We start from the raw sequence: 288,358 nt of genomic DNA on the forward strand, positions 1-288,358 counted from the left end.
AGACAATATATTGTCCATTGTTAGTCACTGCTATGAAGGTAATAACTGGAATGTTAACAGACATTTGTGAAAAGCACGGATCTGTAATACAGAATGCATTTATCAAAATTACCGTTGATCGTGCTTTGGTTTTCAACCTGCCTCACCCATAATTATAAACCAGACACAGCACCGCCACCTACTGGTAACCCCGTGAAATTGTAGTTTTAGAGCAACTACTCATGGTTGAAGTACTGTAACTAATGGACTAGTGAATAACTAGTAAAACAACACCCCTAAGGTAATATCTTGCAAGATAGTCATTGAGAACTGCTGTACTTGTATTCGTTCAGAGGTACTTCTATTAGAGGAATAAAGGTACTTTTATTAGAGGACTAGAGGTATAGAGGTACTTTTATTAGAGGAATAGAGGTACTTTTATTAGAGGACTAGAGGTATAGAGGTACTTTTATTAGAGGAATAGAGGTACTTTTATTAGAGGAATAGAGGAACTTTTATTAGAGAAATAAAGGTATAGAGGTACTTTTATTAGAGGAATAAAGGTATAGAGGTACTTTTAATTAGAGGAATAGAGGTATAGAGGTACTTATATTACAGAAATAGAGGTATAAAGGTACTTTTATTAGAGGTATCGTATCAGAGGCATCTCTCACAAATACACACCAAACGGCTGAATATCCTGGCCTTTTAAATTGCAATCAGCGAGCGTCTGTCCGTCTGACGCACCTCAATCTCCTTGAAATGGACACTGGCTTTACTCCTGATGGATGGTTCACATGACTCTATAGAAGGGAGGAAAAAGTAAGTGATGAGAAATAAAAGAGACTACAGTGTAGACTCTGTAAAACTGGTGGTGGTGAAAAAAACTATGTGAATGACTTACTTGCGGTTCCACTTTGTACTGAGGCATTGCTATCGGAGCTGTCATCTCCGTGGTGAGAAGATGGGGGCAGTCTCACAGCCAGTTCTCCCAAGGTGGGCTTCACGTTGAAGCGCTCTGCCAGAGACAAATGCAGTTTTTTTTAAATCCCAATTCAATTACATTATTTGTATTTGAATAACAGTAGCATTGAATCACAATCACATGATAGTCCTGTCGAATCCCAACCCTAATGTTACCAGCCTCATGGTCTATCCAAGAACCCTACTCTATCCCGATTGTTGGTGCACTCACTGGGGTTCTGGACTCTCTCGGCCGCCCTCTGCTCCAGGTGCATGTGGATGATGGCCTGCACCTTCCTCTGATTGGTGGAGATGTTGGGCTCGGCTATGACCTCGGTCAGCCGCAGGTTGTTCTTGATGGCCTTGGAGGCTGTGGCCCGAGCTAGCATGGGCAGCTGCTCCTGGTAGTCCCTGTCTGTGAAGTCAATCTCCCTGCCCTGGATCCCTTTGATCCTGGACAGTTATACAGTATATACGTTTTATCAGCTACAGTGCCCTCCATAATTATTGGGACAGTGAAGCATTTCTTCTTCTTTCGGGTTTTATACTATGAAAGTTTGCTTTTGAAATAAAACAATGACAATGAGGTTAAAGTGCAGACCGGCAGCTTTAAGTTGAAGGTATTTTCATCCATATAGGGTGAACAGTTTAGAAATTGCAGCGCTTTTTGGACATAGTCCCCCCATTTCACTTATATGTGTATTAAAGGAGTAAAAAGTTAAGTATTTGGTCCCATATTCATAACACACAAGGAACTTTATTCATTACATCAAGCTTCTGACTCCACCGACTTCTTAGGTGCATTTGCTGTTTGTTTTGGTTGTGTTTCAGATTAGTTTGTGCCCAATAGAAATTATTGGTAAATAATGTAGTGTCATTTTTTACTTTTATTGTAAATAAGAATAGATTATGTTCCTTAACACATCTACATTAATGGAGATGCTACCATGATTATGGATAATCCTGAATGAATCATGAATAATGATGAGTGAGAAAGTTACAGATGCACACATTTTTTGGGGGGTATGATATTTGTGCTTCTATGGAAAAATATGAGGAACTGGATCTGGAAAGCAGTAAAACAAAGCCTGGTTAAACCAGACTGACCACAATGCTCACCAGTGAAACTATTGTAAGTGCAGCAGACAGTCTAGATTCACAAAGCTAAGGAAGAGAATCACTTGTTGATCAGTTAGCGTCTATGCATTGTATTTATTTTAGCCAGGATAGTCAGCTCCGTAACAATTGGAAAACAGACAACCCATTGTCTCACTCTCTTGATAAAGCCTATTGTAATCCTAATGTATTGATGAAAAGGAGAGGATTTGAATTGGTTGAGCATGCTAAGGCTCCCGAGTGGCGCAGCGGTCTAAGGCACAGCATCTTAGTGCTAGAGGCGTCACTACAGACCCTGGTTCGATTCCAGGCTGTATCATAACAGGCCATGATTTGGAGTCCCATAGGGTGGTGCACAATTGGCCCAGCTTCATCCGGGTTAGGGTTTGGCCATCATTATAAATAACAATGTTTTTAACTGACTTGCCTAGTTAAATAAAGGTTAAATAAATGTCCCACCTCCTGTTAGTTAAGATGGTGTAAATCTCTTGCACTAGAAGCTCCGCTGCTCCTGGCTTGCAGTGGATGGTCCCGTCCAGAACTTCCTTTTGCAGATGGATGTTCTGTTTCACTAGAAACTGATAAGAGAGTAGAAATGGATTCTCCATTATTCAACATGACAAACAAAAGAAAAGACAGGATGTCAGTAGTATAGAAAGACAGCCTTCTCACAGCAAAAACATTGACTTTGCAAGTGGACATAGGATTATACCCACCAGTTTATTTGTACTCATACACCTACTATTTTGTTACTGTCCGTTAGTCTGGGTTCAAGTCTGTTTAGCTAAGGAGTGTAATGTGATAACAGAACAGAAGAGATGACAGAGGCTACCTGGCCATACCCTCCAACTCTTACCCTCTCTATTTGTGCCCAGTTGCCCTGTTTGGTTGGAAGTGATGTACCATTGTTGTAGGAGTGCATGGGGAAGTCTTCATGATAATACCAGGAGAACATCTCTGCCACAAGGTAGCCATTGGAGAAATCCCTGGTGAAGGGAAATGTTACTCCATAACATAGGGGAGAGTGGGATAAGTTGAGCCTTTTTTTTATATTCATTACACTGCATTCAGAAAGAATTCAGACTACTTCCTTTTCCCCCCACATTATTTACGCTACAGCCTTATTCTAAAATTGATTAAATTAATGTTTTTCCTTATCAATCTACACACAATACCCCATAATATCAAAGCAAAAACAGGTTTTTAGATTTATATTTTTAATTATTTTACAGAAATACCTTATTTACATAAGTAGTCAGACCCTTTGCTATGAGATACGAAATTGAGCTCCAGTTTATCCTGTTTCCATTTATCGTCCTTGAGATGTTTCTACAATTTGATTGGAGTCCGCCTGTGATAAATTCATTTGATATGACATGATTTGGAAAGGCACACCTGTCTACATAAGGTCCCACAGTTGACAATGCATGTCAGAGCAAAAACTCAGCCATGAGGTCCAAGAAATTGTCCATAGATCTGGGGAAGGGTACAAAAACATTTCTGCAGCATTGAAGGTCACCAAGAACACAGTGGCCTCCATCAATCTTAAATGGAAGAAGTTTGGAACCACTAAGACTCTTCTTTGAGCTGGCTGACCGGCCAAACTGAGCAATCGGGGGAGAAGGGCCTTGGTCAGGGAGGTGACCAAGAACCCGATGGTCACTGACAGAGCTCCAGAGTTCCTCTGTGGAGATGGGAGAACCTTATGAAGGACAACCATCTCTGCAGCACTCCACCAATCAGGTCTTTATGGTAGAGTGGCCAGACGGAAGCCACTCTTCAGTAAAAGGCACATGACAGCCCGCTTGGAGTTTGCCTAAAGGCACCTAAAGACTCTCAGACCATGAGAAACAAGATTCTCTGGTCTGATGAAACCAAGAATGAACTATTTTGCCTCAATACCAAGCATCACATCTAGAGGAAACGTGGCACCATCCCTACGGTGAAGCATGGTGGTGGCAGCATCATAATGTGGGGCTGTTTTTCAGCGGCAGGAACTGGGAGACAAGTCAGGATCGAGGAATGATGAACGGGACAAAGTACAGAGAGAGCCTTGATGAAAACCTACCCCAGAGCGCTCAGGACCTCAGACTGGGGTGAAGGTTCACCTTCCAACAGGACAACAACCCAAAGCACACAGCCAAGACAACGCAGGACTGGCTTCGGGACAAGTCTCTTAATGTCTTTGAGTGGCCCAGACAGAGCCCGGACTTGAACCCAAATGAACATCTCTGGAGAGACCTGAAAATATCTGTGCAGTGACACTCTCCACCCAACCTGACAGAGCTTGAGAGGATCTGCGGAGAAGAATGGGAGAAACTCCCCAAATACAGGTGTGCCAAGCTGGTAGCGTCATACCCAAGAAGACTCAAGGCTGTAATCGCTGCCAAAGGTGCTTCAACCAAGTACTGAGTAAAGGGTCTGAATACTTATGTAAATGGCGCTAAAAAAAGATATACATACTGTAACTGTAGATTGATGAGATTATTTTTGTTTAATCCATTGTAGAATCAGGCTAACATAACATGTGGAAAAAGTCAAGGGGTCTAAATACTTTCTGAATGCACTGTATATTCATTATGGAAATAATCAGAATTTCTGTAAACATTACAGTTTTGAAAGTTATTGCTTATCCAAAAAAAAGCGGTGTCTTGGCACAACTTATCCTGGGTATGGGGTATGTTGAGCCCCTGTACAGGGTAAATTAAGCTGCCTACACATTTCTGTACTGAATGGAATATTACCACTATAGTTACCTTTTTGAAACCACGTCTATTTTTATTTCCCAAACACAGTAACAATCGCTTTTTTGTCTTTTGATAATTTAAAGCATCTTTTAACACATGTTTTTTTTCTGGGAAGAAAACACTTCAATTTGTTCAACTTCACATTTGGATAAATTTACAACATAGCCATTGGCTCAATTTACCCCAATGCAAACATGTTGACTATAGCCAACACAACTACAATATGCACTTTCAAGCTAGGTGTAGAACGTCATATTAAAGCTTATAGAGACCCCAATAGAACAATCTTAAAATGATCTACTTTGGTTTAGATACAAGCATCATTAAACCTCTAATCTAATTTAAAATATATACATTTGTTTACCTAACTTGCTTACCACTTTTTCCATGTGGTTTATTCCTTCACAGACTACATGAAAAGTGACACTTCCTCAATATTTGGTCAAATTATATATCTTGTGTGTTGTTTCCTTGAAACAAAGGTGGCTCAATTTATCCGACTGTCCCCCTAAGGTTACTTGGTTAGATAGACCAACTCTCAAGTTATATTTCACATAATAGACACGCTTTGCAATTTGCTAATGTACACTCACCTGCGCATATTCTTTGGAGAAAATGACAAATCCAGGCTTTGGAGCCACTTCAGAACTTCTCGTGGCAGTCCTGTCTTTTTGGGAGGCTGTGCGTAAGCCATTGTCAGCTGTAATGTTAATTCAGCTAGCGTCTATGAACCAGCCACACACGCTTACAAAATGATAAGATACGTTACTATTGGTCTAACTTTTCTGGTTCAGTATTTCGTTAAATTGTTGCTATATAATACTGTGTCTTATAGAACATTTGTGGCACACGAACTAGCTAAGCTAACGAGCTTACTAGCTCATATGGCACATTTGACATGTTTATCAACAGTTCCATAGCAACGGCATTACTACTTGTTCTTTCTCCTGGAAAGGTGAACGTATCGCGGGAAGGTACATTGTTGCCACCCACTGGAAATAGAAAATGTTGCGCACACTGAAGAGAGCTGCTTGCCTTTGAAAGACTTGCAAATACGTGGAATCCAAAACGTTTTAATAAAATAATAGCAAGCAGCTCAGACAATAAGATCACACATAAAACACATAAAGCAAGCAAGTTTATATCTATATTTTTGAGGATATGAATGTAGGAGTAGTGTTCTCAATGATAATAGTAAAGATTTAGGTGAATTTCAAGTTTTGCAGATGCACAGGTCTAATCTAAAATATATAACGTGATAAACCATGTTAATATAACAATCCAAATTAAATGTATTTTCCATAATATGAAAGCACTTTAAATTGTGTTATTGTATGAGCATATGAGCCAGCAACAGATTAATTTATAAACCTGCTGCAAAATATTGATGAGGAACACATTTTCTAAGTGCCTTTAAACAGTCCAGCTCTGGATTTAAATGAAACTCTCCCTTGAAAATGTTCATAGCAAACCATGATTGCTGGTCATTGCTCCAACCCCAAATTTTAGCAGTTTCTTGTGAACCATCCTAAAACCTGGTATAGGCTAAATCAAGTATGTATTTCATTGCTTCAAGTGCAAGTAGTGCTCCTTCTATCCTTGCAGGCTGCCTTTGAGATTGTGACGTTCTAAGCTCATCATATGTACTGGAGGTAGTTCCTGAGGGGGTTGGGAAGGGGAAGATGGTTGATGAGGTGAAACCTGTCACGGCCCACACGGTCACGGATACGCTGTCGACACAGCTGACTCAATGGTTGGGGCGTGGCTGCAGAAATGTGGAAGGGAGAAGGGAAAACATATCATGCTATTCAACCAAATCCACTACAGCCCAGCTAGTTTGCTATTGCTTGAACACATGATATTCTATTCCAGACAATGATGGTTTAGTTTTAAACATATAATGGACAGCTAGTTTGACTTGGGTGATTAACCAATAACACTACGATACTTTGGCTATAGGAATTCACTGATTTCTAAGGATGACTGTGAATAGGCCTATAGAACTTACCCTCATAGACCAGTAGAAACCCCTCTGTCAGGCTGCTGGGGGGAGCAGCCTCCACAGGTCTCTGGAACTCAATGTTCCTGGCATGGATATCTGCCCCAAAGTCCAACAACAGCTTAACAATGGCAGTGCAGTCCTTCTCAGCGGCAGCGTGTAAGGGAGACTCCATATATCTACCTTTCTGTACATTTGCTCCTGTGTGGAGGCGTAAACCAAGGTATGGATATAACACACATTTAATAGTCCTATGTCATTCAGTTACAGGAAAGAAGTACTTTATCGATGTCATAACATGATGGATTTGGACTTTTATCCAGGTGGGTTAAACATATTAGTGGTGTAGAAATGGGAAGATGCTCTGAGCTACTACAGCATTAGTGGTGGATGTGGCCATAGTGAGAGTGCTATACAGGTACAATACATTTCACCACTTGGGGAGACAGTAATAATCTTACCACTAGTTCTCCTCCTCTCATCATACCTGGCTATGGTGATTTGTCAGAGCAGATGTGCACGTGCCTCACCTTCCCTCAGCAGCCTCTGGACACACTCTATCTCCTGAGAGACACAGGCGGTGTAGAGGGGCGTTCCCAGGTGAGGAATGTCAAAGTCCACGTCGGCTCCCCATCTGATTAGAGTCTCCACACACCCACTGCTGCCTACCGACCGTAGGCACATACATGGAAGTCATTACTGTCAGCTTTCCAATTATTACGGTTGGTGTTTTAGCTAATTATTTCTGTACCCGGAATATGAGGATTCCTCTAAGCACCATGGGACATACACAACATAATTAAAGTCAGAGTATCTCAAAAACTGTACTCTGATTTGTGATATTTTGATTCAGATTTTTAAGTTTTATGTATTTGCCTCAATCCCAAGTTAGCATACAGCCCAAATGGTCAGTGAAGTACACTTGAAGGTTCATACCAATGATGTAAATAAACCATGGATTGCTGATGCTAAGTATTAGCCAATGAGAGGCTTTAAAGCCACCGGCCGCCATATTGGTACACCTCATAGGAATAAATGGAATTCAACAGTATTTCAATTAAATGTTTCAAGGACAAGATAACATGTATTTAAGTATTTTTTTGTAGTGGGGACAGTAACATTAGTACTCACAAAAATGTTTTAAATGTTTATATGTATATATATATATACAAATTTAAAAAATATACAATATATGTTTAGCTCACATAATATAATTTAAAAGTATGCATTAAGTGTCTTTAATAGAATAAACTAATTTAGACATGAATAAATGCATTTCTATAGCTTGCAAAATCTTTTTTACAATAGAGGAGTATTACCAAGGTGACGGTGCGGTGGCTTCAATACAGCAGCCCTTGTCATTCATCCAGGTTCATTGGGTTCATACTAGATTCATTAAGATAAGGATGTTGGAGTGATAAGGGTACTGAGCATACCTTTACTGCTGGCTTGGTGAATGGGCGAGGGCTGAAATACCAGAGCCTGGGGTTTTGCCCCGTTCTCCAGGAGGACCTCTACACATGATACACTGCCCACTGAGCACGCGTTGAAAAGAGGAGTCACCCCATCAATGGTGGTGACGTTCACCTGCACAGAGTCTCATGTTAACTCTGACCGCTCAGCTGAATAACGCAGCACCATTTTGGGGCAGAGAAAAAAATAACAAATAACAGAGAACAAGATGTATTTTGCAAAAGCTTTATTAATGACATTTATTAAGCTATTTATTAAATGTATTATTTAGTACAAATGATTACTGTTTCATGTTTAAAAAATAGAAGGTTATCTTGATTATTAACAGATCTTCTCCATTGACTCACATTGGCTCCTGCAGCGATCAGAGCTCTGGCACATGCTACATGGTCTCCAAGGCAGACCTCGTGCAGAGGACTCACATGGTCTATAGTGACTACATTTACATTGTGGCCCTGTGGGAGCAGCAGAACACAACCGTAGTACATTGCAGAAAGTAAGCAGTGGGTGCACACTGAATTGGATTACCTTTGGCTCACCTGTAAAATGAGATTCCTCAGAGCTAAGAGACGACCTTGGCATGCAGCATCATGTAAGGGTGAGCGGTCTGCCCAGGACCCTGCAGCAAACACAAATGCTTGTCACATACCACAGCTCACCGTCTCACAGTTTTGAAGAATGATTCCATTTCACAGGGCACACACACCTGGGTCAATATCCAGAATAGCACCAGATGCATTCCAGACTGCATCATCATTGTTACCTTTCTCCATATCACTGATCTATGACACTTCTATTCTATTTCACTTCATATAAGGTAGAGTACTAAGGATCCATGTTGTCCAATTGAGGGTGAGCCAATATGTCTCCATTGGCAATAACCGTCAAATCTATTTTCTCTTGAACTAGCCTAACCTACTTGGTGTATTAATGGAAGACCAAGCCACTGTAAATCAGAAACAAAACATGTTCTTGGAAAACTAGTGTAAACTACATCTAGCTACATCACTGACCTTTAATAACGCACAACAAGATTTGATTTTGTGTTGCTGTTTGCTGCATTGGTGCTCCCTTTCAGCTTAAGTGCTGTTTTGGTCTGCAGGTCTGCCTACAGACCACAGTCAGTCAGGAATGAAAACTAGGGCAAGGGGGGTGGGCCGTTCTATTAATAGTTTAGGGTAGAAATGAGCCTGACTGGTATGTACCGTATACACAGTTATTATGTTTCAGCAACTTTGCATGTTCAGGTCAACAAAGTGAGTATATGCATTATTCACAGTAGCCAAATTATAAATAATCATTATTGTGATAATATTTTTTGTTGTTGTGACAATATACTAATACAGTAGAGAGATATGGGTACTCACTGTGTCCTTGACCAAAATCAGAGCCAGTACGGGGAGAACAGAGCCAGTACGGTGAGGTAAATGTTTACGGTGAGGTAAACATTGGAATAATGGAGCAACGTGAAAGGATTCGCTGTCATATTGCCCCCTCTTTTTAACAGGCTCTGCTATAGGGGAGGGGATCATATGCCACTCTCAAGTGGTCCTCACTGAACTTCTGTGTCTGTGTTAAAATAGTTTAATTCTCATTGTGGTGTAGTGGAGTGTCATTTAAATGATGGAAGTTTCAGCAGTCAATATCATCATGTAATCAGTGTCCACTACTGGTTCCAAGGCATGTTAGGTGCTAAATTCAACTAGTAAATCTGAGCATTGTCCAGAATCAAGTTACAAGGAAGGAAATGAGATACTTAGTCAGTTACACCATTGAATGCATTCAACCGCAACAAGTCTTCCGAATTTAACCCAACCCCTGTGAGTGCATTTTTAATCCAGGAACAAGGAAAATGCCAACAATAAAGTGAAGCTTCCAACTGAATATGAAAAAGACAAAGTGCCCATTTCAGCATCTCTGACCTATTAAAGCATTATTGATACAAAGGAGTGAGAGTTGGTTAAAGGCATGGCAGGGTAATATCATAAATGTTGTAGATTAAATGCAGCAGAGAACAGTATAGTTCCACTATTCGTTGGGAAGGTCGGAGATTTTGCCAGTATTTCATTCCATTCTCTTTAGTTATTTTCAGCCTGGCTGAATTAGCCATGTAGTCCAACAACAATCAACAAATTGCCATTAAACATGACCGTATAATGTTTTGATTTACCTTGTTTTCTGCAATGTTTGTTTGGACATAACTCTTTATCAAAATAGCTTTCCTAGTATTAGCCCGGCTGCCATCGTTTGTCATCAATCGACATAAGGAAAAATAGCGCCATCTGGCGGTAGTAGAGCAATCCTAGTATTTGAATTCACACGTATTCCCAGGGGCTCAAGGGTGGGCAAACATTTCTTGGATGTGGAAGGTTCGAACAAAAGACAGTACAACAAACTCTGTGTTCAAACGTTCAAGCTTTAACCAAGCCAATTTCAACTTTATATGGAAAAATAAACATCATTATTTAAGAAAAGTAGATGTAAAGTATACTGAGGAAGGTGGACTGAATGCATTGGACTGTTATCCAATTAATTGATACACCATCCACAGTGTAATTACTATCTTCACCATAGTCAAAGGGATATTAAATATCTGCTCTTTTTTTTAACCCATCTACCAATAGGTTCCCTTCTTTGCGAGGCATTGGAAAAACTCCCTGGTCTTTGTGATTGAATCTGTGTTTGAAATTCACTGCTCGACTGAGGGACCTTACAGATAATTGTATGTGTGGGGAAAAGAGATAAGCTAGTCATTCCCAAATCATGTTAAACACTACCATTGAACACATAGTGAGTCCATGCAACTTATTATGTGACTTGATAAGCACATTTTCACTCCTACTTATTGACTCAAGACATTTCAGCTTTTCATTTTGAAATCATTTGTAAACATGTCCACTTTGACATGGGGTATTGTGTGTAGGCCGGTGACCCCAAAAATATATCAATTTAATCCAAATGTGAAAAAAGAAAAGGGGTGGGAATTATTTCTGAAGGCACTGCATCTGGTCTATCAACATTTAATGGATGATAATGGCAATGCTCTATTGTATAACAATTTCATTCAAAGTGTTATCTTGTTTGCACCAATAGGCAATACTCTACAGTAGCTAAGGCAAATCCACAAGCAATGCTTTTTTTATCAAATGAATGTTGACATATTCTACTGCAGTACCACAGATGTTTCCATTGGTTATATATGGATGTCAATTCTTATATATGTATATATCTGATATATATATATATATATATATATATATATATAACTCAGCAAAAAAAAGAAACGTCCCTTTTTCACGGTTCTTTCAAAGATAATTAGTAAAAATACAACAGATTACAGATCTTCATTGTAAACATAGTTTCCCATGCTTGTTCAATAAACCATAAACAATTAATGAACATGCAGCTGTGGAACGGTCATTAAGACACTAACAGCTTACAGATGGTAGGCAATTAAGGTCACTATTATGAAAACGTAGGACACTAAAGAGGCCTTTCTACTGACTCTGGCAAACACCAAAAGAAAGATGCCCAGGGTCCCTGCTCATCTGCTTGAACGTGCCTTAGGCATGCTGCAAGGATGCATGAGGACTGCAGATGTGGCCAGGGCAATAAATTGTAATGTCCGTACTGTGAGACGCCTAAGACAGCCCTACAGGGAGACAGGACGAACAGATGATCGTCCTCGCAGTGGCAGACCACTTCTACCAACACGTGCACAGGATTGGTACATCCGAACATCACACCTGCGGGACAGGTACAGGATGGCAACAACAACTGCCCGAGTTACACCAGGAACGCACAATCCCTCTATCAGTGCTCAGACTGTCCTCAATAGGCTGAGAGAGGCTGAACTGGTGGCTTGTAGGCCTAATGTAATGCAGGTCCTCACCAGACATCACCGGCAACAACGTCGCCTATGGGCACAAACCCACCGTCGCTGGACCAGACAGGACTGGCAAAAAGTGCTCTTCACCGACAAGTCGCAGTTTTGTCTCACCAGGGGTGATGGTCGGATTTGCGTTTATTGTTGAAGGAATGAGCGTTACACTGAGGCCTGTACTCTTGTGCGGGATCCATTTGGGGGTGGAGGGTCCATCATGGTCTGGGACAGTGTGTCACAGCATCATCAGACTGAGCTTGTTGTCATTGCAGGCAATCTCAACGCTGTGCGTTACAGGGAAGACATTCTCCTCCCTCATGTGGTACCCTTCCTGCAGGCTCATCCTGACGTGACCATCCAGCATGACAATGCCACCACCAGCCATAATACTCATTCTGTGCGTGATTTCCTGCAAGACAGGAATGTCAGTTTTCTGCCATGGCCAGCGAAGAGCTTGGATCTCAATCTCATTGAGCACATCTGGGACCTGTTGGATCGGAGGCTGAGGGCTAGGACCATTCCCCCCGGAAACGTCCGGGAACTTGCAGGTGCCTTGGTGGAAGAGTGGGGTAATATCTCACAAGAACTGGCAAATCTGGTGCAGTCCATGAGGAGGAGATGCACGGCAGTACGTAATGCAGCTGCTGGCCACACCAGATACTGACTGTTGCTTTTGATTTTTACCCCCCACCCCCCCTTTGTTCAGGGGCACATTATTCGATTTCTGTTAGTCACATGTCTGTGGAACTTGTTCCGTTTATGTCTCAGTTGTTTAGTCTTGTTATGTTCATACAAATATTTACACATGTTAAGTTTGCTGAAATTAAATGCACTTGACAGTGAGAGGACGTTTCTTTTTTTCCTGCGTTTATATTTATAGTACCAGTCAAAAGTTTGGACACACCTACTCATTCAAGGGTTTTGATTTTCTTTATTTTTACTATTTTCTACATTGTAGAATAATAGTGAAGACATCAACACTATGGAATCATGTAGAAACCAAAAAAGTGTTAAACAAATCAAAATATATTTTATATTCTTCAAAGTAGTTGGCTGCTTGTCCTTCACCCTGCGGTCCAACTCATCCAAAACCATCTCAATTGGGTTGAGTTATTGTGGAGGTCATCTTATGCAACACTCCATCACTCTCCTTATTGGTCAAATAGCCCTTACACATCCTGGAAATGTGTTGGGTCATTGTCCTGTTGAAAAACAAATGATAGTCCCATTAAGCACAAGCCAGATGGGATGGCATATCAATGCAGAATGCTGTGGTAGCCATGCTGGTTAAGTGTGCCTTGAATTCTAAATAAATCACTGACAGTGTCACCAGCAAAGCACCCCCACACCCTCACACCTCCTACTCCATGCTACACGGTGGGAACCATACATGCAGAGATCATCCATTCACCTACTCTGCGTCTCGCAAAGACACGGTGGTTGGAACCAAAAATCTCAAATTTCGATTCATCAGACCAAATGACAGATTTCCACCTGTCTAATGTCCATTGCACGTGTGCCTTGGCCCAAGCAAGTGTCTTCTTCTTATTGGTGTCCTTTAGTAGTGGTTTATTTGCAGCAATTCGACCATGAAGGTCTGATTCCCGCAGTCTCCTCTGAACAGTTGATGTTGAGATGTGTCTGTTACTTGAACTCTGTGATGCATTTATCTGGGCTGCAATTTGTGAGGCTGGTAACTTTAATGAACTTATCCTCTGCAGCAGAGGTAACTCTGTGTCTTCCTTTCTTGTGGCAGTCCTCATGAGAGCCAGTTTCATCATAGCACTTGATGGTTTTTGCAACTGCACTTGAAGAAACTTTAAAAGTTCTTGAAATATTCCGTATTGACTGACCTTCATGTCTTAAAGTAATGATTGACTGTCGTTTCTCTTTGCTTATTTGAGCTGTTCTTGCCATAATACGAACTCTGTCTTTTACCAAATAGGGCTATATTCTGTATACCACCCATTCCTTGTCCCAACACAACTGATTGGCTCAAATGCATTAAGAGGGAAAGAAATTCCACCCATCTCTACAGATCGGTGTCCCACCCTCACAACGGTTGAGCTAATGTGCGCTAATGTGATTAGCATGATGTTGTAAATAACAAGAAAATTTCCCAGGACAAAGACATATCTCATATTGGCAGAAAGGTTACATTCTTTTTAATCTAACTGCACTGTCCAATTTACAGTAGCTATTACAGTGAAATAATATCATGCTATTGTTTGAGGAGAGTGCACAGTTATGAACTTGAAAAGTTATTAATAAACCAATTAGGCACATTTGGGCAGTCTTGATACAGAATTTTGAACAGAAATTCAATCTTTCTTTGAATCTGTCTACAACACTGCTACCATCTAGTGGCCAAAGTATACATTTCGCTTGGGCTGGAATAAAACATTAGGGCCTTTCTCTTACATTTCGAAGATGATGGTACAAAAACAAGTTATTGTATTATCTCTTACCATATCGAATGTGTTTTATAATCCCACATTCATTTCACATTTTCCATAAACTTCAAACTGTTTCCTTTCAAATGGTATCAAGAATATACATACTCTTGCGTCAGGTCCTGAGCTATAGGCAGTTAGATGTGGGTATGTCATTTTAGATGAAAATTGGTAAAAAAAGATGCGGATCCTTATTAACTTTAACTTTTAACAAGGCACACCTGTTAATTGAAATGCATTCCAGGTGACTACCTCATGAAGCTGGTTGAGAGATATATTCATGCTTTTTCTAGTTGCTTGTTCTGTTTATTGATTCAAGTGTTGTTTTGTATGTAAAATGTTCCTATTTGATTGTGAACATTTCTGAATAAAACAATTATAATTTCAAGCTAAGAATTAAGTATTTTGGTCGTCAAGTTATTGAAAGACATACCTGTTTTTCCTTTTAGGGCATACTTGTATTCAAAGTAAAGTTTTCGCTGGCAAAGACATTACTCTCTACTACAAGCTACAGTGCATCTTGCTACATCAATGACTGGATGGATCCCATGCATCTCATAGGACATCCAGGAATGTACAATGTGCACATTTAAACAAAGATTTTTATAACTAACCCAAGATTGATCGGAGCATGTCATTTCCAATGGTCTACAAAATACAGTCTACTCTGTTTGTTCATTATCTATTTTAGGAAACACAAAACTGTATGGAGATCAAATTTGCTGATAGTTGTCCTTAATCATCTCGCTCTGTCTTCTCCCTCATCCGGTTATGGGGCTTCCTCTCATCACCATATTTGGTAGTGAGTGGAAACACCAACTGGATGCTTCGTACTTATACATCCGGTGACATATCTGGTTCATTGTGCCATCTGTGATTTAAATCTTCTTCTATGGCATTCTGGCGAAAATTGAGTAACTTTAATGCGCGTTTTAATCATGTGACCATGTTAAAATTCAATATCAAAAAGCTGGACATTGTAGCATTTATTGCAATGGCATAAACTGCACCGCAGAAATTGAAATCATTATGAGTGCAGCAGAATGCTTTTTGGGAGTCTGAGTTTACAGTTAGACATTGAAAGAAATCCTGTCAAAGAATGTTCTTCCCTCACAGGCCCCTGAGCCTATGTAAGAATGTGACTGAAGGAGTGGGGTGGGTTTTAATATGTCTATTTTTGTATTTTGTATGCTGGTTTTTATACAAATATTTTTTCTGTCGTTTACAGTAGGTGGCGGCATGCACCTCTAACCCTTGTTTTATGATCGCCTTCATACCATAGATGAAGAAGATGAAATCATATGGCGGGAATCCGGATGTTTTGGTTTTGTAAAAATTCAGTACGCACAGCTTCTTGTTGTATGTTTTTTTTAATCAAATAGTTTGCAACAATAACTTTAGATCCCAAGGTAAAATGGTTGAGGGTCCAGGATGCACATTGAATGGAGAAAAGATCCGCTCGAAGGTCCAAAGAGGACAGAAGGTGAAAGAATTCAGGGGAAGCTTGACGACAAACACACAAGTAAGTTACTATTGTTAGCTAGCTAACAGTAGCTAGTTACAGTAACGTTACCAGTTATATCTCTGCTGTTGTAGCTAGCTAACTTTAGGTGATTTGTAACGAACGTTATTCTTTGCAGAGGAATGCCACCAATACGATATCCTTCCAGATATTCATGGGCTGTCAATACACAGGAGTTGAGACCCTTGGAAAGGAACTCTTCATGTACTTTGGCCAAAGAGCTCTGAGGTAGCTAGCTTCTATTATGGGGGTGATGTAATTTTATTGTTAGAAATCAACTAATTTAATTTGGGTATTAAATGTCTAACATACCACCCATGTAAAATGCATTTCTGAACTGTTTACATTTGTCATTATCTCTCTTCTAATGGCAGAGTCCACTTTGGTATGGATGGCTCTATGCGAATCAACCCCACTGACATCAAAAGCAGAAAGGGATCACCCCCTGTGCTGGAGATCCACCTGACCAATGACACAGTCTCCTTCTTTGACTCTACTGTGGAAATCAGGTATGGGGGATAATTCACACTGGGCTGGAACAAAAGCCTGCACTTGCAGCAGGCATCAAGGTACTACCCTTCCACTCCTGGCATCAACCTATAGTTCCAATTCAGCCTTTGATTGTAATCATTCTAACATGAAATGGTGTTCTCTACACACACACACACACACACACACACACACACACACACACACACACACACACACACACACACACACACACACACACACACACATGATTGCAGATGGGAGGGGAGGGGGGGCAAGTCACTATTATTTAAGTTACAAGCAGGTCTCAAGTCAAAAGATCAGTCTCAAATTGAGTCCCAAGTAGATCGGGTCAAATCCAAGTTGTGCATTCTAACAGCAAGTTGAGTCACAAGTTTTCATGTCAAGAAAAAAAAATCTATGCATCTGTCTATGTATTGAGGCTACCAGAAAGAGTGTTGATTTATTTACAGGTCTAGGTGATGTGATGATGAGAGCACCATATCATGCAAAATATACAAGTAGATTGACCAAATATACATGGACAATAGCCCAAAAGAAATAGCCTCTATATCAGGCTTAACCTCTCCTATCTGAATGTACACAGGTAGAGGGCAAGGTTAATATTCTTGATCAACACATTTTTGGGGGGCTGAATATTTATTATGGCAATCTTGTCCTGACAATTTAACGTTTGCACTGTACCCGATCCTATAACTGTACAGCAAATCAGCAATCTGTTCACTAGCTCGCCGATCTGTGTCGATTGACAGTTTGCTGGTCCAATCAAAGTGCAGTGTGTATGGTTTACTAGCCAATTTGTTGCAGTTTTTTTTTTGAAGGGCAACGGTGTTGCAACTCTGGCTGCATGTAGACTCTGTGCCTCAACCTGGCCAGATTCATTTCAAATTATCAACCTAAAGTCGAGTCCCGAGCCTTGAGGGTCCAAGTCAAGTTTCAAGTTATTTTATATCAAGTCAAGTCTCGAGTCAGACTTGAGTCCACAACTCTGTTGCAGACTGACGGAGGACTGTGAACAGAGAATGAGAGCTATGGAGAGTCTGGATGTTTGCTCCTGTAAATTCAGCTTCTCCCACGCGGAGGAGACTGTGAGGAGGCAGAGCTGCAGGATGCTGTGTGATGTACTCCTAGACCAGGCCGTCCTACCAGGAGTGGGAAACATCATTAAGAACGAAGCCCTGTTTGACTCCGGTCTTCACCCTTCTGTTAAAGTGGGTAAAGCTGATACACCATCATTTTTGATACCTATACATAATGAGCAAGGTCCAGTCATGTTTTGGATTGCCTCTAGGCTATTTAGCATGCATTACAAACTACATGGAATCCATTCAGTAAGTGACGTTGGATGAGTTTATTCAGCACTGTGGTGACTGAGTAGTGTATTGCATTGCTATAATTTCCTAAATGGTTAAGATTAGCTAAAATGCTAATTAGAATGGAACCAAGTCAATGGTGTGGACACAATTTTCCAAATCTTTCAGGTCAATCAACTCACGGATACCCAGCTCCACCATCTTGTGAAAATGACACGAGATTTCACCCTCCTATTTTACAAGGTAGACAACAATTAGCAATGTAATGAAAGCAATATCCTATGTGCTAAATGACCTCTTAATTGAATAAAGATGCTTTACAGTAGTGTAAAGACCGTGTATTCATCAGCCATGTCCCATTTGTTTCACTTCTGTTTCCTTCAGTGCCGTAAGACAGGCTCCGCTCTCAACAAACACTACAAGGTCTACAAACGGCCTCAGTGTGGTCAGTGCAATGGGGCCGTCACCGTCTGTCGCCTCGGGGCCAACGGAAGGATGACGTACTTCTGCGACCGCTGCCAGACTGGGGACCCAAGTGAGGTTAACGTGAGGTAAAGTCACAGGATCTGAATTAAACTAGAAATGAGTTGGGATGAAAGCCTTAGACCCCGACACCTCCGACTTTTCCCCACATGTGCTGGCATACAATTTAACATTGGTTCTGATCATTGGCCACCCGCGGTGGGCTCAAATGTTGCTTGAATCATGCTGCATGATAGCAGGTCAGTTGGAGAGAAATCCAATATTCACAGGGTTAAACAGGTAAAAATGTTATTTTTTAATTTTTTTAAATGAAGCTTCCATATTTTTGTTTTGTTTTAAGCCATTATGCATCTTGTAGGTGAATTTTGCATATATAGTATAATCTGAATGTAAAAAGTACTGGTGGACAAGAATTCAATGTATTTGCGAATCACATTTAACTTGTCTTCCTTTTCTTTAGCAAACTCCCAACCAGGAACACATTAGTTGGCTGGGCTTACCAAGGCAGCATGGGGAGCAACGATCATGTGGCCAAGAGGGAGGAAGAGGAGTGGGCCTGTCAACTCTGCACTCTGATCAACCAGCCTATGAACAAGGCCTGTGATGCCTGCCTGACCCCTAGGCCTGAGCGTGAGTAGTCAACTACTCTTATATGGACGAATGTGGTTGTGTCAAACCAATTCTAATCACATTGAGGTCTGGTTTTATGTGTGTGTGCAGGTTTCCTTGACCCAGAATGAGCCTCCTCCTGGACTAATAAAGCATTCTCAATGTTGAATCTCAATTTAGTTACCCTACCCTTCAGGCCAAAAATCCAGCTCTAAACTAACAGAATAGAATGTGAATCTAATTGATGTTGTTGAATAAAATAAACAGTTTTCCCACTGTCCTCGTCCCCTCCACAGTCCCCAAAGACAATGCCAGCCCCGAGAGTTCACCCTTCACCAGAGATCTGATCAAGTACCCCTGCAATGCCTTCTCCAAACCACAAGAGGGCCTGAAAGTCAACCGCAGGGCCGCATTCGGGAACACCACCCTGATGTTCACCGACCTCAGCCCAAAGGCGAGCCGCGTCAACTCTCCCCTTCCTCTATCCTCCACCAACAGTCAGTTAAATTCCACAGCAAGAGGTTTAAGTAAACACAATGTCTGCCAGGGAAAAATAAGTAGTCCAAATTATGCCTCTGGTGGCTGGCAGGACAAAAGCGGGGAGCTCTCCAAAGGGGAATCAACAATGGTCTCCTTCAGTCAGCCGCACAAGAAAATGAGAATTGATCACAGTCCCTTTTCTGTCAGTAACAAACCTCAAAACGGAACCCACCATAATTTGAGGTGAGTGAATGGTGGTGCTTTTGTATTTATAAGTAAAATATTATAACAAGGTAGTTTGACTTTTGTGTGGGTAACTGGGATGGAAAAGCCTCCTGCTCTCTGTACTTTACAGAATAGTTGATTAGTGACCATAATGTACGTGTTGCTCCGCTCAGTGAGCCCAGAATGTAGGTCAGTGTGCTGAATAAAATGTTCACAGAAACTGTTGTATACCAACTAATGCATGTGGAATGGTTTAAATTCAAAGATGTTATCAAGTGTAGCGATAATTAAACATACTCAATTTAAATTAACAGCTGATCCTTTGACAGTGAATGTTATACCATTTATCTAACAAGAATACTTTTCTCCACCTGTCAGTCCCCCTCAAAACAATGCACCAACTGGGAGTACACAGACCCAGTCCCCTCCCAGCAACCCTTGCTGTGTATCCCATGGACGGCCCAGTGTGCTCCGATTGGTCACCAAGCAGGGGGACAACAAAGGACGACAGTTCTACACCTGCTCGCTCCCCAGGGAGACACAGTGCAAATTCTTTGAGGTAAGAATTATGGTGGAATTGGTCTACATGTCCATTAGCAAAAGTAGATATGTGTTTGTTCAAACATAAACATCCTGATTTACAGACATGGAAGACTATTAGACTGACCAGGAAAAACTGGTGCCTCAGAATGACTGTATTCTCTCTTATGTCCTTAGTGGGCTGATACACACTTTCCATTCTGTAACCATGCAAAACGCTGCCTGATGAGGACTGTACTCAAACTAGGACCAAACAACGGCCGCAACTTTTACGTATGCAGTTTTCCAAAGGGCAAGCAGTGTGATTTCTTCCAGTGGGCAGAAAATGGTCCTGGAATCTCCATCCTTCCTGGTTGCTGATGAGAGGAAAGGGGCAAGATACAAAGAAAATAACTGTTTTGAACATCACTGCTTTTTGTACTGCTATTGATCCATTTTAGTGTAAAATGTTTTAATTAATCAATGTATCACTTAAGTTCTTAAGCTTCACCCTTGTTATAATATTAAAATCCATCACTGTCATTAAATAAATAATTGATCGCTTTCAATATAAACCATGGCTATCATTTGAAATGTTATGAACTGCACAGCTTTTTGTATTATGAGTTTATTCATAAAATGTGAACTATTTCTGTAAACATTCAAACAGTTTAGATTCAAATCCATGGCTCATAAGACAACAAGTATTGATTGTCATAATTGATAGTGGCACAAGGGTACACATTACCTCAAATTAACATTGAATGGTTTTAAAAACAGTCAACTGATTGTAAAAGTGGAGATTTGGTCTTTGAGTTGTACACCACAAAAGGAAATTTGGAGAAGCCAGGAACTTTGTTGCATGCAGCACCTTAGAAGACAGAACAATGGGTCAGCATTACATTTATCATAGTATTTATTATGACCATTGTAACCATAACTGGGTTAATCTAGAGAACTCACCATAGTGGCCTGTTGTGTTGGCACAGATGACAGCCCCAAAGAACCCTGGGTAATGTATCTTGATCCTGGAGATGGATGTCTTACAAGCTGTGGATGGATCTGTTCCTGTCTTCATTAGCTCAACAGCCAGGTAACTGCATTTGTAAACAAATTAAACACATTTCATTAGTATCTGGTTTTGGCATCTAGCCCGTTTAGCGATGGTAAGCCGTTTGCTAATCCTTAAAATATTAAATGTCAGCTGTGACTAAAGTACACCCAAATGTAGACAAAGCAGAAATGTGAGTCTTATCTGGGGTGTAATTCAGTGATATAAAACGTTCTGAGCGTTGCAGATAGAAATATAATGAATAGAGCTGACATGACACGAACTGACACTTCTATGACGATCATATTTTGTCTACGCCATATGTTTCTATCTGAACATTCTTCAACGTTACATCCTTCCGAACATCTCTGTGCAAGAAGCCTGGATGGATACCTAGGTAGGAAGCGCATCATGACATCTCCATCTCCCGTTGCTGCCGCACCACCTGCGGTGCTGTCGGCATAGGACCCTGCTCCAGCGATGGGAGAGTCCCCTACACGCCTACAGGACAAATCAAGGAGATGTATAGGTATACTCATCGTCAATATTCATTATATACAGTACCAGTTCACTTTGGACACACCTACTCATTCAAGGGTTTTCTACATTGTGGACTGCCAAGAGTGCAAAGCTGTCACCAAGACAAAGGGTGGCTACTTTTTTTATTTTTTTATTTCACCTTTATTTAACCAGGTAGGCAAGTTGAGAACAAGTTCTCATTTACAATTGCGACCTGGCCAAGATAAAGCAAAGCAGTTCGACAGATACAACGACACAGAGTTACACATGGAGTAAAACAAACATACAGTCAATTATACAGTATAAACAAGTCTATATACAATGTGAGCAAATTAGGTGAGAAGGGAGGTAAAGGCAAAAAGGCCATGGTGGCAAAGTAAATACAATATAGCAAGTAAAACACTGGAATGGTAGTTTTGCAATGGAAGAATGTGCAAAGTAGAAATAAAAATAATGGGGTGCAAAGGAGCAAAATAAATAAATAAATTAAATACAGTTGGGAAAGAGGTAGTTGTTTGGGCTAAATTATAGGTGGGCTATGTACAGGTGCAGTAATATGTAAGATGCTCTGACAGTTGGTGCTTAAAGCTAGTGAGGGAGATAAGTGTTTCCAGTTTCAGAGATTTTTGTAGTTCGTTCCAGTCATTGGCAGCAGAGAACTGGAAGGAGAGGCGGCGAAAGAAAGAATTGGTTTTGGGGGTGACTAGAGAGATATACCTGCTGGAGCGTGTGCTACAGGTGGGAGATGCTATGGTGACCAGCGAGCTGAGATAAGGGGGGACTTTACCTAGCAGGGTCTTGTAGATGACATGGAGCCAGTGGGTTTGGCGACGAGTATGAAGCGAGGGCCAGCCAACGAGAGCGTACAGGTCGCAATGGTGGGTAGTATATGGGGCTTTGGTGACAAAACGGATTGCACTGTGATAGACTGCATCCAATTTGTTGAGTAGGGTATTGGAGGCTATTTTGTAAATGACATCGCCAAAGTCGAGGATTGGTAGGATGGTCAGTTTTACAAGGGTATGTTTGGCTGCATGAGTGAAGGATGCTTTGTTGCGAAATAGGAAGCCAATTCTAGATTTAACTTTGGATTGGAGATGTTTGATATGGGTCTGGAAGGAGAGTTTACAGTCTAACCAGACACCTAAGTATTTGTAGTTGTCCACGTATTCTAAGTCAGAGCCGTCCAGAGTAGTGATGTTGGACAGGCGGGTAGGTGCAGGTAGCGATCGGTTGAAGAGCATGCATTTAGTTTTACTTGTATTTAAGAGCAATTGGAGGCCACGGAAGGAGAGTTGTATGGCATTGAAGCTTGCCTGGAGGGTTGTTAACACAGTGTCCAAATAAGGGCCGGAAGTATACAGAATGGTGTCGTCTGCGTAGAGGTGGATCAGGGACTCACCAGCAGCAAGAGCGACCTCATTGATGTAAACAGAGAAGAGAGTCGGTCTAAGAATTGAACCCTGTGGCACCCCCATAGAGACTGCCAGAGGTCCGGACAGCAGACCCTCCGATTTGACACACTGAACTCTATCAGAGAAGTAGTTGGTGAACCAGGCGAGGCAATCATTTGAGAAACCAAGGCTGTCGAGTCTGCCGATGAGGATGTGGTGGTTGACAGAGTCGAAAGCCTTGGCCAGGTCAATGAATACGGCTGCACAGTAATGTTTCGTACTTTGAAGAATCTCAAATATAAAATACTTAGATTTGACACTTTTTGGTTACTACATGATTCCATATGTGTTATTTCATAGTTTTGATGTCTTCACTATTATTCTACAATGTAGAAAATAGTAAAAATAAAGAAAAATCCTTGAATGAGTTGTGTCCAAACTTTTCTTTTTTTCTCTTAAAAAAAATAAAAAATCCACCGAGCTGAGAGGCTGCTTTTTTGTTGTTGTGTGTGTGTCCAAACTTTTGACTAGTACTGTACCAGTGCCTTTGGAAAGTATTCAGACCACTTTTTCCACATTTGTTATGTTACAGCCTTATTCTAAAATTGATTAAAAATATATGATCCTCAGCAATTTACACACAATACCCCATAATGACAAAGCGAAAACAGGTTAGACATTTTTGCAAATGTATTAAAAATACATATCAAATACCTTATTTACATAAGTATTCAGACCCTTTGCAATGAGTCTTGAAGTTGAGCTCCGGTGCATCCTGTTTCCATTGATCATCCTTGAGATGTTTCTACAACTTGATTGGAGTCCACCTGTGGTAAATTCAAACGATTGGACATGATATGGAAAGGCACACACCTGTCGATCGATATAAGGTCCAACAGTTGACAGTGCATGTCAGAGCAAAAACCAAACCATGTGGTCGAAGGAATTGTCCATAGCGTTCCGAGACAGGATTGTGTCGAGGCACAGGTCTCGGAAAGGGTGCGAAAACATTTCTGCAGCATTGAAGGTCCCTAAGAACACAGTGGCCTCCATGATTCTTACATGGAAGAAGTTTGGAAGAACCAAGACTCTTCCTAGAGCTGGCCACCTGGTCAAACTGAGCAATCGGGGGAGAATGCCCTTGGTCAGGGAGGTGACCGAGAATGGGGTGGTCACTCTGACAGAGCTCTAGAGTTCTTCTGTGGAGATGGGAGAACCTTCCAGAAGGACAACCATCTCTGCAGCACTCCACCAATCAGGCCTTTATGGTAGTGGCCAGACGGAGGCCACTTTTCAGTAAAAGGCTCATGACAAGCTGCTTGAAGTTTGCCTAAAGGCACCTAAAGACTCTCAGACCATGAGAAACAAGATTCTCTGGTCTGATGAAACCAAGAATGAACTATTTGGTCTAAATTCCAAGTGTCACGTCTGGAGGAAACCTGGCACCATCCCTACGGTGAAGCATGGTGGTGGCAGCAGCAACATTCTGTGGGTATGTTTTTCAGTCTGGGAGACGAGTTAGGATTGACACAAAGATGTACGGAGCAAAGTACAGAGCGATCCTTGATGAAAACCTGCTCCAGAGCGCTCAGGACCTCAGACTGGGTTGAAGGTTCACCTTCCAACAGGACAACGACCCTAAGCACACAGCCAAGACAACGCAGGAGTGGCTTCGGGACAAGTATCTGAATGTCCTTGAGTGGCCCGGACATGAACCCGATTTGAACATCTCTGGAGAGACCTGAAAATAGCTGTACATCAACACTCCATCCAACCTGACAGAGCTTGAGAGTATCTGCAGAGAAGAATGGGAGAAACTCCCCAAATACAGGTGTGAAAAGCTTGTAGAATCATACCCAAGAAGACTCGAGACTGTAATCGCTGCCAAAAGTGCTTCAACAAAGTATAGCTTAAAGGGTCTGAATACTTATGTAAATGTTATATTTAAGTTGTTTAATTTTTAATAAATTAGCAAACATTTCTAAAAACCTGTTTTTGCTTTGTAACTATGGGGTATTGTGAGTAGATGAAGGAAAAAAACAATTTAATCAATTTTACAATAAGGCTGTAAACGTTACAAAAGTCAAGGGGTCTGAATACTTTCTGAAGGCACTTTAATTTTAAACAAGACATGCATACCCCGGGACCTTGTGGTTCGCTCCGTTGGTTGATGTTCCTGCTGCAACTTGGCCATCTTTACCAATCACAATCATCCCTAATGTCAGGAAAAGGTACACAATATTAAATGTACAATTCTGATCTGAAGATCAAAGTTGACTATCGACCTCTACAAAACAATTCATTAATTTAATGAACTATACCAATAGTGTCATGTGCATGTATATCAATCTGTCGTTTTCTCTTTTGCCTCAGTGTGGCTCCAGGTTTGTATGGTCCACAGTATTGTGAAGGATCTGGGGAAACGTTCTGTTGATATTAAAGGGGAAAGATTAGTCAACATCAATTTGGGTTAAGACTGTTCTAATCACAGCAGCCATAGACAAATAACACATTAGGTTGTTTGTGATTATATCCACAGTTCTGTAAAGGAATTGTTTTTACTAAATTTTGTTTTGTCATTTAGCAGATGCTCTTATCCAGAGCGACTTGCAGTAAAGCAAAGAGAAGGCTTCCAATTTAATGAAGATATTTTCTACTTCAACCAGCACACTACCTAAGCACCTTAATCTTTTGGCTATGGTTACCCAGCTCAATAGTAATTTAAGCAGCCGGGAGCCCAATATGCATAAGCATTGTATTGTCTACAGGGCTTTGGTTGTGCCAATGGTAACAGCATGTTGGGATAAACAATAGTCTCTTTCATACGTCCCCTAATGCATTATTCATAACATGGATGTCCATTTAATTCATTACTTTTTCAAACATGGTGATATCCTTACATTTTTTCAGTACAGTATAAATCAATATGATTATGGAAGCCTGCATGCATCTTCCATACAAGATAATGACAGACCAAAGCTATATTAGAAAACACACACCTTGTGATAATTGGGTTGGCAGTTGTCCTTCAACCACTGTGTGAAAATGCTGATAGATTTGTTGGTTGTAAGGTCTTCTGCAGTGAAGCCCATGTTCTCAGCAAAGACTGATGCTGTGTTGAACATGGTAGTGGGGTTAAAAATAACAATATAGGGTCAAAAGCAGCAAACAGCAATACAATGTACTACTAACTGTATATGATGGAATGGTTAGCTGTAGGAGGCTACTGTATGTTAAAAGATATGTGATGAGTTACATGCAAAAGGAGTCATGTTTTTGCTGTGTCTGTCTCCTTAGCCAATAAAAGCCTATTTTGAATCCTGCAATACCTGACTCGCCCACCAGTAGTGTGTGGTCGGTGTGTTCCATCACGGCTCTGGCCACCCCAATTGCATTCTTGATTCTGCGTAGGTCTCCTACAGCGCCCACCTCCATTGTATTACTGCATCCACACAAAACCAGGAAACCTTTAATGAAGAATATTAATAATATTTCCAAAAAATGCCATGTCCCACTATAACTTAATTAAACATTGTATTGACTGAAATGGGATCAATTGGTTTTAGACACCCCTAAGCCCTACTCTACTGACTAGTTAGTGGGTATGACTTGCCCGTTCATGATCATGGCATCCAGGGTGGTCTCTCCTCTCTCATCTGGGCTCCCTCCAAACCCCACACTGCCATCACACTGGTCAGCCTCGCAGCGGGCACAGCCCTTCTCCACGGCATCCAGCACAGAGCCCCCAGCCTGCAGAGCACTCCACGCTTTAAGCGAGAGAGTCACAGACAGACAGACAGATGAGTGTTTGACTTAGTAAGAATATTTCAGTCTTGCTACATTCTAGGAATAAGTCTAGACATTAAAATATGCTTTATAAAAAATAAATGGATGTGCCTCCTGATTCACCAATTCAACATGAATGGGTCCCAAGAGCAGCATTTGTACATAAAATAATATGTTGGTTCCCACGCAACACACAAAATATGTAACAGAGGTAGAACCTAGAAGCACACAATATTTAACTTTTTCACAGTATTTAGACATGATTTTGGTCACATTATCAGAGTGCCAGACGGTACAGTCCCAATCCTGCCAGATAACATGACCATCTCAAGGGATTGCCCATAAAAAAGGAATAGGCCTAGGCTGCCAAAGAACCATTTGGTCAATGATCCCCCCCCAGTTGCCAAGGATTAGTATGCCAACTGGTGATATTTTGACAGCTTGGATTGTCCACATCAACTCAGAAAATAAAATCGAAATATTTTAGAGGGCCACATTCATCTCTTGGGCTGGCAGGACAGATCTAGCTAGCTAACTTCATGAATGTCTTTCTTACAATGTATCATTTGATAAAGTTGTATCAAAATTGATAACTTATTTGCAACAATAAGAACAAAATGATAGAATGAAGTTACCTGTCGCTGTAGCATGCTCGAATTGCCATGTGTTTATAACAAGAGGCAATGTTGCGTGGCCAAATGGCAACAAAAACATCAATATAAAACACAGATGCATTTTGACAAAAGTTTTGCAAAATAAATAACGTTAGCTTTCAGTTTCAACTGCAATTTTTTTTCCAGAACATGTTAATTTCAAGTGATTTTTTTTTAACGGTCCACAGTATTTCGAAAATATACGAGGCGTTTTGAAATTAGTTGGTTAAAAATAAACCTAGCTTTCATGAAGAATTTCATTAAGAATGAACGTTCATTTTTCGACTTCCTTGTTTTGGTACATGACTAGTGGGCAGGCTTTTCATTAAAGGGCCAGTGTATCTTTTCAGTGCAATGCATATGTTGAAATACAGCTTCATGCTCTGCATTGCTTTTCTGCAATTGCATGGGACTTGATAAAGTGAACAATAAAAAAATACCACGTTTGCTGCGCTCATTATGCCAACACTTATCTAAATTCAGATCACACATGTTAACTCATTCACAACTGTAGCCTAGCAATAAATCTGTGAAATAGAAATGGACTGACTCCATCCATTTAAAATAGGTTCACGATTAATGTTAGTTGCGGGAGATATTGGATTCAACGTTTTGCTAGAACTGAAAACAGTGGATTTAATTTGATCATCTCATCTCAAACAAAAGAAGACAAAAGCACAGGCTACACAGGGAAAGTAACAAAACAATCAAGTCTAACCTTGAGAAGTGAACCTTAGTAGTGTGTCATCCTTTACATTATTCATTTGGAAAATGCAATTTTCACTGATATTTTATTCATTGGTTAGTCCTTAAACATGGCATGACATACCATGATTGTTACAAGGTGTCTGTTGGGGAACAATGAAGAGAGAAATATAGAGTATAACTTTTTCTGTGTTATTGATCAAAATGAAAGAGCAGAGGCTAAAAGGATTGCCCTTATAGGATATAACTTCGTCAATCACACATGCCCTTTGTGATGCAATTTTCATGATGTCCTCCACAGCTTTTCAATAAATAATGTCACTATAGTTGTGTAGAATAAGCATATCACAGCTCAATCCTATGAATAAATGTTGCATGTCAGCATAAAAGACAGTGAGAAAGGACACCACGTGCACATACTGTATGAGTCTATAGTCTCATAAGAAGACATTAAATATTATGCATGCTTATAGCATGTGAAATCATTTGGGCTGTCGGTCAATTCAAATGGGTGATTTATTTATTTTCCCTATTCGTTGATTACTAATACCAATGAATCCGATACAAGGAGTTAGTGATCCTGACCTTTGTTGTGTGCTGTAGCCCGAGTAAGCAATAATTAGCCCTCTTGTCAGTCAACTGTTGACTTCTTATGTGACATACATTTTAATTGTGGGGTTTGAAGGGAGCTAATGATCTAATCGTTATTGAATGGTCATGTTAAAGGCATTGGTTAAACATTTATGATTCAACTGATTCATCTTTTTTGATCAGTTGTTGACTGAACCATTAGTTGATTGGCCTGAACAATCCATTAATAGTTAATTAATAATTAATTAATTTGTAAGTCGCTCTGGATAAGAGCTCTGGATAAGAGCGTCTGCTAAATGACTTAAATGTAAATGTAAATAGCATGTATGCACACTATAGCAGTTTATGGTTGAGACACTGAACTTGTCAAATGGAATTGCAAGGCCTAATAATGATGTGTTTTATTGCTCTGCCTTTACAGTGTTGGCTAATACAAAAAAAAGTTGCGCAAATCACCAACTCATGAATTTGATATGGACCCTAGAAGCCACAAGTTATCGAGGTGGTGGTAGTGGTGTACCACTGTTTTTCATGTAACTTTTTTTTTTACAACTTCACATGTAAATACCTTTGCAGCATGCACTTTGTAAAGGACCATGGGATCACAATTGAGGTGAGATAACAGGTGATAATAGCGCAAAAGAAAAATCATGATAGGGTTCAGCTCATGTAATGAAAAACTTGAGAGCGAGATCATTAACTCCACTTTTTTTCTTGAAAGGAACTTTGCAAATAGTTAATGTTTCTATTTAAAACATGTTAAATACTCCCAATTTGTCTCATGACCATAGGAACTAAGAAGAGTTCCATGATTAGCCACTCTTCAGATGATTAAATATAGCTCGGAATAAACTTTTTTTTTAAAGAAAAAACTCTAAGCAACACCAAAGTCAGTTGGTTCCATTTGGAGCAAAATCATTGAATGTGAAACAGATGGTAGAGAGATTTGTCAAGAGACCTGGCTTTGCAACACATGCGCAGTGAAGAGATTCATGGGTAGCGATTTTAAAGGTCCGATAAAAGACCAGCAGTGTTTCAAAGCAAGCAAATGGAGTAAGACGCCAGCTAGGTAAACAGCGATAGCAGCTGCCCGACCAGAAGAAGAAAAAAACGTTCTTTTAAACGGCTGGCATTGGAATAAGCGTGGAGCACAACAGATCTGCCTTCAATGGAATTAAAATGCAAATAAACAAAGCATTGATTATTGAAGTATTCCCACAAGAAATGATATTGCTATTTGGTGAAGGTGACGTGACGATAATAAGGATGGTAGGCACTTTTCCACATTTTTATCTGTCAAACAATGCCAATAAAGTCCTAATTGCGGGGGTAATTACAAGAATGATTTATTCAGAGTTCAGTGGCCAACTTGGCAGTCTCTTTGTTGTATTTCTTTGCCGATTTGGATGAAGTACAGATAATCATTTCTTGTATTTCTGCAACTTACGAATGAAAAGTATTTTCTTCACACGTTTCAATGAAAACTAACATTTTATCTTTATTTCAGATATAGAATTGGAGAAAAAGGTTAGATGATTTTAAATCAATCCACTTAGATCTGTATAAACATTAAGTATATCTGTTTGTATCTTTGTCAACAATGTGTATTTGACACATTACCTAGCTTGAACGTTAATATTTACAATAAGTCAAATGTCCATTGCTGTATTACCAAAAGTTGGCCAATTTCTAACTATCATTAAAAAAGTGAAGCACTTGTGAAGAGCAAAGCAATAGCTTATTTATTCAGTTTTATATCAATCTAGTTCAGTAATGCAATAGACTCAGTGAAAAAAATGCACTAAAAACCTGATAGGTAAACTTAAATATGTATATTTTAAAAATGTATTCTAAAATGGCTCAACTGGAGCACCAAGATAATGCTAGCTACACTCATACTTTGTCCGACACTTTTTTTTAAAAAGAAATCCATGAGAAACATTTTCTATTATGAGTTGAATATCAAATTGTATTTTATTTGTAATATCAAAGAGTCATTATAAAATTTGATTTGGCACTGTTTTTGAAACAAACATTCACTCAAATATAAGCAAACAAAATGCACCCAAAGACAAAACATTTAGCTTGAAATGTTCCTTTAGGAAACTACAATAACATCAGTGGATTAGGTGCATTTCTGCTCAGTCAAGCACCCTTTTCAAGAAGCTTAGGAACCTTATGTATGGATATTTCCTTGTGCTTTTCATTGCGATTTGAATGTGTTAAATCCTTCCAATAGCCTTGCATTCGAGGCTACTCAAGCAGATCTCAATGTTTGCTTTTGGTTGAAGCATTTAAGAACTGAGACGGACTCAAAGGTTTGTTTCTGGACACAGGCTAGGACAGGCAACGCTTTGTCACATTTCTAACAAAATGTTTAACAGGGGAGGGACGGGTCCATCAATATTTATTATGCAAGGCAAATCAACATTTCTCTTAGACTTATGTTTATTTTTTAAATCAGCCAAAATCTTTAAAAATATGTAAACGATATATACCTTTAAAAGTAATTTCACATCATGCAATAAGGAATGGAATGTAAAGAAGCAGATTACTCAAAAGGGGCATGAGCAAAACTGTTCAAAGCACTTAATTATCATTCTATTGTGGGCTTATGTATGTACCCCAAACTTATAACGCTCACAATATCCATAGAGATTCAACATTTGCAATGACCTCTATTTCAGCTCTGTCAGCAGTTGTGTACAATCTAGTAATACATTCAGAGACTGGCTTAGAGGCAAGATATATATAACTTAAGGCTGTTAATGCTGTGTGTAATGTATTTTGTTGTGTACTCTCCAGTTACATTGACTGACTCTTGGAATGGCCTAGTGTGTTGTTTCTCAGAGGTTGCTGCTGTCACAACTGGTGAATGTGAACTGCTTAACATTGCAATTGATACAAGGCAGATGCCATGGTGGACTAGAATGGCTACTTGGAATCTGCCAGTGGAAGGACCAACATTTTGTGAAGTGAAAGGTAAATTCAGGCTGTGCTGTCTTTTTCTTCTTCCGACTAGAACGTTAAGGTACTCAGAGCCAATATCAATCATGCATCAGTAGCTGATTGATCAATAATTATTACAGATTCAGAATGTATGCTATGAGAACAAGATGTGAAGTATGTTATTTTGGCTCAGACTAGAGTGTACAGTACATCCAACACAATGTAATGACCTATAGATCCAGTGGATGGGGCTGAAGTGGAACCTCTCTATCATATTACCCTACATGATGAACAATCATTGTAAAATCCTTTGAATCAACAGCATTGATTGATCCACAGGAATTGCTGTTCTTGTTACTCACGTGCAATCAAAAAGATCAAGTAATTTATATTTTGTTTATTTTTGGAAATAGTGCTTGTGAATGAACATGAATGGAAAACATAATTCAAAACTTTTGATGATATTTTGTACTTTAAACCAGGTTACTTCTTCTAAAGCTTTTCTCCCAAAATCTTCAGTGTACCAGATCAACATTTGGAAAAAGGTGCATCCCAAGACAAATTCAAAGCCGTTTGAATGCTATTTCAAGAAGAGGAAGAAGAGGAATGCCATTGGTAAGTATCACAAAACCTCAGGTATTCCTCTTGAGATTTAAATTCCTCTTCACACACAAGAGAGCAGGAAGAGCCTCTATCCTAGCTTTGGCAACCGTATGAAGTATCTTCATTTGCCTGTTCTTTTCTCTACTGCCTGTGCAGCTGTGATAAGACACTAGTTGTATCAGCGGAGAGGTCGCGGCGACTACCCGGGGTGTGGTGTTATGCTTTCGATGGAGTCACTGATGAACTGTTTACTCTAAATGGTAATGATGTGCTAGGGGGAGCACCAATCTTTACAGAAAGCTGTTAGGTGACTAGTGTCAACACAAAAGCCTCTGCCATGCCTGTGTCATGATCCCACTTTAATGAAACAATGAGATAGTAACCCCATGAGAGCAAATAGGTTTGTTTGTGATACTATTGGCATTAAGTGTTTTGAGTGTTACATTTCCTGTAGCTAGCACTAAGGTAGCAAGCAAGCATTGTGGATCTAAACACGTTTCAGCTAACTGTCCCTATCCTATCTTCAACAGTCCACTGATGTGAACGTGGTGGAAGGCCACTATTTTACATGTTGGAATTGCAGCCATACATTGTAACCATGCAAATGCACATAGCTGAGTGAGGTATGTGGGCTATGATCAGCTCAATCTAACAGCGATAGTCATTTTATATTCAGAAGATATTTCCTAGGAAAAATAAAGCAGTATCAATTGAAGTCTCCTTTTCTCTCCACTGCATTCTTATTTCTTTACCTGCTTTGAATTCCGTTGCAGCTCTTTAGACTTTGACAACACCAGACAAAATCCAATTGATCTTTATCTTTCATTTGTACACAAGGAAGAGGTGTTCAAAAACATAAAAGGTGCAGTACCAAAATACGCAAAGGTACAACCAGGTGATATTACCGATGTAAATATCGACTCACACTATACCATTTAAACACCTATCCTAGATGTTATATACACAGACTCGGTCTATAAAGTATAAACACCTTTCCTAGAGGTTATTTCCACATGATATAAAATGGCTTAGCAATGCCAGTCTGTATTAAATGTGTTTGTGTTGTAAGGTGCACTTCAGGGAATCAATTCAGTCAATCAAATACCAAATTAATTAGATCTTGTTTTCTGATTACTGACCACATTACATTTTTCTTTGAGGTAAACATGCAGAATGATATTTGCAGTTAATTAAAATAAATTGTACGAACTAGATTAATTGCGTTTGAATTAAATGGTCAATCTGTACACCAAATTTCTCATTTCAATTGTTTAGTGGGCAATAGCTCCCAATCAGTATTGGACACCTCCTTTCACTCCTGGGTGGAGATGGAAACTTAACAACCGACAGCATACATTAATTTGTGTTCTAAAGATTTAAGAGCACCAAAACAAATTCAATTAAAGGGACATTTATTCCGGGGCAATAGAAAAGGTCCCAGAACCGCTGAGAGTATTGTAGAAAAAAAGTCTTATTGACTTGGATTCAAATGAAGCTGTTGTGAGGAAATGGATTTGTTTGTCGAAAAGCGCTGCATGTGTCACTCCAAACAATGAGAGTAAAATAACCACTTTAATTCCTGTGTTCTGTCGTCATCAAAGTGATCAGCGTTTTGACTGGCACCTGTTGAGGAATCGATGTAATTGAATACATTTTTGTTCCCCACCGTCTGGTTCTCTGTTAAAAACACTGTGAGGACTGATTTAGAAAGCAGCAGCTATGCTCATGTTTTCCTGGTGTTTCCCTGGTGTAAATGTAGATGTATTACAGTATTGAACGAAACACAATTGTTGTATACATCATTTCCTGTACATCGGAATACTGTGATATCCTGGGACAGCTGATATTGATCTCAATAAAGGTATTTAAACACAGATGCTATATCTTTCGCAGTAAAACGGATGTTTTCTAGTACCTAAAACTATGTATCAACTAAGTACAATACTTTCCAGCATTATCTCCCAAAATGATCCAAAAACCAAGATCTTCAAGATTACAGGTTTGTTTTACATTTACCCCTGATCACACAGAGTACACAATATAGAGTATTACAGTAGGCCCTATGTATTAACAAAATGGAGTAAACATTAGATTTACTAGAGTTTCAACAGGATGTTGTCACACACATCCCAGGGATGCCATGACATTTGGTTCAAATAGTGGAGTTAATTTCCCCCCGAGAGACTTCTTCTAACATCTTTAATTAGGCTAAGAGAGCACTGCACAGTGTAATCAATCCTATCACCCCTGGGGGACTATAGTCTTCAATATGAGGATATGCTTTGGAAAGATGTGTGGCCTTGAAAATACCTTTTGTAAATTGCCCATTTAATTCCAAATACTTAGAACCTACAGAAGCAGTAATGACTCAAAGCAACCTGGGTACCTATTTTATTATTACGATCTCATTTACTCCTCATTCAGATTCATCTTACAAGAGTCTTTAAAACATAAAAATACAATTGATAAAACAATCACATTTTCACAAGTAAAATTACATTCCAAACAGCAGACTTATTGACATGTAAAGTAAATAGAAAGTCAGTAGGAAAGAATCGAATTGATAATTACTCTGGCAGTCTGAAAAGGGTAGGACATAAACCCTAATCTACAAATTGAACACAATTTGGTTCCATTTGTCTATAACACCACTAACTGCTTAAAGTCAATTAAAGACTTTATAAAACCACCTCTGTGACTGACTACTTTTGGTAGTCAAAATCCTAATGTAAAAACAAAATGTTACAAAATGATATATATATTTTTTTTGGTTTGATGGATGCACACAACAGTCCTCATTAGTGGAGCTCTTTGAGAAAGGGTGATGAAGCCTTTGTTTAATGCCATGAGACCATTGGGATAGGTTTTAATTTATCTAGCACAGAGATTCTTCGCTCTGCCAAGAGCAGCAGGGGGTCTTTTGAAAGCAGGGCAGCATTTCAGCACGGCAAAGCTTTGGAAGTATCTCCCTAAAGTGGGTCTGGAATCAAAAGCCAGGGCTAATAGGCTACTCCTCGCACGTTACAACCTTAGACAGGCAATGTGAACCAGACTGGTTCCAGAACATTCATTTATTCATTGGCTGCTTCTTGTTAGGTACATGTCCAGACATGATAGCAACACATGGAAGTATGGACAGAGAAATATGTTTGCTTTGTCCAACCATAATTACATTTACATTTGAGTACTTTAGCTGACGCTTTTATCCAGAGCGACTTACAAGAACAGTTAGGGTCAAGTGCCTTGCTCAAGAGTACACTGACAGATCTTTCACCTAGTTGGCTCGAACCAGCAACCTTTAGGTTACTGGGCCAACGCTCTTAACCGCTAGGCTACCTGCCACCGTGCAAGGATCACTCTTACACAGTCCTCTTGATTATCATAATTTCCATTGCTTTCGTCTTGGTGGAAACAGTCGCCAATTAACAACTGGGTGCTGTGAGATATTCCTTGCAACTGCTCGTTGAGCAACAAAGATGTTCTCTTCCTGTTCATATGCTCAAGGTGGCAAAGGTCCAAACAATATTAAACCAACACTCACGCAAAACATAAATAGCAGATCTACAGCGACACAGCATCATAATGATGCCCAAGTCTAAGGATGTGTTTTTAAAAGCTTATCTCTGTAAAGAATGAGATGGTATTGAAGTAGTTTTATGTAAAGTGTGTACCGACGAAACCGGGGGAAATGGCACCAATGTCGACATTTCCGCTAATGGCGAATGTATCTTAGAAGCACGTCTCCAGAGATGCAAGACTCATTTACAAGTTGTGCATATAAACAAATGGTTAACTGATAGATCAGTGACTGTGTCTTGGTAATTGTTAGTGTGAGGGATAAGTTAAATTATAATGAACATCGTCAGTACCTTATGTTAGATATGACAAGTGAACTCTTATTTACTGTAACAAGACAAGCAGCTGCGGTAAGTCAGGGCATCATTACCACTCTCCGGGGCATTGTGCTCTTACTTCAGCTGAAATGTGCAGTCCATACAATAAAAACTTTATTATAATATTTTTTAAACATGTGATAATGGCAATTGCATGGATATAATGTCAAGCGAATGCTACACCTGCTCAAATTTAAACTTGAACAGTTTTCTATCCTCAGATTGTGCAGCATTGTTATGTTTGCAAATATTAAAATAGCCACGGTATCGGTCATTGCTGCAGACAGACGCTGGTGGGCTTATGGGAAATTGATACAGGGATGGCCTTGGGTAAATTCTGGCAAATGCCAGACAGACTGGTCCATTTTCAGTTGAAAAGCTGGAGCGATAGCAGTGGCCCGTAAGGACCTATTTTAAGTTTCTGTAGTGCCGGTCCATCCTTAGCCCAGTGGACCAATCTAAATAGTTTTTTTGTTGTTGTTGCAAAATTATAATTCTTTGGCTTCGAGGAGAAAAACAGGACTGTGTGGGCCCCCAAAAAAAAAATGGGCCAGTGTGTTAGAAATGCTCACGCTGATTCTGGTCCCAGGCCGTCCCTGAATTGATGCATCCATACACGGACCATGACATCAGATGTTGATTCGAGGCAAAAAAGTGCTGAAATGTAAGCCTTGTTGTGTCCTTGTCAACAACTTGGGTAACAAGTGAATGGAAATTGTTTTTAACGGAATCAGGTAATCATTACTAAATGAATTTGCTCTGGGACCAAGGATATAAGTGGGATAAATATATATCTCTGAAATGAAAACAAATGTCACTTATGTAATGAAAGGACGAATGCGTATTGATTTTTGAGGTTATGCTCTTTTGATGCCTTTCATCGGTGGCCTGTTAAAATGATGAGTTTTCAATTTGGCATCTGTTTATGGTGAGCTGTCAACAATTATTGTACATGCAACTATCAATAGTGTTTTTGTTGTTGTCCTAGACATATGTAAATTACTTTATTGAGTGATTGAATAATTCTGAGAATGATTAACATTTACCATCCCTCGTAGGCTACTTTCTACTCAAATCACCACTACTACTACTACTACCATCATAATCATCATCAAAACTATTGCTATCACCTTCGCCATCACCAGTATCGTCAGACATTAACACAATAATGATTCATTTCCCCACGCTTAAAGACAATGTTCATTATTCCAATAACAGATGGACCCTGTTAACTGCACATGGCTGATGAGTGTTGAAGTGTCAGCTTCAGCTTGGGAAACAGCTGGGAGGACACGGCCTTGTGTTTTGGAGCTGGTCTGCACTCTTCAATTATTCAGCCCTCACAGCTGTCTCATAGCAGGCTGACTCAAGCTCTCTGGCCCCTTATAGCTCTCATAGCCTTCATTTCATACTAGTTTGAGTTGTACTTGCCAGGACGCATTGTAAATGGACTCCTCACAGCGCTGTAATTAATTAATTAATATCAATGCCTCAAGCACTTGACCCCAGAAGCCGAAACATTAATATAGCCTAACGTTCTTCTTCTTCGAAAAAAGATAATAACCTCACTCCGTCTCCCTCCCAATGAAGTAATTTACTACCCACTGGGCACACTACGTCCTTTCAACGTGGATAATTGGGTAGTATTTGGTTGAGACGTTGATCAATCAGATTACAAGCTATATTCACCGACTCAAAAAGACATCCAAAAGTCAGTTGAATTGCCAATGTGTTATCACTATGCTTTCAACCATCTAAAAGCACAACCAAATTCCAATGGAAAAATAATGATTTTTGGTTAAGTTGTCGCCCAAAATGTCTATCACTGCGCTTTCAACCATTTAAACGCACAGCAAAGTTCAAATGGGAATACAATGTCAGATATTTTGTTTATTTACACAACAAATTGTGATATCACTGTTCATCTAATAGCACAACCACATGACCTGTGTTGCAGTTGAGATTACATTAAAAGTACATGGTGCAAGTGATCAATAGCGTTCAAGATTCTGCACAGATCATTACAGCAATTGTGAAGATTTTCACAGACCTGCGACAACCTATGCACGCTATCTTGAACATGCAGCATTTATATGATTTCATAAGAAGACATTTATAGTTACAGTGGATATATTACTCATTTTAAGGTTGAGTGTTACATTAGTTTGTAAGATAGCCATAATGAGGTCTAAGAACACGGGACTGGGGTTAACATATAGAATTGTTATAAGATGGTCATACCAAGGATCAGTTAGCTATTAATAATGTTGGATGAAACATTGAATTTGGACTTACTGCTATTAGCCCATACAAATGCTTTGAATAACAGTTTAATACATGGCAAACATAGTCAAATAATAAAAGTTTCTGTCCTACAGTGTCTTCGAAAAGTGTTTAGACCTCTGGCTTTTTCCACATTTTGTTACATTACAGCCTTATTCTACAATGGATTAAATAAAAATATAAAATCCTCAGCAATCTACACACTATACCCCATAATGACAAAGCGGAAACAGGTTTGTTGAAATTTTAGCAAATGTATTCAAAACAGAAATACCTTATTTACATAATTATTCAGACCCTTTGATATGAGACTCGTTATTGAGCTCCGGTGCATCCTGTTTCATCCTTGAAATATTCCTACAACTTGATTGGAGTCCACCTTTGGTAAATTCCAATGATTGGACATGATTTGGAAAGGTCCACAATTGTCTATAAAAGGTCCCACAGTTGACAGTGCATGTCACAGCAAAAACCAAGCCATGAGGTCGAAGGTTTTTTTTTGTTCATATACATATTCTTATTAATTCCTTTACACTTGTGTGTATAAAGTAGTTTTTGTGAAATTGTTAGGTTAGATTACTCGCTGCATTGTCGGAACTAGAAGCACAAGCATTTCGCTACACTCGCATTAACATCTGCTAACCATGTGTATGTGACAAATAAAATGTGATTTGATTTAGTGCTCCGAGACAGGATTGTGTCGAGGCACAGATCTGGGGAAGGGTACTAAAAAATGTCTGCAGCATTGGAGGTCGCAAAGAATACAGTGCCCTCCATCATTCTTAAATGGAAAAAGTTTGGAACCACCAAGACTCTTCATAGAGCTGGCCACCCGGCCAAACTGAGAAATCATGGTTAGCAGATGTTATTGCGACTGTAGCGAAATGCTTGTGCTTCTAGTTCCAATAGTGGAGCAATATCTAACAAGTAATATCTAATATTTCCATAAGTATCTAATACACCCAAATATAAGTAAAGGAATGGAATGAGAATATAGAAATATATTGATGAGCAATTTCAGAGCACATAGTCTAAGATACAATCGATAGTATAGAATACATACAGTATATACATATGAGATGAGTAATGCAGGATATGTAAACATGATTAAAGTGGCATTATTCATGTGACTAGTGTTCCATTTATTAAAGTGGCCAATGATTTCAAGTCCGTATGTAGGCAGCAGCCTCTCTGTGAAAACCTGCTCCAGAGCACTCAGGACCTCAGACTGGGGCTAAGGTTGACCTTCCAACAGGACAACACCCCTAAGCACACAGCCAAGACAACGCAGGAGTGGCTTCGGGACAAGTCTTTGAATGTCCTTGAATGGCCCAGCCAGAGCCCGGACTTGAACCCGATCAAATATCTCTGGAGAGACCTGAAAATAGCTGTGCAGCAATGCATTCCATCAAACCTGACAGAGCTTGACAGGATCTGCAGAGAAGAATGGGAGAAACTCCCCAAATAGAGGTGTGTGTGTGTGTGTGTGTGTGTGTGTGTGTGTGTGTGTGTGTGTGTGTGTGTGTGTGTGTGTGTGTGTGTGTGTGTGTGCGTGTGTGTGTGTGTGTGTGTGTGTGTGCGTGTGTGTGTGTGTGCGTGTGTGTGTGTGTGTGTGTTGTGTGTGTGTACCATTCAGAGGGTGAATGGGCAAGCCAAAATATTTAAGTGCCTTTGAACAGGGTATGGTAATAGGTTCCAGGCGCACCAGTTTGAGTGTGTCAAGAACTGCAACGCTGCTGTGGTTTTCACACTCAACAGTTTCCTGTGTGTATCAAGAATGTTCCATCACCCAAACGACATCCAGCCAACTTGGCACAAGTGTGGGAAGCTTTGGAGTCAACAAGGGCCAGCTTCCCTGTGGAACGCTTTTGACACCTTGTAAAGTCCATGCCCCAATGAATTGAGGCTATTCTGAAGGCAAAAGGCGGTGCAACTCAACATTAGGAAGGTGTTTCTAATGTTTGTACACGCAGTGTATATTTCTCTGTTTATGAGTGGAAATACTCAGGAATAGATAGACGCAGCCCATAGGCAGATGCGGTGGATCGAGACACAGCCCATACACAAAAAAACATATCTCTCGCTTAAACAGACAGATTTGATGTATTTTTGTATTATTATGTTAATTCGATTGACACGTGGGTGCAGATGGCAACTCTAGGGGTTTTTAGGCTATTTACTGTATTACTAAAGTAATATTGAATTGTGTTGGTTGACAACAGAACCAAATACACTATATATACAAAGGTATGTGGACACCTCTTCAAATTGGTTGATTCGACTATTTCAGCCACACCCGTTGCTGACAGGTGTATAAAATTGAGCACACAGCCATGCAATCTCCATAGAGTAACATTGCCAGTATAATGGTCTTACTGAATAGCTCAGTGACTTTCAACGTAGCACCGTCATTGGATGCGTGGCACCGTCATTTTGTCAAATGTCTGCCCTGCTAGATCTGCCTCGGTCAACTGTATGTCCTGTTATTGTCAAGTAGAAACATCTAGGTGCAACAATGGGTCAGTCGTGAAGTGGTAGGTCACACAAGCTCACAGAAACACTGAGTGCTGAAGCACGTAGCGTGTAAAAATCGTCTGTCCTCGATTGCAACACTCTCCTGGCTTCCGCCATCGGACTCTGGATCAGTGGAAATGCGATCTTTGGAGTGATGAATCACACTACAGTATCTGTCAGTCCGACCGACGAATATGGATATGTCGGATGCCAGGAGAACGTTACCTGCTTGAATGCTTTGTGACACTTTTAAAGTTTGGTGGAGGACGAATAATGGTCTGGGGCTGTTTTTAATGGTTCGGACTAGGCCCCTTAGTTCCAGTGAGGAGAAATCTTAACTCTACAGCATACAATGATATTCTAGAAGATTCTGTGCTTCCAACTTTGTGGAAACTGTTCTCCCATTCTTCTCTGCAGATCCTGTCAACTCTTTCCTGTTTCAGCATGACAATGCCCTTGTGCACAAAGCGAGGTCCATACAGAAATGGTTTGTTGAGATCGGTGTGGAAGAACTTGACTGGCCTGCACAGAGCCCTGACCTCAACCCTATGAAATACCTTTGGGATGAATTGGAACATCGACTGCATGTCAGGGCTATTCGCCCAACATCAGTGCCCGACCTCACTAATGCTCTTGTGGCTGAATGGAAGCAATTTCCCGCAGCAATGTTCCAACATCTAGTGGAATGCCTTCCCAGAAGAATGGAGGCTGTTATAGCAGCAAACGGTTGACCAACTCCAAGTTAATGTCCATGAATTTGGAATGAGATGTTCGACGAGCAGGTGTCCACATATTTTTGTTCATGTAGTGTATCAAGGAGACATATCTACTGCTTAGATAGTTCCGTCTGAGCCACAGGCTTCATCCCATTCTTTAACTTGTATTTTTGCTTGAGATGCAATCATGAATCCAACATATAATTTGTTATCTCATCACAAGTTAATCGGCTATTTATTATATTTCAAAAGTGATGTTGAATTGTGTTTGGTTGTCAGTGCAACCAAACATCAACATTTGAAGGAGATTTATATTCTGTTTGGATTGTTCCATCTGTGCTACAGACTTAGTCTGGCTTTATTTCCAGTTTGCCTACAAATAAAACATTTAGATGTTGGATTCACGTCTCCATCTCAACCAAAAATCGAACTTATAGAATAGGACTAAATCAAATCGAATTTTATTTAAAGTGCATGTTGATATTTGGTTGCGTTGACATCCAAACACAATTCAATATCACTTTTGAAATAAAATAAATAGACTATTAACTTGTGGAGATGTTAACAAATGAAATGTTGGATCAAAATCAAACTTGAAACCCTCAGCATATTTAGTTGAATTCTGGGTTTAGTCTATTTTTTTTAGTTGAATTCTGGGTTGAATTGAAACAATATCTGTTGATGACTTCCCAAATGCTGTATAGGCCTAAATAATATAATTATGATATATGAATGATAAGGTATGGTCACATTTGATTTGCCCTTTTAAATCTACCCTTTGGAATCACTTGGATAGCATCAGTGAATCTATATAGTTTTTAAGTGGAGTTCTCTCAACAATATTTCACATTGGTAATAGTCATAGACAAATATCATAGCCATGCAGGGCTTTGTTAAACTCTGGATGGGAGACCAAATGGTAGCTGGAGATCAATTCTCCAGTATGAGGTGCCACCCAGCCTGTTGTTTTTTTTTCTATTCTCATAGTGTATAAAATGTTGAAAATCTGACGTTGTTTAAAGGTACAAATTCAATATATTTGTTGAAATGTGGTCACCATGATGGCATAATCCTGTGGTTGAAATTTGACCCTCAAAACAACAGTTGATGACTATTTTCAAATCCAATGTATTTTACACGTAAAAATACATTGAACAATTCAATTAGATTAAGAACAACGTTGATTAAACCAGTCTGTGCCCAGTGGGTTGCAGTGCACGAATTGAAGATATTAGTCTATTTTTATCAGACCGTCTCTTTTTTCAAGATATCTTTAATTATTGACTCGTCCCCTGAAGGAAAGTGGTTAAAGACCCGCTCTTTCTCCTCTCAGAGCCTGCCTTGAAGAAAGAAATGGATCTTTGGGTGAGCGAGGTGTCCTGGTGAGATGAGTCTAATTATCTCTAAGAAAGCAAGTTGGAAAATGTTTTTTAATTAGGTCTGACGCTGAATCGGTGCGCTGAGAATTTGTGCATTGTGATGGATGGTGTGCGCATCTCCTTAGTTTCTGCAGATACATTAATAATATGAGGGGGGGTGGAGGGACTCTGGGAGGCGGTGCCGGAGGAAGTGGGCGAATGAAGCCCAATCCCATGATTATCATGGGGCAGGTGAGGGAGGGGGAGAGAGAGAGAGAGAACCCCCGAGCGACTGAGCAGTCCTGTTCCAGCACAGTGGATTGGTTAGCCCGTCTCCACACTTCCCTCTCATCTCAGCAGGGGTCCCAGAGTCGCCAAGCCCTTAATGCCTCTCCTCTTCCCCAAACTCTCCAGCTGCTTCGCGGATAGCATGCAAAATACATAATCAGTAGATAATCACAGTCAACTGCTGTGTTTTGAGTAGGCGGAAGTGGTGCTTCGGGGTGGGTGGAAAGTGTTGCGTTCAAACACAAAATTGAATCATGCAAAATTAGATATGTGTATATGTTATATAGGGCCCTGTGTTTTAGACAATCATGTCACGTGACCTGGATTTAAAATAGTTATTTAAAGCTTGTTCAACAAACGGTCTCCTTTTCTTTTTATGGCAAATGGTCCAGCACCACCCTTAGACAATTGCTTTTAATTTTTGGTGTAATTCTCATTTACGGTAAAGGCTTAAAATAAAGGTTAAAATCTAGATCCTGTGACATGATAATCTAAAACACAGGGCCCTAGTTTATGTAGCCTACGTGTGATGTATGTCAAAACAACTATGTATGCAAATTAATCCCAGAACAGAGCATGCGATAATACGATTACATCTACGCTAACTCGATTACAAGCTTGAAAGGCTACTGGAGGTGTGCTTTGGCATTTGAATGCCATCGTAACGCAAACCTTTTTTGGGACAAATTCACACTGTATGAAAAGCCTGGATAGTATTTTCTACAGAAATAAACACGTGTTGAGTCACACAGTTCCTGAGTAATACGCGTACCCAGAAGACTGTGCAAGTGGATGGTCTGAATACAATGAGCTGCTGTATTTATTGCCTTCGTATAATTATTGGAGGAGTCCCATCCAAACGGACTATTCATAGGACCTTGGCTTCAGGACCGTGGCTGTATTCAACAAAAAGTTATTATATTCAATTTTGCATTCAATTTGAAGTTTTCCACCTGATCACAGCCTTCCACTGTCTAATTTCCTCAAAGGGTACACACTGGCCTGCACACTGCTCTGAATCCTCACTGAACTCTTGGAAGATGAATGGCAGGGATTGAGTGAGTCCTCGTCCCTTTGATGTGGACTAATGGAGAGACCCTGTTCCACCGCTCTCCTCTGTATTCTCATTGGCTACCGAGACGACTGTGGCAGTGCATTTAGACACCCCATCTGATGGCCATCTGAGAAGCTGGTGTTACAGTTAAGGTTAGTCCAACAAGTTGTGTTTGTTTCATTTTTGTTATTTCTCAATATCCACACTTAAACATACATAAATGCATTTACACACACACACACACACACACACACACACACACACACACACACACACACACACACACACACACACACACACACACACACACACACACACACACACACACACACACACACACACACACACACACACACACACACACACACACACACACACACACACACACACACACACACACACACACAGAGGTACTTCAAACGAGACCAATGCTCATCATCAACAACTGGTAGTCAAAGGGGAATTGAACTGAGGAATAAATCAATGAGAAAGAGGAGACCATGGTTCCTACTACTCTAAAGGGACATGATGATTTGGTAAGCATATCATATGCTGTGCTATGTATAAGGCCATCCAAAAACAGTCAGCCATTTCATGGTCTATTTCTCCGTTGCAGAGTGGATGAAATGGATGACATTCTGCTTTGTCACACTGCCACGGCTCATAGCTTCAGAAGGCCTCTTGACAAATTAACCCACGGCAGGAAAGTCACTCAGCCCTGTCACTCCTATGAATTTATCATGAGTAACGTCATTCACTCCACGGACAGACTGCTTTACCGTTCCCCTCAACACTCCTCACATCCTCAGAGCTGAGGAAAGAAAAGACTGGGTCAAACTTCAAGTCGACATTACTACATTGGAATGAGAAGAAAAAAGGTAACACTTTCTTTAAGCACATTTATAATGCCTTGAAGACAAACACAGCCTTACTGAAATTGCTTTTAGGGTCCAGTCCACTCAATTAAATATACATAATTTCACTTAATGCTGCAGGAAGAAACATCACAATAGTCATGATTTTGTGGAAGTAGGATGAAAGGGATCAAAAATTGAAATAGTAGTAAAACAAATTCTAATATGGACTATTATCATTATCATTAGTAGTACCCCAGATTGAATACCATTAGATTTGGTTATGCCTCATTTAAAATGTTTAGGCCCTAGTAAATAAAAAAACATGTCATTGGCTTCCGCAGCATAAATGTAAAGGAGGATCATAACGTGGTCCCTTCTTTTAGGCCTAGCTGATGGAGTAGAAGAAGTGATTGTGGGTTCTCAATTTTGGATGTCTCGAAGAACTAGTTCTCAAAATGGTCTTCTATCTTGGGAGCAATGCATGGACCTCTGCTGTGTTCTCGCAGCTTGTCCTCAACATATTGATGAAAAGGGAGTGCATGAGATATTGATTATAATTTAGCATCCAAACATGTCATCCAGTGGATGTACTCGGTCCATTGTGATAGCATGTTATGTTCTATGACTATTACTGTGTATGATCTTAATCCTTCTAGCAGGGCATTTAAACATCTAACGTTACATTTGTGCCACTTAATGGTGAATGTAATCAACATTTTAACCACGGAATCAAGTATTTGTACTTTATGAATAGTTTTAAGTTCCCCATAAATCTGTTGTAGAAGCCTCAAATCACGGGACGAGGCACACAATAAAAAACATACAGACATATTACTGTATCACACAGCAAAGTGTCAAAGCAAAAAAGATCTATGCATTAGAAAACATATCTCGTTATCTTCCTAAACCCTGCATTATGCCCTAATATGCTGATTTAATGGTAATAAAAATACTAGATAGATCTTTTTCAAAAAGGAAAACATGACTCACTCCTCCAATCAGTTATCGCTAGGAACAATGTTTCATTGCCATCGGAGACCAATTTCAAGTCAATTATATAAACTCCCTGCTGCTCCTGCCCTCTGTAGAGCACTACCAAGTAGCCATGTTGAGGCTCCTCTCATCTTGAAAATCTATGGAGGTCATTATTTTCTTAATTGCAAACTTAACTTACTAAGGGCTCTATTTTGTTAAATCTAAGCGCAGGTGGTAGCGTTATAGGTTCAGGGGAGTGTCAGATATTTTTGCTTTATTCGCTGTTACAATTATCTGCGAATTTGCTAGTATTGGCACGAAAGGGCTGGGTTTTCATGAATAAATAAGTTGTGGGGTGTGTCGAGGCTTGGCCCCTTACTGGCCAATCAGAATGTCCTCCATAGCAAAATATGTGGTTGATTCAAGTTGTGTATTGCCTTGGAATCAACTCTAATTCCAATGTTTGCCCTTTACAGTTTGTTAAATGGCTTACAGAAAATAAATCAAATGTAAACCTATCTTTGCTAAATACGTTAACTGAAACCCATTTACAGTCCACATTGTCCTAAGTAATTGAAAGGCTTCAATAGTAATCACACTTATATAGGGGCCATGCCTACTGTAAATTGTATTATGGCTGAGCATGGAGATGCCAAACATTGTCAATAAGCAAGATGAAATTCATTAATGATAAGGCCTAAAAAGAGAATGAATAATTCAAATCAAATTCTAATCAAAATGAAACAACAACTTGTTTTAAATAGGCTATGTCACACTTACAGGCATCATCATTTCTCCCTGTGGGCATATAATATTAAAACAATGCAGACTATGGAGGGTTTTACGCGCATCCAAAACTGCATGGCTAAAATAATGTAGGCCTGCCTACAATGCATAGACAAAAAGGGAATGTCAGGTCACTGTTTTACTCCTGTCAAACTATATTTTAATAAAGCTTTGGTGATTAAGATGTATTTCCAAGTGGTCTCAGGAGCCCTTTATTGACAGTCTTGACTACTTCGCTATTGCATTGGGCAGCACAAAAAAAAGAAGCCTTCATTGAGAGGAGGGGAGGCTATGCTTGGCTTTGAACCAAATAAAATGAATTGGGAAAAAACATTTGTTTTTTAATGTTTTTAAATACAAAGTATACAGGTGTGCATCACGGCTGGATAGGCTGTGTTTCCACTGTCAGAATTAATTCCATCACCAACTACGTTACCGCTAAAATCAGCTTTTGGTTGGTCTTAAATATTCCTGAAATTAGTACTTTGTTTTTAAGGACACGCCTACAAAATATTTCCAACCCCTCTGAACCTGGCGTTAGGGCTGGAAAATGCCAGTGCACCAGTTTTTATATGACGAAATTGCAAACTAACGTGCGTTTGACACTAGCACCGCCTTAACGCCAGACCGAAATAGAGCCCTAAGTTTTACTTATGCTTCCACTGGCTGGCCATATTGACAGTTGTCAAAACAAGTGTTGATTATCCTAGTTATTACTGTATAAGATGGTTTCCCATTCTACGATGCCAGTCTGTCATTCTCCATGGCTCAACAGATGGACATGCTGTAGACTACAGCTGTTACAGTGATTGACAACTTGACTTTTGATCTCGAGGCTGGTCAATACCACATGTCAATCAACAGTTGGTATGAACACACCATTCATTGCTAGTGGAGTTTTTTTTTTAAATGGATTTATTTTTATTTAACTCGGTAAGTCAGTTAAGAACAAATTCTTATTTTCTATGATGGCCTAGGAACAGTGGGGAAACTGCCTTGTTCATAGGCAGAATGACATATTTTTACCGTTTCAGCTCGGGGATTCAATCTTGCAACCTTTCAGTTACTAGTCTAACACTCTAACCACTAGGCTACCCCGTCGCCCCAGTTTAGGTTTTTGTGCAAGGAAGAATTGCTAATAAAAGTTTCATATTACTTACAAAACATCTGAGATGTTTACTTGTGTGCATTTATTTAATTGTGTCTGGGTGAATTCTTACTGGATGATAAAGCCGCAGAGACTCACATTGTTATCTGTTGACATACGGATATTCAATGCTATAGCACTGAAGTCCCTTGATGGTTTCAATTGTTGTTGTTTTTCTTTTTCTATTTGTAGATCTAGTGGTCACCCCATAGTGGACATGATGGCCTGATGAGGACTGGCAAAGGAGTTGATGGGACCGTCATACGTTCTGCACCTTGGGGTGTGTGCGTGCGTGCGTCCTTGCATGTGAATGTGATGCATCATCCACTGCAGTTTGATTGAGTTACAGCATTGATTCTATGTGGTTTCATCTGACACTATAATGACCATTACTTGATTGAATCTAAATGATCATGCAGTCATGTTGTAGCAAGACATGGCCTCAACATCCCAGAGGAAGTTCTGTCTGGGAGAGCCAAGGAATGAAAAAGACAAAGAATGAGAGAGAAAATATTGCAGCGATCTGATGGGTGCTAAACTGATTTAAATCTTATATACAGTAAATTGTGTTTGTAAATGGCAGAAACCCCACGTCCATAGTTAGAGTTTGTAAATGGTGAGGCAAAATGGCTGTTCACTATTGAAATTTGACTACCGTATGTTAAGAATACTGTATAAGCCTGGCCAAACATTATTCCAATAGCTTATCTTCCCTAATGCAGTGTTGGTATAATAATTAAATAGAATGAACATGTATTTCTCAAACTTTGACATGTTATACTTTGGGGGTCAAAACCAAGCTTTTAATTGTGAGTTCCCTTTCATATTGGTAAAAACAAGTCCGGTAAATGACCCCTGTGGGAATAGTTGTACTCAAAATGTGCAATTGTCATGGATGTTTTTGTGTTCTGCCTGTAGCGTGTTTTACCAAAGGTTAGGACTGTTATGGAAGTTCCTAATAACCATCCACAAATGTCCCCAAAACCTTCATATGGGTGCTAATATTCAAGCAGTAACACCAATAAAGTATAAATTGTGTCCGTATGTGGTGTCATGAAGCAAAGGGGCTGCTTTCCAACAAGTAAGAAGTAGACACAACACACTGGAAATGGTATGATGGTGTTGATATTACAAGCGTGTTTAAATTTTTGGTCATGCATGAAGTGTGATATTGAAAACAACAAGATAATTTGGCTTGAAATATTGTGACTTTAGACAGTTTATTTATAATATTCAATGATGTGTTTATAACAACATTTGATAAGAATCCATTCTCTTCCATTTTAATGATTTGAGTCAGGATGATGAAACCTTCATGTTAGCTTTACATGGAGCAGACTAAAACACAAAATAAGCAAAATATCTAAGTTTGCTTTCGGCAGAAATATTTGATTCTCTTCCAGCTTCAGCATGGTAACTGCGCTCTACTGTAATGGCCTCCTGTTTGTCTGTCTGTCAGCAGAGAGAGAGGAAGTTGTATGAGTGGATTTAGATTGCATTTCCCCTCCCTTATTGTTATTTTTGGGGAGAATAACAGATTGCTCCTCCACTCAAAGGCAGAAGCAGAAATCACTCTGTGTGTAATGAATCCTTTAGTGTGCCCTCTGCTCGGCTCAAAATGGAATAAATGTGTCATTAGGGACGCGGGTATCATTACCTTGATGAATTACAGAAGGTATAACGATTATGGAAATAGTCATCGACTGATCATCCGTCTCAATTTATTTGTGCTCAGTGCCACTGTGGCCCCGGACTAAAATGGTATCATGTCATGAGTGTACAGCATGTTGACGATGCTGGCCGTGCCCTTACAGCAGTGGGGCTCTTTAGCTCTGGTGTACGTCATCCATCCACTGCTCAACAATGGAGTGGACTGGGTAAATGCTAATTGGTCAATTGACTGGTCTGCATGGCAATTGGCCAAGGGAAGTGCCTCGATCATGCCCTTGGGACACGTACCATGAGTACAATTCCTTCAATATGATTTTATAAGACAATTTTCAGGCCATTTCCATATGTGACCCTTTTATGTGTATGCAAATCTGCACAAAATATATTTAGCCTTCACAATGTTTGTCTGCCTATAAGGGTGCTTGTTCGCCCTGTGTGTGCATATATTTGTGTTTTTATCTCAATACACAGACAACAAAATGATCAAGACATTTAGGCCGCCATTGTATCGAATCGCCATGTTGCGAATACATTGTAATATGATTCATTTGCACCACACTATGGCATCTATAATTTGCACCACACTATGGTCAATTTGGTAAGCCTGCGAGACAATAAATCACAGTTATGTCAAGCGTGCTCATTAGACTTAAATTTATGAAAATTGCATGGGATATGAAGATTTGCAAAGGTCCAGACTCAGTGAATGTTGTGTGATAGAGTCTCTCTGGAGAGTTTCTAATCGCTGCTGCAGGAATATGGGATAATGGAGAACATATCTCTTCATTAAATGGGGGAAGGAGGAGTACAGTACAGAAAATCGCAGTACAGTTCATTCAGGCAATGATATACGGGTCTCTGTTTTGTTGCCCCTGCAACTTCACTGTAATCGGCGGAATAATGTTTTTTTTTTTGTGTAAATGCTGCATTCCAACTACTTTGCATTATCTTGAGAAAAAAGTACAACCGCTACATTAGGTTGTGGTGTGGACTCTTATCTTTTTTCAATTTACTGTTATGCACTCTCCAAGCATTTGTCATAAATCAATGGTTTTTCTTTTTTTTTAACATGTAAACATTCAAAATGATTTTCAATCATCTTTCTAGCTGAGTTAAAGTCAAAACTCGCTAGTCACCCATGTTTCAAACACAGCGATTGTATTGTGAGCTACATAAAGCTGTGCCATTTCTTTCAAGTGACATCTTTCAATTGACACTTCTTTCTAAGTCTTATTTTGTGCAACAATGAGCCATTGAAAGTGACACTTACTGTACTTAAATGATACTACCATGATTGATGAGGATGTCGCAGTCTAAAACATTTGTCCTCTTCAGTAACTTTGATTGTACATAATTTATGGGAGAATGGTCAGTGATTGGTCCATACAAATGCGACAGTCAAGCTTACAAGCCAGTCGATCATTTGGGGTGGCAGGTAGCCTAGTGGTTAGAGTGTTGGGCCAGTAACCGAAAGGTTGGTGGATCGAATCCCTGAGCTGACAAGGTAAAGATCTGTCCTTCTGCCCCTGAACAAGGCAGTTAACTCTTTTAACAAAGCACACCTGTTAATTGAAATGCATTCTAGGTGACTACACTCTATGCCAAGAGTGTGCAAAGCTGTCATCAAGGCAAAGGGTAGCTACTTTGAAGAATTTGTTTAACCATTTTCTGGTTACTACATGATTCCATGTGTTATTTCATAGTGTTGATGTCTTCACTATTATCCTACAATGTAGAAAATAGTAAAGAATAAAAGAGAAACCCTGAAATGAGTAGGTGTCCAAACTTTTGACTGGCACTATATACACATACAATATGACCAAAATTATATGGACACTTCCTTGTTAAACATTAATATGGAGTCGGTCTCCCTTTTGCTGCAGTAACAGCCTCCACTCTTTTGGTAAGGCCTTCCACTAGATGTTGGAACATTGCCGTGGGGACTTGCTTCCATTCAGCCACAAGAGCATTAGTGAGGTCGGGCACTGATGTTGGGTAATGGCCTTCCCCAAACTGTTGCTATAAAGTTGGAAGAACAGAATTGTCTAGAATGTCATTGTATGCTGTAGCTTTAAGATTTACCTTCACTGGAACTATGGGGCCTAGCCCGAACCATTATTCCTTCTCCACCAAACTTTACAGTTAGCACTATGGTGTATATTTATACTCTGGAATCCACCACTGCTCATCCTAATATTTCTATATTTCTTAATTCCATTCTTTTACTTTTAAGATTTGTGTGTATTGTTGTGTGTTGTTAGATATTACTGCACTGCCGGAGCTAGGTACACAAGCATTTCGCTAAACCCGCAATAACATCTGCTAAATGTGTATGCGACCAATAAAATGTGATTTCATTTGACGCCCTGGAACAAAGCTACTGCCTCAAGCATTGTACACAACCAACAAACATCTACAGGTTGCATGCGCACATAGAGTACCGTTTGAGATGCAAAATACCATCTAAGATTAACGCTTATGCGCTTTGAGGTTCGCAGAACAGGCGCCGTCAGCACTCATAATCACTGCTGGATGCTTCTGAGCTAGCTAGCCAGCCATTGTAGCCAATTTATCAAGGTGACAGCTAAAGCACAAGCAACTGAGATTTCTTGGTTGTAGTGCTAGCTAGCTAACTCTCCCAAGTTTGACCACTACAATTGTGTATTGCATCATCCATTTCGTATGATATGTTACGTCCTTTTTTTCGGGTGCAATTCGTATGCTATGTTACGAATTCAATTCATACAATATGTTATGAACTTGTTGTGCTTAAGATCCCAGACTGCATCTTTAACGAGAGAGAGAAAGAAGAGAGAGACAAAAAGAGAGAAAGAGGGAGGGGTTGTCCAGACTGCTCCACACTCTCGCTTTGACCACTAGACACAGAAAGAAAACAGTTATGAGCTAACCATAACAGTATGCCAGTGGAAGGGAGGACAGTAGAAGGTGACCCTGTGGTTTGTGACTACTGTGATTTGTCATTGTAACCAATTCAATTGCAGTAATTCCATTGGTGATTTTTCTGTAATTATGTTACCAATTTGGTAACAACAATTGTATAAGTAAAAACACTATAACTAATTGATAAGTCTACCCTGTACTTGTTACTTCTGCGAACTTTCATTATCGGAGAGAAATTAGAATGTGGGTTTTTGTTATGGCATTAAAAGGCACAAGGCAATGTTTCTTAAACTTACAGATTTTAAGGAAATTACAAAATACAAAATGGCCATTGTGGTAAAGACGCACTAGACTGTTCATATGCCGTCATTGTAAATAAGAATTTGTTCTTAACTGACTTGTCTAGTTAAATAAAGATAAAATAAATAAAAAATTCAAGCAGCTGAAAGTAACTTATTTCTGAAGTCAGGTAGTCTTTGTGGTGGATGTTTTTCAAAGTAATTGGTAGTTTGGATTTCACCTAGACTTTTCAATTTAGAATATACCTATTGCATTTGTTTCATATTTAATTTCCTTTCCACCTCCCCAGTTAACAATGTAATTGCTTATTTTATATTTTATATTTTATTTAATATCAGTGATGTAACATTGTGGGGCTTTTACCTCAGGCAACATTCGAATCCCTTCCGTATAACTAAAGGTGAAAGCTTTGTTGCCCATTTTGAAGGGATTCATTTCCACATGAAAGGAGAGGTTCTGTCCAATCCTTTTATACAGCTCCATTTCGTTGTTGAGAACAATAGTGTATCAACAAAAGGCTACATCCTCCACACTATGTGGCTAACACACTGTACATACACTAGAGCTTAATAGCCATTGATACTCTTTAATGTTATGTACCTATTCATGTAACTGACAAAACAGGCCATTATTCTGAACATACTGATAGCCTCACGGTGTCTGATTCCACAGTGGAAGATTCCCACATAGGGGCTGGAAACGGAATGAGTCAAGTAGCATCACTGTCCTTATGGCTTGACCCATATGTTTCCTCTGGTGAGTCAGTGCATCTGTAACCCACAAGGAGGCCTTTATTCCTTAATGTATGTATGCTTTGCTACTAGGCTTCAGTGCGGAAGTTTCTAGGTCTTATTGTATATGCATATGAATGCTGGGGCAGCTGCAGAAGTAACAACAGCAGAGGAAAGTAAGATGGTATTATTTCCAAGTGTAATACACAGAGGGCAGAGTTAGCATTTTTGGGACTATTTCATTGGTTCAATGCTGGGCAAGCTACAATAATAAATAATGCATTATGATTCAAATATTCTAATTTTAGCTAATGATATGTCAAGTTTGTCTGTCAGTATCACAACACTTTGTAGTCTATGTGTACTGTATGTTGATAAGAATGTTATTATCTCCAATAGAGGGCATAGTAGACTGTATAGACATGTTAGTGCTTTTGTGTGTGGTAGAGAAACCCAGTCCGTTCAGTAGTTCTTATTTCACAAGGCTCTGAAAATGCATTAGAACATATAACAGTGAAATGAGAGAAGGTGAGACGTTTTATTTACTGTAGCTGTGATCGGAATGGAGCATGGAGGTGAAACTGGAACTTGCCTTTTGAGCAAAATAACTGTAAAAACAAATGAGATGTCAGAGCGCTATATGCAATGTGGATACCAGGTAAAAGCTGTGTCTGAGTGGAAAATAGTGGGTACTATCATATCACTGAAGTGGTTTGGATTACCACACCAGGGTCAGACAATAGCGAAAGTGTTAGTGATAAAAAGGGAGTTTTTGTCTCTTCAAGGACTGACTTTCAGAGTTGACAGTTTGCTCTTTTAGCTCTTCACCTCAATGACAAAACTTTGAGCTCCTTCATCTTTTTGTTCAACTGTTGTACTATCCAACACTTTCTTTTTAAAACTAAACTTGGAACATGTTGCAGAAGAGACATATTTGTGCGTTGGAGCCTGTGAGGTAGGGGACATTTGTTTTTTTTTACAAAAATGTATCTCCTATTTATTTTTTACTCTGGCATGCCCTTGAGCAAATATTCAAAGGCAGTTTTAGATAGATTTCTGGGCACTTGCCATTCATGCAGATAATGCCATTTGATGAAGGCAACGTTTTGATGTGTCGGGATGATAATGGCGAACCCGAGGTTGGCCTCGTTGTGTAGAGAGAAGCTGTTTTCTGTGATAACTTCATTGCTGCATGTGGTCGAACGTGGGGGAAATTCAGGAAGGGGGATTAAAAAAACTGCCCAGTCAGAGTAGTATTGTTAGTCCCCCTACTGTGCACTGGACCTGCCACAGCTATAGTTTACGTTTCTGAAGTGCCAAGGTATTGCCGGACCCCACTTGTCTTAGAACCTGGCAGAGCCCTTGCCTCAAGAGTTTTTAGGTGGGATTAGTCAATGCTTTTGTAATGAATGAAACTGCTTTCCCCCCCTGTTGATCCTTTAAATGCTAACATTTGAATACCATCAGATTGAGTTAAAACGTTGTTTATTAATCTTTCTGATTCAAGTAAATTCAAAGCAATAAGCCAAATGTTACATGAGTAAAGAGGAAGGCAATGGGATGTAATCTCAACATCTAGAAAGTTTATACACTTTTCACACACACGCGTGCGTGCGCACACACACACACACACACACACACACACACACACACACACACACACACACACACACACACACACACACACACACACACACACACACACACACACACACACACACACACACACACACACACACACACACACACACACACACACACACACACACACAGTTATTCTAAGTAGGCTGGCCTATATATTTAGAGCTGTGACTAGTGTGATGAGTAATAACTCCATCCATAAATAAAGCATTTGTACTGGACATGTATAGGCTACCTATCATTTTATTTTGAAGTGATGGTAGCCTACTGTTTTCACTTGTTACAAAAATAAATTGAGATGTAAATTAATACCTACCTTAGGCTTCTGCCATTACTCAAATGCTTTATGCAATTTGTCATGAGCGGTGGCATGTGACACACAAGGGACAGTTTGCAAGGATATCAGAAGCACCCATATAGAAGAGTGGAGCGCACTCAGCCCAGTGGAGGCTGATGGACTCGCTGCGCATTTCTCCTGCTAACAAGTGTATACAGGACAAAACACCAGCATTATGTAATTGGAGAGCGTCGTCTGCACTACTAAAAAGCCTCAATATTAATAAGAAGTCCGCATTTACATGACGACCAAAAAGAGGCAGTCTGAATTGCTGCAGACAATGGAATTGATAGCTTACCCCTGAGCGGACTAAGATAATTGTAAGAAATCTTGGCAGTACGTGTTCTTGACACGTACTGAAATCTTGATATTCAGCACCGCACACCTTCAAACTGCATGACATCGTTGTCTCGTGGTCTGTTATTAAGGAATTTGCAACAACGAAGACTACTTGGCACACATTTTATTTTCAAGGATATTGAGGGTGTGAGTGCGTGAAATTTCACTCACCATCATCACCGACGGACAAAGCGGGGCGCAAGTTTGGATGTCTCTTGTGGAAGTTGTTCTGCGGCTCCGGACAACGGGACTGTTCAGTTAGTTCCACCAGGTAAGGACGGGAAAAAAAACTATTACCTTTGGTGCTGACACATGCGTGTTTAATTTTCACTGAAATTATACTATTTTCAATATTCAAATCGATGATTTTATCCACAAACATGGACAAATAATACCCTAAATAACGTCAGATGTAGTGTTCTATGGGCTACAGGTTCATGGCAGTAAATTAGGCCTACTGTTTCTTCAGGACAGATTCGTTTTTTATATAAACTTGATCGCATAAGGCATGGATAAAATAAAATAAAAAGGAAAAGTCCATTCAAGTACTTGCTTTAGCAGTGTGGCATACAATTGTCCACCACTCAGTAAATCGGCATTGGCTTATTATTAGCCTATCCATCATCATTCCTATAGGTCGAAGTAAAACGACTGTTCTATGTCCCCTGGATAGTTTGTTCATTCTTGAGTTTATCTGTTCATGGGTCTTACTGTCTGTCTAGATCAGGGCTGGGCAACTTTGATGGGGTGGGGGCCACAAAAAAAAATCTGAACTCATAATTAGTGGCCGCTGTGGCTCGCGGGTCTGCATACCCACATCCATAACCACACATGCAGTCAACTGATTTGTGCAATCAATCTATTTGTGCAGTTAAACTACTTACTTCTTAACCAAATACAAAATACCAGTAGCCAGGGCCAGTCCTAGCCTGTTGGGGGCCCTAAGTGAGATTTGAATGACCCCCCATCTCGTGACCATGCAAAGAGAAACATTTGACACATTTTGCCATGGAGGAAATTGTGAAATTTTAGGACCATTTTCATGCAATTCTATTCATTTTGCCATGGGGCAGAGATTTTGTTTGCAGATTTTCAGCTAATTTCCTGCAATTCAACATATTTGGCTATGACTTATGCCATGTTAATATGATATTTGAGTGCGATAGCTACCTAGCTACTAACTTAGAAAGTTAAATGCACAACTGCAGCATTTAGCACCTTTTAAAAAGTTAACTTAATAGTTATAAGATATCTAGCCGGCAAACGTTTAGTTGAGAATTCTATACTGTAACTGGAACACCTGGCGCGTGCTGCACAACAGTGATCTTTGTGTGCTTGTAAACAAACACCACCTGACTGGGGACTACCGGTAAGCTTCATAATGAACATTTTTGTGACAGGTGAAATGAAGAATGCGATCTTCTTTATCTCCTAACATGTTGCACTAATTATAGTTTCAACGGTATTGACAGTATTGAAAAACCATCCCATTGTTTTTTCCAAATACCTCTGTATACGGTATATACGGTATACCGCCCCAGCCTAATTTCTAAATTGCACCTTGTGTATTCTACTACTCTATGTCTCAACAATAAGTTCAACATAAATGCAACATGCAACAATTTCAAATACTTTTTTGAGTTACATTTCATATAAGGAAATCAGTCAATTAGGCCTTAATCTGTGGATTTCACATGACTGGGAAATCACATACCTTAAAAAAAAAGTAGGGGCTTGGATCAGAAAACCAGTCAATATCTGGTGTGACCGCCTGATGCAGCGCGACACATCTTCTTTGCATAGAGTTGATCAGGATGTTGATTGTGGCCTGTGGAATGTTGTCCCACTCCTTCAATAGCTGTGCAAAGATCCTGGATATTTGCGAGAACTGGAGCACCCTGTTGTACACGTTGATCCAGAGCATCCCAAACATGCTCAATGGCTGACATGTCTGGTGAGAATGCAGGCCATGGAAGAACTGGGACATTTTCAGCTTCTAGGAATTGTGTACAGATCCTTGCGATGGGGAGCCATACATTATCATGTTGAAACATGAGGTGATGGCGGCAGATGAATGGCACGACAATGGGCCTCAGGATCTTGTCACGGTATTTCTGTGCATTCAAATTGCCATTGATAAAATGCAATTGTGTTCGTTGTCCATAACTTAAGCCTGCCCATACCATAACCCCACCGCCACCATTGGGCACTCTGTTCACAATGTTGACATCAGCAAACCACTCGTCCACACGACGCCATACAAGCTATCTGCCATCTGCCCGGTAAAGTTGAAACTGGGATTCAGCAATGAAGAGAACACTTCTCCAGCATGCCAGTGGCCATCAAAGGCGAGCATTTGCCCACTGAAGTTGGCTACGCCGCCAAACTGCAGTCAGGTGAAGACCCTGGTGAGCAAGACGAGCAAGCAGATGCGCTTCCTTGAGACGGTATCTGACAATTTGTGCAGAAATTCTTTGGTTGTGCAAACCAACAGTTTCATCAGTTGTCTGAGAGGCTGGCCTCAGACAATCCCGCAGGTGAAGAAGCCGGATGTGGAGGTCCTGGACTGGCGTGGTTACACATGATATGCGGCTGTGAGGCTGGTTGGATGTACCGTCAAACTGTCCCTTGTGTGCCACATGAGCGGTGGCACGTGCCACATATAGAAGAGTGGAGCGCACTCAGCCCCGTGGAGGCTGATGGACTCGCTGCGCATTTATCCTGCTAACAAGTGTATACAGGACAAAACGCCAGCATTACGTAATTGGAGCACGTTGTTGTACACGTTGATCCAGAGCATCCCAAACGTGGCTTATGGTAGAGAAATTAACATTAAATTCCCTGGCAACAGCTCTGGTGAACATTCCTGCAGTCAGCATGCCAATTTCATGCTCACTCAACTTGAAACATCTGTGGCATTGCGTTGTGTGACAAAACTGCACATTTTAGAGTGTCCTTTTATCTTCCCTAGCACAAGGTGCATCTGTGTAATGATCATGCTGTTTAATCAGCTTCTTGATGTGCCACAACTGTCAGGTTGATGGATCATCATGGCAAAGGGGAAAGTCTCACATTTGTGCACAAAATGTGAGCGAAATAAGATTTTTGTTCATATGCAAAATTTCAGGGATTTTTTTATTTCAGCTCATGAAACATGGGACCAACACTTTACATGTTGTGTAAAAAATCCCAGAAATTTAGCATATGAACAAAAATCTTATTTCGCTCAAATTTTGTGCACAAATGTGTTTATATATATATATATATATATATATATATATATATATATATATATATATACTGAATGTACCAAAAATTAAGGACACCTACTCTTTCTATTACATAGAATGACTAGTTGAATACAGATGAAAGCTATGATCCCTTATTGATGTCACATGTTAAATCAACTTCAAACAGTGTAGATGAAGGGGAGGAGACAGGTTACAGAAGGATTTTTAGACAATTGAGACATGGATTTTGTATGTGTGCAATTCAGAGAGTAAATGGACAAGACTGAAGATTTAAGTAGCTTTGAACAGTGTATGGTAGGTGCCAGGTGCACCTGTTTGTGTCAAGAACTGCAATGCTGCTAGGAGTTTCACACTCAACAGTTTACCGTGTGTTTCAAGAATGGTCCACCACCCAATGGACATCCACACAACTGTGGGAAGCATTGGAGTCATCATGGGCCAGCATCCATGTGGAATGCTTTCAACATCTTGTATAGTCCATGCCCTGGTGAATTGAGGCTGTTCTGATGGCAAAAGGGTGGGGTGCAACTCAATATTAGGAAGGTGTTCTTAATGTTTCGTACACTCAGTGTGAATGTTTTTGGAAATGTACCCATGGGCTGGCAGTTGCCCATCCGTCGGCCTAGATACATAAATACATGATAGTGAATGACGGCTGGGCCTATTATCCTGCATAGGATCAATTCTGCATAGGGAAATATTTGTATTGGGATAGTGTGATGTTTGGTACTTGTGTGTATGTTGTTATTTGTGACCTGGCAATACCCCTGATTACATGTATATATAATATTGCATAATGTATAGGCTAATTCATAAGGCATTATCAATGCCTCATATTGCATTATGAAGAGGTTATGCACAGGAATTGTTACCAACATCCCATATGCCTGTTATGGACATATTAACTAATAACAGCCATCAGAAATAATGCCACAGGAGATGTTGCTTGGGGTTGGGACTGCAGTTCATTAAGTCCCCAGTTCATTACACCTTATTACAGCCATTACTTAGCCTACCTATAATTCACCTGATTCCCCCAGTCATGACGGAGAATAATTGATTTCATTTGAGTGTTTTTCTCACTTTGAAGCTGATATAGTGCAGGAGGTCACTGACACCCGGTCCACCTAAATGAAATCAGACAACTTCTAATATATTGCTTTACCACATTCACAATCAAACTTTCAGATAAGCTTTATTGTGATAAAGGAGTATATAGGAGTTTCTGGCTTTATACTGAGCCATTTAACACAAATGGTACATCAACTGAACAATGTTTTGCCTATTTTTTGACACTTGTCCACACAAAACACATGAAATATATTGTGGGTTGCAAAATATGATGGTCTGGAAGTAGTTTCATTTAATTTATTCCATAGGCCTACAATGTAAATACCATTTGTATTTCAGTCACACATGTCAGTTGCCTCATTTAGGAACGTGTTAACATTTTTTTTAATACATTTTTTTTAAGACAGTCCAGAGGGGTGGTGCTGGGTGGGACATCTCCCTCCCTCCTGTTATCTTGCTCATTACATTTATATTGTCTCTTCCTGTGGAGGCTCAATTGTTGATCATATGAAATGTTAGAAACATTAGATATGTCAAATAGCATGGCTGAGGCATATGTTTCAACACATCAGAGTAAACATGTGAAGGTTAATGCAGCTTGTCAAACTGTGCACAGATCCCTGGTCCCAGCAGACAGTTTTTATGGCATAATTTGCTTTGTATAATTGCTGGCCTCTATCTTCTACTGTTAACACACAGACTGCTACTGTTAGCACACAGCCTGCTACTGTTAACACACAGCCTGCTACTGTTAACACACAGCCTGCTACTGTTAACACACAGCCTGCTACTGTTAACACACAGCCTGCTACTGTTAACACACAGCCTGCTACTGTTAACACACAGCCTGCTACTGTTAACACACAGCCTGCTACTGTTAACACACAGCCTGCTATACTGCTTTTTGGCTGATCTGTTATCTTACCTGTTTTTTCTGAATTCTCACTGAATCCTCTTGCCGCTGTTTGAGTTTTTGCCTGAGAGACAGATTGATATTCTAGCTCTTACATGGTCCAATCGATATTGTTTATAAATCAATATGGATGGAGTATATTTTATTGATTTTATATGACTGTAGACGAAAGCAAGGAATTGTGTCCTTACGTTTATTCAAACTAGTGTAGGTTACATTTTGAAATAAATGAATGAATGAGACTCACGTAATGTTTTGTTGCAGCAGTGCCATGGGTGAAAGTTATACGGTACTACATTATTGCATTTTAAAGTAGGTGAACAAGCTTTTGGATCTCAATCAGAATGACAATGACAGTTTCTCTTTGAAATTGTCTTTAATAAAAAGACTGATATATGTGGCACATGATATGGTCTTTATAGATACATGTGAAAAAGTCCCAATGGATACATTTATCTCCCTGGAATTAATTTGGATAAGCACAATACAAGTTATACATAAAATGTATGCATGCATGACTGTAAGTCACTTTGGATAAAAGCATCTCGCTTAATGCCATATATTAGTTTATTATTATATTACATAGTTTGACAGTGTGGCAGCAGACACTTGATGGCTGTACTCTGAAAGTCAACCAAATACTTTTTGGAGGATTGCATGCTCTTGAAATGTACTCATGGTAGGGATATTTGATGACAGCCTGTGATGTATTGCCACCATCATTCTTAACACATGTTAAGGGCAGTTGGCTACATGTTTAGGGCAGTTGGCTACGAAAACTGTCCTGCAATTAGTTTTAACACCTACTACTGTAAGACTGTAGCTATTTTAAACCATAGCCACTATTGAAACACATAGCATCTGGACTTAGTATCCAAGTCACTTATTTGGCTCACTGAAATATGGACACTTCAGATGCTTTGGCTGTATGTTTTCCTTTGGAATTGTGTAACATCTATGTGAGCCATACACACCTTTGTACATTGGTTTCCAGCAACTCCTGCTCAGTATAGTTATGGGCTGTACTTGTTTTTCACTAGCCAAACCCAGCAGGCAAAATGTGGCATTGGGCATCATAATGATGTTTTTCTGGTCGTGAACTGTTTCTTTTCAGATGGCTTGTGTGATGACTAACCTTTTCTGAGACCTGAAGACTTGCCTAGGCTTTATCTCAGCTGGAAAACACAGTATTAAGGCACACAGATGACACAGGTTCAAACTCAGACTGTATATGTTTTAGACAGCTATTGTTTTATCATGAAAGAAAATAAACTGTTCTCCAATACGCGGTTCCTTAAGTGCTTGAAAAACTAAGCTGCATGCATTGCAGCTTTGGTTTGTTTCTGCCTTTTATTTCTGGGCCGAAAGCCACCTGCGATTAGCCACATGGTGGCATCCTGCTGACCAGGCGCCAGGGGCCATACCCGACTCACTGGAGCCTGTCTCTGGAACCAACAGATTTACATTCATATTCCTCACTGGCAAGCATATGTCAGCTTTTAGCAAGAGGACCGTAGTAATAAGATTGATCAGGAGCGGGGCTGGCATCGTAACAAAGCACCTCAGGTATCTTTCGATCAACACTTAGTAGGGAGACTGGTCTGCGGTAACATTGATCTACCCAAATTCTCATCTTGTTGCCTGTGTAACTTGAACCCTTCTTTGTCACAGATATCCTCCTATCCATAAATGACGGCCTTCGATCACACTGTATCATGCAGTACGCACCGAAAATACAGTTTGAACACAGTGAGAACTTGGAAAGATGCTTTAGTTCTCGTGATATCCATGTGTCGTTTAATGCTACAGGATTTCAATAAAACATGTGTGAAGAAAACAACCCACTCTAGACGTGGAACTAGAGTACAAAGCTTGAACATCTCAGAACGATCTCTTTGATCACCCTAAATGTTGCTTTTGAACCCTCTCTTTCTAAGGTCTGGACAGTGTTTGCCATACAATGCAATATTGGCCTTTGCAAGCTTCCTCTGAAAAGGAGCTGCCAAGTGCTTCAGGTCAGGCTCTTTTGTGTCCCTCAGACAGCCCAGTGGGATGTTGGATGTCAGCTCTGCTCGTCGATGGAGCCACTTGACGACCTCAATAATTCAGTTGAGGTGACCTGGGTAATGCCAAAAGCCCCTGGTCTGGCAGGCTGATGAAGAGCCATGATAGACCAGGGCCAGCTGCTAGTTCCTGAGGGACCCTACTCAGCAACACTTCTCCCCCATTCTCAATGGGGGTGAAGACAGAAAATATAAAAAAATCAAGACATTGAGTAGTTTGGGGGGGAAAATGTTGTAATGATATACAGGTCATTGACATCCAGAACGCCATCACTTGTATTCAAGAATTTGGTATTTTTCACCCTAGGAAATTAAGAAACAGCCAGCGCAACGTCAGTGGAATTTCAGATGGATGGTTCTTTAATAAGGGCTGCGGTCTTTCTGTATTATGATAGTGTGTTATCATGACCTATATATTCTTCCCCATAATGCTGACACCTGTAGAATAAAATCCCCCAGTTAATTTGTTCTGTTGTTTGATTAATGCACATCTTTAAGTGGTAATATACTCATTATATTATTCTCTGTTAAGTGCATAAACTGCATACGATCATGTTGTCCCTAATTTTGTCGTGCATGTAACAATTCACAGATGGCTCCAATTCTTTGACTATGTAGTAGTAGGCTTCATTCTTTGCACAAACAGAATCCTATCACAATTAGCTTTCCCTGATGGTTTAGACTGTCTTACTGAGGTTGTTAACGTGGAGTCAGACTCTTTCAGTAATCACAATTTCTTCCTGTAACCAATTCATGAGTTGAATGTATTGCCAGCTCACATTGTATGACTAAAATATATCTCAGGAGAAATGGAAGGGTTTATCATTGCTTGTAAAGAGAAAATATCCTTTTTATCTACATTCAGACTCAGCACTTTTGAGTAACATCCAGCATTTTAATGTTTAACCAATAACATGGTTTGAATGCACACAGCATTCGGTTTCAATTTTGCTTTAATCCATACATATTATGTCTATTTTGAAGCTTCAACATTTATGCCACCTCATATACCATTGACAGCAAACAAGTACTTTAGGATCAATCCAAGTAGAATTTACTACCGAGACATAAATACGGATATGTGCAATTTAGCATTTAGGAATGTTTGAGAAATGTTTTGCCAATCAGTAATTGAAGTGTGACACTCTATTTTCATTTCCTCACCAGTTTCATTTGAGGCTTCAGTCCCATTTTCTTTCAGTTATTAGAAAATTTGTTTGACAAATGTTATGTTCATCATGCCATATTTTGAAATATCATGCCATACTTTTCATTCAACCACTCATTGTCAGTTTACGTCAGTGCCTGCGATTGCCTTACAACCTCATTACAACTCCACCACTGCCCAAATGTAATTTATTTCTCTAAGGGCATACTGATCATTGTGCTATTTGACTGTACATTTTTACAATTCCGTTGATGATATATTTTCAGATGCAGTCAACTCATGCAGGTAGTCAGGCCTAATTACTTTAAATGTGGTGAATATTCACAACCTTGGCCAAGCAGCCATTCCATTAAGTTAATTTAGATTCATAATATTCAGTACCTCCTGTATACAATAAAACAACTTATATCTCTGTACTGATGTGTATTATTTAGAAAAGGAATGGAACATTGAATTAAGGCAGTAGCTAATGGAACATTGAATTAAGGCAGTGGCTAATGGAACATTGAATTAAGGCAGTGGCTAATGGAACATTGAATTAAGGCAGTGGCTAATGGAACATTGAATTAAGGCAGTGGCTAATGGAACATTGAAGTAAGACAGTGGCTAATGGAACATTGAAGTAAGGCAGTGGCTAATGGAACATTGAAGTAAGGCAGTGGCTAATGGAACATTGAAGTAAGGCAGTGGCTATTGGAACATTGAAGTAAGGCAGTGGCTAATGGAACATTGAAGTAAGGCAGTGGCTAATGGAACATTGAAGTAAGGCAGTGGCTATTGGAACATTGAATTAAGGCAGTGGCTATTGGAACATTGAAGTAAGGCAGTGGCTATTGGAACATTGAAGTAAGGCAGTGGCTATTGGAACATTGAAGTAAGGCAGTGGCTAATGGAACATTGAAGTAAGGCAGTGGATATTGGAACATTGAAGTAAGGCAGTGGTTAATGGAACATTGAATTAAGGCAGTGGCTATTGGAACATTGAAGTAAGGCAGTGGCTAATGGAACATTGAAGTAAGGCAGTGGCTAATGGAACATTGAATTAAGGCAGTGGCTAATGGAACATTGAAGTAAGGCAGTGGCTATTGGAACATTGAAGTAAGGCAGTGGTTAATGGAACATTGAAGTAAGGCAGTGGTTATTGGAACATTGAAGTAAGGCAGTGGCTAATGGAACATTGAAGTAAGGCAGTGGCTATTGGAACATTGAAGTAAGGCAGTGGTTAATGGAACATTGAATTAAGGCAGTGGCTATTGGAACATTGAAGTAAGGCAGTGGCTAATGGAACATTGAAGTAAGGCAGTGGCTAATGGAACATTGAATTAAGGCAGTGGCTAATGGAACATTGAATTAAGGCAGTGGCTAATGGAACATTGAATTAAGGCAGTGGCTAATGGAACATTGAATTAAGGCAGTGGCTAATGGAACATTGAATTAAGGCAGTGGCTAATGGAACATTGAATTAAGGCAGTGGCTAATGGACCATTGAATTAAGGCAGTGGCTAATGGAACATTGAATTAAGGCAGTGGCTAATGGAACATTGAAGTAAGACAGTGGCTAATGGAACATTGAAGTAAGGCAGTGGCTAATGGAACATTGAAGTAAGGCAGTGGCTAATGGAACATTGAAGTAAGGCAGTGGCTAATGGAACATTGAATTAAGGCAGTGGCTAATGGAACATTGAAGTAAGGCAGTGGCTAATGGAACATTGAAGTAAGGCAGTGGCTAATGGAACATTGAAGTAAGGCAGTGGCTAATGGAACATTGAAGTAAGGCAGTGGCTATTGGAACATTGAATTAAGGCAGTGGCTATTGGAACATTGAAGTAAGGCAGTGGCTAATGGAACATTGAAGTAAGGCAGTGGCTATTGGAACATTGAAGTAAGGCAGTGGCTAATGGAACATTGAAGTAAGGCAGTGGCTAATGGAACATTGAATTAAGGCAGTGGCTATTGGAACATTGAAGTAAGGCAGTGGCTAATGGAACATTGAAGTAAGGCAGTGGCTATTGGAACATTGAAGTAAGGCAGTGGTTAATGGAACATTGAATTAAGGCAGTGGCTATTGGAACATTGAAGTAAGGCAGTGGCTAATGGAACATTGAAGTAAGGCAGTGGCTAATGGAACATTGAATTAAGGCAGTGGCTAATGGAACATTGAAGTAAGGCAGTGGCTAATGGAACATTGAATTAAGGCAGTGGCTAATGGAACATTGAAGTAAGGCAGTGGCTAATGGAACATTGAAGTAAGGCAGTGGCTAATGGAACATTGAATTAAGGCAGTGGCTAATGGAACATTGAAGTAAGGCAGTGGCTAATTGAACATTGAATTAAGGCAGTGGCTAATGGAACATTGAAGTAAGGCAGTGGCTATTGGAACATTGATGTAAGGCAGTGGCTAATGGAACATTGAATTAAGGCAGTGGCTAATGGAACATTGAATTAAGGCAGTGGCTAATGGAACATTGAAGTAAGACAGTGGCTAATGGAACATTGAAGTAAGGCAGTGGCTAATGGAACATTGAAGTAAGGCAGTGGCTAATGGAACATTGAAGTAAGGCAGTGGCTAATGGAACATTGAATTAAGGCAGTGGCTATTGGAACATTGAAGTAAGGCAGTGGCTAATGGAACATTGAAGTAAGGCAGTGGCTAATGGAACATTGAAGTAAGGCAGTGGCTATTGGAACATTGAAGTAAGGCAGTGGCTAATGGAACATTGAAGTAAGGCAGTGGCTATTGGAACATTGAAGTAAGGCAGTGGCTAATGGAACATTGAAGTAAGGCAGTGGCTATTGGAACATTGAAGTAAGGCAGTGGTTAATGGAACATTGAATTAAGGCAGTGGCTATTGGAACATTGAAGTAAGGCAGTGGCTAATGGAACATTGAAGTAAGGCAGTGGCTAATGGAACATTGAATTAAGGCAGTGGCTAATGGAACATTGAATTAAGGCAGTGGCTAATGGAACATTGAATTAAGGCAGTGGCTAATGGAACATTGAATTAAGGCAGTGGCTAATGGAACATTGAATTAAGGCAGTGGCTAATGGAACATTGAATTAAGGCAGTGGCTAATGGAACATTGAATTAAGGCAGTGGCTAATGGAACATTGAATTAAGGCAGTGGCTAATGGAACATTGAAGTAAGACAGTGGCTAATGGAACATTGAAGTAAGGCAGTGGCTAATGGAACATTGAAGTAAGGCAGTGGCTAATGGAACATTGAAGTAAGGCAGTGGCTAATGGAACATTGAAGTAAGGCAGTGGCTATTGGAACATTGAATTAAGGCAGTGGCTATTGGAACATTGAAGTAAGGCAGTGGCTAATGGAACATTGAAGTAAGGCAGTGGCTATTGGAACATTGAAGTAAGGCAGTGGCTAATGGAACATTGAAGTAAGGCAGTGGCTAATGGAACATTGAATTAAGGCAGTGGCTATTGGAACATTGAAGTAAGGCAGTGGCTAATGGAACATTGAAGTAAGGCAGTGGCTATTGGAACATTGAAGTAAGGCAGTGGTTAATGGAACATTGAATTAAGGCAGTGGCTATTGGAACATTGAAGTAAGGCAGTGGCTAATGGAACATTGAAGTAAGGCAGTGGCTAATGGAACATTGAATTAAGGCAGTGGCTAATGGAACATTGAAGTAAGGCAGTGGCTAATGGAACATTGAATTAAGGCAGTGGCTAATGGAACATTGAAGTAAGGCAGTGGCTAATGGAACATTGAAGTAAGGCAGTGGCTAATGGAACATTGAATTAAGGCAGTGGCTAATGGAACATTGAAGTAAGGCAGTGGCTAATTGAACATTGAATTAAGGCAGTGGCTAATGGAACATTGAAGTAAGGCAGTGGCTATTGGAACATTGATGTAAGGCAGTGGCTAATGGAACATTGAATTAAGGCAGTGGCTAATGGAACATTGAATTAAGGCAGTGGCTAATGGAACATTGAATTAAGGCAGTGGCTATTGGAACATTGAAGTAAGGCAGTGGCTAATTGAGTGGCTTCTGTAGCTCAGTTGGTAGAGCATGGCGCTTGTAACGCCAGGGTAGTGGGTTCGATCCCCGGGACCACCCATACGTAGAATGTATGCACACATGACTGTAAGTCGCTTTGGATAAAAGCGTCTGCTAAATGGCATATATTATTATTATATTATAACATTGAATTAAGACAGTGGCTAATGGAACATTGAAGTAAGGCAGTGGCTAATTGAACATTGAATTAAGACAGTGGCTAATGGAACATTGAAATAAGGCAGTGGCTAATGGAACATTGAAGTAAGGCAGTGGCTAATGGAACATTGAAGTAAGGCAGTGGCTAATGGAACATTGAATTAAGGCAGTGGCTATTGGAACATTGAAGTAAGGCAGTGGCTAATTGAACATTGAGTTAAGACAGTGGCTAATGGAACATTGAATTAAGGCAGTGGCTAATGGAACATTGAAGTAAGGCAGTGGCTAATGGAACATTGAAGTAAGGCAGTGGCTAATGGAACATTGAAGTAAGGCAGTGGCTAATGGAACATTTAAGTAAGGCAGTGGCTAATGGAACATTGAAGTTAGGCAGTGGCTAATGGAACATCGAATTAAGGCAGTGGCTAATGGAACATTGAAGTAAGGCAGTGGCTAATGGAACATTGAATTAAGGCAGTGGCTAATGGAACATTGAAGTAAGGCAGTGGCTAATGGAACATTGAATTAAGGCAGTGGATATGATTGTGTGGATATGATACATACACTACCATTCAAAAGTTTGGGGTCACTTAGAAAGCACATTTTTTTGTCCATTAAATAACGTCAAATTGATCAGAAATACAGCGTAGACATTGTTCATGTTGTAAATGACTATTGTAGCTGGAAACAGCAGATTTTTTAATGGAGTATCTTCATAGGCGTACAGAGGCCCATTATCAGCAACCATCACTCCTGTGTTCCAATGGCACGTTGTGTTAGCTAATCAAAGTTTATAATTTTAAAAGTCTAATTTATCATTAGAAAACCCTTTTGCAATTATGTTAGCACAGCTGAAAACTGTAGTGCTGATTAAAGAAGAAATAAAACTGGCCTTCTTTAAACTGGCCTTCTAGGCAGAGTTGCAAAGAAAAAGCCATATTTCAGACTGGCAAATAAAAATAAAAGATTAAGATGGGCAAAAGAACACAGACACTGGACAGAGGAACTCTGCCTAGAAGGCCAGCATCCCGGAGTTGCCTCTTCACTGTTGACGTTGAGACTGGTGTTTTGTGGGTTCTATTTAATGAAGTTGCCAGTTGAGGACTTGTGAGGAGCCTGTTTCTCAAACTAGACACTCTAATGTACTTGTCCTCTTGCTCAGTTGTGCACCGGGGACTCCAACTCCTCTTTCTATTCTGGTTAGGGCCAGTTTGCGCTGTTCTGTGAAGGGAGTAGTACACAGCGTTGTACGAGATCTTCAGTTTCTTGGCAATTTCTCACATGGAGTAGCCTTCATTTCTCAGAACAAGAATAGACTGGCAAGTTTCAGAAGAAAGTTATTAGTTTCTGGCCATTTTGAGCCTGTAATTGAACCCACAAATGCTGATGCTCCAGATACTCAACTAGACTAAAGAAGGCTAGTTGTCTTGCTTCTTTAATCAGCACTACAGTTTTCAGCTGTGCTAACGTAATTGCAAAATGATTTTCTAATGATCAATTAGCTTTTTAAAATGATAAACTTGGATTAGCTAACACAACATGTAATTGGAACACAGGAGTGATGGTTGATGATAAAGTGCTTTTCTTTCAAAATCAAATACATTTCTAAGTGACCCTAAACTTTTGAAAGGTAGTGTATAAGGGGAGGTGTGAGTCTGATAACAGTATAGGGTATGTATATAGGTTGCCTGGAAATAGATAAACAGACTTTCAATAGGGCATGGAAAAACATACTTTTACCGCTTCAGATAGCCTACAACATGTCAATATCTCTCTTTCTATGTGATCTTAGACATCATTTTTATATTTGTTTTTTATATCTAAAGAGCGATACTGATTGCCTCATATTCTGCGATCTTGCTTGCGTCAGCAGATTTTTTGCTTTGTATTAAGACTCAATGAACATTATTCATTTGAGTGTCGTTGTGCTTAAAGCTGATTGGTTGGATTTGTAGATATCTCGTTGCTGTTTATTATTTGGTGTCCTGTCTCACATGAAGAGATGCATTTCACCTCCGTGTCAAGCCCACCTCAAGTGAATCGCTGTGTATTTCAGAGAAATAAATCCCCGTTAGTTCTGGTTAAAGTTGGAATCTTAACACTGTTATACTCCCTCTGAGATCATTGAACAACAGTACACGTGATAGAACAGTGGAGTATGTACTACATTTTTTTACACTCCTTTTCAAAGAAAAAACTATAACAACTGTATTGGTACGCCCAGTGGCTCTGTTTCACCTTGCTCATATCTCAGCTTTAAGGTGAGGTCTATACTAATGTAAGACGTTGACATACTTCAGCATTGGTGTCCACTGATGCCGGAGTTTCTGGATTTCTCATCCTATCCATGATTGTAAAAAAACATAAAGGTTTCTGCAAAGACACCTGAATGTATTTAATGATAAAACTCACAGCCTCTGTGAAAGGACGCACGCACGCACGCACGCACGCACGCACGCACACACACACACACACACACACACACACACACACACACACACACACACACACACACACACACACACACACACACACACACACACACACACACACACACACACACACACACACACACACACACACACACACACACACACACACACACACACAGCTAACTCAATACAAATCTTGTATTAGCATGGTCCCTGTTGTAAAGCTTTAGACGGATTGAATAGAATAGAAATCTGGTTCTGATGGGATCCAGACTAGAACACAGGCAGAGCCAGGGAATGTGATGGCATCAAGACTAGATCACAGGCAGAGCCAGGAAATCTGATGGCATCCAGATTAAAACACAGGCAGAGCTAGGGAATCTGCTTTCAACAGACAAACACTTCTGTGTCTCCAAAATCACTGGTGTCAGGAGGGAACAGGCAGCAGCTGATGGAAGAGTGCCCTTGTTACTCCTCACCCCATTCCAGAGAGTTAGAGAGAGGGAAGAGAAAGGAGAGAGGAGAGGATAGAGACTCGACAAGATGAATTATGCAAAGCTGTCAGAGCCGGCTATTGTTGGAGGTGCTGGCTGTGTTAAAGTGAGCCGGCCTGATCCCCACCACCCTCCATCACCACTTTCACGACTCCCTTGGCAAAGGACCGTACGGTCCCTGCAAAAACAAATAGGAAAGGGCGAGGCCACAGAGTGGAAAGGATGGGAAGGAGAGCTAGCTTGGCATAGGGGTGGCAAGTGGAACATCTGGGAGAGGGGGACACGATGGAAACGATAACCATATGTTTTTATTGGCTTTATTTACAGACTACAGAGTCAGGGGTTACGTCAGGTGGTAAACGATAACCATGTGTTTTTATTGGCTTTATTTACAGACTACAGGTGGTAATTGCTGGCTTTTGGACCCAATATTTTTATTCAAGCCAATAAATGTAATAGTTGATCGGGAGAAAAAAGCTATCTTATTACAAAATAATGCTTTTTGTTTATTGATGGAAATATCAGTCGATGGAAATACATTTGACCATCACACTTCTAGGTCTATAGGTTAATGTTCTTTAGTGGAATTAAATTGGGGCGTGTGTATTTTCATTAGTCATCATTTATCTTATTTATCAAACACAACTATATCACATGGGCACAGCATACAGAGCTTATTTTGAGCTTGAAACATGTGATTTGATAAGACCAGTCATTGGACAACAATTCTAAATGCAATCGCAAGGCCACGATTAAAAATAGCTACTATTTTTATTTCTCAACTGGCAAATTGAAGGGCGCCTCCCATTTGCCATTCAAGTGCATAGTCAACGGTAGGCAGTCTATCACCATGCCACCCAATGTGAGCTGGAGGCAGTATGCATTTTCAAGACATATACTTAATTTTTAAAACCTGAACGTTTACTTCAGATTGTGAGGCATGTCTTTCCGTGTTTCAAAGTAGCCTAGGAACCATAGAAACGCAGAGGCAATTATTTTATAAAGACTTCCTCATATGCAGTTGAAACCAGCATTTTTCTCCTCTTATATTGGTTTTCAAATCAACTTTCTTTCGTTGTCTAGAAGCCAAAGGCACAATCCTAGTCATATTAGAAACCCATCCTAGTTGCTGCATCTTTAGATTTTCCCTCTTTCTAAGTTTCTAACAGACAGTTTTATCTCTGTCACATGTGGAACCGCTCGCATCAGATGTGCTGTTTAGAATGGTGTTTTCCCGCAAATTGCATTTTGGCAAATGTTTGTAAATGACATTTTATTGTCTGCTTCATTACAGGAATTGCGTGTTCTGTTAAGATGAATTACCATAATTTAAATGTGAATTCTGTCATTCTGAGCACTGTGGGTGGACTCCCTAATGGGTTACACACTCAATGCATATGGGTCCCATAATTTCTCAAATGGCCGTTAAATTAAACTCTTCCCGGTCACATTGTCCGGCGCCTCATTTTCCTTACGGAAACCCTGGGTCAGGGGGTCTGAGTTAATATTTAGAACAGGCCTTCGGAAATGTAATTACTTGAACAAAGAGGGCTTCGGGAAGATTTGCCGTTTCAGCAGGGAAGTCTCCAGTGGCTACTCTACTCTCTCTTTGCAAAATGCTGTTTGTGCTTACGTCAGGAATGTGGGTCACATTGGTTGAAACCAATTTATTTGTCTGTATTGGCTCTGAGCCACGTCTGTGGTGGCTTCTCCTTTGGTCCTCTCGTGTGAATCGTGAGTGTGAAGCAAAAAAATCCAACACACAATCCCTGATTTTGTGTCCAAACAAGAGAATTGAGCCTAGATCATAAAAGCTTATATTCTCGAAAACTATGTTACCAAATTGACATCAAGACATTGCTTGACACTATATTATATATATAGTGTATGGTTAATGTTTAGAAGAACATTGAGACTGTATATAACAGAAGAAGCAGGTTTAGGAGGAACTGGCTGGGGAATCATAGACCTGTGTAGTACTGTGCTACGCTACATAGATCATGGAGTGTCACTTCCCCCTGCCTCACTGCCTTGTCAACATTCCCACTGTGCCACTATAATACTGCAGTGTCGGCTTTTCCTTCTTGAGGTCATGGGTGACTGGCTGTCTCAATCAACCATATTATTAAAGGTGACACATACGGACCAGAGGGTTAGCATCCTAACAATATGTAGGACAGTTCTCAATCCGAATGGGGAGACGTGGGGATAATTGTTGGTGTATTGCGGTAAGGCACTACGTGGACATTATGTAGGCCTTTTTGTGGTTTTGGTATCCAAGCAACGAAGTGGCTTAATCCTTAGATAGAACTTCCTTGAGCTCACAGCACAGCACACTACACCAGACAGCTTCTATGAGTATCTCCCTAGTGTCCTCAAAGCGTCCCCATGTACAGGAACTACCTTCATTACATTTTGATGAACTCCGAAAAATGTTGGCGTTAGTAACTTTGGTGTTCATATTAAAGACGTGCCCGGACGTTCACTTTGCTTTGTGAGAATCCGTCCCGCCATAACACACCCATGGGGACTTATAGCTGATTAGGACACTAATCTTTTTCCCCCTGTTGGGTTGTCGGCGGCTCGACAGACAAGGCTCTTAGCAATATCGTCTATCAGCCCCTGTGTATAAAGTCTATAAATCAGAACAGATCACAATCGGGGACGTTTGTGGGTGAGTCCGTTCTTGGCCACTGCACAATAGTCTTTGTAAATGTGGTTTAACATCTCCACTCTTGTCTCTGCATTTGAAAATGTCTTTTAAGATTCCATCTCTGCATAGAAAGAAAGAACAACCTGTCACCTAGTGAAAGGACTTCTCAGCAAAATTCTCAATAAAAACTTTGAGGTCGAGAAAATATTTTTTCATTTCTCTTGGATCCAAAGTTTCAGTTTCAGTACGGGGAAATGTGTAAGTGTCTGATACACCTGTCTTTGGGCTTCCAGCTGAGTCAAGACAGAAATGAAATCCTCACCAGTGAAAATCCCCCTTTTCACACTCTATAATTAAAGTATCTACATGACCTGTCGACCTCATACACAAACACACGTCCAAGTTGTGGACAAAAGGAATTTAGTCAAGACAATGGAGGTCTGAACTGAGGCTGAAAGAATAAAAGAAGGGGGGAGTGAGAGGAGAGGAGATCTGTTTATAGAGGACTTCATGCAAGGATGGTGGGGGTTTAGGGATGGTGGGTTTGAGTGGGCTTACGGGTGGGGTTTGAGAGATGGTGGTGGTGTGAGTGTGCTTACGGGTGGGGTTAAAGAGATGGTGGTGGTGTAAGTGTGCTTACGGGTGGGGTTTGAGAGGTGGTGGGTGTGAGTGGGCTTACGGGTGGGGTTTGAGAGGTGGTGGGTGTGAGTGGGCTTACGGGTGGGGTTTGAGAGGTATTGGGTGTGAGTGGGCTTACGGGTGGGGTTTGAGAGGTGGTGGGTGTGAGTGGACTTACAGGGTGGGGTTTGAGAGGTATTGGGTGTGAGTGGGCTTACGGATGGGGTTTGATAGATGGTGGGTGTGACTGGGCTTACGGGTGGAGTTTGAGAGGTGGTGGGTGTGAGTGGGCTTACGGGTGGGGTTTGAGAGGTATTGGGTGTGAGTGGGCTTACGGGTGGGGTTTGAGAGGTGGTGGGTGGAGTGGGTTTACGGGGTGGGGTTTGAGAGATGGTGGTGGTGTGATTGGGCTTACGGGTGGGGTTTGAGAGATGGTGGTGGTGTGATTGGGCTCACGGGTGGGGTTTGAGAGGTGGTGGGTGTCAGTGGGCTTACGGGTGGGGTTTGAGAGGTGGTGGGTGTGAGTGGGAGCTTTTGAAGATTAAGTCGGGGGATTAGTGTTATCTGAGCTTCTCGTCTCTCCCCTCTCTGTTTCCCAGGTAGAGCCGAATGGGGCTAAGTGGACAGACAGACAGAAATACAGACGGATAGACAGAGGGACAGACTTACCAACGGCGTAAACCGGAGTGGAATATCCCAAAGCAAGCGTCTCAGGAGAGAAGGACACAGTATGCAGGCAGCATGGAACAGGTGAAGGAGCAGCAGCCTTTCTGCTCACTCTCCAAGAGCCAGAGAGAGAGAGACCGTGAAAGGGAGAGGGAAAGGGAACGGCGTCACACCTCATCATCAACAGACCAAGAAGGGGCCTGCCGTGTGCCAACCCAGAAGTCCTACAGCTCTAGCGAGACGCTGCAGGCCTACGACCATGACCCCGCCCGGCTGCTGTTCTCAGGCCGAGTCAAGGAGATGGCCCACCAAGAGACCAATGACTACAGCAGGCCAGGTCAGTACAGCCACAGCTCTATTCCAATAATATGAAAGGATGATTCATAATCGGTCTGCTGTTTGGATATCATTTGTTTCATACGTGTACTTTTTAAACATACTTTACTTGGGAACACATGGACTTTGGTATAATAAAAACAATTGCAAGGTGTATTATAGAATTGAAATGAATTGTCTGCTGTTGAGATCATTGACATAGGAAAGATAGATAGAGAGATACTATATTAGTAAGTTTATCATTCTTTCATAGTGCCTCCCATGGGTTTCCTTGAAAACTTTATCTTGGTAATGCATGATCCATTAACCAGCATTCATAGTTCGTCATTTGAGGTTTGTATTACTCCATGACGAACAGTAGAGCTCTTTTCGATCTGTGCAGTATGTACAGATCCAAACGAAATGATCGCGCTTCACTTCACATACCGTTGATAATTACCCATTGAACTGCTGAGCAAATAACCCACCGTTGTCATTTTTTGTTGGCAATTGGTAGGAAATGTTCATAATAAGAAAAAAGTTGGGTGGTTTATTTTAGTGTCATAGACGATTCTTGATTTTCTAAAATTGCATATTTTATGGCATATTTCTCATTGATGTCTGCTAATTGGCGCCAACTGGAAAGGAATTGCATTCTAATTAGGCTGTGGGAAGAATGTTCATTTCCACTTTATTTCTAGATCAATTTACAACCTTTAATGAAAAGGTAATGCGCGATTAGACTTATTATCACTTCAATTATCAATAATTGTTATCTACACATTTCAAAGTTTTATCCTAAAAGTAAATTCACACCTTAAGTCAAATGTATAGTTTAAGGTTATTAATTGTCTTTTGAAGGTTTTAACACATGACATACAATATTGCCAAAGTCCAGAATCGCTCCCCTGCAGTTTTTTCTTTAAAATGTTATTTGTCCATTTCACTTGTTTAAATGTTTTCTGCCATGAAATAACCAGTAAACTAAATCAAATGACAGTTTTAAATGAATTTATTCATTGATAATGTACTTACATTAATCTTGCTCCCTGTCTTGTCTGCAGTGATATAATGATATTTCTATATTAATGTGGATAAAATACATGTCTGTAATCTTATGCAGCATGACATGACATTCTCTATTATTCAGCTAGCTGAATACATTTTTTTTTATAGTATGACTTTGAATGTACATATAAAAACATATATATTGATAAATATATACACTGAACAAGATTTTCCATCCAAACTTGTTTTAGTTCTGTCCACGCATTTAGCAATATAAATTCAGAGAAAAGTACATTAATTGTAGATTTTTGCTGTTTACTTCAGATTACATTATTTTTTCTAAATCCAGCATTGACATCCTGTAAATTCCTTTGCATCTCTGTTTTTCACCATTTTGTTTCTCTATTAAATCAACACTTTAGATCCAGATTTACAAACAATTTAGACACAGAATTGTGGAACTCTTTCAATTTACAAAAAATAATAATTTGGGTAGTTGTACAATGAGTGGGAGTCTCTTTTCTCTGAGTACGCACCCACAGTTTTTAAGGAACTCCGTCTGGCTTTCAACGGACTCTTGAAAGTTGTAATAGTAGAATGCACGAGGTGCCATTTCGAAATTGGGTCGTGCGTCATCAGTTTTCCTCTTGTCATGTCAGTCATTGCATACATTAGAGAGCTATTTATAACTTGTCAGAAATGTCCAGATCAACAAGCCCATGTCAGCTAATGTTTTTTTAGCCCATAGATTTTGTTGTAACATTCAACTCACTCAAATATCACATAAATACACATGAGACATGGCAACATGAATAGAATTGCAAGAGAATGGACTTTAAAACTGCAAAATGTTCACTGCCCCGCTTGACAAAATGTGTAGAATTGCAGGAAATAAGGTTTAAACCTGCTAAATGTTCTCTCCGCCAACAAGAGGGGTGTGAACAGTTTGTGTCAAACCGTGCTTGTGCCCATAGAAATAGACGTGGCGCGTGTGCACGGTGGGGGGGGGTGTTGTTTTCAGCAGAAGTCCTATCATCTTCCATCTTGCTTGAATGTACAGTATGTCTGTTGTGACTTGGCTTCTGATTTACTGGTTGGCTTTTATTTTTGTGAGGCTTCTATTTGAGTTAAGCCTACTGCCCTTCTAAGAACAGACATTTTAAGAATCACAAAAACATTTAAGCTACACATTTTGGCAAAATGGCAGTCATTGTAAATAAGGATTTGTTCTTAACTGACTTGCCTCGTTAAAAATACAACAAAACGTCCGCACCAGATATTGTGGGTTTGGGATTGGGGTTTGATAACATTGTTAAATTATAGACCTGCTATTTGGTTTTGTCTGTACAGGACAGGCCTTCTCGCTGAGGCAACTTGGGATATGTGAGGCCTCCACACGCAGAGGCCTGGCCCTCTGCCCTGAAACAGGCCTCTCGCACCCCCTTGGTAGCTACTCCAGAGGAACGGTCCCCACACAGAATAATGAGCACACATCTCCGGAACGTACCATGGCTCTCTGGGGCAGGGGTGCCAAGTCAGGCCAAAGCTCATGCCTGTCTAGTCGCTCCAACTCGGCCATTACCCTGACAGACACCAAAATGGACAATAAGTCGGACAACGAAATTGGTGAGTCTGCCACACCTTTATTTGTTAATTGTGATCCCCCTTATACCTGTTTTTGTGGACGTTTAAGGAGGAAGTTAATCGCACAACAAATGTGCAAACTAGTAAGCATTGTACCGGTAATATTTCATTGGTGCTCAGGAAATCTCTTTCATTGGCGGAAGCGATAAGCGGTGGATTCTGATTGGGCATGTGCAGCTGCTGTTTGGGGATAAAAGGCATGTTTCATGGCCTCTTGTGGATAAGAATTTGGTCTTCCAATTGAGTGTTTGGTAGTCACCTGGTCATCTCCACATGGAAGCAGGGGAGTTTGATAAAGTTTCCCCTTGGGCTAGTGTGTAATCGAAGATAGCTTTGTAAAGCGTCGGTCAGAGATTTCGCATAGAAATTCCACAGTAGTTGAACGAGCACACACAATAGCTGATTTACGATGGTTCAGTGGTTTGAAGTGCAAATTTGATCATGCTCGAAACCCAAAACTTAAGACTGTGGTATTCTTTTGAAGGAAGATCTTCTGTGCCTCAAATGCGGGATAAAAAAATATACATTTCTGTTTATACTTGTCAATATTGCTTTAAGTGATAAATGACTCTTTCATTTTGATTTAGAAAGGGTTTGTACTCAAACAAAAAGTGGTCTATACAGCTATATAAAAACACAGTTATTTTGTTGCTTTTGTTGTGTATAGAATGTGAGGCACTTTCAGTGTATAATATTCCTTGTAGTGATAACTTTTTAACTTTTTATCCGGCATTCGTCAATGACTTTACAAAAAGTACAATGTTTTGCCTCCAACTTTGAAGTGATGTTATTGTCTATTACTTATTTATTCATGTCGTTGTGCTATTTTATTTTCTACACATCATCCATGGTCTCAAATTTGTTCTTAGAGCAGTTTTGACAACTTTTGCTGCTGTTAAGCTAATTTGAGGAATACTTTTATCTTTAATGCTCTCAAAAAGCATTGAAAATCTATTTACCATAGTGGTATGTATTGTCATCTCATATGTTTGCTATCGCCATACTTTTCAATAAGCATTACCAAAGGTACAGAAGAAAGAGAGATGATAGTAGTGGATTATCCAAGAATTATCCACAGACTTTCAACTGGCCAGAACATATAGAAAGGTCACATGGTACAAAGGAAATATTTTGTGTTCAGAGCAAGCAATTTATATTTCAGTTATGTTCCAGAGAGATATTCCATACCACACTTGATGCGTAAATCTGAGACGTGGATCTTTCGCCTCTTTTCCTGCCTTTTTTCCTTATATAACATTATTTTGTTTTATTATAGACTCCAACTACTTTGTGATTACTACTGATGTAAAAAAGGCTTTATAAAATACATTTGCATTTGATTGGATGGAAAAACGTGTGGAAAATAAATTGATGCAAGGGTAGTGATCGGAAGGATTAATGCTCCCACCAATGTCCACATCTGCTTGTTCACACACTTCAATATCTGTGTCCTCATCTAGTTTTTTAAAGCCCCACATTATTCATGTGGCGCCATATAATGTCATTCCAAATAACTCATTGATGACGTGTAATGGGAGTAAAATAAGACATTCAAGGCACCTAATAAGGTGTTTTCTTATCTACATTACTTTTCCTCCATGTTTGTTGCAGCTGTGACATGCGATCTCTGTGGCTCAGAAAGCGCATTGGAGTTAGCTGGCTTCAAAAGGCTCTGACCTGGCCTCCTACCCCCACTACCCCCCGCAGCCTCTCTCCTTTGGAGTCACTTTTGGAGATGTCTGGAGTGCTGCCGCTCATTTGTTCTTGTTAGTGCGACTCCCCACTGTGACTTTTATCTCGCCCAATTTCCACCCTATTATTTTAATCATAGGGAAAATAAGCAATACGTGCCACATCTTGTTCGCAGGTGGCTAAGCTACCACCCGTTAGGAAGGCGCGGAAAGATGCCCAGAGTTCTCGAATTTTAATTAAACCCTAACCACGGGTAACTTTTCCATCAGTTGTGCTTATTTGTTCGTTTGTAGCTTAACCTTATTTGGATGTTTTGTTGTGAATGATAAGAGGTTCAGATCTTGACGTGTCACGCACTTATCAACAGCTACATTGTTGATTTGTTATCGTGTTATCCTTATCTTGTATCAGATGGCTACTTTTATTTTCAACTTGAGCAAAGGGGAAAAAGTCATCCTTTAATACTGCTTTAGATCTCATTCTTTCTCTCTTTTTGTCATGAAGCATTACACTTTCGACTTTCACTATTTAATGAAGCAGCTAAGAGGAATTACCCATCCAAAGGTTTCCATCAACTGAATATGCATGTGAAAGCCGTTACAAAGGGGCGTTCAGCTCCACTTATTCATAAATGAACTCAATATTTCATTGTAATTTGCACCGTTCTGGGCAGTCAGACACAGAAGACTACTACAGTCTTGGCAGACTGTCGGGCGATAGCATCTGCAACTGTTAATAACTGCCTGATCCAAGAGAAAGAAGACTAAGATTAAAGACTGTGTCTTTGCTGGCTGTGTTTCATTCCAAAAGAATCCAGAGAATTTAGGTCCAGATTGACAGATTTACTTTGTTGGTTGTGATGTTGGTTGTTTTGTTGGTTTGGGATGTTGGTTGTTTTGTTGGTTTGCGATGTTGGTTGTTTTGTTAGTTGTGATGTTGGTTATTTTGTTGGACTGTTGTGTTGGCCCTGATGATGGGTTATTGTCTGTTCAGCGTCTAATAACAGTGAACAAATTGATTGAGACAATTGTGGCGAATCGTACCCTGTCGACAACAAATCCAATGCCTTCTGAACTGATGTCCTCAAGAGCATTTTAACAGCTGTTTTAACATATTATTAATGCTATGTGTCTGTGACATTTTATCAGTGCAAAAATGGCAAAAGAAGTCCAATTTATCCAAACAATGAAGACAGCCACCAAAGACAGTTTTACACACCACTCTCAAATGGAGTATAACTCCTGGCTGCTTTGTGTGAACCCTTCCAGTAAAAGGTTAATTGAATTACACGAGAAGACATTGTAACATGTAGTGCAGCACAGCACACACCAGAGAGCTGTGGGTATATGATACGCACACACACACACACACACACACACACACACACACACACACACACACACACACACACACACACACACACACACACACACACACACACACACACACACACACACACACACACACACACACACACACACACACACACACACACACACACACACACACACACACACACAGGGAGTCTAACAAACAAAGGTTACACACCATCGGTCAACTCCTGCCTCAGATCCGCATCACATCATGATTACAGTGGAATCATTCTATTGATCATGGAAAATAAAAACACCCTCACACTGCCTATATAATTCAATATGGCCTAAGTTGTGAATATACAGAACAAGTCAAACCTTTAGTTTGGTCAAAGGCTCTGAACATCTGTGACGTTTTTGAAGAAGAGCTGAGAACGCATCAGTGTGTTTGAGCCACAGACCCTAGTGGCCTGAGTGCCGGCCACGTCCAACTCTTGTTATTTTCTCCTCTCCTGGTCCCATTGACTGCTCCCTCTCAGAAGAGTTGCCTTTATCTTTTGTCGGACCGTGTCAATGTATGTAGGACACTGGCTGCGTGATGTGTGTACAGCGCAGAGGTGTCATGGGGCTCATCCATCAACTGAACCCACACTGCTTTCTATTTTGGTGGAAGACAGAGAGAGCTTGGTGTGGAAGATTTCCTTGCTGTTTCGTTGGGTAAAGGGTCAATTCCATTGGATCTAAACTTCTGTTACTTATTTGATAAGACTTGACTCATTACTTTTTAACTCCTGGTTGGGGAATCATTTATGCCCAATTCATACCTTGACGACCTCTTTTCTAAAATAGTTTTCAATTCATCCTGTGTGGTTACAGAGGAATTTAACCTGGCCTTGTTGTCCAAACCGATTGCGCTTGCCATTGCTGGTTAGCCGTTGGTAAGCAAAACATGCCATTGAGCTTGCCATTGTTGGATTGCCTTTGGTAAACAGTTGCATACACCAGACCAGACTGCACAACATGCTATTATAATTAAGACCTACTCTAGCATTGTCAATTACCAGACCTGCTATTGACTGTACTATATAGAAAGGGCTCATTTCATTTCAATAGGCAGCCTGATGGAGTAGCTGTATTAACCTCCAACATGGAAACAGTTAGGGGTCTATTTCTCAACACATGGCAACGGATTAGGCTGCGTGTTGAGGCTGTGGTGTATATATAACTGTCTCAGAGCTACTTGTCCTTTTCCTTTCTTTTCAACAGAATCAGCATCATTAGCATCTACTCAAGTGTAACATCATGTTCCTTGAATAATACAATGCAGAGCTAATTTCGATCGTTGGTGGCTTTTCCCCTGTTGATACACTGTGTTTTATTTCTGGAGCAATCTTAGCTTTTGTAGACATCAGATCAAATCAAACGCTGCGGGTTAAGACTACTTGTCAAACGGCCAAATCACATTGATGCTTATTGACGATCCCATGGCGACAATATGTTTTGAATGACAACTCTTCTCCGATGAGCTCAGATATTGAAAAGGAAGGAAAAATGGTTGACAAGCCATTATAATACTGTGTGTATCCCTGTAAATAAGATGGGAATTTATGGAAACATAAAAGCAGCTATAAAGACTGAAAATAAAAATAATTCTCATATGGCATGTTTTAAACATGAGTCACATGAGGGAAACTCACATTAAGATCAGTCTAATAACACTCTGCCAACCTGGATCTCTTAGCTGTGTCTGAATCCTGGCTTAGAAAAACCACCAAAAACCCTGAAATCTCCATCGCTAAATATAACATTTCCCGCCAAGTTAGAACTGCCAAAGGGGGCGGTGTTGCAATCTACTGCAAAGATAGCCTGCAGAGTTCTGTATTACTATCCAAGTCTGTACCCAAACAATTTGAGCTTCTACTTCTAAAAGTTCACCTTTCCAGAAACAAAACTCTCACTGTTGCTGCTTGCTATAGACCTCCCTCTGCCCCCAGCTGTGCCCTCGATACCATATGTGAATTGATTGCCCCCCATCTATCTTCTGAGCTCGTGCTACTAGGTGACCCACTCAATAAATGTAGAACTAGGAATATATATAGTCCTTGGTTCACTCCAGACCTGTCTGCCCTTGACCAGCACAAAAACATCCTGTGGCGTTCTGCATTAGCATCGAATAGCCCCCGTGATATGCAGCTTTTCAGGGAAGTTAGGAACAAATATACACAGGCAGTTAGAAAAGCTCAGGCTAGCTTTTTCATACAGAAATTTGCATCCTGTAGTACTAACTCAAAAAAGTTCTGGGACACTGTAAAGTCTATGGAGAATAAGAGCACCTCCTCCCAGCTGCCCACTGCTCTGAGGCTAGGAAACACTGTTACCACTGATAAATCCACTATAATTGAGAATTTCAATAAGCATTTCTCTACGGCTGGCCATGCTTTCCACCTGGCTACCCCTACCCCGGTCAACTGCCCGGCACCCTCCACAGCAACCCGCCAAAGCCCCACCATTTCTCCTTCACCCAAATCCAGATAGCTGATGTTCTGAAAGAGCTGCAAAATCTGGACCCATACAAATCAGCCGGGCTAGACAATCTGGACCCTCTCTTTCTAAAATGATCTGCCGAAATTGTTGCAACCCCTATTACTAGCCTGTTCAACCTCTCTTTCGTATCATCTGAGATTCCCAAAGATTGGAAAGCTGCCTCGGTCATCCCCCTCTTCAAAGGGGGGACACTCTTGACCCAAACTGCTACAGACCTATATCTATCCTACCCTGTCTTTCTAAGGTCTTCGAAAGCCAAGTTAACAAACAGATTACCGACCATTTCGGAACCCACCGTACCTTCTCAGATCAAATCAAATCAAATCAAATGTATTTATATAGCCCTTCGTACATCAGCTGATATCTCAAAGTGCTGTACAGAAACCCAGCCTAAAACCCCAAACAGCAAGCAATGCAGGTGTAGAAGCACGGTGGCTAGGAAAAACTCCCTAGAAAGGCCAAAACCTAGGAAGAAACCTAGAGAGGAACCAGGCTATGTGGGGTGGCCAGTCCTCTTCTGGCTGTGCCGGGTGGAGATTATAACAGAACATGGCCAAGATGTTCAAATGTTCATAAATGACCAGCATGGTTGAATAATAACAAGGCAGAACAGTTGAAACTGGAGCAGCAGCATGGCCAGGTGGACTGGGGACAGCAAGGAGTCATCATGTCAGGTAGTCCTGGGGCTCAGGTCCTCCGAGAGAGAGAAAGAAAGAAAGAGAGAATTAGAGAGAGCATATGTGGGGTGGCCCGTCCTCTTCTGGCTGTGCCGGGTGGAGATTATAACAGCTATGCAATCTGGTATCAGAGCTGGTCATGGGTGCACCTTAGCCACGCTCAAGGCCCTAAACAACATCATAACCGCCATCGATAAGAGACATTACTGTGCAGCTGTATTCATCAACCTGGCCAAGGCTTTCGACTCTGTCAGTCACCACATTCTTCTTGGCAGACTCGACAGCCTTGGTTTCTCAAATGATTGCCTCGCCTGGTTTACCAACTACTTCTCTGATAGAGTTCAGTGTGTCAAATCGGAGGGCCTGTTGTCCGGACCTCTGGCAGTCTCTATAGGTGTGCCACAGGGTTAAATTTTCGGGCTGACTCTCTTCTCTGTATACATCAATGATGTTGCTCTTGCTGCTGGTGATTTGCTGTTCCACCTCTATGCAGACAACACCATGCTGTATACTTCTGGCCCCTCTTTGGACACTGTGTTAACTAACCTCCAGACAAGCTTCAATGCCACACAACTCTCCTTCCGTGGCCTCCAACTGCTCTTAAACGCAGTTAAAACTAAATGCATGCTGTTCAATCAATCACTGCCCGCACCTGCTCCCCTGTCCAGCATCACTACTCTGGACGGCTCTGACTTAAAATACGTGAACAACTACAAATACCTGGGTGTCTGGTTAGACTGTAAACTCTCCTTCCAGACTCGCATTAAGCATTTCCAATCCAATCCTGTATGCTCTCGTTGGTAGGCCCTCGCTTCATACTCGTCGTCGAACCCACTGGCTACAGGTCATCTACAATTCTCTGCTAGGAAAAGCTCCGCCTTATCTCAGCTCACTGGTCACCATAGCAGCACCCACTCGTAGCACGCACTCCAGCAGGTATATCTCACTGGTTACCCCCAAAGCCAATTCCTCTTTGGTCATCTTTCCTTCCAGTTATAATAATAAATATAATAATAATATATGCCATTTAGCTGACGCTTTTATCCAAAGCGACTTACAGTCATGTGTGCATACATTCTACGTATGGGTGGTCCCGGGAATCGAACCCACTACCCTGGCGTTACAAGCGCCATGCTCTACCAACTGAGCCACAGAAGGACCACAGTTCTCTGCTGCCAATGACTGGAACGAACTGCAAAAATCTCTGAGGCTGGAGACTCACATAGACCCTCACTAGCTTTAAGCACCAGCTGTCAGAGCAGCTCATAGATCTCTGCACCTGTACATAGCCCATCTGTAAACAGCCCATCTATTTACCTACCTCATCCCCATACTGTATTTATTTATTTATCTTGCTCCTTTGCACCCCAGTATCTCTACTTGCACATTCATCTTCTGCACATCTACAATTTTAGTGTTTAATTGCTATATTGTAATTACTTCGCCACGATGGCCTATTTATTGCCTGAACTTACCTCATTTGCACTCACTGAATATGGACTTTTTCTTTTCTTTTGTTCTACTGTATTATTGACTGTATGTTTAGTTTATTCCTGTATACCTGTATACTTTATACCTGTACATAGCCCATCTATAATTTAGCCCAAATAACTACCTCTTCCCCTAATGTATTTATTTATTTATTTAGCTCCTTTGCACCCCATTATTTATATTTCTGCTTCGCAAATTCTTCCCACTGCAAATCTACCATTCCAGTGTTTTAATTACTATATTGTATTTACTTCGCCACCATGATCTTTTCTTTTCCTTTACCGCCTTTATCTCACCTAATTTGCTCACATCGTATATAGCTTTATTTTTCTACTGTATTATTGACTGTATGTTTGTTTTACTCCATGTGTAACTCTGTGTTGTTGTATGTGTCGAACTGCTTTGCTTTATCTGTCACATTCTGACCATAGTTATTTTGTGTTTCCTTGTTTTAGTGTTGGTCAGGACGTGAGCTGGGTGGGCATTCTATGTTGTATGTCTAGTTTGTCTACTTCTATGTTTGGCCTGATATGGTTCTCAATCAGAGGCAGGTGTTAGTCATTGTCTCTGATTGGGAACCATATTTAGGTAGCCTGTTTTGTGTTGGGTTTTGGTGGGTGGTTGTTTCCTGTCTTTGTGTTCTCTGCACCAGATAGGACTGTTTCGGTTTTGCCACGTTTGTTATTATGTATTTGTGTAGTGTTCCCGTTATCGTCTTTCATTAAACATTTTGAACGGAAGAAAGCCGTGACAGAATCACCCACCAAAACAGGACCAAGCAGCGTGGTGACAGGCAGCGGCAGGAGGAGCAGTGCAATCAGGACTTCTGGACTTGGGAGGAGATCCTAGATGGGAAAGGACCCTGGGCACAGCCAGGAGAATATCGACGCCCCAAAGAAGAGCTTGAGGCAGCGAAGGCGGAGTGGCGCTGGTATGAGGAGGCAGCACGTCGGTGCGGATGGAAGCCCGAGAGTCAGCCCCAAAATTGTATTGGGGGTGGCACACAGGAAGTGTGGCAAAGCCAGGTAGGAGACCTGCGCCAACTTCCTGTGCCTACCGGAGGGCGAGAAAGACGGGGCAGGCACCGTGTTATGCTGTGGAGCGCACGGTGTCCCCAGTGCGGGTGCATAGCCCGGTGCGGTACATACCAGCTCCTCGTGTATCGGCCGGGCTAGAGTGGGCATCGAGCCAGGTGCCATGAAGCCGGCTCTACGCATCTGGCCTCCAGTGCGTCTTCTTGGGCCGGCGTCCATGGCACCAGCCTTACGCATGGTGTCCCCAGTTCACCTGCATAGCCCAGTGCGGGCTATTCCACCTCGCCACACTGGCAGGGCGACCGGGAGCATTCAACCAGGTAAGGTTGGGCAGGCTCTGTCCTCAAGAGCTCCAGTGCGCCTGCACGGTCCGGTCTACCCAGTGGCACCTACACGCACCAGTCCTCTGGTGGCAGCCCCCCGCCCCAGGCTTCTTGTGCGTGTCCAGAGACCAGTACTCCCTGTTTCCCTTCCCCGCACTCGCCCCGAGGTACGTGTATTTGGCCCAGTATCACGTACCAGGCCTGCAGTGCGCCTCGCCGGTCCAGAGCAGCTAGAGTCTCCCGTCTGTCATGCGCCGCCAGAGCCGCCAGTCTGCAAGGAGCTGCCAGAGACGCCAGTCTGCAAGGAGCCGCCAGAGCCGCCAGTCCGCCAGTGTTCATAAAACATGTAGTAGAAAGGTCAACGTAACGTAGAGGAAATAGAGCCATTGAGGTGATTGATGACAGTGACCAGGGAGGACAGTGTCACTTTCATTGTCAAACTCATTATATTATTATTATAATAGAGTCCTCCTCTTCTCATATTCTATTTCTTTTCAAGTACAGCCCAGCAGAAACACTCAATCATATGAACATTCACTCACTCACGCCCACACAAACTTTAGGACATGCACACACACATACTGTACACACGATGAGTGATACGGAACATCTTCAATCCTTAAATGTGAAGAATCTATATTCTCCTTGACTGTATCTTAAAATGTACAAAACATCCCACGGCTATATATACTGAACAGAAATATAAACATTTCAACGATTTTACTGAGTTACATTTCATATAAGGAAATCAGTCAATTGAAATACATTCATTAGGCCCTGATCTACAGATTTCACATGACTGGGCAGGGGTACAGCCATAGGCCCACCCACTTCGGAACCAGTCCCACACACTGGGGAGCCAGGCCCAGCCAATCAGAATGAGTTTTTCGCCACAAACTGGCTGTATTACAAACAAAAATCATCCTCAGTTTCATTAGCTGCCCGGGTGGCTGGTCTCAAATGATCTGTCAGGTGAAGAAGCTAGATGGGGAGGTCCTGGGCTCGCATGGTTACAAGTGGTCTGTGGTTGTGAGGCCATTTGGACGTACTGCCATATTCTCTAAAATTCCCTTCTATCAAGGCTTTCCAATAGACATTGGAACATTGCTGCGGTGCTGGGACTTGCTTCTATTCAGCCACAAGAGCATTAATGAAGTCGGGCACTGATGTTGGGCGATTAGGCCTGGCTCGCAGTCGGCATTATATTTCATCTCAAAGGTGTTCAATGGGGTTGAGATCAGGGCTCTGTGCAAGCCAGTCAAGTTCTTCTATGCCAATCTCAAGAGATCATTTCTGTATGGACCTCGCTTTATGCACACGGGCATTGTCATGCTGAAACAGGAAAGGGCCTTCCCCAAACTGTTGCCAAAAAGTTGAAAGCACAGAATCGTCTAGAATGTAATTATATGCTGTAGCATTAAGATGTCCCTTCAATGGAACTAAGTGGCCTAGCCTGAACCATGAAAAACATCATCAGACCATTATTCTTTCTCCACCAAATGTTACAGTTGGCACAATGCATTCAGGCAGGTAGCATTCTCCCGGCATCCGCCAAACCCATATTTGTCCGTTGGACTGCCAGATGGTGAAGCGTGATTCATCACTAGAGAGAACGTGTTTCCACTGCTCCAGAATCCAATGGCGGCGAGCATTACACCAATCCAGCCAACACTTAGCTTTGCGCATGGTGATCTTAGGCTTGTGTGTGGCTGCTCGGCCATGGAAACCCATTTCTTGAAGCTTCCGACGAACAGTTATTTTGCTGACGTTGCTTCCAGAGGCAGTTTGGAACTCGGTAGTGAGTGTTGCAACTGAAGACAGATGATTTTTACATGCTACATGCTTCAACACTCGGCGGCCAGTTCTGTGAGCTTGTTGTGGCCTACCACTTCGCAGCTGAGCCGTTGTTACTCCTAGACGTTTCCACTTCACAATAACAGCACTTACAGCTCTAGCAGAGCAGAAATTTGACTAACTGACTTGTTGGAAAGGTGGCATCCCATGATGGTGTCACGTTGAAAGTCACTGAGCTCTTCAGTACAGGCCATTCTACTGCCAAGTTTGTCAATGGATATTGCATGGTTGAGTGCTCAATTTTATACATCTGTCATAAACTGGTGTGGCTGAAATAATATAATCCACTAATTTGAAGGGTTGTCCATCTACTTTTGACCATGCAGTGTGTATTTACTGTATGTATATATGTGTATGTGTGTGTGTGTGTGTGTGTGTGTGTGTGTGTGTGTGTGTGTGTGTGTGTGTGTGTGTGTGTGTGTGTGTGTGTGTGTGTGTGTGTGTGTTTGTCAAGGGGTCTGAATACTTTCCGAAGGCACTGTACATCCTTTACTTTTCCCACATTTTGTTGTGCTACAGTCTGAATTTAAAATGGATTATATTTATAGTTTTATCACTGGCCTACACACAATACCACATATTGTCAAAGTGGAACTATGTTTTTCGAAATAAAAAAATATAGAAATGAATGAAAAGCTGAAATGTCTTGAGTCATTATGCTTTCTAAGCCTTTGTTATGGCAAGCCTAAATAAGTTCAGGAGTAAAAAGGGGCTTGTCAAGTCACATAATAAGTAGCATGGACTCACTCTGTGTGCAATAATAGTGTTTAACATGATTTTTGAATGACTACCTCATGTCTGTACCCCACACACACTGTAAGGTTCCTCAGTCGAGCAGTGAATTTCAAACACAGATTCAACCACAAAGACCACAAAGGTTTTCCAACGCCTCACAAATAAGGTACCTATTTTGTAGATGGGTATAAAAAAACAGACATTTCATATCCCTTTGGGCATGGTGAAGTTATTCATGACACTTTGGATGGTGGATCAATACACCCAGTCACTACAAAGATACAGGCGTCCTTCCTATCTCAGTTGCCGGACAGCAAGGAAACCGCTCAGCGATTTCACCATAAGGCCAATGGTGACTTTAAAACCGTTACGGAGTTTAATGGCTGTGATAGGAGAAAACTGAGGATGGATCAACAACATTGTAGTTACTCCCCAATACTTATCTAATTGATAGAGTGAAAAGAAGGAAGCCTATAGATGATAACAAATATTCCAAATCATGCATACTGTTTGCAATAAGGCACTAAAGTAATACTGCAAAAAATGTGGCAAAGCAATTCACTTTTTGTCCTGAATACAAAGTGTTGTGTTTGGGGAATTCCAATACAACCCATTACTTAGTACCACTCTCCATATTTTCAAGCGTAATGGTGGCTGCATCAGTTATGGGTATTCTTGTACTTGTTAAGGACTGGGGAGTTTTTCAGGATAAAAAAATACATGGAATGGAACTAAGCACAGGCAAAATCCTAGAGGAAATCCTGGTTCAGTTTCAACCAGATACTGGGAGAATCATCTTTCAGCAGGACAATTACCTAAAATGCTAAACCAAATATACACTGGAGTTGCTTACCAAGAAGACAATGAATGTTGCTCAGTGGCCGAATTACAGTTTTGACTTAAATCTGCTTGAAAATCTATGGCAAGACTTGAAAATGGTTGTCTAGCAATGATCAACAACCAATTTGACACAGTTTGAAGAATTTTGAAAAGAGTAATGGACAAATATTGTACATTCAAGGTGTGTAAACCTCTTAGATACTTACCCAGAAAGACTTGGAGGGAGTTGAAAGTCCGTGTTGCCCAGCAACAGCCACAAAACATCACTGCTCTAGAGGAGATCTGCATGGAGGAATGGGCCAAAATACCAGCAACAGTGTGTGAAAACCTTGTGAAGATTTACAGAAAACGTTTTCTTCTCATTTTGTCTGTCATAGTTGAAGTGTACCTATGATGAAAATTACAGGCCTCTCTCATCTATTTAAGTGGGAGAACTTGCACAATTGGTGGCTGACGAAATACTCTTTTGCCCCACTGTATATATTCCGGACAATGACATTGCTCATCCTGATATTTCTTAATTTCTTTCTTTTTAACTTTTTCGACAATGTGTGTATAGTTTTGTATTGCTAGGTATTACTGCACTGTTGGAGCTAGAGACAAAAGCATTCCGCTGCACCTGTGTACTCAAACAATGAACTTTGAACAGTCGATTGAACTCGTTTCCCTTTGAATGGTTTACTTCTGAAAGGGGTAAATTCACTTTAAGAATATAAAATATTTTATTTTGGTCGATTATGGGCATGTTTTGGTCATTTAGTAACTTTCAGCAGTCTCTGTCTAGCTACTGTCTTATATTGTAATTTGGTTTGATTGACCACAGTCCCCCAAAAATATTCACCTCTCCCCTGCAACTCTTTCCCAAGCCGTTCCTGAAGACATGTTCTCAGTGGAAATATGTTCTCAGTCAAACTACCTGTAACAGTAAGAGTTAAAAATAAAACTGTGAGCTTCCGGTATCCCATCCTGGGACGATGTGTGGTGTATTAATATGGCCTGCAGTGGCAACAGTGGAGGTCATTCCGATAAATTGGTCAGGTTGCCTTTTAGCAGCTCGGTCACAGCCCATTTATCTTGTTACCCCACTCTATCCATTTAGTGGTCTCAATAGTGGGATTAGACAATGGAGCAGCACCAGGCACCCAATGATGCGGCGCCTGGCAAATAGGTTGTAGTGTTGCCTTAGCTATTGTTATTTTTTTCTTTCTCTTGGTTTTTGAAGGATCTGTCTGTTTTCTGGAATAAGTCTTGATGTGTTTATATTTTCGCTCAGGAAAAGTTGTTTTCGTAGACAAGGCTTAATCGGTCTTGATCGGGCGAGGCAAATAGGCGGTGTCAAAATGAACCTTGAAATGAAGAGGGAAAATACAAATGCTATATCAGGTTGTTTTGGTTTGATGTGTGGAACTGCACACGAACCCTCCCATCAATTATCAAAGCTAAAACTCATTTCAGCCCCCTCAGCACTGCATGGAATTGTCTCTTTTAGTACCATTCAAACACATATATAAAAACATGAATTGAAGTGGCAAGGACACTGTAGAAATAAATATTCCTTAGATAATTGAAAGATTATTTCCTCCTCTACAGTTGTTGAGAGAGAATGGTCTCCCTTTAATGTGGTGTGTTGTGTTGACTGAGTAACCTGAGACTTCTACTGCATCCTGAGAGGGATATATACACTGAGAAACAGCAATTAATTCCGTTCTCATTGCTGCCATGGTGTTTCTGCTATTGCCTATGGTGGTGATGTTAAAAGGTGTAGTTGTAAGCTTCTATTTTCTATTATAAGTGTGGAAGTCCTCCAAATCACCAACAAACAAGCTGGAAGGAGTCTTTGGAAGTGCAAACTCAAAGAAGAAAAGGTAATGGTGCCTTGATTAGAGCAAATAGAGCATTTTTGTGTTTTGTTTCAGCCATGATTGTGTATGTAGGCTTCAGTAATGCACCCTACAACCGCAGGGGAAAATGAGCTGTGGAGTGCATCTTCAAGGATGGTGTAGAAATGGGGTCTGGGGAAATTGGCATACTATCATTATTATAGAGTGACGATTGGAATTTGCCTTCTTTCGTGGATGGAAGATTATCATACTTATCCTGCCAGCAATAGGACATTCACATTTGGTAGTCATTCCCATTTAGAAACAATCAGCACCCTGGTTTTTCATCCATCCCTTTCAATCAAAGCAAATACTTTAATGGTGGAAAGTACCTGTTTCCTGACCCTCTTTTGGACTTTGAGAGTCTTGAAAAAGACACATTTAGTCTACGCAGACTCCTTCTCGACCAAGCTGTTTGTTTTCCAATCACTTAAAAGATGCACCAAGGGATAGCACAATATTTCTAGAGTTTGCTCTTTAAATAAGCATGGGGATGACATTTGGGACTTCATTATAATGGCTGCAGAGAGATGTTTTTCTCCTGTCCCTATGCTGCATAACAGAAGAAATGTACTGTGGCTGAACAACATTACTCACAAATAATACACTACAGTCTGCCTCACACAGAAGCTGTGTTACATTTGAGATAAAGCTTTGGTGGTGGGACTGATGACATGATACATATAACATTACATCATCCTAGCATTCTGTTGCCATATATCAGCTTCCCTTTTGAAATATGGCCTGCTGCACTGTTCCTGTTTCTGCACCAATGTGAACATCTTCCTACAGCACAGCAACACATCGGCACTGTTTAGTGGGCTAGCTGTTCACACATTTAATATAGTGGTGTAGAGGAAGTCCAGTATTTGAAATCAAATGTTGTACAACACAAAATCAAATAATGAATTCCTTGCTTGTCCTGTGGTCCAAACACGCTCCCCTGCCAAAATGGATACACTGGAGGTTATGGTCAGGCAGTAACCAGATGTTCATACCTTCATACTGTTCCTTACTGCGAACAAGGGGCGCTATTGTTTTCAAAATGTTTTTTTTTTGACGCACAAAACAAAATTAGGCAGTAGGGATCCTGATCCAGGAGGAGATTGATTGTCCCTGCTGCTACCACAAAGGTTGATCTTGCAAGCTAGCCACTTAGCTAGCAAGTTATCAAACCAATTGCATAGCTGGAGCACTGAGCAGGATATCATTTATTTGGCACAATTTAGATCAATGTTGTTTTTTGCCCAAACACTACACAACTGATGATTAGTTCATTATTTGAATCAGCTGTGTAGTGCTAGGGCAAAAAACAAAATGTGCACCCCTTGGGAAACACTGTCTTAGAAAGTTAATTTATAGTTAGAAAGGTTTTTCTTGGGGCAGCAGGTAGCCTAGTGGTTAGAGCGTTGGACTTGTAACCGAAAGGTTGCAGATCAAATCCCCGAGCTGACAAGGTACAAATCTGTCGTTCTGCCCCTGAACAAGGCAGTTAACCCACTCTTCCGAGGCCGTCATTGAAAATAAATTTGTTCTTACTGACTTTGCAAGTTAAATAAAGGTAAAAAATATTACATGTTTTTCTTTATTTTACTATTTTCAACATAGTAGAATAATAGTGAAGATGCCAAAACTATGAAATAACACATTTGGAATCATGTAGTAACCAAAAAAGTGTTAAACAAATTCAAATATACTTTATATTTAAGATTCTTCAAATAGCCACCCTTTGTCGTGATGACAGCTTTGTACACTCTGTCTGACTCATCCCAAACCATCTCAATTTGTTTGAGGTCGGGGATTGTGGAGGCCAGGTCATCTGATGCAGCACTCCATCACTCTCCTCCTGGGTAAAATAGCCCTTACACAGCCTGGAGGTGTGTTGAGTGATTGTCCTGTTGAAACACAAATGATAGTCCCACTAAGCCCAAACCAGATGGGATGGCGTATCACTGCAGAATGCTGTGGTAGCCATGCTGGTTAACTTTTCACACGTACCAACACTCGGGTGTGATCATTCTACAGTGGTCTGAGGACCCAATATTTGGCATGGTCCTCGGAGATCCTCAAAAGGTTCGACAGCTGTAACATCGAGAAAATCCTGACTGGTTGCATCACTGCCTGGTACGGCAGCTGCTCGGCCTCCGACCGCAAGGCACTACAGAGGGTAGTGCGTACGGCCCAGTACATCACCGGGACTAAGCTGCCTGCCATCCAGGGACCTCTACACCAGGCGGTGTGAGAGGAAAGGGCCTAAAAATGGTCAAAGTCCCCAGCCACCCCAGTCATAGGCGGTTCTCTCTACTACCGCATGGCAAGCGGTACCGGAGTGCCAAGTCTAGGACAAAAAGTTTTTACCCCCAAGCCATAAGACTCCGAACAAGTAATCAAATGGCTAGCCGGACTATTTGCATTGTGTGCCCTCCCAACCCCTCTTTTACGCTGCTGCTACTCTCTGTTTATCATATACAGTGGGGAGAACAAGTATTTGATACACTGCCGATATTGAAGGTTTTCCTACTTACAAAGCATGTAGAGGTCTGTCATTTTTTATCATAGGTACACTTCAACTGCGAGAGACTGAATTTCAAACAAAAATCCAGAAAATCCCATTGTAAGATTTTTAAGTAATTAATTTGCATTTTATTGCGTGACATAAGTATTTGATACATCAGAAAGCAGAACTTTATATTTGGTACAGAAACCTTTGTTTGTAATTACAGAGATCATACATTTCCTGTAGTTCTTGATCAGGTTTGCACACACTGCAGCAGGGATTTTGGTCCACTACTCCATACAGACCTTCTCCAGATCCTTCAGGTTTCAGGGCTGTCGCTGGGCAATACGGACTTTCATCTCCCTCCAAAGATTTTCTATTGGGTTCAGGTCTGGAGACTGGCTAGGCCACTCCAGGACCTTGAGATGCTTCTTATGGAGCCACTGCTTAGATGAGTACAGCCTGGATGTGAACCAGGGTGTCTGTAGTGACACCTCTAGCACTGAGATGCAGTGCTGTAGACCGCTGCGCCACTTGAGAGTCATAAGGCCAGGGTAGCTTCAAAATACAACACAAGCTAATACTTCTGTGACGCAATTAACATTGTTATACAGCGCTAATAGAAGAATGGAACTAGCTACATAAGCACGATTGAATATAACACCATGAAGGTTTTGAAATGAGTAACGTTACCTCACCTGTCCGTGTTTATAAGGAATATACACAAATATATTATGCTTCATACATACAGGGAGCTAGAATAGAAACAGCGTAATACGACATATAGAAACTATTATAACGTAATAAGGTACTTACTTTGATAGAAACACAGCCTGGATTTGAACCAGGGTGTCTGTAGTGACACCTCTAGCACTGAGATGCTGTGCTGTAGACCACTGCGCCACTTGGGAGCTACAAGGCCAGGGTATCTTCAAAATACAACACAAGCTTATACTTCTCTGACGCAATTAGCATTGTTTTACAGCGCTAATAGAATGTAGCTAGCCACATAAGCACGATTGAATATAACACCATAAAGGTTATGAAATGAGTAACATTACCTCACGTGACCACGGTTATAAGGAATATACACAAATATATTATGCTCCATACATACAGTAGAAACGACAAACATAAACTATTATAACATAATAAGGCACTTACTTTGATAGTTTCTATCAAAGTAAGTGCCTTATTATGTTATAATAGTTTATGTTTGTCGTTTCTACTGTATGTACACATTTCCAAAGTTATTATCAGTAATGAAAACAACAATGACTGCGATGCAAACACAATTTCTAAGTAATAGTCCGCAAAAGTACAAACAACCATTTTTATGTGAATGAATGAGGAGGCGGAACACACCTCAATTCAAACTGTTCTTAGAAAATAAAAACATACTAGAAAATCATTAGAAATTGACAAGTTGAAACAGCCTATAAATAAAAACAGGCTGTGTGCCTTGGTTTAAGGGCAGCGAGAATTAAATATACTTTTGCGTAATAATCACATTCCAACATCTCATGTGCATAAAAAAACTCACACTGGGGCAACCGTTAAAAATATTTGGAACTCAGCTATGAAAAGGTTAAGTGTGCCTTCTAAATAGATCACAGACAGTGTCTGACAGCACAGCACCCCCACACCATCTCACCTCCTCCTCCATGCTTTACGGTGGGAAATACACATGCGGAGATCATCCGTTCACCCACACCATGTCTCACAAAGACACAGGGGTTCGAACCAAAAATCTCCAATTTGGACTCCAGACTAAAGGACAGATTTCCACCAATCTTTTGACCGGTAGTGTATATGTTATGTATACGTGGAATGCGTATGGTATGTTTATGGTATGTATATATTATTACGCTCATCAAAGGATGATAAATGACCGGACCAAGGTGCTGTGTGGTAGGCGTACATTCTCTCTTTATTTGAAAATGTAACACCGGGAAAAAAAAACTATGAACACAAACCGAACGTAAAGCTAGTCGTGCATAAAGCAACAAACAAAGACAATATCCCACAAAACCCAAAAGGAAACTGACAACTTATATCTGATTCCCAATCAGAGACAACTATAGACAGCTGCCCTCGATTGGGAATCAAACACACCAACATAGAAACAGAAAACCTAGAATGCCCACCCCAATCACACCCTGACCTAACCAAATAGAGAAATGAAGATCAGAGCGTGACATATATGGTATGTGTATGGTATGTACTGTATATGGTATGTATATATGGTATGTATATGGTATATGTATAGTATACCGCCCAAGCCTACTGGAGTAATTGCACTTTTTGCGTGTAAATGAAAGCAGTTGTTAACAACCTTGTAAGATGAATGCAGTTGTTAATGACCTTATAAGATGAAAGCAGTTGTTAATTACGTAAGATGAAAGAAGTTGTTAACGCGCTTGTAAGATGAAAGCAGTTGTTAATGTTATTGTTGGATGAAAGCAGTTGTTAATTACGTAAGGTGAAAGCAGTTGTTAACGCCCTTGTAAGAGGTAAGCAGTTGTTAATGTCCTTGTAACATAAAAGCAGTTGTTAATGTCCTTATGAGATGAAAGCAGTTGTTAACACCCTTGTATGAGGTAAGCAGTTGTTAATGTCCTTGAAAGATGAAAGCAGTTGTAACGACATTGTAAGATGAAAGCAGTTATTAATGTCCTTATGAGATGAAAGCAGTTGTTAACACCCTTGTAAGAGGTAAGCAGTTGATAATGTCCTTGAAAGATGAAAGCAGTTGTAACGACATTGTAAGATGAAAGCAGTTGTTATCGATCTTGTAAAATTAAAGCTGTTATTAACGCCCTTCTAAACATGAACAAGCAAATATACTATGAGTTGGTTATCTAAGTGCAAGTAGCCTTTCTGCACTTGAAGTTTCTCATACTCTTTATCCAGATAACAATAATTGGTCCCACTTATTTGGATAATCCAGATAGTCCATATGTAGATGCTTGTTTGGATTAGTAGATAGTTATTTAAAATGTTACTGATGGAGCATCTACAAATAAAGTGTTATCCAATACTTTTATGCTGCTGAATGTACACTTCATTTGAGACTGTGGGGACACGGTAGTAGAGGCAGCTAAGAGGCAAAACAAGAGTGCGATATTAGCAAGAAAATGTGGCAATATGCTAATGCCACCAGGGAGACAACTTCAGTTGTGCAGAAGCGAACTACTCTGCATTTCGCCAGCACTAGTCTGTTGCTATTCCATTATCGCAGTTCTGTGTGTGAGTAATGTTGATATTCCATTATCCCAGTCCTGTGTGTGAGTAACATTCATTTAGAAACACTGACTGAATATCAGGGAGGGCCATACTCACTCCATCATTTAGTTTGTAGTTGTACGTGTTACATGCACCAGGTGTTGGTTGACAACTAAATTAATGTCTGGAAAGAGGGGAAATTCAGGGAGGGGAAAGCCTATTCCCCGATTCCCTGGACTCTCCATTAATATTGGAGTCCACTCTTTCAGGGGATACTGCTGACATTTGGCTCTCTGTGTAATGGAGACCTAACCTTTAAGCACTGCATGGAACGAGTCATTTCTCATAATCTGGCATCCGTTTTTTACGAATTGTGTCCAATGATGTGTCTAACTGTCCTCTCATACCTCTATATTTTGCCTTCCCTTCTTGTAATATGCTGTGGTCATAAATTCTCCTCCATCTAGTATATTTGAATCATGCATCCTCTGATTGTGCTTAGCTAACTAAAACATATTTCTTAGTCAATATTGAACTGTAGTAGCTACATAGAGTGGCTACATATTTGGCTGGATATATTTACACTAAAAGCTATAATTAGTTGATTGGGCAACCAGAGTACACATTTGGTTAGGTCCAAGTCCCCCTTAATTCCTATAAATCCAGACTCAAGCCCTAAGCTACCATTACAAAAACTAGATCCCCAGGGTCCTTCCTGAAGCTCCATGGATGGAAGGAAAGTCATTGTTTCAGCAGCCGGTAATGATGATTAGCCACAATCTGGGGATCGACTGCAGATCAGTCAGAGACGTGGTGATCCTCAAAGGGAACATGACCGACTGTCCCGGCCATGCATACTGAGCAGATTGATTGTGTTTCCCTGGGAGATTGAGGGGAAATCTTTGAAGTGTGCCTGGTAATAATCTAGGATTGGACGCCATGAAATGTGAAGCAATTGTCTTCAAGTTGAAAGCCAGGGAGCGATTTCCTCCAGTGGGTTCATACATATTTGGTGGTCAACAGTCTTGGATGTGCATTTCCTAATTTGGCTCACTGTCAAAGGTTGTCATTGCAATAGCATTCGGAATATATATAACATTCATAACATGGTATTTGGTAATGGGACCCATGACTTGTACTATCTCGTGATGTACGAGGTTCGAGTGACGTCCATGTATCCCAAGTTGGGGAGAAAAATCTATTTAATTCCAGTTAGCTATTGAAATACCAGTGGAAACAGAAACGTAAAATAATTGACTACACAATATACTTATTTATAACATTACAGTGTGTGTCCCTGGAGCTTTCATGCAAACGTTTTCAATTTGGAAGAAATACTGCTTCAATATTATTGAGCATTTTCGGCACGGTGAATTACTTTACTGGAAATAGCCTTTATTAAGGGAATAGAGAATCAGGGAAAGGTACGGGGTGTGCTGTTGCCATCAATAATGGATCGGAAACAAGTCAATGTTTCCGGAGGCCTTCCCTTTGTCGAGGTCTTCGTGCCGTAGCAGTACGTGTGAATAATGCATTCTCTCAGACTCCCGGTCCCTCTCCTCCCTCCTCTCCTTTCGTCTTGTTCGGGCCACAGTTCCCCGGTCGTGATTGGCTGTGCCTCAGGGCACCGGAGGAGATAGGAAATCACCTGCTCCATTTAGCAACGCCGCGCTAGCGGCCCCAGCCTCAGCGCCATACTGTTCAGACCTTTGTGTCTGAGCTGGCACTTAATGCCTGGACCTCATGTTAGCTTCAGTCGGTGGGGCCGCGCTGCAGCGTAGCTGTCACATCTGACCGTTATTGTTACACCCGACTGTTTGGACGGTAAATCGGCAATAGCTGCAACCACTGGGAGTTTCATTTTGTTCTTTTTTACAGGGCAACAGTTTGTGGATTAGCATGATTGGTGATAGCAGACAGCTTTCGCTGCGAACCCATTTTATGTTCTGCTTTGACTCTGAGTCTGTGGCCCCCTCCCTCCCATTATCTTTCACCCTCTTCTTTTCGCTACCTCTCTTTCACATGCTAGCGTATGGGCTAGTGTGAGAAGCGTCTGTCTGCAGGATCGCAATGAGTGCGGCCTGCTAGTTTCAGCGTCCCCCTCACATAGGGGTCTCTGCGGGGAGTCCGCAGGAGTCGGGCACCCTCCCCAGCCCCCCCATAGAGCAGCCCTGGCCACTGCCTGGCCACATAATCCATATTGTAAAGGGCAGCTGGAGGAGGAAACACCAAAGAACCAGAACAGCACTGAGGCGTCCCCCTCAGTCTTTCTCGCTGTCTATTCATAGAAAACATCAGCGTCTGCAACAGACGCACTCTGCATGTCAAATTCCAAACTCCAGAACCCAGAGTGAACACCTGTCATACCCACCATTTGTATTAATTCTCCCCCGGCTCTCTTCTGCTTTCAGAATGAGGGACGGTAAGTAGGACAATGCATGTTGGTTTCTGGTTGTTTACTCCAAATTCATTGCAGTATATTCGCCAGTGCAGAAACACCTTTTTTTCTGTCTTTGTACATACAGCTATTGTGAAAGCAAGCTACTTGGCTGTATAGGTGGCTGTTTATCCAAGGGCTTTGGAGGTAAGCCTGTTTTGACAGAGGATGGATCAACAGCTGCGGGTGACTGTCAAAGGCAAGACATTTTAGACAGAGTTACATTTATTCTCCAGACGAATTATCAAGGCACAAGCCCACCACCTCTTCCTCCCAATTATTCAATGTCCTCTAACTAAGTGCTCTTACTGTAGGACTAGTCATTATATCCCCATCAGTCACTTGAAGACAGGGTAGCCTTAACATACACATACAATTGTTGCTTTGAAATATGATATAATTTGGCAGTATTGTTAATATCTCTACTGCATGACCTATGTCAGTGATACATGTTAACGTGATAGGTCAATGATACATAATGTGATGTATTGTATGGATATTTACATAGAACAGGGTCCTGAGGGACCTAGACATGGACTTACACATGCCTTTGACCCATTTAATATTCCTTAACCATCCAATGAGGGGAATCACACACAGGACAACTGTTATGTGAAAAGAACGGAAATAAACAATGACCCTGGGAGTTTTTATATGACGAATATAAGGCCCCATTTGGAAAGGTTCTTGTCATATGTCCCAAATACCTTTTTTGAGGATAGATAATGAACAGAGCAGATTAATTTGGGGCACTCAATACTGTATAATGTGGATCAGTGGGACACTTAGATGACACAAATTGGAGAGGAGCCATACTCAGTGCAGATACTCACCACTGACATGCTTAGTGAGTTCATGCTGTCTTCCTGACACAGGTCGAGGATTCGGTAGAAATGGCCTCTAACCGCTGGTCCAGGGTTGTATATCTTTATTCTCCTAATGGTTCATGTTAATATTTGGGTTGGGTAATCTGATCCTAGGTCTGTGTATAGAAGAAACTTCTACCTTTAGCGCCGTACTTCAAGCAATATGCTAAAATAGGCCTACGTTTTTTCAAACGCGTCTTCAAATAAGTTTCATCAGTTCAATCCATTTAAAGTTATTAGTGAAGGATCGCTGATGGCACAATATTATCCAGCTCTTGTACATGATTAATTATCATGAATAATGACATGCACAATATATTTTTATGAGCTATGAATATAATCAGGTATAATTCATTTTTTCAATCTTCTAGCCAAAAATATATTAAAGGTATGCTTGACCGTAACACATGAACACATACATTAAAACAAATCTTTGAAATGTATTCTTCCTTGTGCAAATAGGCTACAGCATTGGCCGAAAAATGACCTACAACTACATTAAACCAGAACAACAAGGGGGAATTCATTCCTTGACTTTGATTCAGTCCCGATTGCACATGTCCAATAATTACGATATCGATAGTGCACCATTTAACACTTCAGGCAACCATTTTGGCTTGCTTGTTGTGACATGTTTTTACATTATGCATTCCAGATCAATATAACATTATGCATTTCTTAGTGTTGAATCGAATAGTTTGTCATCAGACCATGAAATATTCGAAAACCATATTTAATGCATTAGTGTTTGCCGTTGGGCCAAGGATATGCATAGGTTTACTACTGAAGTGCTCATAGCAACAATGGAATCTAGACCATAACCATTATCTTTCAATCAACCACACATATTTGCAAGAGTAAAAGAGAGGGTTTTCTCAATTTATTGCAAATAGATTTTCTCTATTTGTTATATTTTAGTATTTTTCAAGGAATAGACCATTGAATTGAAGACACAATGCCAATCTATTTTATTAATTTAAAATATGCCCTTGACAGGGGTGTTAAAGGCACACTCTGTAATTTTCTCTCAGCTGTGGTTGCACATCTGGGCACCCGTTCCTTTCCTTCTTGTATTTTAAACATAAAAAAACTCCCCCTCAGCCCTAAAAAAACACATAAAAAATATTTAGGTTCCCACTAAATAAAAATATGAACTACCAAATGTGCCTTTAAAGCACAATTTAATTCCTTGATTTCTCAAAAAAATTTCATGCAGAAGTTACTTTGACGGTTTTTATTTTTTTTAAATGATATTAAAGTGACAATTATAAACATTCCCAAGTACATTTCACAGCCTATTGAGAGGATAATGAAGACAATGTATGTCCCCTTCATGGCATGGAAAAAGTAAAATAAACAATATTAATTTAACCATGTGATATACAGTACTTATGAAATATATCACGTACAAAGTCACATTAATATTCTATTTTGTCAAGGCTCTCAAGTGACATCCAAAATCAAGGAGACATATATACTCAGACTATTATTTTGATATGATTTAACATGATTTAATCAAAGTCTATGTAGACTGTTCTTATTGAAAAATAAAGAGTAAAATGTATGCATTTGACCATCTTTAATGTATTGTGCTTTTTCATGATAGGAAGGAATTGTTTTCGTTTCCTCAGAAAATGCACTCAAACGTAATCCATGATAATGTAACCTTTATCTTGACAGGGAGTAATGCTGAGACCAAGGTCTCTTAGTCTTTTTCAGAAGCTTGTGTTCATTATAATACAAATTAAATCATTGATATTGTTTGTGTGTGTACATGTACATTTCAGCACTTTAGTATTTGTATTGATTTGCAATAACTTCTCATGGTATAATTAGCACACATTAGGACAATGAAACATCTAACCTTATTATTTAATTGAGGAGAAAACATGAAGGCTATTACAACAGTGATGTCACCCTGATGGATAAGTTCATATCAAAACAGTGTTTAAACAGGAATAAGGTGGCAACTTTTAGGTCAGGACCACTTGAGTGACAGAACTACCACACAGTCCCACATGTGAATTCATTTCACTGTTTCTCTATTGTGTCAATGTACCATATGTCTGTCACCTGTCGAGATGTCTTGGAGGTGTGTTTCCCCCCCGGTTGAGCTGGTGGCAGTCTCCATCCCCTCTCTCCTTTCCGTCCCTTTCTTCCCCTCCACTTATGCAGGGTAAACACACACACACACACAACGCTCAGCCTATCGTCTGAGAGTGCAGCTAGTGCCAGACAGCGTAACACGATCCGTGATAGAGTGGTGTCCAGCACTCTGTCTACCGCTTCACGTAGAGGAGGAGAACGAAAGATAAATCGAGGAGAAGAAAGGAGAGGGAGAGAGAGTGAAGGTGGCAGGGGAGGTTGGCAACTAGAACGATTCCTGTGTGTGTGTGTGTGTGTGTGTGTGTGTGTGTGTGTGTGTGTGTGTGTGTGTGTGTGTGTGTGTGTGTGTGTGTGTGTGTGTGTGTGTGTGTGTGTGTGTGTGTGTGTGTGTGTGTGTGTGTGTGTGTGTGTGTGTGTGTGTGTGTGTGTGTGTGCGTGCGTGCGTGTGTGTGACTTCCTAATCCAGTATGCTTTAACCCTTGTGGCAGCAAGCGACTGAATGCGATAGCGTTCCAGTCCACTGTGTGACTGTAGTATCTATCAAGACTGGGCGACGAGGATATACAGGGCATTTGCACAGCCGCTACAAAAACAGAAACACTATCTAAGAAGTGAAGCTCGTTAGGATCTCTTGAGGGAATAGCCACAGGCATTGCCAAAGGTAACTTTTGTAGGTACTTTGTAGGCTTAGATTTATTTATTCTCCACAATCTTTATTAATTTGTTGGCCACAGGTTATGCAAGAAAATAGCAATTCTTAACTCATGTGGTGCAATATACGGGTTAATTTATAAAAGGCATGCATATCTTGTCAGCATGCATGTGAATGTAACTGTTCTACAATTTGCTTGGGCCTTATTAGGACTGCAGCACAGTATACCCCTCTCAATTCTTTCAAGTTGTGGAGACTCAATGTTTATTATTGTCTAAAAATATGCCTGATGCCTAACAATACCAGACACCAGCTTTTGATAATTCTCAATTGTTTGCACTTGGCAAGACCTATGTCTTTTGGAAATATTTACATTGCAAGTAAATTGGAAACAGATTGCAGCATGGAATCCAGTTACTGTACACTTGCCCAGCAACATTTTTAGCAGATGTTTTGTGGGAAAACAGCAGGCTCTGTTGTAGCCTACTATTCAATGGGCGATATTCAGAGTGATGCATGTTCTCATGGAATTCATCAGAAGATTTGATGGCCTGTGCTCTAACAATGAAAAACAGCTAAGTTAAATTGGGAATGGGTTAGTATGGAATTGGAATTATGCATTATTGGGAGGGTTGGATAATGGGTATTATTTGGCCAGCTATTCGTATGGTTCTCTGCACATTGCCAATGAAAAAATAATTATGTCTTATTGTCACATACACTGGATAGGTTCAGTGAAATGTGTTGTTTTACAGGGTCAGTCATAGTAGTTTGGCGCCCCTGGAGCATCAATGATTTTTCACCTTGTTGGGTATTTGAACTAGCCACCTTTCGGTGACTGGCCTAACGCTCTAACCGCTAGGCTACCTGCCACCCAATGTGTATTGGTAATGGCTATTACAAATCAGGTCTTGACGGTAGGTACTGCTTCCTGGGTCTTAACCATTGTGGGGGCTACGTCATGGCCTTGGAGACAGTGACATATTGAAGACCTTAGCAGAGCACAAGTTGTGAAGACCGAGTAATAGGTATGTAGCAAGTGGCAACCAACAATAAGCAGTAGAGATGCATCACAGAGGAATACGCTCAGGTGTCACACCAGGTCATACAGTTGCTATTCACATATATTTACAAGTGACAGATAAATGCAAGTGGGTAAACTCAACAAGCTTTTCTCTGTGGGTATTGCATCATATGAGGTATCGCTGTGGAGCTACGGCTATGATTTATTGCCAAGGCCAGAAGGCGAGTGGTGCGCCAAGGTAGCTGTATTTTTAGCTGCTACCTGAATAAGAAGGATATGATTAATTACACTTGATATATCCATTTCCTCATTTATCAGATATATTCATTTTATTAGTGGCCAACAATTCAGATGATTTTTCATTATATTGATGTTCGTATACAGTATGTATTGTTTTATCCCAGCATTCCTATAATACCCATGATGCCCATTTATATTGTGCACTTTAATTATTCATTATTTCAAATTATTTGTGTTGCTGTTTCTAGTGTTAACTGTGATATCAGTTCATGTCCTAAAGGCACTATCTCTAACTTCAATTTCCGGTCAAAAGTGCTTCCCCTGCACCTGATTGTTGATTGTGGAGGTGGGACTTGACAAATGTAACTGTGACTCACATTTCCATGATATTGGAATTCTGTTGTAAGTGCCCCCCAAACCAAAGGAGGCTGGTTCTGGATGTGGTTACTACAGCATCCAAATCACCCAATGGCAGTTGAATGTTCCAAGACACACCCACACAGTTTGTAAAATACGTAGAGGCCAAACTATTAACTGGACATGAAAGTTACAGTTTGTGCCTTTAATGCTGGTTGAGATTTAAGTTAATTAATGGGAGCTAAATAGTGTACTTAAATGTAAAATTATGAAATCCACAGCAATGTTTTTTTTAATCAAAGAAATGGTCCTATCTCTTATGGAACCATAATACAATGTTATGTTTATTCCGAACAATTTTTTGATGTTATGATACTGTATGATGTGATTCAGTAATATAAATGGTGCCGTTTTGTGTTTCATCACCTATGCAGAGCAATTGGTAAATTCAGTTTACACAATTTAGTGTTTGGCATGATGGGCACCATAAGAAACATTGACACCATATTATTGTCCCACGGGGTCCTTACTAACTGTTATGTTGTATAGTTTCATCATTATAATTATGTGTATCAGTATTTCTCTCCATGAAATCATTTGAAAATACTCTTTCATCATATGGTCAAGGATTATTGGTGACACCAGCGATCCCCGTTGGTTTCAATGCTCTCTTTAGCTACTTCACTTCAAACATCAATGGCTCCAGTAGCCCTTCACTGAACTATTTTAGGGGAGAGATCACTATATGTTTGTTTATATATACTGTTTAACTGTTATTAATTACTGTGTTATGTATTTCTCATCATTTTTATGATAATTTATATTTTACATTGTAAATTCCAACCACATTTTAACACTTGACACCTATTTGATTCAATGTTATTTTTTATTTTTTTTAAGTTCATGTTCTTTGATATTTACACCTTGGTTTGCATTTAAAAAAATAAAAAATAAACATATTTAAAATATCTATAAAATGAGCTAGATACTGATTGTTTTACTCATTTCAATTTGTTCAACATTTAATATTGCATTTCAAGACCTAATTCTTAACATCAAGTCCTATGTACACATAAAATCAATATTTTCACACAGCCCTTTATAGCGTATTGCATTGGGATGTTTCCTTTATCTGGTAATTGGCTGAGGGCTAGCCACTGAAAGGCATGTCCAACATTGCATCCCAAATGCCACACCTGTCAACACATCAGCAGACAATAGGAGACGTCAGATATCACTGGCACCCCCTCACACCCGCCTGTACCCTTTGCATCATTCAGGGACACGGGATTTGGGGGGGGCAGGAGAAGCCTTTGATCCATCTATAAAAGGCCACTTAAGCAGATATTTCTTCTCAGATTCATCTGCTTCAGTTTTTCTCTGGCCTAACATGAAGGAGTTCCTGGGAGAGGGCAAACATTCTGTCTAATTAACACTACCTTTTATATACTCTCTCACTTTCACCCCTCTCTCTCTCTCTCTCTCTCTCTCTCTCTCTCTCTAGCTCTCTCTCTCTTTCATTCCCGTCTCTCTCTCTTTCTCTCTCTCTCTCTAGCTCTCTCTCTCTCTCTTTCATTCATCTCTCTCTCCCTCTCTCTCTCTCACTAGCTCTCTCTCTCTCTCTGTTTCTCTCTCTAGCTCTCTGTCTGTCATTTGCACCTTACACTTTCTTCAATCTCTCTCTCTCTCTCTCTCTCTCTCTCTCTCTCTCTCTCTCTCTCTCTCTCTCTCTCTCTCTCTCTCTCTCTCTCTCTTTCTCTCTCTCTCTCTCTCTCTGTATTTGTGATTCTCAGTGACTGTCTTTCTACTCTCTCTCTTTATATCTCTATCTATCTCCCCCTCTCTCTATCTCTTCTATCATCTATCACATGAAGCCCAGAGGTGTCTTTCTCTATTTCTGTACCTTTTCAGTGAGCTCTTGACACTTTTTGAAATAGTTGGCTTACCCCACCTTTGATGTTGTCTTCAAATGGATGCAGATCAAACTTTAAACTCCCGACCCAGATATAGCGGTTAACACATTGAATTATCAAAATCATTCAACACTTGAAACGAATCATGTTCCGTAAACCTGTGTACAGTACATTTCCTTGACTTGCAATACCAGTGGTGGCAATGTTCACGTTTTTTAAGGAAAATGCATTGTGTTTTGAAAGGTGAATAGGGAACTCTAGTGTTTTATGTCTGGATGCCGTGCTATTAATGGGCTTGCTCTACCGGAGGATTACTGCAAGTGGCAGATTATTCATTATTTTGATGGCAGGCATCATAAACCACTTGACTGTGATGTGTGTTGCTATAGTAGACCGAGAGCGAGAGAAAGTTATGCCTGTAGATCTGTTTACCTCCCCCAGAGAGGGTATTTGTAGCAACTTGCAGCTAGCACCATGCAACCTTCAACTACTGCCAGCTTCAATTGATGGGCTTTAATGGGTTAAATACTGCATATACTGTATATAGGGTACATTCATGTCAGGTCCCAAATTATTGGCACCCTTGATAAAGATGAGAAATAATGACTGCATAAAATAAATCATTCAAATACTGAGCTATATTGTATTTCAATTTTTATTTTATTTTTTATTATATATATATATATATATATATATATTATTATTATTATTTTATTCTAATAGAATTACGCAGAGAAAGAGATTTAGTTTTTCTCTCAAAAAAGGTCAAAATAATTGGCACCCCTGTTTTCAATACTCTATCACCCTCCCCTTGCAAGGTTAACAACAGTGAGTCTTTTTCTAAAATGTTTTCTGAGAGTGGAGAACACTTTGGGAAGGATCTTAGACCATTCCTCCGTACAGAACCCATACAGAATCCAAGCATTTACATTTGCTGGATGACATTGCAATAGAGCTCTTTGGCCACGCACACCAGTGGTGGGTTTGGCGTCGAAGAAAGATGCATATGCCGAAAAGAACCCCATACCTACTGTAAAATATGGTGGTGGATCTTTGACATTATAGGGCTCCAATCCCATAAAACAATCCCATAAAACATTTTTGAAAAAGGCTCTTTGCCATTATCCTCGCAAGGTGAGGTTTTGAAAGGTATTGAAAACAGGGGTGCCAATAACTTTAACTCCTATATATTTTTTTTTAAATAGAACAATATTACTTCTTAAACAAAATCTCTTTCTCTGAGAAATTGTATTAGTATAACATAATATAATTTCAACATTTTTGGGAGCATACAATATATCTCAGTATTTGAATTATTTATTTTATGTAGTCTTTTTTACTCATTTTTGTCAAGGGTGCCAATAATTTTGGAAACAATTGTATATTAATAGGTAATGCTGAAATGTAATCTAATATGATATACAGTATACTGAGTCTAGGTACTAGAAAAACGATATATCCAATTATGTTAGTTATTTCCATTATATCAGAGAACTGTATCAAAGCAGGACTTTGATATACCTACTGTAGTCACAGCTGATTGTTCATCTTATTGCAGATGCATCCCCATATGTATACATGCTTTCTTTTCTGTTTGCTTTGCTTTGAGAGAGACGAGAATAGAGTTGCTGCAAGTGAAATTAACATTTTAGTCTCTGATATCTGTACAGCACTGTCTGAACGAATGTACAAATTCAAATCAGGGAGCTGCAATGTGATGAGGCAGAGAAAGAGGGACTGTTGGTGGCCAGTTAGCCAGGAGCAGACAGCAGACAGGATTCCTCTCCAGGCATACTTTAGCATCTCTATGTTGGTTTTACTTCTTACCCTGACACTTTTTAGTTTGGACACCCAGCTCCAAAGTGATTAATGCATCGCCACAGCCGCTTTGGAGGATGTCTTGCAGCGCTCTACCATTCTCCTTGCCAGCTCTCCTCCCTGATAGTTCTCTAACATGACATGAAGCGGAGGAGATTGATAGCAGTCATTACGTCGCTCTCAAAGAGCAACATGCGTTCCCAGCACGAGCCAGCGTGCTCCCCATTTAACTACTGCTAGCTCCGTACATGGTTTAAAGGAATGCTGATGGTGGTATGGCACATAGTGTAGCCTTGCTACTGTGTGGTAACCTCCACACAGAGGAGAAACCAGAGGCATTCTATAATAATTGTTGCCTTATTAGTTCAACAAAATGGCTATGTTTGCATTATTTTTTCTACGAATACCTCCGTCTCCCTTTGAATAACAAAAATTCAAAGAGAAGGAATTGTGATCATGCAGAAAGAGAGGGATATCAGACACTCTTGCCTGATATTGTTAGCAATGTATTGAAGTCCTTAACACAGATTAACATTCCAACCAACTCTGCATGTATTGAAGTCCTTAACACAGATTAACATACCAACCAACCCTGCATGTATTGAACACCTTAACCCAGATTAACATTCCAACTAACCCTGCATGTATTGAAGTCCTTAACACAGATTAACATTCCAACTAACCCTGCATGTATTGAACACCTTAACCCAGATTAACATTCCAACCAACCCTGCATGTATTGAAGTCCTTAACACAGATTAACATTCCAACTAACCCTGCATGTATTGAACACCTTAACCCAGATTAACATTCCAACCAACCCTGCATGTATTGAAGTCCTTAACACAGATTAACATTCCAACTAACCCTGCATGTATTGAACACCTTAACCCAGATTAACATTCCAACCAACCCTGCATGTATTGAAGTCCTTAACACAGATTAACATTCCAACTAACCCTGCATGTATTGAACACCTTAACCCAGATTAACATTCCAACTAACCCTGCATGTATTGAACACCTTAACCCAGATTAACATTCCAACTAACCCTGCATGTATTGAACACCTTAACCCAGATGAACGTTCCAACTAACCCTGCATGTATTGAACACCTTAACCCAGATTAACATTCCAACAAACCTTGCATGTATTGAATGCCTTAACCCAGATTAACATTCCAACTAACCCTGCATGTATTGAATGCCTTAACCCAGATGAACGTTCCAACTAACCCTGCATGTATTGAACACCTTAACCCAGATTAACATTCCAACAAACCCTGCATGTATTGAATGCCTTAACCCAGATGAACGTTCCAACTAACCCTACATGTATTGAACACCTTAACCCAGATTAACATTCCAACAAACCTTGCATGTATTGAATGCCTTAACCCAGATTAACATTCCAACTAACCCTGCATGTATTGAACACCTTAACCCAGATTAACATTCCAACAAACCTTGCATGTATTGAATGCCTTAACCCAGATTAACATTCCAACTAACCCTGCATGTATTGAACACCTTAACCCAGATTAACATTCCAACAAACCTTGCATGTATTGAATGCCTTAACCCAGATTAACATTCCAACAAACCTTGCATGTATTGAATGCCTTAACCCAGATTAACATTCCAACTAACCCTGCATGTATTGAATGCCTTAACCCAGATGAACATTCCAACAAACCTTGCATGTATTGAATGCCTTAACCCAGATTAACATTCCAACTAACCCTGCATGTATTGAATGCCTTAACCCAGATGAACGTTCCAAACAATCCTCCTCATCATGTAGACATGACATATTGTCAATAAAATAAGTTTTATTGGCCCTAATCTATAGCCAATATAGACCTCGATGCACTGAGTTATGCCTTGCGGAAAAACAGGTCTTATGGTCATATGTTATTTACTTCTTTCTGCCGGAATTGAGGAGATATTGTCAGTCACATCAGTACTCACCATCCTCTGCTAGGTGTAGTGCATATCTGCTCTCCATAGCATTCTAAATCTGGCTAGGTATGGTGCATCTCCGCTCTCTATAGCATTCTGAACCTGTCTTGGTGTAGTGCATCTCTGCTCTCCACAGCATTCTAAACCTGGCTAGGTGTAGTGCATCTCTGCTCTCCACAGCATTCTAAACCTGGCTAGGTGTAGTGCATCTCTGCTCTCCACAGCATTCTAAACCTGGCTAGGTGTAGTGCATCTCTGCTCTCCACAGCATTCTAAACCTGGCTAGGTGTAGTGCATCTCTGCTCTCCACAGCATTCTAAACCTGGCTAGGTGTAGTGCATCTCTGCTCTCCACAGCATTCTAAACCTGGCTAGGTGTAGTGCGTCTCTGCTCTCCACAGCATTCTAAACCTGGCTAGGTGTAGTGCATCTCTGCTCTCCGCAGCATTCTAAACCTGGCTAGGTGTAGTGCATCTCTGCTCTCCGCAGCATTCTAAACCTGGCTAGGTGTAGTGCATCTCTGCTCTCCGCAGCATTCTAAACCTGGCTAGGTGTAGTGCATCTCTGCTCTCCGCAGCATTCTAAACCTGGCTAGGTGTAGTGCATCTCTGCTCTCCTCAGCATTCTAAGCCTGGCTAGGTGTGGTGCATCTCTGCTCTCCACAGCATTCTAAACCTGGCTAGGTGTAGTGCATCTCTGCTCTCCACAGCATTCTAAACCTGGCTAGGTGTAGTGCATCTCTGCTTTCCACAGCATTCTAAACCTGGCTAGGTGTAGTGCATCTCTGCTCTCCACAGCATTCTAAACCTGGCTAGGTGTAGTGCATCTCTGCTCTCCGCAGCATTCTAAACCTGGCTAGGTGTAGTGCATCTCTGCTCTCCGCAGCATTCTAAACCTGGCTAGGTGTAGTGCATCTCTGCTCTCCGCAGCATTCTAAACCTGGCTAGGTGTAGTGCATCTCTGCTCTCCTCAGCATTCTAAGCCTGGCTAGGTGTAGTGCATCTCTGCTCTCCACAGCATTCTAAACCTGGCTAGGTGTGGTGCATCTCTGCTCTCCGCAGCATTCTAAACCTGGCTAGGTGTGGTGCATCTCTGCTCTCCACAGCATTCTAAACCTGGCTAGGTGTAGTGCATCTCTGCTCTCCACAGCATTCTAAACCTGGCTAGGTGTAGTGCATCTCTGCTCTCCACAGCATTCTAAACCTGGCTAGGTGTGGTGCATCTCTGCTCTCCACAGCATTCTAAACCTGGCTAGGTGTGGTGCATCTCTGCTCTCCACAGCATTCTAAACCTGGCTAGGTGTAGTGCATCTCTGCTCTCCACAGCATTCTAAACCTGGCTAGGTGTAGTGCATCTCTGCTCTCCACAGCATTCTAAACCTGGCTAGGTGTGGTGCATCTCTGCTCTCCACAGCATTCTAAACCTGGCTAGGTGTGGTGCATCTCTGCTCTCCACAGCATTCTAAACCTGGCTAGGTGTAGTGCATCTCTGCTCTCCACAGCATTCTAAACCTGGCTAGGTGTAGTGCATCTCTGCTCTCCACAGCATTCTAAACCTGGCTAGGTGTGGTGCATCTCTGCTCTCCACAGCATTCTAAACCTGGCTAGGTGTAGTGCATCTCTGCTCTCCACAGCATTCTAAACCTGGCTAGGTGTAGTGCATCTCTGCTCTCCACAGCATTCTAAACCTGGCTAGGTGTAGTGCATCTCTGCTCTCCACAGCATTCTAAACCTGGCTAGGTGTGGTGCATCTCTGCTCTCCACAGCATTCTAAACCTGGTTCGTTATCTGTTCTGTTGTTGTTCCATACATTTTAGTTGATCCTCCTCCCCTGTCACTCCTAGCTCGCTCAGTCTTGTGTTAAAAAGATGTCTGCTATCAACACCCTGTACTCCTCTACAGTAGCGGACAGGAGTTTTCCCCAAAAAATACAGGAAAAGTGGCTAAAAAGGCATTAGAAAAAAGCTTATGTCGGCATTATTGGTCAAGGTCAAATTAAACCTCTGGATCAAAGAAGTGATTCTAGAGTGTTGGCTATGGAATTCCAACTATATCAGTAAAGCTTTTGTTGACAGAGTATAACAAACCCTATAGCCATACAGTATGTATTCTGCCAGGAACCTTCCAGCTGCTCCTCTCGAAGCCGATAACTGATCGTTTCACAGAACCATATGTGGCCATTTTCTAATTTTCTAATCTTCTCTAATCACTTTTTCTCCTGTGAGCTTTCTTCTCACTTTCCATTGTGTATTTTTGTCATAATAGTCCATATTCAGATTAGTAGTATATTTCAGTCTTAGGAAACACAGCAGGGGTGTCTACATGTCCCAGGCTTCACCTCCCACTGCTAGTGGGTGAAATAGGAAGAGGACATATCGTAATAGCTCACTTGAAATAGCACTTGTTGATTATGTGATTTCCTTATCTAATTGGTGCAAACAAGAGTAGATTGAGTGAAAGATTAGCATAGTGTCTTGAATTGCAAATATGGTCTTAAATAAATCACTTACACTGTATAATGATAGAGAAATTAAGTGGGATGAGTGGTGAAATAAGTGCTGTTTTATTTTTTGTTCTGGAGTGGATTGTTGTGAGTAGGTTGTGACCTGTTGTCTAGAAAATACTCCTTCTCTTTCTCGGCCCTGTGGCAAATTCAAAAGACTCCATTATACTGTATTATGAGTAGTTCAGAACTTGATATGCACCAGGATGAGAAGATGGTTTGCTAGAATGTTAATAGATATCGGCCGGTATGATTAATATCTAATGGCTGACGGTATAATTAATATCTAATAGCTTCCGGTTTGATTCATAGCTAATGACTGCCGGTATGATTCATATCTAATGGCTGCCGGTATGATTCATAGATAATGGCTGTCGGTATGATTCATAGCTAATAGTTGCCGGTATAATTCATAGCTAATAGTTGCCGGTATGATTAATAGCTAATGACTGCCGGTATTATTCATAGCTAATGGCTGCCGGTGTGATTCATAACTAATGGCTGCTGGTATGATTCATAGCTAATAGTTGCCGGTATGATTAATAGCTAACGACTGCCGGTATTATTCATAGCTAATGGCTGCCGGTGTGATTCATAACTAATGGCTGCTGGTATGATTCATAGCTAATGGTTGCCGGTATGATTCATAGCTAATTGTTGCCGGTATGATTCATAGCTAATGTCTGTGAAATTATTCATAGCTAATGGCTGTCGGTATGATTCACAGCCAGTAGTTGCCTGTATGATTCATAGCTAATGACCTCCGGTGTGATTCATAACTAATGGCTGCCGGTATGATTCATAGCTAATGACCTCCGGTGTGATTCATAACTAATGGCTGCCGGTATGATTCATAGCTAATAGTTGCCGGTATTATTCATATCTAATGGCTGCCGGTACGATTCATAGCTAATGGCTGTCGGTATGATTCATAGCTAATAGTTGCCGGTATAATTCATAGCTAATAGTTGCCAGTATGATTAATAGCTAATGACTGCCTGTATGATTTATATCTAATGACTGCCGGTATTATTCATAGCTAATGACTGCCGGTATGATTCATAGCTAATTGTTGCCGGTATGATTCATAGCTAATGTCTGTTGAAATTATTCATAGCTAATGGCTGTCGATATGATTCATAGCTAATAGTTGCCTGTATGATTCATAGCTAATGACTGCCAGTATGATTTATAGCTAATGGATGCCGGTAAGATTCATAGCTAATAGTTGCCGGTATGATTCATATCTAATGGCTGCCGGTATTATTCATAGCTAATAGTTGCCGGTATGATTAATAGCTAATATTTGCCAGTATGATTAATAGCTAATGACTGCCGGTATTATTCATAGCTAATGGCTGCCGGTGTGATTCATAACTAATTGTTGCCGGTATGATTCATAGCTAATGGCTGTTGATATGATTCATAGCTAATGGCTGTCGGTATGATTCATAGCTAATAGTTGCCGGTATGATTCATAGCTAATAGTTGCCTGTATGATTCATAGCTAATGACTGCCTGTATGATTTATAGCTAATGACTGCCGGTATGATACATAGCTAATGGCTACCGGTATGATTCCTAACTAATGGCTGTCATTATGCTTCATGTCATTGTTGACCCAAAAGTTGTTTCTGCATATTAGCACTGTAAGTGTATGGAAGCCATGGACATGTAATGCAGTGTTTTCAGCCCACTTGCTTGTCTGTTGTATCATTCTCGCTATCCCTATTCTGTTAGCACTCTCCTAGCATCCACACATGTGCTTTACTGCACCAGCAGGTAAACTGGCCATACCACTGAGAGTCACTTCTGGCTATAATTCATAGAAAAGCTTTTTAAAGGCACAATATGTAATCTCCACAGCCTAACCCTGACGACTTTGTGGTGCATGCAAGACCATCCATGCAATACTTGAAGCTCATGTTTGGAAGATTGTCCAAATCCTGTCGAACAGTTCTGAACTACTGCTCCTCTAGTGGTATAGTATCATTAGGTGTTCAATGAAAATATCTGCAGTATAATGTTTTTATTTAGTTCATATATTAGTCCATATTCTCAACTGATTCATCAATTAGTAATTTTGTATTTAGTCCTTACACTCAAGTGATGAGCACAGATTTAAAATGACCTAGACTCCACCAAAACTAACATGAGGAAAAACATGTATCTACAACCTATGCTGTATCCACAATTCTCTGGAATCTAGTGGAGGGTTTACATGTAAGAGTGGGATGGATGCCTCTTGGAGACAACATTAAGGTGAAAAATCAATAGCTGCCAAACAAAGTGAAATGTTAGGTTTAGTCTGATACATGACAGATACCGCCTAGGCTGATTTGTCTTCAGTGAATCAAGGCTGGATCAGTTGATGCCTGTCTGCTGTTGTCAGTTACCACTGCATTAGACACGTTTGGAGGACAGTAAGTCTGGCTGGTCCTGCTATTGAGTTACCATAATAGCCAATGAAAAAAAAGGTTTCTTCAGAATTAAGGGCTGTTACACAGCAGCTTAACTTACCAGCCAATTTCACTAATGAATTTGGTAGTAACGACTACTGCCACAGAAGGTATTCATGAAGTGGATGGTGGTTTCAATAAGTGTGTTGTGTGCGGGATTAATCTCAAAGACAAAATCTCAAATACAAATAAAGTTGAGATACATGCACTTATCTGACGTTGATGCATACACCATGCATTGATAACAATTAGGGCTGTGAATTGCCAGGAGAAATGCGATTTATCAACATACACCGATACAATATGTATTGTGATTCTCATGATTCTATATATTGCGATTGAATACTGTCCTTTTACTGCAATTTTATGTTCCAAACATATTGCTCACTATATGTCTGCAGCAGAGAGACAAGAGAGAGCATTAGAAAACCAGTTAGATCAGTCATGGAAATAAAAGTGCTGTAAACATGTTGGCTCATTATTTAAAAAGATAGAGTAATTTTCATCCTATAGATTGTTCTCCATCGATTTTTTTCTCTCCCCATCACTTAAAAAATTAAAATTAAAATGTTTTCAGTTATGTTCCCTGGTTTCAAAATAGAATTGGTATGAAAGTGTCTAGGCCCGCTTAATGATACGGTCAGCTAAGTCTTCCTGTACTCTGAAGCAAACAAACAAGCAATTTCTATATATTTTTACTGATCGATAGAATCCCCAAACAACGAATAGCTTTGATCATATGTTTCAACCGGGAAGGTTCTATGCATCATGTTGTGCACTTGGAGTTGGCTTAGTTGCCTCAGCAAATCAAGACTGCATATTTTACTTTCTAGCCCTGAGCATATGCAATGTTCAAGACTCTGCCAGTGTCCTCTGCATGGAGCCTGGGGCCATATCATAGTGCTGATTGTGCAGGCTGGATCATTAGAGGGTACACTGGTTGCTGTACATGGGATGCTGAGAGGGGGATAGGGAGAGAGGGTTAGGGAGAGAGGGATAGGGAGAGGGGGATAGAGAGAGGGATAGGGAGAGAGGGATAGGGATAGAGGGATAGGGAGAGAGGGATAGGGATAGAGGGATAGGGAGAGAGGGATGGGGAGAGAGGGATAGGGAGAGAGGGATAGGGAGAGAGGGATAGGGAGAGAGGGATAGGGATAGAGGGATAGGGAGAGAGGGATAGGGAGAGAGGGATAGGGAGAGGGGGATAGAGAGAGGGATAGGGAGAGAGGGATAGGGATAGAGGGATAGGGAGAGAGGGATGGGGAGAGAGGGATAGGGAGAGAGGGATAGGGATAGAGGGATAGGGAGAGAGGGATGGGGAGAGAGGGATAGGGATAGAGGGATAGGGAGAGAGGGATAGCGATAGAGGGATAGGGAGAGAGGGATGGGGAGAGAGGGATAGGGAGAGAGGGATAGGGAGAGAGGGATAGGGAGAGAGGGATAGGGAGACAGGGATAGAGATAGAGGGATAGGGAGAGGGGGATAGGGATAGAGGGATAGGGATAGAGGGATAGGGAGAGAGGGATGGGGAGAGAGGGATAGGGAGAGAGGGATAGGGATAGAGGGATAGGGAGAGAGGGATGGGGAGAGAGGGATAGGGATAGAGGGATAGGGAGAGAGGGATAGCGATAGAGGGATAGGGAGAGAGGGATAGGGAGAGGGGGATAGAGAGAGGGATAGGGAGAGAGGGATGGGGAGAGAGGTATAGGGAGAGAGGGATAGGGAGAGAGGGATAGAGATAGAGGGATAGGGAGAGGGGGATAGGGATAGAGGGATAGGGATAGAGGGATAGGGAGAGGGGGATAGGGATAGAGGGATAGGGAGAGAGGGATGGGGAGAGAGGGATAGGGAGAGAGGGATAGGGATAGAGGGATAGGGAGAGAGGGATGGGGAGAGAGGGATAGGGATAGAGGGATAGGGAGAGAGGGATAGCGATAGAGGGATAGGGAGAGAGGGATAGGGAGAGGGGGATAGAGAGGGGGATAGGGAGAGAGGGATGGGGAGAGAGGGATAGGGAGAGAGGGATGGGGAGAGAGGGATAGGGAGAGAGGGATAGGGATAGAGGGATAGGGAGAGAGGGATGGGGAGAGAGGGATAGGGATAGAGGGATAGGGAGAGAGGGATAGCGATAGAGGGATAGGGAGAGAGGGATAGGGAGAGGGGGATAGAGAGAGGGATAGGGAGAGAGGGATGGGGAGAGAGGTATAGGGAGAGAGGGATAGGGAGAGAGGGATAGAGATAGAGGGATAGGGAGAGGGGGATAGGGATAGAGGGATAGGGATAGAGGGATAGGGAGAGGGGATAGGGATAGAGGGATAGGGATAGAGGGATAGGGATAGAGGGATAGGGATAGAGGGATAGGGAGAGGGGGATAGGGATAGAGGGATAGGGATAGAGGGATAGGGATAGAGGGATAGGGAGAGGGGGATAGGGATAGAGGGATAGGGATAGAGGGATAGGGAGAGAGGGATAGGGAGAGAGGGATAGGGATAGAGGGATAGGGAGAGAGGGATGGGGAGAGAGGGAGAGGGAGAGGGGGAGAGAGGGAGAGGGGGATAGGGATACAGGGATAGGGAGAGAGGGATGGGGAGAGAGGGAGAGGGAGAGGGATAGGGAGAGGGGGGATAGGGATAGAGAGAGGGGGATAGGGAGAGGGGGATAGGGAGAGCGAGAGGGGGATAGGGATAGAGGGATAGGGAGAGAGGGATAGGGATAGAGATGGTATGAAGAAAGATTGGAAAACATCAGGAAGTCCAAACTGGTTGGTTGGTGGGTTCTTGTGGTGTGTGTGTTCATGGTGCTTAGATGTGTGCATTCATGTGCATTTGTGTATGAATGTGGGGGAGAGGATCAATGTTGTGGAAAATAACTGCCTCCCCTGGAAGAGCCATATCCTTGGCTTTGAATTATTCTAGAATGCCCTGGTCTGTGTCAAACAGCACTGTAACGGTAGGATATCAATTTATAGCCTTGGCCTTATAAACCTTCCCTTAGAAAGCAGGATGTCAGCCACTACAATGTCACAATAGAACTGGGAATAATACTGGACAGTGGGGTATCATATTATTTTGGAAGCACTGGTGTCAGATTATGTCTCGACCTCCGAGCCATCGTTTATCTCTAAAGCAGAGAGTAATGCTGGTCTCAGGATTTGCAGTGAAGCATTGTCTGTAGATAGCGATTGCAGCTATGCCATTGTTAGTCAATTTGTTGGGTTCTTCTGAGGAAGTACAGGGCCTATAGAAAGTCTACGTTCCCTTGAATCTTTTTTGTTGTTGTTGCGTTACAAAGTGGGATTGAAATAGATTTCAGTAATTAATCTATAAGAGCGTCTGCTAAATGACTTAAATGTAAATGTAAATGTAAAATACTCCATGATGTCAAAGTGAAAAGAAAGTTATTTATTTTTTATAACTAAAATATAGTCGTTGCATAAGTATTCCCTCCTTTTTTTAGGCAAGCCTAAATTAGTTCTGAAGTCAAATTTGGCTTAACAAATCACATAATAAGTTATATGGACTCACTCTGTGTGAAATAAAATGGGTTGACATTATTTTAAACCCCTACCCCTTCCTCTGTCCCCCATAGGTACAACATCTTTAAGGTCCCTCAGTCAAGTACTGAATTTCAAGCACAGCTTCAAATATCCGAAAGCCTCTTATAGAAGGGCAGTGATTGGTAGATGTGTAGAAATAGCAAATCAGACATTGAATATCTATTTAAGCATGGTCAAGTTTATAATTATGCTGTGGATTATTTATTACACCACTCAGAAACATCAAAGATACAGTCGTCCTTCTGAACTGTACATTTTTGGCCTAAATGCAAAGCCCTGTTTGGGGCAAATGCAAGACAACACATCACTGAGTAACTGCGTCCTTATTTTCAAGCATGGTGGTGGCTGCATCATGGTATACATATACTTGACATCAGCAAAGGCTGGGGAGTTTTTCAGAATGAAAAGAAACGGCAAACTCCTAGAGAAAAACCTGCTTCAGGAATTCACCTTTCAGTTGGACAATAACCTACAACACAAGGCCAAATCTACAGTGGATATGCTTACCAAGAAAACAGTGAATGTTCCTGAGTGGCAAAGTTACAGTTTTGACATAAATCTGCTCGAAAATGTATTCCAATACTTAACAATTGCTGTCTAGTCATAATCCCCACAGAGCTTGAAGAATTTTGAAAAGAATAGTGGGCAAACATTGGACAATACAGGTGTGTGAAGCACTTATGAGACTTACCCAAGAAGACACAGCTGTAATCACTGCCAAAGGTGTTTCTAACATGTATTGACTCAGGGGGATGAATACTTACACTATCTAATCAAGGTACATTAGTGTTTTATTTTTCATTAATACAAAAAAAATAGAGTATTTTGAGTATTTTGTGAAGATCTTTGACAAAAAATGACAAATCCATTTTAATCGAACTTTGTAACACAACTAATATAAATCCAAGGGGGTGTAGACGTTCTATAGGCCCTATAGCTGTATTTCAGTCCACATATTGCTCATTTAAAGAGTGCCTTTGTTACGTAGTCCATTAGAAAAATGAATCAGCTGAAAGTGGAAACATGTCAAGTTGTAAACAAAATACTTTCCATTATTTGTGAAGGGAATGCTTTCCCCTTTTTAACTGTTGACAGGTCTCTTCTCTATCCCTTTGAACAGTGTTTCGCTCGGGAAATGCAATTATAGCAACCATTGTGACAGCTATTAGAACCCCAAATGGCCTGTTTTTCCTGGTTCCATTTGCTCAAGTGATTTGGAAGGTGTGGCCTAAGTGAACAAGAGGCATATCAATAGTCCACCTGACAGGGTTGAATTGCAGCACTAAAGACACTGGAGGACGCCATTAGAGCCTAAAACATTTTTTTGAAAAGAGAAATGACTGATTGTTTTGAAGGTGTTTACAGTTGAAGTATCTTCACCTATTCCAGGCAGGCAGCCTCATACCTTTTTGAATGGGTAATTTTGAAGCGACCAGAAAATAATGCTGTGGCGGAGGTTTGACCAATGAGCCTTACAAACCGACAGTATATAATATGTTCAATAGGGGCAATGCTACAATCAATATCATTTCTGGAGCCACTCCTTTGCCAGCCTCCACTAGGCCCCAACTCTCAACCAGGATTCATTTCCTGCTGCCGTCTGCCCATCACCATGACAACACAAGGCAGTCATACTGACTAATAGCACTACCTATCCAGGTCAAGACAGTCTTTTTGATGAAGAAAAGGTCTTGGCACCTGGTTGAGCCCGTAATGCTGGCAGGACAAATTGGCTGTCTAATGTTTGGGTAATGACACCTAGAGCTGTTTTTCATCTCCTGTCCATCTCCTGTCCATCTCCTGTCCATCATGTGTCACATCACATGTTATGCTTCTTCTCTGTTGAATGGCAGGGTTATTAGGATCATCTGAATCTAAGATGAAAAACATTGTTATTTATTTATCCTTTAAAATAATCTTAAACATTTTCTGACACTAGCTATCTTTTCATCCAATTGGCGACAGATTTTCAAGCGAATATTCTAAAATCCGCATAAAGACAATATGCACATTTTCCCACCAGTGGTGTGTTTCCACCGAACGGACTTGTTGCAGATAAAAATCAGTGCATAATGACTCTTGTCTTGGGACCTGCGCTCTAGCCAACACTTTGCAGATACAGTGCGGGTAGGCTGTGCAGGTAGGCTAGTCTACAATGATGAGATTATTATTTGTCAAATGGCAGTCAAGCATCGATCAGAATAATAACCTCAATATTTTTTGGAAAGGAGCATCAAGATCACTGTGCACTTTCACCACCCTCTAAAGTTCTTAACTTATTTAGTCTGTAGCCCAATAAACTGCTGTCACGCCCTGACCTTAAAGAGCCTTTTTATTACTCTATTTGGTTAGGTCAGGGTGTGATTTGGGTGGGCATTCTAGTTTTTCTATTTCTTTGTTGGCCGGGTATGGTTCCCAATCAGAGGTAGCCCTGACCTTAGTATTCTTTGTTTTCTTTATTATTTTGGTTAGGTCATGGTGTGACATGGGTGATATGTGTGTTTTTGTCTCTTTCTAGGGTGTTTGTACTGTCTAGTTTTTTTTTTGATTTATGGGGTTGTTTCATCTAGGTGTTTATTGTTGTCTCTGATTGGGAACCATATTTAGGCAGCCATCTTCTTTGGGTATTTCGTGGGTTATTGTCTAGCCCAGTGCGGTCTATTCCACCTCGCCGCACTGGCCTGGCTACGGGGAGTATTCAACCAGGTAAGGTTGGGCAGGCTCGGTGCTCCAGATCTTCAGTGCGCCTTCTTGGTCCGGTCTATCCGGTGCCATCTCCACGCACCAGCCCTCCGGTGGCAGCTCCCCGCACCGGGCTTCCTGTGCGTCGCCAGAGCTTAGTTCTCCCTGTTCCTCCTCCCCGCACTCGCACTGAGGTGCGTGTCCTCGGCCCAGTACCACCAGTGCCGGCACCACGCACCAGGCCTACAGTGCGCCTCGTCTGTCCTGAGCTGCTAGAGTCTCCCGTCTGTCCTGAGCTGCTAGAGTCTCCCATCTGTCCTGAGCTGCTAGAGTCTCCCGTCTGTCCTGAGCTGCTAGAGTCTCCCGTCTGTCCTGAGCTGCTAGAGTCTCCCGTCTGTCCTGAGCTGCTAGAGTCTCCCGTCTGTCCTGAGCTGCTAGAGCCGCCAGTCTGTCCTGAGCCGTCAGAGCCACCAGTCTGTCCTGAGCCGTCAGTCAGCCAGGACCTGCCAGAGCCGTCAGACAGCCAGGACCTGCAAGAGCCGTCAGCCAGCAAGGAGCTGCCAGAGCCGTCAGCCAGCCAGGAGCTGCCAGAGCCATCAGCCAGACAGGAGCTGCCAGAGCCATCAGCCAGCCAGGAGCTGCCAGAGCCGTTAGCCAGCCAGGTACTGCCAGAGCCATCAGCCAGCCAGGAGCTGCCAGAGCCGTCAGCCAGCCAGGAGCTGCCAGAGCAGTGAGCCAGCCAGGAGCTGCCAGAGCCGTCAGTCAGTCCGGAGCTACCCTTCAGTCCGGAGCTGTCCCTCAGTCCAGAGCTGCCCCTCAGTCCGGAGCTACCCTTCAGTCCTGAGCTACCCCTCAGTCCTGAGCTACCCCTCAGTCCTGAGCTACCCTTCAGTCCTGAGCTGCCCCTCAGTCCCGAGCTGCCCCTCAGTCTGGAGCTGCCCCTCAGTCCGGAGCTGCCCCTCAGTTTTGTGGGGCCCTTTAGTAGGGTTGGCAGTCTTAGGTTGATGGCGAGGGTCGCCGTTCCTAGGAGGCCACAAAAGCGGACTAAGACTATGGTGGAGTGGGGTCCACGTCCAGCACCCGAGCCGCCGCCGTGAAAGAGGCCCACCTGGATCCCCCCTTTAGATTAGGTTTTTGCAGCCGGACTCCACACCTTTGTGGGGGGGTACTGTCACGCCAGGGTGTGACATGGGTGATATGTGTTTTTTCTAGGGTGTTTGTACTGTTTAGGGTTTTTGGAAATGTATGGGGTTGTTTTCATCTAGGTCTTTATGTTGGTCTATGGTTGCCTAGATTGGTTCTCAATTAGAGGCAGGTGTTTATCTTTGTCTCTGATTGGGAACCATATTTAGGCAGCCATCTTCTTTGGGTATTTCGTGGGTTATAGTCTGTGTCACATTCGTTTTGTTGTTTTTGTTTAAAGTGTTCTTTGTGTTTTTCGTCATTCAATAAAATAATGGATTCACACCACGCTGCGCTTTGGTCCACTCCATACGACGATCGTGACACAGCTGTCTATCGTTGTCTCTGATTGGGGATCATACTTAGGCAGTCTTTTTCCACCTTAGGTTTGTGGGATCTTGTTTGTGTGTAGTTGCGTTCTCTACTGTATATAGCGTCACGTTCGGCTGTAGGTTGTTATTTTTGTTTCTTGTTCATCTAATAAAATTATGTACGCTTACCACACTGCATCGTGGTCCAATCCATCTCTAAACGATCGTAACAACTGCATGCTTTCCTGAGTTGCAGTGGAAAGACCTTACACCATATTGTCGCGTGACTCCAAGTTTACTTCAATATGATGGTTTTTATATCAATATTTGCGCAGTAAGGTGTTTCCACTGCCATTTCTCACATAATTCATTGTTCCAAAACGTCCGGTTTCCATCACAGCTGTCATGATTTTATGTTATTCGGTATGACTTTACTCGCATAAGAACTGTGGATGGAAACATGGTTACTGAGATAATAGCTGTCAACATGAGACTAACAGCTTGCTAGTTGGCTTATCCCAGCTACTTATGAATAACTACAACTTGTAATTGCAATACATGTCTGTAGCAACAGCTAGTAGTGATGATTGTTTTGGTGATCTGTAAGTTGTCATGTTTCGTCGGGGAGACAGGGAGACCTACTGAAGTATGTTATTGAATGTTCAACATTTCATCATGATGACCATGTTTATAATCATTATAGTATCTTTCTTTACACCCTCATACTAATAATTATGTCATATTGAAATGTTACCCTGGCCTTCTGTAGTGAGATGAATTGGGGGGGGTGTAAGAGTTCTTTGATGTGATGAGAAGCTGGGTAAGGAGAGGGCTGGTGTGTTTGACAGGGTAAGGTAGGAGGAAGTTTGTGGGAATTCAAAAGGAGCTCCCCTGAACCTCAGGCCCTTATAGTTCAAAGATACAACCCTTCTCTTTGCTGAAGAATTTCCTAAAAGTCACCAGGAAGGTGGTTCTAATGGTTCTGTATCCCAGCAGGGTTGACTGCACTCCCCTAGGCCATCCAATATGAGTCTGAGCTGCCGCCTCCACTAGAGAGCTCTGCTAAAGCTAACCGATCGTCCAACCAGAGACAGGATAGTAATACATGCAGCCTGATCACACACTTAAAAGTGATAATTGACACAATAGTGCTCATAGTGACTAAAACAGAAGACTCTGTAAAGAGATTATTCTAGGCTGGGGATGTTCATAATTATTCACTAGCTATGAAATGGTGGATCAAGATCCCTGAACTGACACAATGGAACTTCCTGCTCTTATTTTTTTCAATGGAATGGTGATGATATCCTACAATTTTCATAATGGTGAAGGACTAAATAGTCCAAGTGAATGCTGTTTCATAGCCATTATCAGTTGCTTCCATCACTTAATAGACACTTACGTGTCTGAAGACCTTTGCAGTTTTTGCACATTTTTAAACGCCTTTTACCATTCTGTCCAAGCTTATAGTCCTCAGATTGTTGTTGTTCTGCAAAACAGCTTTTAATTGTCGCCTGGTGCTGTGTCAAATATTGTACTCTGTATTCAGAACCAATGGACTAATCATGAGGAGATATTTCAGAAGAGGGAATACCTGAGAAAGCCATCGAAGCAGACTTTCCAGGGATTGCAAGATAGAGAAAGATCAAGACAAATCCAGCTAACAGCCAAGGCACTCTTAGCCGTTGAGAATGGATCAGACATCGAACAGCAGCTGTACTGATGGATTTTGTAGAGGTTAATGGTAATCGTCTTTAAGAATGTAATGTTCTTAACGAAACCTTAAAACCGCTTGCTTTTTTCACTGACTGATTGTAATCCTAAATTGTGCAACGTGACGATGGGAGTCGAAAGGAAAGTAACACACAAAGACACAAAGAGATGCAAAAACCTGTCGGTCCAATTCCCAAAAGGGTTCCTGATGAATAAGCGCAAACACATTCTTCTAAAAACCAAGAATTAAAAACGCACCAAAGGGAATTCCGCTTTGAGAGACATTATTGTGAAAGCATAGACGCTTCACGGTGTTTGATAGATATCGCAGGCGTCATTAAGATCTGAATGAGGTTGTCGTTTCAGCAGCCAGCATGCAGCATGAATCAAAAAGGGCCTTTAATTAAAGCATCTCGTCTGACGGAGACAATGACACGATGACATTGAGGAGTTATGGAAGGGAGGCATCTGTCTTGATCTGATTTCAAATCATAGCCCCAGAAAACACACAGCTGTTTCATCCCAGGGCTCTTCGCTCTTAAAATATCAGGTTAATTGCCTGTGTTTTGGTGTAAGAGAATGGCAAGCTGTCTCAGAGAATCATTGTTTCACACTCTTGAACACATGCATTCGTGTGCATATCCTCTCACATGCACATGCGAGAACATTTGCACGGCGCTCTCTCTCCCACCACACTCACTGACGCATGGGTGGCAATTAATGATGAAGCACACCGGTGCCAATTGGTTTGATTGCTTACCAGCATCACGGTGCAGTTGACATTGGACTTGATGAGGTGTGGAGATCACATGAGATGTGCAATTACTATCTATTAAATTAATGTAAAGCTGTTGACCTTTATCTCAGCACCAAATACATTTATATAAAGTGAATGTTTAGAAAGTGCAGAAATTCCCACTTCATATATATCTGGCCACCCAATACATGAAATATATATTACCAAAGCAAGATAAATAGTGAAAAAATATGGCATCTCAAATGCTTAGATATTTAGATTTAGATATATTGAGATATGCAGATGGACTCTACCAAGTCGAAGTGTTCTAATTTGTATGTAAAGGGTTATCTTATTTATCAAGTATTCTAATATCCAAGTACAAGAAGATGATTTCATTATGTAATGTAATCATGTTCCCACATAGTCATCCTGTGTGTAACTTGATGGGACAACAACCACTGTAACCAATTGTATCTGTGTCTTCATTAAACCTTGAGGCAGTACAATGAGCCAGTCAATATCTTTGCTAATCTACATTTGACCCCACAAGGTGAACTCATGAAGATAGAGGCATTTCCATAGTTTCAAGATTTTATTGAGCTCAAATTAGATGTTTTGATCATTTACATTAACATACAATTTGGTTGAAAGGGCTGCTACAGTATGATACATACAATATTGTAATAACAATGGATTTGTGTAAAGCTTATCTCAACCTAACTCAAAAGTCCAATAAACATTAACTAGTAGAAATACATCAAACTTTTCTTAACTATAAACCATTGAAAGTGTAGTGTTGTTCCTAACATAGGATATTTCTAGACAAAAGACAATAGACCATTACAGGGTCACCATAGCAGATCAATGTTTCAGACATTTCACCCACAGCTCACACTATGCAATATTCATACAAGCTTATGAAATTATTATTTCAGTATCTGAAAAGTAACTTTGAAGGGTTTTGGATTGTACGTTTTAAGATGGTTAAATGGTTGTCACTTCACATGCTGTTTATGTTGTGTTTGATGTTAGAACATGTGTTTGATGCCATTCATTGGGTGAGTTTTGAGGAATTTGAAACTGAACAAAAGTGTCTGTGCCCTATTAAAACATGTCGGTAACCCTCCTTCCCCTTGAAGACACAATAACATGTATTACACCCTGCTATGGATGTTCCCTCCTGGAACGTCTAACATTGTAGGCCATCATTGTACATAATCATTTGTTCTTAACTGACTTGCCTAGTTAAATAAAGGTTAAAAACATTTTTTTATAAATAATGTATTACTTTTACATGAAAAGTTTGACTATGTTGATTTAACTCATAATGTGACTCAGTACACACAGTATTATAACAATATCTACATAGGTTATAACCCTGAAATAGGACACTGTCATGTCAACTGTTGCCTGCCCTTCCCATAGGCCCCGAGTCCGTAATGAATTATACAGCTGAGAAATAATTCCTGTAGAAAATTATTTCTGAATGACACGCATACATTTCCTCAGCCTTGCGGAAGCGACGTAGGGGTTGTTTGTCAGCTGCTGGAGGTTTGCTTCGTGTTGACAGGTGTGCAGCGAGAGCCAAAGGCACACTGACAGGGACAATTTGCATAGCCACTAAAGAGGCAGCCTCACTGAAACAATGCATGATGTCCTTCAAACAAAGTTGTTATTTTTGGCCTTCACTCTTGTCATATTATTTCAGCACGGTCCATGTTACTGGCCTTAACTTGTCATATTGTTTCTGGGTCTTTCTCTAGGGCTGCCATCAGCGAAATGACAAGTAGAAACATCCGCATACCATTAGGTGACCATTAGGACATCCAGCATGTAACAAGGATTGTGCCAAAATCCAAATTCATATCCAGCTGTTTACCCTATCAAAGCATGCTGTTACTGCAGATGACATAGTTCAAGAAAAGTCCTGACTTTTTCAATTATCTCAAAGATTGCCCTAACCCTTAAAAAACCCACCTCCATTTGGAATTTACAGGAGCAAATCAGAAATGTCAGCATTGTAGGTTTACCTCTTAGCGTTGAAGATGGATAGATAATCACGACGTGTCATTCCGGGGGCCAATTACACAGCTTTGTGTGAAATTGGAAAACCTGTTCTCTGAGCGCTCTAATGGATGTTCTGGTCATTAGTTATTTGAGAGTCTTTTCGGGCTGTAATCAAACGTGAAACATCCTGTTAAGCTCCCATAAAGAAACAGCTGTCTCTATAAATGACCTTCTGGGTTAAAGAACCCAACATTCAGCCAGTTGGTGTTTGCCATAATTATCAATATTTTTTTATTGCTATAGCATCTCATGCATTTGAAGAGCAATTTTAGGTTGCATTTACTTTTCTTGGTTTGTCAGATAACCACAGCTTTATACAGAACACAATCACCAGTTTATTGCAAGCAGCTCCCCCGCAAGATAGTAGCAACCCAATGCAATGGCAAGCAGGTGTACTATACTTCTTTGGTTTTACATTCAGGTGTTCTCATATGTGCTTACAGTCTATTTCTGTTTCCCTTTGAACAGGAGCCCAACTGTCGAGTCAACAAGGCCCGCCTCCTCTACCACCAGCCCCTCCCCCTCACCACAAACACCCCCCGTCCATTACTTCGTTGAGCCGCGGCTCGCTGGCCAATCAGAGGAGCCCAAGCCCTCCCCCCTCGGCTGGCCTGGTGGCTGAGTTACAGAGCGCAGCGGAATGTGTCCAGCTGCAGGACAGCTGGGTCCTGGGCAGCAATGTGGCCCTGGAGAGCAGGTGAGTGACCCACAATGCACCTGGAGGGTTTGTGGCAGTTTGTGACATCCAATACACCTGGGGATATGATGACCAATCGCACCTTTCGGGAATGACTCATCTGCAAGATCAGTATTCCCGATGAAAGCGTCGTATCTACATGTACATTAAAGGGAAATGTAAAAAAAAATCTTCAACATCATATTCCTCTCATCTCCAGCACATATGTGAGAAAGACACATTTCTGGATTTTGTAGTAAAAAATAGGAAGATAAGGGTTTCCAATGACATCATCAACCAATTAGTAAACAATTAGTAGGCAATTAGTAAACAATTAGTAGGCAATGCTTCCTCGCAATTGGTCAAAATTACATGATGCACACCGATGAAACACTTATCTTCCTTTTACTACAAAACATAGAAACGCACCAAATTTTACATATGTTGATGAATATGAAGTTGAAAAATGGTGATGTTTCCCTTTAAGCGAAGAAATAGGTTGGTTTGTTACAATCTGAATGTACATTTCTCCATGTGTCTTCTGGTGCATCTCAGTGGAACTGTTGGTCTCCTTGTCATGGGTAGCCCTTTCCTACAGTAAAATGACTAGTGGGCTCATGGGTGGAATTGTATTAATATTTTTTCATAATTAATAAACCGGTGTTTCTATGTCAAACGGTTTTGTTATTTTTCAGTCTTCTGTGATGTATATAAAGTGTAATATCGGAATGCAAACAAAAATGGAATACATTTAAACTCTATATCTGACATTTTTTTTATAGCCCATAACCATGTGTGTGAGGTGTATACTATGGTTTCAAAGTAGATTTGTTAAAGACTACCAGGAAGCACTCTAGCTGTGTTCGAATACTCATACTAACCGCAATAACCATACTATTTGTGACATAAATTGAGTATATGGTATGCTTATTGGTCATAGTATGGATAAAGTTAGTATGCCAAAAGTTCCCGGATGTCATACTACATTCGACAAAATACGAAGTTTACAAGCAGTGGACAATATTTCTGTCCTTTTAAGGGCCCATAGTGAAATTCTTCAGAAAATGGTTATGGCTTCATATTGTTTTCAGATTTGAAGAAAATGGCAGAAAATAGAAGTCCAACGGGAGCGGCTACAAATTCATAGCTTTAACTAATTATGACAAATGTAGTAATGACTTTTCAAATAAGTTAACTTTCATGTTATGTTGACTGACAATTTGCTAGCTACCCTATCCTTACGAACCACATAGCATATCATTACAGCAGTATGTTAGCTAGCTACCTAACGTTAGTTGGCTACTAATACATCAAACTTGCCAGTATATTAACTATATGCTATCTAACTAACTATCCAGTGTTCATTGACTTGATTATTCCCGTCATTCATAGTTTAGCAAAGTGGTATAGTCGTTTTGCGTTTCTCAATGGACATTCGGGTGCTTTTGTAAATTTGCTCTGGCTACCTACTCCAATTTCAGAGCACTTTCCTTTGAGTGTACGAGAGTGCAAAATAACTTCCCAGCAGCACAGTTACAGTCACAAACACTCTGGATGACATAAAAACAGCCTAACCAGCTCTGCTAGGGCGAGTAAAATGGTTAGAATGATGTGTTCTCTCATTTGTGTCTGAAAGTAGCTAGCAAGCTAGCCAACGTTAGCCAGTTAGCTTGGGTGCTTGACTGTCATTGTAAGGTCAAAACGCTCGAATCAACCCGACTCATCGGCCAGAGCGTACAGTGTACACTGAACGATCGGAGAGCAAAATGCTCTGATTTACAAATGGACAATCTGACAACGCACTGAATTTATGAATGCCCAGAGCACATTCTGAGCGCACTCTGGCACTCCAGATTGAATTTAAGAACACACCCAAAGTCATAAAATGTCTAGCTCGTAATTTTTTATGCTAACAAGCTAGGAAGACGTTGCATAGCAACAGCATCAATTTCTGGTAGACAGTCACAGCGCTAGTACGCTCAACTGAAAGGATACCATTCGTTTAGGGTATAACGTCAACTCACTCACTTTTGTACATCGCCTTGGTCCGTACAATTGACCTTATTTTAGCGCTCAAAAAACGTTATACTTCCAGATCAACTGGAATGTCAATACCATTGTAAAGCACAATTTCTCCCCTTTCCAACAAAATTCATGCCGAGACCTCCACGCTGCCCGTTTCTGCATGATTCAAGAAAGCAATGAGCTCCGTCGGGTCTTTTTAAAGATGACGGGTGGGGAAGCAAAACTAATGCGTGATAGTGAGAAGGAGAGATGATGTGGGAAAACTGCTTTTTTTTCACTCGATCTGTCCTATTTATCACCTTATCGCCTCTAAAATGTAAATAAAACACTATAAAGAGTTTATATAATGTGTCATTACATACCTATTTGAAGTTTTGTGTCGAATTTGCATCGGGTTTTTCGGGCAGCGCTAAAGTGATTTTCAGAAGTAAATAGCGGCTTTGAGAGTCATGATTGCTTGCAGTGATGACGCAAAAAAATGACGAGGTATCCCCCTCCTTACCCCCGTCACTGTCCATTTCTTGTTTTTAAACGATGACAGAAGTGCTACACCTGGTGGAGAGAGATTATAAGACGGAAATAGTTGCTGTACGTTATGGCATGACACATCACGATGTAACGGAGGGTCCGTTTTTTCAACTTTTCTCCAATACTATAGAGCGATTACCATGTCGATCAACGCTTGAATAGAAGCGTAGTTCACACCCCATATTTTGAAGTCAACACAGTCACTATTGTCCCATTGGTTTACTTTGCAGCCTCGTTTGAATGTCGCGGTTGCGCACATTTGTACGGAATGGGGTGAGTTTACGTTACTAAAATTAACTAATAGTATATAGTATGTATTGTATACTCATTAGGTATGTAGTATACAGTATGTTTGTATGGAATTTCAAACACAGCTTCAAAGTGACCCTGATTTAGCCCACTGCATTAAAAGTATGTCAACTAGGTGAGTCTGTTCTATTTCTCAAAGAAACCAAATGGACAATGTACATTGCATGAAGAAATCATTTTATGTCTCTCACAAATACAATCTTACCTCTGGACATAATCCCTTCAACTAATGCACTATCACTAATTACTAATCATTCATAGTTCATCAACAATAAGAGATGGTTAGAGGGCCTCTGCTAGGACTTTGCCTCATCAGTTCAGTTAATCAGTTTAGAGCACCAGCAAACGTTTGAGGTGAAAGGAAATATGACCTGGAGATGGATCATTCGCAACATTTGATACGATCCAAAGCGGTTTGGCATAATGGTAATGGAAGAGCACAGGTTTCCAGAGGCTTGCCAGCCTGAAATCAGATTGATTGATTGATGTAACTTACAAGAAGGCACTTCGGTCTAAATAGATTATTTTTTTTCAGTTAAAGATGCCCTGCACAGGAAGCTACTTTGTCATAAGAGTCTTTGTCTAGCATTTCCCCTGTGAGAAAAAAACATCAGTGTTATTTATTTCCAAACCATAAAGGGGTTTCAAAATGTCCATACCATTCCAGGAAAGTATATTACGTTCTACTTCAAATTGACACAGGTGGATGAATCCATTCCAGCCGGATGTTTCCTGGGCTCAGAGTACTCTTACACATCCTCGATACATTTGGGCCTTGACGTTTTTCTTTAGCAGCATGCAGTAAGACGCTATCATGATAGGACCAAATCAATTGGGTTATGCAGCATTTGTTCATCCAAGCTGAGGAAGACACGGCAATTGAATACTAACATCACTGTAACCTTGACTGCCTTGCTGGTATTGACAAAACAATATGTACACACCTATCATCACCCAGGTATAGAAATTACTATCTGCAGCACGCTGTACTCTAAAGCAAGTGCCTCGCTGTGAGAAGGAACCAGGCGTCATGGTAACCTCAGGGGGCAGATGGGACGGCCTTAGCTACGCGTATAACTATGCTTGTCCAGTAAACTACTAGGTTGTTCAATGCAAACAAGAGCACCAGATAACATATATTAGGCATTAAGCATGCTGGTTTTGGTTCTGTTAACTGGCAAAGAGATGCCTACAGAAATCATATCACATATTTTCTCTGTTCAACTCATGGTGATAACTAATGCAATGGGACAAACAAGGGTCAGGGGTTTTATCATTTGCATGCATTTAGAACCTGCCTCCTTCTACCCATTGTACTATAACTTTAGTATGGCTTCAAGTATAGAACAACCACAATGACTGACCACACTAGCTAATGTTATGATTCATTAGAATGAATGAATCCTTCTACAGCCCTCATTAAAGCGGCAATCAGTGGTTGAAGCAATAACTAAGTACTTCCCTGCCCCGTTTCGATAAAAAGCTGAGGGATGGTGCTGGAGAAATGTAACCGCTCTCAAATTCATAGACAGAGCTGTGGATGCAAGGACTGACCATCATGATATCACAATTATAGTTTTTAACCATGTTTTGAGGCTTTACAGTGTTAGCGTACATTTAATTTGTTTACAAACATTGGCGTAAACAAGCTAATATTTGGGGTACGACAGTTGAACTAAGCTCATGAGGAATTTAATGGGTACATATCAATAATTTACACAGTAACAGTCAAAAGTCATTCCAGGGTTTTTCTTTATTTTTACTATTTTCTACATTCTAGAAAAAAGTGAATACATCAAAACTATGAAATAACACATATGGAATCATGTAGTAACCAAAAGAGTGTTAAACAAATCAAAATAAATGTAATATTCTTTAAAGTAAACCCTTTGCCTTGATGACAGCTTTGCACAGATTTGGCATTCTCTCAACCAGCTTCACCTGGAATGCTTTTCCAACAGTCTTGAAGGGGTTCCCACATATGCTGAGCACTTTTTGGTTTATTTTCCTTCACTCTGCAGTCTAACTCATCCCAAACCATCTCAATTGGGTTGAGGGCGGGTGATTGTGGAGGCCAGGTCATCTGATGCAGCACTCCATCACTCTCTTTCTTGGTCAAATAGCCCTTGCACATCCTGAAGATGTGTTGGGTCATTGTCCTGTTGAAAAACACAATGATATTCCCAATAAGCCTAAACCAGATGGGATGGCGTATACTGTGGTAGCCATGCTGGTTAAGTGTACCTTGAATTCTAAATAAATCACCAACAGTGTCACCAGCAAAGCACCCCCACACCGTCACACCTCTTCCTACACGCTTCATGGTGGGAACCACACATTAGGTGATCATCTGTTCACCTACTGTGCGTCTCACGAAGACTCTGTGGTTGTAACCAAAAATCTCAAATTCTGACTAATCAAACCAAAGGACAGATTTCCACCGGTCTAATGTCCATTGCTCATGTTGCTCATGGCCCAAGCAATTTTCTTCTTCTTATTGGTGTCCTTTAGTAGTGGTTTCTTTGCAGAAATTCGATGATAATAAAGGTGAAATTTAAAAAAATAAAAATGAAGGCCTGATTCACGCAGTCTCCTCTGAATACTGTACGTCCAAGAATGGATGTAGCAACTGCAGATTGCCCCTTTACAAATGTGGTCTTCAAAGCATTTGCATTCTAATTTGGCACCGTTCCTTCTTACATTCATAACGAACAGTTCTTTTAACTTATTGAAAAGATGCATCCAATTACTAATGTGTTTATCCAAGAGGAAAGGTATGGGCCCCATTATGTATTTGTATTAGACTCCCATTTCACAAGTCTCTCTCTATATAGATATTCTCAATGCAGTGTACAATGGAGTGTACAGTCATTAGGGTTCATTTAGAGCTGTTTGTCTGTGTTGTCAAAGGGCAATAGACTGACTATCATTTCCTGAAATGCCTAATGTACTGGTCACTTCTGTGCATTTATTTTAGTCATGTTCCAATATTGAGTGCGCAAAGCAGACATGCATAACTATTCAAAACAGCTGATGTTATATGATATCAGCTTGTCACCTGCTTCCTTATTTATTTACACCTCCAAGTTATATTTCAGTATCCCTGCTTTTGTATTCAATTTGTTGATCTTTTAAGGGATTCAACAACCTCAGTCCATAACAGGGAGTGAAATATTCTGACTCTCAAGCAAAAATACCCAACTTAAAACAATTTCCAAATTAATTGACATTTACTTGACATAAAACTAGCTAAATCTGGAAGAGTTTTAGGCTTTTAGCCGCCCTTTGAATTAAATCTAATTACTACTTTCAAAGTGAGAAATGAAGGTTTCCTAACCAAATAGATATTCTTCAGAAATTATTACACTCAAGCTTTTGTTCCAATCCATGCTGAGAACACTCCAGCTCTTCGATATAAAGTGCTCAATTAGTTGCCAATATAACCCTGTTATTACCTCCTCTGTTCTGTTCCGGACTGTTCTCTACCACTATGGATACATTCACTTCTCATAAGTGTGTGGAGGGCTTTCAATCAACCACTCCGGTTCCACTTTTTAACACTCGCCTCTATAGAAATACACATATTTTCAATTAGTGTTATACAAAGGTGCCACTGAATCCCATTTATGTGTGAATTGCTATTGGCCTCGAGAGGAAAGTCACCCAGGTCATTATACTTTAAATGTGGTGCACTCCCAGATTAGTTTTAAAAATGAACCAAATGTGTAAAATTGGTTTATAATACATTTATACCAGATATACTATAAGTACTGTTCTCAATACGGTGCAGTTAGGCTGTCTCGTGCGTCCTGTGGAATCCAGTTAAACTCTCTGTCACACATATTCAATAAATAGCATTTGAAACGGCTATTATGACACAGCTTCAACGTTTGTGGTTCCACGCGCTACTGTTATAAATGGTCTGTCGGCCCTCATCAGATTCACCTGTCAGGGGAGTCTGCTCGTAAAATGAAATTATGTCTGGAGTCTAAAATCATGCAACGATAGAATGTCAGGATGGGTGCCTTACTCCCGAAAGAATAGAGAGTAGGTCCCTGCCTTCTATGGGACATTTTTCCAGATATATTTTTTTTAAACCTATGAAAATAATTTGTGTACTGTACATGAACTGCATTAGTAAATACTTAATTAGATTGTGGTGTTTTTAAATGATTATCGTTAAAAATCAACAACAGATCATCCATCTCTCATGTTGTGACCGTGATGCACACATCTCCCAAGTACTCAAAACAACACTTTCATGTCTTAAAGCGAATCAAACAACATTACTTGGTTATGTGCAGCAGCCCGGGCGCAGTGGGGAAGCATCTCAAAATGGCGCCACTCTGATCTCTGCACCATGGCCCAGAAACACCAGGGGGCTGCCCCCTGAAATACTGTCACACAGATGCGTGCTGCTGCACTAGGTTAGCACCTGCTACCATTTCCCCTGCTGAGAGGGCAGGTGGTTCCATAGGATAGTGGGAGGGGAGGTGGGGGTAAAGAAAAAGAGTGAAACAGAGATAGGGAGAGCTAAAAAAGAAGAAGGGAGCAAGAGTCCGAAAGAGGGAGAAAAAATAGAGGAAGGGAGAGATACTGATAGGACGAGAGAGAGAAATAGTGGGAGGGACAGTGAGAGAGAAATGGGAGAGAGAGATGGACTTAGGTGCCTGCCACATCGGTAGGCTGTCTTGGTCATGGATTAAAGAGCCGTATTATTCTATCGTTTTACCTTGAAATGCTAATGCTAACAATATGATGGCTAATAGGCAGATTACATAGTCAAAGGGTGTTTGTGCTCATTGTTTCTGATGTGCAGCAGGGCTTAGCCCAGGTCCAAATCTACCCACTGTATGTTTTGTCCTTTTTCCTCCTCAAGTGTTTCAAATGTCAAACTGATGACGAGGAAGTGAGTTGAGCAATGGAACCCGGCTCTTGCTATTACTTTTGTGCGATGGCCATTTCAAAGAGACGTACACACTCATGCACGCATGCACACACACACATCAATAGAGCTGCCAGGATTAGCATAGTAATGTGCTTCATTTCGTCACACTCCTTCTAATTGATTACAGACGATCATCCTGTGTGTATAGCCGCAGACGTTTATCACGCCACTGTGTTTGGTAATCATTTCCAAAAGCATTTCATTTTACCCACCACTGTTAGCAGGCAGTCTGTTAGCCAAGTTAATATTCAGAACACAATACTGCAATACTGCTTTTCAACATTTTGCCATTTTATTCAACAGAACATGTGTGCCAAAAGGCAGCTTTGTGTTGCAGTGTATTTTAGTGATCTAACGCATAATTTTCACAGTGAAGTAAAAGTATAATTTCAGGATTAAAGTAAAAGTAAAATTTCAGGATTAAGGGCAGAGAAAACCATTGGTTTACTAAGAAACTTACTAAAATCATAAGGGATCAAAATGCTATGTGGGCTAAAGCAAGACGGACTGGTTCGGTAGATGATTTGATGGCTTTTAAACGTCTTCGAAATATGGGGGTGGCTATGATCCGTAAATTGAAAGCAGACCACTACCTGAAATCTACTTCAGATAATTTAAAAAATCCATCCAAATTTTGGCAAGTAGTCATAAGTTTAGAGTGCAACAAAGATACACCGCTTCCCAAACAATTTTTGGTAGACACACTGATTGTAACTGAGAGAACCTCCATTCTGAAATCCTTGAATCAACATTTTTTAGATGCAAGCAGTTTATTTGAAAAGGTATAATTAAGCCCCCTATGAAATTACCTGACATCCCTGTGCACTCCTTCACCAGATTCTCCTTTTCATCCTTCCCTGTTTCAGAAGTGTGTAAAGCCTTGAAAGAAATTGATGGACAAAAATCCCCTGGCCCTGATGAACTACACCCCTGCTTCTTACACCTAGCTGCAGACATCATTGCTCCCCCTTAAACATGTATTTTTAACCTCACGCTTGATGTTAAGGAAATCCCCAAGTTATGGAAATCTGTTTTTGTACTGCCTCTCCTGAAAGGTGGAGATCCTTCGCTACTTGACAACTATCGACACATAATCAAAATTGTTTGTACTGTCAAAGGTACTGGAGTCCTTAGTTAGTAGGCAGCTAAAGGCCTACTTCCAAGAAAACAACATCTTAAATGGAATGCAATCAGGTTTTAGGTGCTGTGTCTAGCCACAGCACTGTTTCAGCAACATTGAAGGTTTTAAATGACATCCACTGTGCTCTTGACAAGAAGTTACATTGTGTGTCTTTCTTTATTGATTTGTCAAAGGCATTTGACACCGTGTACCATGCTGTGTTAATGCAAAGGTTAAAATTTTGTGGAATTACTGGTCATGCTCTAGATTGTTTTATAAATTACCTATCAAATCGTACACAATGTGTAGTGGCGGATGGTTGTAAATCTGAGTCCATAGAGGTGTGCTCAGGTGTTCCACAAGGTTCTATTTCGGGCCCACTGTTGTTCATTTTGTATATCAACAACATTGGGAATCTTTTTGAAACAGCAGATGTTAATTTGTATGTATATAATACTGTTCTATATTCAAGTGGTAGTAGTTTATCTTTAGCTTTTGAAAATGCCCAAAGAGCATTTAACATCATACAAAAAAATCTGTATGATTTAAAGCTGGTTCTAAATTTCGGGTAAAACAACATGCATGGTATTTTCAAATGCCAGGCATGTTACTAATCATGTCATTGCTACGTTGGCTGGACATACTATAGAGCAAGTTAAAGTGTACAAATATTTGGGTGTGTGGGTTGATGATAAGCTGAGCTTCACTCTGCATGTAGAGAACTTGATAGGAAGCTCGTGCTGAGAATAGGTTTTTATTACCGGCATAAGGCCTGTTTTTCTTAGGAGGCCAGGAAGGAGCTGGTACTATGTACATTACTGGCGGTTTTAGATTTGAGTGATGTTATATATCTGCCCTGAGAGCATTGTGATCTCCACAGCACTGTTGGCTGGTTGTCATTGACCTTGCGTAGGCTTAAATACTGATATACACTGATTTATAAGGCCATATTGTGATATTTTATCTCTGTTCTTTTTTAATCAGGTCCATAAATAAATATCAATTCCTACTCTAAATTTGCTTCTAACAGTACCAAAAATTCATGGTAGAAATAGTTTTAGTTACTCCGTGGTCCTGGAATTCTCTCCTGAACATTTTAAAATGTAGTTGATGATCTAGTTTCATTGGTTGAGTTTAAACACTTGATCGATGTATATATGATTGAAGAGTGTAATTGTCTTTTGGACAGCTGTTTTTTAGTCAAGACTTTTGTGTTTTTTAACGTAATATGTAATTTTTGTATTGTATGTGAGTTTAAAGTTTTGTTTAATGTTGTGTTAGTCTATGTAAGTTGTTTTGTCTGAAACGTTGTCCCCCCTGCAGCTATTGGACCAGGTCTCTCTTGGAAAAGAGATGTAATCTCAATGAGAAAAACCTGTATAAATAAAGGTTAAATTAACAAAAAAAAATATATAAAATGCTTAATATTCTGTAGATGAGTAGTGGGACTTGATATTCAATAATTCCGATTGTGAACTAACTTTTTGGCCATTTTATTCCATATCAACTATGTGTGAAATGAAATCATTTGGTGCATTCTCTCTCGTAAATAGACCCCTATAACCACCGTATGCTCATTCTCATAGACAAGCAGCTCGTAAATAGGCCCCAGTTATTCACTGTATGCTCAAATCAATATCACTGCACAAATCCTTACTGAACCACCTCAGAAATAGGTGTACCGCCAACCCTTTTCTCTGACCAAACAGTGAGATGAATCCATCAATCAACAACCTTGGAGAAAAGAAAAACAGACATATTACAGATCACTAAGCTCATAATACACTTGACCTCCAACTTTTCACACAAGCTGCTGAATACACCATACATCCTGCCAGATCCGTGAACACCCCTGTTCAGATATCACACTCTTCATTCTCAGTGACATGCTGTACTCTTTCACAGAGAGAGACGTATACTATCCATGACTATGCTTGTCAATTGGGGCTTAGAAATGCCATACAACCCATATTAGACATTTGTGCTATTAGAAAACCATTGATCAGATGCATTAACAAAACAATAAGGCTGTGGCATGGCTGTGGCAATTTAAGTGTTGGCATGGAAAGTGACAGTTAACTAGCTTAATAAATCATTTAGCAGATGCTTTCATCAAAAGGAACTTACCATGTGACAGTGACACGTTGTAATGTGGAGGTAAGGAGGGAGAAGTAGAATGATGGCTTTATAAACTCATGGGTATATTTATGTATCAAACCCCAAATGGCGCCAATAGGCTACTGGGACAGCAGAAAGATTCTTACCAACAGTTAGTGGAGGACCAATCCCATAGCCTGGCACACACTTCATGCCCACAGGTGCCAGCTCAACCACCCCAACAAAACACATGAATGCGAGCCCTGATGTAACAAACCAAGAACCAACCTCACAGGTACAACGGTTAGTGAGATAATGCAACATAAAGAACAGAAATTGCAATTACTCACAGTACCCTAACACACTTGCTACAATATTGAGAGAATTGAACCCTCAACGCTGGTGTTGTCAGCATCATGCTCCAACCCACTGAGACAGTTGAACCCTTGTTATTTATACTGTTAGCAGTATTGACAAGAAGGGGCTGTAAAAGTTTAATTACACAGAGAACACTTCAAATGGTAAGTCTGTCACATTTTACTCGGTCCAACCTGCAGACATTTAGCCATTCATCCGTAAGTGATAGCAAAAGAGGCTTAATTTATCTACTTCAGAGGTTTCCACCGGGTTTAAAAAGTTAAGTGGCAAAGCCAGAGTAGTGCTTGTGATTAAACCTCCTTAATTACCCCAGGTATAATGGCCTATTAGTCGGTCCCTGTAGTTAAAGAGCAAGTGGGAGATGATTGTTTTTATGAGGTACTTTTAGCTTCACCTTTTACAATGTCAGGGTTAGTACTGAGGCCTATCATATTGAATATACAATTCACATTGGAGAATAATGATATGTCCATGGTCTCTCTTGTAAAAATATGTTGTTTCAATGATTATCCTGAATAAATAAAGGTTTAATAGGAATATACAGTACACCCAAATAAATGTGTATTTGTTTCTCTATTCATTATCTAATATGAATTTGTATTTTTCTGGTTTGTTTCCCTAGACACTTCCTCTTTAAGACGGGCACAGGAACAACCCCTTTCTTCGGCACGGCAACCCCAGGTTACACCATGGCAACTGGGGCGGTGTACTCCACCCCGGCACGTCCACTACCCAGAAACACCCTCTCCAGAGGGGCTTTCAAGTTCAAGAAGTCGCCCAAGCACTGCTCTTGGAGATGCACCGCCCTGAGCGCAGTGGGCATGGCTGTTCTGCTTTCAATCATGCTCTGCTACTGTATAGGTAACTATGGCCCCTCCTTGTGACTGTCGCCCCTCCTTGTGACAATGGTCCCTCCTTGTTGCTACGGCCTCTCTTTGTAACTATGGTCCCTCCTTGTAACTACTATGGCTGCTCCTTGTGACTATGGCCCATGCTTGTGACTATGGCCCCTCCTTGTGACTATGGCCCCTCTTTGTAACTACTATGGCTCTTCCTTGTGACTATGGCCCATCCTTGTGACTATGGCCCCTCCTTGTGACTATGGCCCCTCCTTGAAATTATGGCCCCTCCTTGAAACTATGGCCCCTCCTTGTAACTATGGCCCCTCCTTGTGACTATAGCCCCCCCTTTTAACTATGGCCCCTCCTTGTGACTATGGCCCCTTCTTGTGACTATGGTGCCTCCTTGTGACTATGGCCCCTCCTTGTGACTATGGCCACCTCCTTGTAACTATGGCCCTTCCTTGCGACTATAGCCCCCCATTTAACTCTGCCCACCCTTGTGACTATGGCCTTTCCTTGTGGCTAGGGCTCCTCCTTGTAACTATGGCCCCTCCTTGTGACTATGGCCACACCTTGTGACTGTGGCCCCTCCTTGTCACTATTGCCCCTCCTTGTAACTATGGCCGCTCCTTGTGACTATGACCCCTCCATGTGACTATGGCCCCCCAATGTGACTATGGCCCCCCTTGTGACTATGGCCTTTCCTTGTGACTATGGCCCCTCGATGTGACTATGACCCCTCCTTGTAACTATGGCCCCTCCTTGTGACTATGGCCCCTCCTTGTGATTATGGCCTCTCTTTCTAACTATGGCCCCTCGTTGTGACTATGACAGCCTATGATGGCCCGTCCATGTGATTGTTGCCCATTCTTCTAACTTTGGCTGCTCCTTGTAGTATGGCCCCTCCTTGTGACTGTGGCCCATCCTTGTGACTATGGCAGCCCTTTGTGACTATGGCCCGTCATTTTAACTATGCCCTCCCTTGTGACTATGGCTCCCCTTTGTGACTATGGCCCCTCCTTGTGACTTTGGCCCATCCATGTGATTATGGCCCCTCCTTGTGACTATGGCCCCTCCTTGTGAATATGGCAGCCCTTTGTGATTATGGTCCCTCCTTCTAACTATGGCACCTCCTTCTAGTATGGCCCCTTCTTGTGACTATGGCCCCTCCTTTGACTCTGGCCTCTCCGTGTGACTATGGCACCTCCTTGTGACTCCTTGTTATTATGGCTCCTCCTTGTGACAATGGCCCCTCCTTGTAACTATGGCCCCTCCTTGTGACTATGACACCTCCATGTGACTATGGCCCCACTTTGTAACTAAGGCCCCTCCTTGTAACTATAGCCCCTCCTTCTGACTATGGCCCCCCATTTTTCTTATGCCCCCCTTGTGACTATGGCCCCTCTTTGTGACTATGGCCACTCTTTGACTATGACTATGGCTTCTTCTTGTGACTATGGCAGCCTTGTAGTATGGCCCCTACTTGTGACTATGTTCCCTCCTTGTGACTTTGGCCCCTCCTTGTGACTATGGGCCCTCCTTGTTTACATTGTTGTATTAGTGCGTAGTTCACCATGACCCTCCCTCATTGCTCTGCTTATGCTCTATATACTGTGGTATAAACAGACAACTAAGCAAGCCTTGAGCATTGCTCAGGTGTTGTAGAGGAGGCTCAGCACTCTTAACACCCACTCTCCAAAGATGAAGATGTGGATAGAAAAAGCATAAGAACTAGCTGGACAACTATTGTACTACAACTTGGCCTTTCAAATATATTATCCTTTCAAATATAAATGGCTTTCCATTCAACGTAAGTGGTGCCTTCAGTTCTCAGTAGAGAATTCATGACAGCACCCAACACACTAAAGTTACAACATTGGATATCTGTTGCACTTCCCAGTCAATTAAACTAAACGATCTAATAGACAAGTTGACTGGACTTTATGGCTTTGAGTCAGCTGAATCAGTGTTGACTGACCTGATGGCTTTATAAACTGTGCTAAATGTGTATTGCTCTTTCAGCATGATCTTGCTGAGCAGATAGCAGACCTTAGAATATCATTCCGTCTGCCGTTGTCATATGTCAGTCAGATACAGAGACAATTCGTCCTACAGATCCCCAATGATACAGTTTGAATCTGTGTCAGATTATGGCCCCACAGAGTGACATCACTGGCATGACCCAGCCCCATAGAGCAGTATGATTGACATGACCCATCCCCACAGAGTGACATCATTGACATGACCCATCCCCACAGTGACATCACTGACATGACTCAGCTCCACAGAGCAGCATCATTGACATGACCCAGCCCCACAGAGTGACATCACTGACCTGACCTAGCCCCACAGAGCAGCATCACTGACATGACCCAGCTCAACAGGGCAGCAACATTGACATGACCCAGCCCCATATATTGACATCACTGACATGACCCAGCCCCACAGAGCAGCATCACTGACATGACCCAGCCCCACAGAGTGACATCACTGACATGACCCAGCCCCACAGAGTGACATCACTGACCTGACCCAGCTCAACAGAGCAGCATCACTGACATGACCCAGCTCAACAGGGCAGCAACATTGACATGACCCAGCTCCATATATTGACATCACTGACATGACCAAGCCCCACAGATCAGCATCACTGACATGACCAAGCCCCACAGAGCAGCATCACTGACATGACCCAGCCCCACAGATCAGCATCACTGACATGACCCAGCCCCACAGAGCAGCATCACTGACATGACCAAGCCCCACAGATCAGCATCACTGACATGACCCAGCCCCACAGAGTGACATCACTGACACGACCCAGCTCCACAGAGCAACATCACTGACATGACCCAGCCCCACAGAGTGACATCACTGACATATCCCAGCTCCACAGGAGCCCTGAAAGACAGACACAGTTGAAATCCCCCTCGACACCCTACAATGACACTATCGGAAGAAACAAAATGCCAGCACCCCAGTCACATTAGGTTATCACAAGGTTATCACTTGTCATGACTGACCTTCTCACAACCGATTTGCAACATTGTGACAATGTCATGTGCTGATGGGGCATAACCCCCAAAAAGGGAACTATCCTAAGAAGTTGAAAGCCTTCTTCACCAAAGCATTTTGAGAAGGGGCGAGAGGATGTGAGGAATCAAGAGATATAAAGATTTTCTGGTGCAACAAAATCTCTTCCAGGAAGTGCTTTCATCTCGACCAGGAAGCTAGGAACACAGGCTTTAGTTTAACGCATCAACCTCACCCATAGGACAAAATTCCCCTTCAGAAGGGGCTTTGTCTGGTTTTTACACCAACCTTTAGCAGCTTGACCACAGCGATAAAATGGGTGGAGATTTATCTGTCCTTTCTGTCCTCCTGAGTCATACACTCTCTTAATCTTGGGCTGTGTGACTTTCCCCTGAACTGCCGTAGCATTCTCATGGTGCTGAAGGGAGGACAGGATAACATGCTCGTATAGAGAGAAATATGTCTGGAGAAATGAGGCAATGGAGAAAAAGTATGGAGAGTGCTCTCCATAGCAAAGGGCCATTATAGTGCCATATTAATATACATGTACATTTTCTCTATCATCTGGACCCTCCATGTTTTTTTGATTCATGATATCGTGCTCTGTCATTGGTTGCATGTGATTTTGCTGTGCATGTTTGATGGGTTGGCTTGTTTCTGGATTCCGCGTGTATAGCTTATGAGTGCGCCAATGGCTTTAAGGTGTGTGTTTGTGTGTGTGTGGTCTCGTGAGTGCATGAGTGTGTTTCCTGTGTGGGAGTTCTTTTGATTGTGAGTGTGTGAGTTAAACAGATACAGGCCTTCTTTGCCAGTTGCCTCAGGTTGAGTTTTTCACCTTCCTCTCTTTCATCTGCAGCCAAAACACCTGCCAGGTGCGATGTCTTAAATAGCTTATGTATGCACTAGCACACTCCGCCTCTGCCAGCCCACAGATAAGAACACAGTCCGATACATACGTACAAGCACACATCATTCTGCCTTGGTCTCTCTCTCTGTCTCTCTCCCTCTCCAATTCTGTATTCTCTATGATTCTGCTTCATCCCTTGTGAGTTAGCTATGTTTTTTAAGCAGTCAATACCCCATACCCTCCCCTGCCCGTTTGAAAAAAGTTCCACCTCAGATCAAAACACTGGGAAATCAGAGTTTTGCCTCCTCAGCACGACTCCCCGGCTGGCGATCTTTGAAGGAGCCTCGCCCTCTCACTGTGTTCATAGAAGACCCAGTTTCCCCAAACAACAAGACATGCAGCTTAATAGCAATCTATTCAGAGACAGAGGTTGGAGGAAGAACATGGCGGTTTGGTTGGTTACGCAAGAGAATTAGAGAGTTTGAGGCTTGAAGCCTCTTTGACCTTCTTTCTGACGCACACAAATACATACACTTGGGGTTTCCAGATGCTTTGATTTGGGCTGTCATTATGTTGCTGCACGTTGTCCACCTCCTCCTGTCTGTTTGGTGACAATATTCGACATTTTAAATAGAACGTCCCGCTGCGCTCTTTGATGCAGTGCTGTTTGTGTTAATGAACAGCGCTCCCCATAGAGACACAACAGTGTTCCTCGTCTCCTCAGTATTGATTGAGCTTGCTGTGTCTGGCCCCTGTTGGGTTTTACAGTAGAGCACTTAGCCTACATGTGGCGCACCCATAGTAAGGTAACCTAGTACAAAATAATTCCTACTCTTTAGTATTTTTCAGGCATATTTCTTGAAGATACAGGGAAGTATAGGAAGGAAAGAGTGAAGGAAGGAGGGAGGGAGGGAACTGAGTCATGACTACTTTCATGTGCTGAGTGCGGGGGTGCTAACTGCCAGGCCACCACAGGGCACAAAATGATGTATTGTCTGATCTATTTTTCCTAGAAATGCTGTCCAGCACGTATTTAGTTTTGTAACGATTTGATTGATTGCCCTAACCCTAGCATATTCCACTATTTTTGTTCACTTTACAGCAATGCACTTTTTCGGCCTCAACTGGCAACTTCAAGAAACGGAAAACAAACCAGCGGTTGAGAACGGAGGGGGGAAGGCTTTGCCCACTCAACCAAGCATAGTGACAGTACTCTCAGTTGACTATGGTAAGGACCTTAGCCCTTTACCTACTTGTTATATCTGTAGATTACATTTGGGGAAGGAACACATATTTTTGATTATGTTTCTAGCCTTTAATTGCACTGGATGCTTGTTTGTTTGTCCATTTTGCTTTGTGAATGTTATGTGTATGGCTCAGCACAAAAACGGTCCCAGACTGGAGCCTATCCTATACTGTAGGTGCCTTCTGAATTGTAATCGACAGAGTCCAAACAGCTTTAACACATTCAGCCTTTACCAGTAGGTGTCTGTCATTTTGTATGCAATGTCTGCCACATGCATGCCACCTTTCTTCACCTTTACAAAAAGAGGCCACTGATTTAATTTAAATCTCTTAAGGATTGGACCATTTTTTAAAATGTTTTGCCTAAAATGACATACCCAAATCGAACTGCCTGTAGCTCAGGATATGAATATTCTTGATACCATTTGAAAGGAAACACTTTGAAGTTTGTGGAAATGTGTACCACATAATATAACACATTAGATCTGGTAAAAGATAATACAAACAAAAAAACATGCGTTTTCAAATATTATTTTTTTCATCATCTTTGAAATGCAAGAGAAATGCCATAATATAATATTGCAGTTTTGGAACTATTTGGATTTTGGCCACTAGATGGCAGCAGTGTGTGTGCAAAGTCCCTTATTGATCCAGTGATGCATTGCAATACTGCACAGTATTTTGTAATAACCAAACATTTCAACCAAACAAAAACTCTGGAGGTCCATTGTAAGAAAGACATTTATCCTAAGTGGTTTTTGAAATAAATATCAGGCAAAAATTCTTTAAATGTGTTTCATGTGAGAATGACTCATGCTCAAGTGTTTTTTTGTTTTGCTTGCTAACCTTTTAAAAGCATCACTTCCTTGTCCTGTTGTTTTGTTACTGTACCAGGTACTGAATCAGCTAGTACATTTAGATCCTAGACATTTAGCAGTGAATCACAAGTACCACACAAAAGATAGGGAAATCAATGTCGAAGAACAAGAAGGCCCGCACACTCATTAAGCTCCCAATTCACCACTTTATTGACTATGGTTCGATCTGAAACTGATCTTCGTCAGGTCAAAACAATATATAGTAATCAATGGTGAAACAATCTGTTCCAGTCTCATAATGGAGCAATCAGCTGAGGTCTATTTGAGTGGGAATAAATACGTTTCTATCATCAACTGTGCCAGGAAATAGAAATACCTGGAACTACTGAAGCTGTCTGGTATTTCCATGTTTGACTGACCTAATGAGCAAGACTCATATCTATGAGGGCCCGGGATACACACTGGGCCAGGGATATAGACTGGGAGTCGTGTCTGCATAATTTTATTTAAATTAAGGTACTATTGAGAAATATTATTTTGTTGAAAATGGAATCAATGCCGATAAAAACTGTATACAACTGTGGTGAGCTTGACCTCACAAAATGTCCATCTAGCTTTATCTCAGTGTTCTCTCTTTCTCCCCTCCAGGCAGGACTGGTGCGGTCCATCAGGAAAACAACTCCATTGACACCGGGCAAGTGGAAGTGGGGCGAAGGGTAGGTCAGGGAATACCGCCTGGGGTGTTCTGGCGCTCTCGGCTGGCTATGGAGCAGCCACGCTTCCTGAAGTTCAACATCTCTGTTCAGAAGAATGCACTGGTTGGGGCCTACGGGAGGAAGGGTCTCCCACCATCTCACACACAGGTAAATGGTACATTAGTTGGGTAGGGTGTATGGCAACTGCTCGGCTTCCAGCCTCGGACCGCAACGCACTACAGAGGGTAGTGCATACGGCCCAGTAAATCATTGGGGCCAAGCTTCCTGCCATCCGGGACCTCTATACCAGGCGGTGTCAGAGGATGGCCCCAAAAATGGTCAAAGACTCCAGCCACCCTAGTCATACACTGTTATCTCTGTTACAGCAGCGCAAGCGGTACCAGAGAGCCAAGTCTAGGTCTAAAAGGCTTAACAGCTTCTACCCCCATGCCCTAACACTCCTGAACAGCTAATCAAAGGGCTAATCCAGACCCCTCTTTTATGCTATGCATAGTCACTTTAACTCTACCTACATGTACATATTACCTCAATTACTTTGACTAACCTGTGCCCCCGCACATTGACTCTTTACCGGTGTCCCCTGTATATAGCCTCGCTATTGTTATTTTACTGCTACTGTTTAATTTTTTGTTACTTACATTTCTTATTTTCAATTTTTTTTTACTTATCAATCAACTTATTTTTATTAAAACTTCTTAATTCATTGTTGGTTAAGGGCTTGTAAGTAAGCATTTCACTGTAAAATCTACACCTGTTGTATTCGGCCCAATTGACAAATACATTTTGATTTGATTTGTATAAATCTGACTGGATGGTTTTTGCCATAATATTCCTCTTTTCAGTCTTATTTTTGCAAAGTTTTTACAATGGAACGACTGGATTCTGATACTTTGGGGCAGAAGGTAGCCTAGTGGTTAGAGCATTGGGCCATTAACCAAAAGGTTGCTGGATCAAATCCCTGAGCTCACAAGGTAAAAATATTTTGCTCTGAACAAGGCAGTTAACCTGACATTCCCTGGTAGGCTGTCATTGTAAATGAGAATTTGTTCTTAACTGACTGGCCTGGTTAAATTTAAAACATAATAAAGGGGTCGTGGCTGGGTAGTTCCACCAGACTGGTGCCTTTTGAGAAGAACAAAAAACATTGATTTCACTTCATTGTAACATTATGTCATATAGAGCACATGTTCAACTTAATAAACAACATAAGTCCCTAATTAAGTGCCAAATAAAGTAACAGGGTTGACCGTAACAGGTTTGACGATTTCATCTTAAATCAGCCATAAATTGAGACAGGTGGAATGGAAGCTTGTTGTGTCAATTGTCAATTGTGTCAATTGAATGCAAGCTTCACCAAACAAATGTCACTGTTAAAACATTTCTAGCCATGTTATGCATGACCCGCTCAGTTTTCCACCACAAAACGCCATAAAATGGCCAAAATGAGTAGAATCACCTGCTTTTACACCATGATTGGACTACTAGATAGATGTTAAATCTGTCTTTTGAAAAAACAAAATGTTTAAGGGAATATTTTTACCATATTAATATGAGAGTTCAGTTCACGTAACTGGGTTGACCTTAAAATGAGACAGATGTAAATCAATCACTAATCACACACAAAAAAACTAATCTTCAGAAATTACTTTTAAATAATAACTAGGTCAATGATGGTGAAAACTTTGGTGGTAAGTGGGTTAAAATCTTCCTAGAAGTGACAGGGGGACATGTCAAAATGCTGAATTTTGGCACTTTAGCAAGCCTTCAAAAATATTGATTGAATTTTCCATGAGGTCTATATTGAAGGGCACTTCATTTAATATTACAGGCTTTTAAAATTCAATATTGGTGCACATTTTATATCTAAAATATCAAAGGGACACAAAAGGCATTATTTTTGTGGAATGACCTGGCTATTTTCCACTTCACCCTAGATTTCTTTCAACTTCACCTTCTTGACATTCTCTGACTTGAGTTGAAGAAGAGCCTCTTTCGCGTGCCGGAAATTGGGCCACTATCGAATGAAAAAAAAGTTAAATACAAATGACAACAGGAAAGAAGGGATTACTTTTCCATGGTAAAAGAAAAAAGGAACCCAACTAAATCAAATCCAACAAACAGAGAAGCCTCCTTTTATGTCCAAGGCAATTGCTGCGCAGGCCGCTCAAGACTGTCAATGCCTAGACACGAAGTCAACCGCCACTGCCTTAGAAACGGTCCGTTAATTTGCCAGGGCGATAAATCGATGTGTTTACTTAATTTAGCATGAAAGACCCCAATGAGACCCCAATGAGAGATATTGACCGTTGGTTACATTCACAGCTTGAGGAGAGGAACAACTTTAAAGTGCGTCACCAATCGCTCAAAAGAAAATAATACAACTAAATTTGTTCGCAAGTGTCTTACTCTGCATGATTCATCAATTGTCTTAAACTAGGTTTTGTGAAGGAATGATCAACACTAGTTTGAATTCCCAGGCTAATCATTATTTGTGGTTCATCGGCTGGCCTGGCTTGGCTTGGCCTCTTGTTCATTATTATTTGCTCCTATTGTTAGATTGAGATAAGCCTTTGCCAAGCAATCAAGATGTACACACTGGCCTGGGAGTAAAAGAATGATTGGGTTCTGGACTTTTATTACTTGGCCCCCTGGCCACCAACACATAAAAAACTGCCTACATCCACAGGTCAATATCTCTTCTCTGCTCCTCTCAAAAGGGTTTAAACCACTGAGTGTTGACTTCTCTCACCCTAACTTCAATGCTTTATTTCCTATCCATACTGAGTCAGTTGGAGGGATGCTTGGTGTCGTGTCCCCTGTAGGTCCTATTTCCGATACTAATTCCCTCTATTCACCTGGAACTACAGAATGTCACCGTTATTGTAAATGTTTATACATTTACATAAATGTATATGTCGCACATCATATGTCATGAAGTGACCCATTACTTAGTCCGAACTGACCTCTGCTTGACCTTTCTTCAGTATGATTTTGTGGAGCTGCTGGATGGCAGCAGGCTCATCGCCAAAGAGAGGTGGGCTCCCACGGCGCAGGAGACCAGGGGGCGGATGGAGCGCCAGGTCAGCCTCCACCAAGCTGGCTTCATCCAGTATCTGGACTCTGGGGTGTGGCATCTGGCTTTCTACAATGATGGGAAAAGCCTGGAGACAGTATCATACAACACCATCATCCTGGGTAAGCATAACATGGAAATAATGTAGAAAATTGATGTAGAAATGGATGAGGTGAATATTTTCAATTATATTGAATTGCTGGGAAAGGCACTTGGAGAACGTTTTCCACAACTAAGAGAATAACTGGGTAGTTGACAGGCCAGATCAACATATACATTAATCAATCATTTAAACTGGATCTACAGACTATATAATGCAAGCAAAATGTGTTGTTGGGCTTTTGGCTTAATGAATTGTGTTATGCACATTTTATGTCTCTACATTGCAGGAATATCGCTATCCCTTAGGCTTTTCATTGTTGTGCGTGCTCAGGAATTGTACTGTGGGAAAACTGAAAACATGCTAAGTTAATGTTTTGCATTAGGGAATTCCATCGATACATTTCTAAAGATATGAAGTTATCGAAATCCAAGGTCAAAGTTGCCCGGATGTGTTGAAACTGACAGCCCAGTAGTGTACATCCAATGCAAGTCTTCAAAAGCAATAAAAACGAAAAAGTTTGCCCACTTAACACAATCGAAAGGAGCTCCCAGCCTAGGGGGAGTGCCCATTATGAGCGCTGGTCTGTTGAACGAACACAAGACGTGTCAGTGGGATATGTCAGATTAACTTCAACTCAGAGAGAGGATTTACAAAGATTGATCCCGTTGCTTGTGTGGGCATGATCAGTCATGAGATTTTCATGCCGAGAAAGAAATGTGAAAGAACTAGAAATGCACTGTGAAATGTAAAATGTTTGTGATGGGTTGCATTCGTGATGGGCAAGATGGCATGGGAGTTGTCAGGCTACAGCAGATGAGAGGTACACACATACCAACATAGAGTACACTGTACATTCATGCAATAAGCCAGTGTTTCCCAACCCTGGCCCTCCAGTAGCCCCAACAGTACACATTTTATTGTAACCCTGGACAAGCACACCTGATTCAACTTCTCAACTAATCATCAAGCCTCAATGAGGTGTGTTTGTCCAAGGCTACAACAAAAATGTGTACTGTTGGGGGTACTCGAGGACCAGGGTTGGGAAACACTGCAATAAGAGAATGTGGCTGTGTGGAAATGTAAGATGGAATAGTATGTGATATCATAGTAGTGATATGAAATCCAATCAAATGTGTTGGATATTGTGTTGATATTGATAATGGATTGATATTGCTATTGTGTTGATATTGATATTGTGGGTATATTGATATTGATCATGTGATCATATGGATAATGTATTGATATTGATACTGATCATGCGTTTAAATTAATTGTGTGTTGATATTGATAATGTGTTGACATTGATATTGTGTTGATATCAATATTTTGTTGATGTTGATATTGATATTGGTAATGTGTTGATATTGGATGATGTAATGAAATGATATATGCAGTGAAATATTTTTTTATTTACATTTTTTTATTTGTATTTTCAATATTGAACAGAACTGGAATTGGTCAAACTCTCAGTTTAAATCATGTACAAAATGATCCTCTTTCCCTAAAAGCTTGATGGTCATGACTTTTTTTTACATGAAATGGGAGGTTAACTTGGCCCCAGACAATCAATCTGAGATTGATTTAAGTTTCAGTCATGGGATTTTTGCTTGTGTGGTTGGCACATTTTAGAGGTGTGATATCTCAATCTGGTGCAAGAACATCTGACTGAAAAAATTATGAACTCGTATGCCATGCCAGTTACCAGGTTTCTATCCAACCGTTCCATACAGATTAATTACCTGACGCTGCTAAAATCAGGAAATATCAGTACAATTTTTAAAATGTCCACAGACAATTTGTTCTCTAGAAATGGTGGGATCTTTTTGTGTCTGTAAAATGAATTATGTGAGAGAACTGGTGGTGGAAACGCATTTATGTGCAAATAGTGATATAATTGGAAAGGGAAATGAAAGGGGGAATACCTAGTATGAATGCATTCAACTGAAATGTGTATTTCGCATTTAACACAAGCCCTCTGAATCAGAGAGGTGCGAGGGGTTGCCGTCATCAGTGCCCGGTTAACCATCATATCGAAGTATATTTGGAGTTACGTAATTATATGTCGGGTGGTCCTCCCACTACGACTCGGGAGACCATGCTGTATATTAGGCTACAAATTAAATAAATTCTGATGAACTTCACAGGGTAGAGAAAGTGCACAGTGATGAGCGTGATGCTACTTTCCAATAAATATCGAGGGTCTTATTCGGTTGACATGATGATCGATGCCATTTGACAAATAAAAATAATCCATAATAATCTCACCATGTAGACTAGACTACCCGCACTGTATCTGCAAGCTGTAGGCTAGAGAACACATGCCGTGACCAGACTGGGCCCAACTGCTACATAATGCAAAAAAATGTGTGACGAAACCATCAGTAGAGTTGAAAATGCGATGGAAACCCATTTAACTTGTATTTTTTATTTGGTACATGGGAATTTAGCTGCAAAAGTCATTTTTATGTGCACTACTATAGACTTTTATCCGCAACAAGTCAGTTTGATAGGAACATATCTCTGGTGGGAAAATGTGCGTATTTTTATGTGGGTTTTAGAATATTCGCATGAAAATCTGTCACCAATTGGATGGAAACCTAGCTTGTGTCACCATAGCTGGTGTAATCCTAGAAAACGTTGTTTTTTTGTCCCAACAGAGTCGGTTATGGAGTGCTCACACAACTGTTATGGAAATGGAGAGTGTGTGTCCAGCTCCTGCCATTGTTTCCCAGGGTTCATTGGGCCGTACTGTTCAAGAGGTATCTTTTTCCCAACTCCTCATCTATCTATTGATATCGCAATCTATACATGAGCAAGCTTCAATGGACAAATATTGGCTATATTTTCAGAATTAATTACCATGTGCATGTGATATTTGTTCTTACTTTAGGGTTAGGTTTAAGCTAAATGTCAGGGTTAGGTTTAGGCTAAGGGTTAGGTTTAGACTAATGGTCAGGGTTAGCACTAATCGTTCAAATCAAATATTTGGAGAGGAAGTGTTGTACTCTAGTCCTTTGTACTGTAGCATGGAAAGATAGTGATTGGTTGATTTAAGGTTGTATCAACACTGCAGCTATACAATGGACTATCACTCAAATGTATTTATGAAGCCCTTCTTACATCAGCTGATGTCACAAAGTGCTGTACAGAAACCCAGCCTAAAACCCCAAACAGCAAGCAATGCATGTGTAGAAGCACAGTGGCAAGGAACAACTCCGTAGAAAGGCCAGAACCTAGGAAGAAACCTAGAGAGGAACCAGGCTATGAGGGGTGGCCAGTCTTCTTCTGGCTGTGCCGGGTGGAGATTATAACAGAACATGGCCAAGATGTTCAAATGTTCATAGATGACCAGCAGGGTCAAATAATAATAATCACAGTAATTGTCTTCGGTGCAACAGGTCAGCACCTCAGGAGTAAATGTCAGTTGGCTTTTCATAGCCGGTCATTCAGTGTATCTCTACTGATCCTGCGGTCTCTAAAGGGTTGAAAACAGCAGGTCTGGGACAGGTAGCACGTTCGGTGAACAGGTCAGGGTTCCATAGCCGCAAGCAGAACAGTTGAAACTGAAGCAGCAGCACGGCCAGGTGGACTGGGCACAGCAAGGATTCATCAGGCCAGGTAGGTATGGTCCTAGGGCTCAGGTCCTCCGGGAGAGAGAAAGAAAGAAAGACAAAAAGAGAGAAAGAGCGAAAGAAAGACAAAAAGAGAGAGAATTAGAGAGAGCATACTTAAATTCACGCAGGACATTGGATAAGACAGGAGAAATACTCCAGATATAACAGACTGACCCTAGCCCCCCGACACATAAACTACTGCAGCATAAATCCTGGAGGCTGAGACAGGAGGGGTCGGGAGACACCGTGGCCCCATCCAACAATACCCCTGGACAGGGCCAAACAGGCAGGATTTAACCCCACCCACTTTGCCAAAGCACAGCCCCCACACCACTAGAGGGATATCTTCAACCACCAACTTACCATCCTGCGACAAGGCCGAGTATAGCTCACAAGGGGGGTCTCCCCAGACAGGAAGACCACGTCAGTGACTCAACCCACTCAAGTGACGCACCCCTCCTAGGGACGGCATGGAAGAGCACCAGTAAGCCAGTGACTCAGCCCCTGTAATAGGGTTAGAGGCAGAGAATCCCAGTGGAGAGAGGGGAACCGGCCAGGCAGAGACAGCAAGGGCGGTTAGTTGCTCCAGTGCCTTTCCGTTCATCTTCACACTCCTAGGCCAGACTACACTCAATCATAGGACCTTCTGAAGAGATGAGCCTTCAATAAAGACTTAAAGGTTCAGACTGAGTCTGCGTCTCTCACATGGGTAGGCAGACCATTCCATAAAAATGGAGCTCTATAGTAGAAAGCCCTGCCTCCAGCCGTTTGCTTAGAAATTCTAGGGACAGTAAGGAGGCCTGCATCTTGTGACCATAGCTTATGTGTAGGTATGTACGGCAGGACCAAATCGGAAAGATAGGTAGGAGCAAGCCCATGTAATGCTTTGTAGGTTAGCAGTAAAACCTTGATATCAGCCCTTGCCTTAACAGGAAGCCAGTGTAGAGAGGCTTAGCACTGTAGTAATATGATCAAATTTTTTGGTTCTAGTCAAGATTCTAGCAGCAGTGTTTAGCACTAACTGAAGTTTATTTAGTGCTTTATCTGGGTAGCCGGAAAGTAAAGCATTGTAGTAGTCTAACCTAGAAGTGTCAAAAGCATGGATTCATTTTTCTGCAACATTTTTGGAGAGAAATTTTCTGATTTTTGCAATGTTACATAGATGGAAAAAAGCTGTCCTTGAAACAGTCTTGATATGTTCGTCAAAAGAGAGATCAGGGTCCAGAGTAACTAATATGCTTTATATACTATTGAGTAACATTGTCTCTTCCCACAACAGCTGCCTGTCCTGTCCTATGCAGTGGCAATGGCCAGTACACCAGGGGGCGCTGTCAGTGCTACAGTGGATGGAAGGGCACAGAGTGTGACGTGCCTACTACCCAATGTGTAGACCCCCAATGTGGAGGCCATGGGATTTGTGTGACGGGCAACTGTGTGTGTAATGCCGGCCACAAAGGAAGCAACTGTCACCAAGGTACACCACAACAATATGTAGTGTCACCATTCGATTTCCCAGCCTGTCGGCAACTTAAACAATAGCTCTTTTCAACTTCACCAAGCAAATAATTCCTTTTGTTCCTCCATCGATACTCTGCATGCATTAACTCCCTCCAACCATTTAGCCACCACAGGTATGGATTGGAATTGATTCTGAATTGTCCATCCAATGTGATTGCTTCAGTGCGCTCTCGAACAAGAACCCTGTGAGATTCAATATCTCTCAGTCTGGGTCTATTTCTCATTGTTATCGAAAATACTTCTCGCTATCCCCTCTACCTCTTCTCCCCCTGTTCAGTTAGTTTAACTTCATTGATCCCAATTCAGACAGAGGCAATTCACTTGTCAGATTCACATCTGCAGATCAGTAACCCAATGTGTAAAATCTTATTGAGTCGAGGGAGTAATTAAATAAAAATGTTGCGCTCATTGTGAAGTGAATATTGTGGAATTATGCAGGAACGGTTGGACAATGTTGTCAGTTGACTCAAACTGGACATTTGGTTCTGGTTTAATGATAGTGATGATGAAGGTATTGCCTTACTACAGTCCCTTAAGAAAATATTCACACCCCTTGTGTTGTGTTACAGTTTGAATTTAAAAGTTATTACATTTAGATATCCTTTGTCACTGGCTTACACACACAATATCCCATATTGTCAAAGTGGAATTATATATTTTTTTAAATATTTACAAATTAATAAAATATGTAAGGCTGAAATGTCTTGAGTCAATAAGTATTCAACCCCTTTATTATGGCAAGCCTAAATAAGTTCAAGAGTAAACAACGACCCAATCTCTATACCCCACATATACAATTTTATGTAAGGTCCCTCAGTCAAGCAGTGAATTTCAAATACAGATTCAACCACAAAGACAAGGGATGTTTTCCAGTACCTCACAAAGAAGAGAACCTATTGTTAGATTGGTAAAAATAAAATAAAATAAAAAGCAGACATTGAATATCCCTTTGATCATGGTGAAGTTATTAATTACACTTTGGATGGTATATCAATACACTCAGTCACCAAAAGGATACAGGTGTCCCTCCTAACTCAGTTGCCGGAGAGGAAGGAAACCGCTCAGGGATGGTGACTTTAAAACAGTTACAGAGTTTAATGGCTGTGATAGGAGAAAACTGAGAATGGATCAATAACATTACAGTGCAGTAGTTACTCCACAATACTAACCTAAATGACAGAGTGAAAAGAAAGAAGCCTGTACAGAACACAAATATTTCAAAACATGCATCCTGTTTGAAATATGGCACTAAAGTAAAACTTCAAACAAATTGGAAAATAAATTAACTTTATGTTCTGAGTAGAAAGCGTTATGTTTGGGGCAAATCGAACCCATTACTGAGTTCTATTCTTCATATTTTCAAGCATAGTGGTGGCTGTATCATGTTATGGGTATGCTTGTCATCAGCAACAACTAGGGAGTTTTTGGAGGATAAAAAAAACAGTATACAGCTAAGCACAGGCAAAATCCTCGAGGAAAACCTGGTATAGTCTGCTTTCAAACAGAGACTGGGAGACAAATTCACCTTTCAGCAGGACAATACCCTAAAACACAAGGCTATATCTACCCTTGAGTTGCTTGTCAAGATGACATTGAATGTTCCTGAGTGGCCGAGTTACAGTTTTGACTGAAAGCGGCTTGAAAATCTATGGCAAGACTTGAATGTGGCTGTCTAGCAATGATCAACAACCAACTTGACAGACCATGAATATTTAAAAATATAATAATGTGAAAATACGTTTCAATCCAGGTGTGCAAACTTGTACATGCTGACCAAACGTGCCATCGTGCGTATGTTGATTTTGTTCCCCACACCAGAAGCGATCAGGACAGTCAGGTTGAAATATCAAAACAAACTCTGAACCAATTATATTAATTTGGGGACAGGTCAAAAAGCATTAAACATTTATGGCAATTTAGTTAGCTAGGTTGCTTTTGCTAGCTAATTTGTCCTGGTATATAAACATTGGGTTGTTGTTTTACCTGGAATGCACAAGATCCTCAACTCTGACAATTAATCCACAGATAAAATGGTAAACCAAATTAGTTTCTCATCATCTCTCCTCCTTCTTTTTCTTCTTTGGACTTTAAATGATGGTTGGCAACCAACTTTACAGTGCATTACTACAACTGACTGGAGTGTGGATGTCAGTTCATCTTTCCCACATGGGTATATGCTCCTAAAAACCAATGAGGAGAGTTGAAAGGCAGGATTTGCAGCGTGTTGAGTGTCACAAATTGAACCAACTTCTATTTTAGCGCCTGGCCACGCAGACCCTTACAGTGGTGCGCGAGCAGTGTGGGTGCAATGATTGAATAACATGTATGTGTACATTTATTTTGCGACACGAGAGGTGTGGTCAGCATGGGGCGGCAGGGTAGCCTAGTGGTTAGAGCGTTGGACTAGTAACCGAAAGGTTGCCCCTGAACAGGCAGTTATCCCACTGTTCCTAGGCCGTCATTGAAAATAAGAATTTGTTCTTAACTGACATGTCTAGTTAAATAAAGGTAAAATAAAAATAAATAAAAATGTTAGAGACTGCTTCTACAAAGTAGGTGCTTCTACAAAGTATTGACTCAGAGGTGTGAATACTAACGTAAATTTAATTTAAGTTTCAATAAATGTGCGTAATTTTTTAAAAATATATGTTTTCACTTCATTATCGGGTATTGTGTGTAGATAGGTGGACATTATTTTGGGGCTGTAACACAACTACAGGTGGAATAAGCCAATGGGTATGAATACTTTCTGAAGGCACTATGTTTAGAACCAAATTATTCTCAATGAGTCGCTGAGATCAATATACTTGTATGTGTTTGCTAAAAGGCTGTACTAGTAATAAGCTGGCTGTGGAGCATGTTCATATGTTTAGTTGTTTATTTCATGATTAAGTCATCCCATATACAGTAGTTGAACCATCTCCTTTCCTTTCTCTTGTTTTCCTAGCGGACTGTCTGGATCCAACCTGCTCGGGCCACGGAGCCTGCCACCACAGTGAATGCCACTGTAACCCGGGCTGGGGCGGAATCGGCTGTGAGATCCTGAAGAGCACGTGTCCTGAACAGTGCTCCAGCCACGGAACCTTCCACACCGAGACAGGCACCTGTGTCTGTGAGGCTAACTGGACAGGCTCCGACTGCTCTTTAGGTCAGACAACACTCTCTAACTTTTTATTTCGGGTTTAGCTGTCTGGCTTTGTGTTGTGTGTGAGGAGACTCCTCCAGTGAGGAAAAGGATGATGGTCCTCATTAATATGAGGAACATTTTAGACAATTAGTTTGTTTTCTTGTAGGTACTTTGCCAGTTTGAGGGCTGTGCTTTGGCTTTAGTAATCGGGTTCATTTGTTTAAAAGACCAGGTGATTCATACTCAATGTCCTTCTCTAGAATGGGTTTTATTTAGTTTAGTCTAATCGCAGTGCCAAATTAGTACCTGCATCTGCAGTTCACAGTTGGAGACCCAAATTGAGAAGCGTCACATTGGAACCTACTGGGTTTTTAACTATCTGGAGCTAAGATTGATTAAGCCACACATTTACTTGATTGTGCGATTGAAATCTGAGGGGTTTTGCGTAAGAGGGTGTACTGTAAGTCTGAAATGATGGATGAGATGAAAACCTAGACTGCTGGCAGGAAAGAATAATGGGAATTTAGGGGACCAGGGAGTTTGTCTCAATTTATTCACTTTCAGACAACATCCAAATTAAGGCCATTTGTTATTCTATAAAATACTTTTGAAATTCAGGACAGAGTCCCTCTTTCCTGCCATGAAACATCCATTGCCGGTCGATGTTAAAAATTCTACATTGAAGGGAGTGAGGTTAGCTTACTTAAGCAGCCATCCAAACTTGTATTTGCCCACCTGGGTAGTAGTCAAGGTTTCTCTCTTAATTATCTCAGCAGTTCCACTTCAATTAAATAAACTTTAATTAACAAGCGGCGTGGCATAGATCGACCACCCACTCTGCCATCGTGCCGGAGTCAGGGGCTTGCTAAAAGCAGATAAACACCTTTGCGCTAATGAAAAATTGATTTCATGGATTCTTTGGGAGGGGAGAGGGCCCTTGGAATCGAACGATCCCCCTCCAGAGGCATGGTTAAAATTCTGGAGTGTCGTCTCAGCTTAATCAGAGACCTACCAAGGTCTGTCAATCGAAGAAAAACTCCATTCAGAGGGCGATGAAAGCAACCTATTTAAAAAGTGCAAATTAAGGTAGGTGAGGTGGTTTCGCTTGTAAGCGGAAAACAGAAAAATTAGTGAATTTTGAAACCTTGACGTGTTATCCTCAAGGATATTCACAAGGGTGCTAGGTGGACTAGTTTTGTGTCGATATTTTCTTAAACTTACTCAACTACTTTTAATGGGTGGGTGGCGGACTGCTTTTTCCTGTAGCCTACTTGAAGTAAGGTTTTTTCAAATCTTAGAAAGGCTGTTCTTGCTGTCTGAACGGCTGCTGTGGTGACATTTCAAAGTGTTCTGGAGGCTCTGAAGGCAATACTGGGTCAGTTCCTGTGAATAAACCATTCCCTTCATGGTTTCATATGGTTTTCCCTCAATAATAGAATGGAGCATTCAGTATGGTTTGTAGCATGCCAGTGACTGAAGCACTCTCCTTGGTCTCCTACTACCTGTGGATTCAGTAATGAGAGTTTCTCACCCACACCGCCTGCTGTCTGACTACATAGAGACATCTGCTTAAGTAGTTGGTCTTATGCTTTTGGTGTCCTTGGTGACTAAAATAAGTGAGTTGACCTGTTTATTCGAAAGCCTGTAGGTCTAAAGATGTCTCAAGCTAGCCTTTTACTTCAGTCTCTTGTAAATGTTGTGGGATTTAACGTTCCAGGATCAAGCTGAAATCATTGGGGATAACTGACGGCAAATGTAAAAACCTTGTTTAGTCTGCCCTGCCAGTTAAATAAATGAAAACGAAGCAACAAAAGACTAAACAAATTTGTTTTCGTTTTTTTTTGTGGCAGGAAAATGTGTCCTTGTCTCCCATCACATCTGAATTTGGAGAGAAAAATATCAGGCTTTGTGCCTCTTTATTCAATATGTAAAGATTATGATTCAGCTGTGGCTGTGGAACTAATGTACTGACAGCAGAAAAAATGTATTATTCACTATGTCCATACAAGTACTTACAGATTTAATTACTGTACACTACTATGGCACACGTCTGTCCAGTGTATGACGGATGACTCTGTTTGTGGTTGTGTGTCAGAGGTGTGCACTGTGGCCTGCGGCCCCCATGGAGTGTGTGTCAGTGGGACCTGTCACTGCGAGGAGGGATGGGCAGGCTCAGAGTGCGACCAGAGGGACTGTCACCCACGCTGTACAGATCATGGTGTCTGCCGAGAGGGCAAATGTGACTGTCACCAGGGCTGGACCGGAGAGCACTGCACCATTGGTGAGTCGGCAGAGAACCAGTACAAAGAGGCAGGAATGTACCAATTTATTCTCCATCAATGCTCTTGAATATCCCAAGAGTTGCTTTCAACAGTATCTTGAATGCAGTCTAAGTTGAAGAGCTTGGAAGAAATGTGCCTCCTATCAATCAATGTTTGCATCATATAACCCTATGAAACATAAAGAAATAATTTTCTAAATGACCCATTCCATTTCACTTTCACTGTCCTTGACACCTGACATCACCATTTTCCCTTTCCCAATCCACCTGAAAATGGATTTCAGAAGTGACTTATCCAACTAATCAAATAAATAAAAATGGTCACATGCTCCGAATACAACAGGTGTAGACTTTACCGTGAAATGCTTTGTTACGAGCCCTTTCCTAACAATACACAGTTAAAACGTAAGAAACATTTGCATTAAATAAAAAAGGAAATTAGTAACACAATCAAATAACAAAAATGAGAATATATACAAGGAGTACTGGTACTGAATCAATGTGCAGGGGTACAAGTTAGTTGAGGTAATATGCAGAGGTGAAGCCAGTCAAGATGCTCTCAATGGTGCAGCTGTAGACCTTTTTCAGATTCCGAGGACCCATGCCAAATATTTTCTTTATACAGTAGAATATAAATATGCTCTTTATAGAGTCCTACTGCCTATTCTACGACTCAACTAAGGGAAAGTATTAAGGGAAAAGAGGGACAGCTAGTACTAAGGTCTTATTCAGCTTTGTCTCAATGGTATAGCCATCTCCGAGATGACAGCTTCACTCTGCCTTAATAGAGACCAAAGCCCCTCGGTGACATCACCCTCTTGTTGAAACAGACCCCGGCTCTCCAAACCCTAATTACATATTTACAAAACGTTCTCCTCATCAGCAGTTATCCCATCCAGAGAATGAAGCTGACTGGTTAGAAACCAGGAGAGAGAGATGAGATTGCACTGGGGTGATTGGAGGGGTTGCATTCCTGATGTTATTATAAAATCCTGTCCCTTTCAACTTCTTCCTGTTTAACCCCCATCAGGAAACAAATTCCTCGCCGTAGATGCGCCTGGGATGAATAGGCAGCCATTTACCTATTCTTAACAGGAACTAGGAGCTTATTCCTTTCTTATAGGGCTCTCTGAATAACTTCAATTCGCATAAAGCACCTTTAATCACGTTACATGGAGAGACCTTGACGAAGGGGCTTGAATAGACTGCTTCCCTGGACCAACTATTGTCAGACACGTTGCGATTCTGTTTTTGCATGGGAGTCTTAAGCACCGCTGTTATTTCTTTGCTCTCCGCTGCTGTTTTTTCTTCTCGTACACATCCAGGAGCATTTCAGCATATTGTCGTCCCAGTACACATCCAGGAGTCCTATACATTACAACTATCAGTCATGTAGCTGATTGTCCTCAGAGTACACAGGAGCTATTCAACCACTTCATCATTGGAACAAAGCATGGAAGTAAACTCCCAGGAGCACTTGAATGCATAGAAACACCTTTGTAGTAAACTGAAGGATCATACGCTACACGACTTTTGAATGGAAAATGCGCTTATAGTTGTAGCTGCTGTATAGCTGGTGTAACAGAGCTAAGTGCAAAAGTTGACACTAGAATGCTATTCAGACAGCACTAAAACACAGCATATTAATGTTTGAGCGTGTGTTTGTTAGCAGCTGCCACCTATTCAGTTTAAAAAAATATATATATTTTACCTTTATTTTACTAGGCAAGTCAGTTAAGAATAGATTCTTATTTTCAATGACGGCCTAGGAACACTGGGTTAACTGCCTGTTCAGGGGCAGAACGACAGATTTTGTACCTTGTCAGCTCGGGGATTCGGTTACTAGTCCAAACTCTCTAACCACTAGGCTACCCTGCCGACCCCCCTAGTTATAAACTAGGTTCTTTAGATGTTCTATGTGAATGTACTGTACATTGTTATTTACTTTATGTGGAGGGTTTAATAGGTGGATGTGTGTTGTTAGGAATGAAAGCACGCCACTACTGCTATGGCAACGTATCTCACCAGGCAAGCCTGATAATTTGCTCAAGCATATCCTTAACACACACAACTGTGAAACATTCATAGTTCAAATGTATTTACATTTTCCTCTTCATGCTGTCTGTGTATGTTTTCTCTGTAGTAACCCTTCTATAATTCCTGTTTTCTTTCTCTCTCATCTGACAAGCTCTGGATTCAAGAGTATCAGGTAATGTACTTTCCTGTCTTTCGCTCTCCTTCCTGTTTCGTATCAATAGCCCCCAACAAATGTCATACTGAACATGTAAACCCCCTTTAAATGGGGTAAGCAGATAACTTTACTTCCCTCAACAGAATCAGAATGTGACAACCATGCTGTTTTTTTGTGCTCCATCATCCACCATGAAAGATCATATTTACAAAAGTGATAACAAAATCCTAATCACTGTCAGGGCTAATGACATACAAACAATATGGGCTGTACCTTAAAGACCTAATGCAGATGTTTTTATCTAAATATCAAATAATTTCTATGTAGCAATTAAGTTCCTTCCTGTGATTGTTTTCAATTAAAGTGGTAAAAAATTAACAAAAATAGTTTCTTAGCAAATAGTATTTTTCTCAAGCAACAATTTTGCTAGGACTGTTTGGGAGTGGTCTGAGTGGGGAGGGGAAAACTGAAAACTGGCTGTTATTGGCAGAAAGGTTTGGAACTCTCTGTCTTATTGGTCTATCAACTAATTACTGCCTGGTGATGTCAACTTTCAGGCGGTCTTTTCAAACAGCTCTTACACAAAGGTCATTATCATAATTTTCACAATTTCACAGTATTATTCCAACCTCATAGTGTGGAATATATACTCACATGCCAGTTTATTAGGTACACCACCCTGTTCATGAAAATGTATTGCTTCTACAGACAGTGAGTCACTTGGCCGTGGCTTTCTATATAAAGCAGGCAGACAGGCATCGAGGCATTCAGTGACTGTTCGATTGACTCTTAGAATGGGCAAAACAAGTAACTTAAGTTAACTTTGAGCGTGGGAAGCCACACTGGATGGCAGGCACACTGGATCCAATATCTCTCCTGGGCTTTTCACGCACAACAGTGTCTCGGGTGTGCCCTGAGAATGGTGTGACAAACAAAAAACATCTGTGGCAAAAACAGCTCGTTGATGAGAGAGGTTGAAGGAGAATGGCAAGATTTGTACAAGCTAACAGGCGGGCCACAAACAGACAAATAACGAGGCAGTACAGCAGTGGTGTGCAGAACGATATCTCGGAAACACACAACTCGTCGATCCTCGTCACGACTGGGCTATTGCAGCAGACGACCACACCGGATTCCAGAAGCGGCTCCAGCGCTTCCTGCCTGGTGTCAATGGTACAGGCTGGTGGCGGTGGTGTACCGCTGTCCAATCTGCAGCAACTGCCTGAGGCCATCGCGTTAGCATGGACCAACATCCCTGTGGAACGTTTCCGAATTTTTGAATCCATGCCTCGAAGCATTCAGGCTGTTCTGGAGGCAAAGGAGATATGACCCGGTATTAGAGGTAACTAATAAACTGGCCGGTGAGTGTATATAAAACAGAAAATCATATTTTTGACTGCACTGGGCTTTTAACCCTACAAAGCTTAACTGAAAAGTATTGCATACCAAGTTGTCAGGTATATCTGGACTGAGCTCTACCTCTTTCTTTCTTCTTGTATCCTATACTCAGATAATTGTGTTTGTCAGTCTAGATATTCCTGCAATAGAGATAAGTAATTTTCTTTTCCAAATGTTTCCCCTCTCCTCAATGGTAATAGGAGCAGTCAAGATAGGATATAAAGGTAACGGAATGACTACCCCAGAGAGATTGTCATCAACAATCACTCGCCTGCTCTGTTTTCTTCCCCAAGCACACGTCTTATGTCCCAGTCTATCACTGTTTCTATTGTGATCCCAGTACCTTCATACGTGTCCGTCCTAACTAGTCAAGCACACTCTCGGTCCCCCTTTTCCTTTCTGAATCCTTGTGTGTCAGAAGAAATGCCAAGCAGATGTAGCCAGTCAGTTACAGTATGCTCTGTTCTTGTTCAAACCTGTGAAAAAAGAAATGCAATATCCTGGCATCAAATAGAGATGCTGAGACAACACCAGCAAACCCTTTCGTCTTTACCTCTATCTACCCTTGTCTTTACTTTGATAGTACCTTCACATGGGTGTTGTGCCGGTTTTAGGCCAAGATAAATGTGTGTTGTTTTTTGTGCTGAATTTGGTAAATACTACAGATAGGGATAGAGTAACTTTGACTAATCAGCATGTCATAAATAGCAGAGCAAGGATATTCGCAGTACTAACCCCTATTATCCAACTGTGTGTTGACCTCTATGCATTGTTAATATCCTACATTTGCCAAAACCATTTCCATTTCAAAGTGCCCTGAAATGGTATGGAAATCAGTTAAAGGAAAAAACCCATGTGAAATTACATTATCTTTAGATCCCCCCCACCCCCACCCATCCCCCCGTCAGAATTATATGTCCTGTTTGTCCACTTTATACTTTTGTTTTCATTTTGTCCCTCTGTGCTGCCCCTGAATGACTAAGTCTTGTCTCCTCCCCTCAACCTGTCTCCCTCTCTCTGATTGGTTAGCATGGTGATTGACATGATTGTTTTGGCAGATGGATGCCCTGGGTTGTGCAACAGCAATGGGAGGTGCATTCTGGACCAAGCCGGGTGGCGCTGCATCTGCCAATCAGGATGGAGAGGGCTAGGATGTGACGTTTCCACGGAGACCCTCTGCTCAGATGGAAAGGACAATGAGGGGGGTAAGAACAAAGTCCATTATTCTTTACTCTTTGCAAATTATATAACTTTGTGTCAGTATGATGGACTGTTGAACTCAGGAGTTTTTATTTGATCAGCTGTATTCACAGAAAGAGCAGTTAGGGTATTGTCCAATATCAACACGGTTGCATCTTGGTCTTATAGATGGACTGGTGGACTGTATGGACCCAGACTGCTGTTCACAGAGCTCCTGCCAGGGCCAGGCCTACTGCCGTGGATCCCCAGACCCCACAAGCATTGTGGGCCAAGGTCAAGGGTCATCCTCCTCTCCGTTGGACCCCAGGGGCTTTTACGCGCACGTCAGCTTCCTGGTTAGGCCTGGTGGTTGCCACGTGATACCTGGTGACATCCCTTTCAACAGCAGGTGATCCCCATCAAGTCCATCTGTCTTGTTGGATGTCAAAAGCGCAGCAATATTTAAGCAAAATCAGTTGATCTTGTTGTATTTTCCTAGAGTTGCTCCTGTAGGACAAACTGTGGCATAGCTCTCTTAGGGACCTTGACTTGATGAGTATGGGTAAAAAATGTGTTATTGAGTACCAGATTGAGCATACTGATTTGATGTATCAAACCTTAGTGGGATTTGAAACCTTATAGTGGAAATAATGACATTTCATCATGCGTCGACATAAAGGAGTAAGAATCAATTTGCAAGTACGTTTCTCAGCGGACAGAAATGTATTTCATTGGGAACCTCAATGCACTCTCCCAGTCTGTTCTGGATCATAAGTAGAGTTTGTTTTGCGGCTGATGGAGAGGAAATGATTGCTAACTGTGTGCCGAAAGCTTTGGGAATATAATCCCCACAACTCACAGAATAGTTTGGGAGTAATCCTTATGTAAATAGCATGCTTTACCACAAATATAGAATGAGGCAACCCCCGAGCCGGTCTGGCAGAGAAATATTAGTTCACCCACTGAAAATGTCAATTCTATTCTCTTTATCTCCGTTAAGAAGTTGGTTACATATTCACAGACATTCAGGCAAATTTCAGTATTTAAGCACACAGACATTCTGCAAAGTTAAATGAATTACATTTCTGAAGTTACAAAAATCTATATAACTTTATTTGATAATTATTTTGGGCAAAATAGGGTGAATGGGATTCATAATAAGCACATTAGTAAAATTACATGTCTTTACTTTATTTGGCTGATTAGACCATGATGGGTACTACCAGTAGAATGGGGGACAATTCCAGTTTCATATATTTAGTCTAACAGGCACACTGTGATAGAGAAAACAGAAACACAACAGACAAGACAGAACTGTCCAATCTGAGCAGCCATTCAGTGGTCCTGGTAGTCTGGGTAGAATAACAGCATAAGAGAACATGAGAAAAATTGAAAAAACAGGCAATAGTATATGGGAAATACTTAACATAATAAAAAAATAAGATCATGATGTGATTGGTAACTATATAATATACTTATACCAACCTAATCTGTAAATTTCTCAGAAGAATGTATCTTTTTCAGGATTACTCTGTCTTTGGCCAGCTTCTCCATGAACTCCTGGCAAGGGAGATTGAAGTTTGTCTTCACAATACGCATAGGAACAGTGAACCTATTTCTTGCTGCTGTCCATATACCATTCATTCCGTTTCTTGGAAAGAGCCATTGTACCTCCTCTGTCTGCTCTTCTTACTCTCTTAACTTTTTCTTCTGCTCCAATCTTTCTCCTCTTCTTTTCTTCACTCGTCTTCCTTCCTTTCCTTCTCTTTACCTTTCCACCTCACTCTTCTAATCTCCTCCCTTAATTTTTCCTTCTCCTTCCTCTCCAATCTTTAATAATAAATAGTACACTATTAGATAAAATACTTTGGTTCACAGATTCCCATTGCTTGCCTCATTTTTGTATATTACCTCAAAAACATTGTTTGGAATAATACATTGGCAGGCTCTGTAATCGTAATCTTTGCCTTTCCTCCTCTCTCTCTTTCACTCTTCTACTTCCTCTCCACTCTCTAACAGAAAACATTATGCTGTTATCCATGAAAATGTCAAAATATATTTTCACACTACTTATAATGCCAAACCATTAAAATTGCAATCTACAAATAAATATCATAATTAATTGTGCATTAATTTAATATAATCATATTTTCAAAATAGCCCGTCCACTGCATGTTTACATGTGAATGTTTTTTAACCTAGCTACCATGACAGAGCTAACGTTAGCTATCCTAGCTAGATAACTTAGTCGACATAGCTAATAATAGCATAACCTATCTATATAATAAATTGTGACATTATAACATCACTAGCTAGTATCTCAAACCTGACTTGAAAAGACGTTTGTGGGGATGATGTGGATTCACTTGATACTTGCTAGCTTCTGGCTGAGTTTTCCACAGCAGTTTTCTCTAAAACTATCACGAGCAAGTAGTTAGTAGAAGAAGAAGAGTGAGTGAAGCTGCTATAGCAAGCTGGACAAAACAAGCACAACGCAATTGAGACGTCAACCGATAGGCTCTGCTGCCCGGTCTTTCTTGCCACTTAAAATATTATTTCACTTTGCAGTGTTTTTAATGGAGCTCCAGCCGGGGACAGGCCACCAAAAACGGGGACTGTCCCTGGAAAACGGGGACGTCTGGTCACCCTATCTTAAGAGGTCTTTTCATTTTTACATAAACCCACAAAAGAACCCATCCAAAACAAGTGGGCTAGCCAAATGAAAGCGAACAGTTTTCATTGTGTGGCTGGGTTTCATGCCAATGCTCTCAAAACTCTCCTCTCTCGTATGGCATAAAGACTAATACCTTACATGGTTTGTGTTGAGACCCACAGCCATTTTGGATGTCGCCTTACAATTCTCCCAACTGACTTAAAATGGTGTCTTTGACCAAACCACCGCTAGACATTGACAAAGAGGGCCTGTGGGAATTACTCATTTCTTAGGTTATGCGACTTAATGTTTATTTACGGGTCAGCTCTTGTAGGGTCAGCCAGCCTGTAGAAGATTAATGGCGAGACAAGGAGAGAATAGTGAACCTCCATAGCTCCTAAAATGGCCTTATTCCCTTAGACTGCAAAGTAAAAAATTAGACGTTGTTATGCTAGGCATGTTGTGGTGAGGAAACAGAGAAGAGAAAGCTGTTGATCATCCCTGACTCATATCCGTAATGACCTGAAGATAAAGCCGGCATAGCGGGACACGTTGCACCTCATGGATCTGGCGCCAATGACAAATGCTAATTAAATACCTCAAGAAAATCCACGTTTGACATAGCCGGCCTTGATGAATTGTTGATGAAGAAACAGCCCCCTATCGTCTTGCCCCCTTCAGACGGTAGCCCAACTTAACAAATTACCTCACAATTAGGAATGCGGGAATGCTCGTCGGGTCCAAGAAAGAGCTACGTGGAATATTTGGTATGGGAAATGGGTGCCCCTGTAGAATATCAATGCTGAAAACGTGTACCAGAGAAACTGCTGAAAGTAAGAGGACCTCGATGGCTGTGAAGCCTTTTTTGGAATGTGTTCTGGGAGGTTAAAAGGTCTAAAGAGAAAGCAAGCCATTTCATGAATAACAATCGCTGACACGTGTATGTTTTTAACACTCATTAAATCAGACTGCCGGTACCCTTGCTGAGGGAGGACAGATGTTAGTGGAGATGACTCGTTGTTGACTGCTGGCATTTTGTTTCTTTACTTGACCCTCTTTGTGTTTGTTTACGGGTGCAGCCTGGCGTCAATCATCCGGGGTCAGGTGCTGACGGGAGACGGAACACCCCTGATTGGAGTCAATGTGTCCTTCCGGGACTACCCAGAGTACGGTTACACCGTCACGCGCCAGGACGGCATGTAAGAGAGCCACACACACACAGAATGAACACGTCCACACACCACCATTTTCTCCCTCCGAACAAGGTTCAGTGAAGGTCTGGTGATATACTATTCCTGATTCACCAGTGGAGAGATGTCATGGCAGATATCCAAAACAAGCTAGCAAATGGAAACGACAGAGCATTGTGCCCCACAACAATAGCTCATGCAAATGTCACAGTGTTTGGGGCCATTTAGAACAGGGCAATTTAAAATGCATTGAATCAGCCAGGGAAGAATCAATCTGCCAGCAGTGTAGACTACCACAAGATTACTGTCTGACCTTCTTGGGCTATTACCATAGAGTTGTGGTGCATGGTCTCACTCTTAACAAAACAAAGTCATACTGGGTACATAAATATCACAGAAAACATTAAACTCCACAGGAAGTTTATCTTCATACTATCGGTTGTCTGGGTTTACTGGCATGTGTAGATATTTTTATTCAAATCATCACCAACATATCTGGGTTATGTTTGTCTGGAATAAAAGGCTTATAATATTTAGTGATGTCTGGGACTAGCGTAGTCAATCTTATGGAGCAGGAACTGCGGAGGTAAGGGCCCCTGATAGCCAAGGATTAGCTGATGTCTCCAGATATTCCACCCTGTAACACCTCTGACATAGCGCATGATAAATGGCAGGGGATAATCGCACTTGGTTAGCCACCGTATCCGCTCAGGGTGTTAAGAGGGCAGAAACGACATCAAAGCTTGGCCCCTTGCAGCTGTGAGCTCCCCACTGCCCAAAGTGGATGGATAGAGGGGGAGAGAAGGGTGGGGGGTCAGTGGAGGAGGAAACGGTTTCAGGTCAGATGCACAGCTGAGGTGCGTGTGTGTGTATATATGTGTGTATATGTGTGTCTGTATTTCTCTCTTTCACTGTGTGCTTGTGTTTTTGTGTGTGCGTTTGCATGTGTGTGCGTTTGCATGTGTGTGTGTGTGTGTGTGTGTGTGTGTGTGTGTGTGTGTGTGTGTGTGTGTGTGTGTGTGTGTGTGTGTGTGTGTGTGTGTGTGTGTGTGTGTGTGTGTGTGTGTGTGTGTGTGTGTGTGTGTGCATGTGTGTAGTGTCATCATGCAGATGCTTGACCCCCTGGGTAGTAAAGCTAGCTGAATATATAGAGCAGCACTTCAAAGACTCGCCCTTCATTTCCAATCCAGTAACTGTTGTCTGCACTATGTGTAGTAATTAAAACTGGTCCACCAGAGAAGCTTCTCAACAAGTTCACACTTTAAGTGTCTCACTGCATCATGGTTGACTAAACAAACGTAATAAAATAGATTCAGTGAATAATAATAATATGTGAGCCACAAAGGAATAAGACAACGGATAAGAAAAGGTCTTTGTTCCATTGAAAAAATATAATCTGGTTTGTAGCCCAACATTTATGAATATATATTTGAGTTTCCACTGAAATGCTTTGTCTTCCGGAGAGAAGTAAATGTAATATGGCCGGCCTTCAAGGAAATCACACTGGGTAAAAATGTAAATCTATTTTTTTCATTACTTCTCCACATTCATGGGGATTTCTCCAGGTTTGACCTGTTGGCCAATGGCGGTGCCTCGCTGACGCTGAGTTTGGAGCGTGCCCCTTTTCCCACACTGCACCGCACTGTGTGGTTACCCTGGAAGGTGTTCCATGTGATGGACACTGTGGTGATGAAGAGGGAGGACAACGATATCCCCAGCTGTTATCTCAGCGGCCTGCTTAGGCCCAGCCCCCTCATCCTGGCCTCGCCCCTGTCCACTTTCTACAGGAGTTCCCCTGAGGACAGCCCCATCATCCCTGAGACCCAGGTAAGATTAGCCCTGGTTCCAGTACCTACTGCCAGGTACCTATGTGCCACAGCACATGGCAGACACGGCAGTGTACAGCTGGGTGCATTAACATGTTTCCCTGCACTGCAGTACAGGTGACAACAATATATATAATTCTACAAACTAGCATTTCACAGTATACTGAACATTCTGTAGGTTTTCAATACTAGAACATGAAAAACTGTCCAGTACTAGAATTGTTGTTACTTTCGATACTTCTGTCAAATATGTTTCACATCATATACGGATTGAGAGGATCGTGGCTGTCTAGTAATTTGTCTGAACCTTCTCAAGGGGGCAGTAGCTAGCCAGCTGACACAGAGCAAGCCACTTTTGAGAAGCAAATGAGAAGAGAGAGAAAATGCCAAAAGCAAAATACCACCACACCCGCAGCTTGTTGACAAAACTCCCTGCAGAAGCAAACTGTGGGAATGCTTTTCTTACAGAGCAGATGATGAGGTTATATGAGTTGGTTATTTAAATCAACTGTGTAGTGCTAGAGGCAAAAACAAAAACGTGCACCCGAGGGAGGCCCCAGGACTGATTTAGGAAACACTGATTTAGACTACTTTGGATTTGCCTGGGCTTGCTAGCAGTAGCCAGTCAGCAGCCCTGGGCAGAGCATTGCACCATGGAAAGTAAAATGCACTCTGGGAGTAGTAGTATGCTGTGTAAAATCCATTGTATTTCTATGGTGTGTAGACTATAGAGAGATAGTAATGTTTTTGTTGTAGGCACTAACTATGCCAAGATTCATTGGACAAGGCATATGAGGAAAATGAATGGTGTTTTTGGATGGGTTTTGGATAAACTCTGAAAATAAGGTCTGTGGTAAACACAGGATAAGGAGGTGTTAACCTCAGACCTTATTTTCTGCGTTTATTCCAAAACCCCTTTTTTTCCCCCATTCATTTTTCCAATAGGGATGGCTGAAAGAAACCAGATGTCGAGGTCTATTGCAATATAGAAGTTTCAGAAATTACCTTTAAAGGTTTTTTATGTAGTTTTGGAACTGAACTATTAATTTAATGCATTAAATTATTTAGCTGTAATGAATCATAGTTCTAACGAATGTCATTTTACCCAATATTATAGCTATAGATTTGCAAATGAACCCTAATATGTATCAAATAACATTTTAAAACAGTTTCGATGTAATTGTAAAATTATTTTGTCTGCTGAGTCTCAAATATGGTTTTGCATGAGGAAAATTGAAGATATTCTTCTGGTATTTATTTTTTTTCTCCCAAAAAATGTAATATAGGATAGAATATATTTTAGTTCTTCTACCAGTTATCAGTATATTGTTCAATGTTGAAAAAATAAAGCCCAGTGGTTTTTCTGTGACTCACGTTTTTTTTCTTTTGCTGTGGTATCTTTTGGTATCGAGTATCGTTTTGGTATTGAGTATTGTTATGGTATCATGTATCGTAATACTAAACCTGGTATCGGTATTGATGTAAAAAATCTGGTATCGTGACAACACTACTACAAACTAGATATAACCGCACCAAAGGTTCCAGACATGCAGTTCATTACATGTGTTATTGTTAGACGATTGCAAGCAAACTTGGCACTTGGTAAAGTTGAAATCATCCTGTGAGAGAGTTTGTCACATTAACGATGTACCATTGTTGCAGCACAGACATTTTGAAAAGTAACTTTTTAACGCACTCAGTTATATGTTCCGTACCTTTTCATAACGAATTCTGCTCAAACTCATAGGTCCTACATGAGGAAGTGGCCATACCTGGAAGTGACCTCAATCTGGTTTACCTGAGCTCCCGCACGTCCGGCTACAAGCCCATCCTCAAGGTCCTCATGACCCAGGAACGACTCCCATTCGGACTCATGAAGGTCCATCTAATGATTGCTGTCATGGGCAGACTGTTCCAGAAATCATTCCCTGCTTTTCCCGACCTCTCGTACACCTTTGTCTGGGACAAGACAGACGCCTACAACCAGAAGGTCTACGGCTTGTCAGAGGCTGTAGGTGAGTTCCCAACGATGATCAAACACAGCTGTATGGAGATGTTATGTAAACATTGTCTGATCGTGGTGTCAGGTCCTAGTGTAGTCTAGGAGGTTGAACTTTGGATGAACTCCTGGCATTGATATCCTTTGAACTTCCTGATTGTTTTTGCAGTCAGAGGCATCATTGTTTTGTAATATGGTATAACAGCTGGTGTGAAAAATATCAAGGAGAAATCCCAGACGGCTGCATTTCTGAAGGGCACTACTCTGCTGACTTAGTTTTTTTGCATGTGTAATTACTAACCAGTTGAACCATGGGAAAATGATTTATTTTTAACGTCATGCCCACGCTGTTGTATTTTGGTCCATAAATTAATTCATTTTGATAAAAATCACCCACATATTATTTCAGGTAATATGGTCATTTGATATCCAGATGCACTGTGAGCTAGCAGTATCTCAGACTTTATATGCTTGTAATGCCTATTGGCATACTAGTAAACACTCATCTGAGAGTATACCTCATTCCTAGAGAGAAGATTCTACAATCATTAAGAGATTTTACAAGTTTTCAGGCTTTTTTTTAATACAGTACAAGCCTCATCATTGTTTTTTTTTACAGATATTGATTATATACCATTGTTGTTTTCAGTGTCTGTGGGATATGAGTATGAATCATGTCTAGATATGATCCTCTGGGAGAAGAGGACGGCCATTTTACAAGGTTATGAACTGGATGCCTCTAACATGGGGGGATGGATGCTGGACAAGCACCATGTATTGGACATTCAAAATGGTAAGATTTTTTTTTACACTGATCAATGACGATGCTGTGTGTGTGTGTGTTTGTGAGTGCGTGCGTGCGTGCGTGCGGTTGTAGGATGGAAGCTTCAGGAGGTCTCTAATCTCAAATACAGCATTAAATACTCAGATGAAGATTAAATATGGTTCATCATACCATTTACAGATAATAGAGGAGAGTTTTGACAGGTCGATCATTCATATTAATGATGGAATAAATCAGATACAATGACCCGGGGTGCAGAGCTCCCATCCTACTCAGCGATTCCACCCTACTCGGCTGTTTTGCAACAAGATGGCATTTGCGGGCCAAGAGGGGATACATTTATCTGGAAAGAAGTTACTGAAACCTATACTTTATTTCTTAGCTTTTTATCATCCACACTACTCTTTTGAATGAGCGTAAGAATAAAACTCCAAACAGACAAAAAAACATACTGCTTGATCAGGGCCCTGTTGCATAAAACATCTTCAAGTTAATTTTCCCCTTATCTTATCCCTTAACTTGAAGTCAGTTCCACTAAACATTTCAAGCGAATACCACCCTTAAATAGTGAAAAGTTTAAGGGCTGTTTTGCAACAAGATGGCATTTGCGGGCCAAGAGGGGATACATTTATCTGGAAAGAAGTTACTGAAACCTATACTTTATTTCTTAGCTTTTTATCATCCACACTACTCTTTTGAATGAGCGTAAGAATAAAACTCCAAACAGACAAAAAAACATACTGCATGATCAGGGCCCTGTTGCATAAAACATCTTCAAGTTAATTTTCCCCTTATCTTATCCCTTAACTTGAAGTCAGTTCCACTAAACATTTCAAGCGAATACCACCCTTAAATAGTGAAAAGTTTAAGGGTACCCATGAGGTCCCTTAAGTGCTTCGTTAATATGGATATGAATGTAAAAAGCATTTGTAAAGGTGAATGTTACTTTCCTCTGCCCTAGTTTCAAAAGTTAAACATCCACCTGCTAGCTAGCTAGGTAGCTAAACAATGGAAGGTGCACAATCCACGTCTACAAAACTAGCTGGCTAACTAGCTACCTACTCTGCAAGGTAGCTTGACGTACTAGAATGTAATAGAAACAAGTTGGGAAAAAAGTAACTAAAATTAATGTTTTATTATCTCTGAATCAATTTGTTTTTCCTGTCTTGAATGTAAAAGTTCTATTTTGGGATCTCCCAAAATAAATGGGATCTCTTTGAGGAGACCTTCTGTCAGTGAATCAGGTTGTCTCCATGGTAACCAGAGACTCTTTTGCCATAGGCTACATGACCATAAAACCCAGAAAAAATTATGCCCTTACCTAAGGAAATGTTTGAGATGCTCTATGCAACACCCTTAAACAATTCCCTTAGTTAAGGGAACATTATTCATTAAGGTAAACCCTTAAGGGAAACACTTAAGATGTTTTATGCTACTGGGCCCAGGGCTTTAAAGTGTGACCACTTTGGTCGCCTATGCTCCAAAATCTTTTGCTGTGCGAACCTGACATTTTATTTTGGGAGCACCGTGGACCTAGAAAAATTATAACTCCGATAATCATTGTTGTAATGATTGAGCTTGAGCCATAGAGAAACAAGTGAGTGCAGATTCTTTACTGTCATGGTTATACCATTACTACAGCGAAAACTGATTGTTTCTAGCCCAACAGGTCAAAAGATATGACCCATATTACCGGTGCAATTTTTTTATTTATTCCTGTCTTGAATTGGCTATACATTCATAAACAATTTTGCGGGCTGTTCCAAAACCACTCTCGGGCATTTTCTTTACACCTTGGTCAGTCATGTAATCTCATTAGCTAGCTACCACACTGTACTCAACCCTGCACTTTAGAAACTACTGTCCTATGTACATAGTCATTGAACACTGGTCGCTTTAAACATTTTACATACTGTTTTAACCACTTCATATGTATATACTGTATTGTAGTCAAGGCTCATCCTATATAACTAGCGCTGTATGCACCATTTCTATTCATATAATATCCATAATGTCTATACACCATTATATACATACAGTGCCTTCAGAAAGTATTCACCCTCCGTGTTGGTGGAATGATGTTTTTCTAACTTTTACAAATGAATTAAAAATGAAAAGCTGAAATGTCTTGAGTAAAAAAATATTCAATCCCTTTGTTATGAAAAGCCTAGATATGTTCAGGATTAAAAATGTGCTTAACAAGTCGCATAATAAGTTGCATGGACTCACTCTGTGTGCAATAGTAGTGTTTACCATGATTTTTGAATGACTACCTCATATCTGTACCCCACACATGCATTTATCTGTAAGGTCCCTCATCAAGCAGTGAATTTCAAAATGTCTAATTCAACCACAAAGAAAAAAAACAGACAAGTTCTTCGGCTTGCCCCCGGCTTGCCCCCTTTTTCCTTCAAACATAACGATGGTCATTATGACAAAACAGTTCTATTTTTGTTTCATCAGACCAGAGGACATTTATCCAAAAAGTACAATCTTTGTCCCCATGTGCAGCTGCAAACTGTAGTCTGGCTTTTTTATGGCGGTTATGGAGCAGTAGCTTCTTCCTTGCTGAGCGGCCTTTCAGATAATGTTGTACCTGTTTCCTCTAGCATCTTCACAGGGTCCTTTGCTGTTGTTCTGGGATTGAATTGCACTTTTCGCACCAAAGTACGTTCATCTCTAGGAGACAGAATGTGTCTCCTTCCTCAGCGTTATGACGGCTGCGTGGTCCCATGGTGTTTGTACTTGCGTACTATTGTTTGTACAGACGAACATGGTACCTTCAGGCATTTGAAAATTGCTCCCGAGGATGAACCAGAATTTTATTTCTGATGTCTTGGCTGATTTCCTTAGATTTTCCCATGATGTCAAGCTCAGAGGCACTGAGTTTGAAGGTAGGCCTTGAAATACATCCACAGGTACACCTCCAATTGACTCAAATGATGTCAATTATCCTAGCAGAAGCTTCTAAAGCCATGACGTCATTTTCTGGAATTTTCCAAGCTGTTTAAAGACACAGTCAACTTAGTGTATGTAAACTTCTGACCCACTGGAATTGTAATACAGTGAATTATAAGTGAAATCTTCTGTCTGTAAACAATTGTTGGAAAAATTACTTGTCATGCACAATGTAGATGTCCTAACCGACTTGCCAAAACTATAGTTTGTTAACAAGAAATTTGTGGAGTGGTTGAAAATGAGTTTTAATGACTCCAACCTAAGTGTATGTAAACTTCCAACTACAACTGTAAATATATGTATATTTTTTCATTTTGCAGACACTCTTATCCAGAGAGACTTACAGTAGTCTGTGGGTAGCCCTTGGGTATCAAACACACAACCGTGGTGTTGCAAGCACCATGCTCTACCAGCTGAGCTACATGGGTATCAATGTGCAAACATCTGCTCAATATGCAGTAGTTCTGGTAGCAAAAAACCCTCAGCTATTATACAAAACTGGGTTCCCTTAACAGATTATTGCTCACAAAAGTCTTCAGGAAACGTTTTATAGAACTAGTGTACAGAAGTCAATCTGTGTCTTTTGTGTTTACCCCAAGATGCTATGTGTTTTCCTGGATGTTCGTTAAACATAAAAAAAAATAACTGATATTAAGCTGAACCAAATCTGTCAAAAACATCTAGCACACAAAGTTTTGCAAAGAGCGTTGAAAAAGAACATTGAGAACTGTTCCAGCTTGACTGCTGCCAGAGCATTGTGTTTCATCCCACCTGTCTCAGCGTAAAGCTAGCTCATCTCAAAGCCTTCACACAGCAGCGCCAGCGCACAGTGGGGGGGATCGCTGTCTCTAGATGTGAAGCTTCATGATCAACAGATGTGTAGATGCGATATGCATTTCATCTTCGGCATATGATATGCAAATACTTATTGTGTCCTGCATTAGATTGGGGATCAATGTGCATTTGTCTGGATGTATTATGTTTATTAGGGATGAGGTAGCATTGTTTTGGCAGATTTGTGTAGTTTGATATTGATTACATGAATGACTGAAATGAAGGACACATGCAGATACAGATGGTGTCTTACTTGTCTTTACTATCAGGACTCCAAAGAGGGTTCAGTTTCCTTTTCTTTCTTTCTAACCATTCAAATACGTTAAGAAATTTGCTTTAATGAGGAAAGGTGAAAAATATTTGACTTTTCATTTCACAATCCCGTTAGTTTCACCCACAGATAGTATGTCAAGTGGGTGAAATAATTGACGGTTTCCCAGTCAACAGACCCTTAGATGTCAGAGGCACAACATGCCAAGTCATGATGGCATTACAGGGAAAAGTGTGTACCTTATGTAATTGTGTATGCCTTTTACAATGTATTAATATTTTAATATACTGTATCTTGTCGGCCTTGTTCGTAGGCATGAGATATTTCACATAGTCATGAGGATTAGTTCTGTATTTGCATTTGTATTTATTAAGAATCCCCATTATCTGCTGCCAAGGCAGCATCTACTCTTCCTGGGGTCCAGCAGCATTTTTATTTGATTTATTTCACCTTTATTTAACCAGGTAGGCTAGTTGAGAACAAGTTCTCATTTACAATTGCGACCTGGAGGCAGTTATATTAAGGCAGTTATATACAGTTTAAAATATTACATGGCATTACATAACAATTTAGCCAATACATTTAGTGTGTTCCCTCAAGCCACTACTCCACTATCACATATTTACAATACAACATCCATGTGTACGCATGTGTAGAATGCATGTCTTATCATGTGTATGTGTCTATGCCTATGTGTGTTTTTTCACTGTTCCATAAGATGTATTTTTATCTATTTTTTAAAATCTGATTCTACTGCTTGTATCAGTTACCTGATGTGGACTAGAGCTCAATGTAGCCATGGCTCTATGTAGTACTCTGCAGCTCCCATAGTCTGTTGTTGGGGCTTGTGAAGAGACCTTTGGTGGGATGTCTTGTGGGGTAGACATGGGTGTCCGAGCTGTGTGCTAGTAGTTTAAACAGACACCTCGGTCCATTCAGCATGTCAACACTTCTTACAAAAACAAGTAGTGATAAACTCAATCTCTCCTCCACTTTGAGCAATGAGATATTTACATGCATATTATTAATGTTAGCTCTCCATGTACATTGAAGGGCCAGCGGTGCTGCCCTGTTCTGAGCCAATTGTAATTTTCCGAGGTCCCTCTTTGTGGCACCTGACCACACGACTGAACAGTCCAGTTTATACAAAACTATAGCCTGTACGTATGTAGTGTTGTTAAAAAGGCAGAGCAGCGCTTTATTATGGACAGACTTCTCCCCATATTAGCTGCTGTTGTATCACTATGTTTTGACCATGACAGTTTACAATCCAGGGTTACTCCAAGCAGTTTAGTCACCTCAACTTGCTCAATTTACACATTATTTATTACAAGATTTAGTTGAGGTTTAGGGTTTAGTGAATGATTTGTCTGTTAGGACTACATTTTTCCTTGCCATCCATTCTGAAACTAACTGCAGCTCTTTGTTAATTGTTGCAGTGATTTCACTTGCTATAGTAGCTGACATGTATAGTGTTGAGTCATCCGCATACATAGACACACTGGCTTTAGTCAAGGCCAGTGGCATGTCATTAGTAAAAATAAAAATAAATTCAAGTAAGGGGCCTAGACAGCTGCCCTAGGGAATTCCTGATTCTACCTGGATTAAGTTGGAGAAGCGTCCACTAAAGAACACGGATGTGTTCTGTTAGACAGGTAAGTCTTTATCCATAATATAGCATGATATAGCATCAGCAGACTGTGATCGAAAATGTCAAAAGTCACACTGATGTCTAACAAAACAGATCCCACAATGTTTTTATCATAAATTTCTCTCAGCCAATCATCAGTCATTTGTGTAAGTGCCATGCTTGTTGTCCTTTCCTATAAACATGCTGAAAATTTGCTGTCAATTTGTTTACAGTAAAATAGCATTGTATCTGGTCAAACACCATTTTTTTCAAAGTTTACTAAGGGTTGGTAACAGGCTGATTGGTCGGCTATTTGAGCCAGTAAAGCCAGGGGGCTATTCTTGGGTAGCAGAATTAGTTTTGCTTCCCTCCAGGCCTGAGGGCACACACGTTCTAGTAGGCTTAGATTGAAGGTATAACAAATAGGAGTGGCAATATCATCCGCTATTAGCCTCAGTAATTTTCCACCCAAGTTGTCAGACCCTGGTGGCTTGCCATTGTTGGTTGTTCACTTCTTTCAAACTCACTTCACGGATTTCAGAGTTAGGACGCTTGTCTTTCATAACTTGATAAGTTATACTTGTATGTGTGGTGTCAGCGTTTGTTGCTCTCATGCCTAAGTTTGCTAATCTTCCCAATGAAAAAAAATCATTAAAGTAGTTTGTGATGAATGAGCTTAGTTTGCCTTTTTGCCCAAAATGTAATTCTTTATGTAATTTATCTATGTTCCATAGTGTAGTTTCTTCTTCTTTTTATTCAGTTTAGTCACATGATTTCTCAATTTGCAGTACGTTTGCGAATCTGTTGTGCAGCCAGACTTATTTTCCATTCCTTTTGCCTCATCCTTCTCAACCATACACTTTTTCAAATCTTCATCAATTCACAATGATTTAAAAGTTTTTACAGAAAGTTTCTTAATGAGTGCATGCTTATTAGTAACTGGGATAAGCAATTTCATAAATGTGTCATGTGCAGTGTCTGGTTGCAGGTTGAGGCCCATTCAGTCTGATAAATAAATATCACAACTGTATTTTCACAACGAGCAATGTATTACCTCCCTAATGCTGTACATTTCATATTCTTTGATAAAACATGCAAGTTGTGCTCCGCTATAGTCACACTCCTGACGAAGCTACATTGTATGGTATCAGTCATTCTCCTGGTGACTCCAGATGTAGCTATATAGTATCAGTCATTCTCCTGGTGACTCCAGATGTGGCTATATAGTATCAGTCCTTCTCCTGGTGACTCCAGATGTGGCTATATAGTATCAGTCCTTCTCCTGGTGACTCCAGATGTAGCTATATAGTATCAGTCATTCTCCTGGTGACTCCAGATGTGGCTATATAGTATCAGTCATTCTCCTGGTGACTCCAGATGTAGCTATATAGTATCAGTCATTCTCCTGGTGACTCCAGATGTAGCTATATAGTATCAGTCCTTCTCCTGGTGACTCCAGACATAGCTATATAGTATCAGTCATTCTCCTGGTGACTCCAGATGTAGCTATATAGTATCAGTCCTTCTCCTGGTGACTCCAGATGTGGCTATATAGTATCAGTCCTTCTCCTGGTGACTCCAGATGTAGCTATATAGTATCAGTCCTTCTCCTGGTGACTCCAGATGTAGCTATATAGTATCAGTCCTTCTCCTGGTGACTCCAGACATAGCTATATAGTATCAGTCCTTCTCCCTGGTGACTCCAGACATAGCTATATAGTATCAGTCCTTCTCCTGGTGACTCCAGATGTAGCTATATAGTATCAGTCCTTCTCCTGGTGACTCCAGATGTAGCTATATAGTATCAGTCCTTCTCCTGGTGACTCCAGACATAGCTATATAGTATCAGTCATTCTCCTGGTGACTCCAGATGTAGCTATATAGTATCAGTCCTTCTCCTGGTGACTCCAGATGTGGCTATATAGTATCAGTCCTTCTCCTGGTGACTCCAGATGTGGCTATATAGTATCAGTCCTTCTCCTGGTGACTCCAGATGTAGCTATATAGTATCAGTCATTCTCCTGGTGACTCCAGATGTAGCTATATAGTATCAGTCCTTCTCCTGGTGACTCCAGATGTAGCTATATAGTATCAGTCCTTCTCCTGGTGACTCCAGATGTGGCTATATAGTATCAGTCCTTCTCCTGGTGACTCCAGATGTGGCTATATAGTATCAGTCATTCTCCTGGTGACTCCAGATGTAGCTATATAGTATCAGTCATTCTCCTGGTGACTCCAGATGTGGCTATATAGTATCAGTCATTCTCCTGGTGACTCCAGATGTAGCTATATAGTATCAGTCCTTCTCCTGGTGACTCCAGATGTGGCTATATAGTATCAGTCATTCTCCTGGTGACTCCAGATGTGGCTATATAGTATCAGTCATTCTCCTGGTGACTCCAGATGTAGCTATATAGTATCAGTCCTTCTCCTGGTGACTCCAGATGTAGCTATATAGTATCAGTCATTCTCCTGGTGACTCCAGATGTAGCTATATAGTATCAGTCCTTCTCCTGGTGACTCCAGATGTAGCTATATAGTATCAGTCATTCTCCTGGTGACTCCAGATGTGGCTATATAGTATCAGTCCTTCTCCTGGTGACTCCAGATGTAGCTATATAGTATCAGTCCTTCTCCTGGTGACTCCAGATGTAGCTATATAGTATCAGTCCTTCTCCTGGTGACTCCAGATGTGGCTATATAGTATCAGTCCTTCTCCTGGTGACTCCAGATGTAGCTATATAGTATCAGTCCTTCTCCTGGTGACTCCAGATGTAGCTATATAGTATCAGTCCTTCTCCTCCTGGTGACTCCAGATGTAGCTATATAGTATCAGTCCTTCTCCTGGTGACTCCAGATGTAGCTATATAGTATCAGTCCTTCTCCTGGTGACTCCAGATGTAGCTATATAGTATCAGTCCTTCTCCTCCTGGTGACTCCAGATGTAGCTATATAGTATCAGTCCTTCTCCTGGTGACTCCAGATGTAGCTATATAGTATCAGTCCTTCTCCTGGTGACTCCAGATGTAGCTATATAGTATCAGTCCTTCTCCTGGTGACTCCAGATGTAGCTATATAGTATCAGTCCTTCTCCTCCTGGTGACTCCAGATGTAGCTATATAGTATCAGTCCTTCTCCTGGTGACTCCAGATGTAGCTATATAGTATCAGTCCTTCTCCTGGTGACTCCAGATGTAGCTATATAGTATCAGTCCTTCTCCTCCTGGTGACTCCAGATGTAGCTATATAGTATCAGTCCTTCTCCTGGTGACTCCAGATGTAGCTATATAGTATCAGTCCTTCTCCTGGTGACTCCAGATGTAGCTATATAGTATCAGTCCTTCTCCTGGTGACTCCAGATGTAGCTATATAGTATCAGTCCTTCTCCTGGTGACTCCAGATGTGGCTATATAGTATCAGTCATTCTCCTGGTGACTCCAGATGTAGCTATATAGTATCAGTCCTTCTCCTGGTGACTCCAGATGTAGCTATATAGTATCAGTCCTTCTCCTGGTGACTCCAGATGTAGCTATATAGTATCAGTCCTTCTCCTGGTGACTCCAGATGTAGCTATATAGTATCAGTCCTTCTCCTGGTGACTCCAGATGTAGCTATATAGTATCAGTCCTTCTCCTGGTGACTCCAGATGTAGCTATATAGTATCAGTCCTTCTCCTGGTGACTCCAGATGTGGCTATATAGTATCAGTCATTCTCCTCCTGGTGACTCCAGATGTAGCTATATAGTATCAGTCCTTCTCCTGGTGACTCCAGATGTAGCTATATAGTATCAGTCCTTCTCCTGGTGACTCCAGATGTGGCTATATAGTATCAGTCCTTCTCCTGGTGACTCCAGATGTAGCTATATAGTATCAGTCCTTCTCCTGGTGACTCCAGATGTAGCTATATAGTATCAGTCCTTCTCCTCCTGGTGACTCCAGATGTAGCTATATAGTATCAGTCCTTCTCCTGGTGACTCCAGATGTAGCTATATAGTATCAGTCCTTCTCCTGGTGACTCCAGATGTAGCTATATAGTATCAGTCCTTCTCCTCCTGGTGACTCCAGATGTAGCTATATAGTATCAGTCCTTCTCCTGGTGACTCCAGATGTAGCTATATAGTATCAGTCCTTCTCCTCCTGGTGACTCCAGATGTAGCTATATAGTATCAGTCCTTCTCCTGGTGACTCCAGATGTAGCTATATAGTATCAGTCCTTCTCCTCCTGGTGACTCCAGATGTATATACACTTAGGTTGGAGTCATATAGTATCAGTCCTTCTCCTGGTGACTCCAGATGTAGCTATATAGTATTTTTTAGTCCTTCTCATGGTGACTCCAGATGACAGCTATATAGTATCAGTCCTTCTCCTGGTGACTCCAGATGCCTAGCTTCAAGTATCAGTCATTCTCCTGGTGACTCAGATGAAAATGTAAAGTAATCAGTCATTCTCCTGGTGACTCCAGATGTCCTATAAGTATCAGTCCTCCTCCTGGTGACTCCAGACAGCTGAAGTATCAGTCCTTCTCTGGTGACTCCAGATGTAGCTATATAGTATCAGTCCTTCTCCTCCTGGTGACTCCAGATGTAGTTATATAGTATCAGTCATTCTCCTGGTGACTCCAGATGTAGCTATATAGTATCAGTCCTTCTCCTCCTGGTGACTCCAGACAGCTATATAGTATCAGTTCTGCTCCTCCTGGTGACTCCAGACAGCTATATAGTATTAGTCCTTCTCCTCCTGGTGACTCCAGACATAGCTATATAGTATCAGTTATTCTCCTCCTGGTGACTCCAGACACCTATATAGTATCAGTCCTTCTCCTCCCGGTGACTCCAGACATAGCTATATAGTTTCAGTCCTTCTCCTCCTGGTGACTCCAGACAAAGCTATATAGTATCAGTCCTTCTCCTCCTGGTGACTCCAGACAAAGCTATATAGTATCAGTCCTTCTCCTCCTGGTGACTCCAGACAGCTATATAGTATCAGTTCTTCTCTTTCCTGGTGACTCCAGACATAGCTATATAGTATCAGTCCTTCTCCTCCTGGTGACTCCAGACAGCTATATAGTATCAGTTCTTCTCTTTCCTGGTGACTCCAGACAGCTATATAGTATCAGTCCTTCTCCTCCCGGTGACTCCAGACGTAGCTATATAGTTTCAGTCCTTCTCCTCCTGGTGACTCCAGACATAGCTATATAGTATCAGTCCTTCTCCTCCTGGTGACTCCAGACAAAGCTATATAGTATCAGTCCTTCTCCTCCTGGTGACTCCAGACAAAGCTATATAGTATCAGTTATTCTCCTCCTGGTGACTCCAGACGTAGCTATATAGTATCAGTCCTTCTCCTCCTGGTGACTCCAGAAATAGCTACAGTTGATGTCGGAAGTTTATATACACTTAGGTTGGAGTCATTAACTTGTTTTTCAACCACTCCACAAATGTATTGTTAACAAACTATATTTTTGGCAAGTCGGTTAAGACATCAACTTTGTGCATGACACAAGTAATTGTTCCAACAGTTGTTTACAGACAGATTATATCACTTATAATTCACTGTAAAACAATTCCAGTAGGTCAGAAGTTTACATACACTAAGTTGACTGTGCCTTTAAACAGCTTGGATTTTTTTTTTAAATTATGTCATGGCTTTAGAAGCTTCTGCTAGGCAAATTGACATCATTTGAGTCAATTGGAGGTGTACCTGTGGATGTATTTCAAGGCCTACCTTCAAACTCAGTGCCTCTTTGCTTGACATCATGGGAAAATCAAAAGAAATCAGCAGAGACCCCAGAAAACAATTGTAGACCTCCACAAGTCTGGGTCATCCTTGGGAGCAATTTCCAAACACCTGAAGGTACCACGTTCATCTGTACAAACAATAGTACGCAGCCGTCATACCGCTCATGAAGGAGACGCTTTCTGTCTCCTAGAGATGAACGTACTTTGGTGCGAAAAGTGCAATTCAATCCCAGAACAACAGCAAAAGACATTGTGAAGATGCTGGAGGAAATGGGTACAAAAGTATAGTATCAGTTATTCTCTTTCCTGGTGACTCAAGACATAGCTATATAGTATCAGTTCTTCTCTTTCCTGGTGACTCCAGACATAGCGATATAGTATCAGTCCTTCTCCTCCTGGAGACTCCAGACATAGCTATATAGTAGCAGTTCATCTCTTCCCTGGTGACTCCAAACATAGCTATATAGTATCAGTCCTTCTCCTCCTGGTGACTGTCTCCATTTTCCCCTTGCCTTCCCTGTCTGAGGAGTCTACTGTGATCTAGTTAAGAGTATTCCTCTCCTCCTCTGGCGAGGACTCTTAAGTCTTTCTCTCGCTCTTCTCTGGGGCCTGTCTAACTAGATAAGGCCTGTGCTGTAGCTATGCTCCCTCTACACCTCTTCCCCCCTTCTCCCTCCCTCCTTCCCTCCATCTATGCTGCAAAGTGGCTATATGCCCTCTGTTAAAGCAAGGCTGTTGAGCCCTACAAACATGTTCAGATGTTCAGTGGCCTTAGCCTGGGTACAGTAACATATTGTAGCTCTGTCAGACAGATTCTGTCAGAGAGAGAGGGACTGTAAAGTGGGTGGGACCGTTAATGTGTGTGCTAGATAGAAGGTGGGTAAAATGTATGTGCGTATTTTATTAATTACATTAGACTTTCTAATGGCTTATGGGAAGACATATCTGTGATTGAAGTGACTGTGATATGTGGTTGTCCTACCTAGCTATCTTTAGATGAATACAGTAACTTGGTTTCTCTGGATAAGGGCGTCTGCTAAATGACTCAAATGTAAACATGTAAGTGTAAATGTAGGGTACTGGGGGCAGGTTGCCAAATTTACCTAATCATTAAATTAATATTTTTAGAAAATATTTAATCTTACTTTTTAGTAAGGTGTAATGCTTCAAGTTTTTTGTACTGTACTCTATATTGGATATGTAAAAAAGGTACTCTCATTGGGACTTGTAATTAGGGTAAATTCAGCATTATGATAGTGAAGGTAATGTGTGACATCTTGTGCTGGTTATTCCATAATTACTTGGTTATTACTTTGCAATAGGGCTATCGGGAATGCTTGCTTTCGAGTCAGCCCTCGTTCAACGTTAGATCACTCACATAGGATGTAGCTGAACAGACAGATGGATCGCAGTGCAATTAAATCCCCAAGGTCATCCGTTTGATGGCGTCACACACAATGCCGTCCCTCGTACCCATTAATCTTTGTTAGCCGCACATTTGTAATGCTCTCTGTTACAAAGAAACGGAGCAGTGGGATTGTCTTGCCAGCGGTCTCCCTAGAGAAAGTCTTCATTTCAGTCCCCCCCCCCCCTTTTAATTAATCAATGAAAGGGACTAATCGGAGAGGGACAAACATACATTGAGATGTGCGGGGGTAATGTCAAGGGAACCGGCGGTGCTACACCGGGCGTTCAGTGCTGCCATCGATCTGGTAATGAGGAAGAGAGAGTGTCGGAATTCAAACGCGTTGCCAGGGTGTGAATAATTAAGTGCTCCCAGTATGCAATTCACCACTTTGATGTTTTTTCTTCTTTTTTTCTTTTGAAGTCTACTCCACCATATCCCTCCCCCCGAAAAGAAAAAGTTATATTTTCCCCTCGATCAAATATTTATCTGTAATGACTGATGAAGTTCATTTGAAGTTCCGTTAGTTTTGCAAGGTATATTGTCTGCTGCGTTTGTCTAACCCTCCTCACCATGACGTGGAGTACTGGGAGGAAATGGAAAAGGGTCCTGGCGAGATTGAAAGAACATCATGTTCTATAAAGAGGTTACTATTAATTGATGAGTTTACGAGTTTACGAATCCCACTAAACAGGTTCCTAAAATTATATCACAATTCATGAGACATCGAAATATGCACATAGGTAGTCACTCTACCTATGTAAAGTTGTAAACAGCATATAACAAATTATTAAACAATTATTATAATTAGCACAGCTCAAAGTCATCATTCTCATCAATTACATAGAAACTACTCTCTATATTTTTCCTGTTTTTCAGGCATCCTCTACAAAGGCAGCGGTGAGAACCAGTTCATCTCGCTGCAGCCTCCCGTCATCTCTACAGTGATGGGGAACGGTCGGCGCCGCAGCATCTCGTGCCCCAGCTGCAACGGGCAGGCCCTGGGCAACAAGTTGCTGGCGCCAGTGGCCCTGGCGTGGGGCATCGACGGCAGCCTCTACGTGGGCGATTTCAACTACATCAGACGCATCTACCCATCGGGCAACGTCACCAGCGTCATGGAGCTCAGGCAAGTTCAGGTTCTGCATGGAATCATAATGGTGGTGCACGGTTGTTTTGTGCTGGCCCTTTGTCCCTTTAGCTCAGATATTGAGGCTTTGCATGGCTCTGTAATAGTGCACAACCTCTGACCTATTGGTTCAGACCTTTTGACCCTCGAATTAGAGATTGATTCTTTATTTCTTCTGAGGTAATAGTGCAAGGAGGTGGTGTTTAAGACAAAGTGGGTTGCATGGATGTGAAACTCACCCATAGCATGTTGGCTGGAGTACATACAAAGCAGCATCCTGCTCACAGAGTGACAGACTAGTCTCTGTTGGCAAAGATGGTTGAGCAGCATGTGTTGTTGTGTAGAAGGTTGAGTTCAAGCCCCACTGGAGGCAGATCAAAATGGTTAAATGTTACATGATCTTGAAAGGGTGGACATCTGACGTGTACAGTGGCTTGCGAAAGTATTCACCCCTCCCCCCTTGGCATTTTTCCTATTTTGTTGCCTTACATCCTGGAATTAAAATGGCTTTTTTGTGGGTTTGTATCATTTGATTATCACAACATGCCTACAACTTTGAAGATGCAAAATATTTTTTATTTAAACAAGCAAGAAATAAGACAAAAAAACTCCAAACTTGAGCGTTCATAACTATTCAACCACCCAAAGTCAATACTTTGTAGACACCTTTTGCAGCTATTACAGTTGCAAGTCTCTTGGGGTATGTCTCTATAAGCTTGGCACATCTAGCCAGTGGGATTCTTCAAGGAAAAACTGCTCCAGCTCCTTCAAGTTGGATGGGTTCCGCTGGTGTACAGCAATCTTCAAGTCATACCACAGATTCTCAATTGGATTGAGGTCTGGGCTTTGACATGGCCATTCCAAGACATTTAAAGGTTTCCCCATAAACTCATTCGAGTGTTGCTTTAGCAGTATGCTTAGGATCATTGTCCTGCTGGAAGGTGAACCTTCGTCCCAATCTCAAATCTCTGGAAGACTGAAACAGGTTTTCCTCAAGAATTTCCCTGTATTTAGCACCATCCATCATTCCTTCAATTCTGACCAGTTTCCCAGTCCATGCCGCTGAAAAACATCTCCACTGTATGATGCTGCCACCACCATGATTCACTGTGGGAATGGTGTTCTCAGGGTGATGAGATGTGTTGGGTTTGCGCCAGACATAGCATTTATCTTGATGGCCAATAAGCTCAATTTTAGTCTCACCTGCCAGAGTACCTTCTTCCATATGTTTGGGGAGTCTCCCACATGCCTTTTGGCAAAAACTTTAAGCAATTACTTTTTTCTGTAAAGCCCAGCTCTGTGGAGTGTACGGCTTAAAGTGGTCCTATGGCAGATTCTCCAATCTCCGATGTGGAGCTTGGCAGCTCCTACAGGGTTATCTTTCATCTCTTTGTTGCCCCTCTGATTAATGCCCTCCTTGCCTGGTCCTTGAGTTTTGTTAGTAGGCGGCCCTCTCTTGGCAGGTTTGTTGTGGTGCCATATTCTTTCAATTTTTTAATAATGGATTTAATGGTGCTCTGTGGGATGTTCAAAGTTAAGGATATTTTTGTATAACCCAACCCTGATCAGTACTTCTCCACAACCTTGTCCCTGACCTGTTTGGAGAGCTCCTTGGTCTTCATGGGGCTGCTTTCTTGGTGGTGCCCCTTGCTTAGTGGTGTTGCAGACTATGGAGCCTTTCAGAACAGGTGTATATATTCTGAGATCATGTGACAGATCATGTGACACGTAGATTGCACATATTTTTTTTTTTTTTCATTTCACTTCACCAACTTGGACTATTTTGTGTATGTCTATTACATGAAATCCAAATAAAAATAGATTTAAATTACAAGATGTAATGCAACAAAATAGGTAAAATGCCAAGGGGGATGAATACTTTTGCAAGGCACTATAGTGGTGTTCTTTGAACTGTGATTCAGTGGTTTTCAGAGACTATCTTCACAATGCACAGGGTGGTCAGACACCTTTTAGAGTACTTGCACAGTATCAAATGTGATGGAATGGGAAAATGGACAGATTTACTATTTACAGTGCATTCTGAAAGTATTCAGACCCCTTAACTTTTTCCACATTTTGTTAAGTTAGTCTTATTCTAAAATTGCTTAAACATTTTTTTCCTCATCAATCTTCACACAATACCCCATAATGACAAAGTGAAAACAGGTTTTTAGAAATGTTTGCTTATGTAAATACCTTATTTACATAAGTAGTCAGACCTTTGCTATGAGACTCAGGTGCATCCTGTTTCCATGATTTGGAAAGGCACACACCTGTCTATATATGATCCCACAGTTGACAGTGCATGTCAGAGCAAATACCAAGCCATCGGGTTGAAGGAATTGTCCATAGAGCTCTGAGACAGGATGGTGTCAAAGCTCAGATCTGGGGAAGGTTACCAAAACATTTCTGAAGCATTGAAGGTCCCCAAGAACACAGTGGCCACCTTCATTCTTAATTGAAAGAAGTTTGGAACTGCCAAGACTCTTCTTAGAGCTGGGCCGCCTGGCTAAACTGAGCAATCGGGGTAGGAGGGCTTTGGTCAGGGAGGTGACCGAGAACCCAGTAGTCACTCTAACAGAACTCCAGAGTTCCACTGTGGAGATGGGAGAACCTTCCAGAAGGACAACCGTCTCTGCAGCACTTCACCAATCAGGCCTTTATGGTAGAGTGGCCAGACGGAAGTCACTGTTCAGTAAAAGGCATATGACAGCCCACTTTGCCAAAAGGCACCTAAAGGACTCTCAGACCATGAAACAAGATTCTCTGGTCTGATGAAAACAAGATTGAACTTTTTGGCCTGAATGCCAAGCATCACATCTGGAGGAAACCATGCACCGACCCTACGGTGAAGCATGGTGGTGGCAGCATCATGCTGTGGGGATGTTTTTCAAGAGCGGGGACTAGGAGATTAGTCAGGGCCAAGGGAAAGATGAATGGAGCAAAGTACAGAGAGAACCTTGATGAAAACCTGCTCCAGAGCATTCAGGACCTCAGACTGGTGTGACGATTCACCTTCCAATAGGACAACGACCCTAAGCACACAGCCAATACAATGCAGGAGTGGCTTTGGGACTAGTCTCTGAATGTCCTTGAATGGCCCAGTCAGAGCCCGGACTTGAACCCGATCGAATATCTCTGGAGAGACCTGTAAATGGCTGTGTAGCGATGCTCCCCATCCAACCTGACAGAGCTTGAGAGGATCTGCAGAGAAGAATGGGAGAAACTCCCCCAAATACACGTGTGCCAAGCTTGTAGAGTCATACCCAGTAAGACTCAAGGTTATAATCACTGCCAAAGGTGCTTCAACAAAGTACTGAGTAAAGGGTCTGAATACATAATATTTAAGTTCTATTTTTAAGAAATTTGCTAAAAAAATCTAAAAACCCGTTTTTGCTTTGTCATTATGGGAAATTGTGTGTAGATTGACGAGGGTGGAAACAATTTAATCAATTGTAGAATAATGCTGTAACGTAACACAATGTGAAAGAATTCAAGGGGTCTGAATACTTTCCAAATGCACCATAATGTGGAATCTATACTATATCCTTTACAATTAGAGAAAGACTCCATGTCTTTTGCCATGTAATTGAGATGATTTAGGCTGATTTGCCAAATTGGCCTCCATCACCAATAAGCTTAATTTTGCCAATTGGCAGACTCCGAAACAGCAGATGTTGATTAGAATGAAAGCTGTTTTACAGCCAGGGCTACTTACAACAAAGCTTATGAAATCTGTCTACCAAGAGGCTACAGTTGATGTGTCTATCTCTTAAAATCAATTTGATGACCCTAGCCCACATATTGCAAACACCAGTGATTGCACTTCAGTCTTCAGTATAGAAGACATCCCCACAAATCACACAACATTCACAACCGCCTTGCCTGCTCATTATGTTTCAATACATTATCTTATAGGTGCATGGAGAACGTTAAGCCAACATGATTGAATTGCTCGATATAAGAAATTGTTGTCTTTTCTATCATTAATGTGATGACAATTATTTTATGAAATCAATTAACTACATTTAATTATTACGCAATTCAATTAATCATATAATTAATTAAGTGGTAATCTTGGGGCACCATGGAAAAAGTGTATTTAACGAGTTACCATTTTTCTGAATGAACTCTTAAAGATATAAAGATCACTTACATTTCAGTCATCAGTCAGTCATTAAATTAATTGTTACCTTCTATCAGTCTCATTCTGAATGTCGCAAAACTCTTGGATATCTGCAGGAACCCTAGCATAAATGATGAATCAGCGATATACAAATTGGCTTAATTATTTATTTACTAACTAAATAATCACACAGAATTACATAAACACACAAACAGGATAACTTACACATTGATTACTACACAATGACACAACTACACAATGAAAAGTCCTTAGTGGACTAACCCGATATGATGGCTTTGTAGACAATGGAAAGGGGTGGGGACAGATAAAGTGCCGGAAAGACAGAATGGACCAACTACATACAGTTGATAACTATGCTCATGGAAATGCTAATAGTTTGCACACGAACGCCCGCCCATTCGAAAATAATTGCAACGTACATATTTACACTTGTATGTCTTGTCGTCTCTCTCTGTTGAAATTGCCCGGTCCATTTTCTTTGGAGAGTAATTCATTAGAAGTCTCTGGTTGTGTTCCGTCAGACGTACCAATGGTCATTTGATAGGGAAATGTTCAATGTCCTTCTCTCGTCTTCGATTGAGTTTCTCAGACTATTTTACATATACAGCTGCAGACTGTGAATGTGTAGTCTTTAGTTTTGTAGATTTCTTAACCATTTGTAACGTATTCAGCTGGCGCTGCACGTAACTAGTCTTTAGGGTGGTAGCCATTTAAATTGCAACCATTTCAACATGTAGCTACAGCTCCATGCTCCCAAAAGGGCAAGTCATGACAAACTGTATAATGTATGTATTTACAGGTCACTAACAAATAAAGGAAATACAGCTTCAATGCCCCTTGGCATAGATTCTGTGTCTGGAGGGATGTGACACCATTCTTCCACAGGCAATTCCATAATTTGGTGTTTTGTTGATAAATACAATTGTTAGACATGGAAATATAGATCAGGTACAGTGGGGCAAAAAAGTATTTAGTCAGCCACCAATTGTGCAAGTTCTCCCACTTAAAAAGATGAGAGAGGCCTGTAATTTTCATCATAGGTACACTTCAACTATGACAGACAAAATCAGACTGTACCTGATCTAAGTGATTGATAGTTGATATTCAGCAGTCATAAAAGTATTCCTTATTTACTTTGAAGAACTAAAATAGTGATTTTGTGAGACAGCATAGGCAGCAGCTCTATAGAGATGATGACTTGGAATGAAATAATGTTCATCAAATAAAATAAATGTAATATACACATCAACTGAAATACTTTATTAAAATAAAGCAATGTGAATAAATGATGCTTAATAAATGATAAGCAGTAATGTCAGACACTACCATTGTTGGATTTGAATGAATTGTGAGAATGCATTAAACACAACAGTGTTGCTACGGCATTTAATGTTTAAAAAATAATAATCGAAATTGAAAACGGTTGTCCTTGTTTAAGTAATCGAACCGAAACTGATTTGACCTCAAAAAGAATGAATCGCTCAGCACTATTGGTGATTTGAATGGAGAAAAAAGCAGTGGGGTAATGCCACAAACTCCCCCACTCCCTTGTGGGGGAGTTTTTTATATTGTCCCCTCTGTGAGTTATGGGTGTAGGGTTTAACTCCACAACATATATTCTCCCCTCGGTGAGTTATGGGTGCAGTGTTTAACTCCAAGACATAGTCACTCCTCCTTTTTTCCTTTCTCCTTTCTGCACAACAAATCTTCATTGTCTGCTCCTTTTTATGGTGTTTTTCTTAGACCTTTAAGTCACACACTTTTACGGTCTCTCTTTGTCTTTCTCTTCTCTGCTTCCTTCCTTTCTTCCCGCCCTAAGAAATAAAGATTTTAGACACAGGTAGGTCTATGATGGTGCAATTCTGTCACTGTCTTTCTGTGTGTTAAGAATGAATGGATTTTTTTTATGAACATATGTTTATGGTAAATTGATAAGCCATTAAAGCATTATTTAATCATCTGGTTTGGCTCATAAAGGTGTCCAGTTTTATAACCACACTCTCTAATGTAACATGACTTTTTGTCACTGTGTTTAATGCATTCTCACATTTATTTTAACACACTCACATCATTCCATTCATAAGTGTCAAAGGCTTACAGTATTGACTAATGTACCATTAAACATAAGAACACTCACTGGGGCTATCTTCATTGCCAGACAGTTAAACAAGTTCTAACCACATTCAACAGCTTATGTCTCAGGCTTATCATTGGCCTCCGAGCACACAGATGAGTTGTGTCTTCCTCAGTTGGAAAGAGTTGACCTTTTGATATGTCAATGTGCAATGTGTCATTTAGTCATGTAAGAGGATTATGGGTAACTGGCTTAGAACATTTTTTTATGTAATTGCCTTTGACAAAAGATAAAAATTCAACAGTCAATAAATACTACTATACTTGCTGTATGTTGGTGGCATATAGCGCCCTCCATAGAAAATGATGAATTCTGTTCTTACATTGGATGATTTTTTCATAATAGCAGCAAGCCTTGAAGATATCTCTCCTAACTCATTCTGAAGGAGCCCGACACATTTTGAGGCATTTAAAATGAATGCAAATAAGCACAACCCGACGAAATGCCATTCAGTTGTTGACTGTCATTAACATAAACACTTGATTCTATATTTACTACAGGCTTCCCCGCACAGGGGAGTGATGACGGTTAAAATAATCTGACACACTTGATGTTGTCGCTGCCGCTTTGTCATACTCAAACCCACTCCAGTCATATCCTGTTAAATTCTCTGACTCTTTTCCTTGACTGTCAAACCTATTCCCCACGTGTTTGTTATGCAAAAATACTCACAAGCTTAATTGGGCATTCACAATGACAAAGTCACAAAGAGATACAGCGGCTCCCTTTTCTGGGGTCATTATCATTCTCAATGTCAAATTATCTTTCTGTTATTTAGGAAAAACACATTTAAATTCAACAAAGGAAAACATGTAAAGCGTTGATTATTTTGGGATTGTTCATAAAAACACCTTTTAAACAAGTTTATTTTGAGATTGTTCATATTGCGGCAATCACAGTAACCACCATTATTTCCTCAATCCTAGTAACAACCCTGCTCACCGCTATTACCTGGCCACCGACCCAGTGACTGGGCAGCTGTATGTGTCCGACACCAACTCGCGGAGGATCTACCGGCCCAAGGTCCTGACGGGGATCAAGGAACTGCAGAGTAACGCGGAGGTGGTGGCAGGGACCGGGGAGCACTGTCTGCCCTTTGACGAGACCCACTGTGGGGATGGGGGCAAGGCCACGGAGGCCCTGCTCACTGGGCCAAAAGGTAGGACCTGAGCCAACATTAGTCTGTTCCCTCCAGGGTTTGCCGATTCCGCTCCTGGAAAACTCCAGGGTGTAAAGGCTGCAGGATTTTGTTCCAGCCCTGCAGTAAAACATTTGATTAGAACACAATTAGCTGAATTGGATGTGCTACCGCAGGGCTGAAATTGAATCCTGCAAAGCTTTCAAAAGATTGGTGATTCACAGCACAAAATATGTTTTAGAAGTAATATGTTTCACCAGGTCAGAAAATGTTTACACAAGGTTAACTGGCAGTAAATGTAAAATGCACATAAAATCAGTAGTGGATTCAGACGTGTCAGGTGAACTATTGTGTCCTCACCTTTGGTCTAATAATTTCCTCATAATCTCCAGTGTTCTCTTTTAATTGCTACCATGGTCATGCATATACTTTTTAAAGTTCTTCGGTTTCAATTTGGCCCTATCCATATAGGCCAATTTCCACAAGCATAAGGGGTTAAGAAGTCATGGATTATTCGTTTGTCTGGTGTGTGCCAGTCTTTAAAGTCCCTCCGAATGGCCCAGTTTAGACTGCATTTAAAAGAGTGAGTTTGACTGAAGGGAGTCGGGGAGGGAGTGACTCTAACTATGAAATGGGAGGAGGTAGAGGCTGGGGGAAAGATGGCAGATGGCTGGGGTTTTCTTTTCCAGACGTTTGCTGAAATATGCTCAAATGTGACACTTTTCATCTGTCTGAATTTCCCCTCCGACTCCCAGAATGCATTGGTGGTCCCTCAGCTCTTTAATGTTTCAGTAGCCAGGCAATCTTTGTGCAGACCTACATGTAGCCACAGGTCAAACCAAAGCACTCACCTATAAAAAATAAATCATAAAAAAATAAACTGATTTAGAAGCTATTAAATCTGATATAGGCAGAATATATACCAATTCCTCACCTATTGTGATCTACTTTTCTCACCCTGTTGAGTTTAAAAACCAACCACAGTGTGTTTACACCAGCGTTTTATAGCACTTATTGAAAAAAGAAATGGAAATGTACAAGAGGTTTAATTGAAATCCTATAGGCACCGCTCTCTGTTAGGAGCCCACAATAACATGATGAAATGTGAAGTGTGCCATGGTTGCTAATGGATTTTCCCTGTGTGGGACAAATTACTACGGCAAGCACTCTCTCCTCGCACAGAAAGTTGGAACCCTCAGCCGACACTCAATCAGTCGGGCAATTTTGCCCACCGTCGTAACCATGGCAACTGCCTGTCGTTCACCCGCTTCGTCTAAAATTGGCCCTAGCCGTCATTTCCCCCCGCCCACCCATTTCACAGATAGAGTGAAGAGGGTTGATGATTGTTGGGTGTTGGAGCTGCAATTTAAGGGAAAAAAGTCACGCTCATTGACACTGTACCTATGAGTTCTGTTTTTAGAGGTGGGATATGGCGGGATGCGCGGTGCCAGGCACACATACAGTAGAGGTACAGCCTTTCCCACTTCACCCTGAGAAATTATTCAATAGCAGGAAAGCAGGCGGTTGAATTATTGAAGGATGTGCTTTTTGCAGTGACCTGAATAATGGGAAGCCAAACTCGACACATGTATCCGTCGTGTTCTGTCCACAGAGTCATGGAGGCAGAAAGAACTTCACATTTCCCACATCTGACACATCTATCATCTGCGTTTCTTTTATTCCTCCCTTCCCCCCTTTTGCCTCGACAGGTATCACTGTGGACAAGAATGGACTGCTATATTTTGTGGACGGCACCACCATCCGGAGAGTTGACCAAAGTGGCATCATATCCACACTCCTGGGCTCCAATGACCTCACGTCGGCACGCCCCCTGACCTGTGACATCAGCATGGACATCAATCAGGTGACTGCCAGATTACCAGTCAGGTCTCCCTCAAGCCTGTTCTGTCCTCAAGTCAGTTCCCATAGGGCTCACATCACAGCGCCACCTTGTGGTTCTCTTCCTGCCCATCTATGAGTCACTCAGTCTGGAGTGTTACATAATGTCAGTCTCTTTAGGATTCTGAGATCGCAAATATATATTTTTTTATCAAGGGCATGCCAATTTGACCAATCATCGCACTATTACAGCATAAAACCATCAAATCTCTGCAATATTAGCGCATTAAACTGTCTGATTACCACACTACAAAAAGAAGGTTAAAGCATAAAATGGTTCAATCAAGCCATTTTTGTGACAATTTGGACAAAATCATTGCATATTGCTGTGCAAAATGTAAAATATGCTGCAGTAAAATCAAGCAATTATGACCGCAGCGAACCCCCAAAACTGCCATGAAATCATGATAATGGAAGTACTTACACAGTTAAATAATACACCTTTGGGATCTTTCAAGTTGCTGACCTCTATCTTTCAAGTTGCTGAGGCTTATTTTTGGGTATCTAGAAAAGTGTTTCCCAGGACTGCATATTCGTATTGCACTACACTAGCACGTCTGACTCATATACAGTGCCTTGCGAAAGTATTCGGCCCCCTTGAACTTTGCGACCTTTTGCCACACTTCAGGCTTCAAACATAAAGATATAAAACTGTATTTTTTTGTGAAGAATCAACAACAAGTGGGACACAATCATGAAGTGGAACGACATTTATTGGATATTTCAAACTTTTTTAACAAATCAAAAACTGAAAAATTGGGCGTGCAAAATTATTCAGCCCCCTTAAGTTAATACTTTGTAGCGCCACCTTTGCTTGGGGTATGAGTTGCTTGGGGTATGTCTCTATCAGTTTTGCACATCGAGAGACTGAAATGTTTTCCCATTTCTCCTTGCAAAACAGCTCGAGCTCAGTGAGGTTGGATGGAGAGCATTTGTGAACAGCAGTTTTCAATTCTTTCCACAGATTCTCGATTGGATTCAGGTCTGGACTTTGACTTGGCCATTCTAACACCTGGATATGTTTATTTTTGAACCATTCCATTGTAGATTTTGCTTTATGTTTTGGATCATTGTCTTGTTGGAAGACAAATCTCCGTCCCAGTCTCAGGTCTTTTGCAGACTCCATCAGGTTTTCTTCCAGAATGGTCCTGTATTTGGCTCCATCCATCTTCCCATCAATTTTAACCATCTTCCCTGTCCCTGCTGAAGAAAAGCAGGCCCAAACCATGATGCTGCCACCACCATGTTTGACAGTGGGGATGGTGTGTTCAGGGTGATGAGCTGTGTTGCTTTTACGCCAAACATAACGTTTTGCATTGTTGCCAAAAAGTTCAATTTTGGTTTCATCTGACCAGAGCACCTTCTTCCACATGTTTGGTGTGTCTCCCAGGTGGCTTGTGGCAAACTTTAAACAACACTTTTTATGGATATCTTTAAGAAATTGCTTTCTTCTTGCCACTCTTCCATAAAGGCCAGATTTGTGCAATATACGACTGATTGTTGTCCTATGGACAGAGTCTCCTGCCTCAGAAGTAGATCTCTGCAGTTCATCCAGAGTGATCATGGGCCTCTTGGCTGCATCTCTGATCAGTCTTCTCCTTGTATGAGCTGAAAGTTTAGAGGGATGACCAGGTCTTAGTAGATTTGCAGTGGTCTGATACTCCTTCCATTTCAATATTATCGCTTGCACAGTGCTCCTTGGGATGTTTAAAGCTTGGGAAATCTTTTTGTATCCAAATCCGACTTTAAACTTCTTCATAACAGTATCTCGGACCTGCCTGGTGTGTTCCTTGTTCTTCATGATGCTCTCTGCGCTTTTAACGGACCTCTGAGACTATCACAGTGCAGGTGCATTTATACGGAGACTTGATTACACACAGGTGGATTGTATTTATCATCATTAGTCATTTAGGTCAACATTGGATCATGCAGAGATCCTCACTGAACTTCTGGAGAGAGTTTGCTGCACTGAAAGTAAAGGGGCTGAATAATTTTGCACGCCCAATTTTTCAGTTTTTGATTTGTTAAAAAAGTTTGAAATATCCAATAAATGTCGTTCCACTTCATGATTGTGTCCCACTTGTTTTTGATTCTTAACATAAAAATACAGTTTTATATCTTTATGTTTGAAGCCTGGAATGTGGCAAAAGGTTGCAAAGTTCAAGGGGGCCGAATACTTTCGCAAGGCACTGTAAGTCAAATAACCACCAAGCCCTTGATTAGTTTAATCAGGTGTAATCGAAGTTCATGTAGTCAGCAACTGATTTTTCCTACCAAACAACATGACATTTCAGCATTTCAACAACTTTCCACAGATGCAAAAATCTTCCCTTAACAGTTGATAATGGTGCATGAAGAAGGCAATACGTTACCTCCTCATGAGCATAGTGCCCTGTCAGGAGGCAATAAGTTACCTCCTCATGAGCATAGTGCCCTGTCAGGAGGCAATAAGTTTCCTCCTCATGAGGCTAAAACATTAACTCAATATAACGTTGTCTATCCTCTCAAACATCTCCACTCTATCCCCTTTCCATTACATACAGTCTCTGACATGGTGCAAATGAATAATGAAGAAAATAAAACTAAGAAAGCTTTTATCATATTAAAATGGAATGGCGGGCCTCCAGTACACACCATATATTTAGGGTCTCTGGAGGGGACGTTTCAGGAGTGGATTGGAGTCGAGAGTCAAACTCAACTTGGATTGGAGTCCCATACCTCTGCCCTTTACACCAAGGGGACATGCCAGAGAACATTTCCATTTGTCTTATCGGAACCCTAATGGAGGCATGAAACCATCAGGCGGACTGGCCTGCATAGGACTAAACATGTCGTCTTAAGTTAATTAAGACACTTCAATGTTACAACCCAACACAGATATCCTTTTGGCTAGACTGTAGCATCCCAAGGCATATTGTCCCCCATAAGAAGGCAGACTGGCAGGCTGGCTTGCATGGCACAGCAGACACAGAGACAGCCTTAAGGGCAAAATGCCTTATTATTAATCACTGTCTGGAAAGGACAATTAAGGATGTGTTTTCCCACAGTTTTTGACAATGCTGATGTCACACTGAAATATTTCAGAGATTGTAGACATTTCTAATGGGACAAGGTTGCCAATGTCACATTGGTGATGTGTAGATGGAGAAGATCACAGTAATTTGGGTTGACAGTCACGTTTTAATGCCATGTCTCTGTGAAGTGGTGCCTATAACAATGTCCCGATCTGCAGGTGCTCCTGGAGTGGCCTACCGACCTAGCGGTCAGCCCCATGGATAACTCCCTGTACGTCCTGGACAACAATGTGGTCCTACGAATCACTGAGAACGGGCAGGTCAGCATTGCAGCAGGCCGGCCCATTCACTGCCCTTTGGCCGGAATGGACCGTGGAGGTCAAAGGGCAGCACTGACGCCCCTGAATTCTGCCATAGCCATCGCCGTGTCCTACCACGGCGCCATCTTCATCGCCGAAACTGACGAGCGGAAGCTGAGCCGAATCCGAACTGTATCCATCGATGGTGAAATAACCCATCTGGTGGGGTCGCCGTCCGACTGCGACTGTAAGAACGATGTTAACTGCGATTGTTACCAGACGGGTGATGGCTACGCCAAAGACGCCCGTCTCAACGCACCGTCCTCTCTTGTCGTGGCACCCGATGGCACCCTGTATATGGCAGACCTGGGCAACATCCGCATCCGGGCGGTCGGTAGGAACGGGCCTGCGTTGACCTCCAATGCCAACACCTTCGAGGTGGCGTCGCCGGACGCCCAGGAAGTGTACGTCTTTGACACCAATGGTACCCACCAACACACCGCCAGCCTCATGACGGGTGACTTGAAGTATACCTTCAGCTACAGCATGGAGAACGACGTAACCGCCATGACCGATTGCAACGGAAACACCCTGAGAATCCGCCGCGACCCTAACCGCATGCCTGTGCGCATAGTCGCCCCTGACAACCAGGTAATCTGGCTGACCATGGGGACCAACGGTGGGCTGAAGACCTTGATGGCTCAGGGCCAGGAACTAGTGCTGCTCACCTACCATGGTAACACTGGCCTGCTGGCTACCAAGACCTCTGAAATCGGCTGGACCACATTCTACGAGTGAGTATACAGAAGTAAGAGGGTCTGATTCCTGGAATGGCTGAATAGACCTTGACTTTTTGGGGTGATGAGTCTGACTAGATAATTATATTTGAGTAATATGAAGAAATAGTCATTGATCATAAGGTAAGCTAAATAAGTTACTGCTTTGCACTTAAAATGTACTTAAATTGATATTATACTCTGCTAAAAAAATGAAGGGAACAGTTAAACAACACAATGTAACTCCAAGTCAATCACACTTCTGTGAAATCAAACTGTCCACTTAGGAAGCAACACTGATTGACAATACATTTCACATGCCATTGTGCTAATGGAATAGACAACAGGTGGAAATTATAGGCAATTAGCAAGACACCCCCAATAAAGGAGTGGTTCTGCAGGTGGTGACAACAGACCACTTCTCAGTTCCTATGCTTCCTGTCTGATGTTTTGGTCCCTTTTGAATGCTAGCGGTGCTTTCACTCTAGTGGTAGCATGAGATGGAGTCTACAACCCACACAAGTGGCTCAGGTAGTGCAGCTCATCCAGGATGGAACATCAATGCGAGCTGTGGCAAGAAGGTTTGCTGTGTCTGTTAGCGTAATGTCCAGAGCATGGAGGCGCTACCAGGAGAAAGGCCAGTACATCAGGAGATGAGGAGGAGGCCGTAGGAGGGCAACAACCCAGCAGCAGGACTGCTACCTCCGCCTTTGTGCAAGGAGGAGCAGGAGGAGCACTGCCAGAGCCCTGAAAAATGACCTCCAGCAGGCCACAAATGTGTCTGCTCAAACGGTCAGAAACAGACTCCATGAGGGTGGTATGAGGGCCCGACGTCCACAGGTGGGGGTTGTGCTTACAGCCCAACACCGTGCAGGACGTTTGGCATTTGCCAGAGAACACCAAGATTGGCAAATTCGCCACTGGCGCCCTGTGCTCTTCACAGATGAAGGCAGGTTCACACTGAGCACATGTGACAGACGTGACAGAGTCTGGAGACGCCGTGGAGAAAGTTCTGCTGCCTGCAACATCCTCCAGCATGTCCGGTTTGGCGGTGGGTCAGTCATGGTGTGGGGTGGCATTTCTTTCGGGGGCCGCACAGCCCTCCATGTGCTCGCCAGAGGTAGCCTGACTGCCATTAGGTACCGAGATGAGATCCTCAGACCCCTTGTGAGACCATATGCTGGTGCGGTTGGCCCTGGGTTCCTCCTAATGCAAGACGATGCTAGACCTCATGTGGCTGGAGTGTGTCAGCAGTTCCTGCAAGAGGAAGGCATTGATGCTATGGACTGGCCCGCCCGTTCCCCAGACCTGAATCCAATTGAGCACATCTGGGACATTATGTCTCGCTCCATCCAACGCCACGTTGCACCACAGACTGTCCAGGAGTTGGCGGATGCTTAAGTCCAGGTCTGGGAGGAGATCCCTCAGGAGACCATCCGCCACCTCATCAGGAGCATGCCCAGGCGTTTTAGGGAGGTCATACAGGCATGTGGAGGCCACACACACTACTGAGCCTAATCTTGACTTGTTTTAAGGACGTTACATCAAAGTTGGATCAGCCTGTAGTGTGGTTTTCCACTTTAATTTTGAGTTTGACTCCAAATCCAGACCTCCATGGGTTGATACATTTGATTTCCATTGATCATTTTTGTGTGATTTTGTTGTCAGCACATTCAACTATGTAAAGAAAAAAGTATTTAATAAGAATATTTCATTCATTCAGATATAGGATGTGTTATTTTAGTGTTCCCATTTTTTTTGAGCAGTGTATTTTCATCTTGATGGGAAATTGGTGGCAGTCACCTTAACTTCCTTCACATTGACACACACTGGAAAATTTGCCCACAGTGTCATATTTTGACCCTTTGATGTTGCCTACATACTCTGAAAAAAATGACACCATGCATCAATGGAAACATTCATGAATCATAATGACCACCTTTACATTAACTTCTCCATCTATCTTTCAGCTATGACAGCGAAGGCAGACTAATGAACGTGACGTTCCCCACCGGAACAGTGAACAACCTGTACACCGACATCTACAGGGCCTTGACTGTGGACATTGAGAGCTCCTTGACTGAAGAGGAAATTAGCATTACCACCAATACCTCCACCATTCGTGCCTTCTATACATTGGCTCAGGGTAAGCCACACATCTCCTCTCTGTCTTGCTAAAACAAGTACAAACAGTTCAGATGGCCATTTTGAAAGTAGTTATATGTCATTGTTGCTTGGGTTGTCACGGCAATGTTGAGTAAGATTAAGTCATGTATCATTATGGGTGAGCGGTTTTGACAGAAGACAGTGTAAATGATTACTTCCTCAGTGTGTGGGGTAAGCAGAAACCTTGTATTGTAACTCTTTGTCCACTGTATTGAGCTATTTCTTCCATTTGTTGTAGTTCTATAGTTATTTTTTAAATGTTAATCCGTTTTCTACCAGTGAGTAGTTCTTTTTTTGATATAGGTGGCAAGATTTCCCCGAGTATCCACAACAATGATTTAGAGTTACAATACTTAGTACAATGTTATCATTTATGACCCTGTCTTTTAAACATTTCAGATCAATGTAGAAGCAGTTATCAGGTTGGCTATGATAACTCTCTGAGGATCACCTATGCCAACGGAATGGACACCCACTACCAGACTGAGCCCCACATCCTGGCGGGCACTGCCAACCCCACCGTGGCACGGCGTAACATGAGTTTGCCAGGGGAGAGTGGGCAGAATCTGGTTGAGTGGCGCTTCCGCAAGGAGCAAACCAGGGGCAAAGTCATTGTTTTCGGGCGCAAGCTAAGGGTGAGTTTCACTTTATTATTCAGAGTTTCATTTAGCTATAAGACATGTTGTTCACTAATTTACTTTATATTAACTGTGACACTTACCTGAAGTGTAGATCTACAGCAAAATCATTTAAATGCCTCCCTGAATGCATCAATGATTAATCCTGGAGTTGCGTGTGAGATATGAGCATACCTGATTTCAATTAAATGCAGTAAAATAGTACCTGCTTCCAAATTCCCAATACCCTATACTACCAGTATTCTTCTCCAGAACCTGCCAATGAGATTTACAATTGACGTTATGAACTTAACTTGGGTAGTTACTTTCCTTAACAGCAATTTTGGGTTTAATTGTTTCTGAGCAAATGCCAGTGTCTCTCAGTTTAATGAAGCCCTTGAAGGAGCTGTTCATCTCCTCTCACTGACTGCCAAAGAGCGGCAATCACACTAAATGCTGTTTTTAGGGCACCAGACAAAATAATAAGTGCACTCTCCGTGACTCTGTGACTTAAAAGTCTGTAGCATAGAATTAGGAATTAGACTACTAGAATTGACATGAACCTTCTTATGATGGTATACAAGGTCAGCCATTTTGGTAAGGGAGTTGAGAGCTACCTCGTCAATAATTTGTCAAATTAACTGCCAATAGGCCAACATTTCATTCAAACAATGCAGTCAATGCATAGCCAGACACAGGCTCAAATCAGTTGTTGACAAGTTGTAAATGATATTGTACTGATATGGTATCATATTATAACACTTACAGCTTTCCAAGAAGACAATATTAAGACATTTATGGTATGCGTGCATATATTTTAGAGGCTATTTCTAAATCAAATTGATATAAAACTTTTGTATACTGTATTTATAATTATATGACAATATTTTAGGTTGACAATAATTTTGTTATACAATTACTGATATATCATATGCCTTACTTGTATTTTCCTGCTTAAGTAAGAGAATGAAATGCATCACCTATGCCTCTACTGCAATTCGGACTGGTTTGGATTTCTCCCAATGGCTGACATTTTCATACCATTCTGAAACTTTGAGGGTTTATGACATAGCCCCTCTAGTAATCTAATATGATCTCTATGGTCTGTTGTTGTTTTGGCTTGGCTTTGATTCAATACACATACCAACTAATAGGTGAATGGACGGAACATTCTATCGGTTGATTACGACCGTACGCTGAGGATGGAGAAGATTTACGATGACCACAGGAAGTTCCTGCTGAAGATTATCTATGACGGCGCGGGCCACCCTGTGCTGTGGGTACCGAGCAGTAAGCTGCTTCCCGTGAACGTCAGCCGGAGCAGCAACGGTCAGATCAGTGCCCTCCAGAGGGGGCAGACCAGCGAGCGGTTGGAGTATGACGCTCAGGGACGCGTTGTGTCCAGATTGTTTGCTGACGGGAAGACGTGGAGTTACACATACCTGGACAAGGTGAGGGTTGAAGTGATTCAATAAAAGGATTTGGTTTCTCCACTGGTCGCTCAGTGCACAACACAAATGGATGATGAAAGTAATTGTGTATATGTTAACTGCCTTGTTCAGGGGCAGAATGACAGATTTTTACCTTTCAGCTACTAGTCTAAACATTCTAACCACTAGGCTACCTGCTGCCCCTGCATTGAGCAGTAGCCCTGATTCTCACGGACAAAGGAGTATGTGTCTTCTGCCTTTGTGAAGCAGGATGTGTAATTTGACACCACTTGAAGAGGAGCTGTCCCTCCTACCATTTCATTCGCTTTCCGACTGTCCATCAACTCCTGGCTGAAACCTACATCACAGCCACTTACATCGTAACGCAGCAGGAGAGAGTGATTTCGTTGCTGTAGTGCATTCAGAGATCGATTTATACCAGTAATCTAAAATAATTAATAGATAAAAAATAAAAACGTTCTGTTTGTCATAGACGGACAATATTAATATGAGATGAAAAGTGAGTTCCTATCTAGTTCAAAAAGCCAAGATGGAGCTCTGTCAGACATTCACAGTGATGGGGGCAGATGTTTTGATCAAGAGAGACCTTTAGAAAATAAACAGAACAGAACCCCCTGAACCCCCCCTGTTCCTAGGCCGTCATTGAAAATAAGAATTTGTTCTTAACTGACTTGCCTAGTTAAATAAAGGTAAAATAAATAAATAAATAACAACTCCTTGCTGAATTTCCCTAAGAACATAACTCCTCACAGAACTTCCCTAAGAACATAACTCCTCACAGAACTTCCCTAAGAACATAACTCCTCACAGAACTTCCCTAAGAACATAACTCCTCACAGAACTTCCCTAAGAACATAACTCCTCACAGAACTTCCCTAAGAACATAACTCCTCACAGAACTTCCCTAAGAACATAACTCCTCACAGAACTTCCCTAAGAACATAACTCCTCACAGAACTTCCCTAAGAACATAACTCCTCACAGAATTTCCCTAAGAACATAACTCCTCACAGAACTTCCCTAAGAACATAACTCCTCACAGAACTTCCCTAAGAACATAACTCCTCACAGAACTTCCCTAAGAACATAACTCCTCACAGAACTTCCCTAAGAACATAACTCCTCACAGAATTTCCCTAAGAACATAACTCCTCACAGAACTTCCCTAAGAACATAACTCCTCACAGAACTTCCCTAAGAACATAACTCCTCACAGAACTTCCCTAAGAACATAACTCCTCACAGAACTTCCCTAAGAACATAACTCCTCACAGAACTTCCCTAAGAACATAACCCCTCACAGAACTTCCCTAAGAACATAACTCCTCACAGAATTTCCCTAAGAACATAACTCCTCACAGAACTTCCCTAAGAACATAACCCCTCACAGAACTTCCCTAAGAACATAACTCCTCACAGAACTTCCCTAAGAACATAACTCCTCACAGAACTTCCCTAAGAACATAACCCCTCACAGAACTTCCCTAAGAACATAACCCCTCACAGAACTTCCCTAAGAACATAACTCCTCACAGAACTTCCCTAAGAACATAACTCCTCACAGAACTTCCCTAAGAACATAACTCCTCACAGAACTTCCCTAAGAACATACAGTGAGGGAAAAAAGTATTTGCTGCTGCTGATTTTGTATGTTTTCCCACTGACAAAGAAATGATCAGTCTATAATTTTAATGGTAGGTTAATTTGAACAGTGAGAGACCGAATAATAACAAAAAAATCCAGAAAAACGCATGTCAAAAATGTTATAAATTGATTTTAATGAGGGAAACAAGTATTTGACCCCCTCTCAATCAGAAAGATTTCTGGCTCCTAGGTGTCTTTTATACAGGTAATGAGCTGAGATTAGGAGCACACTCTTAAAGGGAGTGCTCCTATTCTCAGTTTTTTACCTGTATAAAAGATACTATATCTATCCACAGAAGCAATCAAGCAATCAGATTCCAAACTCTCCACCATGGCCAAGACCAAAGAGCTCTCCAAGGATGTCAGGGACAAGATTGTAGACCTACACAAGGCTGGAATGGGCTACAAGACCATCGCCATGCAGCTTGGTGAGAAGATGACAACAGTTGGGGCGATTATTCGCAAATGGAAGAAACACAAAAGAACTGTCAATCTCCCTCGGCCTGGGGCTCCATGCAAGATCTCACCTTGTGGAGTTGCAATGATCATGACAACGGTGAGGAATCAGCCCAGAACTACACGGGAGGATCTTGCCAATGATCTCAAGGCAGCTGGGACCATAGTCACCAAGAAAACAATTGGTGACACCACTACGCCGTGAAGGACTGAAATCCTGCAGCACCCGCAAGGTCCCCCTGCTCAAGAACGCACATATACATGCCCGACTGAAGTTTGCCAATGAACATCTGAATGATTCAGAGGACAACTGGGTGAAAGTGTTGTGGTCAGATGAGACCAAAATGGAGCTCTTTGGCATCAACTCAACTCGCAGGTTTTGGAGGAGGAGGAATGCTGCCTCAAGGAGGAATGCTACCCCAAGAGCAGGTGGCCTAGCCAGTCTCCAGACCATAATCCCATAGAAAATTTGTGGAGGGAGCTGAAGGTTCGAGTTGCCAAACATCAGCCTTGAAACCTTAATGACTTGGAGAAGATCTGCAAAGAGGAGTGGGACACAATCCCTCCTTAGATGTGTGCAAACCTGGTGGCCAACTACAAGAAACGTCTGACCTCTGTGATTGGCAACAAGGGTTTTGCCACCAAGTCATGTTTTGCAGAGGGTTCAAATACTTATTTCCCTCATTGAAATGCAAATAAATTTCTAACATTTTTGACATGCGTTTTTCCTGATTTTTTTGTTGTTATTCTGTCTCTCACTGTTCAAATAAACCTACCATTAAAATTATATACAGATAATTTCTTTGTCAGTGGGCAAACGTACAAAATCAGCAGGGGATCAAATACTTTTTTCCCTTACTGTAACTCCTGGCGGATCTTAAAATAAGTGAGATCATTTACTGGAAGCCTCAGCTGCAGAGACTTTTCCTTGTGCAAAACCATGCAGAGATTTCCTTGCCCTCACTTGGCCCTCCTTGTGCTCATTACAAGACAGGGATAGGCCATGTCAACAAAGAAACACGAGGCACACTGAAAGCTTTAGGAGCTCAAGTAACCAATGTCCCACTGAAAGCACTTCTAGCATCCAAAGTGCATTATGAATGAACTCTGAGTTGCCATGGATTTTAGGAGTCAGAAATAAACATGTGTAGGTTTGATGCAATTGTTTAGGCTATTTTGTGAGCTGGTGGTATGCATATATATTTATTTGTAGTCATAAAACAGCAATAATTTGTTTTTTCTCCCTTTCCTCAAGTCGATGGTGCTCCTGCTCCACAGCCAGCGTCAGTACATCTTCGACTTTGACTCTCAGGACCGGCTATCTGCCGTCACCATGCCCAGTGTGGCCCGCTACACCATGAACACAGTCCGCTCAGTGGGCTACTACCGCAACATCTTCCACCCGCCTGAGAGCAACGCTTCTGTAGCAGTGGACTACAGCGAGGATGGCCTCCTGCAGCGAGTGGTACACTTGGGCACGGGCCGCCGGATCCTGTACAAGTACCGACGGCAGAACAAGCTAGCCGAAGTCCTGTATGACAGCACGCGGGTCAGCTTCACGTACGATGAGATGGCAGGCGTGCTGAAAACGGTCAACCTGCAGAGCGAGGGCTTCATCTGTTCAATCCGTTACCGCCAAGTGGGCCCCCTGGTGGACCGGCAGATCTTCCGCTTCAGCGAGGACGGCATGGTCAACGCCCGCTTTGACTACACCTACGACAGCAGCCTGCGCGTCACCAGCGTGCAAGGCGTCATCAACGAGACGCCGCTGCCCATCGACCTCTACCAGTTTGACGACATCTCCGGCAAGGTAGAGCAGTTCGGCAAGTTTGGCGTTATCTACTATGACATCAACCAGATCATCTCTACGGCCGTCATGACCTACACCAAGCACTTTGACGCCCACGGCCGGATCAAGGAGATTCAGTACGAGATCTTCCGATCCCTTATGTACTGGATCACCTTCCAGTACGATGACGTGGGACGATGCACCAAGAGGGAAATCAAGATTGGGCCATTCGCCAACACCACCAAGTACGGCTATGAGTACGATGTAGATGGCCAGCTCCAGACGGTCTACCTCAACGACAAGATCATGTGGCGCTACACCTACGACCTGAACGGCAACCTCCACCTACTGAACCCAGGCAACAGCGCCCGCCTGCTCCCCCTGCGCTACGACCTCCGCGATCGCATCACCCGCCTGGGAGACGTGCAATACCGCATGGACGAGGATGGCTTCCTCCGACAACGAGGTTCCGAGATCTTCGACTACAACTCAAAGGGCCTCCTGGTACGCGTATACAGCAAGGGCAACAGCTGGACCATCCAATACCGCTACGACGGCCTGGGCCGGAGGGTGTCTACCAAGAACAGCCTGGGGCAGCATCTGCAGTACTTCTATGCAGACCTGAGCTACCCCAGCAGGATCACCCACGTCTACAACCACTCCAGCTCTGAGATCACCTCCCTGTACTATGACCTGCAGGGACACCTGTTTGCCCAGGAGATCAGCAGCGGAGAGGAGTACTACATCGCCTGTGACAACACCGGAACCCCTCTGGCCGTATTCACCAGCAATGGCCTCCTGATCAAGCAGGTCCAGTATACGGCGTATGGGGAGATCTACTTTGACTCCAACCCGGACTTTCAACTGGTGCTGGGGTTCCACGGGGGGCTCTATGACCCACTGACCAAATTGTTGCATTTTGGTGAGAGGGACTATGACATTATGCCCGGCAGGTGGACTGTGCCTGACATCAACACCTGGAAACGAGTGGGGAAAGAGCCAGGTCCTTTTAATCTCTACATGTTCAGAAACAACAACCCCATCAGCAAAGTACATGAAGTGAGAGAGTATGTCGCAGGTAAGATATTTATTGTCATTTATATTCGACATAGTAACATTTAATGTGCACGTCGTGTAAACATGTTATTTAAATGTGCTATTCAAATGTTGAAATCTTTGTACCTACTTAAACTGGTAATGCATGCAATCATGCCAGCTTATTCATGACAACTAAGACATTCATTACTTATGATAAAACATTACCATATTTTCTATTTTGACATAACCGCATCATTAAATATTTAGTATGACCTCGATCTTATTTGTCCCATGTAGATGTGAATAGCTGGCTGGTGACCTTTGGGTTCCATCTACACAACACCATTCCTGGCTACCCAGTCCCAAAGTTTGATCTGACCCACCCATCTTATGAACTGAAGAAGAGCCAGCTCTGGGATGATTTACCGGTTGGTTTCATATTTTACATTATTTCAATCACTCCTTTATTGTCCTGCTATTTGTGATCCATATATTAGAGAAATGTAAAGTAAGCAGGTTGAACTTTATATTTAAAAAATGTAACCTTTATTTTACCAGGGAAGACGTATTGAGACCTAGGTCTCTGTTTCAAATGTGCCCTGCACAATACAACACAAATATACACGCTATACACAATATATACATATATACAGTATTCACATTAAAATACAAGGATTAGGATGAACACGTTATTTTAAGAATGTGAAATGTCAGAATAATAGTTGAGAGAATTGTTTCTTTCAGGTTTGATTTCTTTCATCCCATTCCCAGTGGGTCAGAAGTTTACATATACTCAATTAGTATTTGGTAGCATTGACTTTAAATGGTTTAACTTGGGTCAAACATTTCAGGTAGCCTTCCACAACCTTCCCACAATAAGTTGGGGGAATTTTGTCCCATTCCTCCTGACAGAGCTGGTGTAACTGAGTCAGGTTTGTAGGCCTCCCTGCTTGTAAATGCTTTTTCAGTTCGGCCCACATATTTTCTTAGTAACAGGGTCAGGGTTTTGTGATGGCCACTCCAATACCGTGACTTTGTTGTCCTTAAGCCATTTTGCCAAAGTATGGAAGTATGCTTGGGGTCATTGTCCATTTGGAAGACCATTTACGACCAAGCTTTAACTTCCTGACTGATGTCTTGAGATGTTGCTTCAATATAGCCACATGATTTTCCTGCCTCATGATGCCACCTATTTTGTGAAGTGCACCAGTCCCTCCTTTAGCAAAGCACCACTACAACATGATGCTGCCACCCCCGTGCTTCACGGTTGGGATGGTGTTCTTCGGCTTGCAAGCGTCCCCCCTTTTTCCGTCAAGCATAACAATGGTCATTATGGCCAAACAGTTCTATTTATGTTTCCAAAAAGTATGATCTTTGTCCCCATATGCAGTTACAAACCGTAGCCTGGCTTATTTCTGGCGGTTTTGGAGCAAGTGGCTTCTTTCTTGCTGAGAGACCTTTCAGGTTATTTCGATATAGGACTCGTTTTACTGTGGATATAGATACTTTTGTACCTGTTTCCTCCAGCATCTTCACATGGTCCTTTGCTGTTGTTCTGGGATTGATTTACACTTTTTGCACCATGTACATTCATCTCTAGGAGACAGAATGCGTCTCCTTTCTGAACGGTATGTCGGCTGCTTAGTCCCATGGCGTTTATACTTGCGTACTATTGTTTGTACAGATGAATGTGGTACCTTCAGGTGTTTGGCTGAAGGTACCAGACTTGTGGAGGTCTTTTTTCTGAGGTCTTGACTGATTTATTTAGATTTTCCCATGATGTCAAGCAAAGAGGCACTGAGTTTGAAGGTAGGCCGTGAAACATTCACACGTACACCTTCAATTGACTCAAATGATGTCAATTAGCCTATCAGAAGCTTCTAAAGCCATGACATCATTTTCTGGAATTTTACAAGTTTTTTAAAGGCACAGTCATCTTAGTGTATGTGAACTTCTGACCCACTGGAATTGTGATACAGTGAATTTTAAGTGAAATAATCTGTCTGTAAACAATTATTGGAAAAATTACTTGTGTCACGCACAAAGTAAATGTCCTAACTGACTTGCCAAAACTGTTTGTTAACAAGAAATTTGTGGAGTGGTTGAAAAATGAGTTTTAATGACTCCAACCTAAGTCTATGTAAACTTCCTACTTCAACTGTTTATGGGGAATACAACCATCCCAGCTCTGCAGATTTAGCTGCGAATAGACAGAATCATTAGATCACTTGTTTTGGTGCTGCCCATATGTAGCTGGTTTTTGGTCGCAGGTTCAGGAATGGCAGAAAAAGTTGAACATTTACTTGAAGCTAACTCTGCAAATCTGCAAATAGATCTTCTGGGTGATTTGAAAAGTCGTGGTCAATCAATCAATAATATAATAATACTCTTAGCAAAAATGTTTATCTTTAATTTACAATCTGTAGAAACTATGAGAATAGAAAGATTCAGAACTTTTATGAAACATCACAGCGGAAAATATACTGTATGGCAGCTAGAAATCAAAACTGGATGGTCTTCAGAGAGGGATGGTAGGGGTAGAGAGTAGCTGAAAGGTGGGACTAAAAGCAAACAATAGATAACAAATGTCAAATATAGTGTTTCCACAAAATGTATATAGTATGTATAAGCAGGAAATAGAAATCTAAGTATTTTTGTCCATTAGTTTACTCCAATTAAGGGTAGGTAGGGTTAGGGAAAATATATCGAAAAATGTTTTAATTATATATACAGTACCAGTCAAAAGATTGGACACACTTACTCATTCCAGTGTTTTTCTTTATTTGTTACTATTTTTTACATTGTAAAATAATAGTGAAGACATCAAAACTATGAAATAACACATATGGAATCATGTAGTAACCAAAAGAAGTGTTAAAAACGAAATATATTTTGGGTTTTAGATTCTTCAAAGTAGCCACCCTTTTGCCTTGATGACAGCTTTGCACACTTCTGGTATTCACTCAACCAGCTTCATGAGGAATGCTTTTCCAGCAGTCTTGAAGGAGTTCCCACATATGCTGAGCAGTTGTATATGGGGGATTGGAAATGATGCAGACAATTTCTTTGATAGAAGCCACAATTTATCTGCAATATTAAAGATGATCTAGATAAGACAGAAGTTTATGAAGTAGGGTCTTGTAAGAACACAGGGAGTAATGTAGAGATTTAAAAGAGCATAGTTGTTTGCTGTATGAATATCAACCACTATGACAAACAAGCAGTGGAAAAATAAACATGTATAAAAGAAACAAGAATCCATACATGTTCATTTTTGTTTTAGGTTTGTAATTGGTATCACATTTAATTGAACAGCGTTTTCATAGGAAGAAGTACAAATTGGTTTCCATTTATAATTTAATTCATTTGGCACAGTAGCAAATAACTTATCTAAAACCTTTAATTTATTGTATCCAGTTTACGTTTTCTGCTGTCCAAGACAATGTGTTATATTTGCCCTTGCAGTACACATTCATAACACAGATATAATTATACTGTACTGTACTACAAATTCATAAGAAATACATAGACATTTATACACAGTACATATGTGACATTACCACTTGTCATTGTTAACATAATCAGTATTCAATGCTTACTAAGCTGTCAAGAATTGCCTAGTAATCATTATATGATAAAAATCCACAACGGCATTTGACCTTGTTGTAGCTTTATCTCACTTCCTGGTAATACAATTATCTTGCAGGCACTGTTTGACGCCTGCTTCTGCTCATGAATGGACTGCAGTGTGAAGTTCTGCCATGCTCAGACATTAACGTTTCACTGCATTCTCTTCACAGTCCATCTCTGGGGTCCAGCAGGAAGTTACCAGACAGGCGCATGCCCTCCTTACATTTGAGCGGCTGCCGGAGGTCAATGCGGGCCGAGGCCGCCGAGGCGAGAAATCTTGGTTATGGTTTTCAGCCGCCCAGTCCCCTATCGGTAGGGCCGTCATGTTTGCCATCTACAAGGGCACCGCCCACACTCACACGCTCAACGTAGCCAACGAGGACTGCATCAAAGTGGCCACCGTCCTCAACAATGCCTTCTACCTTGAAGACCTGCACTTCACTGTGGAAGGCTGCGACACTCACTACTTCGTCAAGCCCGGCCTGCCCGACGGCGACTTGGCGACACTGCGACTCACCAGCGGCCACAAGACCCTGGAGAACGGTGTCAATGTCAGCGTGTCCCAGTCCACCACGGTCATGGACAGCCGGACTCGGCGCTTCGCAGATGTGGAGTTGCGGCGTGGGACGCTTGCGCTGCATGTGCGCTATGGCTCCACGGTGGACGAGGAGAAGGCCCGCGTGCTTGAGTTGGCCCGCCAGAGGGCGTTAGTGAGTGTGTGGGCCAGGGAACAGCAGAGGGTGCGCGATGGCGAGGAGGGCGTCCGCCCATGGACAGAGGGAGAGAAGAGGCAGCTCCTGAGCAATGGGAAAGTGCTAGGGTACGACGGGTACTACGCACTTTCCATCGAGCAATATCCGGAGTTAGCAGACAGCGCTAATAACATTCAGTTCCTACGGCAAAGTGAAATAGGGAAAAGGTAACTAACTATTGTGCACTTGCTGCCAAAAATACTTTGAATGGCCTGTTTCAATGGAGGCGTGGCGACGGTGGGAACGAAAGCATCAATAGTGGCATGGCCAAAGATTAAATATAGCTATGTCCGAGTGGGGTGTGTGTTTTTGTAAATCATATGTGATTGAAAGCAATGCTGTGCAATGCTGTTAAACAGGGGACTACTACAGAGTAAATGTATAACTACGCCAAACCTTAATATGGGCAGTGACAAGATGTACCTCTGTAGCACAAACTGATTGGACTGTTGACTGTCAAACAGGAGCCAGGAGAAATAGTAGTGTTTTGGGAAATATTTAGTCTTTTTTTGTCTCTGTTTTTTACTAAGTGTTGTCTGCTTAAAATTAAAAGAAAGTATTTAAAGGTGAAATGAAATGTTTACATACGCATTATATCTGCACTTCTCTGGAAATATGATGTATGAATTTTTACTCCTCAATAGGCAATGTCCATTACCTGATGTTTTGTCTTGAATCGATGACCTTTCAATTTGAGGTTTCGTCTCACTCAGTGACCATCACACCTAACATGTCGGAATTGAGAAGCACTCCCTTTGATAAACCCTGGCTCATACCCCTTTGTGTTGCTTTTAAAAAGGACATCATAACATTACAAGTTATATGTTATACAAAATATTTGTTTCGTGTATCTGCCTTGGTAGGAGATCAGGGCAAAATATGTATGAAGGAAGTCTGGCACAGATACTTGTCTTGTCCAAGCACAGGAACACCATGTTTTGTAAATTATGAGTTTTATTGTTTTGTTTTCTATGAAATTGATTAACAGACCATTGATGATTATACCAAGTAATTTATGTTGTGTTTATACCTTGTAAATAAAATCTAAAACCTTTTTTAAATATATTTTTTGTATTATGTTACAGAAGAAACAATATTGGATATTGCATCATAAAAATGCATCTTTGAATTATGACATTTAATTTAGAAGTCTCTGCAAGATTTTGTTGCATAAGGTATGAAATATCCTGTCAAAAAACAGTAAAAACAAAATCTATTTAAGGTGGTACAGACGATCACTATATACCACATTCAGTGAAATATTTGCTCCTTGCGTGTTGATCACGCATAATGCCTTGTGACTTGGCCCCTGTCCAATAAATATTTAATGAACACAAATAATTAATGAACGCATATCCCCCAAACAAGTTTGTCCAAATATAGAATCCATACATGTTAGCAGCTATCATAACTTGTGTTTTGTATAATTAATAAGATCATGGATTAAAAAGCTTTTGTTCGAGTCAGCCATTTTCATTTGTCATCTGTTCTAATGAAATGGTAGTACCGTAAAGTCTTTACTAAAGACGTTTACTAAAGGCGTTTAGAAAGTGTTCAACGAGACCTTCATTTCCTAAATGCGTGCCCTAAAATGATTAAGACGGCCAAATCCTGCTCCTCTTTGAAGTCAGCTGTTTGTAACAGTTGAATTGAATTGTTTAAATTGTGACTGAACCGATTTTTGAGTGTAACAAACCAGGATTTTTGACAGGACAAGACCCCTTAACACTGATGGCTTCTATCAACTTCATAATCCTTAGGGTTCGGGGTAGGTCGTCTTCGCTCTATACAATTCTGAACGGAAACACCAATTAGATTTTGGATTGTAATAATTGCTTGCCCTTCCTAATGTTATCAAAGCCTTAAGAGTTGTATCAGATCACAGGGCACAAACTCGGTAGAACAAGTTTTAGGCTCAATTATAGCCTGCCCACATAATCATAGGCGTGAGCCTTTGAAGAATTCTTAATGTGATACTAAATTGTTGAACATTAACATTTCTTCAAAATGTACAGGTGATGCAGTTCCCAGCCTAATTGTAAGGAATCACATGTCATTCTGATCCATGCTATTTTAATAATTGGTTTTAAAGGAAATTAAGGACCACATTTCATACAACACATATGAACCCTTAATGTCTATACAATCCTCTGTTGCTCTCTAGTGGTACAGTGTCTACAGCAGAGTAGTATTTACTTTACTAGGCAAGTCAGTTAAGAACAAATTCTTATTTTCAACAATGGCCTAGGAACAGTGGGTTAACTGCCTTGTTCAAGAGCAGAACAACAGATTTTTACCTTGTCAGCTCAGTTACAAGGCCAATGCACTAACCACTAGGCTACCTGCCACCCCAGATAAGCATTTGTGGATAATATATTATACCTGCATTCCAGGATTTTGATCAGGGGTCAGTACTTTACCTACTACTATACCTTTATTTATTTATTTAACTAGACAAGTCAGTTAAGAACAAATTCTTATTTTCAATGACAGCCTAGGAACAGTGGGTTAACTGCCTGTTCAGGAGCAGAACGACAGATTTGTACCTTGTCAGCTCGGGGATTTGAATTTGCAACCTTTCGGTTACTAGTCCAACACTCGAACCACTAGGCTACCCTGCCGCCCCATTATACAATACGCAACCAGTCACTGTACGGAGTTTATATTAAACAAAATATCTTTCATAGTTTGTTTTGTATTGCAGAGAAGACTGCAGAACTCCATGACATGATTTCTTAGCAGAAGCATTAAACATCACCGTAGCATCAGATGACTGCATCCATTGGCTATTAGTACCCAGAGACAGCATCAAACAACCACAGCAACAGGCATGATCACCAAGTTTTAGCAACATTTACCTATGCTTCAAACAGAATAGCTAAGGTGTCCCAGTACAAGTGTAAGCAAAATGATCAACGGCATAGCTCAACATAACCACTATCACTGTGTGACCGCAACAGGCACATTCAAAGCAAACCAGCAGATCACAACACACTGCTATGTGGCCTACTTCAAAGAACAGCATAAAAGCAATGGCACAACTTACCAAGTATATCAAAGACCAAAAGCATTATGCAATAAGCACATCAGACGCATGTGAAAGACATCCATGTTCTAAAATTCAATTGATGTGACTCGTATTCATTTCATATGACACAAAGGAATCAAAGTCCCAGTGCCTGAAATACCAGTGCAATCATACATGGCATGGGTGTACACACACTTTTTTAACTTGAATGAGGGAAATTGGATTACTGGTATGTATTGCCTTGGACAATGCATGAACATTCCAGTGGCATAGCGCAGTTTCGCAGGGCCTCCTCAGTTTTAGAGCAAGGCCTCACTCACCCCTCAAAAATATATATAGAAAAATGTGCAGTTTTATAACTATTCTCTTGTTATTTCACACATTTTGCAATGAGGCTGAGATTTTTTTGGGCTGAGCTCAGGGATTCTTCAAAGATGGGACAAGCTCAAATATATGTCTTCATGTTAACAATTTTTAAATATATGTTTTGATAACCCAAAATATTAGCTATCACACCATATAAAGGAGCAACTATTTTTTTAAATGTTTTCATAAAATTACACCATAATTTTGGTACAATTATTGTCCAACAAATGTTAAATGGCCTTGATTGTTTATTTCTAACATTAGAATATTCATAAATATGTAATACAAATCATCAAACTTATTTTTGTTTTGTTTTATAGCACTATTAAATGCTTCAGGGCTAATTCCGTTAGCATTTTGGCATGTTTTTCTAGATTTACAACATAAAACAACATTTATAAAGCAAACATTATCCCTTAGGTCTAGCACAGCAAATATTTAAATTGTTTAAGCATATGTTGCAGAACAGTGATTATTCTTTCAGAATATTGACCAAAAAACATTTCTTCAGGTTTAGCCATCAGTGACGGACTTGACAAACCCCTAACGGAGTTGACAACCGATAATTAAAACAGACTTCTTTTATAAAATGAATATCCTCAATAAAAATATGATAATTCTATCAGATTTTTCAGCACTCTGACATAATTGACGTTAGACAAAAATCTGAGAGTTGATATTTCATGGAGTTTATAAAAAATTGCATTTTTCTTCATTCAAGTGGTATACACTGTAGCAATTGAGTTTTTCCTCAGTTGCTTTATGACTCTAAAACCTAATTAAATGTAACATATATGAACAAAAATTCAATTTTTTATTTTCATCTATCAGGCAGATGGCGTTGACAGTTTATTGTTGGGACCATGATGATTCCAAAATTGCTTTTTTAAATATATCAAAAGTAGATAAGTTTGCAGACCACAGCTGCTGTCCAAACACTTAAAAGAGACACCCTACTGTGTTGCCTCAGCCCTCAAATTAAGTGGACACTTCTGATGATGTGTCGTGACGTCTGACGATGAGTATACACTTGCAGGGCAAGGTGCGAGGGAGGAAGGAATGATTTTTAAATGGACCACCCTTGGCCGGAAATTCATCACTCGTTCATCCCATGATGATTGATTTTTCAACCACCGGTGGCTTGTGGGTGCTTTATATGTGCTACAGTCAATTATCAGTGCATGTCTACTTATATTAAATATATAATTATTAATATAGGTCTACTGTATGCTAGCTAGCAAATTAATTAGCTAACTAACGTTAGCCTGCCTAGCTGGAACTTCTGAAGAAGGAAAATGTTTTATTTCTACAATTTCCAAAAGAAAACCAAACAAAAACATATTTACTTTTTACGAGACGTGTTTGTGCCATCATGTGTACTAACTTATTTGCATTCATTTTTACTTACACTTATATGTTGACTTCTTCATTGATGTTGTTTTTATGTTTTCACTGACTTTTCTTAGCGGATGTACAATTGTCGTGAATTGAATTATGGAGAGTTTCAGGCCCTGGAGTGAATTCAATTGGACACTCGCAAAGCTGACTAAAAACAAGGGCTGAGGGGCTTACGTTGCAAACTTCACTTGCTTAGCTAATCATTTGGACCACCCTCCAAGATGATGACGGGGATTCCCCCAAGGGCATAAGGCAAGGGTAAGTTGACGAGGGTATCTCTTTTTAGTGTTTGGACCGCAACACACGAGTGGTGTTGTTGCACTGCATGAGGACATGAATAAGGGGTCCTTATGGTATAGCTGACCCTGCTCATTCCTGATCCATTTAGGATTTTAGACAAATATGACGGAGTTGACCAAATCTCCAGACACATTTCGGAATCAAAGTTTTAAGATAAATATTATTTAATGTCACAGAGGGCTTTTGCAAGAAACTGCATGTGACCCGATTCAGGAAACTAGGTGTATGTTGCAAGTCACGATGTCACAGGAGAGCCTTTTGAACGTAAAAAATATTTTTTTATCAAAATGCGTTTTTTGGCAGAAATGCCTTCTCGAACATGTGAACATTCATGTGCCTTGATATCAAATGTGTATGTTATCTGTAAATACGAATACAATTGTTAAATTAAGAACCTAGTTGGTTTAGCCACAGAGAAAGAGAGCAACCTTCTCGTCAGCCATGATTAGCTGAGATAATGCGTGGGCTGGACATGCCGAGGGATGAGTTTGGATTGGTCTGCGGTGTTGCATCTTGTGTCTATAAAATGAGCTCCTCGTAATCCGTAGATAATCCTTTCTTCTGCAGTTTTTTTAAAAATATATAATGATAGCCATGGAGAATTGCAAATATGTTATGAGGAACTGCAAATATGTTGTTACTGCTCTCAATAACATTGCTGCCCTGAATTGCGAACAATTTGTGTGGTCTACTTTCTGGAGGATGATCGTACCATGCTGACTCTCTCTGAAAATGAAAATGAATCAGACAATGAGGAAATCCCTGATTTAGGGAAAAACATTTTAATTGAAGAAGACATTGTAGAGTCTTCTGATGACAGTGCTGGAGATGAAACAGCGACAATCAACAGTGTTGTTGTCATGGAAGAAGTTGACAGAGTTTTGAAATCAGTGGAATGTCTGATAGAAGCAACAAGACACAGGACGTCTTATTTAATTAAAGGGGTTGCAGTCTGCAGTGAAGCTTTCATCCATGTATATTGGTAAGAATGTAACATTGAACCTACTTTATTTAGTTAACTTCAGATAGCTATGACAATCGGGTTGTATTGCTAGTTAAAGCTTGCTGTTAGCTAGCCAGCTGGAGTTCGAAGCCTGGTTTGCTAAAGTTACTCTATGGATTGGGATTTTAGTTCATTTTTTAGCTAGCTAATGTTAATGTTACATGTCTAAACAAAAGACCCCAAGTTAAAGCTTGCTGTTAGCTAGCTAACGTAAGCTGAGGTTAGATGGCTGGCTTGCTAACGTCACTCTGTGGATTGGGATTTTAGTTAATTTTTTAGATGAGGTTAGATGGCTGGCTTGCTAGCTAACATTAACTTACATGTATGAAGTGTATGTAACGTTAGTATCTGGAATTTGTCTTTCAGCATCAGTAGAACACCCTCGACTCTCCTCCACCAGTCATACAAGGAGAATGATCTAATGGCTCCCATCAAAAAGAGAACTGGCCCAAGCAAGCACAGGTTACACCTGAAGCATGAGGACTTGCTGTGAGTGGTGAACTTCATCAACAACTACGCAGAGGATCATGCAATAGCATTACCAGGACACCACCCAGGACACAAACACTTTGGTGGAAAGCTGCTGCCATCCCAAGCATCATTGTGGCGTCTCTACAAGGAATCAATGACGTAAAGCATAAACCCATTTTGATTATTTAATTGACCTCCAACATCATAGTCACTACTTTTATCTATCTCACATTTGTTTTGTATTTTCCAGAGGTATGTGTAGTCTTCCTTCAGGAATCTGTGGAGAAAATTGCTGCCCCACATTTCAAGCACTAAGCCGAGGACAGACCTGTGCTGGCAGTGCCAGATGAAAAACTATCAGGTCTTCAGATCTACCAGAAGCTGTTTAATCAGCCAAGATGAAGAAGCAAGAGCAGCATCTCCTGCTTGTTCAGAGTGAGCGGTCTGTCTACCAGAAGATGGTTGCTGACTATATATATATGGGAGGCAGGCAAATACATTTCACTGATTGGTGTAAAGACAAGTTGACAGGAGTGAGACAATTCATTGTAATTTATCTTAATGTTCTTTTGTTGTTTGCAGATGCACTATCCTTCTGCCATTATGCAGCCAAGTCCCATCTACTTTTTAACTCCTCGCAAGTGTGGGTTCTTTGGTGTCTGCTGTGAAGGAATACCACAACAAGTCAACTACTTGATTGATGAAGGCATGTCAACCAGCAAAGGCAGCAGAGCAGTCATCAACTACATTCACCATTTCTTCACCAACTACGGAGTTGGGGAAACAAGTGTGGATCTGAATTGTGATAACTGCAGTGGCCAAAACGAGAACAAGTTTGTGCTCTGGTCTTGTGCCTGGCGGACCATGCGCAAGCTCCACTGCAGTCTGGACCTTCATTTCCTGATCACAGGCCACATCAAGTTTGCCCCCGACTGGTGCTTCGGCCTCATCAAGCAGAGCTTCAGAAAGACCAGGGTAAACACTTTGTCTGAGATTGCTGGTGTTGTGAAGGACAGCACTGTGACAGAGGTCAACATCCCACAGCTGGTTGGACTTTGAGCTGTTCCTGTCTATTGATGTTCTGTATTATGTCATTCTGTATTATGTTTCATGTTTTGTGTGGAACCCAGGAAGAGTAGATGCTGCTTTTGCAACAGCTAATGCAGATCCTAATAAAATACCAAATACCAATACTCTGGACTTCAGGATGCTGCCACAGATCAAGCAGTACCAGCACTTCAGGTGAATGTCATTTCCATTGCATTCTATGAGGTTATTCTTCTTATTGAAACTTGGGAGGTGAATTGATGTTGTAGTTTTGTTGACGTTGAGTGTGAGGTTATTTTCCTGACACCACACTCCGAGGGCCCTCACCTCCTCCCTGTAGGCCGTCTCGTTGTTGTTGGTAATCAAGCCTACCACTGTTGTGTCGTCTGCAAACTTGATGATTGAGTTGGAGGCGTGCGTGGCCACACAGTCGTGGGTGAACAGGGAGTACAGGAGAGGTCTCAGAACGCACCCTTGTGGGGCCCCAGTGTTGAGGATCAGCGGGGTGGAGATGTTGTTGCCTACCCTCACCACCTGGGGGCGGCCCGTCAGGAAGTTCAGTACCCAGTTGCACAGGGCGGGGTCGAGACCCAGGGTCTCGAGCTTGATGACGAGCTTGGAGGGCACTATGGTGTTAAATGCCGAGCTGTAGTCGATGCACAGCATTCTCACATAGGTATTCCTCTTGTCCAGATGGGTTAGGGCAGTGTGCAGTGTGGTTGAGATTGCATCGTCTGTGGAGCTATTTGGGCAGTAAGCAAATTGGAGTGGGTCTAGGGTGTCAGGTAGGGTGGGGGTGATATGGTCCTTGACTAGTCTCTCAAAGCACTTCATGATGACGGAAGTGAGTGCTACGGGACGGTAGTCGTTTAGCTCAGTTACCTTAGCTTTCTTGGGAACAGGAACAATGGTGGCCCTCTTGAAGCATGTGGGAACAACAGACTGGGATAGGGATTGATTGAATATGTCCGTAAACACACCAGCCAGCTGGTCTGCGCATGCTCTGAGGGCGCGGCTGGGGATGACGTCTGGGCCTGCAGGCGTTGCGAGGGTTGACACGTTTAAATGTTTTCCTCACGTCGGCTGCAGTGAAGGAGAGTCCGCATGTTTTATTTGCGGTCCGTGTCAGTGGCACTGTGTTGTCCTCAAAGCGGGCAAAAAAGTTATTTAGTCTGCCTGGGAGCAAGACATCCTGGTCCGTGACGGGGCTGGTTTTCTTTTTGTAATCCGTGATTGACTGTAGACCCTGCCACATACCTCTTGTGTCTGAGCCGTTGAATTGAGATTCTACTTTGTCTCTATACTGACGCTTAGCTTGTTTGATTGCCTTGCGGAGGGAATAGTTACACTGTTTGTATTCGGTCATGTTTCCGGTCACCTTGCCCTGATTAAAAGCATTGGTTTGCGCTTTCAGTTTCACGCGAATGCTGCCATCAATCCACGGTTTCTGGTTTGGGAATGTTTTAATCGTTGCTATGGGAACGACATCTTCAACGCACGTTCTAATGAACTCGCTCACCGAATCAATATTCGTCAATGTTGTTGTCTGACGCAATACGAAACATATCCCAGTCCACGTGATGGAAGCAGTCTTGGAGTGTGGAATCAGATTGGTCGGACCAGCGTTGAACAGACCTCGGCGCGGGAGCTTCTTGTTTTAGTTTCTGTCTGTAGGCAGGGATCAACGAAATGGAGTCGAGGTCAGCTTTTCCGAAAGGAGAGCGGGGCAGGGCCTTATATGCGTCGGGGAAGTTAGAATAGCAATGATCCAAGGTTTTTCCAGCCCTGGTTGCGCAATCGATATGCTGATAAAATTTAGGGAGTCTTGTTTTCAGATTAGCCTTGTTAAAATCCCCAGCTACAATGAATGCAGCCTCAGGATGTATGGATTCCAGTTGGCAAAGAGTCAAATAAAGTTTGTTCAGAGCCATCGATGTGTCTGCTTGGGGGGGAATATATACGGCTGTGATTATAATCGAAGAGAATTCCCTTGGTAGATAATGCGGTCGACATTTGATGGTGAGGAATTCTAAATCAGGTGAACAGAAGGACTATCTGCAGTGCCTCTTTTCAAATGATTATCAAATGACTCTCGTTGCTGCTACTATTATTTTTTTTATCCGGCTCCTCAGCCACTTTACCCTTGATTGTATGCATACAACCACCTCATCTATCACTATCGTTGTTGATATTGTTCATGTACATAGTGTATATTTTATTTATATTGACAATATCTATTTCTGATATTGCTGTTATGCAAGTAACCATTGGCTGTACCGTTTACACCTTCGGTAGAGACCCATCCACTTAGCAAGACTTATCAAAATAGTGATATATCAAATGAATATTGATATGTATGGTCGTAACATGATTTTGTGACATACCACACAGACTCGCTAAACACAAATTCTTAGTTTGTTAATTATGTCTGAGTGTTGAAGTGTGCCCCTGGCTATAGGTCAATAAAAAAATCGGGCCATCTGGTTTAAGGAATTTTAAATTATTTATACGTTTACTTTTGATATTTAAGTACATTTTAGCAATTCCATTTACTTTTGATACTTTAGTATGGAATTTGATACTTTAGACTTTTACTCAAGTTGCATTTTACTGGGTACTTAATTTTACTTCAGTCATTTTCAATTAAGGTATCTTTACATCTGGACACTTTCTGTTTACCTGGATTTTTTCCTTATGGTAGGCTACAACCACTTTTAGTCTTAATTTTCACTACACTACTCACTGTTTAGCATGACTTAAAATGTGAATCCTTAAAGAGATGGGTGGGGCTGGCTTAAGAGGGTGTGAACAATGCAGAATGGGTGTAGACCAAGGAGAATTCTCAAGTGGGTACCAAAACATTCAAAGGCCCTCTACTCAAAAGTGAGTTCACAATTGTATCAACTTTCAAATCAGAATTACTTTCCCATTGTTCCTCAAAAATGCAGTGTATGATATACCATTTTGTAGCTCTGTCTCTACTTTTTTTTTTTTTTTTTCTACTTTGTAAAAAACACCATTTCAAATTTTGCTACATAGACCGAATCCAGCTGGTGAGATTTCTTCATTCAAGTGGTATACACAGCAGCAAAAGTTTTTCATCAGTTGCTTTATGACTCTAAAACCTAATTACAGTTTAAGTCAGAAGTGTACACACAGTACACTTAGGTTGGAGTCATTAAAACTCGTTTCTCAACCACTCCACAAATAACTTAGTTTGTTAGTTTTGGTAAGTCGGTTAGGACATCTACTTGTGCATGACAGTACTTTTTCCAACAATTGTTTACAGACCGATTATTTAACTTATTATTCACTGTATCATAATTCCAGTGGGTCAGAGGCTTACATACACTAAGTTAACTGTGCCTTTAAACACTTTTTTCGCCAGCATTGTCATGAAATAATCTATTAAGTATCTGGGAGAAAGCAAACCAACAACTGGCCTTCATGACTGTCTGGCCTTTGAAAAGGCTTGGCGATCAATCAAGAGTGTCTCGGTCACTGTTTCAAGCATCTAGCATGTCCTCCATATGGCTCATCTCTGTGCTGGGTGTATACCAGCTAAGACAAGAACAAAAGCTGTGGCTGCTTTAGTGTGTACTCTAGTTCTCTGCAGCATGCAGCATCAGTGCACTTTGGCACTGTGTCCCCAACCAGAAATAGTTTCTTGTTATCATGTCTCTGATCTTCTGAGGAGAGGCACAAAAGGCTTTTGGGACTTGGCTCAAAGGCGTTCTACAAAGAGACTTGGTGAAAAACAGGAGCAATATCTAATGATCTCTGGGAGATTTAAAGTGACTTGAGGCATGCTGGAACTGGGATTTATTTATCCATTATTTTACCAGGTAAATTGACTGAGAACACATTCTCATTTGCAGCAACAACCTGGGGAATAGTTACAGGGGAGAGGAGGGGGATTAATGAGCCAATTGTAAACTGGGGATTATTAGGTGACCGTGATGGTTTGAGAGCCAGATTGGGAATTTAGCCAGGACACCAGGGTTAACACCCCTACAATAAGTGTTATGGGATCTTTAATGACCTCAAAGAGTCAGAACACCCATTTAACATCCCATCCGAAAAACAGCACCCTACACAGGGCATTGGGATATTTTTTTAGACCAGAGGAAAGAATGCCTCCGACTGGCCCACCAACACCACTTCCAGCAGCATCTGGTCTCCCATCCAGGAACTGACCAGGACCAACCCTGCTTAGCTTCAGAAGTAAACCAGCAGTGGTACGCAGGGTGGTATGCTGCTGGGATAACTGTTCTATGAAGAGCTATGTATGATTGTCACCAAGTTCTGTTGGGATGTGACAGAGATGGATTTGTAAATGAATTACCTTATTTTATATAGATGTTAATTATGTAGTATGATTACCTAATATTGTATCATGATCCATATTTGTTAGGAAGAGTGGAAAGAGGCCATAGTCACCTTAAAGACAAGGCTGTACTTTCATACTTTGTTTACTGCTAGAGGCTATAGCGAGTAGAAAGCAGATGGAAGAAGATAATAAGTAGCCTTCCTGGCTGATACCAAACTCAAAGTCTTCCTTACTTCAGTGTCTGGTGAGGAGGTTTTGATGTTGTTGGCACAATGTCCCCTTAACATGGGACTCAGCTCGTTTTACACCAGGGGGTCTGGACGGGCAATGCAAATAGTAAGGCAGCACATACAGGTCTTTACAATAAGAGTCTGTTTTTCCTATCATTCCCTATCATTATTTATTTGTATGTCACATAGGCAGGTAGAGTGGAATTATAGTCTATGTACCCATGGCTACACTTGCAACTGGTATACTGACTTCGATTTGTGAGTTGTGTAACATGTGTAACATAATATTTGTAACATAATTACAATAATAACATGTTTGTAACATAATATTTGCTAAACTTCCTCTCACTAATGAATTGGTTTATTACTCAGTTTTCTGATTTTTATTTGCAAAATCCTTGAAATCGTGCATTCTGCAAACAGAAAAGTAAGTAAGTACACCTGTACCTACACTGTAATTCCACTTTTCCTATGTAACTACAATGTACATACTGATAGGTAATTACGGACACGTTTTGTAGTGTGACTGATGTGGTTTATCCATCTCTCATCTATAAAAAAAAACCCAGCCGTGCTGAATGTTTAGGGACCAGCAATAGCCTCTGTGCTTCAAAATACAATATGGACTGCCCAGAAGAGTAGATCAAAGGCATAGTTATGTCAAGGTTGTGTCAACGAGGTTCTCAGAAAACAAAATCCATATAAATGACACAATTACAGCAAGTCAGCATTTCTATGGCAAAGATTACACATTAACTGAACTACAAATATTGAAAGACTGAATCCCTGGTAGCCTATGACCGCAGTTACAGGTTACAGGATCTTAATTTGATCACTCTATTGTTGCTGAGAAACGCAGATGAGCTTTGTCATTTACATAATTTCACTGTAAAACCACACTAACACATGGTTATATTAACAGTATTGCACTTTTGATGTAGCCTAGGATAATAGCCTAACCACCGATCAGGCAAAATGATGTACTAAACGTTCAGATCCTGTTGCTGCAGGATTATTTTTGCTGTGACAATATAGATCAAATTAAGATCCTAGATCTGTATGCTCAAATACGTTTAATTTTGTTTTATCGGGTCAATAGCGGGGATGGGACAAGAGATAAACAACATTACATAACAACATTGGACAGCATTACAAATTATTTTTTTATAGTATGTCTAAGCTGGAAGTAGAAGCCTAAGTGTTGTTGTCCATTAGTTTACTCCAATTAGGGGAGGGGTGGTAGAGTTAGGGCAAAATAATAAAGGAAAATATATTCTTTTAAAAAATCTATATTTTATATATTTACAATAAAATATATGGAGGATTGGAAATTATACAGACAATAACATTGATGGAAGGTAGGGTTAGGGCAAAATAATAAAGGAAAATATATTCTTTAAAAAAAATTATATTTTATATATTTACAATAAAATATATGGAGGATTGGAAATTATACAGACAATAACATTGATGGAAGCCACAATCTGTCTGCAATATTAAAGCAGATCTATCAGGTCAATATCGAGGATGGGACAAGAGATAAACAACATTACATAACAACATTGGATGGCATTACAAATTCCGTTTTTTTTAATCCAACTCATGTTTGCACCAGAAAGAACATTTGAGAAATTATATAATTCACTTGTTGACAACTTGATAATTCAATAGAGTGGATATACTTGAGCTGTAATAAATAAGATGTAGTTTGCAAGAGACAATATTGACTGTACATGCATAAAAACATAAATAAATGCAATAAATACAATGTACAATATACAACAAAAAAACATTGAGAAATACTGCAGAAAGACATTTCACAGGTGAAAAATATCTCAAATTGATATGATATGGCTACTGAAATTAGACCAATAGATAATTCTATAAGATACACTTCGGGATAATAACAAGGCCTCTAATGACCTACATGTTTTTTAAAACTTAAACTCAAATGAATATGCTAAGGAAGATACACATTTTCAAGTAACATGATGCTAAGATAAAACAGTGTGATGGTTGAATAACTGTCACGCCCTGGTCGAAGTATTTTGTGTTTTTCTTTATGTATTTGGTCAGGCCAGGGTGTGACATGGGTTTTTTGTATGTGGTGTGTAGATAGTGGGGTTGTAGCTTAGTGGGGTGTTCTAGGTTAGTCTATGGCTGTCTGAAGTGGTTCTCAATCAGAGGCAGGTGTTTATCGTTGTCTCTGATTGGGAACCATATTTAGGCAGCCATATTCTTTGGTTGTATTGTGGGTGATTGTCCTGAGTGTCTTGATGTGCTTTGTCTGTGTTAGTTTGCACCAGTTAAGGCTGTTTCGGTTTTCACTACGTTTATTGTTTTGTAGAGTTTGTGTTTTGGATTCGTGTTACTTGTGTGATTAAACATGGATCGCAATATACACGCTGCAGTTTGGTCCGACTCTCCTTCACCACATGAAAACCGTGACAATAACAGCTCATATTATGAACTGCACATTACACATCTGATGATAGAAGTATGTTTTGGTTGATTGCAAACATAGATTGCTAAGATGTTTTGACCGTTTTACATCCAGTGAGTTTACCTAAGAGAAGGTAAACAAGAACGGTTGGGACTAAAGATAACAAGATAACACATGTAAATTACACTGTGTATGTAAAAATGTACACAGTGTAGTTGAAAAACAGCACAGTTGAAAAACATATGGTAAATAGAAGTCTAAACTGGATGTTCTTCAGTGATAGATGGGAGGGGTTGCAGGTAGCTGAAGGTTGGGGCTATTGTAAAATATATTATGCACTCCCCCCACACACTTTGGATGGCGCAAAAGGAGGTGGGCCGGATGTTGAAATATGCCAATAACATGACGTGGTGTAGAGCCCTTAAATACCTGGGTTTTCACAGAGATAGTTTTATTAAACCAACAGCAGCGGATCAAATCTTTACTTTAATTTTGAATCATTTGGAAAACAATGAGTGGTGGATGTCCATACTTTGAGAAGAAGCACTTGTATGCAATCATTGCATTTCAAATTTTGTTTTAGTCAAATGTTTGTGACATTTCAAAGACATATAATTGAGCTGAATGCTAAATAAATTATCTTTATCATTATTATGATTTGTATGACAACTAATCAATGCCAATACATGTGTATTTTCATTCCCCAGGTTATTCAAGAGCAAGCTGCACCTGAATGAGGAGGAGGCAGATGACTCTCAAAAAGGAATTAACAAGGCCAGCAAAGGTGGCATCATCTATGGTGACTACCTTCAGGTAAAGCGTTCTCTATCTTCATCTAACTTAATCTTCTACAAGGTTTTTAACATAGTATCATTGTCTTCTGCAGATGGAATATTTGCTCCATCCCTTATAGGTTAATTAACATAAGGGGTGGAATGGAAGTAAAATTTTAATTTGTGTTAGCAGTAGTTATTTGTTTTGTTCCATTATAGCTTGACAAGGTTGTGACGGCCCAAGTTCTTCAGAGTGAACTCAAAGGGAACAAGATCCACGATGAACATCTTTTCATTGTCACCCATCAAGGTGAAGTATGTTTGTGGTCAAATATCATCAAGATTTGAGAATCAATAGAGGAATTGTAATCATAGTGTGCATGCATGCCCTTGAAATCCAGTCAATTCAATACATTAATCTAACCATTTCATTGTGGTTGCACCTAATCCTGGAAGACTTGAATAACAATTCACCACCAACTTTCCATCAACAAATGATCAATTGAATTTAATTGCAAAGGTGGGACATTATGATTAATTGAATTTGTATTATTTTATTTCAGCATATGAACTCTGGTTCAAGCAGATTCTTTGGGAACTGGATTCAGTGCGAGAGATTTTCATTAGTGGACATGTAAGTACCTCAGAAAGAAAGAGTACCCTGACAGACATTTCAATCCGAGCAGTGTGTTTGTTTTTCTTTCTAAATTAAAGGTACATTCTAGAAATTAAAGTTGCTATTGTGTACATCAAATTGTGGCTTGAATTTAACATATAGTTCATAACTTATGAAAATACAATACGAGTCAATGTTTTACCTCATTAAACCACAAAATATAAATAAGGTCAATGACCTAAACCTTTTTTCATGGGTGTCAAGCGGTGTGCTTCTTTCTGTCCAATACGGTCCAATTGCAGCACCCCTAGAAGCCAAAAAATTATAGAGCTCATCTTTAAAATGGTCATGCTTCACCAGGTTCGTGATGAACGCAACATGCTGAAGGTCAACACCCGCATACATAGGATCGTTATGATCTTCAGGCTGCTGGTCGACCAGTTCTCCGTGCTTGAGACAATGACCGCCTTGGACTTCTATGACTTCAGGTAAGCCCCATAGTTAACCCATAGAGAACCTTTAGCTTATATAAATCTTTGTAAACCTTTAACCTCATAAAATTATACCATCTTTACAATTGTAACACTCTTTACTCGTGTGTGTTGTAGAGAGTATCTGTCCCCTGCCTCCGGGTTCCAAAGTCTCCAATTCCGTCTGTTGGAGAACAAGATTGGGGTCCCTGACAACCTGAGGGTCCCCTACAACAGGCGTCACTACAGGGACAACTTCAAAGGACATGAGAGTGAGATGCTGCTCAGTTCTGAGAAGGAGCCTTGTCTGCTGAAATTGGTAGAGGTGTGTGAGAAGCACTAAAGAAAAATTACTAAAACATATGAAAAGAGATACTGTTTGAATACTTGATATCATAGCAATATTGAGAAATACTGTTTGTTGTTCTATTCAGAAATGGCTGGAAAGGACCCCAGGTCTTGAAGGCGATGGGTTCAACTTTTGGAAAAAACTGGAAGCCAACATCTTTCAAGGATTGTGTCTTGAGAAAAAGAAAATCGCGGTATGGGCTGTTTTAAAATAATGCAGTACCAAAAACTTGCCACAACATTACTTATAAGGTTACATAAATATAAAATAATATGACCAAAAGCTATGATCTTATTTGTCCTTTTGGCAGAAAATTTCAGACTCTGAGGAGAAGGAGGAGATGATGGAAGAGCTGACGAAGCAAAAAGAGCTCTTCACTTCTCTGTTTGACATCAAAAGACATGAGCATCTTTTGAGCAAAGGTGAGTACCTGCATCCAGGCTAAGCATCTAACACCAACTGCCTCAACAATTCACTACCCATAATTAGTTTAAAACTACAGATCCCAGGTCTAAGAAACCATCCTGTTGTTTGGCCAGGTGAGAGACGGATCTCCTACAAGGCTCTCCAAGGAGCTCTGATGATTTACTTCTACAGGTAAGGAGGGTTCCTTACAGTTTAGGTAGGCTTATGTTTGGTCACCATTTGAGATGTCATTATTACATTGTGGATTGTTCTGTTATTTTTAGGGAGGAGCCCAGGTTCCAGGTTCCCTTCCAACTCCTGTCCAACCTGATGGACATTGATACCCTCATGACAAAATGGAGATGTAAGTTACATCCAAAAACATATTGTATGTAAAGAACAGTTACAGGTGTATTTCGCACTAGATAACATGCTTTCAACTGTCTAGAGTATCATTGATCTGGAACAGTTGAAATAACAAGTGTAATATTCCTCCTGTATCTCAGACAACCATGTGTGCATGGTGCACAGAATGATTGGTAGCAAAGCAGGCACTGGAGGCTCCTCTGGCTACCACTACCTGCGCTCTACTGTCAGGTATGTCATATATGATTAGCCATTGAAATAAACCGGATCCAAAGCAATCCAGAGTTACTGTCAAGCACATGCTCTTATACCCCTTCAAGGAGCTAAGTAGGTGTTTGTTCTTCTCTCTAACAGTGATCGCTACAAAGTCTTTGTGGATCTCTTCAACCTGGCCACATTTTTGATACCTCGGCACTGGGTGCCCAAGCTGGACCCCAATGAGCACACATTCCTGTTCACTGCAGAGTACTGTGACAGCTCCTACTGCAGTAGTGAGGATTCAGACTAGAACCTGTTATTAACTGTCGAAAGTGGTCAGTTCAGATGGAGGAAAGGTGACAACGAAAGGGAACCTCTTTAAACTATGAAGACACACGTGACCCAGTGAGCATTATATAATATATATCAAATACATTTTATTTATAAAGTAACATAGTATATAATCTTAACCACATAAGCTGACTGCATGTATATATTGTTAATATAATTATTTAGTGTTTATAAAGTATATTGTTTATATAATATTGTGCTGTATTTAAAGTAAGAAAGAATTTGATCTATGTACATGGCCTAATGAATGATAATCATGCACCGACCCATGCACTTTGGATTATTCTGAATGTGTACCCTAAAGAAGCCTATTGTTAATCTTTTTTAGAGTAATATGTTTTTGTACAGTACTTCGATATTGGCGGATTGGGTGTTTTTATGTGATGTCAGAGAAATTACCTGTAGACTTTATTCACCATATAAATGATCCCAGGACTGCAAAGAAATATATTTTATTGTATCAGAAGAATATAAATTGTATCTGTCTCAATAAAAATATTGTACTGAAAAGGTTGCCAGAAAATGACTTTGACCTCCATGGGAATTATCTTGAAAATAATTCCTTCAAGAGTTGATCGAGAATTTGGCAGTACTGAACACACTAATGAATCCCTTTAGAAAAAACATCAACGTCACCATGGCTCACAGTCACAGGAAGACAGCAGTCACAGAGTCTGCAATACCTACAGAAAGGACAGGAATGGGGAGATTTGACATAGAGCTATAACTGTAAAATGATTGACAAGGCATTTCCACAGCAAATATGCACAAATCATTGATAGTCACTCACTGCTTATGAAAGCGAACTCCTCCAATAAAGAAAGACTGATTAAGATGAGCCCATCACAATGTCTACAGTGTGAAGGAGAATGTGGCTCAATCCCTGCCGGTCATGAATGAGGTAACGTGTTAAAACATCACCTTGTGACCTGTCATCAAGGCAAAGGGTGGCTGCTTTGAATAATCTCAAATATATTTTGATTTGTTTAAAACTCTTTTTGGTTACCACATGATTCCATATGTGTTATTTCATAGTTTTGATGTCTTCACTATTATTCTACAATGTAAAATAAAGAACGAAAAACCCTTGAATGACTAGGTGTTTCCAAACTTTAGCCTTGAGGTGTGTTGGGTAATTGTCCTGTTGAAAAACAAATGATAGTCCCACTAGCGCAAACAAGATAGGATGACGTATTGCTGCAAAATGCTGTGGTAGCCATGCTGGTTAAGTGGGCCTTGAATTCTAAATAAATCACAGAGTGTCACCAGCAAAGCATCCCCAAACCTCCCCTCCATGCTTCACTGTGGGAACAACACAATTGCAGAGTTCATCCGTTCACCTACTCTGAGTCTCACAAAGACAACGGTTGGAACCAAAAATCTCACATTTGGAATCAGACGAAAGGACAGATTTCCACCAGTCTAATGTCCATTGCTCATATTTCTTGGCCCAAGCAAGTCTCTTCTTATTATTGGTGTCCTTTAGTAGTGGTTTCTTTGCAGCAATTTCGACCATGAAGGCCTGAGTCAGGCAGTCTCCTCTGAACAGTTGATGTTGAGATGTGTCTGTTACTTCAGTCTGTGAAGCATTTATTTGGGCTGCAATTTGTGAGACTGGTAACTCTAATAAACTCTGGGTCTTCCATTCCTGTGGCAGTCCTCATGAGAGCCAGTTTCATTATAGCGCTTGAAGGTTTTTGCGACTGCACTTGAAGACAACTTTAAAAGTTCTTGAAATTGTCCAGATTGACTGACCTACATGTCTTAAAGCAATGATGGACTATCATTTCTCTTTGCTTATTTGAGCTGTTCTTGCCATAATATGGACTTGATCTTCTCTATACCACCACTACCTTGTACAACTGATTGGCTCAAATGCATGAAACTCAGCTTCATTAAATAGTACCCACAAAACACCAGTCTCAACGTCAGCAGTGAAGAGGCGACTCCGGGATGTTCCTCTGTCCCATGTCTGTGTTCTTTTTCCCATCTTAATCTTTTCTTTTTATTGGCCAGTCTGAGATGTGGCTTTTTCCTTTGCAACTCTGCCTGGATGGCCAGCATCCCAGAGTCTCTTCACTGTTGACGTTAAGACTGGTGTTTTGTGGGTACTATTTAATGAAGCTGCCAGTTGAGGACTTGTGAGGCGTCTGTTTCTCAAACTAGACACTAATGTACTTGTCCTCTTGCTCAGTTGTCCACCGGGGCCTCCCACTCTTTTCTATTCTGGTTAGAGCCAGTTTGCTCTGTTCTGTGAAAGGAGTAGTACACAGCGTTGTAAAATATCTTCAGTTTCTTGGCAATTTCTCAGATGGAATAGCCTTCATTTCTCAGAACAAGAATAGCCTGACAAATTTCAGAAGAAAGTTCTTTGATTCTGGCCATTTTAAGCCTGTGATCGAACCCGCAAATGCTGATGCTCAGAAATGCTCAACTAGTCTAAAGGCCAGTTTTATTGATTCATTTATCAGCACAACAGTTTATGTTAGCTGTGCTAACATAATTGCAAAATGGGTTTCTAATTATCAATTAGCCTAAAATAATAAACTTGGATTAACTAACACAATATGCCATTGGAACACAGGAGTGATGGTTGCTGATAATTGGCCTCTGTATGCCAATGTAGACATTCCATAAAAAAAATAATCTGCCGTTTCCAGCAACAATAGTCATTTACAACATTAACAATGTCTACACCTTATTTCGGATCAATTTGATGTTATTTTAAATGGGACGAAAATGTGCTTTTCTTTCAAAAACAAGGACATTTCTAAATGACCCCAAACTTTTGAAAGGTAGTGTACATACATATCTATATAACAATTCACACTATGAGATTGGAATAATACTGTGAAATTGTGAAATTATGATAATGCCCTTTTAGTGTAAGAGCTGTTTGAAAAAAGACAGACTGATATTTCAGCCTGTTTTGGTGGGATGGAGTTTGCCCTGTCTGGTGACATAACTGGGCATTAAATGAGTTACACCAATAAGAAAGAGAGTTCCAAACCGCTCCTCCAACAACAGCTCATTTTCAGTGTTCCCGTCCCGCCGGTAAGGAGACTGAAGTTAAGGTTAGGAAAAGGGTTAGCTTAAATGCTCCTCTAACCTGCTACAAAAATCATTTTTTAATCGAAGTGGTGTGAAACGAGTGTGTCCCTGAGAAATTGCTCATTGCTAAGCAGCTATTTTTAAAATTATTTTTGACAATTTTAATTGAAAACAATCACAGTAAGGTAGTCAATCGTTCACCAGAAACTATTTGACTCTGAAATAAAAACAGCTGCATTGGAGCTTTAAATTAAAAGTGCTCAGAATATAAAACATTGAATTGACATTAGGCAACAGGTATCACTAAACAAAGTCCGGGACAATGTTGCATCAGGCAGTGTAAACACTAAGTGTAAACAAGTTCAAACTCACCACAAACATTGTCTCCCATTTTAATGTAAACATAACCTTTGTTACCCCATGACGTTCCCCATGAGTTTTGTACTATCCAGTATGGCACGTCACCTAAAACAGAGGGACAATGTTTAGAATGTTCAGTCACACACTATGAACACTACTGTAGACAGAGTATTCCATGCATATGAAATTGGCATCATGTCAAATTGTAGTAATAAAATGTAAAAATCATGACAGAGTTCACATCAACTAGTGTGTGTATCTTGTGTGTATTTTTCTTTGTTTATTTATTTGTGTGTGTGTGTGTGGGCGCCCAGATGAATGCATATTTAGTGAGTGAATGGAATACCTGTGGTGTCGTAACCAGTGACCAGCACAGCATGGTTGGCATGGTGGCAGGAGCAGTGGTGCTGCATGATGCCACCCAGATAGTCCTGCCAACTGATGGCATCCACAGTCACAGCCAAGGGTCCCCACTCCACCAACCTGCCCATCATAGCCTCCTCAAGCCCACTAGAGAAGACATCACAGGCACCCCACCGGGCAAAGATATCAGATCAACGTCCATTTTTGGTTGATGTTTAATTGAATTAATTGTCCAAATGTAATTTAATTTCAAAACCATTTGTTGATTTGCGGTAGACATCTGGGTTAAAAAGAGACCAGTCGGGATTCAATCTGATGGTGGATTTGGACAATGCACCATGTAAAGGTAATTTCCTATTGAGCAGACCTGCAGTGTTTACTGTGAATGTGGTCTCTGCAAACAGAGCAATATTGCCTTTGAAATGTGCATTGTGGACTAAGCGCGATCGGATTGAATCCCAGCCAAAATGAGACAAAACCTGTGAATGTTGAAACATTAAACCACTTAGCCTCGTTAATGTGTCATTACTATGCCCATACAGTAGAAGGTTGATACAACATTATATAATAATATATGATGTAAATCAGGGATCAAAACACTATCTGAGCTTGGACCCTTTTTCTGACCACATAACCAGACTACTACAAACACCTTTAACCAGGGCTCAGAGTTATTCCTGGTCGGGAAAGTATGAGGGAGAAAGGAGCAACGCTAAGCTAGAAAACATTATTAAGATAGCTCTAAAAGCCAAAGAGGAGTAACAAAAAAAGCTAGTCCGAACCCAGGATAAAGAGGTTCACCAAGTTTAAATACACATGGAACAAACAGCACAGTGAAATACTTGTGTAAATAAGAACGTCCCTATTCAGTGACCATAAACATCACATTGTTTTGAGTCAGCAGTGATTTTTACCCACAATGCACCGTAGCCACAGGATTAACTTAGTACATGTCTGAATAAACAACAGGATATGAGCGTCGGGGACACGGCAGCGGGAACCGCGGTGTTAATGACCCGTCTCTGTCTACAGCATATTAGTCTGGTAAGCATCTGAATCGCAACCACCTTTGAACCTTTGGTGCAGTACTTAATGAAAACATTGCACTCACTACATTTTTTACATTTTAGTTATTTATGGAGACACTCATCCAGAGCGAGTTACAGGAGCAATTAGGGATTGCCTTGCTCAAGGGCACAGACAGATTTTTCACCTAGTCGGCTCGGGGATTAGAACCAGCGACCTTTCGGTTACTGGCCCAACGCTCTTAATCGCTAGGCTAACTGCCTCCCTGAACTTGGGAAAATACTGTAAAAGAGTCCCTGCTGTATCGTGAAACATTTCCCGAAAGAACATTGGAGTATTTGTGCTTACCTTGTGCAGACGGTCTTGTTTATATGCAACTATACTCCTGTGCTATATGCCAAGTCACAGTCATATATGACTTCATAAAACATTTAAATAAATGTGTTAAATATTACCCATTAGAACTCAACATAAAAAAGGTGTTGAAACTCTTATACCTGAAATCATGGGCAGCAAAGTCCTTCACCAAAACACCATCATGTGACTGAGAAAATAAATGGCAAATTCCAGTCTCGGCCTTATATGGGTATTCTGCCTGTTTCACCAACTTAACCCTAGTCTGAAAGAAAAGGACAGGGAGAAGCAAATTCAATGCATGTGTATGCTACATGTAAAAATCATTTCATGTTGAACATCTTGTTGATTAAAAGGTATAAAGTAGTAGTCTAACAGTGGAAATCACCATCACTTCTAAATAATCAATGACAAACATTTGATATTACACGAGATGCTTAAAAGGCCTCAGAAAACATATCTGGACCTGTTTCAGCCAGCTCAAGGCCCTGGTAATGGAGCCTCCATTGCAGCCCTGGTTCTTGTAGGAACAGTCAATGACTTGTTGCACACTGAGCTGTTTCAATGGCTGGCCTGATTTGGCATAGACCGACTCTATGGCGCCCACAACACTGAACGCCCAGCAACCTCCACACTGCAATGAGAGACACTTGACATTCAAGCATTGGCATTTAACATTACAACAAGACATTAACATGAACATCTAAATATCCAAATAAATTGTTAATATACTTTATAACAAATAGAGATAATGTCAGCAATATGTGATTTGATGTGGGATGTGTGGAATTTATGCAGTATAAAGATTTCTTATTATGAAAACAATGTCCATGTGTCAAATGATGGATAGTAAGACTATAAAATGGTTCTCCACTGCCATCTACTGACTGTAGTGGAAATGTTGAACAAAAATGCAAAGTTACTGTGATAAGTCTCTCGTACCAGACGTTCGCAATAGCCTGGGGACAAGGTTACGGTGACAAAACATAACACCTACATACATGATTGTCAAGAGGTTTTTTCTTCATAGAAGTTAATACAAAGTGAGTGTTTTTTACTTCTATGAGGAGAAAACCTCTAGACAGAGTTCAAAGTCAACTTCAATAAGGAAGTGTGTCACCCTGAAAAGACAAGTATGTTGATAGCTTAAGGAAAAGGAAGCTCTTACTGCTTGTTGATTCTGTACTGATCCGACTGCAGACTGGTCCCTCCAGTCAAACGTGGCAGGCAGTCCCTCTGTCTTCAGTCCTGAGTAGGGAGGGACTGTTTCAGCTGTGGCAGTCAAATACAGGTCTGTAGAGAAAGTACAATTACATACATACAAGTAGGCTATAGCGATCTTCTTCCAGTTAATGTGGTGTTTGGTTAGCCTCCATGTTTATTTTGGTTTAAATATAACATTTATAATCAATACTAACCCAGTCAATCAGTTTTGTTCACTGGGAAGCAAATACATTCGTTTTTGTTTTGCATATTATTACCTCTGAATTCATTTATTGATAAATCCGAGAACTGGTTAATGCCATATTTTGCGGAGTCTTTGTCTGTTGACAATGAGTTCAGGTATGCATGCCTTTTGATGGAATTCTGCAACAGACCACAATGTCACTGTACATGTCACAGTAGGCTAACTCTCATGGCATATCCAGAAGGTATAACAATAGTCTTACCCCCCACTTAATTTATTTGTTAATTGACGAACATATTTCAAAACTTTGATAAACCTACAGTATATCCATCCCTCTTCCTACGCAAATCACGTTAGTCTCTCTTCTGACACAGTGCCCGCACACAGCTGCAACTCCCCAGCTGCAAATACAGTTTAATTCAACTAATATAAATACGAAAAAGCCATAACACCGACAGGCCTACCTTAAAATAAGATCTGCGCCGATGATAACAATCGCTGTGGAGTTTATAATTCCGATGAAATTGTTTCCTAAACGACTCAAAATCAACATCAGTGTCTGCAGAGCAGTTGGACTTCCTGGTAGTTTGCCAAAAGCCACTACAACGAGCAACATCGGAAAAAGTAAGTATGCCTAAATTTAGGAGGAACATGAGAAACAATGTAACACCCGTCATTTGAAGTGTAGGACAAATGACATTGTAGCCTAAAATATATTCGTTTGAGCTCAATTTCCTCATCGCCGTCTCCGTTTTTCTTCTTCTCTGGGTTCAATTCAGGAGACTAGACCTACACATTTACACATGCAATACCGCCACCTATTGAGTTCATAGCTATAATGGATATAGTGGACAATTGGGCCATAATAAATGATGTAACGTTACAAATTAAGCATATAATACAAAAAAGTATAATGACCAAAGGTATGTATTCCACCTGGATTGATATGGACATTATGAGATGAAGGTAGCCTATGGTTTTCTGGCAAGTCTTATCCACTTGAGGGCGCTTTAGTACCATTAATGCAAGCACTATTACCAGAAGTCTAAGAACATGTACTGTGTATAGCCTATGTACAGTATATCCTATAGGGTGGTTGTGTAAGTGTAGATAAGTGAAAATGAAATCATCATGCACATTTTTATAGATTATAGACTGATAAGAATAGACTTATCAGTCTATTCTTGTTCTGAGAAATGAAGGCTATTCCATACGAGAAATTGTCAAGAAACTGAAGATCTCAAACAATACTGTGTACTACTCCCTTCACAGAAAAGCACAAACTGGCTCTAATCAGAATAGAAAGAGGAGTAGAAGGCCCCGGTGCACAACTGAGCAAGAGGACAAGTACATTAGAGTGAGTGTCTAGTTTCCTCAACTGGCAGCTTCATTAAATAGTACCCGCAAAACACCAGTCTCAACGTCAACAGTGAAGAGCCGACTCCGGGATGCAGGCCTTCTCGGCAGAGTTGCAAAGAAAAAGCTATATCTCAGACTGGCCAATAAAAATAAAATATTAAGATGGGCAAAAGAACACAGATACTGGACAGAGTAACTCTGCCTCGAAGGCCAGCATCCCGGAGTCGCCTCTCACTGTTGCCAATGTGTAGGTGTGTCCTACTCATTGGCAAACTTTTGACTGGTACTGTATATGTATAAACACAGGTCAATCACGTTTTTGATTTAACCATTTAACCTTTAACCATGTGGGAGAAATGCAAAACTGACCCAAGATCACCGTCTAAGGGCAACTTCAGCCTATTCCCACCTCAGCCAGCATGTGACAGAGAGGCATCATATTAAACAAACACAGAGGTGTTTAGGGTGTGTTCCCGCCTTCACTAGTCAATACATCGCTGCACGCAACACGACTTCATAATGTAGGTTCAAACCTTATCTCCAGAGCCCCTGCCCTCCCTATTAGGGTGACCTTTTCCCAAAAGGCCTCAGTCACCAGTCTCCAATTAAAGGTCTGTGTGTGTGTGTGTGTGTGTGTCGGTGTGTGTGTGTGTGTGTGTGTGTGTGTGCTTGTGTGTGCGTGTGTGCGTGTGTGCGTGTGTGTGTGTGTGTGTGTGTGTGTGTGTGTGTGTGTGTGTGTGTGTGTGTGTGTGTGTGTGTGTGTGTGTGTGTGTGTGTGTGTGTGTGTGTGTGTGTGTGTGTGTGGAGCGAGACTAGCTGTTTGATGTGATCAATTTCCCCCGGGCTATCTGGGGTGGTGGTAGTTGTGTGACCTCGAACATTTACATAGATGAAACGTCGTTCTCCAGGATGTTTCCTGCCGAGAGGGTGAACAAGAGGCACATTCTTAAGGAGGTGTCGAGAGAGGAGGTGGGGAGGGAAGGCCGCTGGTGGTGGTGCTGCTACCCGTTTTCCTCCCTCAGCTGGCCATGTGTGCCGCCATTCATTCGCCAGACCCTCGGCCCCCTAAACCACTGAACAATAATCAAATCGCTCCCTGTATACTTGCATTCCCCGATGGTATTAAATATACACATTATACTGTATGTAGGGCTATATGGAGATTGGGAATTCCCTGGGACCTTAAAATGTGTTTGTGTGTGTGTGTGTGTGTGTGTGTGTGTGTGTGTGTGTGTGTGTGTGTGTGTGTGTGTGTGTGTGTGTGTGTGTGTGTGTGTGTGTGTGTGTGTGTGTGTGTGTGTGTGTGTGTGTGTGTTCCTGTCTGCCTGCATGCGTGTGTGTAGAAGGATGGTGTGTTTACGGACATATTCAATCAATCCCTATACCAGTCTGCTGTTCCCACATGCTTCAAGAGGGCCAACATTGTTCCTGTTCCCAAGAAAGCTAAGGTAACTGAGCTAAACGACTACCGCCCCGTAGCACTCACTTCCGTCATCATGAAGTGCTTTGAGAGACTAGTCAAGGACCATATCACCTCCACCCTACAAGACACCCTAGACCCACTCCAATTTGCTTACCGCCCAAATAGGTCCACAGACGATGCAATCTCAACCACACTGCACACTGCCCTAACCCATCTGGACAAGAGGAATACCTATGTGAGAATGCTGTTCATCTACTACAGCTCGGCATTCAACACCATAGTACCCTCGAAGCTCGTCATCAAGCTCGAGACCCTGGGTCTCGACCCCGCCCTGTGCAACTGGGTACTGGACTGGTGAGGGAAGGTGGTGAGGGAAGGCAACAACATCTCCTCCCCGCTGATCCTCAACACGGGGGCCCCACAAGGGTGCGTTCTGAGCCCTCTCCTGTACTCCCTGTTCACCCACGACTGCTTGGCCACGCACGCCTCCAACTCAATCATCAAGTTTGCGGACGACACAACAGTGGTAGGCTTGATTGCCAACAATGACGAGGCGGCCTACAGGGAGGAGGTGAGGGCCCTTGGAGTGTGGTGTCAGGAAAATAACCTCACACTCAACGTCAACAAAACTAAGGAGATGATTGTGGACTTCAGGAAACAGCAGAGGGAACACCCCCCTATCCACATCGATGGAACAGTAGTGGAGAGGGTAGCAAGTTTTAAGTTCCTCGGCATACACATCACAGACAAACTGAATTGGTCCACTCACACAGACAGCGTCCTGAAGAAGGCGCAGCAGCGCCTCTTCAACCTCAGGAGGCTGAAGAAATTTGGCTTGTCACCATAAGCACTCACAAACTTCTACAGATGCACAATCGAGAGCATACCGACGGGCTGTATCACGGCCTGGTACGGCAACTGCTCCGCCCTCAACCGTAAGGCTCTCCAGAGGGTAGTGAGGTCTGCACAACGCATCACCGGGGGCAAACTACCTGCCCTCCAGGACACCTACACCACCCGATGTTACAGGAAGGCCATAAAGATCATCAAGGACATCAACCACCCGAGCCACTGCCTGTTCACCCCGCTATCATCCAGAAGGCGAGGTCAGTACAGGTGCATTAAAGCTGGGACCGAGAGACTGAAAAACAGCTTCTATCTCAAGGCCATCAGACTGTTAAACAGCCACCACTAACATTGAGTGGCTGCTGCCAACACACTGACATTGACACTGACCCAACTCCAGCCACTTTAATAATGGGAATTGATGGGAAATTATGTAAATATATCACTAGCCACTTTAAACAATGCTACCTTATATAATGTTACTTACCCTACATTATTCATCTCATATGCATACGTATATACTGTACTCTATATCATCGACTGCATCCTTATGTAATACATGTATCACTAGCCACTAACTATGCCACTTTGTTTACTTTGTCTACATACTCATCTCATATGTATATACTGTACTCGATACCATCTACTGTATGCTGCCCCGTACCATCACTCATTCATATATCCTTATGTACATATTCTTTATCCCCTTACACTGTGTATAAGACAGTAGTTTTGGAATTGTTAGTTAGATTACTTGTTGGTTATTACTGCATTGTCGGAACTAGAAGCACAAGCATTTCGCTACACTCGCATTAACATCTGCTAACCATGTGTATGTGACAAATAAAATTTGATTGATTTTGATTTGAAGGATGAATAAGTGAATAAATAAAAGGGGGCTTAGCACAACATCCACAAATCTAAAAGGTGGCATCTGCATCTGACATCACTGTACTGTTACACCACATCCTTATGAAGGAAAACTTGAAAAGGGATATATACTTCCTACATCAAAACAACCAATTTAAAGGACCGATAGTTTCACAGGTGAAACTCAAGGTGGTTTCTTTATACACTATTTCTATATGTCATTGTATTTATATCAGCCATTTAAAATAACCATTATCAACTTGCAATTCTCCTCTTGATTTTCACAGTCAATCATCTGTTTTGATATAAAACAGGAACAACACTGGATAAAAAAAAGTTTGTGAAAAGTTGACATTTGAAGTGTAAGTCCAATCTTTAGCTGTCGTTACTTTGAGTCACACCAGCCGATGCAATTGTCGAAACGTGCTCCCCGTGCCTTAGGGCTCCTGACTGCAGCAAGGACTTTTTCAATCACAGTTGCATAGCAACCCATCTCCAACTCTAACATGGTTCAACCTACCAGGCCAGCTCAACCACCCCCGGAGTAGATTTCACTTTTGTTTCACAGCCTTCCACACTCACTTTCACATGATAAACTGTGTTCTTCTGTTAAGTGATTGCTGATTTGACATTTCTGGCGAGGTGTGATATTCATGTTCAGCAGTTTCTCACTTTGTCAGTCATAACCTCAGCAATATCTGCAGGGAACTAGTACATCCCATCCCCAGACATGTATGGAAGCCCTATATCAATGGTATACATATGTATAAGCTAAACTTTTCATTTTCAGCAAATATCTGGATTGATATTTAATGCTAATAAAATACTGAGTAAATTACAAACTTCTGGTTTAATGTTCTTTTCAAACAGAGCATAGCCTCTTGATTCTTTCAGTTGACCAAGACATAACCTTATTTCACCATTCACTTCATAAAGAATTGATTACGCTGCCGTCTGCTGAGATAAAATGGGCTTCTATTAAGTAACTGCGGCTAAGTATGCTGAATACACAGCGACACAAACACGCACACATACAAGTGCATGAAAGCACACACAAACAATGAATTAAGGGGTGAGCCAAGCAGCAAGCTTTATTATGCCGCCATGTAGCTGGATGGTGAGTGTGTCTGATTTATGTTGGGATGGTCGGGAGAGATTTGTCAGAGTGAAGGGTGGGAAGGAGGGAGAGAGTGTGTCAGAGACTAACATAATGAGTTTGTTATTTTCAAGTGCTGAGCTGTAAAACATCTAAGGGTCAGGACTCTGGTGTTGCAGGTGACGAGTTTGTAGTCTTTTAAGAGGGCATACAATGTGAAATCAACTTGACAGAAGGTCTCAGACTAGTTTGGAATGAAACAGTTCTTGCACTGTTTGGGTGTTTGCATGGTTAAAAACATGCTACACAAATAACTGCCACTTTTGCATGGATGTGTCGCACCATTGGGAGTATAGTAAAGAAAAGTGTGCCTGCGCGTTTGTATGTACGCCCGCATGCCTGTGTTTGTGTTTGAGGGGCGAAGGTGAAAAGGTGAACACAGTCTGTCAGCTCCCAACTCCACAACTCCTGTTGACCTTTTCACCCCTCTCACACCCTTTCTTCATCCCCCTCTCTCTCCTTGTGTGTCACATCACAGTGGTAGGTAAGCAATGAGGTGCTACTGATGTGCGGTCCTGGTGTGGAGGTTGTGGGGACAGGGTAAAGATCACAGAGCACCGTGGAGCCTCTTCTTGTTTTCCATTACTGTCTCATCTCTCACCTGCCCCAACACAATTAAAGTTACATGTGTGCACAGATACACATGCAAGTATGCCCGCCCGCACGCACGTTTCCAAGAGTCAACAGAATCTAGTCTACACCACACAACAGCATCACGTCTACACTACACAACAGAATCTAGTCTACACTACACAAAAGAATGTCATTAGAAGGTTGAAATAATAACCCAAGCTGACAACAACACTTCATTGAACACATAGCTATTGAAATGTAATTTATTTGTGGCACCAGAATGTTCAAGACAGTGATGCTTTCTTGCCCTGTCTACACCATTCTGGGACCTGATGGCTCCCTCTCAGTAAGATCAACTCACGAGGCAAGAACATGTAGGTCATTTCTGAGAAGAAAAAAAACTGTGCCATGCACCCACAGTCTTCATCTGAAGCTATTGATGATGGAGAGTGGTTTGGTGGGGACCAGGGGCGCAACTTTTACTGGAGACAGGGAGGACATTCACCACATTCTGAAATAGCATTTTTGACCCCCCCAGTTTTATAATTTGAATGTGATACAAAACGAGGAAGTTGTGCTTTAGGACCATGTAGACGCATCCGAGAGGTCGGGTAGGTTGTTTGGATTGTTTATCTGACTGAATTAAAAAATACATATAATCATAATAATTATGTCCCCCCCCCCCACTTCTAAAACCAAAGTTGCGCCCCTCGTGGGGGCATACAGTACTTCACTATTTTGCAACTCGGGATAAATTGCCTATGGGTGTCACGGTAACAAGTGCTCAACTTTACCACTAGCCTATCAGAGAGGAGGTTAACATTTTAATACAGGTTTTTGCTGAGTCCTGACTTATGGAGGACGACACAGGTGTTCACTTGGCCAAAGAATATTAGTCTATTTGTTATCTGGGTTTACAGACTCCTCTGGTAGGTAAAAGTGGAGAGCAACCAAATTGCAGCAATTATGAAGGCAAGCCGTGCAGAAAACCTTTTGACATTAATGCAATTTCCTATTTTAAAAATGGAAAAGATGGGATGGCCATAAATTAACAATAAGATGGAGAAGATGTAGACTGGGCTACAGTGGGAAATAACATATTTTATTAATGGAAAAGTTTGGACAAACATTTAATTGAACTGGTGCAAAACATACTGCGCATCCGAGATGCTAGATATAGGCTACCTAAGTATTATTCAAAAACAGTGACATAGGCTACCCCTAAACTGTGTGTCATAAAAAAAAACATGGTTTGGGACTCAAAATAAAATAGACTTAATTACCAGCTATATATATATATATTATAATATCCATTCAGTATGAGGCAACACAGTCAATAACAGTCAAACCACCCATGCTGCAGGACTCATTACAGTATGTCATATTTATGGGATTCTGGTATCACCTTAAAACTATTTTTGACAATGTTAAATGCAATCATCCTCCACTGATATCATGGCATCATTGTGAAACACAGATACCAGTGCATTTCCTATTATATAGAGCCAAGTCTTGGTTTTGTCATCGTCTTCCACCCTTTCTGAACATGTCTGAGACAATAAGATAGGTTGCCGAGCAACTACCCATTGAGTACATATATAAATATATAAAAAATTACACTATGAGGTTGGAATTGTACTGTGAAAATGGTGATAATGCCCTGTTAGTGTACAAGTTATTTGAAAAGCCGCTGGAAAGGTCTGCTTGTTTTGTCGGGATGGAGTTTTGGCCTGCCTGGTGACATCAGGGGCAGCTGAGGGTGAGAAGATGCTTTTCTGAACCTGTAGAGACAATTAAAGGGGCAGTGTTAACAAAAATAAGAAAGTAGCAAGTACTAGAACTACATGGAAATTAGTTTGGAATAGCATTGTGGCAGGCACTAGACAGATAGGGTATGGAGCTCATCTTCACGGTGAAGGATGTTCAACATTGTATTGATTAACAAAATGGCTTCAAAAATGTGAATCATGGATTCTTTTTAATCTGTCCTCTGGATGGCAGTATTTCCTGTTTCATCGATAACTCTGTCACAAAGTGCTGTTTTCCATCCCACATAGTTCCCAGCCAGACTTGCATGATTCTCGGAGGAGTGCTCACAGAACATCATGCATCATAAATCTCGGAAAAACATCAAGACATCTACAAGCTGAGATCTCCTGTCAGAGAAAAGCCATTATCAGTCAAGGGACATGCGTGTTGTGACATCTTCCATATCCACACACTTCATCTTGTCATACTAATCTGATTCTGTCTATTTTAATTGGATGTAAATGATTACACAATTACCATGCTTCATTCTAAATCTAGAGGACTCCTAACATCTCCAGGAGTGATAAGTATTATTTTTGTCTTTATCTGTTGTTTAGTACTGTCTTGCAAGCTAGAACCATCTACTTCAAGTGCTGCCTGTCTTCCCAGTAGCCTACTTGATGTGTAAACTGCTGACTGCTATTAACTTGTAGATGATTGTTGACATATCAACCAGGATTATGGGGCAGGGGAATTTGTGATTGTTGTTGTTTTGGTAATCAGTGGCTGTATTGGAGGGGGAGTTGTTTTTCCTCTCCTCGGCAATCAGCAATTAGTACCGGGAGGTGTGCTCTTCCCCTCTGCAAGCCAATTAGCAATTAGCGTTAGTACTTCAGTCTCCCCTGTTTTTTTAGTGGCGGTTGTATCAGCAGCAGTCTCGTCGCCAAAACTGAAACGGTTCTGCAGAGTTATGAGAGGAAGGCTCCACGCCAGTCTCTCACTTTTGTATCTCGCCTATTTCTTTTCAGATGATCTCATGTTGGTCTTTTGTAGCTTTGTCAACTATGTGTGTGTTTTCTTTAAGTGTTTGCTCTTCTCCCTGTAGGCTGTACAGACACTCCCCACGCCTTGGCTGCAACCCTTCTAATTTAGTGTACCCTGCATGCACAACTTAAATCCTTCTGTCTCCTGATTCTGCCTCTTTGAACCTACTCTCCTCCCTTTGCGCATCCTACAATGGTTCCTCATATAAAAGTTGCAAGCTTACACCGCGGGACTTAGAGGTACCCAGCGTCACGGCTCCATTGCTCCAGACCACCACAAGGGGGAGTTAGAGCACTCATTATGCATTTGGGTCCCAAAGGAAAAACAAATATTAATACTTTTTCACAAGCGTAGCAGGATGGGCTATTAGCTGAACAATAGACTATTCAACCTTAACTAAAGAATTGTTTAAAGCCGAGCTAGGTGTCAAACCCCCCAACTTGCAACAAATCATTTGTATCTATCTTTCCACATCTACCTATACAAGCATCTACCTACACACACGGTTAATGTTCTGATTAAAAAATATATATCAGCAAAAAAAGAAACGTCCTCTCATTGTCAACTGCGTTTATTTTCAAAACTTAACATGTGTAAATATTTGTATGAACATAAGATTCAACAACTGACAAACTGAACAAGTTCCACAGACATGTGACGAACAGAAATTAAATAACGTGTCCCTGAAAAAAGGGGGGTCAAAAGTAACACAGTATCTGGTGTGGCCAGCAGCAGCATTAAGTACTGCAGTGCATCTCCTCCTCATGGATTGCACCAGATTTGCCAGTTCTTGCTGTGAGATGTTACCCCACTCTTCCACCAAGGCACCTGCAAGTTCCTGGACATTTCTGGGGGGAATGGCCCTAGCCTTCACCCTCCGATCCAACAGGTGCCAGACGTGCTCAATAGGTTTGAGATCTGCACTCTTTGCTTGCCATGGCAGAACACTGACATTCCTGTCTTGTAGGAAATCATGCACAGAACAAGCATTATGGCTGGTGGCATTGTCATGTCAGGATGAGCCTGCAGGAAGGGTACCACATGAGCGAGGAGGATGTCTTCCCTGTAACTCACAGCGTTGAGATTGCCTGCAATGACAACAAGCTCAGTCTGATGATGCTGTGACACACTGCCCCAGACCATGACAGACCCTTCACCTCCAAATGGATCCCGCTCCAGAGTCGAGGCCTCGGTCTAACGCTCAGTCCTTCGAAGATAAACGTGAATCCGACCATCACCCCTGGTGAGACAAAACCGCGAATCGACAGTGAAGAGCACTTTTTGCCAGTCCTGTCTGGTCCAGCGACGGTAGGTTTGTGCCCATAGGCAACGTTGTTGCCGGTGATGTCTGGTGAGGACCTGCCTTACAACAGGCCTATAAGCCCTCAGTCCAGCCTCTCTCAGCCTATTGCTGAAAGTCTGTGCACTGATGGAGGGATTGTGCGTTCCTTGTGTAACTTGTGCAGTTGTTGTTGCTATCCCGTACCTGTCCCACAGGTGTGATGTTCGGATGTATCAATCCTGTTCAAGTGTTGTTACATGTGGTCTGCCACTGCGAGGACGATGAAGCTGTCCACCCTGTATCCCTGTAGCACTGTCTTAGGCATCTCACAGTACAGACATTGCAATTTATTGCCCTGGCAACATCTGCAGTCCTCATGCCTCCTTGCAGCATGCCTAAGGCACGTTCACACAGATGAGCAGGGACCCTGGGCATCTTTCTTTTGGTGTTTTTCGGAGTCCGAGTTTTCATAACTGTGACCTTTATTGCCTACCGTTTGTAAGCTGTTAGTGTCGTAACGACCGTTCCACAGGTGCATGTTTATGGTTCATTGAACAAGCATGGAAAACAGTGTTTAAACCTTTTACAATGAAGATCTGTGAAGTTATTTAGATTTTTACTAATTATCTGTGAAAGACAGGGTCCTGAAAAAGGGACGTTTCTTTTTTTGCTGAGTTTATATTGGTCATGGCTCCCGAGTGGCGCTGCATCTTGGTGCAAGAGGCTTTACTACAGTCCCTGGTTCGAATTTAGGCTGTATCACATCCGACGGTGATTGGGAGTGCCATAGGGTGGCTCACAATTGGCCCAGCGTCATCCGGGGTTGGCTGTCATTGTAAATAAGAATTTGTTCTTACCTGACTTGCCTAGTTTAAATAAAGATTCCAATTAAAAAAACAACTGCTGGCAACCGCAGCGGAATCAATAGGAGGTGAACAGGGGCTGGTGCTGAAAATATAGCTAACTTGTTATGCAGGTTTTGCACACCAACAGATGGAGAACCTACAACAGTCGAGCAATTCATTTAAATAATAATCTTAATTTGAATTTCACTTTACAAACAATAAGAGGGCTTAATGGGAGTCTATTATTATTATTATTATTATTATTATTATTATTATTATATTTCTTCGGAGCCTAGACATATACATGACTTAACTGGTTGAGGTACGCTGAGGCTTAACAGTCTAATAGAAGTAGGATTTGTTTTATTAGGTCCTACTTACAATTGTAACTGGTCAAAAATGTAGCATCCTACATAAAACAATAATTTAAAGAAAAAAAGTCTGCACGATCCAACTAAAACAAACAGTGTAACTAATAATGCGCACATTTGTAAATCACAAACTCTAAAAGTAATTGGGAAGGTAGATACAAATTGTGTGACATTGTGGTTACAATAAAGAATGTTAACAAGATGCTGTGTCTTTGCAGGTGTAGCCCATCATGCAAATGTTTACTATTAGCAGAACAATATACTTTTTATAGGCCGGCTACTGTTGTGAAAATCCCTCAACTTGCAATGTATTTGATGCATAAGTACTCTAAAGTGATACATTTCTAACTCAAAACAGCAGTACAGTATTTCTTCATCAACATCTTTATGCTTTTGTTAATAAACAAAGAGAAAAAAGACATTCAAATGCAGATGTTTATATGAATGACATTTTAGTCCCACTTCCACCCAGCTCCACAACCACAGGAAAAACCTTGCTGAGATGATCAATGTATTTGTTGTATCATCAATTTCTCTATCCAAAACATCTTGATGGACTTGACCAGTTCACCTGTGCTTGTCGGTTTGGCACAGTTACGGATGAATGTTTTCAGTTGATGCCAAACAAGTTCAAACGGTTTTAAATCAGGAGACCTACATGTAGAGATTATTTTAAACGTTTTTACGATTTACTGTAGTCCTACCGAAGGTGTTGTAGGTCTTTTATAAGGAAATGTATTTAACCTTTATTTTACTACATAAAGTTCTACTTACTACAATATTTTATGTACCTTTTGCTTTGTAAATAGCCTAACTTACAATCAAAAATCAAATATAGGCCTGATCCCTGGCGCGAAATTGTCTCCCACACATGGAGTTTGAGCGAATGCTTGGGACTCCGCCTGCTTGATCTTCTTCCTTTGTTTTCTGAAGCAATTTTGAACAAATTGCTCAAGGGCCACGATTGATTCGTCTGTGAAGATGACGTTATTGAATGTCTCGCCAGCTTTGATCCATGCCTGGGCCGTCAGGATGGAAAGTTCTTAGTTTGTCAGACAAATCATTGGGTCGCAACTACAGAACAGTACAAAACAAGCGCACACACATGGTTAATGTTCTGAGAATTAAAAAAAATAATTATATATATATAATGCATGCAGTAAAGAACAGCAGTCGATTAATTAGTCAAGCTAGATTCTTGTGGTGGAGCATTAGTGTGGTGGAGTTACTTTTAATTCTTAATTCATCTACCGTTTCTATCATAGGCCACTATAATCGATGGGAGCTCAGGGCGGTACCATTCTGCTCATCTGATGAAGGTGCTCATGGATTTACATTCAAACTTTGAAGAGCGAGATTGAGTCATTGAAGGCAGACCATCAGAAAGAGGGCAGAGATATGGGCGATGGCTGATGCATTGGTTCAGAGCCAGGCGGTATTAACGGAGAGTCAGGCAGCATTTGTGGAGAGGCAGGTGGCATTGGCAGAGAGTCAGGTGGAGAATGACGCATTGAAAAGGGCGAGGAACGAGATGGAGTCACAATCCATGCCAGGCACATCTGTGAGCTCTGGAACTTCACCTCCGACAGGCAGTCAACATACGTAGCGGGTTCGTCAGGTTGTCGGTTCACCCTGACATTTCTATTCCTCTTCTCACAACAGAACTGCTCACCAGGCACAGCAAGGGCTGCCCAGACCGTTATGCTGTTCTGCTATTCCAAGGATGTGTAACCGAAGAGAAATACCATGAGTGGGCACAGAATACATAGCCTTCCCGCTGTGGATGTCTATTTCAGGACCGTTTAGCGCTGCTCTGAGACAAGCATTGGAGAAACAAAAATGGTCAAATATTCCATGATATTCTTAACAGAAAAATTGGCTGACAAATAGATAACGTGCCACAGATTGCTGCAGCAGCCCGCAAGGTGTGCCGCAGTATGACACAACTTTTAAAGGAGGAACCACTATATGATTCGTACTGTCCCCTTGTGAGCTTACAGAACAGGGCTGCGGGCAGCTGGGTGAAAATGGAGGATAACTAAACTTCTGGAGGACCTATCATTCCCTCATCTCTACCTTCTCTTCCTCTGTATCTGCTTCTAAAGCCACTTTGTATCACTAAATGTCTAGCTTCTGCCTCTAACCATAGGAAACTATTTTCCACCTTAGTCCTCCACCTCCTCCCCTCTCCCTCTATGTGGACGACTTTATCAACCATTTTGAAAATAAGGTTGACAACATTCACTCCTCATTCACTCAGCCTATTGAGTCCACTGGTCCCAATCACATATAATTACCCTATGCCTTCACCTCTTTCTCCCCTCTCTCCAGATGCAACTAGTGAGGTCCGGCCACCCGACATCCCACCCGCCCGCTCGACCCCATCCCTTCCTCCCTTCTCCAGACCACCTACCATTACTCACTTCCCTGACCATTGGCTGCGTCCCCTCTGACTTCAAAATGTCCCAAGTCGCTCACCTCAATAAACTAACACTTGACCCCTCTAAACTACAGACCGGTATTCCTTATTTTCTTTCTTTCCAAAACACGCGTGCGGTCTCTGACCAGCTCTCTATCTCAGAATGATCTTCTTGACCCTAACCAGTCAGGCTTCAAGACGGGTCATTCAACTGAGACTGCTCATCTGTGTCAAGGCTCTCCGTACTGCCAAAGCGAACTCTTTCTCCCCTGTTCTCATCCTCCTAGATCTATTCGCTGCCTATGACACCATGAACCATCAGATCCTCTTCTCCATCCTCTCGGGGCTGGGCATCTCAGGCTCTGCACACTCCTGGATAGCATCCTACCTGTCAGGCCGCTCCTACCAGATGATGTGCAGAGGATCTGTGTCTGCACCATATACTCTCACTACTTGTGTCCCCCAGTGCTCAGTTCTAGGCCCTCTCCTCTTCTCTCTATACACCAAATCACTCGGCTCAGGCATGTTCTCACATGATCTCTCCTATCATTGCTATGTGGATGACACTCAACTACTTTTCTCCCCCCGCCCCCTTCTGCCACCCAGGTGGCGACACGCATCTCTGCATGCCTGGCAGATATCTCTACTTGGATGTCGGCCCACCACCTCATACTCAGCCTCGACAAGACACAGCTGCTCTTCCTCCCGAGGAAGGCTTGCCCGCTGCAAGACCTCTCCATCATGGTTGACAACTCCACAGGGTCTCCCTACCAGAGTGCGAAGAAACTTGCCGTGACCCTGGACAACACCCTTTCATTCTCTACAACATCCATAGAGTTTGACCCTACCTCACACAGGAAGTGGCACAGGTCCTAATCCAGGCAATTGTCATCTCCTATATGGACTACTGCAACTTGCTGTTGGCTAGGCTCCCCGCTTGTGCCATCAAACCGCTGCAACTTATCCAGAATGCTGCAATCTGCCTTAAGTTCAACCTTCCCAAGTTATCCTATGTCACCCCGGTCCTCCTCACACTTGAAGCTCGCATCCACTACAAGACCATGGTACTAGCCTACGGAGCAGCAAGAGGAACTGCCCCTCCCTATCTTCAGGCTATGCTCAAACCCTACACCACAATCCGAGTACAGGAGGGCAGCTCCCACTCAGCCCAGGCCAAGCTCTTCCCTGTCCTGGCACACTAATTATGGAACCAACTTTCCCCTGAAGCTAGGACAGCAGAGTCCCTGCCTATCTTCAGAAAACATACTTTACTTTTTCCACCTTACTAGCTCTAACTTTGCAAATAGCTACTTTGAGGAAAATGTACTTACTGGGATATGTGGTTTTCCTACCTAGTGCATTCATCTTCAGATAGCTAACTGGATAAGAGCTTCTGCTAAATTACTCAAATGTTAATGTAACGACAACTAGCTTTCATTCCTGAAGGACCTCTCTTAGCCCCTTTATGTTGTTGTCTATCACTTCAATGTAAGAGTCTGTAGCCGACTAACAGCTTCCATGTCTAGACAATGTACTTTGCTTAAGATGAAGCTGTTGCTAGTCAATCCTGTGAGATGGATATTGGGTTGTTATTTTACCTGACGTGCATATGGACACCTTTACATTTTTTTTATATAACCTTTTAACTAGGCAAGTCAGTTAAGAACAAATTCGTATTTGCAGTGACAGCCTAGGAACAGTGGGTTAACTGCCTTGCTGTCACGCCCTGACCTTAGAGATCCTTATTATTCTATGTTTGGTTAGGTCAGGGTGTGACTCGGATGGGAAATTCTATGTTTTTTGTTTCTTTGTGTTTGGCCGAGTGTGGTTCCCAATCAGAGGCAGCTGTCTATTGTTGTCTCTGATTGGGGATCATACTTAGGCAGCCCTTTTTCCCACCATTAGGTTGTGGGATCTTGTTTTCTGTTTAGTTACTGTTGCCTGACAGAACTGTGCGTTTTCATTTTCGGTATTTTGTACAAGTGTTTTGTTGATTTAAAATCATGAACACTTTCCACGCTGCGCCTTGGTCTACTCTTTCTACCACCATCGAGAGCCATTACACTTGCTCAGCTCAGGGTAGCCTAGTGGTTCTTTTTAGCTGGTTCTTTGTATACTTTTGACCCTCAGTCATACTAAATTGTGTGTTTCTCTACTCCAATGATTAATCCACAGATAAAAAGGGAAACCTAGTTAGTTGTTAATCTTTCAAGCACCCAAGTGGGTTTGTACTTTTTATTTTTTTTACCAATAAGGAGATGGGAGAGGTTGGACTTGTAACCCTATTATATTTTAGCATTTGGCCACGCAGACGCTCGTTGACGTGCACTAGCAATGTAGATGAAATAATTGAATAACGTGTGTACATTTATTTTTGCAACGCTCACTCATGTATCATGGCCGGTCTAGTCAGGATAAGTCTTGCATTGACTACTTGAGGGCCAATTCACTGATCACTTCAGCGTCATTGAGAATGTTCTAGTGCCTCCTTTGTTGACCAGTCTCACAAATAAGAATACATTCAAGCTCCCAAAAATGTTTTATGGCCACAGGTCAGGCATACAATGAAATTGTATTTTAGATATATGATCAAATACTTTTAACAACCACTTTTGCATACATATCAAATATATGTGTTAGTAGTTTGGCTGATGTGTGTTGACTCACCACATCCTGCAGTTTGAGGTACTCTGGGGGATTGTGCCAGACTGCTTTGAAGCTGATTCTGCATGGGAAATCAGAATGTTCCAGAAGAATCCAGGCAGGTCTATACTCCACACATTCTCTGACTTTATCTTCCCAATGCCCCACTTTCAGCCAATAGCACTGCAAAGTCCTAACTTGAGACCATTTCAATATACACAAAATCTGCATAGTTTCCTACAATGTGAGGTACTATAAACAATGGCTGGTGCACTAAAACAATTGCTCCAGACTAATATAGTATAAAACATTTCCCCTATCAAAAAACAAAATAATACTTGAGCGTACTTGTGCCACTGCCTAGTGCATGGGTTACCAAGATGCAGTATGCCATCTGCTTTGTTTACTCCCAGAATAAAAAATAAACATCAGATCAGTGCTTATTAGAGTGGAACTGACACAAAGAAGCTACATCAGATCCGTGCTTATTGGAGGGGAACTGACACAAATAAACTACAACAGATCAGTGCTTATTAGAGTGGAACCGACACAGACGCTACATCAGATCAGTGCTTATTAGAGTGGAACTGACACAAAGAAGCTACATCAGATCCGTGCTTATTGGAGGGGAACTGACACAAATAAACTACAACAGATCAGTGCTTATTAGAGTGGAACCGACACAGACACTTCATCAGATCAGTGCTTATTAGAGTGGAACTGACACAAAGGCGCTTCATCAGATCAGTGCTTATTAGAGTGGAACTGACACAAAGACGCTTCATCAGATCAGTGCTTATTAGAGTTGAACTGACACAAAGACGCTTCATCAGATCAGTGCTTATTAGAGTTGAACCGACACAAAGACGCTTCATCAGATCAGTGCTTATTAGAGTTGAACTGACACAATTAAACTACAACAGATCAGTGCTTATTAGAGTGGAACTGACACAAAGGCGCTTCATCAGATCAGTGCTTATTAGAGTGGAACTGACACAAAGGCGCTTCATCAGATCAATGCTTATTAGAGTGGAACTGACACAAAGGCGCTTCATCAGATCAGTGCTTATTAGAGTGGAACTGACACAAAGGCGCTTCATCAGATCAATGCTTATTAGAGTGGAACTGACACAAAGACACTTCATCAGATCAGTGCTTATTAGAGTGGAAGCGACACAGACGCTACATCAGATCAGTGCTTATTAGAGTGGAACTGACACAAAGAAGCTACATCAGATCCGTGCTTATTGGAGGGGAACTGACACAAATAAACTACAACAGATCAGTGCTTATTAGAGTAGAACTGACACAAAGACGCTTCATCAGATCAGTGCTTATTAGAGTTGAACTGACACAAAGACGCTTCATCAGATCAGTGCTTATTAGAGTTGAACTGACACAAAGACGCTTCATCAGATCAGTGCTTATTAGAGTTGAACTGACACAAAGACGCTTCATCAGATCAGTGCTTATTAGAGTGGAACTGACACAAAGACGCTTCATCAGATCAGTACTTATTAGAGTTGAACTGACACAAAGACGCTTCATCAGATCAGTGCTTATTAGAGTTGAACTGACACAAAGACGCTTCATCAGATCAGTGCTTATTAGAGTTGAACTGACACAAAGACGCTTCATCAGATCAGTGCTTATTAGAGTTGAACTGACACAAAGACGCTTCATCAGATCAGTGCTTATTAGAGTTGAACTGACACAAAGACGCTTCATCAGATCAGTGCTTATTAGAGTTGAACTGACACAAAGACACTTCATCAGATCAGTGCTTATTAGAGTGGAACCGACAAAGACGCTTCATCAGATCAATGCTTATTAGAGTGGAACTGACACAAAGACGCTTCATCAGATCAGTGCTTATTAGAGTGGAACTGACACAAAGGCGCTTCATCAGATCAATGCTTATTAGAGTTGAACTGACACAAAGGCGCTTCATCAGATCAATGCTTATTAGAGTGGAACTGACACAAAGGCGCTTCATCAGATCAATGCTTATTAGAGTGGAACTGACACAAAGGCGCTTCATCAGATCAATGCTTATTAGAGTGGAACTGACACAAAGGCGCTTCATCAGATCAGTGCTTATTAGAGTGGAACTGACACAAAGGCGCTTCATCAGATCAGTGCTTATTAGAGTGGAACTGACACAAAGACGCTTCATCAGATCAGTGCTTATTAGAGTTGAACTGACACAAATAAACTACAACAGATCAGTGCTTATTAGAGTGGAAGCGACACAGACGCTACATCAGATCAGTGCTTATTAGAGTGGAACTGACACAAAGAAGCTACATCAGATCAGTGCTTATTGGAGGGGAACTGACACAAAGAAGCTACATCAGATCCGTGCTTATTGGAGTGGAACTGACACAAATAAACTACAACAGATCAGTGCTTATTAGAGTGGAAGCGACACAGACGCTACATCAGATCAGTGCTTATTAGAGTGGAACTGACACAGAGGCGCTTCATCAGATCAGTGCTTATTAGAGTTGAACTGACACAAAGACGCTTCATCAGATCAGTGCTTATTAGAGTTGAACTGACACAAAGACACTTCATCAGATCAGTGCTTATTAGAGTGGAACCGACAAAGACGCTTCATCAGATCAGTGCTTATTAGAGTTGAACTGACACAAAGACGCTTCATCAGATCAGTGCTTATTAGAGTTGAACTGACACAAAGACGCTTCATCAGATCAGTGCTTATTAGAGTTGAACTGACACAAAGACGCTTCATCAGATCAGTGCTTATTAGAGTTGAACTGACACAAAGACGCTTCATCAGATCAGTGCTTATTAGAGTTGAACTGACACAAAGACGCTTCATCAGATCAATGCTTATTAGAGTTGAACTGACACAAAGACGCTTCATCAGATCAGTGCTTATTAGAGTGGAACTGACACAAAGAAGCTACATCAGATCAGTGCTTATTGGAGTTGAACTGACACAAATAAACTACAACAGATCAGTGCTTATTAGAGTAGAACTGACACAAAGACGCTTCATCAGATCAGTGCTTATTAGAGTTGAACTGACACAAAGACGCTTCATCAGATCAGTGCTTATTAGAGTTGAACTGACACAAAGACGCTTCATCAGATCAATGCTTATTAGAGTGGAACTGACACAAAGACGCTTCATCAGATCAGTGCTTATTAGAGTGGAACTGACACAAAGACGCTTCATCAGATCAGTGCTTATTAGAGTGGAAGCGACACAGACGCTTCATCAGATCAGTGCTTATTAGAGTGGAACTGACACAAAGGCGCTTCATCAGATCAATGCTTATTAGAGTGGAACTGACACAAATAAACTACAACAGATCAGTGCTTATTAGAGTGGAAGCGACACAGACGCTACATCAGATCAGTGCTTATTAGAGTGGAACTGACACAAAGAAGCTACATCAGATCCGTGCTTATTGGAGGGGAACTGACACAAAGACGCTTCATCAGATCAGTGCTTATTAGAGTTGAACTGACACAAAGGCGCTTCATCAGATCAATGCTTATTAGAGTTGAACTGACACAAAGACACTTCATCAGATCAGTGCTTATGAGAGTGGAACTGACACAAAGACGCTTCATCAGATCAATGCTTATTAGAGTGGAACTGACACAAAGACACTTCATCAGATCAGTGCTTATGAGAGTGGAACTGACACAAAGACGCTTCATCAGATCAGTGCTTATTAGAGTTGAACTGACACAAAGACGCTTCATCAGATCAGTGCTTATTAGAGTTGAACTGACACAAAGACGCTTCATCAGATCAGTGCTTATTAGAGTTGAACTGACACAAAGACGCTTCATCAGATCAGTGCTTATTAGAGTTGAACTGACACAAAGACGCTTCATCAGATCAGTGCTTATTAGAGTGGAACCGACACAGACGCTTCATCAGATCAATGCTTATTAGAGTGGAACTGACACAAAGACGCTTCATCAGATCAGTGCTTATTAGAGTTGAACTGACACAAAGGCGCTTCATCAGATCAATGCTTATTAGAGTGGAACTGACACAAAGACGCTTCATCAGATCAGTGCTTATTAGAGTGGAACTGACACAAAGGCGCTTCATCAGATCAGTGCTTATTAGAGTGGAACTGACACAAAGGCGCTTCATCAGATCAATGCTTATTAGAGTGGAACTGACACAAAGGCGCTTCATCAGATCAATGCTTATTAGAGTGGAACTGACACAAAGGCGCTTCATCAGATCAATGCTTATTAGAGTGGAACTGACACAAAGACGCTTCATCAGATCAATGCTTATTAGAGTGGAACGGACACAAAGAAACTACATCAGATCAGTAACACACACTCTATAATGGCGTCCATCTTTAAATTTGTATTTTTTTTGCCTATTTCAACTTCCTCTGGACAGTAATGAAAGATGCAATAGTTTGTAACTGGTTTGCATTTTGTCCCTAGATGCTTCAGTCTCAATTTGTATGACCATGGAAATTGGTAGAGAAAGGCAGGGAAGAGGTAATCACCAAGAAACATGAAGGACATCCCACATTGAAGGTAATTTCATTGAAATTGACGTGGAAACAATGTTGATTCAACCAGTGTGTGCCCTGTGGGATGGCATCAGCAGAAACAACTAGCAGCATTGAGCACACATATTACGATCATGCATCTCATTCCGATGAAATATGATTGTGCGTGATAGGAACAGTTCACTGGAACTAATTGTGTTGATTAAAGTATGAGAGGACTCCTGTGTCTATGCTCTTGATTTCTCCTTTTCACTTATACTCGCTCTGTCTTTCTCCCTCTCATACTTGCTCTTGCATTCTCTCGCTCACCCACACATAGTACAGTCTTGAGTCATTTACACACCTTAATGCGCGCACACACATACACACACTGCACCCCCTTTTCCCTACGCATACACATACACTGACACACTCATTACATTTTTGTTTTGTCTCCCATGCATACATTTTCACAGTTAATCTTTTGATCGTGGCGCCTTGATTTCTGGGGAGACGCTATGTTCTGACTTCCCTGGGCTACATATGAGTTCTATTATTTATCATTGACTGTCGTGAGGCCTAGGCAGGGGAAGAAGAAGAAAACGTCCTCCCAACCTCTTTGATCACAGCCAAGAGAGGAAAGGCCCTGTGTGTTCACTGCCTCTCAGAGAGGAGAGAGCCATTGCTGTTGAGATCGGTGTATATTCTGTTATTATATTGTTATTCCGTTTTGTAATTCTGTTATATTCTTTTGTTACTCTGTTATGTTATTTTACATTGTTATATTCTGTTGTCATTCTGTCGTATTATTTTATTCTGTAGTTAGTCTGTTGTTATTCTATTATTCCATTATTCCATTATTCTGTTTATATTATGTTTTCATTCTGTTATATGCTGTTGTTATTCTGTTCATTTTCAAAGGCTAAATGGATGAGTAGGTGGAAACTTTAGGGTTGTGACTGCCATGCAGTCCTCATGGACACTAATGGTGTAACCTTTTTTTCAGAAATGTTTTTACTTTTAAATTATTGATATATATATATATATATATACCCATTGATTCTTGAAGAATATATAATTCTTGAAGAATATATAAAGAATATATCCTGATAACCAATGTGCAAATGCTTATAATTTTAAACACCAAAACCTTTGAATAAGCTTTGGAATCATCCTCCAACCAGTAATGAGATATCTCCCAGCAAGTGAGGGTAAATCAGAGATTAGTTAGCCAGTTCTAGTATTTTGTTAGCCAGTTACCATCTACAGTAGGAAACCCCAGAAACAAGCAACATCTAATCCACACTTGTTGACTAAATTAAATGTAAAATACAACATTGATATACTTTAGTCCTTGACCTTTCACACACACGGGGCGGCAGCGTAGCCTAGTGGTTAGAGCGTTGGACTAGTAACCGGAAGGTTGCGAGTTCAAACCCCTGAGCTGACAAGGTCGTTCTGCCCCTGAACAGGCAGTTAACCCACTGTTCCCAGGCCGTCATTGAAAATAAGAATATGTTCTTAACTGACTTGCCTGGTTAAATAAAGGTCAAAATTAAAACACACACACACACACACACACACTGTACATCTGCGCTTCAACATTAAGCGGTGCACCTTTTGAATACACAAACACCCCCCTTATTAACCTTCTATTACATGAACATATCACCCTTGTAAAGTAAAATGGAAGAATAGAAGTAGTGGATGGTATAATTACCTAATTGGCCACTTTTGGTTTTCACAGTGGAGAGGCTTGTAAAGACTCCATTGTTGTCTCTGTCAGACCAGGTGCTAGCCTCCTACGATGGCTCAAGCCACCAATGCATATGGGAAGAGAGGTGCTTTATAAATTTCCTCCTCCCGTCACTTATCTGGCTCTCCTCCTCTCTACTTCCACTTCTCATTGGACTACTGGAACCCCCCATGCTGAAGATATTTGATGTTTGTTGTTGTTATTTTGTTGACTACACCATTGATGATTGCACATGCCTGTTGCCAGAAGCGTCATACCCATAGATACAATTGCATACATTTTTAGGATAGGAGATGTAACGCTCGTCGTTGGGAGAGAGACAGGAGGACCAAGGTGCAGCGTGGTAAGTATTCATATTCTCTTTTAATGAAAACTAATACTTGCACAAAAACAACAAAACACGAGAACGAAACTAAAACAGTCCTGAACGGTGAAATACAAACACAGAACAGAAAATAATCACCCACGAAACACAATAGAAAACAGGCTACCTAAATATGGTTCTCAATCAGGGACAACGATTGACAGCTGCCTCTGATTGAGAACCATACCAGGCCAAACACAGAAATAGCGAATCATAGAAAAACTAACATAGACAACCCACCCAACTCACGCCCTGACCATACTAAAACAAAGACATAACAAAAGAACTAAGGTCAGAACGTGACAGGACATATAGAATTTTAATGCAATACATAATTACACTGAATTACACTTAATTTAACGTCTACTAACTCCCCATCCCGCATGCGTGAGCGTAATCATCGCCTGACACTAATTTGCATAACGCATCGGGCATAAATATACCTAGAAAATATTCCTTTTCATGAAAATCACCAATGAAATATATTAGCCTTTTGTTAATCACCCTGTCATCTCAGATTTTCAAAATATGCTTTACAGACAAAGCTAGCATTTGTGTAAGTTTATCATATCCTAGCATAGCATTATGCCCTGCTAGCAGCAGGCAACATTTTCACAAAAATAAGAAAAGCAATCAAATTAAATCATTTACCTTTGAAGAACTTCGGATGTTTTCACTCAAGAGACTCCCAGTTAGATAGCAAATGTTCCTTTTTTTCACGTTTGGCTTAGAAATCGACCGGAAAATGTCACTACAACGCCAAACTTTTTTCCAAATTAGCTCCATAATATCGACAGAAACATGGCAAACATTGTTTAGAATCAATCCTCAAGGTGTTTTTCACATATCTATTCAATAATATATCCACCGGGACAATTGATTTCTCATTAGAAGCGATTGGAATAATGGCTACCTCTGTACTTTACGCAAGATTTTCTGCGGGAGCCATCATGTGGCCACTTGCTCAATGTAGTCCCTTACGGCTATTCTTAAACATAAATGCGTAAAAATACGTCACAATGCTGTAGACACCTTGGGGAATACGTTGAAAGCGTAAGCTCATTCGTAGCCCATTCACAGTCCTATAAGGAGTCATTGGCATGCAGCGCTTTCAAAATATGGGGCAATTCCTGATTGGATATTTATCTGGGTTTCGCCTGTAACATCAGTTCTGTTATACTCACAGACAATATCAATATCTTTGCAGTTTTGGAAACATTAGAGTGTTTTCTATCCAAAGCTGTCAATTATATGCATAGTCTAGCATCTTGTCGTGACAAAATATCCCGTTTAAAACGGGAACATTTTTTATCCAAAAATGAAATACCGCCCCCAGAGTTTCTTAAGCCATCATTGCCCTCAATGTTTTGCCGATACATGTTTCTTGCTAAACTGTTATATTGCTATCCATCTTCTTTACTGTATGGAAGTCGTGTAAATGCAGTGTAGCCTATCTGTCATTATTATTCCTAACAAAATGTTGATCAGACTTGATAACTACAGAATAATAGGCTACTGCGTTTGTTAACCGACGCTGGAGTGCCAAGTGTGGGTTCAAGGAAATTAGATTAATCAAACAATCTAACACAATTTGTCATCAGGCACAGGGTATACATTTTTGATATACATATGAAAGGAGAGCTTTCCTCATGTTAAGTCATGATCTGGGAATATATTTCCCTATGAGCAAGCTAGCTCAATGGTTAAAGGCAAAGGTATTTTGTACCAGTTTGAAATCAATTCCAAGTGGAAAAAAAAAATATCTAAAGCTTCTATGTGAGTTTGTGGAATATAGAATTACAAATGTTTGTCTCCAGATTTTTCTTAGACCAGTGAATCTATCAATCCAGACCCTATTTATTAATGCAATCACTAATTTGCTAATCTCTCATGGACAGATCTACGGAAACATAATTGGTACCGTAGAATCTGTCAGGAAAGAGTGGGATGTGTGGGATAATGAGCAGCAGTAGTTCTGGTTTGTGGGCTTTTCACTGGTTATTTAGACAAATCGTGATTTTGCAGGTGTTAGCATCTTTTGAATTTTAGGAGGGGATGGGACATTCGGCACGTAACTTCCAAAGAGAGGGGGTGGAGGTCCTTTTTCATATTACACTCCTTGTTCTAGCAGCTCTTCATCTCTTCTCTTAACACGTATGGATCCAGAACTTAATAGAGCAGCTGACCCATTACGTAAGACTTTAGTTCTTGGTTAACTGAGATTACTAATTTGACAATTATCTCACTAACCTCTTCCCCTGGAAATGGCAACTGCAATGCCCTCCATGGCTTATTTAAAATGCATAATATTAAACGGACCAAAACAAAACTGATTCTGCCGTGGCCAAGAATAGCAGATCTGAGATCTGTGGAATTTTCTGCTCCCTGACTAGACTGACATAAGGTCTTTTAACAAGAACTGAAAATATGTGGAGGGACTTTAATTGGCATATTTCTCAGTTCTCAGAGGCTGCCAGAAGCCAGTATAGTATAAAGATCTAATCCAAGCACAAGAGAGATTCCACATCACATTCTGGTTTGGAGGCTATGATGTCATTATCTCACAGAGCTATGGTCTCGTATCAAAGAAAGGTCCTTTGATAGATTTACAGAGAATTGCAGGTCTAATATATGTGGAGCCTGCTAGATTTACAGAGAAATGCAGGTCTGATATTGGTGGTGTCTGATCGATTTACAGAGAACTGCAGGTCTGATATTGGTGGTGTCTGATCGATTTACAGAGAACTGCAGGTCTGATATTGGTAGTACCTAATAGATTTACAGAGAACTGCAGGTCTGATATTGGTGATGCCTTATAGATTTACATAGAACTGCAGATCTGATATTGGTAGTACCTAATAGATTTACAGAGAACTGCAGGTCTGATATTGGTGGTGTCTGATCGATTTACAGAGAACTGCAGGTCTGATATTGGTAGTACCTAATAGATTTACAGAGAACTGCAGGTCTGATATTGGTGGTGTCTGATCGATTTACAGAGAACTGCAGGTCTGATATTGGTAGTACCTAATAGATTTACAGAGAACTGCAGGTCTGATATTGGTGGTGTCTGATCGATTTACAGAGAACTGCAGGTCTGATATTGGTGGTGTCTGATCGATTTACAGAGAACTGCAGGTCTGATATTGGTAGTACCTAATAGATTTACAGAGAACTGCAGGTCTGATATTGGTGGTGTCTGATCGATTTACAGAGAACTGCAGGTCTGATATTGGTGGTGTCTGATCGGTTTACAGAGAACTGCAGGTCTGATATTGGTGGTGTCTGATCGATTTACAGAGAACTGCAGGTCTGATATTGGTAGTACCTAATAGATTTACAGAGAACTGCAGGTCTGATATTGGTGGTGTCTGATCGATTTACAGAGAACTGCAGGTCTGATATTGGTAGTTCCTAATAGATTTACAGAGAACTGCAGGTCTGATATTGGTGGTGTCTGATCGATTTACAGAGAACTGCAGGTCTGATATTGGTGGTGTCTGATCGATTTACAGAGAACTGCAGGTCTGATATTGGTGGTGTCTGATCGATTTACAGAGAACTGCAGGTCTGATATTGGTAGTACCTAATAGATTTACAGAGAACTGCAGGTCTGATATTGGTGGTGTCTGATCGATTTACATAGAACTGCAGGTCTGATATTGGTAGTACCTAATAGATTTACAGAGAATTGCAGGTCTAATATATGTGGAGCCTGCTAGATTTACAGAGAAATGCAGGTCTGATATTGGTGGTGTCTGATCGATTTACAGAGAACTGCAGGTCTGATATTGGTGGTGTCTGATCGATTTACAGAGAACTGCAGGTCTGATATTGGTAGTACCTAATAGATTTACAGAGAACTGCAGGTCTGATATTGGTGGTGTCTGATCGATTTACAGAGAACTGCAGGTCTGATATTGGTGGTGTCTGATCGATTTACAGAGAACTGCAGGTCTGATATTGGTGGTGTCTGATCGATTTACAGAGAACTGCAGGTCTGATATTGGTAGTACCTAATAGATTTACAGAGAACTGCAGGTCTGATATTGGTGGTGTCTGATCGATTTACAGAGAACTGCAGGTCTGATATTGGTAGTACCTAATAGATTTACAGAGAACTGCAGGTCTGATATTGGTGGTGTCTGATCGATTTACAGAGAACTGCAGGTCTGATATTGGTGGTGTCTGATCGATTTACAGAGAACTGCAGGTCTGATATTGGTAGTACCTAATAGATTTACAGAGAACTGCAGGTCTGATATTGGTGGTGTCTGATCGATTTACAGAGAACTGCAGGTCTGATATTGGTAGTACCTAATAGATTTACAGAGAACTGCAGGTCTGATGTTGGTGGTGTCTGATCGATTTACAGAGAACTGCAGGTCTGATATTGGTGGTGTCTGATCGATTTACAGAGAACTGCAGGTCTGATATTGGTGGTGTCTGATCGATTTACAGAGAACTGCAGGTCTGATATTGGTGGTGTCTGATCGATTTACAGAGAACTGCAGGTCTGATATTGGTGGTGTCTGATCGATTTACAGAGAACTGCAGATCTGATATTGGTAGTACCTAATAGATTTACAGAGAACTGCAGGTCTGATATTGGTGGTGTCTGATCGATTTACAGAGAACTGCAGGTCTGATATTGGTAGTACCTAATAGATTTACAGAGAACTGCAGGTCTGATATTGGTGGTGTCTGATCGATTTACAGAGAACTGCAGGTCTGATATTGGTGGTGTCTGATCGATTTACAGAGACCTGCAGGTCTGATCAAATGTAGTTTGGCATCCTCTGTCAAATGTTTGGAATTCATTTCCACTGACAAAGAGAGCAACATTTAAAACAGTAATATCTGTACCACAGATGTATTCATTTTGAAAGCCGTGGCGGGGCGATGATAAAAAAAATGTGTATTGCATGCATCCATTCTGCACAATTTGATTGGAGATTCATCACAAAGAGAGATCATGCATAACACAGAAATTCAGTATTCAATCAGTATTCAAGGGAAAAATGGGAAACTGTAAATTACGTTGAAATGTCCATCAGTGATTATTTTTATATGAACATGATTGGTAGTGCTGTGTCGTGAGCGTTTCTCGCACTCTGTATTCTAAAAAGCAGCAATCACATATCTTAAAAGAGGTTGTGTAACTTGATTGCCACTGAAATAGCCACTGGCTGGTAACCCTAGCTGTTGTTCAGCCCCTGGAAAGTCAATAAGATAGAAGCTGCTCATTTTAGAGATCTATTATCCCAACAGTGTGCTCATTCTCTGTTCATTAGGGGGGGGGGGTAGGATGTCAGACGTGTTATCAATATATTAGTATTTGCTAATATTTCCTTTTACAAATGTAATAATTGTTTAGAACCATACATCATGCTAGGTGTCAACTGAAATAAGTGTTTTTGTTTCTAGAAAGATAAGTTTGAAATGGGCATGGTCTAATTGACTCAACAACAAAACATATGTTCAGCTTTATTAATTAACCAACACCGCTCAAATCAAATCAAATCAAATCAAACATCTACTGTTATTTCTGGTTGTTTATCAAAGTTAGCTGGCTAACTAACTCATTGATCCTGCTTTGTAGTATACCCCTCTGGTGTGAAGACATATACGGCCATTGTTATCAAATAGCCATTCAGTTATACCCACAACATTGGCATTGTCATTACTCTACTCTCCTGTGAGGATCCGAAGGATCAGGTTACAGTGGGTCCGCTCTACAGCGCCCTCTCTCTCCTGCAGAGGGGGAGAGGGATGGAGTTGGACAGTTTTATGACGGTCGTAAATACCTTGCAGAAACTCAGTCTTTGGGCTCTGCAGGATAGAGGGGAAAGAACCCTTTTGTTACAAGGAGATTCCTCCCGCCAAAACTATGGGATCCAAAAATGGAAAATGACACAATATTCCTGACACAAATAATATGGTAAATGGTGGGGCGGACTTAAAGAACTATCATGTTGCTAATTTGTGATGTAACTAAGGACAGTAGCACAACAACTGTATCTCTGAATGTGTATATTTCCCAGTTTTCAGATTGACATCTAAATGTTGTGGAACTTATATGAAACTATTTGTGGCAAGTGGAAAGATTAAATATGAAACTATTTGTGGCAAGATGAAATGTGAGAAATAAATGAGAAATAAAGTTTATCCAGTCAATAACCACACCCACGTGTGGACAGACATTATGCCAAATGTAATGGAACTGCCCTTTTTCCAGAGTGTATATATTTTTTTAACTTCATTTAACCAGGCAAGTCAGTTAAGAACAAATTCTTATTTTCAATGACAGCCTAGGAACAGTGGGTTAACTGCCTGTTCAGGGGCAGAACGACAGATTTGTACCTTGTCAGCTCAGGGGTTTGAACTTGCAACCTTCTGGTTACTAGTCCAACAGTCTAACCACTAGGCTACCCTGCCGCCTCACAAAAGGACCCGTGACGAAATTTACATCAGACCAGTACATTGCTGGGTTGCTACTGCTGTGTAAAATGGTTCTAGCTGTACCCTGAATAATTAACCATTGGGACCAGTACACAGACAGTAAGCTGGACATGTAAAATGGTTAGACTCTACATTAGACCAACATTAGACCAATGTGACTGACAGCGTGAGTATGATGGTTAGAAACTCTGAAACTATACAGGAACACTCAGTCTGCAGCTGTTTAAGTACTTTAGTCTAGTAAACTCGACTTAAGACGAGAAGACAAAGCACAATTTAATCTCACCACTATAGATACCTATAGTCTAACGAACAGTGCTCGCTGAACAATGTGGTGTAGACCTCTGGAAGACGTAACAGACACTCCGAGACAGAGATGCTACCGCTACAAAGGACATGGTGACCTCTGGTGGACAACCAGAGACGTATCCAACCAGAGACTTCTGATTAATTACTCTCCACAGATGGACCGGCGATTTAAACAGAAAGACAGCAAAGTCAGCATACACGTAAATATCTACATTGCAATTCCTTCGAATGAGTGGCCGTTCATGTGCAAGGTATTCACATTAACATGATCATAGTTATCAGCTGTATGTACGACAGTCAAATTCCTTTGTCTCTCCCTTTCCCTCTCTTTTGAATCTGCCATTTTGTGTAACAAGCCATCATATGCATTGTGTTAGTAACCAACTGTGTGTTAATGTATTTCTGTGTGATTATTTAGTTAGTAAATAAATAATTAAGCCAATTTGTATATCGCCGATTCATAATTTATGCTAGGGTTCGTGCAGATATCCAAGACGTTTGCGACATTCAGAATGAGACTGATGAGGTAAATAAGAATTAATGAATTGACTGTGACTGATGGAAGAGATATTTATATCTTTAGAGTTTAGTCGGGAAATAGTAACTCATTAAATAACTTTTCCGTGGTGCCCAAGATTACTAATGAGTTAATTGTTACATGATTCATTGAATCATTGTAATAATTAAACATAGTTAATTGATTTGATAAAATAACAGACAAACCCATTAATGATATTAATGACACCACCAATATCAGATCCTTTAGAAGATTCTTCACAGAAACAACTTTTAAAACCAAAGAAGGTTCTGTGTATAAGCTTGCCTTGTTGTAACTCTGCTCACATCTCATGGTGGAGAGAGTTCATTAGCTAGCACCCACAATAGTACTAATGCTAAGGATCTGATAAGAATGGAACATAATTTTTTGTTTTACATTTCAATACAGTGTCTTACGAAACTACCGAAAAAGCCTACCCTTGCTATGTCATTGTAGGGGTTCTAGCCTGTAATTATTGGGGTTCTAGCATGTCATTATTGGGTTTTAGCATGTCATTATTGGGTTCTAGCATATCATTATTGGGTTCTAGCCTGTCATTGGAGGTTATAGCCTGTCATTATAGGGGTTCTAGTCTATCATTATTGAGGTCCTACCGAAAAAGCCTGCCCTCTCTATGTCATTGTAGGGGTTCTAGCCTGTAATTATTGGGTTTTAGCATGTCATTATTGGGTTCTTGCCTGTCATTATTAGAGTTCTAGCATGTCATTATTGAGGTTCTATCCTGTCATTAGTGGGTTCTAGCCTGTCATTACTGGGTTCTAGCCTGTCATTATTGGGTTGTAGTCTACCTAGCTGGTCCATAATCTGATATAAACAGTCATTTCACGCCGAACTGTGTATCTGCAGGCCATCAAATCAAAGGCACTCCTTCGATATAAAGTTGTTTTTAATAACATGTTCTACTACTTAAAACATTGTCTAGAATCTAGGTTGTGCCTTTATATTTCGAGAAATTTAACAACTAAGGAATTTTTCACTTGACTCCTCAAACCCCAAACCCTAGCCTAACATAAGTGTATGTAAACTTCCCTGATCGCAAATGGGTCTTACAAATAGACAATGACCCCAGGCATACTTCCAAAGTTGTGGCAAAATGGCTTAAGGACAACAAAGTCAAGGTATTGGAGTGGCCATCACAAAGCCCTGACCTCAATCCTATAGAAAATGTGTGGGCAGAACTGAAAAAGTGTGTGTGAGCAAACCTGACTCAGTTACAACAGCGCTGTCAGGAGGAATGGGCCAAAATTCACCCAACTTATTGTGGAAGCTTGTGGAAGGCTACCCGAAACATTTAACCCAAGTTAAACAATTTAAAGGCAATGCTACCAAATAGTCATTGAGTGTATATAAACTTCTGACCCACTGGGAATGTGATGAAATAAATAAAACCTACTTCTATTAATCTGACATTTCACATTCTTAAAATAAAACAGGAATTTTTATGATGATTAAATGTCAGGAATTGTAAAAAATGTTGTTTAAATGTGTTTGGCTAAGGTGTATGTAAACTTCCGACTTCAACTGTAGTAACCAAAAAAGTGTTAAACAAACAATATATTTTAGATTCTTCAAATAGCCACCATTTGCATTGATGACAGCTTTGCACACTCATGGTATATGTCACACCCTGATCTCTATCACCTGTCTTTGTACTTGTCTCCACCTCTCCTTAGGTGTCAACAATCTTCCAATTATTCCCTGTGTATTTATAACTGTGTTCTCTGTTTGTCTGTTGCCAGTTCATCTTGTCTTGTCAGGTTTTACCAGCGTGCTTTCCCGTTTTCCTTTTCCTCAAGTTCTGTTTCCTAGTTTTCCCGGCTCTGACTATTCTGCCTGCCCGGACACCAAGCATGCCTGCCGTTCTGTACCTGTACCTGCCTCTGACCTAATTATGGAAGAATGGGCCAAAATTCACCCAACTTATTGTGGGAAGCTTGTGGAATGTAATTACCGCCTGCCCTGACCCATAGCCTGCCTGCCGTCCTTGACCTGCCCATTATCTGCCCTGCTTTTACAATAAATAATCTGAGAACTGTACTATCTGCCTCCTGTGTCTGCATCTTGGTCATATCCCTGAGTCGTGATAATATAATATATACACTACCATTCAAAAGTTTGGGGTCACTTAGAAATGTCCTTGTTTTTGAAAGAAAAGCACATTTTCTATCCATTAAAATAACATAAAATTGATCAGAAATACAGTATAGACATTGTTAATGTTGTAATTGACTATTGTAGCTGGAAACTGCTGATTTTTTATGGACTGAGCAAGAGGATAAGTACATTAGTGTCTAGTTTGAGAAACAGTCTCTATTGACATTGAGACTGGTGTTTTGAGGGGACTATTTAATGAAGCTGCCAGTTGGGGACTTGTGAGGCGTCTGTTTCTCAAACTAGACACTCTAATGTACTTGTCCTCTTGCTCAGTTGTGCACCGGGGCCTCACACTCCTTTCTATTCTGGTTAGAGCCAGTTTGCACTGTTATGTGAAGAGAGTTGTACACAGAGTTGTACGAGATCTTCTGTTTCTTGGCAATTTCTCGCCTTCATTTCTCAGAACAAGAATACTGCCGAGTTTCAGAAGAAAGTTTCTAGCCATTTTGTGCCTGTAATTGTACCCACAAATGCTGATGCTCCAGATACTCAACTAGTCTAAAGAAGGCCAGTTTTATTGCTTCTGTAACGGTTTTCTTCTGGTGAAGGAGAAGCGGACCAAAATGCAGCGTGGTTATAATTCATGGTTCTTTAATAATGAAACCATACATGAATAAACTACAAAAACAAGAAACGTGAAAACCTGAAACAGTCCCGTGTGGTACAAACACTGACACAGGAGAAAACCACCCACAAAACCCAACACAAACCAGGCTACCTCAATATGGTTCCCAATCAGAGACAATGACTAACACCTGCCTCTGATTGAGAACCATATCAGGCCAAACATAGAAATAGAAAAACTAGACATAACATAGAATGCCCACTCAGATCACACCCTGACCAAACAAAACATACAAACATACAAAGCAAACTATGGTCAGGGTGTGACAGTACCCCCCCCCCAGGTGCGGACTCCGGCCGCAAAACCTGAACCTATTGGAGAGGGTCTGGGTGGGCATCTGTCTGTGGTGGCGGCTCTGGTGCTGGACGTGGCCCCCACGTCACCATAGTCTTAGTCCGCCCCATTGTCCGCTTCCGTGGCCTCCTAACCACGACGACCCTTCTAAATGACCCCACTGGACTAAGGGGCTGCTCGGGACAGAGGGGCAGCTCGGGACAGAGGGGCAGCTCCGTACTGGCTGATGACTCTGGCAGATCCTGGCTGGCTGGCGGCTCTGGCAGATCCTGCCTGACTGGCGGCTCTGGCAGATCCTGGCTGACTGGCGGCACTGGCAGATCCTGGCTGACTGGCGGCTCTGGCAGATCCTGGCTGACTGGCGGCACTGGCAGATCCTGGCTGACTGGCGGCACTGGCAGATCCTGGCTGACTGGCGGCACTTGCAGATCCTGGCTGACTGGCGGCACTGGCAGATCCGGGCTGACTGGCAGCACTGGCAGATCCTGGCTGACTGGCGGCACTGACAGATCCTGGCTGACTGCCGGCACTTGCAGATCCTGGCTGACTGGCGGCACTGGCAGATCTGGGCTGACTGGCTGAACTGACAGATCCTGGCTGACTGGCGGCACTGGCAGATCCTGGCTGTTTGACGGCTCTGATGGCACTGGGCAGACGGGTAGCTCAGGCGGCGCTGGGCAGACTGGAGACTCCGGCAGCGCTGGAGAGGAGGAAAGCTCTGGCAGCGCTGGACAGGTGGGAGACTCCGGCAGCGCTGGTGAGGAGGAATGCTCTGGCAGCGCTGGACTGGCGGGAGACTCTGGCAGCGCTGGACAGGCGGGAGACTCCGGCAGTGCTGGAGAGGAGGGAGGCTCTGGCTGCGCTGGACAGACGAGGCTCACTGTAGGCCTGGTGCGTGGTGCCGGCACTGGTGGTACTGGGCCGGGGACACGCACCTCAGGGCGAGTGCAGGGAGCTGCCACCGGAGGGCTGATGTGTGGAGGTGGTACCGGATAGACCAGACCGTGCAGGCGCACTGGAGCTCTTGAGCACTGAGCCTGCCCAACTTTACCTGGTTGAATGCTCCCGGTCGCCCTGCCAGTGTGGCGAGGTGGAATAGCCCGCACTGGGCTATGCAGGCGAACCGGGGACACCGTGCGCAAGGCTGGTGCCATGTAAGCCGGCCCAAGGAGACGCACTGGAGACCAGATGCGTAGAGCCAGCTTCATGGCACTTGGCTCGATGCTCACTCTAGCCCGGCCGATACGCGGAGCTGGTATGTACCGCACCGGGCTATGCACCCGCACTGGGGACACCGTGCGTTCCACCGCATAACACGGTGCCTGCCCGGTCTCTCTCACCCTCCGGTAAGCACAGGAAGTTGGCGCAGGTCTCCTACCTGACTTCGCCATACATCCTGTGTGCCCCCCCAATACATTTTTGGGGCTGCCTCTCGGGCTTCCTTGCCAGCCGTGTTCCCTCATATCGCCGGCTCCTCTCTCCGGCTGCCTCTGCTCTCCTAGCAGCCTCCACCTGTTCCCATAGAAGGCGATCCTTTCCCACCAGGATCTCCTCCCATGTGTAGCAACCCTTGCCGTCCAATACGTCATCCCATGTCCATTCCTCCTTGTGCAGCTCCTGCTTCCGCTGCCTGTCGCCACGCCGCTTGGTCCTGTTGTGGTGGGTGGTTCTGTAACAGTTTTCTTCTGGTGAAGGAGAGGCGGACCAAAATGCAGCGTGGTTATAATTCATGGTTCTTTGATAATGAAACCATACATGAATAAACTACAAAAACAAGAAACGTGAAACCCGAAACAGTCCCGTGTGGTACAAACACTGACACAGGAGACAACCACCCACAAAACCCAACACAAACCAGGCTACCTAAATATGGTTCCCAATCAGAGACAATGACTAACACCTGCCTCTGATTGAGGACCATATCAGGCCAAACATAGAAATAGACAAACTAGACATAGAATGCCCACTCAGATCACACCCTGACCAAACAAAACATACAAACATACAAAGCAAGGAGTAGGAGTGATTGTTGCTGATAAAGAATCTGCCTCTTCCAGCTACAATAGTCATTTACAACATTAACAATATCTACACTGTATTTCCCAACAATTTGATGCTATTTGAATGGACAAGCAAATGTGCTTTTTTTTTCAAAAACAAGGACAATTCTAAGTGATCCCAAACTTTTGAACAGTAGTGTATATTGTTTTATTTTATTTTTATTACACCTTTATTTAACCCGGTAGGCAAGTTGGGAACAAGTTCTCTTTTACAATTGCGACCTGGCCAAGATAAAGCAAAGCAGTTCGACACATACAACAACACAGAGTTACACATGGAGTAAAACAAACATACAGTCAATAACACAGTAGAAAAATAAGTCTATATATAATGTGAGCAAATAAGGTGAGATAAAGGAGGTAAAGGCAAAAAAAAGGCCATGGTGGCGAAGTAAATACAATATGGCAAGTAAAACACTGGAATGGTAGATTTGCAGTGGAAGAATGTGCAAGGTAGAGATAGAAATAATGGGGTGCAAAGGAGCAAAATAAATAAATACAGTAGGGGGAGAGGTTTGGGCTAAATTATAGATGGGCTATGTACAAGTGCAGTAATCTGTGACCTGCTCTGACAGCTGGTGCTTAAAGCTAGTGAGGGAAATAAGTGTTTCCAGTTTCAGAGATTTTTGTAGTTCGTTCCAGTCGTTGGCAGCAGAGAACTGGAAGGAGACCCAAAGGAAGGCCAAAGGAAGAATTGGTTTTGGGGGTGACCAGAGAGATATACCTGCTGGAGCGCGTGCTACAGGTGGGTGCTGCTATGGTGACCAGCGAGCTGAGATAAGGGGGGACTGTACCGAGCAGGGTCTTGGAGATGACCTGGAGCTAGTGGGTTTGGGGACGAGTATGAAGTGAGGGCCAGCCAACGAGAGCGTACAGGTCACAGTGGTGGGTAGTATATGGGGCTTTGGTGACAAATTATTGAGTAGGGTATTGGAGGCTATTTTGTAAATGACATCGCCGAAGTCGAGGATTCGTAGACTGGTCAGTTTTACAAGGGTATGTTTGGCAGCATGAGTGAAGGATGCTTTGTTGCGAAATAGGAAGCCGATTCTAGATTTAACTTTGGAATGGAGATGTTTGATGTGAGTCTGGAAGGAGAGTTTACAGTCTAACCAGACACCTAGGTATTTGTAGTTGTCCACATATTCTAAGTCAGAACCGTCCAGAGTAGTGATGCTGGACGGGCGGGCAGGTGCAGGCAGGGATCGGTTGAAGAGCATGCATTTAGTTGTACTTGTATTTAAGAGCAATTGGAGGCCACGGAAGGAGAGTTGTATGGCATTGAAGCTCTTCTGGAGGGTTGTTAACACAGTGTCCAAAGAAGGGCCAGACGTATACAGAATGGTGTCGTCTGCGTAGAGGTGGATCGGAGACTCACCAGCAGCAAGAGCGACATCATTGATGTATACAGAGAAGAGAGTCGGTCCAAGAATGAAACCCTGTGGCACCCCCATAAAAACTGCCAGAGGCCCGGACAACAGGCCCTTTGATTTGACACACCGAACTCTATCAGAGAAGTAGTTGGTGAACCAGGCAAGGCAATCATTTGAGAAACCAAGGCCATCGAGTCTGCCGATGAGGATGTGGTAATTGACAGAGTCGAAAGCCTTGGCCAGGTCAATGAATACGGCTGCACAGTATTGTTTCTTATCGATGGCGGTTAAGATGTCGTTTAGGATCTTGAGCGTGGCTGAGGTGCACCCATGAGAAATGGGGAAGGCTTGGGCGAGTTGCTGTGGGGGGTGCAGTGCTGTTGACCGGGGTAGGGTAGCCAGGTGGAAAGCATGGCCAGCCGTAGAAAAATGCTTATTGAAATTCTCAATTATAGTGGATTTATCGGTGGTGACAGTGTTTCCTATCCTATGCAGTGGGCAGCTGGGAGGAGGTTTTCTTATTCTCCATAGACTTTACAGTATCCCAGAACTTTTTTGAGTTTGTGTTGCAGGAAGCAAATTTCTGCTTGAAAGAGCTAGCCTTGGCTCTTCTAACTGCCTGTGTATATTTGTTTCTAGCTTGCCTGAAAAGTTGCATATCACGGGGGCTGTTCGATGCTATTGCAGAACGCCATAGGATGTTTTTGTGTTGGTTAATAAAGGCAGTCAGGTCTGGAGAGAACCAAGGGCTATATCTGTTCCTGGTTCTAAATTTCTCTACTGAAGGGATGAGATCAATATCATTCCAGGATACCCCGGCCAGGTCAATTCGAAAGGCCTGCTCGCTAAAGTGTTTCAGGGAGCGTTTGACAGTGATGAGTGGAGGTCGTTTGACCGCTGATCCCATTATGGATGCAGGCAATGAGGCAGTGAACTCTGAGATCTTGGTTGACAACAGCAGAGGTGTATTGAGGAGGGCAAGTTGGTTAGTTTGATATCTATGAGGGTGCCCATGTTTATGGCTTTGGGGTGTTACCTGGTAGGTTCATTGATAATTTGTGTGAGATTGAGGGCATCAAGGTTAGATTGTAGGATGGCTGGGGTGTTAAGCATGTTCCAGTTTAGGTTGCCTAGCAGCACGAGCTCTGAAGATAGATGGGGGGTAATCAGTGTACATATGGTGTCCAGAGCACAGCTGGGGGCAGAGGGTGGTCTATAGCAGGCAGCAACGGTGAGAGACTTGTTTTTAGAGAGGTGGATTTTAAAAAGTAGAAGTTAAAATTGTTTGTGTACAGACCTGGATAGTAGGACAGAACTCTGCAGGCTATCTTTGCAGTAGATTGCAACACCGCCCCCTTTGGATGAAGATTTCAGAATTTCTGGTGGTCTTCCTAAGCCAGGATTCAGAGACACGGCTAGACCATCCGGGTTGGCAGAGGGTGCTAAAGCAGTGAATAAAACAAACTTAGGGAGGAGACTTTTAATGTTAACATGCATGAAACCAAGACTATTACAGTTACAGATGTCATCAAAAGAGAGCGCCTGGGGAATAGGAGTTGAGCTTGGCACTGCAGGGCCTGGATTCATATAATGCATGTTTGTGTTGGAAATAAACATTCATTCAAGAAACCATCTTTTGTGGCTGTGACAGACTTCTATTGATTGTGTGTGTGTGCATACTATACGTCTGTGTGTGTGTGCGACATGATGACTAACCATTACAGCCTTTTCAAAGGATGTTCTAAACCCTTATCATCCTACTGAGCATTGTCTGTGGTGATGTTACTTTGTTTGAAGAACTTTAAAATTAATTGAATGTGAGGAAAGTTGTTACTCATACATTTCTGGAAGGGTGTCTTCTGCTTTTCGCCCAAGACCATCTGCTACACATGTTGAAATGATGACTCAAGCCGCTGTATTAAAAACATAAGGGAGTTCTTCAAGTCAAATAATGTTGACATGTAAAGTATTCCTGAGATTTTTCGGAGAATTTGCTAGCCAATTCTCGATTGTTAAACAAGACTTCAAGTCTTTTGTTCAACTGGTGATCAAACATGTATTGTGCCTTAACAACCTTTATTATGCCTTTAACAACCTTTAAAAACAGAACATAGATAACCAGGTCCAATGCAAATGAATTTAGATTATAAACCTCATCAAATTCATAAACATTACCAGAAAAGTGAAAACAATCCACCAAGGCTTGATTAAAACCTTTTTCAGAAAAGCAGTTTATGACAAAAGATTACTTTGAATAAATTCTGAAGGTGCATAATGAGATGTTTCTGTCTGATGGATTAGGTTGGGAAGACTAATAAACCCAAACACTGAGTCCCAAATGGCACCCTCTTCCATATATTACATTTACATTACATTTAAGTCATATATAGTGAGTGACCTTTGTAGGGAATATGATGCGATTTGGGTCGGAAACTGGTAATTAAGAGACATCTCTGCAGGCAACTGCTATATATTGTCATTTATACAGCACTATCTGATAATACTCTGACCTGGCTTCAATCTGCTTCAGGGAATGTCTACTTTATATGAATCATGAAAACAGAGTGCTGAAAAAAGGATGTCCTCCTATAGCGTCGTCCTCAACCTCACAGATAACGAACAAGTGTTGAAAAGACTACACTCTCTCTGAAATCCTTTTTTCATTAGAACATGCTGGCTGATAACTGATGTACTGGGGAACAAGGAGCTAAGTGCTGTTACAAGTCATTTAGGAGTGTGCCTGTTTTCTGAAACTTTAATCATATGTTTGAGTTTGACTTCAACTATCACGGGTAAGTAATTAAGAAGAATCTTTGCGTTCCAAAACTGGTTGTGTGTAATGTAAAAAAAATACTACACAGAGTATAATCAAGAGAAGTTTTCCAATGAGATAATAACTGCAATTACATCAACAAATAGTCATAAAGATAGGCAAACCATGACTCCAGTTAGTTTAGAAATTGTTATTGTCTGAGCATGAGGAATGTTAATTAAATGAATGCATAATTTTTTAAACAATTAAATAGTACACATTTTACTATTCTGTTTAATGGATATTTTCAAGGTTTATAATTTGTCTTAAATACAGTGTTATAAGTGATGTCTGCTGTCCGAAAGGCACTGAGTATTATGTCTAAAACAGCATTAGAAAACAATCCCCATCGCTCCAGAGGAAATAGCTAGAAGCATCCAACATGATTGATACTGTAGCACTGTACCAAACTACCACATGGAGAAACAGAGTGAACAGAAAGATGTTGCATGACATACTTTTCGCTAGCATGACCCTAATTCTTTCAAATGCCCTCCAGCGGCCTGTCGATGTTATTCATGTACTGCTTGAAGGAGTTGTTTGTGTAATAACTATCTTCACAGGGACCATATCCTCCTTGTGTTACCAAGGATGTGCATTACCATGGCAACCCTATCTCGGAGGCAGCTTGAGGAGCAGCAGTTTGAAACTGTGTGGCTATACCATCCATGGTTAACTGCCTGTCAAGTATATCTGTTTGATCATCATAGAAACCACTTTCTTAGCTTTGTTTTCACTTGAATAAGAACATAGTGTTACTACAGATGTAGGATCTTAAATAGATCACTCTTTTAATGTAGATAATCTTCCTGCACAGCAGGAATTGCAAACTTGTAGTATACTCAAGGCTTCTAAAGTTAGTCATTTCCAATTTAAAATGTTAGACTTGCTTTGCCCTAACAAAAAAATGTATTAACCCCTACAAAAACTGTAATTATAATCCACATAATAATTAACATTTCCTGTTTCTGAATTATTATTTTCCTGCTGTAGCAAACTGATTGAAATTAAGATCCTACATCTGTACCTGTACACCCAACACCTACTGTATTTCTGAAAACTGACATTCTCAGAGCTGTTAAAATAGTGATCCACTGTAATGTTTTAATGCTGTATTTCACTGGTGTGATGCAATGCTGTAGTTCTCGTCAATTGATTGAGTTCATCTTTGGTAACTATTTAAGTATCTGGCACTACAGTAAATTCAAAGCCCTCTGATGTTATCATGGTCTTGATAAGATCTTGTGTCTTGACAAGGATGAGGTTGGTGGTGACAGCATGCACAAAGGGGCTGTAGCCTATGTACAGCCTCTATGTACCTAATGGTTGCTTTCAGCCCCACAGTGAACACCTCACATTAGCCTGACTTTCTGAGCGTTTTTTATGAAGCATGTTAAGTGTATATGTAAGTGTTTAAATCATGACCAATCTCGCTCCTCTGATATGGATGTCCACTGCTTTGATCTTTTTTTGAAAACACCATGCGGTAGTGGCAGCTGTCTCACATGTTAAACCCTCACGGCCCAAACAGTCAAGGGTGTGGCAGCCAGCATCACAGCATTTGTTTGGATATCTCCCACTTTGGGATATTCCTTGAGAAAATATTATGGGTTCAGTTGCAGATGTTTTCAGTGCTTGAATTAGGTGGTTGGGTTGGGACTCTGATCGGAACATGACAAGCACCAAGGAGGATTGAAGCCATGGGTCAGTCCAAGCTCTAGAGCTCTGGTTTGAGACGAAAAATGGAGCGGTTCCCACTGACAGATTTTTTCTGTTCCCTGCGGAATGTACACACTGTGATCCGTGTTCCGGGAAGGCCACAGCCCGTCACCTTGATCTATCTCTGCCTTGGCAGTGCCCACAACCAGTTGGCAACGCCCGTGGAATTGCTGTGACCTCTGCCAACTGTGGCCGACCATCAAGGTTTTGCAAACAAACATCGATATATTGATACATCTTACTGTCAGGGGCGGTTCCTCCTGCAGGCAGAGGAGGGTCGTTAGTGATTGGAGTCACCTGGGCTCAGGGTATTTAAATGGCTTCACTAATCTCTCTCTTTCTCTCTCTCTCTCTCTCTCTCTCGCTCTCTCTCGCTCTCTCTCGCTCTCTCTCGCTCTCTCTCGCTCTCTCTCGCTCTCCCTCGCTCTCCCTCTGTTTATAATAAAGAACCTTTTTGATTGGCCTATACCTGTCCCCTCATTTTTGCCACAGGCTATGAGCCGGCCTGTGACAAGTGGGGGCTCGTCCGTAAGTTAAAAGTTAAAGTTAATTGTACTTTAGTCTTACTTTAGTATTTTAGTATTTTAGGGGGGGCAGTTTCTGGTTGTCTTTTCCACTCCACTGGTTTTGTGTGTATAAAACCCCACCACATGTGACTGGGCCAGTTTGTTAGTTGTTTTTGGAGGATAGTGGGGTGTGGCTCCTGTCCTTGTACCCAGACTGACAGCAGGTGAGCGGTGTGTTTTGTTTGGAGCATTTGTAATAGTTGTATTGGTTGAGGAAAATGTCTTCCATTCTGAGTAGTTTTGTTCAAGCTCCTTCAGAGGTAGCCTTAGAGTTGTGAAACAAAGGAGCAGTTAATTGAAATTGTTGAACATTATCAGATTGAGATTGTTGATAAAAAAAATTAAAGAGACTGTTAAAACTAGATTAAAGCAGGGTCTTAGAGAAATGGGTGTTTTTTGGTCTAGTTTTGTCTAGTCTGCTACTTGTGAGGGTGCAGGTTTTCAGTCTAGTCCTTCATTAATTAACTTTTGAGCAGCAGAGGGAGCTGTTGCAAATGCAGTTGGAGAGAGAGCGATTGCGAAATGCTAACAGACCAGAAGGACTACCACAGTTTGATGTTTCACAGAATCTTCGTGTGTTGCCTAAATTTGATGAGTCAGATCCAGACACATACTTTGCTTTATTTGAGCGTATTGCGGAAGCTAGAGCTTGGTCAGATTTGGACATGACTATGTTGTTGCAATGTGTACTTACAGGTAAAGCACGTGAGGCTTTTGCAGCACTGAGTGTAGCTGACAGTAAAGTTTTTGCTAAGGTTACATTTTGCTAAGGTTAACCGCATGGTGTTTGCAGATGAGTACAGACTAACACATAAATGCCATTTTGAGTCAAACAGTGACATGTACCATAAAAATAACTTTACTCCTAGGAATAGTAGGTCACCTTTTTTTGGAGCTTCTTTCCAAAGACCTCAGCAGAAGTTTGGGTCTGGAGGACGTAAAGCACTGGTTAATGCTAATACCTGTCACTACTGTTTAGTTGAAGGACATTGGAAGAAAGATTGTCCTCTGCTTAAATAAAAAAGTTAGGTCAAGTTTAACCTGCTGTGATGGCAAGTCCTGTTACAGCCCCTGACCACCAGGGTGAGCTTTTTCAGCCACTCGTTGAGTTTGATTCTGTCTTCCCTCTGTGATTTTTCAGCCTTTATTTCAGATGGTGCCGTGTCCCTGGTAGATGGCAACCAAAATGTTTCAATCACGATCTTAAGAGACACTGGAGCTTTAGATTATTTTATTCTGGAATCTGTTTTGCCGTTCTCTAAAGAGTCTGATACTGGCAGTTGTGTAATGGTATGTGGTATGGGTTTAGTTTCATTCTCTTGTCCTTTACATGAAGTTACCCTAAAATGTGGTCTGGTAGAGGGTGATGTAGATGTTGGGGTTAGACCCCAGTTGCCAATAGAGGGAGTCCTCATGATTTTGGGGAATGACTTGGCAGGTACTAAGGTGTGGGCAGATGGCAAACTAAACATCTGTAAGAAGCAACCTTCAGTGTCACCTGCAAGGGAATCTCCGGATCAAAACTGTATGTCTACTGGGGTATTTCCAGTTTGTGCGGTTACCTGCGCGGCCTCTTGTAAGGAGATTGCGAGTAAGCCAGAAAGTCTTGAGTTGCCAGTCAAACTCCAGACAGAACAGTTGACTAGTTCTAGAGATTCATTGATGGCTGAGCAAAAGGCCAATACTACCTTGGCTGATCTGTTTGATAAAGTTGTTTCTGATTCAGTGGTGAGAAATAGTGCTCAGTGTTATTTTCTTCTTGAAGGGCTGTTGGTCAGGAAATGGGTTCCACAATATGATCAGGGTCTAGGAAAACCAGTCTTTCAAATAGTTGTACCTACTATTTTGCGAAATAAAGTGTTGCAAACATCAAATGGTGATGTGGCAGGTCATATGGGTGATCGTAAAACGTATGATCGCATACTCTGTTATTTTTTCTGGCCACGTTTAAAGCAGGATGTACCTCAGTTTATCAAAACTTGTGATACGTGTCAGCGCACAAGCAAGCCAAACCAGGTTGTAAAGCCAGCACCTTTGTATCCAATACCAGCCGTAGGGCAATCTTTTGAGCATCTAATTATCGATTGTGTTGGGCCTTTACCAAGGTCCAAGTCAGGTCATAGCTACTTATTAACTGTTATGTGTCAAGCAACTAGATATCCGGCAAAATTCAAAATCAGTAGTTAAAGCGTTAACTCAATTTATTTCAATATTTGGGATTCCAAAAATCATCCAGTCAGATCTGGGGTCTAACTTTACCTCCCATTTATTTGCTCAGGTTCTCAAACAGCTTAAAGTTAAACACAACAAGTCTACTGCGTTCCACGCCCAGAGCCAAGGAGCTTAAGAACGTTTTCATCAAACTTTAAAATCCTTGCTTCGTGCATACTGTACAGAACTGTCTGCAGATTGGGAGGAGGGGTTACCTAGGCTGTTACTACCTGCTCGTGAAGTAGTGCAGGAAAGCACAGGGTTTAGCCCAAATGACTTTGTGTTTGGTCATAAGGTGCGTGGGCCTTTAGCAGTGTTGCAGGATGGTTGTTTGCCTGAGGAACCACCTCGGAACCTGATTGACTATGTAAATGGTTTTAGGTTGAAGTTCTATAGGGCTGGTGAACTAGTGAAAGAAAAACTAAAATGTTCTCAATGGAAAATGAAACTGACATATGACGGACAGGCTGAGCTGCGTGAGTTTAGTCCCGGTGATCGTGTACTTGCTCTTCTGCCTCTTGTAAGTTCACCTTTTCAAGCAAAATACTGTGGTCCTTTCACTGTGTTGCGTAAAGTGTCAGATTTGAACTATCTTATTGAAACGTGGTCATAGGAAGTCTTCTAAATTATGCCATGTGAACCTGTTAAAATGTTATCACTCCCGTGATCTAAGCAAAATTCAAGGCACTCCAGCGTTGAGGTCTGCGTTGACTGCTGCTCCAGTCACTGCATCTCGTGGCTTTAATTTGGTGGAGGGGGGAGAAGAGGAGGAAGTTAGGGTTTCAGATGAGGTCTTATTAGAAACTACCCTGTTTTGTTTTCGGACACTATCGCAAACCCACTTAATTTAGCATGATATAGACATTGGAGATGCTAAGCCTATCAAACAGAGATTTTATCATGTATCTGAGGAGAAGAGACTGCAATTGGAAACAGAGGTGCAGTATATGTTGGACAATGGTATTGCGGAGCCATGTTGTTCAAATTGGGCTTCACCCTGTCTTTGGGTCAACAAGTCTGATTCCACTTTCAGACCTTGCACTGATTATAGAAAAGTTAACAATGTTACTAAAGCAGACCTTTACCCTCTTCCTTGGAGAGTGCAAGCCCTGTTTGAAAGACTGGTGGGGGCCAGGTTGACTATTAATTTGGCAAAATGTGAGTTTGCCAAAGTTACAATCACATACCTAGGCAAGGTTATTGTTCAGGGTTTTGTCTTTCCCGTGGAAGCCAAGGTCCAGGCTGTGAAGCTGTTCCCACAGCCCTCCACAAAGAAAGAACTGATGCACTTCCTGGGAATGGCGGGGTACTACCGTGCTTTCTGTAAAAACGTTTCAGTAGTAGTGTCCCCACTGACCAATCCGTTGAAGGCTGACTTTATTTGGTCCAGCCAGTGTCAAGAGGCATTTGATGCAGTTAAGGCTCTTCTGTGTTTGGCACCTGTTTTGGCAGCACCACATTTTGGGAAACCTTTCAAATTGCAGGTAGACACCAGTCAAATCAGTGCTGGGGCTGTGCTTCTCCAGGAGAATGATAACAATGTTGAGTGTCCAGTCAGTTTCTTCTCCTGTAAATGTAATAAGTATCAGCAAAACTATTGTAATTGAAAAGGAGGCTTTAGGTCTCATTTGGGCTTTACAGCACTTCGAAGTCTAAATCCCAACCATTCAAACTTGATATTAAACACATTAGTGGTAAGGATAATATCATTGCTGATGCTCTGTCCCGTGCTCCTTTAATTTATTGGATATAGGGGGTGCTCTTTTAATTTTTGGATAAAAAAACGTTCCCGTTTTAAACAAGATATTTTGTCACGAAAATATGCTCGACTATGCATATAATTGACAGCTTTGGAAAGAAAACACTCTGACGTTTCCAAAACTGCAAAGATATTGTCTGTGAGTGCCACAGAACTGATGCTACAGGCGAAACCAAGATGAAATTTCAAACAGGAAGTGCCCAGATTTTGAAGGCACTGTGTTCCAATGTCTCCTTATATGGCTGTGAATGGGCCAGGAATGAGCTTACACTTTCTGTCGTTTCCCCAAGGTGTCTGCAGCATTGTGACGTATTTGTAGGCATATCATCGGAAGATTGACCATTTTACACTACATCTACCAGGTGCTCGCTTGGTGTCCTCCGTCGCAATTATTGCATAATCTCCAGCTGCGTATTTTTCCATTTGCTTCCGAGGAGAAACCCAACTGCCACGAATGATTTATCATCGAATAGATATGTGAAAAACACCTTGAGGATTGATTCTAAACAACATTTGCAATGTTTCTGTCGATATTATGGAGTTAATTTGGAAAAAAGTTTGGCGTTGTAATGACTGAATTTTCAGGGGTTTTTTCTTAGCCAAACGTGAAACACAACAGAGCGATTTCTCCTACAC

At 41.3% G+C, this 288,358-nt stretch overlaps 7 protein-coding genes and 1 long non-coding RNA gene across 19 annotated transcripts; 3 read left to right on the forward strand and 5 right to left on the reverse strand.

Annotated features, from left to right (window-relative positions):
• Window positions 1–600: 600 nt before the first annotated feature.
• On the reverse strand, window positions 601–5,734 carry spata4 (spermatogenesis associated 4). The gene is made up of 6 exons (XM_035766542.2): window positions 5,399–5,734; window positions 2,915–3,044; window positions 2,518–2,636; window positions 1,175–1,395; window positions 884–997; window positions 601–782 (listed from the first exon to the last, which is right to left on the reverse strand). The coding sequence occupies exons 1-6, from the start codon at window positions 5,497–5,499 to the stop codon at window positions 688–690; spliced, it is 780 nt and encodes a 259-aa protein (XP_035622435.1). The 5' UTR covers window positions 5,500–5,734; the 3' UTR covers window positions 601–687.
• A 128-nt stretch (window positions 5,735–5,862) lies between these two features.
• asb5a (ankyrin repeat and SOCS box containing 5a) lies at window positions 5,863–9,553 on the reverse strand. Of its 2 annotated transcripts, none has more exons than XM_035766514.2 (7): window positions 9,291–9,553; window positions 8,817–8,896; window positions 8,625–8,732; window positions 8,241–8,391; window positions 7,335–7,469; window positions 6,814–7,005; window positions 5,863–6,570 (listed from the first exon to the last, which is right to left on the reverse strand). In XM_035766514.2, the coding sequence occupies exons 1-7, from the start codon at window positions 9,337–9,339 to the stop codon at window positions 6,443–6,445; spliced, it is 843 nt and encodes a 280-aa protein (XP_035622407.1). In that variant the 5' UTR covers window positions 9,340–9,553; the 3' UTR covers window positions 5,863–6,442. The 2 variants fall into 2 exon arrangements, with proteins under 2 accessions (XP_035622407.1, XP_035622399.1); XM_035766506.2 differs by having other exon boundaries at window positions 8,984–9,553.
• Window positions 9,554–15,502: 5,949 nt separating this feature from the next.
• On the forward strand, window positions 15,503–20,849 carry neil3 (nei-like DNA glycosylase 3). 2 transcript variants are annotated; one of them, XM_035766550.1, is made up of 11 exons: window positions 15,503–15,743; window positions 15,842–16,135; window positions 16,254–16,363; window positions 16,510–16,644; window positions 17,643–17,856; window positions 18,127–18,201; window positions 18,343–18,509; window positions 18,902–19,071; window positions 19,347–19,773; window positions 20,134–20,314; window positions 20,473–20,849. In XM_035766550.1, the coding sequence occupies exons 2-11, from the start codon at window positions 16,028–16,030 to the stop codon at window positions 20,653–20,655; spliced, it is 1,770 nt and encodes a 589-aa protein (XP_035622443.1). In that variant the 5' UTR covers window positions 15,503–15,743; window positions 15,842–16,027; the 3' UTR covers window positions 20,656–20,849. The 2 variants fall into 2 exon arrangements, with proteins under 2 accessions (XP_035622443.1, XP_052367207.1); XM_052511247.1 differs by having other exon boundaries at window positions 15,503–16,135.
• Window positions 20,504–27,986, reverse strand: aga (aspartylglucosaminidase). Of its 2 annotated transcripts, XM_035766566.2 has the most exons (10): window positions 27,660–27,986; window positions 26,852–27,005; window positions 26,568–26,680; window positions 26,238–26,350; window positions 25,560–25,665; window positions 25,378–25,453; window positions 21,719–21,826; window positions 21,238–21,371; window positions 21,023–21,145; window positions 20,504–20,651 (listed from the first exon to the last, which is right to left on the reverse strand). In XM_035766566.2, the coding sequence occupies exons 1-9, from the start codon at window positions 27,757–27,759 to the stop codon at window positions 21,045–21,047; spliced, it is 1,005 nt and encodes a 334-aa protein (XP_035622459.1). In that variant the 5' UTR covers window positions 27,760–27,986; the 3' UTR covers window positions 20,504–20,651; window positions 21,023–21,044. The 2 variants fall into 2 exon arrangements, with proteins under 2 accessions (XP_035622459.1, XP_035622452.1); XM_035766559.1 differs by lacking the exon at window positions 20,504–20,651 and having other exon boundaries at window positions 20,887–21,145.
• Window positions 27,987–56,082: 28,096 nt separating this feature from the next.
• Window positions 56,083–217,976, forward strand: si:dkey-237h12.3 (teneurin-3). 3 transcript variants are annotated; one of them, XM_035766574.2, is made up of 30 exons: window positions 56,083–56,587; window positions 75,756–76,159; window positions 78,496–78,771; window positions 129,947–130,175; window positions 142,182–142,420; window positions 147,384–147,509; window positions 148,993–149,207; window positions 152,045–152,255; window positions 154,894–154,995; window positions 157,130–157,324; window positions 160,316–160,516; window positions 162,591–162,776; window positions 164,965–164,985; window positions 166,566–166,589; window positions 167,424–167,570; window positions 167,734–167,953; window positions 171,277–171,396; window positions 172,953–173,214; window positions 174,961–175,228; window positions 175,862–176,005; window positions 189,712–189,961; window positions 197,169–197,401; window positions 199,090–199,244; window positions 202,512–203,386; window positions 205,339–205,514; window positions 205,934–206,169; window positions 207,306–207,602; window positions 210,958–212,569; window positions 212,827–212,957; window positions 216,330–217,976. In XM_035766574.2, the coding sequence occupies exons 2-30, from the start codon at window positions 75,898–75,900 to the stop codon at window positions 217,080–217,082; spliced, it is 8,166 nt and encodes a 2,721-aa protein (XP_035622467.2). In that variant the 5' UTR covers window positions 56,083–56,587; window positions 75,756–75,897; the 3' UTR covers window positions 217,083–217,976. The 3 variants fall into 3 exon arrangements, with proteins under 3 accessions (XP_035622467.2, XP_052367217.1, XP_052367218.1); XM_052511257.1 differs by lacking the exon at window positions 166,566–166,589; XM_052511258.1 differs by lacking the exons at window positions 164,965–164,985; window positions 166,566–166,589.
• On the reverse strand, window positions 168,547–171,029 carry LOC127926016 (uncharacterized). Of its 4 annotated transcripts, XR_008123116.1 has the most exons (4): window positions 169,876–171,029; window positions 169,216–169,374; window positions 169,030–169,104; window positions 168,547–168,896 (listed from the first exon to the last, which is right to left on the reverse strand). It is a non-coding gene; the product is annotated as an uncharacterized LOC127926016 (long non-coding RNA). The 4 variants fall into 4 exon arrangements; XR_008123117.1 differs by having other exon boundaries at window positions 169,030–169,374; window positions 170,796–171,029; XR_008123108.1 differs by having other exon boundaries at window positions 169,030–169,374.
• A 13,970-nt stretch (window positions 217,977–231,946) lies between the features above and the next one.
• On the forward strand, window positions 231,947–235,240 carry tdo2a (tryptophan 2,3-dioxygenase a). The gene is made up of 12 exons (XM_035766584.2): window positions 231,947–232,076; window positions 232,235–232,340; window positions 232,520–232,610; window positions 232,864–232,934; window positions 233,277–233,404; window positions 233,525–233,711; window positions 233,821–233,928; window positions 234,046–234,157; window positions 234,275–234,332; window positions 234,425–234,504; window positions 234,647–234,737; window positions 234,861–235,240. Exons 1-12 carry the CDS (start codon window positions 232,039–232,041, stop codon window positions 235,012–235,014), a joined length of 1,224 nt encoding a protein of 407 aa, XP_035622477.1. The 5' UTR covers window positions 231,947–232,038; the 3' UTR covers window positions 235,015–235,240.
• A 251-nt stretch (window positions 235,241–235,491) lies between these two features.
• On the reverse strand, window positions 235,492–242,405 carry ctso (cathepsin O). Of its 4 annotated transcripts, none has more exons than XM_035766602.2 (8): window positions 242,082–242,405; window positions 241,691–241,796; window positions 241,378–241,457; window positions 240,676–240,843; window positions 240,353–240,474; window positions 238,813–238,976; window positions 238,479–238,571; window positions 235,492–235,738 (listed from the first exon to the last, which is right to left on the reverse strand). In XM_035766602.2, exons 1-8 carry the CDS (start codon window positions 242,355–242,357, stop codon window positions 235,704–235,706), a joined length of 1,044 nt encoding a protein of 347 aa, XP_035622495.1. In that variant the 5' UTR covers window positions 242,358–242,405; the 3' UTR covers window positions 235,492–235,703. The 4 variants fall into 4 exon arrangements, with proteins under 4 accessions (XP_035622495.1, XP_035622486.1, XP_035622511.1 ...); XM_035766593.1 differs by having other exon boundaries at window positions 241,378–241,502; XM_035766618.2 differs by lacking the exon at window positions 240,676–240,843.
• Window positions 242,406–288,358: the final 45,953 nt, after the last annotated feature.

This window comes from Oncorhynchus keta, chromosome 4, assembly GCF_023373465.1.
Source record: "Oncorhynchus keta strain PuntledgeMale-10-30-2019 chromosome 4, Oket_V2, whole genome shotgun sequence".
In the NCBI taxonomy this organism is placed as follows: domain Eukaryota; kingdom Metazoa; phylum Chordata; class Actinopteri; order Salmoniformes; family Salmonidae; genus Oncorhynchus; species Oncorhynchus keta.

Coding starts and splice junctions, on each gene's coding strand:
- ctso (XM_035766593.1), bottom strand. CDS start 242,357: ATGAGGAAATTGAGCTCAAACGAATATATTTTAGGCTACAATGTCATT. Junction 241,503..241,690: donor ATCAATAAATGAATTCAGAG/GTAATAATATGC, acceptor CTTTCTCTACAG/ACCTGTATTTGACTGCCACA. Junction 240,844..241,377: donor CAGTACAGAATCAACAAGCA/GTAAGAGCTTCC, acceptor CTCTCATTGCAG/TGTGGAGGTTGCTGGGCGTT.
- tdo2a (XM_035766584.2), top strand. CDS start 232,039: ATGAGTGGTGGATGTCCATACTTTGAGAAGAAGCACTT. Junction 232,935..233,276: donor AGATTTTCATTAGTGGACAT/GTAAGTACCTCA, acceptor ATGCTTCACCAG/GTTCGTGATGAACGCAACAT. Junction 234,158..234,274: donor TGAGCATCTTTTGAGCAAAG/GTGAGTACCTGC, acceptor TTGTTTGGCCAG/GTGAGAGACGGATCTCCTAC.
- neil3 (XM_052511247.1), top strand. CDS start 16,028: ATGGTTGAGGGTCCAGGATGCACATTGAATGGAGAAAAGATCCGCTCG. Junction 18,202..18,342: donor TCACCCTCCTATTTTACAAG/GTAGACAACAAT, acceptor TGTTTCCTTCAG/TGCCGTAAGACAGGCTCCGC. Junction 20,315..20,472: donor CACAGTGCAAATTCTTTGAG/GTAAGAATTATG, acceptor TTATGTCCTTAG/TGGGCTGATACACACTTTCC.
- si:dkey-237h12.3 (XM_035766574.2), top strand. CDS start 75,898: ATGGAACAGGTGAAGGAGCAGCAGCCTTTCTGCTCACTCTCCAAGAGC. Junction 142,421..147,383: donor CATGCTCTGCTACTGTATAG/GTAACTATGGCC, acceptor TTCACTTTACAG/CAATGCACTTTTTCGGCCTC. Junction 197,402..199,089: donor CCTGCTCACTGGGCCAAAAG/GTAGGACCTGAG, acceptor TTGCCTCGACAG/GTATCACTGTGGACAAGAAT.
- aga (XM_035766566.2), bottom strand. CDS start 27,759: ATGCATCTGTGTTTTATATTGATGTTTTTGTTGCCATTTGGCCACGCA. Junction 27,006..27,659: donor CGAGCATGCTACAGCGACAG/GTAACTTCATTC, acceptor TCTCGCTTAAAG/CGTGGAGTGCTCTGCAGGCT. Junction 21,146..21,237: donor CAACACAACAGGCCACTATG/GTGAGTTCTCTA, acceptor CTGTCTTCTAAG/GTGCTGCATGCAACAAAGTT.
- spata4 (XM_035766542.2), bottom strand. CDS start 5,499: ATGGCTTACGCACAGCCTCCCAAAAAGACAGGACTGCCACGAGAAGTT. Junction 3,045..5,398: donor TCTCCAAAGAATATGCGCAG/GTGAGTGTACAT, acceptor TCCCTTCACCAG/GGATTTCTCCAATGGCTACC. Junction 783..883: donor AGTACAAAGTGGAACCGCAA/GTAAGTCATTCA, acceptor TCCCTTCTATAG/AGTCATGTGAACCATCCATC.
- asb5a (XM_035766506.2), bottom strand. CDS start 9,050: ATGGAGAAAGGTAACAATGATGATGCAGTCTGGAATGCATCTGGTGCT. Junction 7,470..8,240: donor TCACCAAGCCAGCAGTAAAG/GTATGCTCAGTA, acceptor TACGGTCGGTAG/GCAGCAGTGGGTGTGTGGAG. Junction 7,006..7,334: donor CCAGAGGCTGCTGAGGGAAG/GTGAGGCACGTG, acceptor GCCTCCACACAG/GAGCAAATGTACAGAAAGGT.